General features: G+C 42.3%; 3 protein-coding genes, 1 long non-coding RNA gene and 3 pseudogenes across 16 annotated transcripts; 3 read left to right on the top strand and 4 right to left on the bottom strand.

Annotated features, from left to right (window-relative positions):
• Window positions 1-4,952: 4,952 nt before the first annotated feature.
• ARTN (artemin) lies at window positions 4,953-9,046 on the bottom strand. Its single transcript, XM_016123700.2, is given in 4 exon segments — window positions 4,953-6,889; window positions 6,975-7,128; window positions 7,130-7,138; window positions 7,448-9,046. Coding segments are annotated over 4 exon segments (702 nt in total). The 5' UTR covers window positions 7,517-9,046; the 3' UTR covers window positions 4,953-6,419.
• Window positions 9,047-12,052: 3,006 nt separating this feature from the next.
• Window positions 12,053-168,432, bottom strand: ST3GAL3 (ST3 beta-galactoside alpha-2,3-sialyltransferase 3). 3 transcript variants are annotated; one of them, XM_016123705.2, is made up of 12 exons: window positions 168,275-168,429; window positions 153,539-153,683; window positions 111,092-111,139; window positions 98,131-98,173; window positions 81,111-81,203; window positions 38,900-38,994; window positions 34,934-34,997; window positions 34,009-34,104; window positions 33,522-33,708; window positions 17,475-17,621; window positions 17,150-17,296; window positions 12,053-13,091 (listed from the first exon to the last, which is right to left on the bottom strand). In XM_016123705.2, the coding sequence occupies exons 2-12, from the start codon at window positions 153,651-153,653 to the stop codon at window positions 13,002-13,004; spliced, it is 1,125 nt and encodes a 374-aa protein (XP_015979191.1). In that variant the 5' UTR covers window positions 153,654-153,683; window positions 168,275-168,429; the 3' UTR covers window positions 12,053-13,001. The 3 variants fall into 3 exon arrangements, with proteins under 3 accessions (XP_015979191.1, XP_036088781.1, XP_015979193.1); XM_036232888.1 differs by lacking the exon at window positions 17,150-17,296 and having other exon boundaries at window positions 168,275-168,432; XM_016123707.2 differs by lacking the exon at window positions 111,092-111,139.
• LOC118606771 lies at window positions 79,405-79,522 on the top strand (annotated as a pseudogene).
• Window positions 108,512-108,630, bottom strand: LOC118605048 (annotated as a pseudogene).
• A 2,151-nt stretch (window positions 168,433-170,583) lies between the features above and the next one.
• KDM4A (lysine demethylase 4A) lies at window positions 170,584-209,058 on the bottom strand. 11 transcript variants are annotated; one of them, XM_016123719.2, is made up of 24 exons: window positions 208,892-209,004; window positions 207,985-208,090; window positions 206,468-206,644; window positions 205,623-205,798; window positions 202,918-203,032; window positions 201,458-201,651; window positions 199,266-199,315; window positions 198,416-198,519; window positions 197,827-197,964; window positions 196,892-197,139; window positions 195,962-196,161; window positions 194,504-194,883; window positions 188,933-189,046; window positions 186,124-186,244; window positions 181,933-182,114; window positions 180,217-180,421; window positions 179,684-179,760; window positions 178,937-178,992; window positions 177,190-177,298; window positions 176,690-176,875; window positions 174,422-174,592; window positions 172,404-172,523; window positions 172,030-172,122; window positions 171,756-171,896 (listed from the first exon to the last, which is right to left on the bottom strand). In XM_016123719.2, the coding sequence occupies exons 3-24, from the start codon at window positions 206,603-206,605 to the stop codon at window positions 171,756-171,758; spliced, it is 3,318 nt and encodes a 1,105-aa protein (XP_015979205.2). In that variant the 5' UTR covers window positions 206,606-206,644; window positions 207,985-208,090; window positions 208,892-209,004. The 11 variants fall into 11 exon arrangements, 10 of the variants coding, with proteins under 10 accessions (XP_015979207.2, XP_015979208.2, XP_036088761.1 ...); XM_016123722.2 differs by lacking the exon at window positions 207,985-208,090 and having other exon boundaries at window positions 171,577-171,896; window positions 197,072-197,139; window positions 208,892-209,040; XM_016123720.2 differs by lacking the exon at window positions 207,985-208,090 and having other exon boundaries at window positions 208,947-209,058.
• Window positions 191,788-191,906, top strand: LOC118604053 (annotated as a pseudogene).
• Window positions 209,059-209,170: 112 nt separating the features above from the next.
• On the top strand, window positions 209,171-212,997 carry LOC118611982. Its single transcript, XR_004954605.1, has 3 exons — window positions 209,171-209,363; window positions 210,992-211,079; window positions 211,706-212,997. It is a non-coding gene; the product is annotated as an uncharacterized LOC118611982 (long non-coding RNA).
• The last annotated feature ends 7,017 nt before the right edge of the window (window positions 212,998-220,014 follow it).

Raw genomic sequence — 220,014 nt, 5'->3', positions numbered from 1 at the left:
CCTGGTGAAAGCCAGCTACTGAGTTTTGCTTGCTTTTTGTAGCTTCCTGCTTTCACTTATTTTTTTGGCCTGAATATTTCCTACATGTTTGCCAACTCATGAATGCATTTAATTTTTTAAAAAATATATTTTATCTAATATTTTCAGTTGTTTTCAGCAAGAAGGTTAACCTGAGTCCCTAGATCACTGTGTTACAAGAAAACTCATTGGACAGTTTGAATTCTTATGTGACTTGATTTTCCTGCTGCATTTGGCCCTGTGGACCACTGCGTCCCCCTGTTCTATTTTTTTTTTTTTTTTTTTTTGGTCCTACTACTCTGACAACTCCCCTTTGGTCTCCTTCACAGATTCGCCTCTCTTCCTCTTCCTGTTCCTTAAACGTTGGTTTTCTAGGTCTTAGCCTCTGCTTCTCCTTTTATCCCTTGATATCTTAACACTCCTTTGGCTTTGAGCTCTGACTCCCAGATTTCTCTAGCCCAGATTGTCCTGAGTTCCAGACTCTTATATCGAGCTGCTGCCAGATCCTTGTCCTCTGAAGGTGTCACAGGCACTTCAAGTTGAACATGTACAAAACCAAACTCGTGACCTCCCTATACCTTTCCCCTATCACATGCTAAAAATACTACATGTTTTATGTTCCTTACCAGTCACCAAAGCTAGAGCCTTGGGAACTCCTTTTCATCAAGTCCTCACAACCAGTTCATCACCAAGTCCTGTTTATTGTTCCTCGCACTCTTCTGCTCTTCCACACTGCTTTTGCTCTAGATCAAGCCCAGCATTTGTTGCTTGAACAGCTCTAATTGCAGCAGCTCTGTTGCCCACCGCCTTTCCCCTTCCAGTCCATATTAGACACGGCAGCCAGTGATCCATCCGAAACATATCTGTAGCCAATTCTACCTAAAACCCTTCAGTAGCTCCCCTCAGAACAAAGTCCACACTCCTTCGTGTAGCATTCAAGGATCTTTATAATCTCACTACCTTTTGCCTTGATGAAGGCCTTCCCCTAATTCTACATGAAATTACTGGCTATCCTGGGACACACCAGGCTGTTCCACACTTTCCTGCCTTTGTTCATGCTACAGCCTCTGCTGAGAAGGCTCTGTGTCAGGCTGGGGCCAATGAGGAGAAACCACACAGCAAGCACAAAGGGGAAAGCTTAATATAAGAATTTTGAACTGTAGTAGGGGATTGAAATAAAAAGTGAATGGGTAGTAGGAAGTGAAGAGAACTCTAAAGAATTTAGGAGTAGCAGAGACCTAGGGCTGAGATAGACAGCCCCATCTTACTCCCTACCCCTGCCCAGGGCTGGGACCTGGACTTTGCTGGACAGGGCATGCGTGGTCAGTAAAAAGGGTGACTTTTGAGCTGAGAGATGATGAAAGTGATAAAAAATAACCAGTACAGGACCAATGCCCCTCATCCACTTTGGGAAAATATTTCATTTTTCAAGGCTGAGATTAAGTGTTACCCCCCTTCATGAAGACTTTCCTGGCTCTTCTTCCCCTTCCATCCAGGTAGAACTGAATTCTTTTACCTTGTAAGTATAGAATTCTCCTCCATCCTGACATATATAACTACTCGAGTCATACTTCAATTGGGAGACTTATGATGGGTGATTACATTTTTTTGTTTACTTGTTTATTGCCAGCTAAGGTTGCCGAGAGAGAGAGAGAGAGAGAGAGAGAGAGAGAGAGAGAGAGAGAGAGAGAGAGAGAGAGAATACCAGTTAAAAATGAATATCACCCAATTATTCCATGAGACATACTTGCTAAAAAAATTTATTGTTTACATGATATTTGAGTTTATGTGGATGTCCTGTATTTTTATTTATTAAACCTGACACCTTTCCCCACCTCCACCTCCAACTATGGTCTCCTTAATAACAGAAAATGTTTCTGACTGACCTCTGAATTCTCATAACTAACTCAGTCCATGACAGTTAGTGCTCGATTAATGTTAAGAGAATGATGACTTCTCTGGCTGTAGAGTTGAGAATGACTAGAGGGGGTTGAGTCTTGAGATAAAGAGACCTGTTAGCAGGATGAGTAATAAACCATTCTCAAAATCGTGAAGGCTTCAATGGAATAAGCATTGGGGATAGAGAAAAGGGGATGGATTTGCAAGATCCTAAGATGTGAGGATCAATGGATAAGAGAACTGACCAAGCTCAGGGACTCTAGGATGTTGCCAAAGTGGCTGGCTTGTGTCATTGGATGGAGGTTGGCACCTTTCACTCTGTGGGGAACACTCAAGAAAGTTTGGAAGCTGGATATCAGAGAAGCTCTTTGATAGGAGGTTCAGAGCAAGGTAGAGAAGCATGAGAGTGGATCTGAAGGAGCAAACAGATTTCCAGGACAGATATGTTAAGTTTGAGGTTTCAGAGGATATGCAGATAGAGTTGGAAATACGGACTTGGAGCTCAGGAGAAAGGGCCAGGCTGGAGACACAGTGTGAGCATCATCTGCAGGAAAGTGGTAACTGAAACCATGGGAGTAGACAATGTTGTTCAGTGAGAGAGTAGAATGGGAAGAGGAGAAAGCCTAGATCAGAGCCCTGAGGAACACTTAAGAGGCAAAGAGAGAGAAAAAGGAGCCCCAAAATAGTCTGAGAATGAGCAGCTGGAGGGATGGAAGTAAAAGCAGAAGAGTACGGGAGCAAGAGAGTCAAGACAGGACAGGTTTTCAAGGAGTACTGACAAAGTTGAGTGCTTCTGAGAGTTCTAGGGACTAAAAACTAAGAAGTGGCCTTTGGGTTTAGTAATGACGTGACCTTAGCAAGAGCTCTTTTAGTGAAGGAGAAGACATGGAAGCAAATTTTACACACACACACACACACACACACACACACACACACACACACACACATACATATATATACTTGCAGTCACAGTCACTTTTGTAATCTTGTGATATATTTGAGCAAGTTAATGTGCAGAGGGAAAGATATTCAATGGAAAAAGGTTGAAGAATGGGGAGGCCTGTAAATAATTAAGATCAAGAGCCCAAATATGGAGTCTTGAGTACAGATGGTGGGATTAATCTAGCTAGCTACAAGAGTACTAATTTATAATGGTAACTAGAACAGACGATACCTCGAGGTCCATGGATTCCTGGGGAATCTCTGAATGAGCTGCATCATCTGTGAACTTTCTAAAATTGTTTACCAGATTTACACATAGTTTTTTCAGCATTTGGGGTGAGGTGGGGTGGGGAGAGGATCCTTGGCTTTCATCAGATTCTCTAAGAACTGTACAACTCCAAAACAGGTCAAGAAGCACTCCTATGAACAAGAAAGGTGATCTTACATGACACAAATTCTAGCTCTTTTCTTGGATTTCTCTGCTTCCTATCCATCCTCTTCTTTTCAAGATGAGATCTCAGTTAATCAGCCAATTCACATATACTCTGTCATATGGATCTCTAGCCATGGGAAGTATGGCAATCCTCAGTCAAGAGAGGAAGAAAACCACTGGCAAGGGCAGGAGAAGCATGAACCTTGGTCTCTGGGTGAAACAAAAATCTAGAGGGAAGTTTTGGGTGCTCCCTGGGGCTTGAAAAACAGCATTCCAAAGTTTCCTGTAGTTTTCCATCTTACAGGAAGGAGGTGGTGACTTGATATCCCTTTGGAGACTGTATCATTGTTCTGGGAAGACCACTCAAATGGGCCTTGAAGTTCTGCCAATGTGGAACAAAGACTACAGTAAAAAATGGAGATACCAGAGCCACCTGTGGCCCCCAGGAGTGACAGTGTTCTGACTGGTGAGGTCATGTACTAGGTGACCTCAGCTAAATTGTAGGCAGAAAAGTGTGCCTTTGAAGCTTGTTTCCTTTAGGGAAAATAGCTTTATTATTTTTTAAAGGGATTTGGGTTGTCATGAGCTGCAAATTGAGACTGGCTTTTGTGGGAGTGAAGTTATTGTTTCATCTGGGACTTTGTGAGATGTTGGGCAGGATCTCTTCAGGGGTCAGAATGCGGCCATGAGTTGGGGGGACTCTACTCCCTCGAGAACTGGCATTTTGGGAGGTGTTGAGAGCCAGCACCCTTAGCGTGGGGTCTGACTTGCCTCTCTTGCTGTGAGCATTGTCAGCAATGGCTCTAATCCATCTACGTTAAATGGCTCTGAGAGCAGAAGTGTCCACTAAGAGGCAGGGGCTGGAGAATTTGGGGACTGGGCCGGGCTTTCCAGTTTTTCTAGCAGGGGCTCCCTAGTCCTAGTGACCTGGAATTGACAGTCCTAGTGACCCTCAACCAGGGCCAGGGCCCAGGCCTTTATGAGGTTTCTGCAAAATGGTACCATTTTGGAGGGTTGGGGGGAGGAAGACTAAGGATCCTGAATCTCTTTTTTTTTTTTTTACGCCTACAGCACCTGGTCTTCCTAGGTGGTCTCCTATCCCAGTACAAACCAGTCCTGCCTTGCTTAGCTTCTGAGATCAGACATTGGGCTTGTTCAGGGTGGCATGGCCATAGACCATGGACCATGGCTCCACTGGGGCACAAACCCAGGACCTTCCGTGTTTAAAGCAGATGTGTTAACCGTTACACTATGGAACCATGTTCCTGAATCACTTTAGAGCAGAGAGAGCAGCCAAGGAGGTGTCAGAGGGCAGCAGGAGAGCACCAAAGTTTTGGGAGCACCTAGAACTGGGGCAGTAAACACGGAAGAGTGGAAACACAGGCTTGTTTCTCCTCCTTGACTCAGAATATGCTGAGCTTCAGAGAACTCTTGCCAGCTCCTCACTGGGTAAAGGGAGAATCTGTGCCAAAGTAGGGAGGCATTTCAGCAGTTGGAAAGAATTTTGGCTAGCAGTGTTAAATACCTGAGGGATCTCACCCTTAACCCACCCACTCTCATGCACCTTGGCTGCAGCTACGGCCTCTGCTCAGTTGTCAAATCGACCTCTAGCCCGTACCTCCCTTTTCAGATGCTCTCTTGCCCTGGGGTGCTTTCCTCAGTTCCTGAAAGCCCCTCTAGATGTCCCATGATTCCTCAAACTCAGCATCCTTTCCACACGTCTCCGTCTTATTTCCAAAGAAAATCATATAGGACAAATTCATAGGACCCAGGAAATAAGGTTTCATAGGACATGCAGAAAAGCTCAGAGCGATGGCATTGACTTTTGGGAGATGACTCAGGGACAGTGTGGAAGGCCAGGGTCAGCACTAACGTCTTTCTTCAAGATGAAGGTATATTTCTCTTAGCTTCTTGTTCTTTTTCATATTGTTTGCCAAATTGAATATAAATAATTATTTATGTAATTATTGTCTGTCTTGTAATTTAAGCTTAAGGGCAGAGATCATGTCCCTTTTACTTCCATATCCCTGGTGTCTACCCAATATCTAACATATAAGAAGTGCTTAATATTTGTCAAATGAATAAATGAATATCTTTATCACCCAAGATGTAGATCCTGCTTGGGGCCCTCAGTTCTTTCTTGCATTCTTATCCCTTTGATGCTCTGTGCTTCATCCCCCTAAGCCAGCCCTCCACTGGCCTTTTCAGATGCTCTCTTGCCCTGGGGTGCTTCCTGCATTGTGGGTAGTAAACTCCCTATGCTGAACCATCTGCAAGTGGAGGAAGCGAATGTACCTGTAAGGGTGCTCTGGAGGGTAGGACACTGATCAGTGACAGTGGGATGGGGCAATGTGTGCTTCTTCGTGTCTTTACCCATTAAGCAAGGCCCCTGGGATGCCTGAGGTCACAGGGTAGGGCTTCCTCTACCAGTAACCCCAATACCCAAGTGCTGGGGACTGTGCAGAGGATTGTGAGCTGGCCTCTCTGGGTTGGTGAACTGCTGGCACCTTTGCCACTCACTCTATGTTCCATGCCTTCCATCTCCTAGAGCTGCAGTTGGAGATCTGAGCCAGGCCTGTGATTGCTGAGTCAGCCCTGCAGTTGTGAGTGAAATGGTCAGGGCATCATCTCCAGCCAGCTGTTTCTACTCATCCAGCCCCCGCTGCCCAGGAAAAGATCTGACAAACCACAGAAGTAAATAAATAACTTAGAAATAATAAATAAGGGTCCAGGTCCCAGGAGTGAGAACCAGGCCCTCTCCAGCACAAGAACTTCAGCAATGCCACTGCAATTCGTCTCCTCCAATTCTGTCCCCACAGGTCCTAGACTGAGGCTGAGACCTCAGACACTGCTGGGTTCTTCAGAGGAGTCCTCAGTCTGCGGCCTGGTCTGTGCCAGAGTCTGTGAGAAGTGAGTCCTAAGGTCTTCATAGCCGAGGTCTCTGGTGCTGTAGGGCTCGGGCTCACAGGGTGAAAACCCTGGCTGCTGGTCAGTCCTTCCTCCATCTGCCCAAGGCTGATGTCCATCACTCGCTGAGCTGAGGCCTGTGGTGTCCATTTTTGGTTGAGGCCCCTGGCTCCTTTCAGGAAGGAAGATCCTCAGGTCTGCAAAACCTTGGAGCAAGTCTTCAGCCCAGGCAGCCGCAGGCAGTGGCTGAAAGTCGGTCCACAGTCCTCCAGGTGCTGTTGACGTCCATGAAGGAGACGGCCTCATAGTTCGTGGGCCGGCAGCAGGGCTGGCTGACCGGCAGGGAGCCCGGGGGCTGCCGTAGGGTCCCGGTGCCCAGCAGGCTGGCCAGGCTGAGGTCGTGCGGGGAGCGCGCGCGGCGGCAAGAGCCGCTGCAGAAGCGGAAACGCACCAGCTCGTCGGAGCTGTGGCCCAGGCCCAGTGCGCGCACCGGCACCAGCTGCGAGCGCAGGCGACAGCCCCGTGTCCCCACGGCCCGTGAGCGGCCGCTCCGGACCCCGGCACGGGCCGCGCGGCCCCCGCGGGAGGGCGAGGGCACCGGCGCAGGCGCGGGGGGCGGAGACGCGGGCCGGAGCGGTTGGGGCGGTGGCCGCCGGGCTCGTCCGCCGCAGGAACGGGCTGCGCGGCCCCCTGGAATGAGACACAGTCAGGCGAGGGGTCCCGGGCCAGCCCCGCCCCAGCCCGCCCCAGCCCGCCTCCTCGCCCTCTCACCTACCCGGCAGGTGGCCGGCGAGGGGCGCCGGGACCGGCGCGGGGCCTTCGCGGGTGGCGGTGCTGCGGAGCGTGGAGCCAAGGGAGGCCTCCGCGACGCTGCTTAGCAAGGCCAGAGCGGCCAGCGTTGGCCACAGGGCAGACTGCGCAGAGAGACAAAAGTGGAGCCTCAGGGGTGGGCTCAGGGCGGTGAGAGGCCAGGAATGGGCTGAGGCAGCAGAGATCAGAAGATGATGGGCTTCTCATTGGATGAGGGAAGCTCAGGAAAGGTTTAGGTAGGAGGAAAATGGGTCTGCTGCCTCAGGAAGCCTAGAGGAGAAATCATCTGAGGGTGGTGACTTTCCTCCATACTCCGAGTTCCTCCCTGACCGGTTCTCTCTTTGTTTCTGACACTTGCTCAGGATAAACCGTGCTCTTCCTCCCCAATCAAGCCACCTTTCCTCAACACAGGTGGGAGTCGCTGGGAGAACCACTCACCTGCCGCCTGGGCTGGGGCCAGCAGGGCAGCACAGAGGGGCCTCCAGGTCCAGGCTTCATCTCTGTCATTACCAGGAGCTCCCATCAGCCTAGTTGACCTGTTCCCCCACCCTCCTCTTGAGGCAGCTTGGAACATTGAGAGATGAGTTATCCTTTGAGAAGACCATCCCTCCACTTCCGTTTCTCCAGGCGAGGAACAAGGGGCTTGGATAGCTGGACTCAACCCAGGAGGAGAAGTAGCTGCATCAGGAACTGTTTCCTCTCTCAATCCTTACAACTCCATGACGTTTCCCCCATTTTCCAAATGAGCACACAAGGCTGAGAGAAGTTCAGCCATTGTCCAAGGTCACTATGGTCACAAGGCGAGACCCACACAGTGGTGGTAGTAGGGGGAGGTGACGAGAGAGGAGTGTGTGGAAAGGGTATTTTCCACAGGACTTTCCTGCTCTGTGCTGCAGGACAGGTGCTGCCATAAACAGCTGGAGAAGACAGTAGCTGGATCCCCTCGGTCCCAAAGAGATCTTTCTCTCCGTGTCATAGAGGAGGGTTAAGGTACTTGCTGGGTGACCTGAGTTATCAATAGTAGCGAGGCCCAGGCCTTAACCTGTGCTGCCCATCCAGCACTGCTGCACCTTGCTTCTCTGTGATCATAGTACGCAGAGCCACCTGAGTTCTCTCTTCTGACCACAGATGTCCTTCAAGAGCCAGCAGATGGAGACCGAAGGGCCCTCATGGGGCCTGGGCCATGGCTACATATGGCCACCAGGGGGCAGCATCTGCTAAGCCTGTAAACTCAAAGGAAGGGTGGGCTTTTCCCTACCCTCAGCCAGACTCAGGCATGAGCAACTCCCAGGGTGGCCAGCCGGGCCTCAACACCAGCCTGGTCTGCAAGAGATGAGCCACCCTGAGAGCAGGTCCAGTTCTGTGTCCCTTCAAGCTTCCTGTGGATCTGACAGCCAGGCCCTGCTCCTCATGAGCAAGGCTTCTTGAGCCCCATCAGCTTTTGTGAGCCTACAGTGGCTGGCAATCCCAAACACCCCTTGGGACCCAAGAGCCCTCAGGAACCTTCACCAGCTGACCTACTCCTGGGTCCCAGTTGTCACCTGCACCTCCCATCCCCTAGCACACAGAATATCTGCACACTTGTGGGTCAGACCTCCAGGCCTCTGCCAGCAACAAGGACCCCCTGAGATAGTGTGGTCTATCTCAGGGCCAGGTGTGCTTGACTAACTGAATAGGGGCCCTGAGGGGCCAGGACAGTGACTGTTCTCACTGATGGAGAGAAAGCTGGGCATGGAAACCTTCAGGGCCCCCTGCGCTAGGGGGAGCCCAGGAGCAGGTCTCTTGAAGTCAGCTAGGCCCTTTCTCTCTCTCCTGGTGGTCTGGGGCCACTTGGTCCTCCAGCCCTTGCCTCCCCATCCACCAGCCAGATACTTACCATGGGGGGTCCTTCGCCGTGTTCTTTTAAGCACCTTTCCTGGGACCAGTGCTGAACTTTCCCCCGCAGCTCAAAAGGCCCATGCCTGGGGCTGTGCACTTGGCAGTGCCTGTTTTAGCCAAAAGCGTGGCTTTGGCAGCCAGTCTGCGCCCTGTAGGCAGCGGGAACTTCACATTACAGCGGGCCGGCAGGGCTAGTATACACAGTCCGACTAGTGGCAAGAGGGACTGAGGGGGCTGGGAGGGGCGGAGAGCTGCTAAGCAGCCCAGGAGAGGGAGGATGTGAGAAAGGAGTAGTGGGGGACTCTCCTGCTCTCCCCCCTCCCTCCTGGAGCTGGGACAAGGGTTGGACCAACAGGTCGGCTTACCACGGGTGCAGGGCTCTGGGTCTCGGATGCAGCGAAGGCTTGGGGCCGAGGGACCTGCTGCTGGCGGAGCCCGTGGGCCGCGTCTGGGGGCCGGGCCCAACTCCATCCCTCAGCAGCCTCATGCCTGCCGCCGCTGGTGTCAAATTCCAGCCCCAGCGTCACCGGATCCCGGGGTGGGGCCCGGAGCGCCCCCAACCCGCCCCACCTTTCAGGGCTCACCTGGCCGCTCCACCCGACAGGATCCGGTCCCCGCCCCCTAGCTTGGCTAAGTCCCCCAAGGTGCAGGGGAGGACGCTGGGAAATGGAGAACACAGGACGCTGGAGAACCCGGGCAGCGGAGAGGCGCGGAAAGTGGGCGTTCAGAGTTTGTAGACACGCGAAGTAGGGAGTTGGGAGGCCGGGCTGAGGGCGGAGAGGGAGGGGACAGGCCAGTCTCTGCCTTGAGCCACGGTCCCTTTGGTTTGCGTGGTCTCCGGGGGTCCGGCTGGCTGTTCCGCAGTGACTTCTCCGCGCTCTCTGGTCCGCCGCTAGTTTCTTCTCTCAAAAGACCCATCAAACTCGTTGGGTGGGCCAGGCATAGTGTGGGGCTTTCAAGGTCTGCCTCTGTTCTAGCCCTCATTACTCCCCTCTAGCGCTGCCTGGGGCTTGGAGTAGAGACACTCCTGGGAACCCTACCGCTCGCCCACATTGCAATGCAAGGACAGTGTTTGTAGGAGTGGGTGCACGAGGCTGAAGGGGAGGGTCACGGAAGAGGAACATTTGTGCTCAGGCTTGAGGTAGGACCTGGAGGGTAGTATTTCAGAAGCCTAATTATGGCAATTTGGCAGGTGGGGTGGCGGTTGGGTAACATGGATAGAGATAAAGAAAGGCCAGATGCTGTGTCATACCAGGGAGTCTGGACTTCATCCTAATGACTCTGGGCACCACTAAAAAGTTTCAGTCTGGAGAATGGTGTATCAAACATGTACTTCAGAGACTGACTGGCTGCAGTAGGGAGGATGGTTTGGAGGCAAGAGGTGGAGATCTGCTGGGAGTCTGCTGGGGAAGCGGAGTCAGAAGCCGAGTGGTGGGGAGAAAATGGGGCTTTGCTGGCTTTCAGGGCCACAGCGTTTGCTTTTTGAGAACTTAGCTAGTGCCTGACTGGATGGGGTGACGAGGTAGGACAGACACCAGCATGTCTCTGGCCTCGGTGACCAAGTGGAGGGGATGCATTCTGGCAGCAGAGGCTTCCTGGCAGAGGGGCAGGAGCTCATGAGTTTAGTGTTGGACATGCTGAGTGGGAAGGACATGTGGACTATCCTAGTGGAAAAGTTTAGGATGCAGCTGAATTTGTAGCCTGGAGCAAAGTGGAGAGAGCTTGACTGGAGTTGGCAATTTGGGAATTGTAAACCAACTGACAATTGGAAGCAGTGAGTGGGATGAAAGTCCTCAGGGAACGTGTGTGGACCAGCTATAGCCTATGTATCAGAACCACCTGTGAACCTTTTAAAACTACCCACATCTGGGCCCCACCCGACCTGAATCAGAATCGTGGTGTGGACATGTGCAGTGTTCCAAATCTGCACAGGTGATTGTGGTGTATGGCCAGGGCTCAGAACCACAGCTTATGTGAGAGCATTTTCTGTGCACAGGTGGGGATTATAAGCCAGACTGCAGAGAACTGCTGCTGGTGGTGGGGGGCTATCTACAGGCTTGAGGGACCTCTGTGGGACCGAAGTCCAAGCAGTGAGCAGCTCCACTCTCTGCTGCCCCCCACAACTGGCTGACCAGTTGGGGTGGCTTTCCTGGGGCTTTATCAGACATGGCTGTGGCATGCAGGCTATATACCCTGTACAACTCCAGGGGGTGCTATTCACACAGATTGCAATGTGCACTGGAGTTGTACATCATAGCAGCCCAGCAGAATCTGAAGGAAGTTTCTGAGTTTGCCTGTCCCTCAGTCAGGGCCTTGCTCTCCCCTTAGCTGAGAATGCTTCTGCCTGAAGATAAGCTACAGAAGGGGACACATGGGAAGCTGGTAGTTTTGGGGATAACCAGAACTTGAATGGGGATGGCAGGTGAGAGGCCAGGGGGCCAGCCAGCCCCACTTACTGCCAAGGTGGCAGCTCCAGCTGGAAGCTCACTCCATGGCCTCAGGTGTAGATGCATGTTTGGCCCATTCTCAGGCCTGCTTTGGGATGCTGGGGGGGGGGTGGCGGTGGTGGTGGTGGTGGTGGTGTCAGATTCCAGGGTCCTAAGGGGGAAAGATGGGAAGAGACGTCCTTTCTAGTATTTGCCAGAAGGTGTCTAGAGCTGGGTTGTACCTTCCTGTTCTGTGAGGAAAGACAGGGGTGAGGTGAGAGAGTATGCCTGTGACCTTTCCAGGGCTCACCTAAAGGTGACAGGAGTGGGTTAGGTTTGTGGGTCTCTCTGCCTTGGTGGCTCAGCCAGGTATCTTATGCTTGCAGGAGTCTCTGTCCCTGCAGCACTGGGGCTGTGGTGACCCAGAGGCACTATCCTAGGAGTATAGGCTTCAATCCTCTGCTCTCTGGTGCCTTTAGGAGGCACCAGGGTAGACTCTGGGGCAGGCCCTGATCCCCCTGGTCTAGATCTATTAAAGCAAACAGGGTACAGGGTTGTGTGGGATGGGAGAGGTTCTAGAAGGCCCCTAGGTGACTATCCAGGTCTTGCCGTTGACATGAGAAATGAAAGGGACCCAGGAATCTGTGGGCTGGAGAGAGAGCCCTTTGGTTTGGTACAGTTGCTGAGGCCCCAGTTTCCTGTTTCTTTCAGGAGAGTCAGAGAAAGCAAGACGAGGTCGGGTTCGGGGAAGAGCTTTATTGCTTCCATGATGGCTGCCCAGGATGGCTGTCACAGCCTGGGTAAGCTCCTTGAGCCTCACTTCCCTCTGGTCCAGCCTAAAGGCAGAACCCAAGGACCTGGCTACCAAGTTGGTCAGTCCAGGCCTGGGGCACTGTCCTGTGGATCAGTAGCAGCTGGGGAAGGGGCCATTCCCATTGGCTGGGCCAGGCATCACCTTCTGAGCTCTGAAGTTCCCTCTGCTCTAGCCAGAGGCTATCTTGTTGGCTTAAAGGATGGCTCCAGGGTTTCCCTGTGGGACAGCTAGGGGCTGGTGTGTAGGAATACCCCATTGTCCCCCCAAGAAAGGCCAAATCGTGCCATGAACTAGAGGGGCCTGGCATGAGACCCTGCCCCTCCCTGTGGCCCTGGAGCATAGTACAGGCAAGTAATGGCACTCCCACTCTACAGGGAGCCCACTGGTACCACTGCCTGGTGGGCCCTCTAGTGGGCTTCTTTCTGCATGGCAAGTGGACCAAACTTGACATCTCCAAACTTATTTAAAAATAAATTATCCCTACCCCCCTCCCCCAAATTCACAAAATGATAATACACCAAACACTGATTGGAGAGATAATTCTGACAGCAGCCTTGCTGCCTAATGTCCACCTCCTGCATGCTGGGCCTGCTCGGTATGGCCGGTGGCCTCCTGGCTCTCTGGCTTCAAGGACCCAGGCTGAGAGTGAGGCCAAGTGCTGGTCTTTGAGGCTGGCCTCTGAGCAGACTCCGCTCTGGCTGCCCCACCAAGGCTTTGCCACCCCTGGGGCCACTTGGCACTGTTCATCTCTGGGTCTGAAGACTCTTGCACCTCTAAGGCAGAGCTAGACCAAGGCCAATGAAGTGGGCAGGTGGTTGGCTGCTGCTTGCTCTTGGTGGTGCCGGGACCTCTTTGTCTACGTGTTGGGCCCACCTCAGATGCCACTGGTTAGGTCGGTGATGACACGTGCTTTCACCAGCTTCCGCAGAAACTCTTTCTCTCGCTGAATATTGTGTGTCCAAGACTGGAAGGAAAGAGATGGAGGAGAGGTCGATTGGGCAGCCCGGGTAACTGCTGAGATACAGCCCCGCTACCATGCGCCTTCACAGGGCCTGGTACCCTCTTCTGACCACCACCCTCCAATGCTCTGTGACTGCGGGATACTGGCTCTAGAAGTGCCACAACTTCTAACCCCTTTTCCCATCCTGAAATAACTATGCCTCTTGACTTCTTCCAAGTCCAGGTCCTAGGCACCCTTAGGTCTGGCTCAGGCCTGGGGGTGGGCCCTGCTGGAAAGAGAGCTGGGTGAGGCGGCTTAGTCATTCTCTGGCCTGATGCAATCCACTGGCCTGGGGACAGCTGATGAAATCCTGCCTCTCAGATCAGAGGATCCAGGGGGCCTGAGGACAAGAGGTTCATCTGTTAATGTGGAAATTACAGGGAAGATGCTGCCTTCTCTCGGGAAAGACGCACCCAGGCTCAGGTTCCTTCCTATCCCCAGTACTCACACCAGGAAGCTTTGATGACTAAGTTTCTCAATGGAAAAGGGTTGACTGACTGACTGAATGAATGAATGCCAATATCCTTATCATAATTTGTACCTAACTGACTGCTCCGTTACATCTGTCAGTGCTCAGCTGATAGTGATACTAACAGCCACTATTTACTGGTGCTAAGAACTTATAGCTCTGTCTGGTCCTTATTCTGGTCCAGTTAACTTTCTCCAACCTCCCAAATCTTTTCAATTCTGAAACTTAGGTAAAATTCCCCATATTCTTCTTCTCTGAACATTCCCTTCAACTTCTTGTGCTAACCACAAGCCTGGCTGCCGTGAAGGACAACGTTCCTCTGCTCAGGGGTGACCCTTTCGTCCTACACGTCCACACTCCACAGTGCTGGAGGTGGGTAGGTCTTCCTCACTCTTCATTGCTGCGTCTACACAGTTGCCCCTCCACACTCCCTCAAGCCTCCGGCTCCTTTGAGGTTCCCGTCATCATACTCTGCAGACCACAAGTTGCCCCTCCTTGTCACCGCTGGGTGATCTGCTTTCCTTCCTTGAAGATTTAAGCGTCTGTCTCTCAGTCTCTCTTTGGAGACAGGGACTATTTGGCACAGAGTAGGAGCTCAATAAATATGTGTTGAATGAAAGTAGATTTTCCAGGTAAGAAAATGGCGGCTTGGAGGAATGGCAGGGCCAGGATCCAAGCAAACAGAGAAACTCATACAACTCTTTACTTACGCCTCCCCTTCATCACTTCCTAGGAAGAAGTAACTGGTCTGAAAGGACAGCTTCAAGAGCACCCACTGGGAGTCACTGAGGAGGGGAAGGTCAGCAGAGGAATGGATATTTGGTGATATTAAGGAATTACTAATTTTTCTAGGTGTGATAATGGAATTATGAGAGTAAAAAAACAGTCCTTATCTTTTCAAGAAACTTACTGAAATATTTATGGCCGGAGTGGTATGCTGAGGCTTGTTTCCAAATAATCAGCGGAGGGGGAAAGGATGAGGGGAAGGACGGGCGAAACAATCGCCGTGTGCTGGGAGGTGGGTGACAGCTACATGGGAGCTCATTCTGTTATTCCTCATATTTATGACTATGTTTGACAATGTTCATAATAAAACAGTAAACACACAGTCTGCCTGGGGTGGAGCCCTCTTGGCCCCGGAAATGCCACCTCTCTGGTGCTCTCTTCTTCGCGATTCCTCCTTCCATGCAGACAACACAGGAGCTTCCCAGAGCTCCTGCACTACACTGTCCAGGGGCTAGGGCAGGATTCTGCTGGCCCCGGGTCCCTGGCCTCACCAGGACCTGACTCTGAATGCTGATGTCCATCCACTCACAGAAGGGCCTGCCCTCTGACAGCTCTTCCTCTGTCTTTGTCTGGCTCCCCTTCTCCCACCCAGTCCTCAAATATCGCTGCTGCCCTAACTGTCTGCACTTCTTGCTCTACTGTCGCCCTAGAAAACCTCATCCACATCCGCCCTGTATCTGAACACGCAGTTGTGCTCACAACCCATAAATCCGCATTTTCAGCTTGGATTTCTCTGCTGTGTTCTGCTTTAGGAGTCTTTAGCTCTTGCTTAGACTGCTGGGACAGCCCCCTACCTAGCTTCCACTCCTGCCTTGCACTCCTCTATTTCATGCTGCAGCCACAGTGACCCTACTACATGCTAAGCCACAACTTAAAAAGCTTCTGCCTCTGTGGCTCCCTCTAGCCTTCAGAGCAAAGTCCAAACTCCTCACCATGGCAGAGAAAGCCTTTCATGACCTCACTACTGCCTATGTCTACGGTCTCTCACCCTCCTTCACATTAAGTTATTGTAAATGAAATATGTAAGAGACCAAATATATAAGTGAACAGAAGCCAGGAGGCAGGTAAAAGCTGTGAGAACAGTTTGGAGTGGGTGCTGGCTGGGGACAAAGCAGCAAGAAGAAACACCAAGAGAGACAGAGATGGAAAGACTAACAGGGTCATGGTAATAAGCAGGCCACAGCTGATGGGACAAGACAGCTTCGGAGCTGCCCTGGACCCAGGGGGAGCTTCCCACTCCTGAACCCCATTCCAGCAACAGGAGGCCCAGCTGGAATGCCATTCCTGGTTTTCCCTGAGATTCCCAAGTCTCTCTACCCCTGAAATAACTTCCAATTACTTGGGGTAGTCTGATTGAAACATAAAAGACTAAAACAGTAAAGATGGTAACTGAAGCCGTGGCTGGGGATCCCAATGTCCCAGAGAATAGGTAGCGTGAGGAGAGAAGACTGTCTAGGATGGAGGCCTGGCAAATGCTGATTCTTAAGGGGTGGACTGACATCAAGGCCACTGAGAAAGAGAATGAGAGTGGCAAGTGAAATCAGAGGAACACTAGAAATTACTGACTTAGAAGTCCAAGCAGGAGAGAGTTGAAAGAATAGTCAACATGAAAAGTGTTCCTGAGAGAGATCAGGAAAGACGAGACTTACATGTGTCCACTAGATTGGGCAGCCTTGAGGTAAGTCCCTGGTGGCCCTGGTGGGAGTTGCATCAGGTAAAGGGGGAGCCAGGCTGTGAGCGGTGAAGGGCCAAATGGGAGTGAGGAGTGCAAAGGGGAGGGCGCAGCAGGAGCTGACAGAGGCCCCCCTGCAGCTTGTTCTCTCACTGGAGGAGGAGAGCGCGATGGGAGCTTTTGGGGAGTGTTAGGCTCTGTTACAGTGTGATAGGGAATGGAGAAGGGCACGTAAAGATGGGTGAGTAGGAATGAGGGCTAGCTGAGATGAGAACCTTGACATTTACAGAACTATGATCTGCACAGACGGGAGATTTCCTCCAACAACCCCCCAGCCAGATGCTGGAGTAGAGAAGCTATTCAACACGCTAGCCCAAGATGTCCAGGTTCCAGGCTGGCACCAGTGGAAGGCTAGCAGTAGAAGCAAAGTGAGTTTTAAGTGGGGTTCAGATTTTCCACATGGGCTTTTGCTGTGAGGGGAAAGATGCAGGAGAGGCTGACTGATAGGCTGGGAGAACTGTAATGCTTCTTGAACTTTAAGGTACTTACCCAGTGGATTACCTGGGAAGCAATTCTGGGCGATAAAGAGCTTCGGTGCTTGGCCATAGGGAAGGGTAGAGGAGGTACAAGGAGGATCCTGAGGCCAAGAGGCAATATCTGTGGGTTGTTTAAGGGGACAAGGAAGTCCTCTGGGGGAAAGACGGACTTAAGGTAGAAAGGATGGCTCTGAGCTGGTGCCCAGATGAGCGTATGATGGCTAGGGAACAGCGAGGAAGAGGCAGGTGCAGGACCAGGGCAGGGAGAAGGCCAGGGAGGGAAAGTTCAGGAAGAAGGCTGCAGAAAGGGATTCTGGGTTTGGGGGAAAGCTGGGGAGAGGGGCACAGAGGATGCTTGGTGGTCAAAGGCCCGCAGGCAGGGATGGACCTCCAGTGTCCCAACTTAGGTGAGAGTGGGGCAGCACCCTCCTGGGAGCTCTGGGCAGCCAGAGCAGACGCTAGCTCATCCCCCTACCATTTACCTGTGAGCACGGTCTGAGCCTGTCCTCTGTGCTGGAAGTACCCCTTCCCTCAGCCCTGCCCCTGCCCAGCCCCGAACCTCTCTGATGGCCGCCATGCGCACAGTCTCATAGTAGTGGAGGGGTGCATTGGGTGCGCTCATGTCGTAGCCAAAGCCTGCGACTGCCACCTCATCACAGCCGTGTAGTGCCATGGTCACTGCCACACTGCCAAGGGTCGGGATATTCTGGAGGAGAGTTCAGATGGAGAGCTCAATGAGGCTGAGGCCCTCCACATGCTCCCCAGCAGTTAGCTCCAACCCCTGGGACTGAGCCCTCTGTCCCCGCCCGGCTACCCTGTCCTTCCTTCCCCAGGACCCCTGACCCAGTTCCCCTCCTCCCTCTCCTGGGGCCCAGCTATCTCACCCCACGGCCCATGAGACCATTGTTGAAGGGCAGTCCAATGAGGGTGAAGGCAGCTTCCTGGATGAAATACGGGTTGAGAATGCGAATCTCAGGGGGCTCCTTGGGTACTCGAGTGGCCACAGATTTCCAGAAGCCGTCCGATGCACTCTGTGGACATAGCAGAAGTGAGTGTGAGCCGGGATCACAGCTTGTGATGGGACTGTGTCATTGGCAGGGTCCCAAAGTGTGTACAGGCAAATGAGAAACAAGGCGGGGGGCATGAGGTGTGATGCTGGGGAGCATGGGGCATGTGGGATAAACACCGCTGGTAGAGGGAGGACTGTGTGTGTTGGGGACACGAAATGTATGACAGAGACGAGGGTATGTGCTGGGAACAGTGAGCATATGGTGGGGCCACAGTGTGTAAGAGAGGATCCAGTGAGCTGCATGGTGGGGGCGTATAGCATGGGACACTAGGGGGTGCTGCTGTGGCCTGAGGGGTTTCTTGGGTCAACTGAAGGCCCAATGGTCCAGCTGTCCCCCATCCCGTCACAGCTCCTGAGCGGCCCAGGAGGAGCCTGCCCACTCTCTCCTATCTGCTCTGCTGGGCTTGCCTCCTTCCCCCTCTGCTGTCTCCTCGCTCTCTCAGTCAACTGTTCTAAAGTGAACCTGAAAAATAAAGACAGAATGTGAGCTACTATGGCAATGTAAAATAACACTAAAATCCCAGTTCTGCCATAGACGAGGGTTGGGTGACTCTGGGCAAGTGATAATCTCTCTGAGCTTCAGTTTAACTGCAAAATGGGATCATTCTTCCCTCAGAGATCTCATTATCATACTGGAAAGGCATCGGTTCTGAAATCTGACATCTCAAAGTCCGTTCTAGGGCCACAACTTCTAACTCTCTCCCTTCCTCTAGTCTCCAGCCCTGCTTTTCCAGGCCCTGAAACATACCACTTCAACTACTCTGGGCTCCCTCAACTCCCTGCCCCTTGCCCTTCTATTGTCCCAGCCCAGGGAAACCCTGAACCTGGGATCGACCCATTCATCCATCTTTACCACCCCTAAAACTAGGCTCCTGAGTGCTGCTAGTGCTGCTGGAGAAAGCCACAAACTGGCCCCGCAGTCTGGAGGCAGTACCAAACTGTGGACTCTAACCTGTTATTTCTAGGGAGTTTGTTAATTTGCTTAGAAAACCTAAAAGAATCAACTAAACTTAGAATAAATAAAATAATTTAGTAATAGGATCTGTACTCCAATAGGGAAGTCATCAGATATAATACAAAAGAGATCCCATTTGTAATCCTAACAAAAAATAATCAAATACTGATCAAGAAACTTAAATTTGTGAGACCTATAGGGGAAAAAAAGAAAGCTGTAATCCTTTATCAAGAGATCTAAAAAATGACTTAAAAAATGGGAGAGACAAACTATATCTTGGCTAGGAAGGCTGAGTACTAACATAAAGCCAATTCTCCACAGATTAATGTAGGTTTAACATTATTTTAAGAAAAATCCCAGTATGAGTTTTTTTAACTTACCAAAAGGATTCTAAAAACTCATCCAAATATTTCAGAGGCAAAAATAGCCCCTATGATTTAAAAATTAGACATTAGAGTACATTATGAATTTGAAATTATTGAAACATTGATAGACATATATCAAAACAAAGATCATTGAAAGAAGATAGCCCAGAAACAGATCGATCTATATATACACACACGCTTATGTTATGATAAAGGAAGCTTCACCATCAGTGGGAACGAGATGATTTTCTTAGCAAGTGATACTTGAAAATCTGCTATTTAGAAAAAAATGGTCCACTTATTGCCTCTCTTCACACTATACACAAACAACTAAATGCTAAAAAAGTAAAATTAAAAGAAAATTTAAACTTCCTAAACGTTAATGCAATGTTAGAAATAATAAAGAAAAAGATTAACAGATTTAGACTTTGTAAATATTTTTAGTGCTTTTGTACATCAAAAATATAAGCAAAATTAAGAGGGAAACAAAAAAGTGGAAAAATTTTGTCACAAATTAATAAATATATATTTTCAAAATTCATGAAATGTCAATGAGACCCCATAAAAAATGGGAAGAGAGTATGAAATAAGGTTGGTAAGCATGAAAAACTCAATGCTGACAAAAATGTAAATTAAAATAACCAGACACTATTTTTTACCCTCTAAAATGTATCTGTGACACTGTGTACATGTGCATCAATGTTTATAGTGCTTGTGGTAGTATGCTGAGGTAGAACTCTCCTATACTATAGGAGTAAAATTTGGTATGGCCTTTCTAAAAAGCAATCTGAATATGAATCAAAAGCCTCAAAACTGTTTACACCTGATGACTGCAACATTTCTCTCCTAAAAGTAATCAGAATGGTGAAGACCTTTGTGAAAAGCTTTTCCTTGCAATGTTACTTATAAAAGTGAAGAACCAGAAAGAAAATCTAAGTTTACAATAGAGATTTGGCTAAATGATACGCTTCTAAGAATTTTGTCATAGGGATGCACAAAATGTACTTAACCAATCCATTGTTGGTGGACATCCAAATTGTTTCTAGTTGCCCCAGATCTGCTGCAGCTCCTGTGTTCCTGATCCTCTAATGTCCTCAGGTAAACCAGAAACCTCGGAATGGACTTTAGTTTCTTCATCTCTCCAGCCCATCCTGTCCTACTGGTCATCTAACTCTTTTGATTCTATCTTCTTAGAATCCCACAGACTGATCCGTTCCTCCCAAACCCACTACTGCCACTGGAAGTCCAGGTTTCATCATCTTTCATTTGGACTCTCCTAATGACTAGCCATTTACAGTGTCTGTCTTGTTGACTGATCAGAGCCCAGAGCCCTGTAGAGTGACTGGAACATAAATAGTACACAATAAATGTTGAATTATATTCATTTACTCAACAAACATGTAATAAGTTCTTAGAATGAGCTGCCTCTGCCTCCCAAACCACTTCCCCCTCTGCCAGAATGATCTTTCTATGTACAAAGCAGATCGCATTATCACAGGAGATCTACCAGTGCCACAATCTTGGACTTCCCAGCCTCTAGAACTGTGAGAAATAAACTTCTGTTGTTTATAAACCATCCAATCTGTGGTATTTTGTTATAGCAACCCAAACGGACTGGTTTCAACTCCATCTCTGGTCACTCGCTGTGTGGAGAGCCTGGGCAAGGCACTCATCATTTCCTTGTGGATAAATGAGGATAGAAACAATTTATATTAAGAGCTATTGTGAGAATTAGATAATTCAGGTTGAGTGCTCAGCTCACAGTCTCCTGGTCTGCTGTTCTCATCGTCACTAGTCTTGCACTGTGACCCTCTACCTCGTAGGGCTGGAGCCCAGCACCGCACCTGGCAGCGAGTGTTAATGGAGAAGCCCAACCGAGGCTCCTGCACTGCCCTCACCAGCAGCAAAGAGCTCCCAACTGGTCAGTACCTCTTCAGGCTGGTCTCCCTCTGCCTTCAATGCGTTGTCTCTGCTCCAGTCACGCCTGCCTCGTGTCTCCCCACCTCTGTGGCAACATCTCTTTCTCTAGCAGATTCTATCTGTCCTACCAGGGTCAGCTGGAAGGACAGGCCCTTGGGGCCACCTTCTCTGTCTCAACCCCAGTGATACCAAGTGCAGACCCCAGTCCGCCTTCCACTAGTTGTCTCTCTTTCTGCATCCAGGAGGCGTGTGTGCAAGGGAGGTAAAGGTAGGGATTACAGGACCCAGGAGGAAAGGAAAGGGTAGAGAAATGGCTTACATCATATACCGAACTAGGGAGGAGCCCCTCCTGGGAGGGCCAGATGTGGACCAAGAGGAATGGCAGGTGCCAGTCTGTGCCAGGCAAAGCAAGCACAGCCCCTGCCCGTTCTCCAGGGCTGGCAGACCCCAGCATTTCCCCACCAGGGGTTCCTGCCCACGACTGCCCCACACGCATCTAAAGAAGAGAAAGCACAGGGGCTGCTTGGGAGGGGTAGAGAGAGCCAGGAAGGTGCACAGCTGGGGCTTCCAGGTTAGTTTTTATAAATATTACTTTATTTACATCTTTTCACCTTTCACCCACTTCACAGGTATGGACCCGAAATGAAGCAACATGTTCAAGATCATGCAGGTGGCTGTGCCAAGATTCAAACACAAGTGTCATGACTCCAAGAGGGGTTTCTTTCTGCCACATCACTTATTACCAATCACTGTAGTTCCCATTGCAGGAAGACTGGGGTCAAGGACGAATGAGAGCTCCCTTCTTCCCTCCAGGAGCTCTAACGTGAGTTAGGGTCCTGCATCTCATTTCACAGAGGGGACTGAGACTCAGGCGAGAAGACTTGCTCACGGTGCACACATAGCTGGAAAAATCTGAGCTGGACCCAACTTCAGAACCTGGTTATGTCTGTGACATGAGAGATGCCCTCTCTGAAACCACGTCTCGGCTTTTCCCATGTGCTAAAAGTCCCATATGTAACCACTATGTGAAACTGTAGAAGTCAGCTCATTATTTCAAATGCTCTTTGAGAGTCTGACAAAAGCTTCCATAGGGAAGGTAAAGCTTCTGCCTGCCTTCCCAGCTTTACTCTTTTCCAAGAAAAGAAATGACTGATGCGACTGCTTAGATTTAGCACACTGTTACATTTACTAGTATGAGGTAAAGTCTCTCTATCTCTGTCTCTCACACACATCCCACTTTTTTAACTCCCTGCTCCTATGCAACGGTAGATACGTGGAGACAGAGTCGGCCTCCTGGGAGCAGCATTCTGGTCTCTGCCTCAGCTCAGCTGGGTGGTGGGAGCTCTACAGTTCTGACTGCCTTAGGGTCAGCAGCCAGCAGCAGTGCAGAGAAAGGTTGGGATTCAGGGGAAAAGGAGGCCTGTGTTTGGGTCTTAAGCCCCAGTGAGCCCTGTGTTGGAGCTCTGGAAACTGGCACAATGAATTGGCACAATTCAGGGTTTCTAATTACTTTTTTTTCCATCTGTCATTGTCCTGATGCAGAGTCCTCTCAGGAATTTCAGGGAGAGGAACAATAAGATGAAGATATGATTTGGGCATTTCCATGTTACCCCGGCCATAAAAATATTAAGGACCAACAAAACCTCAGCCTATCTCCTGAAATAAAAGCTGTGGCTTCTCTTCTCAGAAAAACACACACAGGCACATACACATTACATTTTGCATACCACTGTAAAAGGTCACAGAAAACCTGAAGTTAAAGGGATTTGCTGCCTTCAGGTTAGGAATCTCTGGTATAGGGGTGAGAAGAGATGAGAACCCAGAAGAATTCTGTAAACACTAACATCTAAGGGGTAGGTGGAAATAGAGGAACTCATGGAAGACACTGAGAACAGTAAAAGAGGCTAGAGGCACTAGGGAGAGTGTGGTGCAGAGGAAGATCATGGGCCTTGGAGTCTGGAAAGCCTGGGTCACATCTGGATCCCACATCTGTGTGACCTGGGCATGTTCTGTAATCTCTTTAAGCCTCAGGTTCCACATGCATAACAGGAATAACAAGACCTACTTCCCAGATAGTTGTGAGGATTATATACCAGATTTGGCATACAGCAAGAACTCAATAAATCTTATCTATTATGATGATGAGTGAGTGTCACAGAAGCCGAGAGAGTGAAGCAGAGGGTGTGGTCGGTGATGCCAGATGCCAGTGAGAGGCCAGTATACAGGCAGACATTCATGCAGATGGGGAGCCAGATATCCCTCTGGCTCCTTGCTGGAGGGCACGGGGCACCGAAGGCCTTCCTGCTGCTGGGTGACACTACCAAGTCTGCCACCAGAACACAGCCCCATCCCAGAAAGCCTAATCGAATCTGGCTCAAGGCCTCTCACATCTCATTTCCCAGGACACATCACGGAGACCTATAACGCCAGCCAATGACGCTGGCCCTGGAATGGTCAAACCACTCCTCAAGCCCAGCTGTGGGCTGCATTCTTTGTTGAATCCCTCCTCCTTCAGGAATGTCCCTGCCTCAGTCAAGTCTGGACCCAGCTCATCTGTGTGGAGCCGCCAGACTCCTGATGATGCAACTTGTTCTGCTTTTGTCAGAATAGCCAGGAGCGATGGGGGAAAGTATTTGGGAAGAAAGCGCCTTCCCAGCCAGGCTCCGCACTGTCTCCCTGCACCCCTGTAGGGTTCTTCCGCAGCCTCTTCCTCCCTCTGTAGACAGTCTATATGCCAAGATGAGAGGTCTGGAAGCAGAGAGACTAAACATGGGCTGGATTTCTGCAGCCAAGAGTAGGGCAGATGTGTTCACTCCTTCTGCCCCTGTCTTGGGACACGTCGCTAACTCTCACCGGGGTCGCTCAAGCAGCCACCAGGTCTCCCTGCCTCTATCCTGCCATCCTTTAATTCCTTCACCTCCCTACACAAATCTGATCTTGACATTCTCAAGGGTAAAATCTTCCGTGGCTTTCCACTGCCCATTGAAACATACTGTCAGGTCTGGTTTTTGTTTTTCTTATCCCAAAAGAGTTTGTAATTCAGTGGAAGAGACAGGGTTGTGTACAAATATCTCAATGCATGGTATGATTATTATTATGTAAGAAACTAAGAGGGGTTTAAAATATCTGCTATACTTATTTAAAATATACACATATAAGACATATCCAAAAAATACTCACATGCGTAGTACATAAAATGGGAGGAAGAGCCAGGTGGCATACTAAAAGAACTATAAGCAAAACAAAGAAAAGCTCGAAAAGAAGGCTATTTATGGATGTAAATGTTTCAGAGCCGAGGATTAACCTGGATCACTCGATCAACAAATACGTGAGTGCCTGTTATATATGTCATTTACTTTTTGTACAAATATAATCTATAATATTTCAGACAATGAACAACCCTCAAAACATCAATTACAATCATATAAAAAGATACCTTTAAGAAAATCTTGCCCAGTCTTCTTAGAGAAACTAAGGCCTAAGAGGTTTGTTTTCTTACCCAATCTATTTTCTGAGGGATCTAACCACCACGATTCTTTCCTAACAGACTGGAATTCAGACTGGAATCCTCCATCTCCCTTGACTTTCCCCTTTCTCTTGTCCCCAACTGCCCAATCTGTGGCTTCTGCGTAGACCCATCACACCCCTGCATCCTTCCCATCATGCTCTCATCAGCTCTGGGCTGCCTCAGTGATTGTTTTTGAACCCTGAACCCTCATTACTAACTCTGTATCCCTAGACAAGTTCTTTACCCTTTCTAAGTCTCATTATTCTCACCTATAAAATAGGGAAATATGACTAGTTGGTACTTTATAGTGTTGGTGCTATGACAATTAAAAGTCATGCACGTCTGTTTGGCACAAACCAGACCTACACTCTTAATTAGCTCACTAACTGCTGCAATTATTTGTCCTCAGGATAATGTCCAAGCTCCTTGATATGACTTTAGCTTCTAAGACCCTTCACCCTGTGTCCCCTGCCTGCCTAGCCTTATCTCCAGCCCTTGCCCCTACATCCATGTAGGGTCATCCTGACATTGTGGGGCCAGGTACAAAATTACAAATGGAAGTCCATATACCACACGTCTAAATTTGATTCTAAACATTTGAAAGTTACAAATCTAGGTATCAAAATGTTAAATAAAATATATTCTATCCTCCCTTGAAAAATGACCTGGAAAGCCAGGTGTGAATTTAGAATTCTGACTCCTAGAGATCTTTGCTGGACCATGGTGGTGCAGGGAGAGCTAGCCCCAGCCTGCCTCCCTTCTCTCCCCACTCCTGGTCCCATCCACACCATGAGAAGAATTGTGCATGCATGTGTGGATTCCCCTGCCCGCACATCTAAATTCTGCTCTCAGCCTCTGCAAGCAGCCCTCCTTGGGCTTAGGGGTCTATACAGGGAAGTGTATTCTGCCTTCAGAAGGATGGAAGTGGTTTTGGCACTGACTGCTAGGGCAAGAAATTCTGAGGTCTCTACTACCTGGTAATGGTCTAGCAAGGGAGGATGGGCTTGGGGTGGGCATTTCCCTCTTGACCTTGCATACTCCTCTTTGCTCCATGGCAAAGGGTGTGGCTGGGGGAGAGCCAGACACCATTCTTGCTGAAGTCTAAGGACACTACTGCACTCATGCCACATACATTATGAATTATTTTTAATTCGCTAAATAGACCCCAGTTGTTGCCAATGTTGTTCTCTGTACCCGAAACTTCATCATCATCTGGCTAACATCTACAAGAGGGTGGGGCAAGCAGTTTGGTCAGGGTCCAGGACTTATATGAGTGTCCTGGGGGCCAATAAATGGGGTGGCCAGACTTTCTTGACCAGGGTGGCACGTGTAGTCCTGTGCCCAAGCAATGCTCGCCTTGTTGAGTCTCACTTCGCAGAAGGTGATCGTCATTCAAAGATGAGCACCGTCACATGCACTCCCACTCATTCCATGTTGCGGTATAATGGAGAGCCACTTGGGGAAGCTTTTACTCTCTCCGTTGTACAGAAGGAGAAAATGGAACTTGAAGATGTGGGCTGAGGCAGAGGAAGAAACTGGCTTCCATTCCCAATATCAAGTCCAGTGCTATTACACTGACTTTACCTGTACCAAAGGAGAAAGGGCGAGAATGGCCATGATGGCTGGTCCAAGTGTCATCACCCTCTGCAGGGCTGCTGGACTGCTGCTGCTTTATGGTCTGTCAAGTAGTTGAACCATCATTTGCATAATAAATCCCTTAGGTTATATATGGGTTAGGCCATTATAAATAACATTGTAATAAAAATATTTGTGTGCAGATTTTTCCTTCCCTTGGGTCATGACTCTTGGTGCCAAGTGTCATTTCCTTTCCAAAAAGCTTGTCCCCATTTACACTCTGACCAGTGGCCTTTGAGAGCACCTGTCAATGCATTCTTGCCAAAATCATGTATTACAATTTAAACACATTCTTTAAAGATGTGGTAGGTGATAAATGGCATCCTGTTTTCTTCACATGAATTTCTCTGGCTGTTAGGAAAGTTAAACATATTTTTGTTGTTTAGGTTAAATTTCCTTCTGTGTAATCTGTTCAGTCTCCTGCCTGTTATCTGCTAGGATCCTAATGGCTTTCTTGTCAACTTTCCCAATAAAAACCATTTGTCATATTTTAAAAATATATTTATCTGAGTTTGGTGGTATTCGGTCTTTTTGTTGTTGTTTGGTTTAAACTTTTCATGTATTATCACATCTGATTTCTCCTAGCATTTCTGTCCCTTAAAAGTTCTTTTTCTTTCAGGCATTTGATTTCTATTTTACTTTCTTTAAAATTTCCTTTGGTTGTATTTTTATGTTTTGCTTTTTAGCCCATTTGGAATTTATTTTGATGTGTGCTCTGAGGAGAGGGTCAAAAAGCTTTTGAAAACTATATTTGGAAAACGCAATGAACAAAAAGAGGCGGCGGCTTGGGGCTGACTTTGTAATGCTGACAGACAAGTGAAAGAGGCTGAGCGCCAGGAACTGTTTGGTTTTCACTTCTTTATCAAGGAGAATGATCTTGGAACCACAGAGAGAAGATCAAACATGGTTAAGAGGAAAGAGATGCCCAGAAGAGGCCAGTGGAGAGCGAAAGGATGCAAGAGTCTGAATCTAAAAGAAGGCTCTCCCAGGGCCATGAAAGCAGCAAGAGCCCTGACCGGGAGGCGGAAGATCTAGGTTGGGATCCTGACTTTGTCAGAGGTTACTGCCTTACTCTGGGCCTCAGTTTCCACATTTATTCTTTCATTTATATATGCCAACTATGTTTTAAACACTGCTGGAGGTGATGGACTTAAAGAAATAAGCAGGACAGTTCCTGCCCTCTAGGGGCTTAAAAGAGTAGAGTGATGAGTTATGTTGAAATGTTGAAATGGAGCATGCTTCCCAGGATTTTGGCCATGAGCCTGTAAGAATCAGGGACTATCCCTAGAACCCAGCACTGTGCTGGGTACACAGTAAATGCTCACTGAATATTTGCTGACAAGCTGTTCCTTTACAGGGAGGCAGAAGTTGAGTCCACTGGATTTAGAATCAGAAGGTCATTGCCAGTAGAGAGAGGTTTGGAAACTAAGCTGGAGAGGGTTGAGAAACAGGAGAAAACATGGAGATGCATCATGAACAGGTGATGACTCTTTCCACAACCTGAAAGAGAAGGAGAGAGGGTGAACATAAGCTAAGGAGAGAGCTTTTATTTTTAAGGCGAGAGAGACCTGAACAAATTTATAGATTTAAGGATCCAGGAAAGAGGTGACAAAAAGAGAAACAAAATACAGTTCCTGAGAAGGTAGGAGGAAATAGCATCCAGAGCATAGGAGACGAATGACCTTGAACAGGAGAGGCACAGGGAAAGGATGGTGGAGGAGGGATGTAGAGGTGAATGGGCATGCAGGTAAGTCTGTATACTGGAGGCCGAGAAGTTGAGAGTTCTTGACTGTTGACCTTTATTTTACCTGCAGAGCTGGATATGAGATGTCTGCTTAGACTAGGGATGGAGGTATAGCAGAATTGAGGAAGATGGTAAGGGCAGGTTCTGAGAACAATGACCAAAGACAGGACACAGGAGTAGCAAGCAGCAGCAAGATGCTAGTAAGGTAACTCTACCAAGTATTGCCATCTCGGCTGTAGTTTCTCTCTCCATGGGTGATTCCCTGGTACTGAATTAGCTGGACACGGAGTCATAGGGAGGGGGAGTTGTCAAATGAAAAAGGCGGTATGTGAAGCATGGGGCTCCACATGATTTTGGTGGTTGACTTGGATTTGCTGAATGAAAGAATCAATGAATAAATGAGAGGTGTTATAGTGCGATGGTTAAAGGGACATTTGGTCCAAAATGCTGCTCTACCACTTATTCACAGTACTAGCCTCACGGGGTTGTTGAGATGGCTGGCTGAGATACTGCAAGCAAGTCCGGTAGCCCCGGGCCTGATATGTAGAAGGGCTTAGTGAATGGTAGCTTTTCTCATTTGCGCAGGCCATGGCTGGTAGGAGCCAGTCAGTGGAGGAGGATTCTAAGCAGAAAGGTGATGTGGTCAGATTTATTTCTTAGGAAGATCCCTGGGGCCATCAGGGCTGGATTTGAATTCAGCTCTACCACTTAACTAGTTGTGTGATCTTGATCAAGTAAATCATCCTCTCTGTGCCTCAGTTTCCTAATCCCCCCAAATGGGCATAACAGTACCCACTGTTCTAATAGGGTCATTATGAGAATTGAATGAAGGAATTCAAAGAAGGCTAGTATACTGAAGAGCTTAATAGATGACAGCTATGATAAGGATGATGGAAGGAGGAGGAGGGAGAGGACGAGGAGGACAAAGAAGAGGAGGGAGAGAGGCAGGAAGAGACAACAATGATGATGATTATGAGACACAGTAACCAAGAGGCCACAGATGAGAGTGATGAAGAGCAGCAGTGGGTGGTGATGATGTGAGTCCCAATTCCTGAGCACTTTTTTATTTGAGGATGGAGGAGCAATGGTTAGGATGTGGTAATGGGGAATGAGGATGGAGTCTTCTTGGCCCTCGCAGGGGAGAAGGGGTACATGTGAAAAGGTGGTGTCCACTGGAGATGGCTGCAAAGGAAAGGGTATCCCAGGAAAGCTTGTCTTAGGTTTGGAAAGGAGACTGTGGGGTGGGGACCGTGGATGCTGGCTCAGCAGAAACCGCACCAAGCAGCAGAGGCCATAGTGTGTCCCAGCCCCGCCACCCTTTTAAGGTGCCCGTCGCTGAGTCTCCCTTGAGGTGAGGTGATGTCCATACTGAGCTCCTTCTGGGCAAAGCCCATCCCAAGGCTCTGCATCCCTCTCAGAAACTGGAACAGAACATACGTTTAGGGGCAGACAGACATTCTTGGGCCTAGACCAGTAAGGCCTCCTATATGGGAATCTCCTATATGGTGTCCCTGTTTGCCCTGTGGATTTCCCAGACTCAGCCCACCCATGCTGCCTTTCCCCAGAGGCCCTGACCTCCTCTAGGCTTGGCCTCTGACCTCTGCTTTTAGGTCACCTCCTAGGTCAGGCTCTGAAGCCTAGATAGACAAATGCTTCACTCTTTAGTGTAACTGGGCTTTTCTAAGAGCAACAATAATGATTATAATTATAATAATAATGTTTTATTATTATAATTATAATAATAAAACAATAATTATAATAATAAAACAATAAATAGCATTAATAATTGCCACAGACAGCATTTACTGTTGATCACTAGGCTAGGTGCTTCTATGTTTCATCTGGTTTAATTTTAAAACGACCCTGAAAGATGGGTAATACCACTCCTGTTTCATAGATGAGACTAAATCTAAGGGGCCTAGGTAATTTGCCTAAGGTAACACAGCTAATAAGTCACAGCATCAAAATGTAAGCCTAACCTCAAAGCTCAAGCTGCCTTCCCGTCTTAAACTGTGTTGTTTTCCACAAATTCAGGGGCCTACTCTCCCTGTGCATGAATGTGGGGCCCTGCCCAGACTCTTAGATCCCTCTCTCCTTCCCCAAGGACTTAACTATAGCTGGAAAGTCAGGCCTGTGTCAAGGCTGTTCAGGAGCCCATCCCCACCAGCCCTTGTCTTCCCCCTCCTCCTGCCAAGCTAGAAGCATACCCACAGCAACTCAGCCTAGGCTTCTGGGCCTCCTCACTGAATTAAGCACCAGTCAGAGGCCACTCAGCAGTAAGGCCAGATTTCCAGTTTCAGAAGTGAGGACTGGAGGGGAGGAGGAGGAGGAGGAAGCAGCCAAGGGGATTGGGAAGGCAGATTCCTGGGGCCTCTGGGGAGAGGGGTGGGGGAGGCTGGCAGAGGGAGGAGGAATGGGGCCTGAGTGACTGCATGGGAAGCTGTGGCTCTCACATGTCCTGTCCTCTCCAGGCCCCAGGGCTCCTTGCTCAGGACAATGGATGGGGAGTCTCCAGCCTTTATCAAACATCAGGAAGATGCTCAGGCCACAGCACCTACCACACTACATTATAACTCTATAGTTTCAGGACTGTCTCTTTCACTAGACTGTGAGAAACTCTGGGTCAGAGTCTCTGTTTAATTCATCTTTGTATTCCTAGGGAGCAGCCTTGAGCCAGCACAGAGAACACTTCAGTGATAACCTGGCAAACACGTGAGTGCATAGGGGGATGGAACAACATGTGCCTCTAAGAATTTCACAGGAGCTGGAGGTTGCTCCCTCCCACCAGACTTACATATACCTACACCTCCATGTGCCGGGTCCCATCCTCCCTCTCAACCTCAGCTTCCCTACTCAGCAGTCACTGGCGCTCTTCTGAGATGCCATGAGCACTCGTAACCTGCTAAGAACTCCTCCACCTGCTTACTGGCTTGGTCAGGGCTCCTGGGAATCTGGGATAAAAAAGGGGCTTTTGTGAACTTATTTGGCATTATCTGTGCTACTGTCCAGTGAATCAGGTGACCAAATGGCCACAAATGGTGATGCGGAGAGGTCCGATATGGATGAAATAAGTATGGCCGGCCCTAGCACAGGCAGCTTTTTGGGTTGTTCAGTCTTCCTTTCTCACATCTTTCCATACCCTATCAGGACTCCTGGGTACCAGAAGATTACACACAATGAGCAACTGCTCACATAGTAATTGGCAGGCAGTATCTATGACTGAGGCCTAATACCTTTTCTAGGCCTTGGCTCCTGAACATAGAGCTGTCTCCTGCCAGAATGCTGCAGGTGAAGCTCCAGACAGGTGCAGAGAGCTCTCCGGTGTCCCAGAGGCTGCACGGTTAGAGGCTGCACCACTGCAGGGTTAGATGGGCACTAGACGGGAGGGGCCTGGAGAGTAGCCTCTCCCACATTTACCTAGGTCTCAGATGCCAGAGAAGTGAAGTAGAGCATGGAGAAGTCCTATGAAGGCATTAGTTCCGGGCTTGAGGTGGAGAAGAGTACTAAAAAGAGGCTTCCTGGGCAGCCAGGAGGGCCTGGGCAGGCTGCTCTGGGTGCTGTGACTGGTAAGGCCATGGGCATCATTGGCTTTCCTGTGTCAGCTCATTCTAAAGACCCAAATTATCTTTGATATTGGAACCAGGGAAGGCTCATAGAACTTCAAAGGACTCCTCTCTGTCTCCCCTCTCTCTTTCCAACTCACCCCATCAACCCTGCCAATGAGTTCTCACCAACACAAGGCTGGTCCCAGATCCCTGGGTATGGCCTGGACAGGACAGGACAGGACACAGACATCAACACAGGTGAGGGTGTGCTTGAGCACAGCCCATACTTCCTCATCCCAACTGCTCTTGTACCTTGGATCAGACTGCCACCACGGCCAGGCTAGGTGGTGTGCTCCCCAGAGTCTTCCTAGGAAAAGCGAGGCCCTGCTGTCTGTTCCTTGAGTGGCCTGGGTACAGTGAGTCTTCCAACTCTAGTTGGTTTCCTTCCTTTTCTCTTTCCTTACTCCTTTGGATGAACTGTAAGAGCTCTGAATCAACTGACGTCGGTGTTCTTGGAAGGAACATGTGATAACACGCACCTAGCTGGCCCTGACCTATCCCGCTGACCTCCTGATTTGGGCTGCCCAGCAGGAAGCAGGACCTGGTGTTTGAGCCAATTCCAGATCACTAATGGTGGTCAGGCACTGAGAGGTTAAAACAAACAAATGGGACCAGGGTCCTGCCCTCTGGGAGTACCTGTGGCAGGTGTCCATGGGAGAGGAAAGGATGTGGGAGGGGGTGGGCAGATGGTCAGAAGGCCAAGGTGAGAAAGCAGCTCCCAGGCTCTCTGCGGTTCACCAAGGCAGACCCAGTTTTCCTCCACTTCTCCTTTAAAAGTGCCTACCTGTGATCCCAATTCTATTGCCTTCAAGGCAAAGAGAAGGGTTCCCCCAGCCTCACATTCTCTGCCTTGTTTGCTTGACCGTGGGCATGCTTGCAGCAGGGGCTGGGTGAAGCCAAACCCTTTCCTCCCCTTTGGGGAGCCTGGCTCCGAGGTGGGCTCCCCTTCCCTACTGTCCCACCTACCTGAATTTTTGGACCTGACTTCTGTCTTCTCTCTTTTGCTACCTACTTGACACTGCCTGTACTTGGCCTTGCTTGGGAAAAGGCTGTGGAGTTAAACCAAATTGCATTGAGACCTCCACAGGCAAGTTAATCTGTTCCCGCCTCCCAACTCTCCTCTAAACCTCCAGAGAGAACAACCAGCTTCTTACTGTAGGCGGAGGGTCGTCTGTCACCATTCTCCTCTGGTAGGAGGCCTGGGTATTGGAAGATGAATGGCCTGAACTCTGCAGTGTCCCTCCCCTGGGGTGGCTGGTGACAGCTGGTTGAGGGAAGAGGAAGAACAGGCCTGGACAAGTTGGCAGGTGTCCCTGTCGACCCAGAGCTGAGACACAGGGCTCAGGAGGCGACTCAGTGGGTGGTCCATTAGGAGCAGTCTGATCATACTGGGCCACATAACCCCATAAAGAAACAGACCTTGACCACTGCCTGCCTAGAACAATGAGTGTAGAATCTGATCATTCTGAGTAGAACCAGACTCAATGGCAGGCTGGGGGCTCAACTTCAGGTCAGTGGTAAAAGTACAAAGTGGAGAGAGGCCAGGACTTATGTATGAGTTTGAGAATTGCTGTGCTGAAGTTGAGGGGTCTGCTGTCCCTCCAGAATGGCCCCAGGGTCTGAATAAGGCCTTTCTCCCTTGGCTGGGAATGAGGGTGGATCCACACAAACAGAGTCAGAGAGACCTCACAGAGAAGTAAGAGGGACTTGGGGAGGCAACTACAAGGTCAGGGCAGGAGAATATGAAGATTAGGAGTAATGCTAGAGATAGCCACGTAGGAGCTGTTCTTACCAGGGGATCTAGGGCCAGGAAAAGGCCTGCAGGAGCTGTTGAGGAGGGACTCAGGGTCTGGGTTGGGGTGTGGCTAGAGAAGGCTGAGAAAGGACCTGCAGCCTGGGTATCTGGAGGCAGATAGCAGATATCAGGAATATCAGCTCCAGGAGTTTGGGCCAGTCACCCTTGGCCTCTATGTCCCTTGGTTGTGTTTGGGTATCTTTCAGCTTTTGGTTATTAATGCTTCTTTTGAAAGCTTCCTCCTTGTTCTTTACTAGGTTCAGGGGAAAGGGCTGACTTGGAAGCTGGGAAAGGCCAGGACAAGAGGGGAAGGAGCTGGTGTACAGGGAGCTCACCACTCTCTCCTTGTAGACGATATACTTCAGCCACTTGAAGTCCTGCCACTTGAAGCCAGCGAGGACAAAGAGAGAATCACGTTCATATTGCTCAGGCCGCTGCATGGCGCCCTCGGGGTAGGTGATGCGTAGTGTAGTTTTGCTGCCCACGTCCTTCTCAAAGCCTTTCACTGGTGCTGAGTTCAGTCTACAGAGAGCAGGCCCAGTCAGAGCCTGCCTCGGGCTCACTGCCTATGGTCTGTGTGTCTGTTCGGGGAAGTACTCTTGTTGACCCCAGAACACCCCCAGTGCAGAGATTGGGGAGCCCAGGTCACCTAGTGCCACCTAGATTTCCACTACAAAATTGTCCAACCCAGGATTCTTCTTGAAGCTTCTGCTGACATTCCTGCCCAACTAGCCATATAGACAGACAGGTGTCAATGGGCTCAGGGACCAGGGTTTGGGCCAGGACACTTTGGTGCCCAAGGCACTGCTTCGGGGAGCTCACCTGACCACAATGTCATAGTCATCAATTCGTGACCCCAGAGACTTGTTGGCAAGGACACCTCCATTGCCCACGATGATGCAGCGGCGGCAGCTGAGGCTAAAGGGAGAGAGGCAGAGACCTCTGGAGAGCTGTCCACCAGGTCTCCTTCTTCCCTACCCCTTTGGCCCTTGACCCCATGCCCTTGGCCAAGCACAAGCTGGGATAGAGGAAGAAGACTGATGAGATTCTGGCAGCATTTCTGAGAAGAGGCCAGAATCACACTGTGGGTAGCTGGGCCACCTGGAACTCTCCAACACACCTAGTGGGTGTGGAAAGGGCTCGAAATTAGCTCTGGAGAGGTGAGGAAGAAGGTCCTGGGAGATGGCATTCTTCATTAAAGATACCTCAAGAGTTAGTGAGGTTTAGGCAACTTTCAGGAGAGAGGGAAGAGTGGGCTGAGCTTGAAGGCTATGCCAGAAAAGCAGGAAGAGAGGAATGGGACTGGAGGCTCTGGGACTCAGGGCTGGGCTTATATTCAACTCAGAAGCCCCTATGCTCCCAATAGCCACCAGAGGACCCTACTCATTTTGCTCTCCTGCCCCTGATCATGGGGCTTCCTCCATCTACAGTCTCTTGGCTTCAGAACTGTCATTGCCTCCTAGATGTAAGCCATGGCTTCTTCAGCTGCTACCACCACCTAGCTCCTTAGTTCCAATGCTGGGGATATCCCAGTTTAGTGTCTTTAGTTTTGCCCCCAGAATCCTGCTATCTGAGGACTTAGATGTCTTGCCAACAGGGTGCAAGCCCAGCTGGACTGCCCCCTTTTTGCTCACCTACCCCAGCATGTGAATTGTGTGCATGTGTGGATATGCTGGAGAATCTGCTCATGTCCAGGATAGGCTCGCTGCTCACTGAGGGGCAGGAGGCTGGGCAGCGAGTGGCTCACCTGTCCAAGGCCGGAGTCAGGCGGTACTGTTTGGTGACTGACAAGATGGCTTTGATCAGATTGTCTGTGGATAGAGGAGAGAGGTTACTGTTAGAGGGTCACTTTAAGTTCCCATGACATGTCTGGCCAATGAGCCAACTTGAAAGCACATGTTCCTGGGGCTAGGGAGGAGGTGAAGGTGGCGAGAGGAACCTCTGGGCACTAGGTTAGCTGGGCCACTGGCCTGTCTCCCTGAGAAAGGAGATGAGGGCAGGAGAACAGGTAGGCACTCAGCTCTGCCTGGAGCCAGTCTTCAGCCACCAGCATGCAGTTTCTTCCCTAGCCCTTCCTTGGCAGTCTCATCTGGCTTTGGAGGCTCTGCAGTCAGGCCCCAGGACATGCGTCCTCAGGCCTGGGCCTTGCCCGGGATGGGAGTACTTGCTCAGAGATGGACTACATTGTGCTCATTCCTGTGCCCCCACCAAAGAGATGCCAGAGAGCCAATGAAGAGGAAACCAATGATGAAGAGAAGAGCGGTCCCAGTCAGCTAGCCCAGCCAGACCACTCTGCCTCATTTCTTCCCTTTACTTCCTCCCTTGAACACTACTGACCTCTAATCCTGTTATTGCCAGGCTGTGTCTACCTCCTTACCTCCTTACCTCTTCAGTCCCTGAGGCCTGGCATCTGCCCACCTGCACTCCACTCAAGCTGCCCTCAGCAAGGGCCTCATGACCTCTGTGCTCGCAGATCCTGTGTCCACTAGTCAGACCTCTTTCTTCTTGGTCTCTCTCTGGCTTCTGAAATGACGACTGCTCTCTTTTCAAACTCTGGTATAATGAGAGCATTATAATATAATGTATAATGATGTAAGCTTTGCAGTTAAATCCTGGCTCTGCTACTTAAGACCTTAGAAAAGTCACTTACTTTCTTTGCACTTTAGCTTTCTCATCTTTCAAATGAAGATGGTAATTCCTACTCTGCAGACTTGTTAGAAAGATAAAAAAGATAATGTGAATAAAGATTTAAAGCTCAAGTAAGTAAATTGGTACAACCTTAAAAATATCAAGTATCTTAATAATATCAAGTGAAGATGTAGATGTGCATAGACCGAGATCTCTTAACTCTACCCTTAGGTGCACAGCATTATAACATCCAGACAAATGTTTAAGGAGACTTGCACGAGAATGGTCTTTGCTGTAATAGCAAAACATTAGAGGTAATGTAAATGTCCACCAAAGGAAGGAAAATAGAGTAAATGTGGTACACAGAATACTATACAGCAGTAAAAACAAATACACAAATAAACAAATGACCTAGAGCTATATGTACCAATACAAATAAATCTGAAGAGCATAAGCAAAAAAATTAATTTGAAAAATACACAACTACACACACACACACACACACACACACACACACTACTATTTATAAAGTTTAAAAACATGCAAAACCGATGGCATTTATTTAATGGAAATACATATGTTGTAGAAATATATAAATAGGCATTGGAATGATAACACCAAAACCAGGATAATGGTCTCCTGGGTCAGAGGGTCATGGAATGGGAAGGAGCCACACAGAGCTTTAATTGTATCTCATGTTTTATTTATTAAGCTGTATAGAGTACATGGGTGCTCATTATATTAGTCTTTTTGCTTTTATATATATATATATAAAATATATATTTTATTCACTTGATATAATTTACACAACTTCCAATTTTACATATTTGACCCCTTTTACTCCATCTATCTCCCCCCTCCCCTCTCCCTTCCACCCTCTGGAAACCACTAGTCTATTGTCCATGTCCATGAGTCTCCGTTTGTTTGTCCTGTTGCTTTAGGTTTATATTTTACATATAAGTGATATTACGTGGTTTTCAATTTTTTCTGTCTGGTTCATTTCGCTTAGCATGATTATCTCAAGGTCCATCCACGTTGTCGCAAATGGCAGTATTTCATCTTTTCTTATGGCTGAGTAATATTCCATTGTATATATGTACCAAAGCTTCTTTATCCAATTATCTATTGTAGGACACTTCGGTTACTTCCATGTCCTGGCCACCATGGATAATGCTGCCAAGAACACTGGTGTGCAAATATCTTTATGATTTTTTATGTGCCTGAAATGTCTCACATAAAGGATGCCTCCAAAATTAAAAATAACCACCTCATAATTTTTTACAAGACAGGATGGGAGACACTGTGAAATGCAGCTGGGAGGTCAGTTTAAGGTCTAAAAAGTATCCTTTGGACCTCATGGGAGCACTAAGCAGTTTCACTGCAATGGGGGAGGGGAGACATTTTTTCAGGAGTAAATGGTGAGAGAGGAGACAGAAGACACAGCTAATCTTTCCAGAAGTTGAATGGGAAAAAGAAACAAACATTTAAGGCATGTTCTATACTAAGTGCCTTCGGATATACTTTACAGTGGCTTTAGGGAGGGCCACAGATCCCCTCCTTTTTCCCACTTCCAATTTCACCTCTGAGGAAGCATATGACCACTTATTTGCCAACTGGGTTTTTGTTTTCTAGGAGGGGAACCTTAGCAGAAAGGGCATAAACTTTTGGGCTCTCTCTTCTTGCTGGCAGCAGTGGCTCTGCATTGGCCTTTCCTGGCCTTGGTAGCTTAGTAGGATCCAAGGGTTGGGTGAGGATTTAGAAGAAAGGAGCAGGCTGCTTGGCTACGTGCACCCAAGAAAAAGGAGAACTTTAGATGGTTCAGCCCTACTCATTAGATCTGTCCTTGGAGGTTTGGGGTCAAAGCTCCAGTTTAAGAGTGTCCTTTTGCTGGCCACTGTCTTCTTTTCAAGGAGGAGTAGGCTGGCTGAGAGTTCAGGTATTCTTGGGTTCCCTGACCAAATGACATGAGCCCTTTAACAGTCATCTTATTTAATTCTGACCACAACCAATTACAATGGTATTATTCTCTCCATTTACCTGCTAAAGAAACTAAAGTACAGACAAGTTAAGTAACTTGTCCAAGGTCACAGCTAATAAAGAGGTAGTACTGGGGGATCTGATCCATCTGATTCTAAAGCCCACTCTACCAAGCCATGAAATAGTACAGGAACTTGACAAGAAAACAGAATTGTGAAACTATCAGAAATGAAAGTCTTAAAAAAAAAAATTTATGCAGGATAGTGTATTTAGTCAATATTTTTGTTTCATTCGACATTCAGTAAAAGTAGAGCTACTAAAAATAGGAGTTCTGTAAGATTTTTGACATTTAAAAGGAATATATCAAAATAGCAAAATCTATTAAACTGCACGTAAATAGAGACACATTTAAAAAATTTTAACTTCTCTCAATATTAAGTAAACACAAACTCTTCTAGTTTTAGACAGTTACCCAAAGAGTTTCACATTCCGGCGTGTGAGCGTCTTGCTAAGCTTTCAACAGCTAGGGATGGGAAAGTCCTAAGTCAGGAGGGTACTGTATGGGTGAGGTCCCTGTGGCAATGGAAGTAGATAGTTCTGAGACTATAGGAGTGAAAGGTTAGCCTTGGACAAGATAGGAAAGGACTGGAGGGAAAACTAGGTAAAAGTGAAAAACGTCAGGAGGGGGTAATGAAGGAGCCTGGGGGCACTCATAGGGGATGGGCTCTATTTTTTTCTGGGATTTCCCCTCATATCTAACCCCTCCTTTTCCGTGATCTCACAACACTGTTCTTCCCTCATCAGAGCCCTACTGTCCTGTACTCTAAATGTCTGTATCTCCACTAGACTGGAGAGGGACCCTATCTGTCTACTCCACTGTTGTATACCTAGCCCCAACAAAATGATGGGCTCTGAGTAAATATTCCATTAAAGTAGTAAGAAAAAGACAGGAAGGGAAAGGAGGGAAGGTAAGGCGTTGTTGAGAGTAGGGGAGCAGAGAAGAGCCCCAGCATGGGGACTTCTGAGGGTACTTATCCTGTCCTGAAGTGTAGGGAGACAGTCTGGGAGATGAGATGTTAATGTAGAGGGGTCAGGGTTCCCAACATACCTTGACCTTTGATCCCAAAAGGTGGCACAAATTCTCGGATCCTGGCCCACTTGCGGAAAGAGTCATCCAGGAACATGGGTGCGGGCTTGGAGAACCTGGAATACAATAGGGCTGTGAGGATCCCCAAATGCAAAAGGCTGGAGTATTGGTGGGCTCAGCTGGAAGCCACCTTCTCATATTCCAGCATACCCTTCCTACCCCAGCCTGTTCGCTGGGTAGGTGCTGTGTGGGGTCTGACAGATCTTGTTCAGTAGAGCCCGAGTTTAAAGAAGCAGGCCTGGCCAGTCCTCATGTGGCCAGCTGTAGGAGTTGGGAGATAAGACCCGCTCATCAGTGGAAGCTCTCTGGCAGGTTATCCAGGCATGCATCCATCAAATAGTCATTGCTGCCCACACTGTTCTTATAATCTGGGGACACAGAGATGAGACACTGTCCAGTGGGGTGGAAAAATAACTCAAAATACAGCCAGAGCAGGGAGAGAGAATTCTGGAGAGAATCCTGGGAGATGGACCACCCAGGGTGAAGAGAAAGGAGAATTCACGATGAGAGGGCAAAGCACGTGAACAGCCATAGGAGACAAAGAACAAAACTGCAGTATCCTGTAGCTGGGAGGCAGGGCTAAGGGGGAAGCTTCAGACAAGCAGGAGCCTGAGAACATTTGCTGGCCGAGAGAAGGACAGAGGGAACACGAAGCTCCTCAGGAGGTGAGGGATTGCTACAGAGGTTAAGGAGAGGGGGTAATTTTGGCCTGCAGGAAAGATGGGAGAGAAGGAAGGGTGAAATGATGCTGAGTTGTGGAGAAGGCAAAAGGCATGTTTCACTTTTCTGAGGAAAGCAGATAAGGGCAGGGTGCAGGCCTGGGGAGGCCAGGACAAAGTCAGATGGGGCACACCTGGGTACAGTGAAAAGGTACAGGAGGAATCAAGCTCTTCAGAGATGCCTGGACAGCACGACTTCACATGGAATGAAGGATCCTGGTTTTGAGGCCTTTTCCAGGACACCTGGCAACCTGGAAGGTGGCTAGCACCTAGTTTTCTACTGTATGTTGAGTCTTGCTTGGGGCCTGCTTAGGGTCTTCTTGGCCGAGAATGGATGTGTGAAGGTCTAGGCCTTGGTGGCTCCATCTCTTCTCTTTCAACTTAACCTGAACCAGTCACTGAAAAACTGAAAACTGGAAAAGAGGTCCCCCAAACCTAGAAGCTAGAACTTACCCCCGCTAATATACTCTAACTCAAGTACATATTTCTCATTCCTGTCATCACTAGCGCCATTATAATCACCATGCCCAAGACGTATTACATCAGTAATCACTCAGAGGTCTAACGTTATTAGAGCTTGATGTGAACTTGAAAGAGGCAGAAAACTTTCAGTCCTTCTCCCTCTCCCATTGCTCGCTGCTAAGAAGAAGTTGTCAACACTTGACAGCACAGAAAGGCTATTCCTGCAAAGCTGCTTTCTCTTGGATTTCTGAGTTAGCTCACTTCCCTTCTGTGTGTAAGGGTCATGCATGTTTCTCATACCTGGTATATAAAACCTAATGGAATTAGTATATCTGATGTTATACCAGAGGCACTAAGGATCCTGGCCACAGGCCACGTGCAATAGCAAAGGAAATCAGGTCCCTAGGAAGGCATGCAGGAAGAATATCTCCTTCTGCGTCAGGGATGAGCTTATAAAAGTTTTGCAAAGTTTCTCAGTCATGCTTGGACAGGATTTTATCTGCTTCCCTGTATATACTGGATGTCATATGCTAATAAAATCCCCTAAAGATCCAGCCAAATAGTCTCAACATTTTTCCTTCTTTCTCTAATTAGAAAGTTTATTATGTTAATTTTTACTCCAAAAAACCCCTCATTTTTGGTGTGAATTATAATATGTTAATTTTGGGGGAAAATACAGACAGGTGTACACACACAATCAATAAAAAACACCCATTAGCCTACAACACAGACACAAATTAACCTTTTGCTATCTATCTGGTACTGATTTTCCTTTGCCATATTATGTTTTAGACTGCTCTGTAGACTGTTTTTACTTTATATATCATGAAAGCATTGCTATAGAAATGGTACAACTTCTCTCCTAATTCACAGAGAGCAGATCAAGCAGCAAAACTGTAAACTGCTTGGTAACCAGACACAAATCAACGTGCCACCCCCCCCCCCGCCCCCAATCAAATGTACAAAGATACACAAATGAAAATACCATAAAAAAGGTAGGAGTTGCAATAGCAGTGTTATGGACTAAAAGTTTGCGCCCCCCCCCCCCGCCCAAATTCATATGTAGAAATTTAATCCCCAATATGAAGGTATTTAGAAATGGAGGTCTCTGGAAGGTAATTAGGTCACGAGGCTGCGGCCTTCATGAATGGGCTTAGTGCCCTTATACGAAGAGGCCAGAGAGCTAATTAGCTCTCTTTCCTCCACATGAGAATATAGGAAGTCACTGTCAACAACCCAGAAGAGAGCCCTCATCAGAACCCAACCAGGCGGTCACCATGATCTCAGACTTCTGGCCCTAGAACGGTATGAAAACCTGCTGTTGTTGATAAGCCACCCAATTTACGGCTTTTTATTATAGAAGCCAGAGCTAAGACAATAAGTAATAGGTTAGAAAAATTCAAGGGAGAGATCATGGCAAAAAGCATTAAATAGGCCTGATAAGGGTTTCTTAAAAATCTTTGCCTCTATGTATTTATTTCTTGTCCTTATTATCCGTTTTCAAACATTTTCCATTTCACCTCACTCGTCTGTTGGACCCTCATGTTTTAGATTCTTACTTTGTAGACCCTCTTGTATTCCTTGAAAGTTTGAGCCTGCTCTGCTCTAACATTTCTTTCTGTTAGTTTCAGCTCTTTCCTATTGTGCAAAGGCTACTCTTTTTCCTTCTGTGTATTTATTTTAAAAACTTTTTATTATAGAAAATTTCAAACATGTACAAAAGTTGAAAAACAAAACTTAACCCAGTACAGTGAACCACTCCCCCCTCAGGGACTCATTACCCAGATGTAGCAATTATTAATCACGGTCAATTTTGTTCCTTTTATACTCCATCCACTTTCCTTCTGTATTATTTTGGAAAAATCTCGGTATCATGCTACTTCACCCATAAAATATTTCAGCATTAATTTCTAAAAGATTACCTTAAAAAAAAAAAAACCCAAACAAGTCCTTTTAAAACCATTGCTACACATAAATCACACCTAAAAAACTAACTATAATTTAACAGCAATAAATATCTAGTCAATTTTCAGATCTCTCCTATTGTCTCATTTATGTTCGTCACTTATTTTAATAGTTGGTTTTTGTAGATCAAAATGAAAGCATGGTCTACACATTGAATTTGGCTGATATCTATGTCACTTTTAAGTCCATAGGGTTCCTCCTCTCTCTTTTTCCCCCTTTGGCTTTTTCATCTTGGCTTCTGAATCTTTCTGACACATTCCAGCAATCTTAAATAATATCCTTGCTTTATAGTACGTAAAGATGTTCCAGGCTCATCTTGTATCTTTCTTGCCTCCGCTTGGAATCAATCACTTTCCCAAGGAGCCCTGGTTCCTATCAATTGAAAATGGTATCTCTTGCCCAGGTTTCTACAGGGTTATTTGTCTTTTTCTTCTCCCCTCTCCCCAGCTTTATTGAGATATAACTGCCATATGACATTGTGTCAGGTTAAGGGGAACAATGTGATTTGATACGCTTACATACTGCAACACGATTATCTCCACAGTATTAGCTAACAATCTTCTCTTTTGAAGCTCTTTATATATTACATATATAAGCCCTCTGAATATAATTACAAATATTTCTCCCAGATTGCCTGTTGATTTACTTGGCTTATTGTGTTTTCTTGCTTTTTTCTTTTTTCCTTCTTTTGCAATAGACTTTTAAAAATGTATTCAAATTTATCAATCTTTACCCTTATTAGTTCTAGATTTTGAGTCTTAGAAAAGTTTTTTTCATTCTTAGGGTATATTTCTTTGCTGGCTAGAATCCCTTCTCTTCAATCTCTCTTTTGCCAGGACCTTGTACCCCCTATTCCATGGTCTTTTTGTCCCATCTACTATGCAAAATCCATTTAGAGACTAATTTAATCCTATACTCTGGTATTTTTTTAGACTTGAAGTGCTGGTAGAACACACACAGATGGCCACACCCCATGCACTCACAGGGTCTGATGCCACTACAAATTTATGTACTTGAACCCTCAAAACTTTGCTCATAGCTATTCCAAACCTTCTCCATTCTCCATAAACTCTTTATCCTTTCCAACTTTCTTAAAGCAGATGTCTCTTCCCTAGCTTCCTTCTCCATTCTCCATAAACTCTTTATCCTTTCCAACTTTCTTAAAGCAGATGTCTCTTCCCTAGTTTCGCAGACAAACCAAGACCATCAGACAGAATCTCCTTCAGCTTCTTGCTTCCCTACCCCACCCCTACGTGCACCAAAGCTGATCTTCCCAACATGCCATGGATCTCATTCCTATTCGTTTCCTTCTAAGCACACAATCAAGCTCAGGTGTCTTTGATGTGAAAATAAACACACTTTCCTGACCATGTATATCCCTTTTAACTACCAATCTCTCTCTATCCCTTCAGGGCAAAACTTCTAGAAAAAGCAATGGATATTCTGTCTCGTCTTCCTCGCTACTATTCCCTCCTCAATCTAATGCAATCTGGGTTTACGCCGAGACTGCTGTTATGCTCCACCAGTCCTGTACACATCTGCAGCTCCTGAACGTGCCAATCTTCATGCATTTATGCATGTAGTCTCGCTGCCTGAAATGTACCCCACCTCAATCTATTCCCCAACCTCCTTCTCTCTCTCTTTGCCTAGAAAATCCTTCTTGTTCTTTAAGTTCCTCTGGACAGCCTTAAGCACTGTCCCAGGTGGACTGGAACTCTTCCTCTACTGTTTCCACTATACTTTGTTGAGCCCCCATGGGTGGCTCAGTGCCTGCAGTCTTGGAAGCTGAGCCAGGGGCCATAAACAGCAGGAAATGAGGTGGGGTGATGGTAGAGGTGGTATATGTGTGTGTGTGTTTGTGTTAATTCTGCAGGTGGCCTGTGCAGAGCCTCAAGCTACACCTGAAACAGAATCCAGGGGCTTCTGTCCAGAGACTAGGGTGCCAGTTTATGGGCCTGGCTAGGATGGAAGTGGCCCCTGAGCTGCAGAATGACTGGTCAGACTAGCGGAGTTGTGGGATGCCTGACCTGCTTGCCCTGGCCTAAGTGGTAGCAGGCAGGGTGGGGCAGGCTCCAGCAGACAGGCCCCAGCCTGCCAGCCCTGCCAGAGAGCCCCAGCACCTGAGGCTGCCTCAGGATCAGGTTTCAGTAGGGCGTGTGTGAGTGCGTGAGAAGGAACAGGGGAAGGAGGAGATGGAAGTTGCACTGGGAACTGCCCGTCTTTTCCCCTCAGATCCTACAGTGTAGTAAGTTTGGGGATTTAGGGCTCTAGAAAGGCACATGCTAAGTGTGAGTCTGACTCCTGTGCCTCTCACAGCAAGGCTGGGATCCCACGACTCAAGAGACAGACCTGTCCACTGACCTACAGACTTTGACCAGCCAGGAATGGTAACCTGGGACCCTCTGAAGGGATCTTCTAGCTCATTTAATGCCCAGTGGTGCAGTTTAGAAGTGAGCGTCCCCAATTCTGGCTCATCAACCTAAACCACTTCCTAAGGCCCAGGATATCAGTCCATACCCAGAGACCAACAGGAAAGCTGACTAGGGAGTAGTGTGGGCACCAGCAGGCCCAGAGTTAAGGTCTTCATCCTAGTTCTCACCAACCCAACTGAAAAAGATACCTCTAGCTGTGAGTTTGTTGGATTATGGCAACATGCAGCTCCGTCTGTGCCTGTGTGACTGGGTGGCCAGCCCCCTAGCCACTTTTCCAAATAAGTGTGAGCAGCCTGAGCAGCTCAGGAGACTAAGGGAAAGCAGAGCCTTCCTGAGACTAGGGGCCACGGCGCATTAGCCTGTTAAATTCAACCAAAGGTCTTGGGTCCGAAAAAGGAGACATTCAATGGGGTGAAAGCCAAACCCCACAGATCCACCTTCCTAAAATCTGCTCTGGAAAGTGGTGGGGTGGACGAAGCAGGGCATGGGTTTCTAGAATCTACTTGGCCTTGTTTGGGATTTTGCTCTGGTAGCTCCACCATAAATGACCCTGCACAGTAAGACCTTGGTACATGTCCAAGCAAGCAAGAAAGATGAACATTTTCTAAAGGTCTTACCAAGTTTACATCTTGCTGCCATTTCTGCTGCCGGCCACCTGAATAGATCCCACAGAAGAGCAGGAGTCTGAGGAGAAAGGATTGTAAATCTGAACTGCAGGTCAGTATATATCCAGGGGAAGCAGCCCAGAGGTAGAGGAGACAAACGGCAGGTATCAACCAGCAAGTGCTGTTCCAAGCATGAGCATGAAGCTCCTGTCTCACCTAACTACTACCTATTCAGCACCAAGTCCTGTGTTGAGTGCTGGCTGGGAACCTAAAGGTAAATTAACCCTGGTACTCCTCTTAAGGAGCTACTGGTAGACACAGGTAAATAAATAATTATAAAAATATTTGTCTGCTCATCCTGTGTTTTGGGATAGGTAGGGGCACAGAGGTCTTAGACCATCTTAGGGGTAGAGGAAAATCTTCTTGAAGGAGATAAGATGGAGTTGAACCTTGAAAGACTAATGTGAGCCTGGTGGATAATGCTGGGAAGGGTATTCAAGGACGAGGGTTGTGTAGGTGAAGGCACAGGAGATAAGAGAACGTTCCCTTCAAAACAAGGGCACAGACTGCTGAGGCTGGACGGAGTGAAGCAGTGCCCACCAAGGGCAGAGGAGCTTCAGCCCGGTAACCCTCCCAGTGAATCTTCCCTCTAGTCCCACCCAGCAGGTGGAGCACTGTGTGAAGAAATGAGTGGGCAAGTACATTTTGACTGGGTGTAAATCAAGCAGCTGAGGTACAAACTCTGCACAGAGGGAGAAGGCCAGGGTGGGGTGTACATCAGCACTGCCAAGGTTGGCCTGGTGCCCTGAGTCTGTCAGGACCAATTTCAAGCTGGATCATCACCGGTAACTTGGGGCATTTAGTTCATGCTCTTTCTTGCTGATGGTGCAGTGGGTATCTGCACTCTGCCTACCCTCTCCTATAAGTGTATCCTACTTTTCAATCCATATAGTCCTAGTTAAGCTGACCCCACCACTGCTACGGGGATGGGCACATGTCCCAGGCTGGCCAATCAAGATACTTCACCCTCCGGAACCACAGTAATTGGCTCAACAATAGGCACCTGATCCAAGTGAGACAAACCAAATTCTTCTCTGAGATACAATATTTGGACAACGGGAGATGTGGAAATCTCTTTCTTCTCTGACATAGTGAGCTGTAAAGACCATGTAAGCCTAGAAAAGGGCTTGTGCGACTACAGCACATAGACCTCCTGCCTGTTTCTATAAATAAAGTTTTATTAAAATATAGTGATGTTCATTCATTTACCTAATGTCTATGGCTGCTTTAATGCTATAACAACAGAGTTGACTAGTTACAACAAAAAATATATGGCCCACAAAGCTAAAAATATCTACTATCTGAACCTTTAAGAAATAAATTTGCCAAGCCTGGGCTTAAAACTGCTGGAGACATCTTTTGTGGCTACACGGAGAAACTGTATACATAACAGTCAAACTCAGAGAAAAGCAGAGCTATGATATGGGGAGAAAGACACTGTTTTGGGTCCTAGATTCAGGTGAGCCTGGAGAGAGTTTAGCTCTCAACTTAACAGTTTTAAAAAGCAAGATATTTTCTTTCTGCTTGAGTAAGTTTTATATGGGTTTCTACTGACTGCAATTGCTACTAGAGGATAACGTTTCAGCTTAGCCTGGTTCACAAAGCCCCTGTGAGCTGGCGCCCCTCCCACCTCAGGCACCCCCTCTTCTCTTCTCTTTCCCTAAGCTCTAGCCATATCCAACTACTATAGATTCTAGAATCTGCCAGGCTCTTGAACACCTCCATGCCTTTACACTCACTGTTCCCTTTGCCTGGAATCCTCCTCCTGTTTTTATTCACATGCTGAATTTCTGCCAATTCTCAAAGGGATTCCAGCTTCTCTGCCTCTACAGGTAGGAGTCTTCCCTGAGCCACACAGGGCTGACCAAGTTTTTGTCAGGTCTCCACTCTTGTTCATGCACTCCGTCCTCACAGTGCTGACCACAGCGATATAATCGCCTGTTCCCACCCCTAGCACACAGTCAAGCACACAGCAGGTGCTCAGTGAATGTCTGCTGGCTAGAAGAGGGAGGAGCGGCTTAAGGTGACAGGCTCTACAGTGTGGCCAAATTTCTGCTCATCCTTGGAGTCTGGGGGAGCTGTCTTTTTGTGCCTCCTCATGACACTTTGATCTCTCTGCTCCACAGGGCCAGACTTCCAATGATGTATCTACTGTTTCATAGCAAACCCCTCCCAGGTCAGAAATACTGCCAGCTACTGCCCCCACTGCCTGCTCGGGGACTGTAGCCACATCTGTGTCCAGACAGGCTGGAGCCACATGCCCGACATGGATAACAGGCAGGGAGGCTTGTGCTGAAGGAGGAGTGGAGAGGCTGATCCAGAGGCCCTCAAGGGGGCAGTGCCCGGACTCTTGCTGACAGGGCTCCACTAACTCTGCTGACAGCCTGTACCTAGTGTGGACGAAGGAGGGAGGGAAGGGGCCCAAACTTCCTAGTGAGGGGAGGGAAACATGGGAAGATGGAGAGAACTATAAACTGAGAACTTACTATGAGAGGCAGGTGCCCCTCTTCCAGTGATAGCCTAGATGATAGCTGGACTGTCTACAGAGGCCGTATAACCCAGAGCCTAAGGACATGGTCCCACCTGTCCCCAGTGTCCAGCATCCATCTCTGTAAAGTGCTAAGCCCCAGCTTATCCCAGGCAGCTGAACACCTCCATGTGTTAGTTATTGGAAATACAACAGCTCAGAGTCCCTGTCCATGCCTTTGCAAATAATGGGCAAGGTAATTGTGAAATATATGATAAATAATACAAAATAACAAGAGGAATTATAGCAATTTATAGTTATTAAGCTCTTACTATGTTCTAGACACTGTTCTGTTCTACATAATCTAGTTTCATCCTTCTTATATACTCATGGATCAGCACAGTTTATACCAATATTTTTATTGCATTGCCTTTGAAAATACATGAAAGTCACTGGACTCTTTGGGAAGTACACCATTTGGGGTGGAGAGAGGACAGAAAAAGACTGTAGGCGGAAGAGGAGAAACAGAAGGGAGAAAGTGTTCAAGACAGATCAATTTCTGAAGCAACTTGGTAGTGAGGGAGAAGACAAAAATGGAATGACAGGCGGAGAGAGGAGTGGGCCAGGGGAAGAACTGAGCGTGTTTGTGTTCGAGGGGGAAGGAGACAAGCAGAGAAGAGGGAGGGGGTGTACGAGACAGAGGTGACAGCAGAGTAAGGCCTGAACGAAGGGAAGGTGACTGGAGCCAGAGTATGAGGGGAGGGACAGAGAGGACAGGATACCTTTTCCCTGGAATAAGGAGGAGGATGTGAAGATGGCAACTCTGACGGGTGCGGTTAGAGGTTTGGGGAATGTGAGAGAATGCTCACCAGACTCTCTTCTCTGGGAAATCTCTGAGGTTAGGGACTGTGGGTGTGACGAGTGTGGACTACAGTGACTTATGAATGGTGAAAGTGTGGAACAGTCACCATGGTAAGTAAACCAGGGATGAGGATGCTGAGCAGTGCTGAACACTTGGCAGAGGCTGGAGACTGTGAAGCCACAGTGGGGGTCAACGAATGAATGTGTGTCTCCATTAACAGTTCAGTAGCCCAGAAGCGGAAAAAGTAGACATATTTCACTGTCTGGGCATTGCTGTATGAGGCTAGTTGGAAGGACAGGAGTGTGATGGAAACTCAAAGAGATGGTGATGTACAGGTTAGGGTTCTGGCTTTGATGGCGAAGGAGGCAAGGCCAGGCTAATGCAGTTGATCAAGTAAAACCTAGGAGTCCTTCTTTTCTTTTTCAGTCCTATTTGCCCAAGATCATTACATTCAACAAAGAGAAATACCCTTTTCACAAATGAACCTCTACCTTGCCAACTGAAGTCATTCTTGACTCATTTTTTATTTGGCTGCCTCTCATCCATTTCATCAGCAAATCCTCTTAATCTCTAAACATTCTAAGTCCATCCATTCATCTCTATTTCGACTGCTACCACCCAGGTCCAAATCATCACCTCTTGACTACTGCAATGATCAGTGACCAGCTTCTACTGTTGCCTCTCAATCCATTCCTTAGAAAGGCCAGAATAATACAACTAAATAATCAACCATATTGTGCATTCCTTCCCAAACTACAGGTTACATGGCCTAATCCTCACCTACCTCTCACCTCATTTCAGATCTTCCTCCTTACTCACCTTGCTATAGTACATTGGCCTTCTGTCCAGTCCTTGAATAAACTTTTTTCTCCATCTAGACCTTTCCAGAACACCTCTAGGTTTTCCCAAAGCTGGCTCGTTTTCATTCAGATCTCTGTTCAAATGTCACCTCCTCAGAGAAGCCTTCTTTGACTCCTCTGTGGAAAATGAGTTTCCTCTTGTCCTTAGCACTCATCTTGTTTTATTTTCTTCACAGACATTTAGCACTATTTAAAATTATCTTGTTCATTTGCTTATCCTCTCTCATGTGTACCAGTTTATCATAACATGAAGAATGTGAGCTCTACGTGAATAGGGATCCACCTATTTTGTCCCCTGCCGTATCCTCCAGCACCTAGAATTGTGCCTAATAAACATCGGCGATCTGCCTTCCTCTAAGTCTACAAACTACCTGCATCTGCTCTGTTTCCTCTTCCCTCTTGATAAAATGGAGGAAGTGTCCATTCTTCTATCAAAGATCAATCTTTCTACACATACAATGTCTTCCTATCAGAGTAAAGGGTGAAGTCCTAACATGTCCTACGAGGCCATCTGTGATCCCTGACACTGCTCCCTCCCCCTGACCATTTCTTCTTTAATTTCATCTCTACTACTCTCCCTTTGCTCACTGTACCACAGTCATACTCCTTCTGCCTTAGGGCCTTTTCTTGAGCTGTTTCTCTGCCTAGAACATTATTCCTCCAGATAGTCATTTGGCTTACTCCCTCGCCTTCTTCCAGGCTTTATTCAAATTTCACCTTTCCCATGAGGTGAACTCTGACCATCCTACATAACACTGCAGCTTGCTCCTATCACCTTGCCATACTCTTTCTTATTTCCATTGTATTCATCTCGATCTAATTTACTAAATGATTTATTTATTAGTTGTTTATTGTCTGTGTTTCCCTGTTAAAATATAAACGTAATAAAGGTAGGATTTTGAGAAGAGAAGATTATCCTGGATTATCCAAGTGAGCTCAAAATGGATTCACAAAATGGATTCACAAGTAGAAGAGAGAAGCACTGGGAGATGTTACCACATACAGAAGAGGCAATGTGACCACGGGGCAGAGACTGAAGTGGTGCGACCGCAAACCAAGGAATGCCGGCTGCCACCAGAACCTGGAGGAGGCAAGGAATGAATAATCTCCCAGAGCATCTCCCCTGCTGACCCTGATTTTGGCTCAGGGATGCTGATTTTGGACTTCTGGCTTCCAGAACTATGAGAAAATAATTTGTGACAGCAGCTACAGGAAACTAATACATGTACATTATTTTCTGAGCTCCACAGATGAATAGAATTGCCAGAAGAAGGGGCCAGTCATTTTTTCCCCCTCTGCTCAGGAATGAGACAACGTGACAGTGAATGAGCAGAAGCTGTCCTGTCAGATAAGACCCTCTGTCTTCAGAGGAGGGGGCTGAGGAAGGCAGGCCCAAGTGAGAGGTATAAAGGCAGCTCTTGCTGACCACTATCTGCTCTGCATCCTACCACTGCTTATAGTCCCAGGAAAGACTGGAAAGAAAAGACTGAAAAAATTTGGCTGTTTCAGAAGGGTTCAAGTTCCAGACATCCAGATGCTTATGTCTAACTGGTGGCTGCTAAATCTCCATCTCAAACTCAGACCTATGTCCTGAGCTCAAGGCTTATACATACAACCATATCTGGACCACCTTGTCCAAAATGTCCTACTGGCCCCTAGGTTCAACATATTTTTAAAAAGAAGTCCATTATCTTTCCCAGAACCTACTTTTCCTTTCTTCTTCTCTCCCCTTCCCCCCACCCTCCAGCAAGTAGCACCCAAGTCACAGACTAGGGGAAACCTACCTGGCTGTTCACTGCCTCTGAGGCCTGAGCGTGCCTTGCTTCTTTCCACAGGGAAGTGTGAAGGGTATGCCAACAGTGCTGGCCAGGTTAAGTCCAAAGCCCCTGAACACATGTGGCTGGATTACACCACACGTGTACTCACTGCCCCTGGGTCTGCAATGCATTAATGAAGACTGCTCTTGGCATTTCCCATGCAGGCCCCTCTTGGCCCTAGCTGGGGACTCTTCCTATAGGAAATACTCTAGCTACCTTCTTCAGTGCAGGGGCTCTGGCATTTTTCTTGACTTTGGAAATCTTGGGTGAGCCCGTAGAAACAGAATTCTGTCTCCCCAAATACCAGATCGATTGCCAAATAGAATGGGTCAAGCTAGTGATAGATGGCAACCCCCGTCACAGTCCTATTGTTATGATGACAGGAAGAATTATCCTACAATGTAAGAATTCCAGCCCTCGTACAAACACAAATGCTGCTACTCCCTCCACTTCTGCCATTTTTCACCTCTATGCAGATGTCCTGGCCCCTGCAAACCTAAGAGGTCCTATATCTGAACTCATGACAAGCTAAGAGGTACAGTGAGAGACAGACTGTCTTATCACTGTGTCTTATCTTTGTGATCCCAAGTACTTAGAATAGCACATAGCATACTGTAGATATTCAATGAACAAATGAACAGCCACAACAACGGGCTCTGTACATGGAATAGGGACCTGCCACCGCCATAAAACACTGAGCTGTGGTATTCAATTTCCTCTTTCACACCCATCCATTCTGAGCTCCCCTACTCCCTGCTACACTCAGCACCCCATGGCAATCTAGCCAACCATCAGGAAGAGGACCAAAGACTTGCTATAGGTCGTTCTAGGTACCTTCCCAAGACATGGCACTGCCAATGTCTGATAGTAAAGGGTCCTGGAGACAAGAAAGCCTTAGCCCATCTTGTCTCTTTCTCGAAAAATCTTCAGAAGCTCCATAATATTATTGACTTAGGCTCAAACCCCTTTCCTGCTCTTTGTACCTGATGAGGCCTCTATGACTTAATCTCTTACATTTGACAGACAAGACTCTCAATCCTGACTCTTGACTGGCTCTCTCCCCCCAGGCTCTGCTCTATGGCCTAAGCTGCCTTTCTGATCCCCGCCAGCCTTGACTGTGGATAAAGATCCCTGTGTTTGGTGACGTCTAGTAACACCTTCCTTAGCGGGTCCCTCTCTCCTTAGCTGCAGGTTTGGTCGAAAATAAAGAAGAGAAACTCTGAAGCAATTATCATCAGTCTCAATGCTTTTGGTGTATTCCTTTCTCAAAAAGGAAGAAATAGAAGAGATGAGCTTCCTTCTATACCTAGAAACTGGTAAACTCCAAGGCAGATCTGTCTCGACCTCCCCACTCCAGTGATCTTATTCTCTATCCTACCTCAGCTATATTATATCCTAGACTGGGTCATTACTAATAAATAAAACCCTCCCTAACCTCAAGCTCCCACTCTCTGATTGCCTCCACCTGTCTACACATCTATAGCTAATCTGCTCTTGCAGCTAAACTTCCATAGTCCTTTAGTATATTGAGATCTTCTAGCCATTGATTTTACCATTTTTTCACTGTCCTTCACCTCATGTTCTTACTGCAATTCTCATCCACCTTAAATTCCAAATTAATAATTATAGTCACTTCCTTGCATTCATCCTCAGCTTTTTTCTTCCTCTCTCACTTGGTTAAAACACAACTGTGGTTAAATTCAACTTCCTACCTACCCTGGGTATATAACTGCAAAGATGAATATAGCTGGCTAGAGAAAAACACATGTTGGTTCATCTCACCTTAAATGTGAGTGAAAGATATGGAAACAAACTAAGTGTCCTTTGATGGATGAACAAATAAAGAAAATGTGGTGTGTATATAATTAAATCTTGCCATTCACAACAACATGGACAGACCTGGAGGGCAACATGCTACGTGAAAGAAGTTAGACAGAAAGACTATATGATCTCACTTATACGTGGAATCTTAAAAACAAACAAAAATCCAAGTTCATAGTTGCAGAGAACAGACTGGTGATTGCCCAGAGGTGGACAAAATGGGTGAACGAAGTCAAATGGTACAAACTTCTAGTTATAAAATAAATAAGTCATGGGGATGTAATGTACAGCATGGTGACTACAGTTAATAAAACTGTATTGAACATTTGAATGTTATGAGAGTAAATCTTAAAAGTTCTCTTCATAAGAAAAAAATTCTGTAACTATATGGTGATGGATGTTAACTAGACTTATTGTGGTGATCATTTCACAATGTATAGGATATCGAATCATCATGCTGAAACTAACAACTTCATATATGCCAATTGTACGTCAATTTTAAAAATCTCAATACAGCTAGAAAAAAGTCTGTTTAAAAAATACTCAAGCTTATGTTGCCCGGCAATTGCACCATATGCTACTAGCCCAGTTATTCTCCTGTTCTCCTGGATAACTATTCATACTTTCTTCTTTTACTTCCCATTTCCAATGCCTCCTCCCTCATTCTTATCTTAACAGGTGACCTTACTTACCACTGCACTTACATACCTGAAACAGCCACTTGCCTGAATTTGTGTCTACATTCTCTACTTTCCTTTCAATTTGAACTGCCCATACTTGTAACGAAGGCCAACTTTTGTTCCCCAGACCTTATCCTTTCCCATTAGCATATAAATGTGTTATTTTTCCCACATTAAACTCTCCCTCTCCTTTTTTAAAAAAGTGTTAACACTTTCACTTTTCCAACTCTATTTCCAACTCTATTAAAAATGCCAACATACAGAAAAGTTGAAAGACGAGAACAACGATCAACCTACACATCTACCATGTCGATTCAGCTACCACACATTCATTTCTTCCTCTTTAGGGAAGTGTACATTGAAAGAGTTATCCACACTCGCCATTTCTGTTCTCCTCCCATTTCTCTGGAATCCATTTTAATGACTCCTAAAATAATCATTCAAGGTCACCAATGACTTTCATGTTGCTAAATCCAATGGTCCGTTCTTACTGACCATACAACATTGCAATTTTCCTGGGACGATGTTGGCTTATGTGTCTCATGCTGAAGTAATTTTTAATAATTTCCACTCTCACTCTCAAAAGTGTCCTGGATTGGACAATAACTTATATGATCACCTCACTTACCAGCAACATTATTACAGTTAATTATTCCTCTTGAAATACTGTCTTAATTTGGTTCCCAGAGTACCACATTTTCCTGGTTTCCCTGCTATCACACTGGACTGTCCTCCTTTTCGTCCTCCTTTGCAGGTCCTTCCACGTCGCCTGTCTCACTAACGTTCAGTATGCCCTATGGCTCAGTCTTTGCTTCTCTTCTCCATCTTCATTCACCTACTTGGTGATCTCTTCTATTTTCATAGCCTGAACCTCCCTCTCCTCTGAATGCCAGACTCCCATATACTCCTGACTTCTCAATGGCTCCATTTGGGTGTCTAAGAAGTATCTCACACTCTGCGTGTTTAAATTTGAGTTCCTAACACTCCCCCTAAAACCTGCTCTTCTTTCAGTCATTTCTCCCCCTTGGTACATGGCACCTTCTTCATTCTTCCAGTTGCTCAGGCTAAGCACCTGAAGTCAGTCTACATTCTTCTCTTTCTCCTATACCTACATCTGAGATGTCAGTACATCCGTCAGCTCTATCTTCAGAATACATTCTGGACATGACAATTTCTTACCAACTCCACTACTTCCACCATGTCTGAGTCACCATCGACTCTCTCATAGATTACAACAGCCTCCTATTGGATTCCCTGCCTCGTAAGCCTATTCTTAGCAAGGCAGCCAAAGCGATCCTTTAAAACCAATTACTCCTCTGCTCAAAATCCTCCATCCTTATGATGACCTACAATGTTCCTACACTTTAGACTTCTTTTAATTTTCTGACTTCATCTCTTATTATTTCCCATGTTTGCAACATAGGCCTCTTTCCTGGTTTTGGATTCCACCTCAGAGCTTTTGGCTGTTTCTTCTGCCTGCAAGGCTCTCCCCCTAGATATCAGCACCCCCTAAACTTCTTTCAGGTCTTTACTTAAATGTCACCTTTCCCAGTCACCTACTGTAACTTCCTATGCCTCATTCCTCCTTTATTTTTCTCTAATGCTCCCTACAACCTAATGTACTATACATTTTTTTACTTATGTGGGTTTTTTTTTTTTTTTTTGGCCTGCTTCCTCATTAGACTATGAACTCCACAAAGGCAAGGATGTTTGTTTGTTTTGTTCACAGTTGTATCTAGCACATAGAGCAGCACCTGACACTCAGCAAGCACTCAATAAATATCTGTTGAATGAATGAATGTTTAACAGGGCTGATAATACCTCTACCTCACATATTATCACAAAGATAAAGTGAGATAAAGCATGCAATGTTTGTGGCACAGTATGTTCCTCAATAACTGTCAGTTCATTCACCTCCTTCCCTCCCCTCCCAGTTCCAGTATTAGCCATGCCCTCCTTTTCCCACATGAGAGGTAGGATTGAGAGCAGCAGCCCCAACAGGACTCCCTCAGCCCTGGGCTGGGCTCAGCCCTGTTCCCAGACATTGATTTCTCTGGTTAGATGTGAGCTCCCTTGCTTTAACTCAGAAAGCTGATGGCTCTAAAATGACTGAGTAAGTGAGTGAGTGAATGAATGAATAAAATGAAATGAAATAATAAAATAAAATGAAATGAAATAAAATAAAATAAATGAGTGAAGAATTCGGAGGTCCTGTCCTCATACCAGATCTTTGTATCATGGGACCAGGGACTATTGTGCCTCAAACCCCAGCCTCTTACACACACCCCATCAACACAGCTCCAACAGCCTTCACTTATGGGCTAATGTCTTAGTCTCACAGGTGTATGCAGTGACACTACCTAACTGTTTCCCTAGCCCTCTTCTCCAGAGTTCTCTATCAGGGTTCTTCTGGGCCCCTCCATGTTCAGTGTACAACCTGCCAAAGACTTTGACCACCTCATTCCAGGGAGGCCGGAGCACTTTATCCACCAGAAACTACTGCTGCCTCTGCAGGCAGGGCATTAACCACCCTTGGCCAGCTGCCTGTCTGACAGCAACCCATTCTGGCCATGGCTGCTCCCTTGGGAGTGGCCTGAGTTCTGTTTCTACCCCAACTGCTGGCACCTTTCTCTTAACTTCAGGAATAGATGTTGTTTCCTACAGATGAATCCCCTGGGAAGCACAGTCAATCTGGGCCTCGATTTCTGGTTCAAAGTTACTTCTTTCAGAATCCTTGCCCTTATACTGGATGACTAAGCCTGCTGGAGAAAATGCATACAAGCACACAAACTACAGATTCACAGTCTCCCACTTGGCCTGCCTGGCAGTCTTTGGGTTGCCCTAGGAAGCAGCCTCTTCTATTCTCCATAGTGGTCTTACAAATACTCTCCACTCTTCTCAAACTTCTCTTCTAGCACCCTGCCCTTCAAATTCAGCACACAATCCCATCTCCTGCTTCCTAGAGAAAATAAAAGCCACCAGAAAAGAATCTGTTCACCTTTCTACTGCACTTACAAGCCCATCTATATTTCTACTACTGCCCGTGGAATAGAAGAAGTGCCCTCTTGATATCAAAGGCCAATCCCTCCCCTCATTGTCCTCTAGGATCTTGTTGTATCATTTATGCCATCGTTCTTCTCTGTATTTCTATTCTTCTCTGTGTACAGGTTCCTTCCCATCAGTGGCCCAGATACACACGTGGCCCGCACGGCCACACCAACCCCAGCTTCAAGCCTGTCTTTCTTCTTCTTTCATAGTCATGCTTTCTGGGGACCAGTCAATATGCACTGATCACAGATCCTTACCTAACAATTCAGCTTGAAGTCAGGCTTCCACTGCCACCACTCCAGAGACATAGCTCTTGCTGAGAACTTCTCCAAGTCTAATTCCAACCCCTGGGGTCCTATCCCTTTGAAAATCCTTATTCTACCTTGTCCTAGGTTCCTGAGGGCTGACTCCCTTGCCCTCAAGCTCTAGCTCACTTCTTTCTGGCAGGGTCTGTGATTGCTGTAGGCTGTGGCACATCAAAACTGCTGATAAGACAATCAAAATTCAACAGGGTTTGTGTGATTCCTAACCATGTTTAAATATTAGTAGGTTTTCAACAAAGTAATAAAGTGATTATGATCACCTCACTCTTATCTACTGTTTTTCTTTATACTATAAGCCTTTCATCCTCATGAAAGCCATCTGACATAAGTGGGATGGGCATATCGTCTAATTTACAAATGAAGAAACTGAGGTTCAAAGTTTGTGATCTGACTAAGGTGAGAAGGTGTCGAGCCACATCTAAAACCTGATGTTGCTGCTCCTTCTAGGACTCTGCAAGTGCTTATTTAAAGGATGAGTCCTATGCCTGGAGCTCTCAGCCATTACATGTGGATTATGACAAGGACCCAGGGGAGCATGTGGAAAATATTCTCTCAGGTGGGTTCAGCAAGGTATGAGAGATGGATAGCAACATGGGCTAGGTGGCAGGATGGTTTGAAAGTTTGGTGAGGAGTTTTGCTCACACCTATCAGGACAGTGGCAAGATTCTGTTCTAGGCTTATCCTGGTCACTGTTTTTATGTATATTGTACAAGGAAAAAATGGCTTAACCATCATCTATGGAAGACAAACAAGGAAAAAAACAGCTTATGTTGGAGGTTCGAGGAGGATCCAAGAAGCTCCAGATAGGCAGCTACGTGGCCAGGTCTGGTTCGGGAACATAAATTCTATCATGGCCCTGAACAGGAAGGGGATGGGGACTTGGTGGCACATGTCAAGAACGGGCTTATGGTTCAATGTGACTTGACCACTAAAGTAGTGTTTCTTGGATATCAGTCATGATGAGGAGCATCAAAAATGGGGAGGACAGCTTATCCTGCTATCCTTTCTGTCTCGCAGGCCACCTCTGAGCAAACATGGGCTCTACTCTGGGTGCCTCCTAAAAGAACAGCAATGAAGTGGAACTGACCCAGAGAAGAGAACCACCATGACAGGGAGGGGCCTTAAGAGCAGAGATGTCGGGCTAGAAAGGACTTGAGGGCACATACTCACCAGCTTCAAATCTCTGATCATCGGCTAGAGAAGAGGGACTAGACTCGTTCTGTGTGGCTCAGGCAGGTGGCACTTGGCCCACAGGTATGAGTTACAGAAAGGCAGATTTTGGCTTTTCTTAGTGACTCTCCTGAAGCAGTTAGGCAGTTACTGAGTACTTTGGAGTGGATGGGCTGCTTCTGGAGGTTAAGAGTCTCTGGCTACTGGGAATGGGGGATGGACTAGGTAATCGCCAAGTCCCCATCCCCTTCCTGTTCAGGGCTATGATAGAATTTATGGTCCCGAACCAGACCTGGCCACGTAGCTGCCTATCTGGAGCTTCTTGGATCCTCCTCGAACCTCCTCTGCGGAATAGGCGTTCCAGACCCACCAATCCCAGCAGAGTGGCATGAACTATCCCCTCCAACTCCCTTGGGCTGAAATAAGGCCTGAAGTGGCAGCGGGCCCAGCCTCCAGCCCACCCTCTGTGGCTGAGGATGTGAGTTCAGTCTCTCAGTTGCTAGTGTCTAGGGACTTTCTTGGTAAGGCTGTCTATGTTTTAGATAACTTGTTTTCTCTCTTTAAAAGGAAAAACCTTAGAAAGGGAGGAGGCTGTGGGAGACTATTTCTATCTTGGGGTCTACTTCAAGGCTCTGGTGTTTTGCCAGGATTTAAGCATTGTATATACAACACTGTTAAAAATAACCCCTTGGCTGAACGGAAGGCGTGGGAGAGGGGATAGCCTGGCAATTTTGCTTGGGGATGGGGGAGATGGGTAAGGGGAGGGAACTTATACTCAGAGATCCTGTAAAGGGTTTTATTCCAGAAGAGTTATGTAGACTCAGAGGGACTGAGGACCAAAGAAATACTGTCCCTAACTGCTCCTTCCCAGAGCATTGTCCAGTAAGGGCCCTGTTTTGGGTGTGCCTAGAATATAAACCAGCTGCCAGTTTCAAAGGGTTCTCCCAGGATTCAGTCTGCCATGTTTCAGTCCTGATTGCTAGCCTAGGGGACAAAAGTCAGGGAAAGATGGACAAGGAGCAGAAGCCAAAAAAGGTCAACAATGTCAAAAGCCAGAGAAAGGTCAAAGACACAGACGCCAGGGAAAGTTCTACTAGATTTAGCTATTGGGAGGTTCTTGTGATTTTCGTGTGAAGGCTTCCAGACCTTTCCTTCTATAACTAGACATTTAACATAAATGTACTGTTTCATAACTTACTCTTGAAAAATTTAACAATGAATTGTGGGGTCATGTCAGTAAATATAGTCTGACATCATTTTTTATGACTACATATTATTTCATCACATGGACATGGTATATTTACTTAAGCATTCTCAACTAAGACATTTACACTGTTCCCATTTTTTTTTTTGCTATTATATTATGAACATGCTGCAACAAGCATCATATTACAGTAACTTCTGTGCACAGATATGATTATTTCCTTATGTGAAATAGTTAGAAGTGAATTGTTAGATCAAATGGAATCCACACTTTATTCTTTATTACATATTGCCTACATTGCTCCCATAATTTTGAAGAGAATGAAAGACTGTTCTCATGATTTCCTCTAATCTCTCTGGCCATTCTTTCCCATTCTCCTTTATTATTTTTCCCTCCTATTCATCCCTTATGAGTTAGTGTTTTCCAGAGTTATGTCCTCCTGTTTTCTTCTTCTTCCTCCAAAAACTATAACCTCAAATACCTAAAAGCGCCTAGAAGGTACTATAATTATGTTAATTCGGCAAGATGCAAGACAGCAGAAGTGGCAGGGTTACAGCAAGCTAGAGTGGATGCACTGCCTAAAAGTATTCACGTTATTTGAGAACAGTGTGCCAGCCACACAAAACATGTCTGCAGATGGATTCAGCTTGTAAGCTACCAGTGCGGGACCCAGTCTAATGCGTATGCCCTATACTACCTCACTCACTGCCAAAACCTCAGCTCTATGCTAACAGCTCCCACTGCCTCACTTCCAGTTCCTACTGCTCCTCCTGGATTCCAGACCCAAACACGCATGTGACTATTCTACATCTCTCCTTCACTGTCCACAGGCATCTCAAACTCATTATCTTTACAACCGAATTCATGATCTCTGCCCTTTCCTCTCCTGACCAAAGCCAGAAATATAAAACCAGAAACAATTGCCTTTCTTTTGGGGTTCCCTGTCTCAGTGAATGGCATGCCCATTTTTCATATCTTTGAAGCCAGAAAGTCATTCCAGATTCTTCCCTCTCCCTAGCCTTCCATACTCAGTTAATCATCAAATCAATTCGGCGGGTATAACAGGTACTTTCTAAGCACATAATCAGTGCAGGTACTATTAGCTGCCAGGGTCAGCCACAAAGAGGAACGGTATGCTTCTATCCTAGGGAGGGAGACACAATGTCTTGATCAGATGTGGTGGTGGCGGGAGAAACGCTACACAAGATGTTCTGGGAGGAGAGGAGAGGCGCTGATTCTATTTCCTAAGTGTTACTGAGTCTTCAGTCTCCATCCCTATGGGATTGCCTTCAGCAGTTACTGCAAATTTCCTAGCTGATCATCATGTTTTCAAGTCCCCCCCTCTAATTCATTTTTCCTGTTGGGTTAGAGTCTCTCCAAACAGCAATTCTGATCACATCATTCTCTTGACTCTTGTCTAAACCACGTCAGTAATCCCCATTTCCTTCAGGTTAGAATCAAAATCCTTTTAGAATGACTTGTAAGGTCTCCCAGAACCTGACCCCGGATGTCTTCTTCAGTCTGTCCTCCAGCATTCTAGGTCATAACACTATGCCCCAAACATGCCAAAACACTTGCAGTTTTCCAAATATCCTTGTGTATATCTCATGCTCTTAGTTTATACATTCTCTCTATCTAGAACACCTGCTCTATCATTTTCCAGTGGCCTAATTCCTATGCAATCTTTAAGGCTTGGATAAAAAATCACTTCCTTCAAAATTCCTTCTCTAATCACTTCACTTAAAAAAGATGGCCTCTCCAAGTGTTCTCTGTTACCCACACTCCCAGTGCTGCTGGATTATAGTGGGAGAGGGAAAGGAACTTTGAAGGCATTTTGCCAGGCTACTGAAGGGGACCATGACAACGTCCTTACCTAGATGTCTCTAAGAACAGGCAGTGTTGAAAGAATATGGGGGTGTGCGCAGATTCCAGAGGAAGTCAGGAGACCAGAAAAAGGCAAAGTTCTTTGGTCCTGCTTGGGCATGGCCTTGAGGGGCCCACGAACATTTCAGTTCCACATATTTTGAGGAGCTACTGACATGATCTATCCTACCCACTGACACTTGTATCATTTACCCCTTCCAAATACAAAAAAAAAAAAAAAAAAAAAAAAGCCACAAAAGGTTTTTAATCGGATGATGGTGAGATACCACTTAACAATGAACTAATGAGAGGATCCTCTCTGGCTTTTAAGTGCTAGAAGCAAATTATTATTGTGAAGATCAAGAGGTACTGTCAATAATAATGGTAGGAGAGCAGTGAATCCAGAAATCCTCCTTAGGAAAACAAAAGTCTCCTCTGACCCCCTCAGGATAACTTGGTGTCTCTTTGCAGTGTATTTACACATCCTATACTTTCATCTACCATCGTGTCAATACTCTATATTATAATTTTGTTTTCATGTCTGACTTCCCCTGGAGACTGAAACTCTAGGGTAAATTAGGTATTACTTTGCATCCTTAGTGCCCAGCATGGTACCCAGTATACGGAAATGCTTATAAGATAAACAGTGGGGGAAGGAGTGGGAAGAAAGTTTGGGCAAAGATTTCAAGTTGAGGTCTGGTGATAAAAATGGATAAATATAATAAATCAGTGCAACATTAAGAAAAAAAAATTCTTTCACTATGTCAGAGACATGAGGAAATTGTCAAAGACTGCATAAAGACATATTTATAGGAATATTATTCATTGCAATGTTGTTTATAATAGAAAGAAATTGGGAGGAACAAAGAAAAACTGCAAGGGCACTGGTGCTCCACTTCTCTACTGGATGTTCCACAGAACTTCAAGGGTAGCATCTGCCCAAATGAGCTCAACAGCTGCCCCAGGTTTGCCCTTTCCACTGTGTTCTCCAGCTTAGAAAGTGGTACCACCACTTCCCCAGCTGTCTGAGGCAGAATCCGGGGTCTGTGTTTGGCCCTCTCTCTCACTCATCCCTACACCAGCCACGGAATGTCTTTTCTCCTCCCCTAACAATTCATCCCATGCCTTTCTGTCTTATCGCTGCCTCCCAGGGTCTCTCTCCCCATCTTACCTCCTCTAATCTTTTCCCTTTCATGTCAGGTAATGAATGATCTTTCTAAAGCACAAGTCGCTGCTGTCCCTCCTTCCCTGCCTCGACACCTTCTCTGGCCTCATTAATAAAGAGCAAATTCAGCATGGCCTTCAAGGCCTCCTGCCATCCCAGAGCCTGTACCCTGAATAGCCCAAATTACCTGCCAACGTGTCTCCTTCCCTCCATCAGTGTGACTGCCTTTCCTAGATTCTTTCTGCCTGGCCAGTTTCTAACCATCTTCCAGCAGTTGGCACAGGTGGCACCTCCTTTAGGAAGTCTTTCCTGCCCGCTCAGTTTGGTTAGGGCCCCTAATCTGGGCGTGCATAGTTCCTTCGCTTGCTTTGTTACTCCAGCCACCATATTGCTGTTTGTTTCTCTCATCCACTCAGTTCCTGGGGGGCAGCAACTCTGCCTTCCCCTCAAAGCTCTGCACTGGCTTGGCCAAGAGGGGGGTTCTTAGGGGCTGAGGAAGGGGCAGAATCAACATTGGCTCCCTGGGGATTAGGAGTGGAGTAAGCAGGCATCATGGGCAAGGTCCAGCAGGGAATCTGTGAGGCCTGGTCCTGGCGCCCCCAGAGGTGGGGGATGTGAGAGGCTTTCTCCCATGACCTAAGGGTACTTTGCCACACTGGAGCCTCTGCAAGGGACTGGGGGGATTAAGACCACATGTTGTGCAGACATGCTCAATTCTAGGGGAGGATGCTGGCTTAATGATGGAGCCATCATTTTCCCAAGCCGTTCTTCATTTTTTATGGACTCTGAATTGCAAAAGCTGAAACTGTTCACCCTCCGTCTGAAGCTTTTCGTGACTTGTGCAGAAGAAATGCCATCAACAGCCTTTTGTTTGGGCTTGACTTGGGGGAACATGCCAAGAGTCTTGCTCAGAGTCTTTTCAGATGTCATTTCTGTCTCTCTGTAACCCTGCTCCATGAAAGCTATTCACAAGCCAGTTTTCTTGCGGCTCCAAAGCTGTAATCCTCTCAGTCCTGCCACAGTCTGCAGAGCTACTGTGTGACACTCACTCAGCCACCAAGTGTGTTGTTGGGCCAGGTGCGAGGATGTGGCAGTGAGAGGACTCACGCTTCTTCAACCTGGCCTGAATGTCACTAGATCGCTGAGGTACGACTCCGACTTACGTCTCCCAGATGGTGATCTGGCACAATACCTGCATCTTCCAAAACCATTTCTCCAGTGTCCAATACAGGCATCTGATAAAAACTCATTAAATGAGTGAATGAACAGATATGCAATTCTTAATTATTGGAGCTACCTGAGGGAACCCATCGAACTAAATGTTCTGAGGGGAGAATTATCTAGAATTTAACATCTTAGCATTATTTTAGAGTCTTCCCACTGTTGACGCAGGTGGTCTGGCTGCTGGGAAGAAAGCCTAGAGTGCTAGGTCTACAGCCAGGAGGTAGCACAAGGTCAGCAGGATCCCCCGTTTTCATTTCCCTCTCCGAGCCAAAGCTGCGGGAATCGTGCCGACAGGACACAGGCATGGGAAGTGGGAGCTATCCCCAATTCATTCTCAATAAGTGATGAAGGGTAAATGAAAGGTGAAAATTAGATAAGGATTACTGGAGGACCCAGGAGGGAACCACAATGCAACATGTGAAGTGTTACAGATAGAAAAACACAGAGAGCTGTGGGGGTCCCAAGTGTAACTCTTTCTGGGGACCCAAGGAAAAGCCTCACAGAGGAGGTAACGTCTGAGCTGGAGTTTGAAAGGTGAAGGATATGTGGAGGGACATTCCAAATAGCACATGCGAAGCTGAGTGTGTGCCTCATCCAGGCCCCTTCTGAGGGAGAAGCCGCCGCAAGCGGCTCTTTGATCAGAGATTGCCATGCTTTGTGCCAGGTGACATTTGAGCTGCTTGCTGAAGAAAAAGTAGTGGTTCTAAAGGCAGAGAATCAGGAGATGAGCATTCCAGGTTGGGGAAACAGCATGTGCACAGCACAAAGGTGTAAAGACTATGAAATATAGGGCAAGGACACCCAGGGGTTCGGGTACCAGGAGGCATCAGTTCCCTGGTTCTCTGACAGCTCTGTCAGGTGGTCGGAAGCCATTTTTACTAAATTACAAGTTATAGTTACATCCTGACTGGCTGGAGTTGCCAAAAGCCACACTTCCTGATATGCGGAGGCATTCCTGTATCAATAAATGCCAATCACTGGGGTTTGTATGCACAAGTCCTGACGGCTCCCAGCAAAACACATACCGAAAGGTCTGGATGAGAACTGAGGCTGTTAGGGTGTAAGGACAGAACAGCAACATCAATCACTGCCACTAAACACTCACTGCAGTTCAGTGTCAGGCCCCAGGCCTCAGGGACATCAGCTCATGGAATCCTCATTACTGCCCATAAGGCGCGGACGGTTACTCCCATTTTGCAGATGAGGAAGCTGAAGCTGGGACTCAAACCCAGATCTGCTTGGCTCCAAAAGCCAAGCTCTTTTCTTTTGCCTGGACTGAATAAGGGGAGCCCCCATCCGTATTCGGTCTTTGCTAAGATAGTGTAAATGAGATGCTATGAACCTGGCCTGGACACTGGCAAAGCCTTGACCTCAAGGGAACTGACCCAGTGGTGAAGTCGGGTGGCAGAGATGCCCCTGCCCACTACCCCTGCCCAACTTCACCCCAGCACTAAGTGATGATAGTTTGAGTAGGGTTGGACCACTTCTGCTCCAACTACAACGCTCTCTACTTCCTGAAATTCAGGCTAACCCTCAGAAAAGAGCTGAAGCATAGTCAGCAATTAGACCCAGTCATGGCCTAGAAAGAAAATGAGCAGCTTCCAGCCTTGTAGTCTGGGTTCCTGCCCCCTTCTCTCTACATCCAACTCCCAGGCCCTGCCCAAAGGCTGGGCAGGACAATGACAAGACCAGCTGCTCACAGAGGTCAGCCATGGGGATCCAGATGCAAGGCAGGGAATGGCTGGTCCTTCCTTTCTCCCTTCAGGAAATACTCTTCCATGAAGTTCCTGAGTGAGTGTTGGAACAGAGATGGATAGAGCCAGGATCACTCCTGAACCTGCACCCTACAATTAGCTGGGCCTGTGCTGACAGCTCTCCTTGGCCAGACTATAGCCCCCAAACCCTTTGTTTCCTTTTAATAATTGGAACAACAGCAGAGGAATGCGTCTTCATAAGGGTCAGTGACTCTGTCAGAGCCCACTGGTGACAGGGCTGGGTCAAGGGCCCCAGTCTTCCGGGTAAGCAGTCTCTCCCCCACAGGGGCTAGCATCAGGCATCATTTGCCGTTCCCTGCCCTGCTGCCTCTTGTGTGCTGCGCGGCTCCTCATTCTACCTACAGAAGACTAAGATGTTGCAAAATAGGCTATCCCAGAGGTAGCCGCTGACCATATTAAAAAAAAAAGTCATTGCCTCTGGGAAACACATGGCTCACGGGGCCTAATCAAACCAGTGGTCATTCTCATTGCATCCTCCCTCAGGGGTAGGGGAGAAGGGGAGACAAGTCCATTATGGAGGAAGGGACCTGGATATCAGGGGCACCTGTGCATGCAACAACCTCTCAAAAGGAAGAGAAAGGCACAGGCAGTGGCTTAGAAAGGGTTTAAAGGTTCTAAGGGAAAATACAGAGCTAAACAGAGTCCTGCCCCTCTCCCTCTTGCTGGGGGTGGTGCAGGAGGCTGGATGAAGGATATGGGGAATGAGGTGGAGATAGCCCTTTACCTAAGCAGAACCACGCTGATCATAGCCACCCTTGGTTGGACACATAAGAGCAAGGCCACTGGGGACAGCAGGCACAGAATCATCTTTAATTGGGCCCCACACAGCGGTTTCTGAGCCCAGGACCCATGCGCATGGCCTGCCCCATTTGGGGATCTGTTCCATTGGGAGTATACTTCATGGGGCAAGCTCTGCAGCTGCCCTCTGGCCCAGACACTCTTTCTTGAGGGGCTGAGCAAGAGAATGCAAGGTGTCCTTTTGTTTTCTCCAACCATTTGTTTTCACTCTGTATGTTCTCAAGTTGTCCTGGTATAGGAAACTTCCCCATATTAAGCTCTTGGCTCAACAGGAGGAAAGATGAGTTGATCCCAACACAAGAAGCACATAGATGTCATGGGCCAGCTGTCAAAAGGCCTGACTTTGTGATGCTGCCAGCAGTCAGACTGATGTTTTCCTCATCAGGGTCTCCTAAGAGTCGGGACCATGTCACCCACTACTCTCCCACATCACCCTAGACAATCTCACCTACCCTCTGAAGTTTCTGCATGGAATATCTCCAATTTTTTCCCTCCAGCCCAGACCTCTCTCCTGAGAGATTCACTGAACTCAGTTTCCTTAGGCTCCTTCATTTGCCTAAGAGTTACACATGACAGGAAGCGGGCATGGACTGGTGTCCTGCCTGCACCTGAGAGAGGTGAGGCTTCAGCTCTGCTTCTCCCCTCTAGCCCTGGCTACTTATGCAGGGAGGCCAGTCACTCAGTGGTCCCTCTTATCCCACCTTCCTAGGAGCAGATAGAGTAGAAAGAGTAGTACCAAGTCCTGAAAATGCCAGCATCCTCCCCTTTGCAGAGCTTCTGCCTCACCCTAGGACTATGGATGGAGCTCAGACTTGAGCCCTCCCTCCCTGAGGAGCCCGTGCAGGGTGGTTCCTGGCCTGGAGCCCTGCCTGCATAGCTTGGGAGAAGGGCCAGGATCACGTTCGGTGCTTTCCTCAGCTCTTGCTCTTCCCTAGCAGCAAGCTCCCTCACGTGGGGATCTTGTACCTGAACCAAAAAAAGCAAAGCTGCTAATTTGACAAGATCAATCTTCAAATACCACAGGAATGCAGCCTGCCAGTCTGCTCTTACCAGAGGCTGAGCTTCTAAGTATATCCAGGGTTCCTGCTCCCATACAGCCTGGAGCTGGGTCTGCAAGGAAAGAAGCTGCTCCCTACCAGTATGACTGATCTTGTTACTGAAGTCCTACCCCTCCATGCATAGCTCAGGCATCACCTGCACCAGGAGGTACCCCCGATCAACCTTTCATCACCCCTTCCTGTTTAAGGGCCTCCTCTGTCCTCACCTCTTCTAGAGCATGGATACTTGGATATGTGTTTGTGTTCTCGTGCTGCTTCCCTTATCCCCAAGGTCAATAGGTGCAGATGAGGAAAAGGAGGTTCAGAGAGGTTAAACAAAGCCAGCCCTATTTACTTCCAAAGCCTGTGCTCTTATCACTATCGTCCAATGCTTCTCAAATCATCTGTGAAGAAGAACAGTTTTGCTTTTTAAATTTCCATTCTGTCACAGGGTGATACTTTTATAAAGTACGATGAAAATGAATCACTAGAAACATTAAAACGCATATAAAATATAAGCCCCATATTTTAATTATTAGGTTTAATTGACATAAACTTACTTGTGTCTAATAGTTATAAACATTTCTAAAACTTTATTCTCGGTTTCTCAAAAAATGTTGTTGCAGATCAGCTCACATCACTTTTGATTTCATAGCACACAATGGGCTCCCAGCTCACAGATGCTCTGCTGGGGCATTTTACCGAGGACTCTGCCTGGCAGAAGTTAGAAGCTGAGACATAGCTCTTCAGGTCCTAGCCTGGAGCAGGTGAGAAGAACACTCCGATACCATCAGGAGCAGATTAAGCTCCTAATTAGCAGATTGAAGCCTAGCATTTTACCTGCAACAAATGAATTTAAAACCAAGGGAAACCCAACAGGTGGGTCGGCAATAGTCACCTGCACAAAGAAATGGGGGTCCCTAGTTATCTAGAGCAGAGGTCCCCAACCCCTGGGTTGTAGACTGGTACTGGTCTGTGGTCTGTTAGAAACCAGGCTGTACAGCAGGAGGTGAGCAGTGGGTGAGTGAGCAAAGCTTCATCTGTATTTGCAGCCGCTCCCCAGTGCCAGTATCATTGCCTTGACTCCACCTCAGATCATCAGGTATTAGATTTTCATAGGAACACTGGTCTCTGATGCCAAAAAGTTTGGGGACCACTGATCTATAGAAGGAGATTTTTCCAAAGAAAACACAAGTGCTGGCCATCAACTGCTCACCCACCTATAAGGATTGGAACACAGAGAAAAGAGGAAGGAGATTAGGTGTTTAACTATAGAGTACTGAGGGCTGAATTCCTTGAACAGTGGGAGAGGCAGAAGGTGTCAAATGAGAAAAGAAGTGATATTCATTTAAAGCAGAACATGGATCAGTCCCCAGAGGAAGTCAGGACAACTACCACTGAAGAACATATGAAAAAAAAAAATTGATGGCAAAGAAATCAAGAGGACACAGATGGCAATTTCTTCAGTTTCAAGTTGGATCCAGGTCAAGGGCAAGCATTTAGTTTGTCAAGTCCATGAAGGGCTGTCAACCCTTGAACACTCTGCTAAGAGCACTCTGCTCTTCCTGGAAAGGCCCAGCAACCAAGGATCTCAATCAGTCCTAGCCACAGCAATTAGACAAGAAAAAGAAATAAAAGGCATCCAAATTGGAAAGGAAGTAAAACTGTCATTATTTGAAGATGGCATGATACTATATATAAGAACCCTAAAGATTTCACCAAAAACTGTTAGAAATGATAAATGAATTCAGTAAAGTAGCAGGATACAAAATTAATATTAGAAATCAGTTGCATTTCTATACACCAATCACGAACTATCAGAAAGATAAATTAAGAACACAATCCAATTTATAATTGCATCAAAAATATGTAGAAATAAATTTAACCAAGGAGTGTAAAAGATCTGTACTCGGAAAATTATGTCATTGAAGAAAAAAATTGGAGAAGATATAAACAAATGGAAACATATACCAAGTTCATGGATAGAAAGAATTAACATTGTTAAAATGTCCATACTACTCAAAGCAATCTACAGATTCAATGCAATCCCTATCAAAATATCAACAACGTTTTCACAGAACTAGAACAAATAAACCTAAAATTTATATGGTACCAGAAAAGGACCTGAATAGCCATGGTAATATTGAGAAAAAAGAATAAAGTTGGAGGTATCATGCTACCAGATATCAAACTATACTACAAGGCTATCATAATCAAAACAGCATAGTACTAGCATAAAACAGACACATAGATCAATGGAATAGAATAGAGAGCCCAGAAATAAATCATGCCTATACAGTCATTTAATCTATGGCAAAGGAGGCAAGAATATAAAATGGGGTAAAGATAGTCTATTCAATAAACAGAGTTGGGAAAACTGGACAGATACATGATAAAATGAAACTGGACCAACTTCTTACATCATATACAAGAATAAGCTCAAAATGAATTAAAGACCTAAACGTAAGACCCGAAACCATAAAACTCCTAGAAGAAATCATAGGCATCAAACTCTCTGGCACTATTCTTAGTAACATTTTTTTTTTTTTCTGATATATCTCCCTAGGCAAGAGAAACAAAAGGAAAAAAAATAACAAATGGGACTACATCAAACTGAAAAGTTTTTGTACAGCAAAAGAAACCATCAACAAAACAAAAAGACAACCTACCTACTAAATGGGAGAAGATATTTGCCAATGATACATCTGATAGGGGTTAATATTCAAAGTTTATAAAGTGCTCACACAACTCAACACCAAAAAAACAAACAATCCAATTTAGAAATGAGCAAAGGACCTGAATAGGGATTCTCCAGAGAAGACATACAGATGGCTGATAGACATATGAAAAGATGCTCGATGTCACTAATCATCAGAGAAATGCAAATTAAAACCACAATGAGATAGCACCTCATATCTGTCAAAATAGCTATCATCAATAAATCAAAAAATAACAAGTAGAGGCGAGGATGTAAAGAAAAGGGAACCCTCAAACATTGTTGGTGAGGTTGCAAATTGGTACAGCCACTATGAAAAATAGTTTGGAGGTGCCTCAAAAAATTAAAAATAGAACTATTTTATGACCCAGCAATTCCACTTCTGGGTATTTATCCAAAGAAAACCAAAACGCTAATTTGAAAAGATACATGCACCCTTATGGTCATTGCGTTATTTACAATAGCAGATATGGAAGCAACCTAAGTGTCCATCAATCAGCCATAAAGAAATGAAATCTTACCATTTGCAACAACGTGATGGCTTAGAGGGTATTATGCTAAGTGAAATAAGTCAGACAGAGAAAGAGAAATATCATATGATTTTATTTATATTTGGAATCTAAAGAACAAAACCAATGAACAAAAAAAATGAAAACAAACTCTCTGCCAGGTGGGAGAGGGGTTGTGAGGCTGGATGAAAAAGGGGAAGGGATTAAGAAGTACGAATTGGTAGTTACAAAATAGCCACGGGGATGTGAAATCCAGAATAAGGAATATAGTCAATAACATTGTAATAACTATGTATAGTGACAGGTGGGTACTAGAATAATGAGGGAGATCACTTTGTAAATTACATAAATGTCTAACCACTAAGCTGTATACTTGAAACTAATATAAAAATAATATTGAATATCAACTCTAAATGAAAAATAAAAATTAAAAAAGAAATTTAGTACAAATCTTTTAAAAAATCCACATTCCCCTATAGGCTCACAGTTCAGAGCCAAAACCCAGTACATAAGCTGGCGTTGGTGGGTTTGATTCCTTACTCTGTACTACTATAACCTTGGGTATGTTACAGCTTTTTCATCAGTAAAATGGGCATAACAACACTTACTCTACAGGGTTGTTGTACAGACTAAAAGAGGTAATGAATATACAGTGTTTAGCACAGTGGCTGGCACATAGGAAGTGCTCTATAAAACCGTGTGACATTTTATATATACAAGCTATCTGTGTCTGCCAATGAAATACAAGCTCTTTGAGGGGAGAGATTTTATTACCTTATGCAATGCTGAAGTATCTAGGACATAGAAAAGTGTGTGGCAAATAGTAGGTACTCTACAAAGATCTGTTGAATGAATGACATGGTAGCTATTATCATTAGGCTTAAAGGAGAGTAGAGTTAATGTTGCAACTTTTTTCAGGGATGGTAGAAACTTGAATACAATTAAATAGTGATATGAAGGAGTTGGTAAAGAGAATGAAGATCTGGGTTTCTGGATTGGAATTCTGGTTCACAATCCAGGAGAAGTTGAGGAATCAGGGCACAGGGAAAGGGACTGTCCTCGGAGAAGAGATATTATATAAGACAGAAGTGACAGGACTCAATGACTGGTTGGATATTTGTTTGATAAAGGAAAGAGAAAGAATAACTCCTAGGTTTCTGGCTCAGGTGATAGTGGTGTCATTCACTGAAACGGGCACCGTGGCCTGATTAGATTTACTGGAAATTCAGTGAGTTGGATATACTGAGTTTGAGATGTTTGAGTCATGCAAGTGGAGCTGTCCAGCAGGAAGTTGGATATTTGGGTCTAGAGATCAGAAACGATTTGGGCTCCAAGCAGATTTGAGAGTCATCAGCACAAATGTGTCAGCTGAAGCAGTAGAGTGAGAAGAGGGCCATAACTGAACCTTGCCACACAGTAACATTTTTTTTTTTTGACATCAACATTCAAGAGTGGGCATAGAAAAAGAAGATGGCTCGCAAAAGAGACTGAGAAGGAACAATCAGAGAAGTAGGAGAACTGGAAGGGAGTTTGGACCAAGAATTAGTGAGGAGAGTTTCAAATGTTCAAAATGGACTATGAGATCAATGCCGCTAAATGCTTCAGAGACGTAAAAAAAAAAAAAAGGGAGAGAGAGAGAGAAGTCTACCCACTGGATTTGTCAGTTAGTTCTTTTGGTTGATCTGAAGGAGAGCATTTCAGGGAGGGGAGGAGTAGGAGAGGAAGCTAACTACAAAGAATGAGTTAGATGTGAGAAAGCAAAGAAAGCAACTGTATGTAACAAGTCTTCTGCACACTCATGGGGTCAGGGGTTGGGAGACTCAGTTTGCTCCCAGTCTGAACGGACAATGATTCTGTAGGAGGGGATGGTGCTCTGTTCTCTGTAATTTTGGTATGGAACAAAGCTTAGCAAGGATGCCTCTCAATCTTACCACGTCTCCCTGGTGCTGCAGTGATAAAAGTGCCAGGATCCTTCTCTGGAAGGGCAAAGAGGGAGGGGCTTTGGAATGTGGGGATTCGGATACCCAGTTACCCTGGCCAGGAGCCCATAAGCTTTCAAAACCCTCGAGACAGTGCAATAGGCCTCCTATACCTTCGCACGCAAGGGTCCTAAAATGGGCAGCTGGGACCCTTTCAATACTCCAGACTTGCTGCCTCAGAGAGCTCAGCAAGGCTTCAAGGGCATCCTTGCACCCCTGGGAAACTCATCTGGCTCGGACGACGGCAACGATTCCTTAGCAGTGTAAGAATCACAGACACACACAATCAGAGACATACCACGCACTTTGGCCTTCCTAGAGCAAAGTACATCTCCGAAGAAGTGAGGTTTTCTCTGTAGACCTGGACAAGAGGGTAATTTCTGTACTCATACCTCATTAGCCACCACCAGGCATCGGGCAGACCTCTGTATTTTGGCCACTAGCCAGCCCGTCCATGAGACAGCAGCTATGAGAGGAAGTAGAATGCAGCAGTTAAACAAGCAGGTTCTGGGGTCTGGGTGCTTGGGTTTGAAACCTGGCTTCATCACTTCCTGTCTGTGTGACCTCAGGCAAATTGCTTCACTTCTCTATACCTCCATTATCTCATATTTAAAATTGGATTAATAACAGTACCTTTCTCATATAATTGCTGGGAAGATTAAAGGAGAAAAAATAGGAGAAGGTCTTAGCACAGGACCTGATACATCAATACTGGTACATTACTAGGTGTTAGCTATCATGGTTGCTGCTGTAATTGCTCTGCAGCATGTCCATGGCCTGGGTTTGGGTTCTGTTTTCTGCTGGAGCTGTTTGCTATTGGCTTTTTAGCCTGTGGAGGCTCCCCTACCTGTCCCCATTGCTTCCAATGCTGAGTGGCTCCATTGGCAATTCATGATCTAAAAGACATGATACTCAGTCTTTCACCAAAACACAAAAAGCCAGTCAACACTGTAGCAAATCATTGCCAGGAAAATGGGATGTGTCAATTAAGGTTTTATGAGTTATATTTTCTCTTTAAACCTAAATTTTAAATGCTTACCACGACTTAATCTAGGACTTTCATTTCTTCCTGAAAATTTACATGATTATAACGAAAGTCATTGTGAAAACAAGAATTCACTTAGTGTCTAACATTAAATTTTGCTGGAATGATCTAACATTTATAGCCCCAATATACATCATCCCATTTCATTTTCTTGACTAATGAGTGAAGTAATGCTCAGAATTTCCTAAGATCACATGCCTATTAAGTGAAAAGGCTGTGACGACGTCTTGTCTCCAAATCTCATGTCTTTCCAATCTATCAGGTATTGGTATATATAAAAATAATTATTTTTCTTCAGCAACTCTTTCCACTGAAAGAGTGTTTTATCAACATTCCTCACACACTCAGACTGCTCTTGAGGGCAGATATTAATATCCATTCATAAAACAAATATTAAGTGCCACTATGTGCTAAAGGCTCTGGCAGCCATGAACAAGGCCATGTCCCTATGCTAAAAAGTACACAGCTTACTACAGGAGAAGAAACATTAACAAATTATAAATACAGTAAAAGAGCTATGTGTGTGGCACTGTGGTGGTACCAGCTGAGGAAAGAATAACTGGGTGTGTGCAGAGTGGTGGAGGTCAGCGAAGACTTTCCATTCCACAAGACCAACAGATGAAAGTCCCTAATCTAATGTCTGGAGCAGAGCAGATGCTCAATAAATCTGAGTTCCTTTGGCTCCTACACCCTTCTTCTCCATCTCTCTCATTAGAGAAAGATGTATCCAGGAAGGCAAGTCACAAGAATAAGAAAGGAAAGAAAGGTTTTCCAGCAGAAAGCACAAAGGTGTGAGAGGGAAGAGGCTGGCTTCCCAGAGAAGCAGGACTCTGCAGCCTGGACAGGATGGCACATCAGAAACCCTTCCATTCACTGCCTGTTCCCCTGCCTGCGCCCAGGTGTAGGAGTCAGTGACTGGGTGATCTCAATAGAGTGAGAATATGCTTCATATAGCAGAGAGACGGAGAGGGAGTAAGGGGGAGGAGCAGGGGAGGGGGAGGGAGAGATTTAATGGTTTGTTTTTATTAGAGTGTGTGGAAACTAACACATCAAAAGAGTTGCATTAAGACCTTTTGTGTCAAAATATTGTTGCTATAAAAATATTCTTAATTTACTTAGAACTTTTTGGTCAAAATATCAAGAAAAACTAGCTACCCATGAGGGGAAAATAACCCTATATCCCAACATCAGGGATCACTCCTAATACCAAAACCAAATGAAACAATAAAAAAAATCCAGGAGGATTAACAATTCAAATATAAATAATAAAGCTAAAAAAGTACTAGAAGAAAACATAGAGGAAGACATCTTTGTAAGCTACTTAGTGTGGATATAAATTCAAAAATTGCTACAGCAGGTAATTTGCAATAACTTTCAAAATTACTTTTGATTCTGAACTATCACTTTATTCTAGATAATTTCCCATGGGTGGGAAACATCATTCAAAAAAGGTTATTCACTGAAGTAATGTTTTAGTTGTAAAGATTGGTAATTGCCTGAATGTCCATCAACAGGGAACTGAATAATTAAATTATAGTCCCTCTTTATGACAGAATGTTACGTAAAATAAAAAGGGACTTCTGCTTTTAGCCATGATGGAATAACAGGGATGAGATTTATGCTCCTATTTTAAACAACTAGAAAACAAGTAAAAATATACGAAACAACAGTTTTCAGACCAATGGAAGGATGGGGAACCCAAATAGAGCCCAAGGGTCTTTGTGAATTGAGAAAAGAGATCAAAGTTTAGGGGAAGCAAGAAAACTAGACTTTGTGGAGAAGACTACCACAAAGAATAGAGCTGCATAGAAAACTCCAGAGATCTGCAAAGGGGTTCCCTCAGATCTTTGGCCCAGTATTGATTAGTACATACACACGAGGAAACTCTGAGGCTGAGGCAAGACCACCAGAAAACAGTAGATCAAAGAATTCCTGGTGTTCGTAAGGGCTGCAAATTGTTTGTATTCATACAAACCAGAGTGAAAATAAATCAGCCAGAGTTGATAGATTAGACAAATACTATCAACTAACCTAATCATGTACTTGTAAGCCATTTGTATATCTTCTTAGGTGAAATTTATATTCGAGTCCTTTGCCCATTTTCTGTTGTTGAGTTTGTAGTTCTTTATATGTTCTGGACATTAACACCACATCAGGTATATGATCCGCAAATATTTTCTCCCATTCTGTAGGTTGTTTTTCCCATTCATTTTAAAATCACTTTAAATAACTGATTGTTTAAAACAAAAATAAGTAAGAACAATGCTGTGTGGGTTTATAATATAGATATAAAATGTATGACAAAAATAGTACAAATGATGGGAGGGGGAATGGAAGAATATTTTGTAAGGTTTTTAACCTTTAAATGCTATAATATTATTTAAAAACAAATTATAAATTAAAGATTAAATTAAGGATGTATATTGTAAACTCTACAACAATCATGAAAAACATAAATAAGTGTGGGTATTAAACCAATAGTGGAGGTAAAATGAAACCACTAAACACAGGAGGCAGAAAAAGAAGGGAAAAAAAGAAACAAGCAGAAAATAGCAAGTGGTAGATTCAAACACAACCATATTGATAATTACATTAAATGTAAATGATATAAATATCCTAACAGAAGGCAGACATTGTTAGATTGAATAAAGAAGCAAGATTCATTATGTGCTGTCTGAAAGAAACCCGCTTTAATTATCAAGGCACAGACAGGTTAAATGTAAAAGGATGAACTACTTCAGACCACCCCTGAGATGCAACTTCTTGAGGGCGAAAGGTAAACACAAACATACCCTTCCCCACCAAAAAAAAATGTAAAAGGATTTAAAAAAAAACCCAAAACCATATACCATGATGAAGCTAATTTTTAAAAGGCTGTAATGGTGATATTAATATCAAATGAGGAAGGTTTCAGAACAAGAATTATTAGCAGAGAAAAAGAGACATTTCAGAATAATGAAGGCATCTATTCCGTAAGAGGATAAAACAATCCTATATGTATACGTACCAAATGACAGAGCTTCAAAATACATGAAGCAAAAACTGATAAATGGAGACTTCAACATCCTTTTGTTAGCAACTGACAAAAAAATTGGTAAGGATATAGGAGCGATTAGACAAATACTATCAACTAACCTAATCTAATTGTCATTTATAGAACACCGAATAACAGCAGAAATATTTTCTTTTCAAGTGCACAGAGTATTCACCAAGATATACCATATTTTAACCCATAATTAAGGTCTCCATACATTTAAAAGTATTAAAATTATACAAAGTGTATTCTCTGATCACAATAAAAATAAACCCAAAATCCATAATATTAAGATATCTAGAACCTCCCCCCCAAATATTTGGAAATTAAGAAAAAGAATTCCTAAGAACCCAGAGGGAAATTTATAGCACTAAATGCTTCTACCTTAAGCAACAATGAAACAAAAAAGAACAAATTAAACCCCAGATAAGTGGAAGGTAGGAAATACTAAAGATGAGAGCAGAAATCAACAATATAGTGAAAAAAATACCAAAAAAGAAAAATCAATGAAACCAAAAGCTAGTTCTTTGAGATCAATAAAAACAATAAACCTCAAACCAGGCTGTTTATGAAGAAAGTAGAAAAATATAAATTACCAATATCAGGCATGAAAGAGAAAACCTCTCCAGAAATCTCAGGCACTAAAGGAATAATGAAAAATATTATGAACAATTCTATACCAATAAAGTCAATGACTTAGATAAAATGCATAAATTCCTTGAAAGAAACAAACTACCAAAGAAGAAACAGGAAAACCCAGAGATAGGAAAGCCCCAAATCTTGCTGTAGGTTTTTCAGAGGTAACTTGTTGAGCATTTTTATTAAATTAAATTAAATTAAAGAAATTTAATTCTCAATAAAAACCTTTCCACAAAGAAAACTATAGGCTTAGGTGTCTTTGGTGGTGAATACTATCAAACATTTAGGGAAAAATATTATCAAGTCCACATAAAACTTTCAGAAACTGGCAGATAAAGGAATAATTTCCTGCTTATTTCTATGAGGTCAGCTTTACCCTGATATCAAAACTAATATTACAAGAAAATTATAGAACATCTTTCATGAACAGAAGCAAAAATCTTTAATAAAACATTAGCAAATTGAATCCAGTAATATAGAAAAAGAATAATACATCAGGACCAAATGAAACTTATCCTAGAAATGAAAGATTGGTTTAACACTTGAAAATCAATCAAAGAAAAAAACATCAATCAATGTAATTTGCCATATTAATACACTAAAAAGAAAAGCCATATGGTCATCTCAAAAAGTGCAGAAAAAGTATTTGACAAAATATCTACGCATGATAAAAATGCTCAACAAGTTACGAATAGAAGAGAACTTCCTCTACCTGAAATGAGGCTACCTCTGAAAAACCTACAGCAAACACCATAATGGTGAAAGACCAAATGTTTTCCTGCTAAGACCGGGAACAAGGCAAGTATGTTCACTTTCCCCTCATTTATTCAAGACTGTACTAAAAGAGTCTAGCCACCAGTGCAGTGAGGCAAGAAAAAGTAATGAGAGTCATCCAAAATGGAAAGAAAAAAATAAAACTGTATTTATTAAAAGAAAGCATAATTGTCTACGTATGTATTTTAGTGGAAGGATAGACACAGAGATCAATGGAATAGAATAAGGCATCCAGAAATAGACTCGCACATAGATGTTAAACTGATTTTCAACAAACATGACAAGGTTAATGCAATGAAGAAAAGATAGTCTTCAACAAATGGTTCTGGAATTGAACATCCACATGCAAAAAAATAACCTCAAACCTTTTACTACATACAAAAATTAGACCTAAACGAAAGAGCTAAACTTGTAAAAATTCTAGAAGAAAACACAGGAAAAAATCTGTTGACTATGGATTAGGGAAAGACTTCTTAGAAAAAACATAAAAAGTAAAATTCATAAAAGAAATAATTTGGCTTCATTAAGATTAAAAATTTCTGCTTTATGAAAGATACTGTTTAGGGAATGAAAAGAGAGCTTTAGACTGGAAGAAAACATTTGCAAATCATCATATTTCCAGAATATGTAAAGAATCTTACAATGCAATAAGACAACCAAGTAAAAAATGGCAACATATTTGGATCATTCCCCAAAGATAAAGGAATGGGAAAAATGCACATGAAAATCATACTTAACAGCATTAGTCACTAGTAAAATGCAAATTAAAATAACAGTGAACTACCTATCACTCTAAACCTACTAAAATAGTTAAAACTAGAAAGACTAATGGCATGGATATAGAACAACTGAAACTCTCATACATTGCTGGCTGGAAAGCAAAGTAGTACAATTATTTAGGAAAATGGTAATTTCTTATAAAGTGAAGCATACATCTTGTCCACAAATGTTTATAGTGGCTCTACTTTTAATAGCTAAAAACTGGAACTAACCCAAATGTCTATTGACTACTGAATAGATAAACAGACTGTGTTTATCTACACAAGGGAATACTATTCAGCAATAAAAAAGAACAAACAACTGATAACACACAACACATGGATGAATCTAAAATGCATTTTACTAAATGAAAGAGGCAGACTCAAAAGGCTACATACTACATGATTTCATTTATATGACATTCTGCAAGTACCACAGGGACAGAAAACTGATCAGTGGTTGTTAGGGACTGGGGGTCACGGTAGGGATTAACTGCAAAGGAGCATAAGGAGACTTTTGGGGGTGATGATGGAAACATTCTGTTGATTGTTGTGGTGGTTACACAAAGGTATATATTTGTCAAAATTCATACAATTACACTGTGAAGTAAATTTTACTCAATAAACCTTACTTTTAATAAAATTGATACATCTAGTTTACGGCCATGCCACCCTGAACGAGCTTGATCCCTCTGATCTCTGAAGCTAAGCAGGGTTGGGCCTGGTTAATACTTGGATGGGAGACCACCTAGGAATACCAGGTGCTGTAGGTGTAAAAAATAAAAAATAAGGGATTGTAAGCTGACAAGGTCCTTGCAATCTGTGAGGTCAAACAAGGGTTGCCTCGACTTAAAAAAAAAAAAAAGAAAATTGATCCATACATACAATTAAATATTACAAAATCAGTTTAAAAATAAAGTGGATCGATATATGCTGGTAATAGAATAATTAATCTCTAATACACACAGAAGTAAAAAGCAAGATACAGAACAATAAATACAATATCTTCCCATTTCTGGTAATATCTCTAGTGAAGGGGTCTGGAGTGGGAATATATATCCCCTTTTGTGTTGTTTAAGTTATTTTTTTTTTTTTAAAGCACATGCTCATATTATTTTCAATTAGAAAAAAGTAAAAGAAACCTATATACAGGTCAATGAAAAATCACAGGTGTCTGGCCCAAGGAACTGAGTCATGCAGGCCTGAAAAAACACATGTAAGAGAATATGGAACATAATGCCAGACACTTAAGAGGTGTTTAATAAATAGCTGCGAGAAGCAAAAATATTTGGAAGCAATTCAGAGGCAAACCCTGGACAAAGAGAGCACTATCTGAACATCAGATATTCAGCCAGCAGAGCCCATGTTTTATACGAGGAGATAAGCTTGCATCGCTCATGTTAGAAAAAAAGGAGCATAAAACCCACGCATCCTGTATTTATGTTTGGGCAAACTGTTTTTCAGCATTCCTGTGCAAGGACATTGTGTGCCCAAACCTCAGCCTTCTAAGAGATGGGGTGCAAGCCCTTCCCCCTGTGAGCAGAGCCCACCCCTAGGGCTCCTCCAGTGGCCTGAATGCTACATCCCAACTTTCCAAGAGTCCTGAGCAGCCTTTTCTCCAGTTCCTCCAGGTCGGACACTCACAAAACTTTCTGGAAAAACAAAATGACCCCAAGAGTCTCACTGCATTCCGGCCTACAGAGAAGACAATCTCAGCACATCAAGCCCTTCTCCACACTAAGGCTTCAAGAAAAGAAATGCCTTTTCTTCAAGAAAAGAAAAGGCAGATAGGTAAGCAAGGCTCCTCAGCACACTTTGGTAAAAGGAACTCCCAGGGTTTGGCACAGCTTCTTTTAGCAAGCCTGATCTCAAGGAAATCAGGAATCCAGACGCAAAATGGACAGAGGGAAGGTGCCAGAACTGCCAGCCTCAGGAACTGCTCTTTGGTCCCTGCTTTATTTGGATATGCTTCCCTGAAGCCATGCGGTTGGTCTTAGTTTCCAAAATGTTTGGTCACTGATCCTATGACTAGGAGCATCTGAGCTGGGTAGCCTTGTCTGGCTGCCTCTGGATACCTGGCTTCCACGGGCAACCACACAATTTCTACCTCCTCTCTCTCCTCCACAGAAACGAGCCGTGCTGGCAGGCGGACAGGTATGGCAAGGGCAACAGTGGGAACGGGGTAGGAACCAACTAAAAACAAGTCCTTTCCAGGCACCCACAGACTTGAGGACACTTGAGGGAAGTTACAACAGAATCTCCTTTTCTCGGGAGCACCTCACTTGCCACAAGGGCAGGGTTTCTGACTCCTGTGCCAAGAACCGGGTTGTCTAGGCAGTGGGAATAAAGAGGAGCACTTACCGGGGGAAGATGGCAGTCATCAAGGCTGAAGCGTAGCCAGGCTTGCAAGCTCCCTCTGAAAAGTTTGCGTACTTGGTGGCTAATTCCACAGGCCTATGGGAAAAGAAGGAAAGTCACAGCTTGCCAGGCACTGAGCAGTCAGTGGGATATTAGTTTATGAAGAGCTGTGGTTGTTTAAACCTTGAATGAAGCTTTATTCCCTACAATCAGCGCTTAGGCCCCTCTTCTACACCAAGGCATCAGGGGGGAAAAAACTCCCCAAAACCTAAAGGAATAGGTAGATAAATAAGCAAGGCCCATCAATGGAATTTGGTAAAAGAACTCACTGGGTTTGCATAGATTCTTTGCAGTAAAGCTGATACCAAGGAAACTGGCAGCTCATCTAGGCTCCTGGACTGGGAGAGTCGAGCATGGAGATCTAGGAGAGAGCTGTTCGGGCTTTGATAAAGTCAGAGGCACTGCCCTCTCAACCTTTCTTCTATGTTCCTATACGTCCAGCCTTATCTGCTTTGATTCTCAACACACATAGATCCAGCCAGTGGGAACCACTAACAATGCCTCAAATATAGGTCATATATATGTGGGAGCTACTACTATAACCATTAGTACTATTCAGCTGAGGATGCTCTTCTGCTCTTCTGCTCTTCTGTTCTCTCTGCCTGGAATGTTCTTCCTTGTCCTTCCCCACTTGCCTATGCCTACTGGTCTTTCACAACTAAGCTTAGATGTCAACCTCACTGGGAGTGATTCCCTGACCCCCAGAGTGGGCTAAGTGCCTCCTCTGAGCTTCTATAGTCCACCCCTTACCATCCATATTACATGCTTACCGTACCCTTAGCTCTTGCTGTACTGTGTTGTAATTGTTGGTAATATGTCTCCCTCATTATATTGGAAATTCCCGAGCTCAGAGTCTTCTTACTGAAGACCCCTGTAATTTTCTGAAGGAACAAAATGACATTGACAGTCTTGCTGTACTTGGACTTAAACCAAGACAATCTCAGGAACACACAAATCAGATTGCTGAATGTTTTTCAGAAGATGCGTGTGTTCTAGCCCTGGCTTTGTTGCTGTGTGACTGTAGTCAGATCACCTCACATGTTTGGGCTTCACTGCCAGGCTGGAGTCACTGCCCTGTCACCAGAAACTCTGCCCAATGCACGTTAGAAAAAGCCACGATGGAAGAACAGGACACACTCAGTGACTGCTGGGCTGGAGGCCCTGCGTGCTGGGGCACCTGAGGAAGCCCTGGCTGGTGGCCAGTTCCCAGTCCCAACCTCCCCCACCTCCACCCTTGGGCCTGCTGCCAAAATTCTGATCAGTCTAATGCCCAGCTGCTTTGCTGTGCTGAGGCCTGGTAGAAAGTCTTTTCTCAGGGCTGCCTTCTGCAGGGACTGGGCGGGGTCATTCAGGGTGGTGGTGTGGGGGGCAGATGCGGGGAGGCAGGTGCCTATACTGCAGAGTCAGAATCGATGATGCCACTGCCTATTGTGTGTCATATGTGATTCACTCATGTGCCCCTGAGGGCCTAGCTCAGGACATTACACAGAGTAATTGCTCAGTGAATTTAGACAAATTTGTCATATCTGTCTGGAATTTCTTCTGGAAATCTACATTTTTTAGCCCTCCTTACCAGTGAAATTTAAAGCCTGAAATGCAAATGGTGAGTGACAAGCCAGAGTTGAGACTTTATTTGGTTGGCAAAAGAAAGTCAAAGGTTTAACCAGAGAATTTACATACAGCTGTATTTCAGAAATGAAATATAAGCTTTAGTTCAATTACTAAACTTACTGAAAGCTTTTGGACTAGGCACAGTGGTTAAAACATTATAGATTTTTCAATTACTCCTCTCAATAGCCGTGTGAGTAGGTGCTATTAATTTACACACACGCTCAGAAAGATGAAGAGACTTATTCAAGATCATACGGCAAGTAAGTAGCAGATAGCAGATTTGAACCTGTTTCTAACAAGAGTACAGGAGCTCTGAACGTGGCACTACCACCAGTGTGGGTCACAGTAAATGCCATCACGGAGGGAAGCACAGAGTCCAGGGACAGCACATGAGTTTTCAGTGCAACTGGAGATGGGGTAGAGAAAAGGGTCAAGAAGGCTTCGCACAGCTCTTTGACTGTGTGTACATGAGCAGTGAGGCACTATGAGTCCCTTAAATTCTTGTCTCCCAATCCTCCATCATCTGTTTGCCTGCCTAGTACAGTGGGTTCCAAAAAGTTTCACAAAGAAGATGAAAGATGGACAGCAGCTGCGTCTTTGACACAGCACATTACAGAAATACATGTATAACAAGAGACAAAACTTTGGCTACCTCTTTCCTCTCTAGTTTACACCATTACCTTTAGGCAAGGTGCTTTAAGAATAAGGGTTCATGGACTCAGGTAATCTGTAATGGAGAAGAGAGAGCAGTGGCAAGCTGAAGCACAGGGGAGCTTGATCCAAGCAGGGAAGGCTCTTCCCATGGCAGTGCAAGATAGTCACATATCAAGGAAGAGCAGCTCTAAATCAACCTTTTTATTCAGAAAGCAACAGTAACTTCAAAAATACATAGTCCTGGGTACAGTGGGCCAGTCAAATTATTACCAAATTAAAATGCCTTAGAAATGGCCTCCTGACCATCCCAGTGAGAGAAGAATAGGGGGAGTGTTGGGGATTCTGAGTCATACAGCAGGCTGGGACCTCTGGGGCAGTCAGCGGTCAAAATCACGAAGATTAACAGTCGCCAACTCCCTCGGGCTAGAATAGTTAGTTTCTCTAAGGCACTCACACTCCAAATGCCAGGAGGCCCCCACAGATGTCTGATCAAATCATTCAGCCCTTGTTCTTCTCCTACTCTGCAGCTGGCCTTTCATTTTGGGAGGTTTAGCATTTCAACCAGTAAGAGCACCCATTGTCCTGCAAACGTGACTACTGAGCCCCTGGGGTGAAGAGTGTAAACTATTGCACTTTCAAGAGGAAATCCAGATGGACAGATTTGAATCCCAAAGAAGGAACCAGACTTCCACTCCCCTGCTTCACCCAAAAGCACCGAATATAAGTAATCAGGCCAAACAATGGGTTGTAAATGGAAAGAGTATGCTCTGGAGTCAGAAACTTTCACAGAGGACACAGCAGGCAGTGTGACTTTAGGCAAGTGGTGAAAAATCTGATTCGCAGCTTCCTCATCTACAAATGAGAACCACTCTATTCCTAGGGATCTGGGGAGGATGTGGTGAGATAGCACATTTGGAGGGACTAGCTATCCTCTAGAGCAGCGGTCCCCAACCTTTTTGGCACCAGGGACCTGTGCTCCTATGAGAATCTAATGTCCAATGATCTGAGGAGAGGCTGAGGCAGTGACGGGAGCACTGGGGAGTGGATGCACATACAGGTGAAGCTCTACTTGCTGGCCTGCCACTCACCTGTTGTGTGGTTTGGCTCCTAACAGGCCACTGACCAGTACCAGTCTGTAGCTCAGGCACTGCAGACCCTTGCTCTAGAGCACCACACAAATGTTACATGAAAGATGAGGTGGCAAAGGCAGGCAGCCAGGTCATGAAGGCTTTGAACGCTTGGCTCAAGTTTGGATTCTGTCATAGGAGACAGTGACTGAATGATTTCCAGTGAGAGTACCTTGATGGCAGTGTGCTTTTGAAGGATCAACATTTGGGAGGCAAGGAGTAGCACTGCAAGAGGCTGAAAGGAACAGTCTAAAGAAATGACAGTGTGATGCCTCAGTTGCCTTAAGGACAGAGAAACCAACTGTGTCAAACCCTAGATAGGCCTGGTAATGTGTGGCCATAGGATTGACAGCTGAATGTGACAACATGAAGGTTATTCCTGACCTTGAAAAGAGTTGTTTCACTGGAGTGTGTGTAGAGGGCGGGGGAGTTGAAATGCTGATTTCACTGGGTTCAGGAGAAAACAGAATTGGAATCATGGAATATAAATTACTATTTTTAGGAGTTTTGCTATAAAAGGAGACAGAAATAGGGCAATAGCTGGAGGAAGGAAGCAAGAAAGATGTTTTTTGAGGTTAGGAAATATTTTAGCACGTTTATTAGCTGCTCGGGATAAGAGAAAACTCATGATGCAGTGGAGATGGAACAGTTGTAGAAGAAATGTCCTCGGTAGGTGAGACAGCTGGCCTAGCTCTGTGAACCCTGCCTTGCTCTGGCCAGTGATCCAGTGACGACCTATTCATCCTGTAGTATTGGGTTAACACTACTTCCTTTATCAAGCTTTTCACGATTGCTTCCTCCTCGAGTAGAACCAACCTATCCTGCCCATGGACCCCATTTTACCTAGAGCTGACTTTCACCTTAGCTTGCTCACTTATTCCCACACACTCTCTCTCCCACCTCCTTCCCTTAGTTCATCTTATTCATTCATGTATGTGCCCGTTCATTCACTCAACAAATATTTAGAGGCAACATAGGTCATTCTGCTTGGATTTTCTATTCTGGCTCTATCCCTTACTAGCTGTGTGACTGTGGGCATGTTATTCAATTGCTCTGTGCCTTAATTTTCACATCTTTAAAACTATGACTATATTGGTACTTACCTTGTAAAATTGTTGTGATGATTATGCTGAGAAGAATGTGGTTAGTATTATTCCTGGCATATAGTTATTTCTCAATACATGCTAACTTTAACAGTCTCATTGTTATGTGCCAGACATTGGCCTGGGATTAGGGATACAATAATGACTAGGATATAGTTATGGCATAATACTTATTACACTGAAGAGTAATTATTCATTTAAATATCTTTCTCTCCTAGACTATGAAAATTGAATGCAGTGCATAGCACAGAATACTGTGTATGGCACAGAGTATATAAGTATCGAATAAAATGTTTGTTGGACTGAACCTAATCGGGTACCTTGACTTGGAGGTTAACTGACAGGAAGTCTTGGGGAGAGATGGTGATGGCTGGGGAAAATGAAGAAGGGACTTCAGGGTTTATTCCTCAAGGCTTTATAGATCAGTGATGGGCATCTTGTGACCAATGGTCTAATTTCCAGAACCCTCTCATAAAGGACTACACTCAGATCAGCCCCCTACTATGCTCCCACCTTCATTCCACATGCTAGTTTACTAACATAGAGGTCAAGGAACTGGTTGTGAGAATAAAATAAGACCATATAAGATACCTAGCACAATGCCTGGCAAATAATGGTTAATAAATATTAGTTTATTTTCAAGCAAACATAGCAACTTAAAGCTAGTCAATATTACTGGTGCTGTGAGGACTTGAATGAACATACAGATAAGAATCCTCAGCACAGACCTCACCCCATCGCTGCTTCTTTAATTCTATTCCCTCTCACCTTCCTAATGAAGATGCTTTTCTCTAATTACCAGAGGGTTGTTTCTGGAACAATGACATGACTTCAGGGAAAAATGGAAGGAACAGCTTAAATTTAGTAATCCTATTCTGTCATTAAACATTTTAACTTTTTTTCTGAAATGCCCTTTATGTAAGAAAGATTACTTAAGCAATCTACTGCCATAGATCCTTTTAAGCTCCAAGATGGAAACTTTTCTCCCTAAGGACAATTTTATCTCTTCTGGCTGCTTCTCCCTTCCAAGTCCATTATTAGAGGTCTACTGGCTCTTCCAGCACTATCATCAGTCTTTTCATTCTCTCACATCTGAGGTGTTGCTGATCCATCCCGCCTTAGGTACCAGTGGCCCTTTGCTCTTTGTGAACTCCAAAGCAGACTTGGATTTCTCCACAGTTTTTGCCTCACTTACAGCGATGTATGATAAACTTGGCAGCATTCTCTGATATCTCTTCCACAACTTTAAGAGAGGAGGGACGGCTTGATCTGAGCCATCTGGAATTTGCGGTATTTCTCAGCTCTGGCGGTCCTGCCTTTCCACCCTTGGTACTGGACATAGCAACACATTTTCAATAAAACAGGCCACTTTGCTATTTGATTAGTAATTCTGGAGCTGACATTACTGCAGTTTATCTTTGTTTCCAGGGCCTTGCAATTTACTTCATTTTCACTAGGAGGATGCTCTCCACTAAGCTCGTGCAAATGCTTTAGCCTGAGCTGTATAGGCAATCTCAGAGACTCTCCACCAAGGATCTGTGGCAACTGCTCCAATTCAATTTTGTTTCTACATTTCATTTCTTTAAATATTAAAAAACAAAAACAAAACACATCCTTTTCCTGGGTGGTAGTAAAATAACATGGGAACTAATATTTATTGACCATAAACCATGTGCCAGACAGTTGACCTAACTATCTAACTTAGCTTTACAATAACCCTCTAAGGTAGTATTGCCCTCAGACCCAGGCATGTGGGGCTGAAAGAGTCAACGGGAAGACACAGTTAAAGATGTACTGTTTCATGTGAACACTATAAAATTTCAAATTATAAGTTTTGATAGGAATTGCACTGCATCTGTAGCTTGCTCTGAGTAGTAAGAACATTTTAACAATATTAATTCTTCCAATCCATGAGCATGGAATATCTTTCCACTTATCTGTGTCTTCTTCAACTTCTTTCATCAGTGTCTTATAGTTTTCAGTGTAGGGGTCTTTCGTCTCCTTAGTTAAATTTATTTCTAGGTATTTTGTACCTAGAACTTTTTGATACAACAATAAATGGGATTGTTTTCTTAATTTTTCTTCTGATAGTTCATAATTAGTATATAGAAACACAACTAATTTTTGTATATTGAGTTTGTATCCAGTAACTTTACTAAATTTGTTTAATAGTTCTAACAGTTTTTTGATGTTGTATTTAGGGTTTTCTATATATAATATCATGTTATCTGCAAATACAGAGTTTTGCTGCTACTTTTCTGATTTGGATGCCTTTTATTTCTTTTTCTTGCCCAACTGCTTTGGCTAGGCCTTCCAGTACTCTAATGAATAAAAAATGGCTAGAATGGGTATCCTTGTCTTATTTTTGATCTTAAAGAAAAAACTTCCAGCTCTTTACCACTGACTATGATGTTAGCTGTGGGCTTGTCACATACAGCCTTTATTATGTTGAGGTATGTTCCCTCTATACTCACTTTGTTGAGTTTTTATTATGAACAGATGTCAAATTTTGTCAAACATTTTTTTCCCATTGAAATGATCATAGGATTTTTATTCTTCACTTTGTTAATGTGGTTTATCACACTGACCGATTTGCAGATGCTGAACCATCATTGTGTCCCTGGAATAAATCTCACTTGATCATGGTATATGATCCTTTTACTGTATTGTTGAATTGTTTGCTAAAATTTTGCTGAGGATTTTTGCATGTGTGTTCATCAGGAATATTGGCCTATAATTTTCTTCTCTTACAGTGCCTTTGTCTGGTTTTGGTATTGGTAATTCTGGCCTTATAAAATAAGTTTGAAAGTGTTCCTTCCTTTTCTAGTTTGTGGAAAAGTTTGAGAAGTATTGGTATTAATTCTTCTTTAAATGTTTGGTAGAATTCACCAATGAAGCCATCTGGTCCTGGACTTTTGTTTGTTGGGAAATTTTTGATTATTGATTCAATCTCCTTACTAGTAATTGATCTGTTAAGATTTTCTTTTCTTTTTTTTCGGGATTCAGACTTGATAGGTTCAAATGATAAATTTAACATGACTAGAAAAAAAAATTAAAATTTACATTTTCCCTGAACTCTGGGTAAGACTTGCATTTGGAGTCATCATCAACAAAGCACAGTCATGACCTCTGACAGTCACTGGAAGCCTGTATTCATGTGCAGCATGAAAGACAAGGATACTGTGGTGTCATGAGTAATGACGTAAACAGCATGAAATAAATGGTACTGGAGAATGGAAGAGAAAATGCAATCTGTATTGTTTCTATAACACAGGTTCCAGAGAGCCATGGCACTATGATTAATAATAGCATTGCTACTTTTCTCTTGTGGTGGGAGATATGAAATTAGCCAGAACTGATGCACTTGACAATAAACACTATGAAGAGCTGGTTCTTGAACCTGAATAGAAAGAGATGGTGTCTAAATACCATGAAAAACGTTCATGTGCACTAATTGGATGATAAACAACATAAGTATCTCTTCTTTCCCCATTGTTCTAAATCTTCATCAATAAATCATTATATCTCACATGGACCCATCAACTTGTTTATACCCAGAGGCCTTACAAAAAATGTTTAGCTAGTGCTCCGTATAGCCTTGGAGCAGCCCTACAATAATTTCCTACAATAATGTAGGTCAGAGTATTCTTTGAAAGATTATACAAATGTCAGTTACTGTTCCCACTGTTTTAATGTTTTACTTTTCCTATTATTACTTCTAGATCATCTGAATTATCATTTCACTAATTTAATGAGGAAAAAAACTTCCTTTTATTTTTTTAACCTGGATTATTCTCTTCAATTCACTTGGCTGCCCCAAACTTCTGCCTGGTAGGCAGGGAGGTCAGGAAATTGCTGAGAACAGAGGAGTAAGGCTGCTGAAATGAGGCCAACATCTCATATACAGAGACTTGTCTTCAACTGGCATGCCAATGCCTATCTGATCCCAATGGAAGGGCTAAATCTCATTAAGATCTGTAATGAAAATTATAGCGAAAATGATAGTCAAAACTTGTGCCCCAGGTAAAGATTATTTCCATGATTTCCAAATAACATTCTCCCTAAATCCACTAAGTCTAAGCTTCACAAATTGAGTCACAGTCCAGTTATAATCAGGGGCAGGGGTACTCAAAGCCATGGCACAAAGATAATGCACCAAATTTACCCTGAAGATATGGGGAAGAATGTATTAAAACAACAGACATGGGGAAGAATGAAAAACACTTTTTAAAAATAAAAAAAATTTTCAAAAAAGAATTTCTATTTGCAGTGGGTCGCTATGCAGTATATGCTCATTTTCCTCTGCCATTAAGGACTTCTAGGGGGAAAGTTTCAGTAGGGGATCTGAGTTTTCTATTTTGCTTCTTGCTCTCAAGGAGCTTGTTTTCTAGTAAGCAAGATAGGTAACTGCACCTAGATCCAATGACTTTAGATTCTCTAGGGGGTAGATGAAGGATTAGTAAAGTTTTAAGCTCCTCAAGTGATTCTAACATGCAGTCAAGGCTGAGAACTGCTGTCCTGAGAGGTCCAGATGAGCTACAAAGTGAGAATTTGGCTTTCTGGGTCTTGATCACATAGGAGCAAGATGTCTAAGAGGAAGTCTTTGAACAGTGGGTTGTGAAACAGGCTCAGAGTTATGAAGCAAAGAACCCAGTCAAATCCTGCAAAGCTATGCTCTCCTGTTGTGAACTAAGTACGGCCCTGGCTTGAGCTATCTACAAAACAGACAGAACTCTGTATTTTGCAAACCAGACTACTTCTTTGAGTTTCTTATACCCTCAGGGTTTATTTTCCTGTTGTTCTCTTTTAAACTTTAGGGAAATAAATTTAGCTTTGCTTAGAGGAACCAGGAAAAAAGGTGGTTTGTTTTTTTTTGTTTTGTTTTGTTTTTTGTTTGTTTTTTAGTTTGGGTCTGTTGTTTTCTCTCTCTTTTTTAAAGTGTTAAGAAGAACCTGTGCTCTCTGGAGTCAATGTGATGGTAGTGCCAGTTCTTAAAGTGAGAGACCCTTCAGGAGATGGTGAAACTCAGGATTAAAGACAGTGTCCACTTGGCAGTACTCATCACTGTACTTCCCAAGACTTCAAAATCTTCCAATATTAATACTTGGGGGATCTTGGTTTTATTATTAAAGATGGCACTATTCTGTCTTATATCCTCTTCCTTGTGTCCTTAACTGATTTAACATTTATTAAACATTTACCATGCACCACAAACACTATCCTAGGAATTGGGAATACATCTGTAAGCAGGACTTTCATAGTTCGGCCCTTAACAAAGCTCACAATGTAGTTGTTCAAACTTAAGATCAAATTGACAGTGTGAATTTGGAAAAAATAAAAAGGTATGTTGAATAGTGGGATGAGCAGAAAGTTTGGAGCCAGGCAGAGGGTCTGAATGCTGGTTGAACACACGTAGTTCTGTGAACACAGGTCAGTGCCAGGCACTGTTTTAGGTGCTAGGAAATAGTAGTGAATAAAATAGATAACCCTCCTTGCCCTCTCTCTAGCAGGAAGAGACAATCAATGAGTAAATAAAAAGCAGATACCCAATAATGATAAACACCCTGGAGAAAAATGACATACTAAGGAGAATAGGAAATGTAAATGGAAGATGAAGTTATAATTTTAAGTGGGATAGACAGGGAAGGCCTCACTGAGAAGGTAACATTTAAGCTAAGATCTGAAAATGTGAGAAAGTGACACAATTTCTGCAGATATTTGGGGAAGAGTGTCCCAAAGGAGTGAACGAATGCCAAGAATCTGAGGCAGGAATAGGCCTGGAGGATTTGAGGCACACCAAAGAGCCCAGCATGGAATAATAAACAAGGAGAACAGTGAGAAAACAGGTCTAGATCATGTAAGGCCTTGGTTGGGTATGTTAAAAATCTAGCTCTAGTCTAAGAGAAATGAGGAGCTACTGGAGAGTTCTGATCACAGGAGTAATCAGCCCTATCTTGCATTTTAACAGGATCACTTTAGCTTCAGTGTAAAAGAAGATCACAGGGAAGCCAGTGTGAAAGCAGGGAGAGAAGTCAGGAATACAGTAATAAGGTAGGAAATAATGGTTTTCTAGACAGAGTGATAGTGGCAGAGGTAGTGAGAAGAGGTTGGAGATAGTTAAGGTAAAGTCAATACAGTTCGCCAATGATTAGTTTAGTGTCAAAGATATGATACTGATTTTTTTTTTGATACTAAGTTTTTTGACCTGAGCAACTGGAAAGATGAAGTTGCCATTTACTGGGATAGGGAAGATTCCAGGGAGGCGTAAAGTACAAATCAGAAGTTTGTTTCTGGACATGTAAATGTGAGATGCCTAATACACATCCAAGTAAAGGAGGCAGCTGGATGAATGAGTCTTAAGTGTGGGGAAAAAGGATTGGGCTTGAACTATAAATTTGGGCATCATCACATAGATATTTAAAGCCACCTGCCTGGATGAGATCATCAAAGTGGTGGTTGTGGGAAATAGGTAGCATAGATAGTACCTGGTATGGCATTAGGCATAAACTAGGTCCTTAATAAATACTTTACCCTTGCAGCCACAGGAAACTTGGCAGGCTGTTCTGGAAATAGTAAACCATGCTTTAGAGCCGCGGTCCCCAACCTTTTTGGCACCAGGGACCTGTGCTCCTATGAGAATCTAATGCCTGGTGATCTGAGGTGGGCTGAGGTGGTGATGCTAGTGCTGGGGAGCGGCGGCAAATACAGATGAAGCTTTGCTCGCTGGCCCGACGCTCACCTCCTGCTGTGCAACCCACTTCCTAACAGGCCATGGACCGGTACTGGTCTGTGGCTCAGAGTTTGGGGACCCCTGCCTTAGGGCATATTTTAGACTAGCCCATGTATATAGACCTTTCACAATCGGCTTGGTTTTCACAAGCCTTCCTAGGGTTAGAGTTGTTGGTTTTGGCTTTCAAATCTTAATACCTTCACATGAAATTCCTTATGAAATTAGACTGAATATTAAAGTCCCCATGTTCTTGCCCACATGGCAACTATGAAACACTACATTGTGGCAATAGACAGGTTCTTACCTGGAGCACAGAGCACCTACACACACCCAGCTGAAACAGATGAAATCTCCATTTCGTTATATCAGCTCCCAAAAGGCTGACATCAGCTCAGGAAACACACACCTGGACACCAGGGTCTGGCTCCTTCAAGGCTCCAGATGGCTTTTCTCTCTGCTGGATCTAATGGGCACATTCCTGGCTCACGGTGTCATATTTCTCCTCATAACTAAGACTGAGATTTCCTTAGACTTCTGTCCAGAAGGCTCTGCCTCCAGATAACAGCAGGGCTAATCCCCTCCCTTCCTTTGAGTCTTTGCTCAAATGTCACTTTCTCAATAAGACCTACCCTGATTACTCCATTTAAACTTGCAACCCCTTCTCCAGCACTTCTTTGACTTGCTCTCTTTCCTTCCATATCACTTACTACCTTTGAAGATATTGAAAACATTATTACCCTTTTTGTTTATTGACTGTCTTGTTCACTGGTATATCATCAGAGCATAAAACACTGCCTGAGACATAGTAGTTGCTCAAGAAATCTGTTGAATGAATAAGGAAGTGCTTACCTTGATGTACCCTGAGCCTTTCCTCTAGTGCCTCAACTATGAACAGCAGATTCCTTTCAGAGAACCCTGAGTCTCCCACAGACCAGACTTGAACCTCCTGGAGGTATCATCCAATCAGGCTGTAGCTGAGTGCACTGAGCATGCCTGACTGCCCAACCCCAGGGGAACACAAGATTAATTCTTAGGCAACCCATGACCAGCAATACCCAACTCACCAACCTCACATCCTGGTTACTCCTGTTCCCTCCCTGAATATATCTTTGTCAGTTTTCTCATCCCCAAGTCACTGCTCTCCGCTTCTTCTTCTTGGCCCAATCTCCCACTTCTCTCCCCCATGCACCATGCTCTCACTTTCCACTGTATTCTGTGAAGCCTTGTTCCTTTACATCCTCAGCTTCTTCAGTGAATATTCCTTCTATGTTCTGCTTTCATAGAAATCTGGGTCTCCTTGAAAACACCATTTCCCCTACATCCTTGCATCAAGAAGGCTGTTCTTTCTTCTATGGCCCATGCATCTGAAGATCTCTCATATCCTCTTTGTACTTTGTTTATGCTTCCGAGCCACCAATATAACATCCTTATTTTAAAAACAAACAAAAACCTGTTCATTGTTCATGCTATCCAGAAATACTACCTCCTATTCCAGTGCTATTCTCATTTACTCCCTCTCCATTCACTAAGACCTTAGCTCATAAGACATCCTTTCCAATCAAGCTTGGAAGGCTATTCAGATGGCTTAGAATTTTCAGTTTTATCTCAATTACAAAGCACATAGTTGGTACTCAAGAAATATTTGCCACATGAAAGTGTGAAGAAATGAAATTTGAGGCATGAAGCAAGAGACAAGCTAAAGTTCAAGTCTCATTTGGGAGCTCTATCCTTAGGTGAGTACTATTATTTACACTTTATAATGAGAAACTGAGGCTTAGCAGTTAAATAACTCACTCAAGATTACAGCTAGTAAGATGTGAAACCGGACTTTAAAATTTCATGTCTGACTCCATAGCCCATGTTTTTGACCTCCAAAACCCACTACCCTCCTGAACAGAGCTTGCAGTCAAAAGTTAAGGTTTTATACAGCTCACTGCATATAGTAATCTGAATAATTTTCATAATGTTGACAAATGATTTTGTCATGTAGATATCAGCAGCAGGGAATTCTCAAACAAACAAATAAACAAACAAACAAACAAAACAAAACAGAAAACTAGTCCACAAAGACATAATTAAGACAAAAAAATCCAAAACATTTATTTCCAGATTTTTGTAGTATCATTGGAATATAGACATTTTAAGAGCATTTCTATATATTAGAATCTCAAGAACAGAACCTGAGAAGGAGAGACAATTCTTATGCAACTATATCTATGGTACATTCTCAATTAAGGGTCAGCCAACTATGATTTGTGAGCTAAATCCACCTCTCTATTTGTTGTTTGTATGGCCCTTGAGTTAAGAATGTCTTTTACATTTTTAATGGTTGGGGGGAAACTCAGAAAGTATTTCATGACACATAAAAATTGTATTAAATTTAAATTTCAGCCATAAATAAAGTTTTATTGGAATACAGCTATACTCATTTATCTATATGTTGTCTATGGCTGCTTTCACGTTACAGCAGCAAACTAGAGCAGTTGAGACAGAGACAATAAGGCCCCCAAACCCTAAAATATTGACCATCTGGCCCTTTATAGAAGAAGTTGGCCATTCCTGTTATAATCACTTCTTCTGACTTATCTTCCATAGTTTGCAAACTCTGTCTTCAGTTGTATCTAATTTGTTCCTAAATCTTTGTCAAGTTTTTAATTTTGGTCACTGTAATTTTTTTTTAATTCTATAAGTTCTTTATTTTTCAAACCTAATATTTTACTTTTTATAGTTCTCTATTCCATGTATATAATCTTATATTTTATTTACTTAACTATAGTATATATAATTGCTTTAAAACTGTGTCTGGTAATTTCAATTTCAGAAGTCTTTGTGAGTCCCTCTCTGATATCTGTTGTCTTTTAGGGTCTCAATAATGGAGCCTTGTTTCTATAAGTGCTTAGTTTTATTTTGTTGCTTTTTGTTTTTATAGCTGCTCATTTCCTTGAAAAGTTATTTGTAAGGAATTCATGTGTTTTTCTCCAGGAAGGGTTTGCATTCGCTTCTGCCAGGAGCCTGGAGGCACTGCCAGTCTGGAATACCTTAAACTGAGTTCTTAGATTACCTGAATGATGAGAACTCTAGCTATGAATATCAAATGTTTCTGTTTTATTAACTTACTGCTCTGATTGACTTAGAGCTCTAGCAACCTTTTCTGCAGTCCTAGTTCTCCAGTACAGGTCTAGTTCTAGTTCATCCTTATGCTGAGTTATTTGGGATTCCAGTTTGACATGGAAAGGACTGAAGGTCAAAATATAAAAGAGATGTTAACAGACTTAGAGGCTAGAATGAGGTCTAACGTTTCATCAGAGTTTCAGAAGAGGAGTAGAGAGAAAGTGGGGCAGAGGCAATACTTAAAGAGATAATGGTTAAAAATTTTCTAGAACATATGAATTATTTATACTTAAGAAGCTAAATGAAACCAATCAAAATAAATGATTCTTTCATGTGTATACTTACTTATTCATACTTCATAGAATGCTTTCTTTTATTCTTCATAAAACCTTAGGAAGTGGGGATTGTTATCTATGTTTTTCATAAGGAAAAACTTGGATTCAGAGATCTAAAATGAATTATCTAAGGTCCTCTAACTTTAATCAGTAGAAGCACAATGCAAATTTAGTTCTTCTGATCCAAGTTCAATTCTTTTCCTATATATTAGAAATAGAACACAATACAACACAGCAGAGAAGGATTTTATAAGGGGAGATCTTAAAATTGCTAAGGAATTACCCACAAAAAAACAGAATCCTTAACTTAGAAACTTCTCCTTGGATGCACAGAAAAACCTTTTTCTACATATCTGTGCTTTCTTCTGAAGACAGCAATGGTTTGGAAAAAGCCTTTGCAGTAAGAAGCAGGAAAGTTCCACCTTGTAGATTAAACTGTGAGTTAAAGCAAATGAGGCCAAGCTAGTTCTCTGGACTTAAGACCAACTTGACTCAATTGGTTCATGGATCCAGCCTGGTCCACAACAAAAGGCTACACCACAGCCTACTGTATACCACCTAACTTTCAGGACAGCAAGGCAGGAATGTCCCCCTAATTCCCCTCCTTATACTTCTGAAGACAGTTTAAATACTGTGGTTAACATGTCCTACATGACATGTCTTCTGTTCATCAATGTGATTCAACTTGATAATTATTACTCTCGAATCCGGTGGCATTTCACTTGCTTAAAATCTTCATTTGCTTTTTTTTCTTTTTCTCCAGATCACTAAATTAAGACTTTTCTAAAAGTAAAGCCTGTGGTTTTCTAATATAATCAAGCCCTATTCTACAGATGTTAACATGTTGTTGACATCTCTCTACTAACTTGGTATAAAAGCAGACCATTCTCCCCTCATGGCTACCTTCACATGTGTAAAATCGTGGAGAATTACAACTCCTGAACTCACAGTGTGAGGCACCAGAGCCAAAAAGCCAGATGCCAGGAAAAGGAGTTAGATGCCAGACAATTCAGTAGGAAAGCCAGTGAGTCCCTGATTTGATGTCTTATATGCAGGTATAGCCATCACTATCAGGAGCAGCTGTGGTCAAGGCCTCATGCAAGAGAAGAAAAGGAGACACAATTCTGATCTTTTATGCCTGTCTGGTACAGGACAGAGGACACAGGTATACAAAGAAGACTAACAACAAAAAGGATCTATAGCAGTTTTGAAACCATTTATTGTGCATCAACCATGTGAGAGGCCCTATGCAGGGCATGAACACACAGAGTGGATAGAGCATCTTGATCTAGTCATCCACCTATTGTTCGTCATCTACCTATTGTCCGTCCGTCCATCTGTCCATCTAACCATGAACCCATCCTTGCAGGCATGTATTCAGTGTTTACTGAGCATCTAACAAATATATGCCAGCACTGTCTAGGTGCTAGAGACACCAAGAAGATGAGAACAGAGAAGGATTCTAGAAGGATTAGATACTATTTACTTGAAAGCCATTATGAATTAATCATTTCAATTAAATCCTTACAACAACACCGTGGGGCAGGTATATTGTTACCCTCATCTTACAGAAGAGTGGTTAAGTAGCTTGCCCCAAATCACCGGGAGAGTAAATGGCAATCTGGGATTTGAATCAAGCTTTGCCTGGCTCTGAGCCCGTGTTCTTAATAAATTAATAATTATTACACAGTTAATTATAGTATAATGAGATAATTGGTGACAGAGGTGGAAAATTCACAGGAAGCACAGAGGAAGAGATAATTTTGTGTAAGGTGGAGGCATTCTTTGATTTTTTTCCTAGTAAACAAGCAAGGAAAGGAAATTTCAGACACAGGTAAGAAACATTTGCAAAGGCAGAGGGAAAATGAGGGTTTACCTACGGGAGAATGACAGGAGGAAGTCAGGCCTGATCACGAAAGGCTTTGCATGCTAGGCTGCAGAGCACCTTTGAGAGACTAACATTTCCTACTGCAACTCAACCACCCTCCATTCTGTAGCAAAGCCTTTCCAGGGGCCTCCTTGTCCTTCAAAATCCTTATAGTGGCTCCTTCTGTAATGAGCTGCCTGTGCCAGCCAAATCTAAGGCCTCATGTGTCCACACACATTCCCACCCTCTCCAGGCCCCTGCAGACTGTAACATACTTTGAAATTCTGCTGACAGAGGATAGATAGAGTTCCCAGGGAACACCCCCAACAACCACAGAGGTGACGAGAGCTGACCCTTCAAATTCGGAGCCCAGCTCTCACAGACCTCTCTACCACAGAGTCAAGTCACTTTCTCATTCTACTCACAGTTTAGAGTCCAGCTTCAGGAGGAAGCCCAACCGATCATACTCTGAAAGAGAAAAGCAGAAAATGTCACCGAAGGCAAGCCACTGCTAACACTAGCAGACTGCATTCCCCAGTCCAAGACCATGGGGCCAGACAACTGCTTCAGAGAAGAGATCCAAACATCTGTTTTGTGAAGGACCAGGTTCAAGCCCGGTATTTCCAAGGCCACCTGGGCCAACCAGTCCTATGCTGGTTAAATGTGGTGCTTGAAATTGAAATTTAGTAAACCACAAAAGTGGACCCCTGGAGAAGTAAGAAGGTCAGAAGAAACCTCTGCTTCCTCTAAGCTCTATGCACAATTTTGCTCATTCAGCCATGTTAACTATGTGGTGCGGCAGTTAAGGGGTCTTCAAATCTATGGCAATGATCCTTTTCATAACAACCACAAAGAATTGATAGATGTGATTTCATAACGAATAAGGAATTTAAAATGAAATCTAAAAACAAATTAATAAGATGTTTTCAACAAATGATAAATCAATATTTTATTTACATTCTTTATATCTTGTCTCATTCTAAAATGAAGTTAGAGTCGTTTTTAAATTGTACGAAGTACAACATTTTAAAAAGAAGAAATCTGGGGGTTAAAGGAGAAATAAACAGGAAAAATAATAAAATGCAGCCAGGATAAGAATACCAAAAGTAGATGTTCTAAAGTCCTCTGTGCTTACCAGAGGAGGATTGCAGACCTATCCCCAAGATTCCTCGCAGCTAAAACTAAATGCAAAGCACTGATATAAATGGTTTACAGAGTCCATAAAATAAGCCAGGACAATCACAGCTATCCCTGATACTAAGACTTGAGGGAAGTTTCCTCTGGGCCCCAAAAATATTTGTGTAAGGAAAATGATAGGATGTGTCATAGGATTGTTTCTTTACAACTTGGTTCAATGATTGCAAAGTGTGTGTGCGCGTGTGCATGTGTGTGCATGTGTGTGCGTGTGTGTGTGTGTGTGTGCAGAATGGCTTCACTAAAATAAGGTGGTCTATGAATACAGTTCTCAGCTGGTGCTGGCCTGGCTTACTCTGAAGATAAAATAGAATCATTAAGACCAAACAATGAGATGGAAGGGGCCAGACAGCAAGGCTTTCAAGGAACTCAGTCTTCAATAAGCAATGAATGGCCAAGAGAGGGAAATTGCACATGCTGACAAGTACCTCACAGGAATTATTCTGTAAGGCCAATTGAAGCCAGACTCGTGTGCTTTTATAAGCAGCTGAGTTGCAGTGAGAGAATAATTCCTCTTCTTAAAACTGAAGATACCAACTAGGACACATAACTCAATAGAGGGCTTGCTTCCCAAGAGATCACAATCGGGTAAGTAAAAGGCTTTCCTCAAAATAATTCTGGTTTTGCTCTAACTCAGATAAATGAATGAGATTTTGTTCAACATATGAAGAACTTACAAGGTTTCAATTTTAAAAATAAACTAAAAACAAAATTTGCAAAAAGTTAGTTTCAAAGTTTAATACTCTTCCAATAATTCTATTTTATTGTTCTATGAAAAAGAAAATCTCATTAACTTGCTAAACACCTGTTACTTCTCCCCTCCCCCCACCTCCTCATAACCTTGGGACAATTATCCTGCTATTGCTCCTCTGACCCAAGTTACAACCCCCTTGGACATAAGATAAATCCACACTTTGGCTGATTCCTTTCAGAGAAGGCAAAGAATGTTTTCCCCCTGTTGCAAACTCAAACGTCAGGTGCCAAGCAAGAACACAATATAAATGAAAAAGTGAGAGAATGTGATACCTCTTGCAGCAGCTCACACCACTTATGTTAGCTGCATTAAAAACAAATCCTGTTAAAATGTCTTTTTTTTTTACTACATATTTTCTGTATAGTAACCATAATTTTATCTGTGGTTTATATTCAATGGCATCTTAAGCTTTGTTTTACCACACTAATCGCATATTAAACATGTAAGAACATATTGCATTTCTAAAGAAATTATGTCCTCCTATGGTTTTCTTGGACTATCTGCTGTTTTCTTTCACTTAAGAGACGTGAGTACCAGAAATATTTCACTTTACACTTTAAGAAAAGGTAACTGTGTGGCTCGATGACAAATGGCAACTGATATTGGCTTTGGATCAGTGTGTGAGCTGATGCTAGGACTATTCTGCCTGCTCCTTTCCAGTGGTTCTTTCCCTGGCTTCCAGTTGCTTCCTCACACACATGCACCCACCAGCTGAGGAGTCCAAGGGGACCCTCAACGGATCTCCAGAGCTCTCTGTGTGCAGCTCTCTCCTCGCTGGTACTCTAGCCTGCAACTTCTAGCTGCCTTGGTCACCCTGAATTCTTAACTGTTTCCTCTTGGGAAGACTCTTGGGTTCTATCTAGGTTGTCCTTCTGTGTGCTGTGGTCTGGAAACTCTGTTCAGGCTGTTTAGGTAATTATAGGGCTAACCTCATTTGTTTCCCTTTCAGAGATCAGTGTCCTCTGCTACTTATTGTTCAATATGTGCAAAATCTTTTTCCATATATTTTGTCTGTTTTTTAGTTGCTTTGCCTTTCTTCACTTTTTCCTTTATCCAGTCTAGATCTTACCTTGCTCCATTATTCAGTTTAGCCTGCACAATGATCTTTCCAATGCACCCAAACCGAATCTCTCATTCCTGCCCAACCCTCTCCTGAGCTCCAGACTTGTATGTACAGCTGTCTCCTGAACATTTCCACATCCTATAGACACCTAAAACTCAGGCCGTCCCACATAGTTCATTTTCACCACCCTCATACATGCAGAACCTGGTTCTCCTCCTGCATCCCCTACCTTATAAATGGTACCACTATTCACCCAGCCGTCCAAGCTTGAAACCTGAGAGAATTCCTTGATTCCTGCTTCTCTCTTATTTAATAACCATGTCCTTTTATTTTCATATTCAAAATGGATCTCAAATACACTTACTTTTCTCTATGTCTACTATCCTTGACTAAGAAGCCAGCTTCCCTTCTCATGTGAATTACTGTCACGACCTCCTACCGCATCTCCCTGACTCCTGCCTTGACTCTAATAGATGCTCCATGTAAAGAGAGCTATCTTTCTATAGGATAAAAATGGTTACGTCATAATTGCTTAAAGCCTTCTATTGTTCTCAGGATAAATCATCTCTTAGTTTACAAGGTCCTTCGTAATCTGGCCTACAGTGACCAGTCCAAGTTCTCTTTTTGGGTCCCCGCATTGCCCCCATTCTGCCCCTGCCATACTCCATGATCCAGCCAGACTATTTTCTTTGCCTCCAAAGTATTTTTATTACCTCTAGGCCTTTGTACATGCTTTTTCCTTCGCTTAAAACATTATTCACAACCCTTTTCACATTGGTTATTTCCTATACACTGCTCCTGAATGACTCACAGCCACCTCAAAATCAAAATGCTACAAATCAGATGTATCTTCACCCTATCCCCCATCCATTTTTAGGTTTTCTTTTGTTTGGTAATGGCGTTGCCATTCAGTTCCCCAAGAAATAAATTTTTGGTGTACCCTATCTTTCTCATTTCTAAACACAAGGGGGGAAGACAGAAATAGATAGAGGTAAAGGGGGTCAAATATACAGTGACAGAAGCATATTTAACTTTGGGTGGTGAACACACAATATAATATACATATGACACAATTGAATTGTACAGTTGAAACCTATATATTTTATTAACCCATGTCGCCCCAATAATTTTAATTAAAATACATATGGACAGACAGATCCTCCTCCTTATACCATAGTCACTGCTTTTGCTGGAGTCTTCACTGTTGTCCAGATAATGCAGTTACCTCTCAATCTGTCTCTACCTGTCTTCCTAGACTCACCTTCTGCCACTCTTCTCTAGGCAGCCTTTATGAAAGCTAATAGTCATTGCAGATGATGTTTCTAACATCTTTAATGCCCTCACTCACCTTGTTGACTTGGAAAACACCTGCTCATCCTTTAAGATACAGCTGTCACCAAGGCTAAATCTAATACATATTTGTGTAGTGCCATAAAGACCTTCAAGGTTTGGGCTCTGCCTACTTTTCCATCCTATTTGTGCACTTTTTCCTCCCCTATGCTCTCTGCTTTGGCCATTTGGTCTTATTTTTGTTCCCTGAATAAGCTATGAGCTCTCCCAACATAGGACTTTTCCTTAGGAGCAGTTTTTTTTTCTGCCTAAAATGTGTCCTCATTTCTTTATTTGGCTAATTCTTGCTCGTCCTGTAGACCCTGGTTCAAACACACTCTTTTTGAAGAACATTCCTTGACCCTCCTGTCTAAACTGGACCCCTTCTCATATGTTCCTTACTTGTCCTCAGAGCCCTTAAATTCCAGTTTGGAATTATACATTTATCAGACTATTTGACTAGTGTCTTTCCCCCACGGGACTAGAAGTTCTGCTAAGGCATCACAACTAACACTGTGCTTGGCATGTTAAAAGAATGAGGAATTAACACCTTTTCTGATCTAAACCATCGGCCTAAGTGTTTCCTTATGTGTACTCATCACCAAATGGAGGGAACTTAATGCATTTCTGCCATTATTTGCTCATAAGTCTGTAGTGCAGATCTGTTGTTTCTGTCCCCCTTTACAAATAAGCCCCTTGAATTTCTTTCAGGCAACTACTCTTCCCTCACTGCTGGCAAGTGGTGAGACTGTCCACAGGATTAGCCTAACCAAAGCATAGTTACTTGGCAAAACCTAGGTTGGTTGGACACTTTTTCTCTTAAGCTAAGTGACAGAAGGGAGAAAAACTGTGAAGAGATGGACCATTTGTTGCAATCTAGATACCTGGAACGGCCTTTCATGTCCTTCCTGAGGGCCAGCTATTCGGCTTTTAATTTGATTCTGTGGGTACCTATGTCCTTCTAGGAAATTCTTTTTTCTTTTGAGTTAGCCTGGTCGGTTTCTGTTGCATATAATTAAACAACTCTAACATTATGTATCTGTACCTCTAGCACCTAATATAGGATCTGGCATAGAACTAGTGTTCTATAAATGTGCAGAATGAATGGAAGAATAAATGGAGTGGCCAAATGACCAAGGGAGCCTAAGTCCTAGATTCTAGATTCTTTGTTTTCCTTCACCCCTTGTGAGAAGAGGGCGGTATTAATGGTGGCAGCCATGGTGACAGCAGCATGCCTCTCCCCATCACTAGCCCAACTATCTTGTACACTAGTGCTTCCTTGCTCTGGCCATTGCTGGCTCCCAGCCTATCCAGCTAATTATATCGCAGTCACCTGCCCATGGAGAGTCTGACCTAGCCCTTCTTAGACACTCTTCCTTCATTTCAGTTTCTGGCTTTTACTTTAGGGTTCTCTTTTATTGACTCTAAATTTGCCAAGGTAATTCCCTCTTGTCATTTATAAAAGCCTAAAATTTAACCTTCTCCATAAAACTTCCTGAGGCTCTTGAGTAACGAGTGACTACGCCATCTCCAATCCAGCCAGGAATCTTGCCTGAGAAGTGCTCTACTCTCGTTATGTATAAGCTGTTACTGATGGTCTAATCTGTGCACAGTTCCTCATGGAGACCTGACTAGCAGGAAAGTTTAAATATAATCTTTAGGAAATGTAAACTAGCATAGACAGTGATCAGGAAGACACGGGTATAATGCTCTATGAGTACAGGAGCAGAGTTTCTTATTGTTGAGTTTGGGTGAGGCTACGGATCCCACAGCATTTCACTGTATACAGATGTGTTCTTAAAGTTGCATGTGGATTCCGTCTAAACAATGAAAGTGCTATTTTGAGTGTAACAACTCTTCAGGGACAATTCACCTCTGGGGAAGCTGGCAGTAAAGCTCTTCTCCTTCTGAACCTGCACCAAGTTAGACCTGTGAATGTATAAAGTGCTTTTTTCAGATAACTAAAGTCTTTGAAATTAAACATTAACTCTTCCATTGCCATTTCAAAGGAATAACATTGTGTTCTAACTCATATAAACTTGTAGAAGGTTCAGAAACTGGACATAAACAAACGGAGGCCATGCACAAAGGTGTGTATGCACCAAATAATGACACTCCTCTCCATATAAGGCAAAATTAGCAGAATTACAAGAAGAAATACACAATGGGTCTCCTGTCATAATAATGGAAACATATACCACTGAAAAATCAGGCTCACAAAATCAGTGAGAATTGAGATTTTGACAGAATAATTAATAAATGTGAACTGATATGGAGTACCTTACATCCAACAAGAATGCACATTCTTTTCAAGCATATATGGAACGTTTATGAGTAGCCAGTTTTTTATGACATAAAAATTTTATGAACATTGAAACATTGAAACAAACTCAAGTTTCTATTCAACATTTAATATATTCAGTAATACTTTGTATTTCATTTTGCTCATAATACTATAATGTAAAGAAAATTATAAATGTTTTCACAATGACCTATTTAGATAATCCTAAGTCTCCCCCTGCTTATCTTAGCATGGTGTACAAATGTTATCACTGTCTACCCACACTCTCATGTGTAAACAGTTGGAAGCACCATACTACACAATGAGGTCCTATTTGAGGATGAAAGGAGTTCATCAAAGTTCCTCAAAGTTCTTCAAGACCTATGTCCTACTAGACAGAGGCTCACCTTCTGGACATTCAGCCCCAAAATGGAATTTCAGGGAATACAGATGCACACTGTGAACCAGGCGTGCTACTGGCGTTTTCGGTCTCCAGGGATCCATTTCCTTTTTTCATTCTAAAGAACCACCACAAATTCCCATCATCTGTCACTGTGCTTTGCACAAAGCAGATGCTTATTAAATAACTACTGCTGATAACAACAATAAATATTTCCCATGAAGACCAGTTTGAGAAACATTACTGCAGTATATAAAGTTTACTTTATGGGATAAAAATATGGCCACAAGGCAAAAAAAACTCTCCAACCACATAAGAGAAGAAGCTCTGCTGCCAGGTCTTCTTGAAAGGGTCTTTGGCTCCAATCTCCAAGCTATGATGAATTGCTAAGTGCAAAGGGCAGAAGGGTAAATAAAATGAGGTCCTATCCTAACCTAAATAGGCCTCTCATTTCTGAAGAAATGGCACTGCTCAGTCTCCAGTAAAAGTCATGGACTAATGTAAGCGTAAGTAACATATGCCACGGTTTAGGTGGGGGAGGAAGCTGGCAACAATCCTAAATGGACTGTCAGACATGCCAGACAAAGGGAAAAACTGAGGGGAACTACCATTTATTGAGCATCTACTGTGTATTCATGCTGCTCTTAGTACTTGCACCTACACTCTCAATTTAATCTTTACAATCCTATGAGATAGTTATTATCTCCTTTTTACAGATGAGAAAACAGACGCTTAGAGAGGGGAAACAACATGTTCAATATTTCCATCAATAAGTGGACCAGCTGGGATGTTGTTGATCCAACCCAGGTCTGACTCTTAAGTTTCCTTCTTTACATTATGCCATACTGACTCTCAGTGGTAAGAAAAAAAGTGAGACCCTCATTATTAGGAGAGCAGCTGCCATGAGAGCAATTATCTACGATTATCTCCCACTCGCTGCCCGAGGGTGGTGTTAAAAAGCCCTAGCCATGCCCACCCATGAGATGTGGGAGTCCACAGAGGCCTGACCAAAGTGAAAACAGCTCCCACATCATAAGCCAGGAAATAAATCATAACATAGGATCAATTAATCAAAGACAGACTAAAATAGGACAAGCCGTTTTATAAAATAAACACATAAAAATTCGCTGACCTAGACTAAATTAACTGACCCGGTAAAATAACTTGGAAGCTCACAAACTGAAATCCAGTCTCAAATGGGTGTATGTTGGCATGGGAAAGGAGAGAAACCTAGCAAGAAGATCCTAATAAAACTGGGTCTCCTGTGACTAGGAGCCCTCCATCTGCACACAGCACAGCTCTTCACCAGTGTGACACTGCGGGGGCCAATGGAGAGTGGACCCTTCAGTGGTAGGCAGAAGCCCCATCCCAGTGAAGGCAAACAGGTCATGCACCAATTTCCCTTCTGTTCTGGGACGACAGCAGATGTCAGGAGCTGGGCATGCAACGAATTCAATTCGATTCATGATATCAAGTGTGTCCAGACCACGCTAGGGCATCCTGCAGGATTATGAGGAATGTCATGTCAAAAGAGCAGTGGAATAGAGTATAGAAAATAATGACTCACTCTGCAGTATGTATCAAGTTTAACACCTAGTAGGTAGATAAGTATAAATAATCACTAAGCAATTATTACATAAAATAAGGCAATATTCCTCTCGCCAAACAAAAATAACTTTATTTTTTCCAGTTGTAGGAATCACACATGGTTACTATAAAAATTCAAATGTAAAAAACTTATAAAGAATGAAGTGAAAACCATTTGAAACTCTCATTGTCTAAAGTTAATTGCTACAAAAATTTTGGTGAATATCTTCCCAGAAATCTCTCTTTCCATAAATCAATGTGCAAATGTGCCTAATTTTACTTACATGTGGCTTCAATATGCATGATGTTTGTTTCTGTTTTGTTCACTCAACAATATCCTTGATATCTTGTGTCAATAAAAATAAAACTGCATCATCATTTTTAATGGCTGCACAGTATTCCACTGGGTGGATGTGCTATTATTTATGTAATCCTTAAGTATTAAGTGGATGGACACTATTGTTTCTACTCTTCATTCAACAAATATTTACTGAGTACCTATAATGTGCCAGGTACTGTTCTAAGTACTAGGGACACCATGATGAACCAGACAGGCAATGTCCCTGACCAAATGAAGCCTACATTCTAGTGGGGGAGACCAAAAGCATACAAGTAAATAAGCAGATAATTTGAAGGAAAGATGACTGCTAAGAAGAATAAAGACTTACCTTCTTAGAGAAGGACTGGGTGTCACGAGAATTGATGACTTTAAAGTGGTCTGGGGAGACCTTCCTGCAGAGGTGTCATTTCAACAGAGACCTGAGACAGTCATGCAAAGCAGGAAGTACGAGCATTCTAGGTAGAGGAAATGGTGAGTACAAAGGCCAGGAAGCAGGAAGGGACCTGGCATATTCATGGAATAGCAGGAATGCCAATGTGGCTTGAGGTCGGTGAGGGGTAAATGGACTAAAGTGAAAGTACGAAATAAACAGAGAGAAACTGAAGTAGCAGCCAGCAAGTATGGCCCTATAGGTCACAGAGTTTGGATTTGACTTTAAGTTCACCATGAAGTCAATGGAGAGATTTCAGGGGGAATAAGATATCATCTGATTTACATTTTTGAAAGATCACTCTGGCAACAATGTGGAGAATGGATTGCTGGAAGGCAACAAATGAGCACAGAGAGACCAGTTAGGGGATGTTTACTTGTCTAGGGGAGAGAAAATGGTACCTTGGACAGTGGTGCTAGAAAAAAGTGACTGGACAAGGACACACTGTGAAGATAGAAAAAGTGGGGAAAAGTGAGGAAGAGGAAGAATCAAGGAGATTCCGAGGTTATGGCTTGAACAGCTGAATAAATGGGAAAGGAAAAATGAGAGAGGAACAAGGTGCAACATACAGATCTTACACGTCTCGTTAGATCTATACATCAGTACTTTGGTTTGGGGTGAGATACTGTAAATGTTTTTTGCTTTTAATTTTATATTTTCAATTGTTCACTGTTAGTACATAGAATACAATTTTTTGTGTGTTTTGATCTCATATCCTGTCATTTTGTTAAACTCAGTTACTAGTTTTTGTAGATTCCCTGGAATTTTCTATGTAGCAATCACGTTATGTAATGAGGAGGGTTAGTTTTATTTCTTCCTTTCCAATCTGTATTCTTTGTATTCATTTTTCTTACCTTGCTGCACTGGCTAGGACTTTCAAAAGTGGTTTCTGATCTTAGGGGGAGAGCAGTCTCTTACCATTAAGTGTGATGTTTGCTATCGGTTTTTTGTAGATGCCCTATACTAGGCTGAAAAAGTTCCCTTCTAAATTTGCTGAGAGATTTTATTATGAGTAGATGTTAAATTTTGTCAGTTGCTTTTTCTTCATCAATTGACATGACCATTAGTTTTTCTTCTGTTGATAGTTAATATGGTAGATTATACTGAGTAATTTTTTTAATGTTGACCCTTCCATTCCAAGGATAAACCCCACGAGGGCACAAAATCTAAGTGGGTTAGCTATTGTTTCCTCAAATATTTCTTCTGTACTGCACTCGTTCTCTTCTGGGAGTCCAATGACACAGATGGTAAACCTTCTGGTATTGTCCCATAAGTCACTGAGGTTCCATTCAACTTTTCAAACCTTTTTTCTTCTGTTGTTCAGATTGGATAGTTTTCATTATTTGTTTGTATATTTTTTAGGCGAGGCAACCCTTGGTTGACCTTACAGATTGCAATTAAATTAATTTAATTAAAAAAATTTTTTTGCATCTACAGCTTCTGGTCTTCCTAAGTGGTCTCCCATCCAAGTACTAACCAGGCTTGACCCTGCTTAGCTTCTGAGATCAGACGAGATCAGGCTTGTTCAGGGTGGCATGGCCATGGACTCCACTGTTTTATTTTCAAGTTCACTGATTCTTTCCTCTGTTATCTCCATTTTGTTATTGAGCCCATTCGGCTGAGTTTTTAAAATATCAGTTATTGTATTTTTTCTTAAATCTTAATTTAGTTCTATTTTTATGGCTAACACATTTTATCTTTCCATTCATTTCAACAGTGTTTGCCCTTACCTTTGGGAGCATTTTCATAATAGCTACTTCAAAGTCTTTGTCAGATTATTCTAACATCTGTGTCATCTCAGGACTGACATCTATTCATCATCTTTCCCATGCAAACTGAAATTTTCCTGGTTCTTAATATGATGACTAATTTTGGATTGTACACTGGATATTTTGAATACTATGTTATGAAACATTAAGTCTTATTTAAATCCAGTGGAGAATGTTGATATTTTTGTTTTATCAGACAATTAACGAGGGAGAATTTAGGTGGCCAGTTCTGACCAGCATTATATAGGTTGTGGTTTCAATACAAGCTCCATTTTCAAAACCTATTCAGGTGTGTTCTCTCATGTATCACCCAGTGTCCAGTCTGGGACTCGGGCCATGGTCTATTCCTTAGTTCAGTTCTCAAAGTCTTCAGTACATTGGTTGGAATCGGATGCATGCATACACAGCTCAGGAGTTAGGCTGGAAGTTCATAAACAAATTTATGGCGTCACTTTCCTGAGTTTCTCCTTCTCTGTTGTTCCTGTACTTTCTAGTTCATTGAGCCTCCCCTTCTTGATTCCCTGGCCAGAAAGCTGAGATTTTAGTTACCACATACAATTTGTTTCTTAAACTGTACCTAAAACTGGAGCCAAGCAGCATGAGGGCAGAGAAAAAGGTAACTGAATTTTATGCCACCCTCTTGGGATAACAGCTCCTCTGCTCAGAGAGGAAGGTATCCCTTCCTCAGTTTTAGGCGCTTGAAGGCTCCACTGTGCTTAATGGTGCTACCACACCACCACTGTGGGACTGCCTGGGAACTAGGGCACGAGAGAACAGAGGAAAGACTAACTCTTGGGTTTTCCCGTCTGTCTGAACCTTAGAGGCCCCTTCCCCATCCAGAGCCATAACTAAAGGTCTTTCTGGAATTCCCTCTGTGCCCTGGTGTCCACTGCTAGGTTTTGGGCTGCCTCGAGTTTAGGACATGAAATATTAGAAGAAAATTAAGAAATTCACTGTCAGTGTGGTAGTGCTTTTAATTCTAGTCTTTTCCTCTAATCTATCTGCTACTATCTATATTTCAGAGTTCTCAAATAGCTGGTAAATGCATTATGTCCAAGCCTTTAGCTGCATCTAGTGACAAAGAGATTCTTATACATGCATCTTGTTCACATATCCCAGTATGTATATAAGCCCCCATTTATGCAAAGAATATACCAAGGAGAGGAAATGCCAGGTCACGGGGTATGTATATATTCAAATTTAGCTGACACATAGTCTTTTCCGAAGTGGTTATAACCAATTTATCCTCTGACCAGTAGAAACCTCTGTACCACAGCCTTACCGAAACTGGAACATCAAGCTTTTAAAATTTTGCTATTTTGATAGATATGTAGTGGTATCTCACTGTAATTCTAATTTGCATTCCCTTAGGCACTAATGCAATCACACACCTTTTCATAGATTTATTAGCCATTTGGATTTCTTCTTTTGTGAAGTATATGTGAAGATGTGTATAAAGCATTTACCACAGTGCTGGTACAAAGAACATCCTCAGTAAGTAGTGGTGGCTGTGATCATAATCTATGAACATCATTCCCCTGTCCACACTGAAACAACTACTTTCTGCTGCTAACAGCACAGTTGTGTGAAGCAAGGAGACTATCTCAGACATGAGAGCCAAGCCCCACTGAGCCTGAATGATTTTGTGTAAAAAGGGCAAATGTGCCAATCTGTGTGTCCTGCACTATAGATACAGGGAAGAGAGGAAGTGTGTCAGCATGTAGGAGTTTCAGCCTAAGTGCACAGTGAAGAAAAGTGCAAAATAAAGTGCACCTGCTGGAGGCGGTATGTATTTGAGTGTATGGGGTGTGCGTGTACAAGCGCAATGGGGTGCACGTCCTCGGGAAGCTGTGATGGTATCACCAGCCTGGTGTTCTGCTAGGCAGCCTGATGGTCACTACTCCAGCATACCTAGATTTGGGGTCTCTGAATGCCCTCCACCCCACTCTTTCTGACAGAAAACATATCTTTTTATATAAACCCGAACCATTCTGATGAGAAAGGAGCATCTACTGCAAGCTCCTCAGTGCACACTTTTAAAGCAACTGACAAAATCTTCTAGGTATTGCATCCCACCGCTGCTTCCTAGACCATGAGGCCCCTAGAAAGGCTTCTTGAGACTTTCCTTCAATTCTGAGGTATTCCATTGCCCACCCCCCTCAGAAACCCCCCACCCCATTAAGCTCCACTTCAAATGTGGCCAGTGCTGAAAGGATGATAGATGGGGAAGGACTGGTACCTGAGCCTAGTGTTTGTCCAGCGGAGTCAAAGGATAGAACCACTGAATCTGCAACACAAGAGGACATGTTCATTTCTTTCTCTTTCTTACAGTAAAAAGACAAGCTCCCACTGGCTCTGCCCAAACCCTCCCCAAGAGAAAGTCAACAGGAATGGAACTCAGCTGCACAGACAGCCTCCATAAGTCCATGCCCACCCATCCATTGGGCCAGGAGGCCCTGCTGAGCCCAGCCCCAAGCCTCCTGCCGCGGGGATGAACGGCTCAAGGCAGAAACAGGCCCCAAGTTCTTCAGAGGCATTTCCTGCCAAATTAGGGGATAAACTTACTTATTTTTCCTTCTCATAGTGAAAAAAAAAATTTTAAAACAAAGAAGAAAAGTTCCCTCCTGCATCTAAAGGCACTAACATCCCCCTGTGACTTCTCCCTTTCTTTTCCTACTCATATACCCAACTGCTTATTATTTTTTTCCCCAACAAAAGGCTTATTAAAGTGGCCTTCAGGAACTTATAGTAAACACTGGAATAAAATAACGAAGGCAAAGAAAAAAAATATTATGTAGTCAGTGTACAAAATGCATGCCATGAGGACATATACAAATGCTACAGCTAGAATCAAGGAGGCCAGAGTGCCTAAATGGCCAAAGAAAAGGAGAAAATGAACAGTTTCAAAATTCAGTGCTAACAACGCATTCATTCATTCATCTATTCAACTGTTCAGTAAATATTTACTGGGCACTTACTAGGTACAAGATACTATACTTTGAGATATAGCAGCAGACAAAAAAAAATCATGGTCTCTACCTTCATGGATCTACCTGCCATTAATCTAAGAGAGGAAAAAGAGTTATCAAACAACGAATTATTCAACTAAAAACTGATTACATGAAAAAGAAGAGAAAAGAATGCTGTGAAAGTTTCTATCAGGAAGCAGACATAGTTTAGAAGGGAAGTGGGTGCTGGTTATGGGAGGCTTTCCTAAAGAAGTGCCACTTGAACTAAAAGCTGAAGAGATAAAGGTTAAACCTAACAAAAACAAAAAGGAGTATTCCAGGCTGAGAAATCGTCTGTTGTGGAGACCCGCAGCAAGATGGAACATGGTGCTTCAGAAAAACTAAAAGACCAAAATATAAAAGCAAATACTCTACAGTGATCAGAAAGAAAATTCTCTTGAGGGGTCTTAATAAAGGGGGATGCTACATGATGTTGAAGACAATCTTCTACAATATTTTTATAAGTAATTATGAATCTTGGATGGCTGTTTCTTATAACATGAGCCAATTCAAATGATGGCATCAAGCCAGCGTACAGTTCAATAAACACAATTATAAGGGACACCAAGATAATTTAAGGTCCAAGATAACCTCAGAGACCCCAGACTCAAAAGGGACCACATTCAAAGGACTCACCTACTATGAAAGAATGTCCACTGGATGGATATAGGACCAGTGTCTACAGCCACACCCCCACCTCCACCCACACCCACACCCCAATTTTATCCTTCAGAGCTCAGTTTCTATGTTATTTTCTCTTATTGCGCAAGGAAACCTGACACAAGTTATCATAACCGTAAATAACATCTGTCCCCACTGCTCAACTACATGCTCCATAAATGCGGACATTATATCTGCTTCCTTCACTGCTGCATTCTCAGCATTAAGACCTGGCTCTCAACTATTTGCTGAATAATAGTCCTAGAGAAACGAATGGACTACAAATCTTTCAGGCAATCTTTCACATATTTTTTTTTTTTCTCATAACCAAATGTCTACAAAGAACTGGGTGGCAGAGAACTGGGAGGGTTTAGATAAAAATCCAGAGGCAGATATTCTGTATTGCTAGTTAAGCGCAGATCCATATGCTTTGAAACCTATCAAGTAAAAGGTGGAGTTGACATCTTTTAATAAAAATGTAGAAGCATGATTGGCTGACCACCGTGAGATACAATCAATGTCTAACTCCTACAGAGTCTACCTCTTTATCAACATTTCTCACATCTGTTCCTCTCAATGCTACTGACCTTTCAGAAAAGAACCCTGTTCTCCCCTCTTACCTTACTCTCTCCCTTTCTCTCTCTCAAAGAGCTTATGATTTACATACTATAAAAGTCACTCATTTTAAGTATACAAGTCAATGATTTTTAGAAAATTTAGAGCTGTGCAACAAGGATCAATGCAGCTTTAGAGCACTTCCATCTCCCTAAAAAGATGCCTCATGCCCATTTACAGTCACACCCTGTTCCCATCTCCAGCTCCAGACAACCACCAATTTACTTCCAGTCTCCACAGATTTGCTTTTCTGGACATCTGCCTTTCTTTTCTTTCTTTCTTTTTTTTTTTTTTTAATTTTTTTGGCTGGGACTATGCTAATAGCCCCCAAACCACACCTCTACCTCCAACTTAGCCTACTTCCATCATCCTTTATAATGCTGTAAGATTTTTCTAAAAAGTATACCTGACTGTGTCTTTGCTCTTGATTAAAATGCTTCAGTGGTTTCCTATAGCATGTAAGATGTAGTCCAAGCTCTGACATTCAAGGTCTTCACCCTTTAACTTCATTTGCCACCACTAATATACCTCGTATCCCAGATATGCTAATCTACTTCTGCTTCCCCCAGAAGATATGTGACTTCATGTCTTCAGACATCAGACATACTGTTTTTTCTGCCTGTTTGCATGACAAAAACTCCACTTTTCCAGTAAGACTCAACTCAATCATCCCCTCTTCTTGAAGCCTTCTCGATCGATTCTGCCCATTCTCTTCTTTATGCCATCACTGTACTACTATTATGGCATTATTATACTGCATTATAATTCTTGTTTACTTCTCTTTCTTTCTCTCATTAAACTGCAGGATCCCTGAGGACAACTGTCTATTCATTTTGAGGATCTGATGCCTAGCTCAGTAACTAACCAACACACGGAAAGTGGTCAATATTTTTATTAAACAAATGAATAAACTAGTAAGTGTCCTTGCTTTCTCTGAGTCATATTTTACACATTATGCATATAGATTCTCATTTGATTCAAGTCAATCTTGAACTGTCCTTGTACCAGGAAGCTTCAGAAGTTCAAGGCTGGCCTCATCCTAGGAAGATACAAGCATTCTCACAAATCAGTGCAGGGGGAATAAGAAAAATGCCCTAGGAGCTTTCTAGGAGAGAGATCACATTCACCTGGAGAAGATTAGGAAAAACTTTCTGAGGGGCTGACTGCCCAGATGAACAACAATAAAAACAGCATCTCAAATTTTTATTGCAGTTGACAAGTATTTTTCCAACTGCAATTTACCTCTTTGAACTCACAAGCAGTCCTGAAATAATGTCTTAAACTTTTCAATCTAAACATAAAGAAAAAAAGGCTAAAAGTTAACTAAATGACTAAAACTTAACTAAGACTGAAAGAAAAAAGACTAGGTGTTAACAGTGGTTGTCTCTGAAAGAAAATGATAGGTAATGTTTATTCTCCATATTTTTGCAAAATTCCTACAATAAACATGTATTACTTATAGTATCAGGGAGGAAAAAGTTAAAAAAAAAAAAAACTCTTTAATCCAGCTCTAGGATTTTAACATCTAACTCATTGGTATTGATGCAGAAGGAAGGTTCCTGACTGCCTTCATTACTCACTGTACTTGATAAAAAATTGTTCAGCTTTTCTCCCTAGTTACTGAGGTATCCTTACGTTTCATGACGCTTAAATACACCTCAGCTACATCAATGACTAAATAAATGAGCTTTTTAAAACTTCTTCCCTCCTTTCCACAAATGTTATCAAATACCAGATACAGGCACACCTTGTTTTATTGCTCTTAGCTTTACTGTGCTTTACAGATGTTGCAGTTTTTACAAACTGAAGGCAAGACCCTCCATCAGCAAAAAAGATTACAACTCCTTTTATTGTGCTACTTCCTTTATTGTGGTGGTCTGGAACGAAACCCACAATATCTCCAAGGTATACCGGTACTAGAGATATGGAACTGAATAAGAGAGAGTTTTTGCCTTCCAGCCAAGGAAGACAGACAAGTTAACGGCCACTTTAAAATAAAAAGTTTGATAAGGGTATGCAAAGGATAAGCAACAAACAGATGTCGGCTATACTGTAAAGTCAGTGTTTTCACAAATATTATTTCCAGTGATAGTGGGATGCTCCCAAGAACATATGTCTTTAATCTGCACACGATGTAAATGAGGTAGAAATTTCAGGAAGAAATTAGTGACATTCATGTTTTGTGTAAGTTTTGATGGATAATGCTTTGAGCATTAAAGGCACAGACTTGAGAATCAGTTTAACCGATCATTTATTTATGTTTATTCGAAAGGATGTAAGATTATTTTAGTTATAAACCAGTTTGACAGCTAAAGGGAAAATTCAGCAATCAACAAGTTGAGAAGTTTGTTTTGCACGAAAGAGCAAGATTAATCCGACATCTTCTCAAGTTAACGAGTACGTCATTTTTATTTCAAGCAGCCCAGGCTCCAGCTGTTCCTGACTCCCAGGCCAGAGGCGGCCATGTGGTGTGCTATACAAGTGACCAAACGGAATTCCAGACCAAACTACAACAGAGCATTGTTGCACATGACTTTGTTCAATGAGAAAACCTAGAATTTACTGAAAATCGTTTATTATGGTCAGATGTTTCCTGTGTCTGGTTTCTGAAGCGAATAAAAGGAATATAAAGGGAGTATGAAGAATGGGGGTCAGTCTTTCCAGTCCTTGGAGAGGCTTCCAAAGCTTAATTATGAAGTGAACAAGCTACATTTACAGGTACTACCTCTCATGGTATACATTCAACACATATATTTGACTTGGGCCAATAGATGTTGACTGTTGCTTGATTGGGAGGGACCTTCATTTAAACCACATGACACTGCCTCTCCCCCGGCCCCTGATAACTGAACCACAGGTGGGTACCTGACCCAAGGAAATGAAATTTATAGACTGATGACTCATTTATGGGGCAGATAGGTTCCACCTTGTAGAAGCTTGAATTGTAAACTACAGAGAGTTGGGGCCATTGATAGAAGACACAAGCAGACAAACAAAGAAGAGACCCGGAGGCTATAGGCTGAACTTGATGCTGAGCCCTGGGGCACATGTTAGTGGCATAACCTCAGAGTGAAGAGCAACAACCCTGCTGTTGAAGGCAACAAGACACCTTAAAGAGCTGCCTTAGTTCTTCCAGGACCAGTCTCTGTGGCAACCAGATATACCATGCACCATCTTTTCATGAGACCTTAGGATTTAGTTTTTCCTCTGTTCTCCTGAGTCTTGATCTATAATTGAGATTCTCCTTTTCACATCTCTTGCTACTGTGGAGCTATCTAAATAGTCTGAGTAGGCTCACCTCTTCTACCTTCCAGTCCTCATGCTTCAACCTTTTCCTGTTTAGAAAAAAAAAGTGCAGCTCACTGCTAGCATTCATTTAACATCACACATAGAAATGCTCCATTTTCTAGGACTTGACATTTTCAGTGATTGAGTATTACTAAATTTTGTAAACAGAATGCTATAAATAAAATGATGCCATTTGTTTCCAAAGACCATCAATATACTAGAGTGATGCAAAAATAATCATAAAATCAAGATATTTAATGGCAAACTTTGGGGGTAAGATTAGAACTGTAATCTGTGAGTTATCTCAGGATAAATGCTGCAGCCACAAGCGCCCCTGGTGAGTAATCTTGGGGCACCAGTAAAAGAAGTAATACCCTGGAGGGCTGTCTTCCTGATGACTAGGTGGACGAAGTGGACCCCACACTGGGTTGGACCTGCTCCAAGCACAACCTACCCCACAGAGGCTGATTCTCAGAAGAAGTAGAAGGCCCTACTTGGACCCTGGGTCTAAATTGTGTTCTCCAATCTAGCCTTATAAAAGAGCTCTCAACTTTAGGCGTTTATTAGTGGCCATATGGCTGCCTGTGTCTTATTCTACTTTCTCTAATGCTTAGATCCCGGGGGCGGAGGGGGGGAGAATCTAACCTATAGTTTTAGTACCTCAATTTCTTCCTTCCTAACCCCTATCCCAAATAAACAAAACCTGAGAGATGAGATTCCTAAAGATACATAGAGGGGGAAAAAAGTCTGAGGACAGAAAATACAACAAAACCATTAATTTAGGGGAATGTGGTATACAGAAGAAAATCAGTGACATAATCAAAGACAGCAGTAGCAGAACAGAGGAAACCAGAGGAGGTAAGAATTGGTTACAAGAAGACATATCCAAATGTGGAAAAGAGGTAGAAGAAGCTGATGGATACTAAGACACCACAGAATTATTCATTAGGAGGGCATTTGCAACTTTAGTGGGAACAATTTCTGTATAATGATTAGATTGTGTGGACTCAGCTGTGAATGAGTTAAGCAGAAGCTATTGATACAGTAGACTTATGTCAAGAAATTTTTCCTTAGATTTCTATCATTAGTTTAACTTACCAAACATATATAGAGTTCTTACTACGTTCAAGAGACTGTATGAAAAGATTAGGCATGACCCCTGACGTGAAAGAGTTTTGAACTATTAGGAGAATAGAGATACAAGTAACTAATTTTGAGCCTCTAGAGAAGTTGCTATAGGAGTTCAGATGGAACAGGGAGAATTTTCACTGAGAGAACCTGGGACGAAAGGGAGGAGACTGTATATGAGCTGATATGAGAAAACCTTATAGGACAGGCTGTGCTGGAAGGGCGGGAACAGCTGGAGAGGCACTGAAGCATGCAAAGTGAGTAGTGTGTGGTTTCAGGAAAGTAAAATCATACCTACTTAATATGTCTGGATTTCTTTTAGGAGGTAAAAATGCACATGACTAAAAGGGAACTAGTCAATACAATCTGTTTAGACTTTAAAAAAGGCTTAACGCATCAAAGACTATTTTTAAAAAGTGAGTCACCATGAAATTGGAGGAAGAAACTGCTATGTCATCCAGGAGACAAAAGGCACTTGGCTGAGGATCCGGGAGGGGCAGGGTGCCCCCTGGGACACTGGCAACAACAGCAAGACCAGGAAGTCTGGGAGTAGCTGGAATTCTACTAGCTGCTACCCTCTGTGAGGTGGGGGAACTGAGGGTGGGTGGCAGTGCTTACAAACACCTGTGTGTGCAGCTGAAGCAGCTGGAATAAAAATGGAAATAGGCATGTGCTGAAACTGAAAGTGGGATGGCAGGATGAGGTCTGGAGTATCAGGGACATGGGAAAGGTTTAGTACTGGTGCACTAGAAATAAGAAAGGAATGAATTTGGCACTGGAACAACAGTTTGCTGAATCCTGACTTAAATAACACATATGATTCCTTCTAAACCCCTCAAATGACAGAAAAGATTGATTGTTGTAAAGCCGAAGTACACAAGAACAAAGAAAACAAGAGAGGAGACACCTGCAACAAAAGTCTGAAAGTTGGCAAGTGAACAACTGGAATTGACTCAGCAAACCCGAGAAAGCTGAACACTGTACTAGTAGTGGGGAGAGCTGAAATGTAACCTGAAGTACACTACAGAACTCCCTAAAGGCTCAGTCACTGGCAGCACGAGGTGCTACTGGAAGTGGGAGAGAAGACAATACTAAAAACAAGACACCACACTCTTTAAGTATGGCGGACAGCTGAGGTCACGAGGCATTAGAGGAAAGTATCACATATTTGGGTTATAAACCTAACAGCTACAAATGAACAGGACAAACAAACAGAGACTCATGGACATGGACAATGGACTAGTGGTTAAGAGAAGGGAGAGGGAAAATAAAAAAATAAAATGTTAAAAAAAAAAAGGATGTATATATAGTATAAAAATAATTTTAAAAACTGGCATTTAAAAAAATAAAGTAAAAAAAAATAAAGACAAAGACCAAAATAAAAGATATAAAGGTGTATTTAATGAATAAAAAGGAAAAATAACACAGAAATTTAAAACATGATAGCAGAAATAAAAAGCACTGGGAAAAAGTAGAAGAACTCTCTCAGAATATAAAGAATATAAAGCAAAAGGCAGACTTGAAAAATAAGAGAAAAGATTTTTTAAAAATTAGAGGACTAGTCTAAGAGACATGACATCTAAATATGGGAGTTCTGGGAAGAGAAAACAAGCAAAAATGAAAAGGAGAAAATACTCAAAGAAATAATTCAATATAGTTTCTCCATAATGAAAAGACTTGAGTTTTTGAACTTGAAAGGGCCTCTGAGTGTACGGCTCAATATGAAAATAGCCTTGAACCGTGGTACAGCATCATGAAATTTCAGAACATTCAAATTTCTAGAGAGAATAACAAATAGGTCCTATACAAATAGTAAAATATCAGAATGGGATAAGAACCCTCAACAGGAACATAGAAACCATAGAATAAATTGGGGCAATATCTTCAAAATACCAAGGGAAAGTAATTTCCAATCAGGAATTCTATATCCAGCCAGACTTTCAATTAAGTATGAAATTAGAAAAAATATATTTTCATACAGGCAAGGTCTCAAAAATTTACCTCTCGTGTATCCTGTATCAGGACTTAGTAGAGAAGAAAATGAAAAAAAAAAAAAGTGAGATTCAGGAAATGATCTATATATCACAAGAGGATTATGGTGAAATGAGACTTCAAGACCATAGCTGGGCATCAGGGACAGAGAACAAACAGTCCAGGGTAGTGTATGTCAGAAGGCTCCTAGAGAGATCTCTTCAGGAAAATGAAACTATAGACTACCAAATGTGTTTGAACATAGGGAGAAAAAATTTATACAACTGAGGAAGAGATTATGTTTGTCTAAATCTTCTAAGTACATAGAAAACTAAGCAAAACAAAAAGCAAGGCTATTATCGACTTCAGAAAAAAAAACAAATCTACAGTGAAAAAAACCATAATCATGGTATCTATAAACAGCATTTTCATGATCATAATATATACAATGAATGCTGTTCAAATTGTATTAAGAGAATGAAAGGATGGACTTCGTATTTGTGGTGGAGTAGTGAGTGTGATGGAGTATTAAATATTCATCTACTGTATTAAGTCATAGATAATACTCAAAGTAGAAATATCAAGAACTGGCAATATTTATGTTATTTAGAGATCTGGAGGTATATACCAAACAAATTAAGTTAAAAGAGTTGAAAATGGATGCCTCTTGGAGGTAGGAATTCAAGTCATGTGGTAATGGGGAAGTGCCTTTTCTGTTTGTTTTTGTTGATGACAAGCCTTATAGAATTGTCTCTTTGAACTAATACATATACTAGAATATGTATAACTTTATACGTATATAGTTACATATAACTATAACACATGTATAACTTTAAGAAGAACAAACACTCAATTAACTTGTACAAAATTACACAGCCCACGGTGGCAGGGTCAGGGCTTTGAATCTAGTTGATCTCATTCCCTAACCTATATATCATATATCTAGCAATAGGGTCAATGAAGAGTCTATTAGAAACCTATATGCCTCACATTTGATCATATCCTACTTAATGTCTTATTAAATACTGCCTTATATTACTTTGTTTTACTTACCTAAATATGAGCTATCAAAAATAATTAGTCTAGAATAAAAGATAATTAAAAGACAAAGTAACCAAATATGTGGACTTTGTTTGGATCCAGACCCCCCCCCCAAAAAAAAAATTGCGAAAAGGCATATTTAAGATAATTATGGGCATTGGAATGTGGAATAGGTACTAGAAAATATTAAGGAATTAGGGTTAATGTGAGATAATAGAATGACTACATTTTCAAAAGTTCTTATCTGGTAAAGATGCACACTGAAGTATTTATAGTTAAAATCACATGTCTGGGATTTGCTTTAAAATCTGATATAATTTTTAAAGCCTAAATCTCTCACACACACACACACACACACACACACACACACACACAATCCGTGAGAGCAGGGTCTGCATTATTCTCATGTGCCAGAGACCCTTGGACAGGATGAGACTCTTAAGTCATTTGCCATATGACATTAAGTCACTTGCTATATGACATTATTGCCTTCATCTAGGAAAAATATGCACTTAATATGGCTATAATTAAAAGAGCATGGTACAATTCCATTCTCGAGAAATAACTTAAAGACAAAAGGAGGAAACAAAATGAAAAGTTGCTCAACAAAGTTTTTATATTGTCATGAGAAATTTTATATACTTATTACTCTGTAATATTTCTATTTTAAAAAAGAGGATACACACCTCTCAGTACTCATACTGAAAAAGGAAAAGTTGTAATTGGTTGTCATCACAGTTATTCATCTTAAGTATAAAGAGTGGAAGGCATGGGGAGAAATGGAATACATCCTGATGAAAATATAAAACAGTGAGGCAGCTTTGGAAGACATTCTAGGAGTTCCTCAATAGGTTAATATGACTCAGCAATTCTTTTGGGTACATGTACCCAAAAGAAAATAAAATTTATATCACACACAAACTTGAACATGAATGTTTACAGCAGTTTATTCATAATAGCCAAAAAGTGGCAACCTAAATGTTCATCAACTAATGAAAGAATAAAATGTGGTATATTATTTCACCATAAAAAGGAACAAAGTATTGATTCATGATTCAACATGGATGAATCTTGAAACATTATGAAAACAGAAGCCAGTCACAAAAGGCCACATATTGTATGATTCCATTTACATGAAATGTCCAGAATAGATAAATCTATAGTGATAGAAAGATTAGTAGCTGCCCAGAGCTAGGAGCGGCTGGTGGAAAATGGAGAATGACTAAAAATGGGTATAGAGTTTCTTTCTGGGATAATGAAAATGGCCTAAAATTAACTGTGGTGATGTTTTCACACTCTGTGAACATGCTAGAAACTGAATCATATACTTAAAATGGGTCAGTTGTATGGTGTGTAAATTATGTTTTAAGAAAACTGTTACCTTCATAGAAACAGAACAATTCTAAAATTTGCATGGAACCACAAGAGACCCTGAATAGCCAAAGCAGTCTTGAGAAAGAAGAATACAGCTGGAGGCATCATGCTCTCTAATTTCAAACTATATCACAAAGCTATAGCAATCAAAGCAGTATGGTATTGGCATAAAAACAGACACACAGATCAATGGAACAGAATAGAGAGCCCAGAAATAAACCCTTGCCTATAAGGTCAATTAATTTATGACAAAGGAGCCAAGAATATACAATGGGAAATGGGGAAAGGGCAGTCTCACCGATACACGGTGCTGGGAAAATTGGACAGCTACATGCAAAAGAATAAAACCGTAGCACTATCTTCCATCGTACACAAAAATTAACTCAAAATGGATTAAAGACATGCATGTAAGACCTGAAACCATAAAACTACTAGAAAAAATAAAGGCAGTTAAGTTCCTCGACGTTGGTCTTAGTGATTTCTTGGCTTTACACCAAAGCAAAAGCAACAAAAGCAAAAATAAACAAGTGGGACTACATCAAACTAATAAGCTTCCACAAAACAAAGGAAACCATCAGCAAAATTAAAAGAAAACCTACTGAATGGGAGAAAATATTTATAAATCATAAATCTGATAAGGAGTTAATATCCAAAATATGTAAAGAAATCATACAACTTAACAGCAAAAAAAAAAAAAAAATTCTGATTTTAAAATGGGCAGAGCATCTGAATAGACATTTTTCTAAAGAAGACACAGAGTTGGCCAACAGGTACATGAAAGATGCCCAACATCACTAATCAAATCAAAACCACAAGGAAATATGACCTCACATTGTATGAACGGCTATTATAAAAAAGACAAGAAATAAGAAGTGTTGGTGAGGATGTGAAGAAAAGGAAGTCCTTGTGCACTGCTGGTGGGAATGTAAATTGGTGCAGTCACTATGAAAAACAGTATGACAGGTCCTTGAAAAAATTAAAAAGAGAACCAAATGATCTAGCAATTCCACTTCTAGGTATTTATCTGAAGAAAATGAAAACACTAATTTGAAAAGATATATACACCCCCATGCTCACTGCTGCATTATTTACAATAGCCAAGATATGAAAATAACCTAAGAGCCCACTGATGAATGGACTAAAAAAAAAAAAGTGGGGGTAAACATCTTAGAGCTTTACTTTAAGGTAACATCTCAAGTTGAGATAGTTTTCCTATTATTCTCTCTCATAGTACCTCTATCTTTTCTTTGGAGTACTTACCACAGATGGTACGAAATATTTACTTGTGTTTAATGTTGGTTTCCCCATCTAGATTAAAAATTACAAGTGACATGCACTGTCTTTTTCACAATACTCTTCATTTAGCACAGCACCTGACACAGCATACACTCAATATTATTGAATGATAAATTAATAAGTGAATGAACAAATGATGTGAAAAGGCATCAGGAAACAGGTGATTTTTAGGAAAGAAAAAAGCTACTGTTCTCTTTTTCACTATAAAAGAAAGGGTCGAATGAATTGGTACAGAGTTACAACAGACGTTTAGAAGTCTATAGTTTGGAATATTCATAGGCTAAAGAATAAAATTACATGATCATATGAGTAGATATAGATAAAGCATCTGACACAATCCAACATTCAGTCATTATAAGAAACTTCAGTAAACTAGGAAAAGAGAACCTCCTCAACTTGATAAAGAATTATCTATTAAAAAAAAAAAAAAGCCCTGCTAATATCACATAATTGCAAGAAACCAGCTTTTCCTCTAAGATCAGGAACAAGGTAAGGATGTCCCCTCTCACCACCCCTCTCCGCCACAGTACAAAAAGTCCTAACTAATGCAATAAAACAAGAAAAGGAAATAAAAGATACACTGATAGGGAAGGAAGAAATAAAACTGTCTTTGTTTGCAGATGACACGATCATCTACAAAGAAAATATGAAAGAACTGACAAAAAACTCCTGGAACTAACAAATGATTAAAGGAAGGTTGCAGGATAAACTTAATATACAAAAGTCAATCACTTTTCTATAAACTAGCATTGAACAAGTAGAATTTGAAATTTAAAGCAAAATATCATTTATATTAGTATCCCCCCAAAATGAAATACTTAGGTATAAATTTACAAAATATGTACAAGATATATACGAGGAAAACTACAAAACTCTGATAAACAAAATCAAAGAACTAAAGAAACAGAGAGATATTCTATGTTCATGGACGGGGAAACTCAATATTGTCAAGGTGTTGGTTCATCTCAACTTGATCTATAGATTCAAGGCAACCCCAGTCAAAATTTCAGCAAGCAATTTTGTGGATATCAACAAACCAATTATGAAGTTTATATGGAGAGGGTAAGACCCGGAAAAGCCAACACAATATTGTAGAAGAAGAACAATGCTGGAAGACTGGTATTACTGGACTTTAAGACCTCCTGTAGACCTACAGTAATTAAGATAGTATGGTATTGGCAAAAGAAAAGACAAATAGATCAGTATAACAGAATAGAAAGTCCAGAAATAGACTCACACAAATACAGCCAACTGATCTTTGACAAAGGAACAAAGGCAACATTATGGAGAAAACTGTCTGGACCAACAGAATATCTAAATGCAAAAAGATTCTAGATATAAACCTTACACCTTTCACAAATATCAACTCAAAATGGATCACAGACCTAAATGGAAAACACAACACTATAACATTTTTAGAAGCTAGAGAAAATCTAGATGACCTTGGGTTTGGCAGTGACTTTTGATTTAGCACCATAGGCACAATCCATGAAAGAAAACTGGATAACTGATAAACTGGGCTTCGTTAAAATTAAAAACTTTAGCTCTGTGAAGAGAATGAAAAGACAAGAGAGAAATATTTCTTTATGAGAGAAAACATTTTACAAGATACATCTAATAAAGAACTATTATCCAAAATATACAAAAGAACTCTTAAAACTCAACAATAAGAACCAAGACAATCCAATTTAAAAATGGGCCAAAGACCTTAACAGACTCACCAGACTTAAAACCTTACCAAACAAGATACAAAGACAGCAAAAAAAAGCACATAAAAAGATGTTCCTGGGGGAGGAAAAAAAATGGCGTAGATGATAGAGGCTCTGTTTATCCCTCTGGCGACCAAATCAAAGTTGTGATGGAAACAAGGAGCAGCAGCGAGGAAAAATCACCTGGGATCTAGATGAACAAGCCATACAACTAGAGAGAGATCCAAGAAAGCACCCTGCAACGGCAGAAGGTAGGACAGGGTAAGGATGTGGGGCTGCCCCGTCTCAAGTAGCTGAGTGAGACGGAGGCTGCGGCAGCGGCAGATACCTCTTAAAGGGACCAGGTCCACTAGCGGATTTCCTCTCTGAGCACCAATGCCAATTCGGCTGCGCGCAGGGGGCACCAGAGACCTAAGGGAAGACACTGTCGGAGTGAGGGCCCAGTGAGAATCGCTTTGTACAGAAGTGCTGGCAGTATCCATTGTTCCCTGTTGAGCCTCCCACCTCCCAGCGCGTGGACACAAAGCCACCGTAGCCTCGACGTCATCAAACTGGATAACAGAAGTCGCTCAGCTCAGAGGATTCTCTGAAACCCCTCTTCCCCTCAACTCACAGATGCACCCAAGCCACATCCAGGTATGTGCTCAGCAAGTCAAGTGCCCTTGCTGAGCAGTGCCTAGTCTCACATGGGAGGCAGCTGGCCTCAGTTTCTGGTGTGGCCTTTTGAGGCAACTATAAACACAGCATCTGTGGATTGCTTGCTGAATCTTAACAGGTGGCCTCGGAGGGGTAGAGGCTTGGGCTAAATTTGGCCTGCAGCTGAACCCCTTTCTGAGCTGTCACTAGACGCCTATTTCACAAATCCACACTAATAAGACTGGGATACTTAGGAGCTTTGCTTAGTACATAGAAACAGACATGGAAAGGCAGCCAAAATGGGAAGACAAAGAAGCAGAAACCATATGAGAAAACAGAACAGAGATCCATATATAATGGAGTAAAGTAATCTAACAGATGCAGAGTTCAAAACACTGGTTATAAAGATGCTCAATGAACTTTCATGAAGTGTAGAGAACTCCAACAAAGAGATAAAAAACATAAAAATGGAAATGGAAATTATATAAGGGAACCAGTCTGAAATGGAGAACATATTATCTGAGATGAGAAGAATATTAAATGGAATAAACAAAGTGAATTAAGAAAAGGATCAAATACCTATCTAAAGAACAGGAAAGCCAAGGACATGCAATTAGAATGGCAAGAGATAAGATGCTAAGACTATAAAAATAATTTAAGGAGCATAAGGAACACTATTAAGGGTCCAAATATCCGTCTGATTGGCATAACTGAAGAAAATCAAGATTTCGAATAGCTGTTTGAAGAAATAATGATGGAAAACTTCCCTTTCCCTAACCTGGTGAAGGAAATGGACAAACAACCCCAGAAAACTCAGAGAATTCCAAAAATCAGGGATCCAAAGAGGCCCACACCAAGACACATCATAATTCAAATGCCAAAGGTTAAATACAAAGAAAAAATATTAAAAGCAGCAAGAGAAAACCAGATAGTTACTTATAAGGGAACACCCATAAGACTGGCAGCTGATTTCTCTAAAGAAACTATGCAGGATAGTAGAGTTTGGCAAAAAATATTCGACAAGATGATGACCCAGGATCTACGACCAAGAATAATTCACCCAGCAAAGCTATCATTTAGTGTTGAAGGACACTAAATGACAGATAAAGAGCTTCCCAGACAAAAATAAGCTAAAGGAATTTATTGCCAACAAGCCAGTATTACAGGAAATGTTTTTCTTTAAGAAAAAACATGTATCAAAAACAGGAATAAAGAATGGTGACAACTAAATTCCTGTCAATAAGTACCTCAAGTGGAAAAGAATTAAGTGTTCCAACCAAAAGACAGAGTGGCTGAAAGGATAAGAAAACAAGACCCCTACATATGAAAAAAAAGGACATGGAAAAAGATATTGCTTTAATGGATCTAGAAGGTATTTAAGTTAGACAGAGAAAGATAAACACTTTGTTTTCACTTATATGCAGAATCTAAAGAATAAAAAGAACAAACTAATCAAAAACAGACTCACAAATATTGTGAACAGTTTGGTGTCGGACAGAGGGGAAGGGAGTTTGGGGGGCTGGGGGTTGGGGTGAAAGGTTAGAGTAGTACAAATTAGTAGCTGATGGATGGTCACGGGGATGGGGAGCACAGCATAAGGAATGCAGTTAGCATTAGTACATTGGCTAGGTGGAGGGTCAGGGGAGGGAGGAAGAAATTGGGGGGATCATTTTACAAACTATATAGATGTCTAAACAAAGGCAGTATTAGCCAAAAGAAAAAATACTTCCCTATTTTTTCAATTTACTAAACTGTACTAAATGAAAATAAAAATCTTAAAAGAAAATTATGTGGGATAAGAAAGGGCACAGAGAATGTAGAAGAAAAAAATAAGACTTAATCAGTTCATAAAAGAAGGCCAGTTCTGTCATAAGAGCTCTGGATTTCAGGAGATCTGTATGTAATTAGAAAAAGCATATGCATGTAGAAGACAAAAAAAATTGGGCCACCTCTGCTAGACACGTTCAGTTTCACGTCGGCAGACTTCTAACGATCCCTCTTTTGTAATTTTTTTCTTTTAATTTCCATGTTATTGGAGGAGATAAAAATGATATCCCAAATCCAGGAGCACACACCTTTGAAACTGACAATCTTCTGTAAAACAAGAAGTGTCCATTTGTCTAAGAAATTTATTTTCCTGAAATTAATAGCATAACTATAACCACCATAGCTGAGGTGGTAAAATACTACACATACACACATGCACAAAACACGTATCCATGAGAAATGGCCTAGAAAGATACACACCAAACCTTAAGAATGGGATTATGTGATGGATAACTTTTATTTTTTATTCTGTGTACTTGTTGAAATTATTTAAATGAGCATGCATTCATGTTTAAAAGGTAGACTAATTTTATTATAAGGCCCCATGTCTTCTTTCAGACTATTAATGCTGTAACATATAAGTCAGACAATTAAAAACTTTAAAGTATATGATATCTATGCACCAATGTGATTAATTATACACAACAAAGGAAAAAAAAACTAGACATAAGAAAAAGTGAAGGGGAAAATAAAACAAAAATTACCTTGGATTGCCTCTGAACTGTGTTTATTCTAAATAAGCCTTATCTTATAATGGCTCAGACACACAGTTTTGTTAAAAACTATAATTTCTGAGTTCTGGTCTAATTTTTAGGTCATTGAGTCGAAAGAGGTTTCCAAAAAGATGTTACCCAACAGTCTCACTTATTTAAATATAAATAATGATTTCCAAGAATCTATTTTATAGCATAGGGAAAAGAGGTCTCTAATTCATGTGTTCCAAACCAGTCAACCTATTTATTGCATACATATTCAAGCACTCATTTTGGACATAAAATATATTCAGAATTTCTATGTATATGTAAATAAGTGAGCATATTTATTGCCCAAAGGAAAAGAGCCAGAAAAAAAGTGGAGGATGGAAATGTCAGGGAGAAGATGATAACTGATAATGAGACAACTGATGAGGGGCAAAAGAATTCCATTGGACTTGACAACTAGAAATAACTGCAACAGTGAAGATCTGATTAAGGCAGATAAGGATGTAAAGCAATGAAACTCAGTGATAGCTATCTTTGTTATTGTAGCAGATGGGGCTGCAAAGTCAGTTGGGGATCAGAGCATGAAGGGCTCTGTATACCATGAGAGGAAATTTTGGACACTTCCTGCTAGACAGCAGGGCTCAGAGCTTCTTTTTGGCTCAATATCGAACTTCGTTTGATTTAGTATCCCAGGCACTTGGCAAAGTATCTGGCGTTCAGAAATGTTTGCTAAATTGAATAATTTATTTTCCCTTTTAAGCAACGAAAAGCAAGGCCAAGGCAAGCAAGATTATGTCAGATGCTCTGTTTTCAGTATTAACAGTCAGTCAGTACCTGTCCAGGTAACTTTCACCTCTATTCTCAATTCCAGAGTAGCTTCTTTTCCTCCAAAAAATGTGATCTTCAAACAGGACATTCCCTTTTATTATGTTTTTGTCACCAGCTGTACCTCAATAAGTTATAATGTGGTTGCACCTCCTTCCTTGTGTCAATACTTTCAAAATCTGTTGTTAGTAAACTGTTGCATACAGCCGAGGACTCCACAGAGAGCGCTAGGGGGAAGGAGGTCTCCTATCTCTTTCTTCTCTCCCTCTAACCTTCCTTCTCCTTCTCTCCTTCCCTGTCTTTCCCTCTCTCTCCTTCCCCGCCCTTCCCTCTCCTGTCTCTTATAATCTCACAGACTCTAACTACAGAATATTCTGTGTGATTACTCAAATCATACTTCTAGGACCTCAATATATTTCCATTTCAAAAATCTTTTGATTATGTGCTTTCAAGTTATAGTTTGTGTGCTCCCTGGAGTGAAAGATTAAAATCTTGGCCCTATAGTGACACTGAGCTAATCAGTATAATCTTATTTTCTTCTTCATGTATATAATTAGGAAAAGACCATTTACTAGACTTCATTCTACCTCAAAGACCTGCTATATGGAGAAAAATGAATAAAAAATATATAAAATACAACATATTCTTAATATCTAAATACAGCTTGAACTGGTATTAACAATGGGAATGAATTTATGCAAATGCATTTCCTTTTACTCATGTAGCTTCCCTAATCATCAATTGCATAAGTTTTGAAGATAGTAAAGAGAATATATGAATTAAATACATTAAAATATGTGAAAGCATCTAGTCCTGAGCTTTCAGAGTAGGACTGAATAAACATTGGATCCCTTTCATGTGCTTCGACTCCTTCCCACTTTCCCACTATCAGATATATTTAATCAACAAAAGAAATGAATACCCAAATCATGGCAAGGCTTACAAAATTTCTCTCAAATCCATGACCTCACACCTCCACCCTATTACTCCCTCAGCTTAGATTTTCATTTTTTTACTTGCCTCACTACATAAGGCTAGGCATCCAGCTTAATACTGGAAAAAAAAAAAAGTCACGTGTTGTCCTTGTCTTGTTTCTGATCTTGAAAAGCAAACTGAAAATTTCACTATTAAACAAGATGTTTTATGTAGTTTTATGGATTAAAACTTTTCGGATTAAAGTTCTCTACTAGTACGAGCTTGCTAGGCAGTCCTAGCATCATAAGTGAATGTTGAATTTTAATAAATATTTTTTTCCATATCTCCTGAAATGACATATTTTTTAATCCATTAAAATTTAAGTAATGTGAATAATTATATTGATGGACTTTTCTAATATTAATCAATGATGTATATACTTAGGATAAGCCCATTAAGATCACGATGTATTTTTTAATATATTAAGAGATTTGTTCAGGACTTTTACATCCATATTTTTAAGTAGCTTGGCCTGTTATTTTCTTTTCTTAAGTTGTCTTTGTTGAGCTTGGTATCAAGTATGTGCTAGTCTCAAAAAATGAGTAAGGGTACGGAGTAGCCCTCTTTTCCTGTTCTCTGAAGAAGTTTATGAAGCTGGGATTATTTATTCTTTTGAATCTTTTGAAAAAATCTCCAGTAAAGCCAGTTGAACTTGAAATTTTCTTTGTGGAAACATTTCCGATTATTGATTTCATTGGTTTAATGAAAGTCAATTTTGGTTAGTTATATTATTCAAGAAATTGATCCATTTCCACAAAATTCTCGAAACTTTTGGCATAAAATTGCTCATAACATCCTTTTTATCTTTTTATGTCAGTGGCTTCTCTAGTAATGTCCCTTTTTTATTTCTCACATTTCTCATTTGGCACGGGTGTTCCCACACTCTCCCCCTCTCCTGCACTCTTCCACGATCGGTCTTGCCAAAAGTTTATAAATTTTATTAGTCTTTGAAAGAACAAACTGTTGGCTTTGTTAATCCTCTATACTGTAAGTTTGTGTTTTTTTTTTTTTTCCCATCAAACTCTATTATTTTATGTTTTCCTTCTTTGGGTTTAATTTGCTGAACGTTTCTAACCCTTAAAACAGATGTTTAGATCATGGATTTTTAGCCTTTCAGTTCTTGTTGTTGTTGTTATTGTTGTTTTTCTCTAACACATGTATTTAGGTCTATAAATTATCCTCTAAGCTTGGTCTTTAGCAGCATTATATAAGTTCTGACATGTAGTATATTCAATAGCATTTAGTTCGAAATATTTTCTAATTACCATTATGATTTTTTCTTTGACCTGATGATTATTTACAAGTTTATTTCTTAATGTATAAGTGTATGGGGATTTTCTAGTTATCTTTCTGTTATTGATTTCTAGCTTAGCTTCACTATGGTCAGAGAATTTATTCTGTATGCTATCAGTCCTTGGATTTGCTTCCTCTTCATTTACCTGATAAAACCTATAACTCTTTAATGTGACCTGAGTCATTACCTACCCACCCAACGAGTATCACCCCCCCATTTATACCTTACATGCCAGCTATGCTAGACTTCCCATAGTTTTCCAAACATGTCATGCTTTTTCATACTTTGTGCCTTTGCCTATTATCTTCCCTTTGCCAGAAATGCCCCTACTGCCCTCCTCAGCCTCCTCTTTCTCCTCTGTTCAACTCAGATATCCCTGCACCACGCGGCCTCTCCAGGCATTCTCCCCATTCCTGAACTTCCCCAGTGGGTGAAGTGCTGTGGCAACTGGTACCTCTACCTCCCATCTTTCTGTCTCATCTATCCTCCACTCTGCTGCTAGTTATCTTCCTAAAATGCAAATCTAACCACAGTTCTTTTCTGCTTAAAATACTTTCATCGGTGGCTTCCTTCTAACAAAAAGTCCAAACAGCATTCCACACAAGACTTCCTCCTCGCCCCTTTCCCAGGTCCCTACATCTTTATTCATGCTATTCTCTGCCTAAAATGCACTTCTCACCATATCCATTCATCTTTCAAGTCTAGGCTTGAGAGTTACCTACCTACTCTATGAGGACTTTACTACACAAATCCCTTAATACTGCACTTCTAAGGCAAATGAACCACTCCCTGTATAACGGAAATAAGCAAGGGGAGGAAGGGGGAAATTTCCCTTAATTAATTTTTAATTGTGCTACAACTTTATTTTTAAATATCAACTAAGGGAGGCTGTAAGATTTCGGTGTTTTCACAAAAGAGTGTGGGCTTTTTAAAAGGCTGGCAAGCACAGTGAGCACAGCTATACAGACCTCTATCTCAGCATATGTTATCATCTAGTGCACTAATTTTTTAAAAAATGTATCTTACCTAACGAGACATAATTTCCTCAAAAGCAGGGACGGAGACTTATTTAATTTTGACCTTTAGAGACTGGTTCAGTAACTATCTTAATAAGTACATGTAATTGGCTGTGAAATGAACTTTGCTGAGGGAATACAGGATAATTTTAAATTCTAGGGACTCAAATAGAAATTCCAGAAGAATTTCTATATTAATTCTGTGCTGTTAATTTTCTGTGTTGTGTTCCTTCTCCCACACACGGAAGTCCAGAACACCACGTTTCCACCAGGTATTTCTGTTAAGTGTAAGAATATTCAATGGCCCTGCTGCATCAAATCTAAACTCACAAACCTGATATTATGGCCCTGGACGATCTGACTCTGCCTCCCGCTTTAATTTTTTGTCTCACTACTCCTCAGTCCCCATTTTTCTTCACATGTCACACTCAGCAATCACTGTTGCTTCAGAAATACTGCTAATGTTGTCCTTATCTGGAGCACTCTCCTCAGGTCCCTTAAATGTCCCACCCTGTCAGGGTCCCTGCTTCACAGCTCATCTTTCTCAAAGCGTTTCTGGATTTTGCTTTTTCCTTCTCATCTCTGCAACACTTAATCTGGTGCTGTCTTATCCTTGGTTCCTTTCTGTGAATCTGCAAACTTCTCAGGTCCTGTGCCTCCCTTCCTAAGTGCCCCACACTGCCGAGAACAAAGCCTAATACCTAACTGTCACTCAGCAATAATACTTGTTGACTGATAGAAAAGTCACTGATATCTCTACCTTGGCTTTTCTCCCTTCAGCTCTAAGGCTGCTTGGGTGGTATTTACATGAATCTCTGCAAGGAACTATATTTACATGAATATTTCTTTATAATCTTACATCTCACTACTACCTCCACATTACCATGAGGAAGGCATTCCTGTTACAGCTGAGGGAGAGAGAAGAACTTGTTTTTATAGCTATATGCCAGGATTAGAGGCTTTGCAATTTTCTTCTGTATGGCCACACACACACACACACACACACACACACACTCTCTCTCTCTCTCTCTCTCTTTCTCTCTCTCTCTCTCTCTCTCTCCTGAAGTTATTTTGCTGCCTTTTGCCTTTCCTGAACAAAGAATTCTTAAATTTTCAGTTTCTTATTACTTTGTCCTATCCTTTCTCTCTGGTAAAATTTTGCCTTTTAAAATATCCCAGGTAAAGAAAACCATAATATTATGATGGTGGCAATCTAAATATGTAACTGAGAAATTAATAACAGTTTTGAAGTCTCTTTGATTCACCAATAATGATGAAATTCAGCCACTACGAGGGTATGAGCAATATAATACTGTAGTAGTAAGGGTTACATGTCCTTCCTTCTCCTCCTGGGCACGACTATTCGAGCAGGTCTCCTCAGTAGATGGCACCACTTGACTAGCATCCAGTCAGTGAAACACGTTGAGGATATCACCTTCAGGCCTTGCTCATAGAGACCTGCATGTTCTCCAAGTTCTCACTCATTTCTCCTCTGTGAGCTAGATCAGAGGACCCAGTGGTAGACTCCAAGGCCCCGGGAGCTGGCGGAGTCATTAGATGGAAGGAGTCCGTGTTCCTGAAGTAGTAGGTAGAACAGAACTCCTTCCCCAACCCCTACAGAGCAGCGCTAGATTGTGACTAGAGAGAAATAAACCTTCATTGCATCAAGCTATTAAATTTTGGGGTAGTTTGTAATAGTAGAGAGTCCACCCTGACTGAAATGATATTATCCTAAATTTTTAAAGTTAAAAGTAACAATTATTCCTACATATTACTTACAAGCAACTCTGTCTAAAGCTATATTTTGTTATACCATCCTAGTCATATTACTATTTTCCCTTTCAGGTGACTTGGGCATGGTGGAGTGTAGTGGGCCCCTCAGATCCTCCCTCAAGGAATGAAGGACAGTCCCCAGCTGATCGGATCGTGGTGGGCAGAAAGCCCCCTGCTGTCAGCTCTCTTCAGGAAATGCCTTGGCTGAAAAGAGCTCTCTTGCCAGGGCCGTACCCTTTCGGAGGCAGCCTCCTCTAATGACTAGTGGCATCCAATGACATAAAGGCACAGCCCCCTGCCTCTAACACAGAAGGGCCATCAAAACTTCACAGTCTCTGTGGGGTTGGCTAAAGCCTTTTTTGGGACTGAATAACAGCCCAACTTCTCTGTACAACTATGCTTCCTTCTCCCTTCTTTCTATTCTTTTCCTTCCAGGAGCATTGATTCCAAAAGCATCCTCTAATAAGCTTTTCACACACTAATCTTTATGTCAGAGTCACTGCCCTATGATCCAATCTGAGACAGGCACCGTATCCTCAATACACTATCATACTGCCCAACTCTGCCTGGGCATATAGCATAAATACCTTGTTTTTCAATGAAAAATGAAAATACACAAAATCACTATGGGATGGAAGCTTTAAAATTGAGACTCTCCAAAAAACTAAGATGTATTATACTATTAAAAGGCTAATTCATTGCAAGAAAATAAATAAAAGAAGCCAAATTTTGAGAGTCCCTCTGAGAAAAGGAACTTTGAGATTGTCCCAAAGAAAATATTACCACCTTGGTTGTAATCAAATAAAGGAATTATTACGTACATAACAAAAATCACTGAAGATCTATTATCCATTTGTGCTAGTATCTGGTATTATTACAATCAGAGCAGTTACTCCTTGAGTGTTCACAACACAGTGCTAAGAGCTTTACATACATTCATTAGCTCATTGAATCCTTAACTACTTCTGCAGGTGATAAAACTCAGGTTCACAGAGAATAACTAAATTACCGAAAGTCACAGAGCTAGGACTCAAAGTCAGGTAGGGCATAATGCAAAGCCTCCACTATCTAGTATGTCTTGCATATTTAAGCTCTGAAAGAGTTTAAGAACTATAACTAGTTCACTAAGTATCTACAAGGGTAGGGGGAGAGCAAAAGGCAGGTATATGTGATTCCAAAACCTATGTTCTCTCCTTTTACCCCTCTATTGGTGCCACCTATGACAGATATAGGTCTTAACTTTTAAGTGTAGTGAACGAATTAGTTAAAGAACAATTCCATGCACGATTTTGCCAAAATGAAGACACCCAGAACAAGCCTGTCCTGTGGCAATCAAAAGGTTCTTCTGCCCTCTTGTGGCTCAAGGAGACTGCTACACAGCAAAGCTCCATTAAAAAGCTAAAAAGCTGTATGTATAAAGGCACTAGGCAATCAGACACAAAATAGGAAGCAACTGTGATTGCCTCAAAATGGAGCAAATTTAATAACTTAAAATTTTGATTTTCCCACTTGTGCATGCCAATTATTGCTTGTAATAAGAAAGCTCATAAATAATAATAGAATACTGGAACTCAAAAGAAAAACAAAATCAGTATTTGTATTGACAGTCAGAAATAACCATCTATATCCGTTCAGAACAATGATAAAAGTTTAAAACATTCTAAGCCCCAAACAGAACTCTTGATCCTTGCTTTTATGCATAACAATATATTTTAGAAATCTTTTCATATCAGCATATACAGAGCCTCATCATTCTTCAGGCACAGAGCGAGCACCCCACTGGATAGGTGAAGTTTTCCCCTACTGGTAAACACTTAAGTTGCTTCCAAGCTTTTGTATTAAAAACAGTGATGCTAACAAAAAATGCTACAGTGGATGACCTGGTACACAGATCATTTTGCAAATGTGCAGCAATACCTATAGATGAATTCCTAGAAGTGGAAATGCTCGGTCAAAGGGCACACAACACATGCCCTTGCACTCCTTCCTTTTTTATTTTATTTATTTTTATGCACGCCTTCCTTTTTGAAACTTTTCCTCTGATTTTTCCCTCCTATCTCTCTGGAGGCTCAGGCTTCTTCTCATGCTTTCTTAAAAGTTTAAGAACCACTGCTTATTCTGGATGACTTTTTAAGGTGTGACCATCTGCTGTTCACTCCTCAGTCGGTAGCTCCCCGAGGATTTGGTAATTGGTCCTCTTTCATCCTGTATCCTCTCTCCCAGCTATTGATTTTCTTCCCTGAAGGCAACCAAAGTTATAATTTCTGGGTTTTATGCTTCCAAAGTTTGGTTATGCATATGCATGCAAATCTATAAGTAATATATATGCCTGTGTATGTATAAATATGAACATACACGTAACAAGACTTTTTCCTCCTTTCTGTATAGATGCTAGCATTTCTCCCCCAAATCGAAGCAGTTTTAAGGAGATCCCTTCAAGCAGCAACCATAAACTGTGGCTCAAAACATTTTTAACCTATCTGCCTGACATTTGGAATGAACCCACAGGAGAAGATCAGATTAAAAGTATTGTCTCCCACTCTAGCCTACTGTTTCAAAAGGTCTCACAAAGTAGTCATATAATTCAAGGGCGAGGGAAGGACAGAGCACAGAAGTCATTAAGTAAAAGATTGGAGTCTAAATGAGATCTTTGGCAGCTGTGGTTAGTTACCTATGATTTTTTTAATGAAAGTTTTCTAATGACACAAAAGTAAAGAGAAGAGTGTAATGAACTCCATCCTACAGATTAAATAAGTAAAACACTGTGTTACTGGCTTCCTGGTTTCGTGCCTTCACTCTTCCCTTCCTTCTTGTGTTCTCTCCTTTCCCTTCCTTCTCCTGACCCTCCTTTCTTTATCCTCCTCTGGTTTTTTTGCTGCATAATTTTAAAACAAGTCCCTGACATCATGCTGTTTCATCCCCGAAACAGTTCCTTTGGATAGGATTATAAAATACAAAGACATTTCCTTACATGACCACAATATTATTATCTAACAGTTAATAATTTTTTAAAAATAGTTTCACAGTGGGCCTTAGGTTTTGATGGAACTATACAACCAAAGAAATTCCAAGCCCAGCCTTCAATAGCCTGTGACTATTACATTTTAAAAGAATTTCCAGTCCCAAACCCCCACTAACAGGAAATGAACTGCTAAAGCTGTACAGCTCCCAGGAAGGGCATTACTCCCACTGTCCACCCTGATGTGGCCTTGGCAGATAATGGTTAAGGAAGAACCACCCTATATCCTTCAGCTGTCTTCCTCCTATTCCACCAGTCCTAAACCACCACTAATCTGCTTTCTGTCTCTATAGATTTGCCTATTTTGGACATTTTGTACAACATATGGCCCTTTGTGACTGGCTTCTTTCACTTAGCACGATGTTTTCAATGTTCATTCATATTGTAGGATTTATCAATACCTTATTCCTTTCTATTGCTAAATAATATCCCATTGTATGGACATGATAAATTTTATTTATTCATTCATCAGCTGATGGGCATTTGAGTTGTTTCCAATTTGCAGCTATTATGAATAAAGCTACTATAAAAGTTTGTGTACAAGTTTTAATGTGGACATATGTTTTCATTTCTCTTGAGTGTATACCTAGGAGTGGACCTTGAGTCAAATGGCAACTCTACAAGATTTCCTTAACATTTTAAGGAACTGCCAGACTGTTTTCCAAAGTGACTACACCGTTTTACATTTCCACAAGCAGTGCATGATACCTCCAATTTCTCCATGTCTTCACCAATACTTGTTACTATCTGTTGTTTTCATTATAACCAACCCAATGGGTGTTAAGTGGTATCTCATTATAATTTTGATTTGCACTTCCCTAGTGACTAATGATGTTGGACATCTTTTCATGTGCTTATTGACAATTTGTATATCTTCTCTGGAGAAATGGCTATTCAGATCCTTTGCTCATTTTAAAATTTGTGCTGTCTTTTTAATATTGAGTTATAAGAATCGTGCTTTCTATTTTTCCTCACCTTTTCCATTGAGAGTAAAAGGTTCCTAATCATTTAGGAGAGTACTAATTGTTCTTTTTCTATAGAAGAAGTAACCCCCAGAACTAGTTTTAAATCCATCCAAATTGATCAATGACAGCTTCACACTGTTACATAAGCTTCTGAAAGCCAGACAATTAACAACAGCTTTATGTCAAGTCCTCGCTTCTGAAAGTCATCTGATTCAACAGCAGCCTTATTCGCATAACCGTGAATCCACAACAAAAGGTCAACCAATCTCTAAACATTCTTACATCTATAAGTCTACCAATCCCTGAACTCCACACTTTTGAAGACTCTAGATTAATGGTGATTCTTAAACTTTTGGTATCAGGACCCTTTTACACCCTTAAAACTTGCTGAGGACTCTAAAGACTGTGCATGTGAGTTAATAATTACATTAACATTTATTATATTGGAAAAATTTTAAAGAAAATTTAAAAATATAAATTCATTTAAAATCAATAATAAACTCATTAAATAAACCGTAAAAAACATAATTTTAAGGAAAAAAATAACTATTTTCCAAATCAAAAAACTTAGTAGGAAATGAGTGGCATTGTTTTACTTTAATTGTTAACATAATAAAAGAAATCTGGATTTTCATTGGTTTCTAATTCAAGTTGTTGTTAAATATTGTTTTGACTATGCACCCAATGTAGGAACACCCAAATATATAAAGTAAATATTGACAGACATAAAGAGATCGACAGTAATACAATAATAATAGAAGAGAACTTTGATAACCCATTGACATCAATGGATAGATCCTCCAGACAGAAATTCAGGAAATGGTGGCCCTAAATGACACATTAGATCAGATGGACTTAACGGATATTTTTAAAACATGCTACCCAAAAGCAGCTGAATACTCATTCTTCTCAACTGCCCATGGAACATTTTTTAAAATAGACCACATGTTACGTTATGCTACAAAACAAGTCTCAGTAAATTTAAGAAGACTGAAATTATATCAAGCATCTTCTTTGATCACAATGACATGAAACTAAAAATCAATTACAAGAAAACTGAAAAACCTACAAACATGTGGAGGCTAAATAATATACTACTAAACAATGACTAGGTTAACAATGAGATTAAGGAGAAAAGTAAAACATATCTCAAGATAAATTAAACTAAAAACATGACCCAAAATCTATGGGACACAACCAAAGAAGTTCTAAGAGGGAAATTCATAGCAGTATAGGCTTACCTCAAAAAACAAGAATCTCATATAAACAATCTAACCTTATACCTAAAGGAACCTAGAAAAAGAAGAACAAAATTCAAAGTGTGTAGAAGAAAAAAAATAATAAAGATCAGAGTAAAAATAAACAAAATAGAAGCTTAAAAACAATTTAAAAAATCAATGAAATCAAGAGCTGGTTCTTTGAAAAGAAAAACAAAATGATGAGCCTTTGCCAGACTCGTGAAGAAAAAAAAAGAGAAGGCCTAAATAAGTAAAATCAAAATAAAAGAGGAAACATGACAATTGATACCGCAGACATAAAAAGGATTATAAGAATATACTACAAACAATTATATGCCAACAAACTGGACAATGTGGAAGATATGAATAATTTCTAGAAATACACAATCTTCCAAGACTGAATCATGAAGATACAGAAAATATGAACAGACCAATAATTACTATTGAAATCAAATCAGTGATCAAAAACTTGTAACAAACAGAAGTTCTGGACTGGATGACTTCACAAGTGAACTTTATCAAACATGCAAAGAAGGATTAATACCCATCTTTCTCAAACCATTCCAAAAAACTGAGGAGGAAGAGAAGCTCCCAAACACAATTCATGAGACCAGCATTACCCCAATAACAAAACCAAAGACACTACAAAAAAGAAAGAAAGAAAGAAAGAAAGAAAGAAAGAAAGAAAGAAAGAAAGAAAGAAAGAAAGAAAAAAAAGAAAAGAAAAGAAAAGAAAAGAAAAGAAAAGAAAAGAGAAAAGAAAAGAAAAGAAATTACAGGCCAATGTCGCTGATTAACATAGATGCAGAAATCCTCAACAAAATCTTAGCAAACTGAATTCAGCAATATATTAAAAAGATTATACACCATGATCAAGTGGGATCTAATCCTGGAATGCAAAATTGGTTCAATATCCACAAATCAATTAATGTGATACAGCAAATAAACAAATTGAAGAATAAATATCATATGATCATATCAACAGATATAGAAAAAAGCGTTTCACAAAGTCTAATACCCATTTATGATAACAGCACCCAGCAAAGTGGGGATAGAAGGAACATACCTCAACATAATAGAGGCCATTGAACCCACAGCTAACCTCATACTCAATTGTGAAAAGCTGCAAGCTTTTTCTTTAAGATCAAGAACAAGAAAAGGATGTCCACTTTTACTACGTGTACTCAACATAGTATTGGAAGTCCTAGCCACAGTAATTAAACAAGAAAAAGAAATAAAACGTAACCAAATTGGTAAGGAAGAAGTAAAACTGTCATTATTTGTAGGTAACATAATACTATATAGAGAGAACCCTAAGGATTCCACCAAAAAAGTATTAGGACTGATAAATGAATTCAGTAAAGTAATAGGATGCAAAATTAATATTCAGAAATCAGCTGCATTCTTATACACCAATAACCAACCATCAGGAAGAGAAATTAAGAAAAAAATCCCATTTACATTTACATACACAAAAAAAATACCTAGGAATATTTAACCCAGGAGGTAAAACACCTGTACTCAGAAAACTATGACACTGAAACACAAAACCGAAGAATATACAAATAAATGGAAGGTTACATCGTGCTCATAGATGAGAAGAATTAACATTATTAAAATATCCAAACTACCCAGGGCTACCAGTCAAGATGATGGAGTAGGTAAACACTGTGCTTGCCTCCTTCCTCAACCACATCAAAATTACAACTAAACTACTAAACATTCATCATTGAGAATCACCTGAAATCTAGCTGAACAGATGTCCTATAACTAAGGATATGCACAAGAAGCCACATCAAGACTGGTAGGAGGGGTAGAGATGTGAAACAGACTGGTCCTATACTCATGTGTGACATTTCAAAATCAGGAGGGATATCTTGGCCGAGGAGGTCCCCCTTGAGGAGCGAGGGGTCCAAGTCCCACACTAGGCTCCTTAGCCCCGGATTCCAGTGCCAGGAAGGGAAGTCCTCATAACTTCTAGCTATGAAAACCAGTGGCTGAGTGAGATGGAGGGCTACGAGACTCCCAAGCAGTCCTCTTGGCCCACACTTGGACATATTTGCTGATGGACACACTTGCTCTGTGCTCCAGTGCTAGGGCAGCAGATCAGAAGGCAACAGCTCTACCTCTAATACATAGAAACAAACAAAGGGAGGCAGCCAAAATGAGGTGACAAAGAAACCTGTCCCAAACGAAAGAACAGAACAAAGCTCCAGAAAAAGAACTAAACAATGAAAACAAGCAATCCAAAACACTGGTTATGAGAATGCTCAATGATCTCAGTGAGAACTTCAACAAAGAGAAAGGAAACATAAAAACGGAGATAACATAAAAAAGAACCAGTCAGAAATGAAGAATACATTAGAGGGAATCAACAGGATAAATAAAGCAGAGGATTCAAATTAGTGATTTGGAATATAGAGTAGCAGAAAACAATCAGAGTAGCAAACTAAAAAAAGAATCCAAAAACTTGAGGACAGTTTAAGGGGCTTCTGGGACAACACCAGGCAAACCAACATTTGCATCACAGCAGTACCAGAAAGAGAAGAGAGTGAGCAAAAAACTAGAAACCTATTTGAAGAAATAATAATGGAAAAATTCCCTAACCTGACAAAGGAAATAAGACATAAGTCCAAGAAGCACAGGGAGTCCCAAACAAGATAAAGCCAAAGAGGCCCATACCAAGACACATCATAATTAAAATGCCAAAAGTTAAAGACAAAGAGAGAATCTTAAAAGCAGCAAGAGAAAAGCAGTTAGTTACCTACAATAGAGCTCCTATAATACTGTCAGCTGATTTCTCAATAGAAACTTTGCAGGCCAAAGGGATTGGCATGAAATATTAAAAAGGATGAAAAGCAAGGATGTATAAAAAAGATTACCTAGCAAAACTATCTTTTAGAATCAAAGCACAGATGAAAAACTTCCTAGACAAGAAAAATCTAAAGGAATTCATCAAAGTCAAATCAATATTGTAGAAAATTTTACAGGGACTTCTTTAAGAAGAATATCAAAGAAAAAAAGATTAAAAATATGGATAATAAAATGGCAATAACTCCATATCTATTAACAATTACTTTAAATGTACATGGATTAAATGCTCCAATCAAAAGACATGGGTTGGCTGAATGGGCAAGAAAATAAGACCCTTATATATGCTGCCTATATGAGACTCACCTCACATTGAAGGACACACACAGGCTGTAAGTAAAGAGATGAAAAAGATATTTCGTAAAAATGAAAAAAAAAAAAAAAAAGAAAGCTATGGTAACAGTACTTATACCAGACAAAATAAACTTGAAAAAGGCTATAACAAGAGACAGAAGGACCCAGTAAGTCCATTTCTGGGTATATATCTGAAGAAACCCAAAACACTAATTTGGAAAGATTTGTGCATCTGTAAGTTCATTACAGCATTATTTACAACAGCCAAGATACGAGGCAATCTGTGTCCAACAATAAAATGAATGGACAAAGTGGTACATACATACAATAAAATATTATTCAGCCATAAAAAAAGAATGAAATCTTGTCATCTGCAAAAACATGGATAGATCAAAAGGGTATTATGCTAAGTAAAATAAATCAGAGAAAGACAAATACCATATGATTTTACTTATATGTGGAATCTAAAAAACAAAATAAACAAAACTGAAACAAACTCATAGAATATTTTGACAGTTGCCATATGGGAGGGGGTTGGTAGGATGGGTGAAAAAAGGGAAGGGATGAAGAAGTACAAACTGGTAGTTAAAAAACAGTCGTGGGATATAAAATATAACATGGCGTATATAATAATACATAAATACATATGTAATAATTATGTATGGTGTTAGATGGGTACTAAATCTATCAAGGTGATTACTTCATAAGTAAATGCCTAATCGCTATGTTGCATACCTTAAACTAATATAATATTCTATGTCAACTATAATTAAAAAATAAAAAATAAATATATTTTAAAAAACATTCATACTACCCAAATACCCAAATCTGAACAACCACAGTTTGCCTGTCAGTCATTTTTTTCAAGTAAAAATGGTGTCCCACCAAAGGAGCAGCTAGTTTGGCTTGCAGTTCTTTCACTGAGTGCTTTTCTTTAAGACAATAAAATTTCAACACTGTAGTAGTGCTTTATGCTTATTTATGCATTTCTCATTTCATCTTCAAATTTGCTTTTAGTAAAATGATACATACTCAAAAGTCAAGATTTAACGAAATTAAATAGGTTTCATCAAAAACATTCTTATGTGAAACTGGCTTTCTGTTTATTTTGTTTGTTTTTACTGTGTGTGGCAATGAAAATGAAAAACTGCTGGTATAGTTTGCTGCCACTACTTTGATTTGTGCTAAGGTGTGAACTGTCTTACCCACCCCTCTGATTTCTCACTGTGCTGGTATAACAACTTTAATTACTATAGCTTTATAATAAATTTTGATACCTGGTCAATTTTTTTCTGTAGCTATTAAGATATGGTCTTTCTTCTTCATTCCGTTAATGTGATTACATTGATTAATTTTTAAGTGGTGAACCAATATTGGAAGTCCTTAGTCATGGTGCATTATCTTTATTATATATGTTCTAAACCCTACTTTACAGGGTTGCTTTTGCTTTAAACAAATTAGTTGTCTTTCAAGCAAGTTACAAGAAGGGGAAAAGTATTCTATAGTTGCTCATTATTTGCCATTTCTAGTGATCTTTGTTTTTTCCTATATATCCAAGTTTCCATCTGCTATTACTTCCTGTTGGTCTGAAAGGTATCCTTTAGCATTTTTTTTGTAATGCAGTTCTGCTAGCAACAAATTATCTTAACTTTTGCTTACTGGAAAATGTCTTTATTTCATCCCTATTTTGAAGGATATTGTAATCAGATAAAAAAATTCAAGGATGATAGATTTTTGGTATTTTTCTTTCAACACTTTAAAGATCTTTTATTGTGCTCTGACCTCTATTATTCATGGCAAAAGGTCAGTGGAATTTCTTACCCCCGTACGTAATATTTTCTTTTTTCTGTCTGCTTTACCCCCATATGTAATGCTTCCTTTTCTCTGTATGCTTTCAAGATTTTGCTTTTTTAAGAATTTCAAGAGTTTTACCATGTTATTGACACCCCCAACCCACAATATTCTTTAACTTAGAGTTTGCTGAGCTTCTTAGAGTTGTAAGTCAATGTTTTTCATCAAATTTAGGAAGTTTTGGGACATTGTTTCTTCAAATTTTTTTGCCCAATTCTCATACATATTAGGCAATTTTATATTGTCCCTGAGGCTCTGCTCACTTTTCAGTATATTTTCTTTCTGAGGTTCAGATTAGATAATTTCTAATGCACTCTGTGCAAATTCATTGACTTCTTGAAACCCAATCTATTAGGTGAAATCTTCATTTCTCTTACTATAGTTTTCAGTTCTAGAATTTGCATTTGGTTACTTTTTATGATTTCGATTTCTCTGCTGAGACTTTTTGGTCACTGTATTTCTCTTTAACTCTACATTATTCATATCTGGGCTATCTTACTTGATGAAAATCATATCTTAGGGTTTTTTTCTTTAATATGGATCATGTTTTCCTGTTTGTTTATGTCTAGTAACCTCTTATTGAACACTGGATACTGTGGATATTACAGGTAGAAACCATGAATACTATTATCTTCCTCTGAAGAGTATTGATTTGTATTTTAATAGGTAGTTCAATTACTGTCTGACCACCTTGAACATGTATAGCCAACATTTTATGCTATGTTTAATATAGAACTAAGGAAAGTCCATGGTATTTTTGACTTCTCTAACTTGATGGGACCCAAGGTGGGGCTTGGTTTGAGGCCTTGTTAGGGTGTCTTGAGTAGATCTTCCTCGAGAGTAAGATCTTTCCTCCTAAGGCCAGGCCTTTCTGGTATCTCAGCTGGATGCCAGGGTGTTAAAGTGTTAATGAGATCTCTTCACTCTGGCAGGGCTGTAACTTCAAAGACCCTGGTACTTCATTATCCCAACACTGGTTAGACATCTACTTTCATCTTGTAGCAGCTATCTATACGATTAAGCCTCAGATGGTTTTTCTCTGTGCATAGCTAGCCCAGCCCTCAACTACAGGCTCATAGGAATTCCCTCCACAGACTTCTGAGACCCTCCCTCTGAAGAATTCTCTATTCAGTGACTGTCATACCCGGATCCCAACTGCTTCAGCTTCCCTGAACTCTGACCTCTGCCTCCTCAGCTTAGTGGACACACCATAGTCTGTTTAGATTCCAGCTCTATGAACAGGGCTGGGAAATTGTCTCCAAAAGGAGAACTTGGCTACTGTGGATCTCACCTCATGAGTTTTCCTTCTATTGGGGACTAAAATTTTATACTAGCTATTGTCCACTGCTTGACAAGAGTTGCCTAATTTATTTCATCCAGTTCCACAGCTGTGTGTAGAGGGAGGGTTGGCCTGACACCAGCTGTGCCACCCTAAGCCACAGGCTAGAAATGCCGGCCTCCATTTAATTTTTAAGATGAGAAGCCAACACAATATAATTTCCTATGTCTCTTACGCTAAGTTAAATCTACCCTTCTCCCAATATCAGACCCAAACTCCAACTTACTTGCGAGATGATATTCTCCATAGCAATGTGATCAATGATATATATATATATATATATATTTTATAATCTCTCTGCTTATGATCTTTTGTAAACATGAGCAAAACACAATGGGAGTTGCTATATTAAATGTTGTGGTATAAATTTTTAAAGGTCCCATAACACAAGAAATTAATCTTATGAAAAATCCACTTTAATTTATTAAAAAATAAAAATTAAAATAATTAAAATACATAAAACGTCCATTACATGAACCATAGGAATCAGTCCTATATAAAAGGCAACTACTCAACTCTTATAGATAATGACCTGAATAAAGCATCAAAGCAAAGAGAAATATAAGTATTTTATAAGAAATCTAAGTATTATATAAGTATTTTAGAGATGAACTGAAGCACATCCAACCTTTCTAACTCCAAGACTATGCTGATTTGTTTATTTATTTAAATATATGTACATATATTTTTACTAACTCTATATGCACCTGTCTCTAAGTGTTCACAGCAAATTGAAGGGAAAATACAGAGATTTCCCATATTCTCTCTGCCCCCACACATGTATATTGACCCCCATTATCAACATCCCTCACCTGTACAGTTATATTTCTAAAACTGATGAACTTACACTGACACATCATTATCAACCAAAGTCATAGTGGTACTATGATGTACATTGTGTTTGCATAAAAGTATAGTGACATATATCCATCATTATAATATCGTAGATTTAATACCCTAAATTCTTTGTACCCTGCCTATTCATTCTTCCCTCTACCCCAACCTTTGGTAATCACTAATCTTTTTACTGTCTCCAATGTTCTGCCTTTTCCGGAATATCATATAATTGGAATCATACCGTACATAGCATTGTCAGATTGGCTTCTCTCACTTAACAATATGCATTTAAGGTTCCTCTGTGTCTTTTCATGACTTGATAGCTCATTTCTTTTTAGTACTGAATAATATTCCATTATCCGGATGTACTACAGTTTATTCATCTATTCAACTAGTGAAGAACCTCTTGGTTGGTTCCAATTTTTGGCAGTTATGAATAATGCTGCTATAAACATCCATGTGCAAGTTTTTGTGTGGACAGAAGTTTTCAAATTCTTTGGGTAAGTGCAACTGCTGCATTGTAGTGTAAGAGTATGCTTAGTTTCTTACGAAACTGCCTTCCAAAGTAGATGTACCATTATTGAGAATTTTCCCATCTATGTTCATGAGAGATATTGGTGTGTAGTTTTCCTGTAATGTTTTTTGGTTTTTTTTTTTGGTTTTGGTATTAGGGTAATGCTGGCCTAACAAATGAGTTGGAAAGTATTCCCTCTGCTTCTCTCCTCTGAAAGAGATGGTATAAAATTGGTTTAATAACCCATCTGTGCCCAGTGCTTTCTGTTCTGGAAGGTATTATTGATTTGATTTCTTTGATATATGAGGATTATCAGTTTCTTTTTGTGTGAGTTTTGTCAAATGGTGCCTTTCAAGGAATTGGTGCATGTCCTCTAGGCAATCAAATATGTAGATATAGAGTTGTTCATAGTATTTCTTTATAAGTATTTTAATATTCATGGGATTAGCAGCGATGATCCCTCTTTCATTTCTAGTATTAGTAATTTGTGTCTTCTCTCTTATTTAGCTAGCCTGGCTGGAGGTTTATTGATTTTATTTATCTTTTCAAGAAAATTGGTTTTGGTTTCATTGATTTTCTCTATTGTTCTCCTATTTTCGATTTCACTGATTTCTGCTCTAATTTTTATTATTCTTCTTCCTTATCCTTTGGATTTAATTTGCTCTTCTTTTTCTAGCTTCCTAAGATGGGAACTTAAGATTATTGATTTTAGATCTTTCCTTTTTTCTAATATATGCATCCAATGCTATAAATTTCCCTCTGTTTTTGTGGCATCTCACAAATTTTGGTAAGTTTGTCTTCATTTTCATTCAAAATATTTTAAAATTTCTTTTGATATTTCTTTGACCCTTGTGTTATTTAGAAGTATACTGTTTAAGTCCATGTATTTTTGTATTTTCCAGTTACCTGTTATCAAGTTCTAGTTTAATTTTCTTATCATCTGAGAGAACACACTGCATGATTTCTACCTTTTCAAATTTGTTAAGGTATGTTTTATGACCCAGAATGTGGTCTTTAGTGTTGAATGTCTATGTGAGCTTGATAAGATCGAGTATTCTGCTGATGTTAGAAGAAGTGGTCTATACATCTCAATTATATCCAATTGATTGATGGTGCTGTTGAGTTCAACGATGTCATTACTGATTTTCTTCCTGCTGGATCTGTCCAATACTGATAGAGCAGTACTGAAGTCTTCAGCTAGTGGATCCATATATTTCTCTTTGCAATTCTATTTGCTTTTGCCTCATCTAGTTTGAGCTCTGCTGTTAGGTGTGCATACATTAAGAACTTTTATTCTTCTGGCAGAATTTACCCCTCTATTATTACATAGTGTCTCCTTTATCACTGATTATTTTAGTTACTTTGAAGCCTGCTTTGTCTGAAATTAATATAGCTATTCCTGCTTTCTTATGTTTAGTGTTAGCATAGTATATTTTTCTCTTTACCTTTTATCTACATGTCTTTATATTTAAAGTGGCTTTCTTGTAGATTAGAGATCATTGGACCTTGTTTTTTGATCCACTCTGACAATCTCTGCCTTTTAACTGGTGCATTTAGACCATTGATGTTGAAATTGATTACTGATATAGCTGAAGTAATACCATATTTATTACTGTTTTCCATTTGTTGCCCTTGTTCTTTCTTCCCATTTCTGTCTTTTACTTTTTATAGCTTTTGTTTTTAATTGAGCATTTTATGATTCCATATTCTTCTTTTTCTTAGCATATTGGTTATACCTCTGTTTTTAATTCTTACAACTAATTCAAGTCCACTTTCAAATAAGGCTACACCACCACACAGGTAGTGTCAGTATCTTATAATAATAAAATAATCTTAATGCCTACCTCTCACCCCTTGTATTATTTCTGTCATTCATTTCACTTATACATAAATACACATATTTATGCATATATATGATCTATACATAACCATACGTAATCAAATATTATTTTGAACTGTTATCTGTTCCATGAATTAAGAAAAATATAAGTTCTTATTTTTCCTTTACTTATTCCTTCTCCAATGTTCTTCCTTTATGTAGATATGGGTTTCTGATCAATATTATTTTTCTCTCTCTGAAGAACTTTTGAAAAACATTTCTTACAAGGCAGGTCTATTAGAAACAAATTCCCTCAATTTTTGTTTATCTAAGAGTCTGGGTTGGTGGTGTTTTTTCTTTTAACACTTTCAATATTTCACTCCAATCTCCTCTTACTTACATGGTTTCTGAGATGAAGTGAGATATATAATTCTTAATCTGTGTCCCTATATAGGCATTTTTTTTCTTCCAGCCTCTTTCAGTATTTTTTCTTTATCTTTGATTATCTGTAGTTTTAAAAATTATATGCCTAGGTGTAGTCTTTTAGGCATTTTCCTGCTATATGTTCTCTGAGATTCCTGGATCTGTGGTTTGGTATCTGACGTTAATTTGGGGAAATTCTTAGTCATTATTATTCCAAATATTTCTTCTGTTCCTTTCTTTTTTCTCCTTCTGGTATTCCCATTATGTGGGTAACTACCTTTTATAGTTGTCCCACAGTCCTTGGATGTACTGCTCTGTTTTGTTTTGTTTTGTTTTCCCCCAGTCTTTCCTTTCTTTTTGGTTTTTTGAGGATACTATTGATATATCCTCTAGTTAAGAGATTCTTTCCCTACCTGTGTCCAGTCTACTAATAAGCCCACCAAAGGCATGTTTTGTATCTCTAGCAGTTTTTGGTTTTTTTCTTAAGATTTCCATCTCCCTGTTTACATTGCCCACCTGTTCCTGCATGCTGTCTACTTTATCCATTAGAGTCCTTAGCATTTTAATCATCGTTGTTTGAAATTGCCACGTCTGGTTCTAATGCTTGCTCTGTCTCTTCAAACTGTTTTTTGCCTTTTGTTATACTTTATTTTTTCTTGATAGCCAGACATGATGTACCAGGTAAAACAAACTGCTATAAATAGGGCTTTATTAATGTGGTGGTGATGCGGAGGGGGAAGGGAAATATTCTGTAGTCTCATGGTTAGGTCTCAGTCTTTCAGTGAGCCTATGACTCTGGACTGTGAACTTTACAAGCGTTTCTTTCCCCAATTAGGTGGGATAAAACAGCTAGAGTAGGCTGGAGCTGGCTATTTCCTTTCTCCCATGTGTAAAGCTAGAGATGGCTGGAGTTGGTATGTCCCTTACTTGGTCACTTAGGCTTTAATAATACTCCAACAGGTCTGGCTCTGGCTAACCAGTTTCCCTTCAGGGCAGACCTTATTAAGAAGAACAAAGTGCTCTGGTATATTTCAAAATGATTCTTTTTCCTCGCCCCCTGCCAGATAGATGCACGAAGAGATTTTTCTCCAATGTTTACTATGGGAATCTGGTCGAGCTCCTGGAAGCAAATCTCATGTATTGTGGGGACCCCCTGTCACGGGGTCCTCCTGGAATTTTCTTGTCTACACTGAGCCTCCAGCAATTTGTCAATTATAATTCAGGTTTTCCTATTCTGACAGTAGTTTCTGTGACAGTTTCTGCATGAGACTATGTATTTACCTGTCCCTCCAATCTTGTGGGGCAGCAATATGCCCTGTGTCCTCTTCTTTCTTATGGATACAAGAAGAGTTACTGATTTTTCAGTCTCTTCAGTTTTTTACTTGTTGTTAGGACAAGGTAGCAACTTCCAAGATCCTTAACATGCGGAACTGGAAATCGCAAACAACAGAACTTATAAAAACAGATTAATAACTAGATCAATCTCATTCTTTCGGTCTTTCAGATTAAGCCTTTGACCCAAGTCCTGGCAATCTGACTAAGCCTTTGCCATGTGTAGCTCTCAGTTGCTAAAAACAAAGCAGTTTGTATCCTTCAACAATATGCCTTGAGATAATGAAATCATAAAATTTTCTATCTGGAAGGGATTGTATGCTCCAACATAGCATTTTAGTCAGACCTATTTTTTAGAGTATAAGGCATTTTAATAGTTATTTTATTTCTTTCTCACATTATAGGCTGACAGCATAAAGATCAATGCTCATCTTATATCCAGTTTAAACAGAGCAGTACACGGACCATAACAGGAATGTACTACTAGTAGAATGAATAATTTAATAAAAAAACTCTAGATTCCTCTGTCTCCCACCATGAAGGAGGTCCAATAAGTAACTGTGGTAAAGTCATAAGTAGTATCAAAATTAAGAAAAAAATAATACTATTTATTTCTCATACTTGGAAATGCCCTCTGAGCTCTCCAGATAAAGACATGCTAACTTAATTACTGAGCTTCTTTGAAGCCTGTTTCTACATCTGTAAAAGAGGATAATAATAATCAATATAAACTATGAAGATTAAATGAGATTATAATACAAAGTTCCCATTACAATATAGACAATGTAGTAGACAATAAATTGTTATTTCCATTTCATTATTATCGGCATCATCATCAATATTACTAAACCAAAGCCTATGTTTCACTTACACAGCAGTCATCTGTTTTGGGAAACTCCTTTGGCTTGACTTAGTAAGCAAGCCATCAGAGTTGGTCTTATTACACAGTTCTCTAATACTATAGCACAGAACATAATATGCTGCAGTAAGAAAGTCTAAAAAACCTATTCAAAGTCAAATATCTAAAAGGCTTGAGAGTCAGAACAGAAAAGATGGGAATACTAGTCAGTCAGCTAACAACTAACCCAAAGGACAGCAGATAACTATTATAAATTACTGAAGTCTACCGCACTAGTGAATAGCACCATGTCACCTCCAACTTAATCAACCCCTTTGTCATCTAGAGGACTTTCTCTTTCTCTTCCCCTTATTTTCCTTTCTTTTTCTTTCTCTGTCTCCTTCCTGATACTCTACTGTTCTTCTCTGAGTCCCTCTCCTCTCTCTTTCTACCAATTAGAATACAAAATTAAATCCTATCCTTAGTGTTTATTATACTTTTCAATAAAATAATGAACATAGGTTTTAAAAACCAAAATTTAGGATTTCTAAAAATAGAAAATTCCAGGTCTAATAAATTAGCTGTGTAACTTAGGTAAACTAATTAAACTAAAAACTTCGGTTTGTTCAATTGGAAAATAGAGATAATAATAGCATCTTTACATGGTTACAGTAAGAATTGAATTAAATGTGTAAATTGTTTAACCTAAAACCTGACACACAATAGGTCTTCCATAAAGTTAATGTCTTTCTTGACTTCCCTAGGAAAATATTATCTAATCCTTGATTATGTCTTCTACAGATCAGTAGCTCTTAAGAGACAAAGAGAACCCCATCTCTTGCACATAATTCCATCTATGTTATGGATACTGATGAACCTACCCATTACAGATACACATAATGCCTCTAACTACAGAATTTTCCACTGCACTGATATAAGCCTTCCTTATCTTGAATAGTCTTCGTGATTTAAAAATAAGTTGGAGCAGAGAAATTTAAATTAACTACAGAAACGATAAGTAATTAGTGATAATTATAAGCTAAGCATTTAAGAGGCACTTAAACATTCTATATAAAACAATAAATAAAAGATGTAACACTATATTTTTAAAACTGGCTTGAAACTGCTTCAGTAGTTTGGACCATGTGAGAAATAAATGAACTACTTCATAGGGACAGTTACCATGTTAAGGTCTCAATATAAGACCAACTGCCAGTTGCTTCTTTCAATTCATTCGAACTCATTTTAATCTCATGCCTAAAGACTAACTCTACTCTCAAGTGAATACAACTACTCTCAAGTGAATTCTATGTTGGTATCTGGTAGATGTCTATAAAAATAAAACTACTTTAGAAAAGATGCATTCACTAGAAATCAGAACGGACTACCCAAAATTTCCTGCACGGAGCTCAAACAGCCTTTAGACAAAAGAACCAAAAGGAAAACTACTTGTGGTCACTGCGTGATACTTCACGCTACAGTCGGGAAGAGACTATGCAAAGCCTGGTACCACTCAACACAAGCCCTTCACCTGTAAGCCTAAAACCATAACATAGGCAATACGGGGTAAATCCAAACCAAGCTAGAAGGGTTCAGGCAGCTGTGTAGAACATGTTGGGTACCACCTAAGACCTAAGGTACAAATGGAAGAAAGAGATTAGGAGTTACTGGCTGCAGGGAGGGGTGAGGGGGGGAAGCCATTATTCTGTTTAGGTATAAGTTCAGTACCAGCAAGGGCTGAAAGGTTAAGTAGCTGAAATTTCTTTAGGGAAAATAAAACAAAGGCAACATTAAATTGAAAATTGAAAATTCAAGGAAAAGGTAAAGATGAATCTTTTAAGGGCAAAAGAAAACCAGCTTCACTACCAAGCCCTAAGTCAATAAATGGCGAGTGGGAGCAGCAATACACTAATTAAAAAGAACAACATTTAAGAACTAGAAGTACTGACATAGTTCGAGTTTTTATTGAAGAACAGCACATTTCACTAAGTTCATTAAAGGATTTGCCATGGCATGCAGTTTTTTTTTTAAGTTCTTAATCTACAGCAATGAAAGTGGTAATTTATTTCTAAACCTTAAAACCAGAAATGGTCAGTTTACTCTCATTACCCACCTCAAAAGAATATAAGAGAATTGCAGCCAAATGAAAACCCAGTATCTTATCTGCAACAGGCTTTTCCTGGGGGTAGGCTAGAGTGACCATACTTACTGGAGTCCTCCCACTGGAAAAAATGTAGTTTCCACGCAGAATAATACAGAAATCCCAATACCAGAAAAAGGCAGAGGGCTAGAAGCAGATTGCGCACAAATACCAAGAGTCCCATCTTCACATGATTTACGATTTCCTACATGACCTGAAAAAATAAAAAACACAAGAAACCCAATTTAGGTCTTAAAAGATACAGCAATCATCTTATTGATATACTCTTCTTTAAAATAAGTATTTATAAAATTTCAAAATGAAGAACACTTGGAAATACCACTGAGTTAATGACACCGCGCCCTCCAACCTGCTCATCCCCATGTCAAGAAACAGCTTTGCCAGTCACTCAGCTTCCAAGCCAGAACTCAGCAGTCATCCTGTGTCCCACTACTTCCTCATTCTCAACATCTAATCAGTAACCAAATTCTGGCAATTCCGACCTCCCAAATAAGTATTAAATCGCATCCCTCCCCACCATCCCTCCCCTCCATCCATGCCACCACTGTGTTCCTACAGACAAGTTTCCCAGCCTCCATTTGCATTCTCCCAAATCCATTTTCCACACAGCACAGGAGCAGTCTGTTAATAACACAAAATCGGATATTAGTTCTCTGTCTAAACCCTTAGTACCAGCACTCTACTGCTGCTGTAATAAAATACCAGACACTTAGCAGCTTAAAACAACGCCAATTTATTTTCTCAGAATTCTGTAAGCCAAAAGTCCAGGTACAGTGTGGCTCTGCTGAGTCATCTGCATAGAGTCTCACAAGGCCAAAACCAAATAACAGCAGGGCTTTCTGGAGATGTTGGAGATGAATCCACTTCCAGGTTCATTCAGGCTGTTGTTGGCCAAATTCAGTTCCTGTCTCTGTAGGGTTGAGGTCCCCATTTTCTGGCTGGTTGTTAGTCTCTGCTCCTATATTCCTTCTCATGTTTTCCATGTGGTCCCCTACAGTCATGGTGGGTTAAGTCCTTCTCATTTTGAAGCTCTCCAATTTTCCCTTCTATCATATCTTGCTTCTGCTTCCAGGCAGAGAAACGTATTTGCTTTTCAGGCTCATGTGATTAGACTGGGCCCACTTGAACAATTTAGGATAATCTCCCCCCTATTTCAAGGTCAATAGCCTTACCTTTATATGCAATTTTTTTGCCATACAAGGTAACTTATTTTCAGATTCCAGGGGTTAGGATATAAACATCTTTGGTGGGCCATTCTGTGTAACATACCTTTCATTAAATTCTCAATTCCTTTAGAATAAAGTAATTGCTCTTAGAATCTAGCAACTACTGACTGTACCCCTATTTACTCTCCAACCCACCTCTTACTTCTCCCAACCTCATTTGCGTCCTATGGTCTAGCCATTCTTTCTTTTCACTGAACGTACCCTTACTGTTTCTCTCCTCAAGGCCTATCTGGAATACATTCTCCCCAACTCTGTTTCACCTGCTGCACATTCTTTGATAGTCCTCTTAAATGTAACATCAGCAAGAAGACTTCCCAGGATCACCCCTCCCCAACCCCACTCAAATATCTTACCCACAAAATATATGAGAAAGAAATTATGTATAAATATGATAAACAAATAAAAAGTTATCATTTACAGATTATATAACTGTCTACCTAGAAAAGCCAAGAGAATCGACTGTAGAAATATTAGAATTGGAAGTTCAATAAAGTAGGTGATTATAAGATTAAATAAAAAGCTTCTTTAAAACTATACCAGCAATAACCAATTAGAAAATGTAAGGGAAAAAAATATACTATTCATGATTGCAACAAAAACTATAAAATATTTAAAAATAAACTTAGGAGGAAATAAGAAAGATTTTCACCAAAGGACATAAAAGATCCAAATAAATATAGAAATGTAAGATTCTTAAGTGAGAAGATTCAATAATGGAAATATGTCTGCCTTCTTGAAATGCCAGTTCTCTATAATTGTCTAACTCCAATCAAAATCCATTATTTTTTAATATTTAAATTTAAAGTCAATCTGAAGACTTCATGCACAAGAGGAGCCAAGAAATTTTTAAATAAAAACTAATGAGATGAGGATTTGCCTTACCAGATGTTGAAACCATTTTTGTGCCTGAAAGCAGAAAAATGCTCAAAGAGTGAGGACATGTCAAAAGAAAAAAAGAAGCCTGCTTGAGGGACTCCTAATGACCAGACCTGGAGCAATTTATAATCCATTAAATAAGAATCTCCTAAATACAGAGAGGAGAAAACTCTTCTATGGAATGGAATGTCAGCAGATGAATGCAGAGGAATAATGTAATTAGAAAATCTTTTAGCAACCATTTTAGAAATAATGCAGCAAAAAAACAAACGATGCTAAAATTAATGGGTAAATTCTTGAGAAATGGTATTTATATAGTCTTAAAGTATCTCCCCACAAGATACTTATTAATTACAAAGGGGAAAAGAGTAACTTCACAATGGAGAACTCTGATAGACACCACCATAAACTAGCTAAAGGATATATAGAAAGGCTTTTGTAATATTTTTGCAACTTTTTTGTAAGTCTGAAATTACTTCAAAATTAAAAGTTAAAAAAAAAAGAACTTTAAACTAAATGTGCAAATATATATTCAAATAAACATCCAAAAAAAAGATTATGCAGCCACTTAAGATGTTATTTATTAAAATATTTTATTAACTTCACATGGGAATGCTTATGATATAATATTGAAAGAAAAATGTTAAGACATAGGTATCGTATACTCAACTTAAAAAAAAAAAGACCAGAATAAAACATAACACTAACAGATTCATGCTGAGAATTTTTCTGGCTGTGGGGGTACACTTAGCCACCCTGCAGAGCCATAAAAGAGTATGCAGGTGAAGAGCTGCAACTGCTCACAGTAAGCTCTCTTCAGCACGTAGAGGGAACACAGTAATCTGGACTCAGCCTCTCCTCACATATTCATCTAATCTCAGAAAATGAGGTGTCTCTCTTGTCCAAAGCTAATGCAACAAACACTAAGTGCCAGGGATTATGCAAGGCACAAGGGTCTCTTAAGGCAGTCAAACTCAGATCCTTCCCTAAAGGAGCTGTCTGGCTTCACATTTCCTGTTCATTCTTCGACCCACCAGGATCTGATCTTGCTTTCTACCCTACCCAGGACTTGACCTTTCTACGGCATCTGAAATGGTGAGAGGAGGTACAGAATGGTGGTAAGAGCCTTTTCACTGCCTACTTTGCCTAGCGATACCAACTCACCCTTTAGGACTCTGTTCAAGCCTTACCTCCTTCAAGAAGCTTTCTTTAATCATAGCCCTACACCTTAGCTGTCTGTGCTCCCATAACATCCCATGCTTATCTCTGTCATAGCATTTATAAAACACCTTGTTTTTCATTCTACAAAGAATTAGCATACGGTTTGAAAGCAGAATCCATAACTTAGGTCTGTGAATCACCAGCATTTAACGGCATAGCATCTACTATACAGCAATACTCAAGAAGTGTTTAAAATTAAATATATTTCTAATTACATGCCTCAACTGTAGATATAATTAATGTAATTTGTACACATTCCAAAGAGTAATATATACTAAAGGTATAATTTCTGTGTGTGTGTGTGTGTGTAGTATATTATATAGTTTTAGTGTATAAACACACACATTTATATACGGCAATTTTTAATGTAGAGAGAAGCTTGGGGGGACTGTCTGAAGTTTTTTTAAAATTCTCATTCTATATACCCCCAAGGCAACCTCATTCCACTTTTGTGACTTCATTTACTATCATTATCCCAAACTTTATATATTCCATCTAGATATCTCTCCTAAGTTCCACGGCTATTTAACTTCCTATTCCATATCATCCTCTAGATTTTTACAGCTGCCTCAGACTCCCTATCAACCTCCTTTCTCCAGTGTCCACTATCTCAATAAAAGGCAACATCTTCAAGAAGGTGCTTCTGTCAGAAACCTAGAAATTATCCTTCACACTACCTTCCTTCTCACTCTCATCTCACCCTCCAAATATAATTAGTCATCAAGTCCTATGAATTTTACCTCTTAAATACTTATTGAATCCACCCAGGCCTCCATCTTCACTGCCACGATCCTATTTCAAGTCACTATAATCCTTTGCTTGGAAAACTACTATAACCTCCTAATAAGCCCCCCATATACATTCTTGATCCTCTCCAATTCATTCTCTACATAGCAGCCGATGTGAATTTATTCCACTCTGTAAATTTCCCACTCTCCTTACAGTAAAGTCCCAAACCCTCCAACGGGGCCTATAAGACTCTGCATGATCTGGCCCCTGCCGCCCACCTCTCCTCCCATATTTCTGGCCATCTCTTACCACCTATCCACTATGAGTCTGCAACACTGAATGTCTTTCAGTGTTCTGAACCATGTTCTCTCTTAATATCAGGCTAAAGCTTTTTTGACCCAACCGCTTCATCTAGCCAACTCACACTCATTCTTTAAGTCTCAGCTTAAAGGTTAATTGCTCAGAGAAACCTTACCTATGTCGACACTTTAGACCTCTCCATTACAAATTCTCATGGCACCTGCATATCTCCATTCCATTAAATAACATGCTTATAATCTTATGAGTATTTATTAAACATTTATATTCTGGCTAATCAAGGAAAGGAACATGTTTATTCTGTTGACCATGGTATCTCTGGTAGGTACTCAAAAATTATCTGCTCACCGAATGAATATTCAGTCAGTTATAATATGCTCTAAAAAAGGTACAAAAGGCACAAAAGGTACATAAAGCTAGGTTATTTGAATCAGTCATAAATATAAAATTAATTAAAATTTGAACTCACTTAAACAAACTGTACCAAACTTCTATCATTTTTTAAACATCTTATAATATGGTTATTTTCAGAACTACACCAGGCAACAATTTTTTTGTCTGAAACGTAAGAATTTTGCCAACCTTCGAATATCAGCCACAATTGACAGAAACTCAATTATGACAAAATTACACAGAGCAAAAACCACAAAGTATTTCCTGAGCATGTCTCCTGTGAATATGTTTGAGGCAAGCTAATTAGAAGTTATTAAATATTATTTATTATCTAGCTTCCCAAACAAGTTACTGAAAAAGCTCATCAATTTTTTACAACATTTTTGCTGAATGTATACCTCCTATTCAGACTTTATGCATGACTAAGCAGATTAAAGTAGTTAATTAATATGCAATGTATTAAATTATTCTATTAAGGATTGTGCATTTTCTAATTGCAAGTCATTGTGAGGGATACAATAATTAATATTGCTAATATTCATGAAATGAAGCACTTACTGTGAACCGACCACAGTTCTAAGAGTTTTGTATGATTTAACTCGATGAACCTTCTCAACAATCCTATGAGGTTATCATTCCCATTATATGGAGAAGAAACTAAGGCACAGAAAGATTAAGTTATCTTATCTAAGGTCACAGTGCTAGTAAGTGGCAGAGCCAGGTTTCAAATCCAAATGATCTGGCGTTAGTCATATAACACTGGTCATTTGAAAAGAGAAGGGTATATCAGAACAATAATAAAAAGGAAGCAGTACAGGATTTAAACAGAAATACTAGAATAAAAGTGGAAGAAAGGAATAAGGAAGGTCAAGGGGGAAACATGGCAGATGAAGACCACTCAACAGAATAAATTTTGTCACAGAACAGATAAAGATCCTTAACAAAGATTGTCCCAGCCCTACCCACTCCCGAATGGCTCTGTAAAACAAGAGGTAACTAAGAAAAGAAATTAAAGGAAGAGCTCAGGGATAAAAACAGTAAAACAACATTTTTTAAATAAAATTAAATTAGCACTCAGGAAAAGTGAACAAAGAAAAATGGCATGATCATAAAAACAAAGCCTCAACAGAAGAGAACAAAGTGGATATTGCTGAAAACACAGTAAGAGTCATGAAAGCCATGATGGATTAAAAATGAGCAAGATAAAATGAAAAATAAATTTAAAAGGACTGCCTAAACAAAGACAAAACACAAAAACATGTAGCAAAGGCAGTCATAGGAGATCCAGCATAAGCGTAATTGCTAACTGGAAAAAAAAATGAAGCAAATGAAACAAAAAAAGATATGCAAAAATGGATAATTAGAGAGAGCTGGGCTGAGGGCAAGTACGTCACTGCGGTTTTGTCTGCATTCCCATGATGGTTAATGATAATGAACATCTTTCCATGTGCTCAATTCTTCACTTCTTACTAGTTTATCTCATGTTACTTCAATTCTCTGTTACAGTTAATAATTCTTACATTAACCTTTACCTGCTCAAAGCACCCTGTGATTTCTCTATCCTGACTGGACTCAGACTCCTGGAACATGGGCAGTCAGTGATTTTCTAAGTAGAAATTTGACATCTACCAGTTTAAAAAAAAAGAAGAGAGAAAAGCTGAAAAATATGTTGTCCCTGGACAGATGCTCCCTTTAGAAGTAGCTGAGAAAAAGCCTAGAAGAGGGGGGTAAAAATGAAAGGAAACAAAACCTTCAGTTTTTCACATTTTAGTTCATCTTTTTTTTTACCAAAAAACAAAAAACAGAAAACAAAAAATCTTTTCTGAATAGGAGTTTGTTAAGGTTTGGTTTTTATTAGGTTTTTGCTTATTTTTTTTAAATAGTGTTCAGAGGATAAGGTTCTAGAGATTTTTTTTTTAATTTTGAAAAGATAACTTCTATGTAGATTAAAAACACTGACTACAATCAGTCTTGAGACAATTCAACCGGAATGTTTGAAAAGATAACTTTCCTTTGCCTAGGCCCACTGAGATGAAAGGGTGGTGGCTTGTGTTGAAAGTGGTTAGGAGATGGTGACAGGTCCAGAAAACTAGAAAAACTGTAGCACGAGAGCAGCAATAACCATGAATGCGCATGGCTGTGTTCCAATAAAGTCTGTAGGCCAGCTGGCCAACCTCTGCTACAGCAGGTAACAATAGCATGAAAACATGGATGAGAATTTAAAAACTTTAAATTCAAGATAGTGTCTTCGCTAGTCAAAGAGGAAGGAAACTGGGAGAAAATACATAGGAGGCATATATCAGAAGTGTAATGTTCTATTTCTTTAAAAAACAAAAACTGAAGCAATACAGCATATTAAGATTTCATGATAGGTGTCACCATATTCTATTCTTGTATGTGTAAAATATATCATTATAAAGTATGAGGCAAATGTTCCTTTTCATTACTATTATTTCTCTGAGACTTTAGATATCTTAGGCCTATGTAGTAGGTCCATAGTTTATCTGCCCATATCTTTAAAAAAAGAAAGAAAGAAAGAAATTAATATTGCAGAATAACTATACTGGAAGCTTTGCCATCTTTGCCATCTTATCAGTCCAGGTGGAAGCCATTATTACACATCTGCATTCAGCAGTAGACACACAGTGTGGTACCTGTCCTCGAGAGCAGTGTGATGTATGCGGTTAAAGTATAAACAAGGTACAGACATTATGAGATAGTGGAAATTAGTAACTGTCTGTGAGGTTTAGGAAAAACTTCAGCAAAGAAACTGAAGTAGCAGAAGGGTAGGAGAGGCCTTAGATGCCATGCTATGGGGTCTGAAATTTATCCCATTGGCAATGAAGAACCATTGAAGGGATTAAGTACAAAAATAACCTACAGATCTGTATTTTAGAAAGATTACTCAAGTAGCAATATAGAGGAGAACCTGGAGAAGACTAAGGCAAGAGCAAGAAGATGCTACTATTGTCATAGCCCAGGCCATTCAGCTTCAGAGAGCAGACAGAGTCCTCCCTCCATACCCGTGGGGGATTAGTCTAGTACCTAGGATACTAAAATGCGCAAATGCTCAAGTCCTTTGTATAAAAAGGCTTAGTATTTGCATATAATCTACACACCCCCTCATATACTGTAAATAATCTCTAGATTACTTGTAATACCTAATACAATATAAATATGATGTAAGTAGTTGTTATACTGTATTGTTTAGGGAACAATGACAAGAAAATGTCTGTACACGTTAAGTACACACTCAACCATTTAGGCCTAACTACATATTACACGTCAGCAACAATATAAAACTTTCACCCCTGAATATTTTCAATCCTCGGTTGGTTGAATCCACAGATGTGGAACCTGCACATATAGAGGGCCAACTGTATATCTCGAAGGGAATTCAACGTGCTCCACCGAGGTATCAAAAGAAAACACCAGAACCCTTAAACTGTTCTGGTATTTAATTTCAGTTGACACTGAATTCCACACATAATCATTGTCAGATGTCTTGTAGCACATGAGGTTCAGGAAGAATCCTCAAGAAGTAGGAAAGTTCCACAGCATGGGGGCGGGGGGGGGGGCAGTGGTGCCATCTCTTATTCAACTGCTTTGTTACGCAGTACGGTTCATATATTACGAAATGACATCAATGTGGTCAATTTCAGAAAAAATTTGAGTTTTTAAAATAGGATCAAAACAAAACTGACAACGAAATGATGAGTAAATGTGAAACTCTTCAAAGAAGTTCTCTGGTTATCATCTGGCAAAGTACGTATAAGATTTCTAGAACTTAAAGAGCAGTTCTATATGTTTGTTTTACAAAAATACTGGTGTTCCAAGTTTGCTGACCTTTTCTGGAATGGCAAACGTCTGTTAGAAGGATGTACCTAGCAGATATTCCAAAAATACATACATCTGTCCTCTCGAGGTAAAGAAGATATTTTAACAAAAGCTAGAAACTCTTTTTTTTTTTAAGAAAGTATACTGAGTACATTTTGAAAACAGATGTCTGGCAGTGTTTCTATCCTTATGTTATTTTGTTGCCAAAAGACATAAAACTGTCATTTATAAAAACTCATATCAGTATGTCAGCAGTTCTCAAATTGTGGTCCAAGGACCTTTAAGGGTCCCCAAGACCCTTTCTGTGGATCTACAAGTTTAAAACCATTTTCATAATAATTCTCAGATATATGCCTTGGTCATTCTCATTCTTTCACAAGGGTCTAACAGAGTTTCCCAGAGGCTATATATGATGACATGTGACGACATCATTGTCCTCATGGCTCACGGAATGTGTGCTCATGTATTCTTGTGCTGTTTCAGCACTTTTTAATCCATTAAATATCAACAGACAAAACCCACAAAAATAAAAGTTCTTTGGGGTCTTCAACAATTTTTAAACCTATAAAGGGGTCCTTAGACCAAAAAGTCCAAGAAACACTGCCATATACTTTAAAAAGTTAGTAACAGAATTTTCTAACCTGTTTAACATATTTCAAACAAAAGGTTTCAGTGGGTTTTCAAGTCATGTTAAAAATACATTAACAAACCATCTTTTCATTATTTTGTAAGAAATACTGATATCCAGGAAAAGGGAAATTTACTGACATGCAGACAAATAATAAGACAAGGAAGGAGATGACATTCACTCAGAATAACATAAATTAAGTTATATAGTTCGGCAAGGAGAAACTTCTATCAGCTAGGACGACCAGGAAGAAACATGATGAAGACCAAATCAGAATTAGAACCCCATTATAATCTTTAAAAACACATTCAGAAGACTGAGGAAGAGCACAATTTCAGGAGGAGAGAGTCAACAATGACAATGACAGGCTAAAGGATAAGTGCATATATTTTAGCAGCCCATGCAGTGAGCACATTAAAATATCAGTAGCAAGAGTGTATGCACATGTGCATGTATGACTTCTGAGTGAGGGCTGGGAACAGCTGAATAGCCAGATATAATCTGATGGCATTTGAAGAATGTTTAAATTGGTATAATATTCCAATCGATTCTTTCCTTCTTGATCTCAGAATAATTCCCTCATGCCTGACACTGCCAGTTCGGCATCATCAATCATTTACAATGTGTAAATAAAACCACAATGTTGGCAATGGCTATCTCTAGGTGGTAGCATTGAAGGCTAATGATTATCTACCATGAACCAGGTAATATACTAAACATTAGGAATCCTAAAACTAGTACTTTTATTATAAGAGGCCCCTTATGTACCTAATAGCATAAGATCAGGTTTTTTACATGTTTGCTTAATCTTCAAGCAACCTTGAAAGGTAGTGATTTTTATCCCCATTTTTAAGTTGAAAACCAAGAAGATACGAGAGGTTCTGAAGCCTGCCCAACGTCATACTGTAGAAATTGGTGAAGCCATGAGACTCTCTTCTACTCCTAGGAAAGACATGGACACAGCCCTCATGTGACTGCAACAGCCTAACTGGTATCCTTTCCTCCAGTCTCATTTCACTTTAATCTCTCCTTAAACATAAATATTTTATGACTCTTGTGTAGTAGGCACGGTACTATGGTTGCAAACCTCAGAAGTTCCCATGTCAGGGAAATAGGACATTACTACTCTACTTCCTCCACACACAGTGATCTTCCTAAGAGGCAAAGCTGATAAAAGTTATTTCCTACCTTTGAATCCTTCGAGTGGCTCCTAATCATCTGAAGACAAAGTTTTAATTCCTGGATTCCTGGACTCACAAAGCCTTCACGGTTCAACTTTGGCAGCCTCCTCAAACATACCCTGTTCTCTTACCATTCAAACATCTTGAGGATACTCCTCAAACATACCCTGTTCTCTTGCCATTCAAACATCTTGAGGATGTAGCCACTTTCTGTGTTTCTAGGCCACTGCACACATTGTTCCCTGACTGAAAAGCCTTTTAAACCCACAGCCACCCAGCTAGTAACTAGTGATTCTCCAAGACTTAGGTTAGGTGTGAACTTCTCTGGAAAACCATTATTTTTATTCCCAGTGTGAATATAGGCGATCTCACAGGACCCACAAACACAGCCCTTGTTACAATGTATTCTAACTGCTGGTTTACTGGCTTCTGGTCCTACCACACTATAGGTTCTTTGAGGCCAGGGACATACCTTTCATATTTATAATGCCTAATGTCTGGCGTAGCATAGAGCCCAGCACAGAGTTCATGTTCAATAAATATTTGTGGGATGACAAGAGCACCTAGTCTAATGGGAGACACAAACATGTATACAACTAAGCAAAACATGATAGATATGAAAACAATAAAGGTGTGGCAAGAATGCTATCCAAAAAAGAGAAAAAGGTAGGAAAATCTGGGGGAACCTTTCTACCTACATCTCTGGGGTTACCTTACCCAATTTCTCAAAGTTCCGTCAAATTCTGTTGTTGCTGCTGCTGCTGCTGCTGCTGCTGCTGCTGCTGCTGCTACTGATAGACATGATCATGAGTGCTTACTCTGAACCAGGGACTGTGCAAAGCACATTACCTAAACTCATTTAATCCTCATAACCACCACACTATCTGTCTCACTGATAAGGAAACTCAGGCTCAAGAATAAGACACTTACTTGCTCAGTGTCAGACAATAGCGGCAGAGCCAAGATTTCAACCCAGATCTTACCTCCTGAACTAGGGCTCCAAACAGCTCCACTCTATGCTTCTATTCTTTGTCAAAAGTGAAATCTCCTCTCCAAATACCAAAGTTTGATAGCCTCAATTAAACCAAATTAAACCAACCAAGCTGAACCTAGATTCCTTTTTAGTTTAATCATCCAATGAAAAGGTACTTCAAGTTATTAGACACTTCTTGGCTTCTTAAATTGAATATCTTGAAGGTAATTTAACTTTTTTTGGATGCCTCAGGACCATTCCTGTGTTCATTCACTGAGGGTTCTATAAAATAGTGTGCCCTTAGGAATGACTGTCCCGAGATATAATAGATTGCCCCTGTATCAATAGCGTTAGACTGTGATCATTTACAATGCATATAATGAAGTTCTGACTTCTCAATCCACCCTCAATCCATGCCTAGTTAGAGCTATTAATTCTTGCTACTGTTAATATGTTTGTCTCTACTAGTCCATCTGATTTTGTGACCTCTAATCTCTTATGGGCCATGATACTCAAAGAGATGTAGTAGTCATTTGCACTGTACACAAATTATTTCTGGCTCTTTGCTTTCCAGGTACATGCTAAGACTGCAACTCTCTGTGTTTCTTTAAAGTTAGGCATGGCCGAGTCACTTGTCTTAGTCAATGAAATATAAATGAAAGTGACACATGCCACTTTGGGACAGTAACTTTCCTTGAACACCATCTTTCACGCAATCAAAATAATCTTGGAAACACCCTGTTAAGATGGAGTTTCTATCAGCCTGGGTCCCTGAGTGACTGTGGGAAGTAGAGTTCTTCATGTACTCATTTTGGACATGCGGAATTAATGAGAAGTCAACTTTTGTTCTGTTAAGCCACTTAAGTCTCAAGAGTTTTTGTTAATGCAGCCTAACCCAGGCTATCCAAATCAATACACCAGATCTCTCAGTAAGGAATTCTTTCACATAAGTAACTTTATTTACAGATTTTGTGATGAATATTTTGTTTGCACAAAGAATTTTCCTTGCAGCCATCCTGGTTCAAAGCTATGTTCAATATAAAATATATTTGCCAAGCACCTACTGTGTACAAAACACTGTGCTAGATAATGAAGAAGATAGCCCATGTCTTGAAAAAGTTTTAGTCTTATGTTGGCAACTGTAGCAAAAAGGTAGACTCTAGTGTTATCATGGTTTAAACGAGAGACAAGTCCCATCTAGATGGGGAGAAACATACAGAAAAGTTTCACAAAGGAAATTCCATATCAAATGGCCCTGAAATATGAGTAAGAATCAACAATTAGAGATTGAAGGAAGTCATTTAAGATAGAAAGAGCAACATGAGCAAAGATATAGAGTACAAAGAGCAAAGCACATAGAACAACAGTTCCGCTGACTCAGAAAACATAATAAAAATCTAAGTAAATTGCTAGAAATGCATTTACCCATAGTGCCCATGCAAGGCTGGTCTGTGCTTAATTCAACACACAGTGGGGAGTCATTAAGTCTTGGCTGGGGAAGTGAGTTATCTGAAAGTGATAGTAGTAGACAAGACAGATGGGAAGAAAGAAAAAAAAAAGTGTATGGGGTTTCTGCAATAATTCAAGGGATTGGTATATCAAAGGCCCCAAATCAGTGTGATAACCGTAAGAACAAAAGGAAGCAGATACAAGAAAGAGTACAGAGACAGTATTGATAAGACCTGGCAACCAGCTGAACCTAGAGGGTGAAAAAAGGAAAGGCAAGAATGGATCTTGAGGTATGAATCCTGGGTGGCTGAGAAAAGTAACAAAGTTGTACATCTTTTCTAATGGCTGACTCCAGCTTCATCTGAAGTAAATACAGTTACTACTTGTTATCCTTTGCTTCATCTGGGACAAAGCTACTTCTTGATTTGATGCCATCAATCTATCTTTTTTTGTACAACCTTATCTCCCCGCTTTTTCCAATATAGGAAACTCCCTGAAACCACCGTGGGCATTTCAGGTTCTCCCATGCCACCTTTACCATTCTTGCTTTCTTATTTCCTCACTTCTTCTCCATCATTCATTCATACCTACCCTTTCATGGCTCAACTCCTGCCTTCTCATAGTACCTACCGTCTCAGAATTCTAGAGACCAAATCTTTTATTACCATTTCCCTGTGTGCCCTTTATTCCACAAATAAATTACAGGCCCATTAGAATAAGCCTCATACCTTACAGGTACTGAGGTCCACACCATGGTATTGCCTTGCATACAATATGTACTCAATAGATACTAGGGGTGATCCAAAGTCAATTAGTCTCTAAAACTATGTACATCTTATTTCCTCATGTGACATGTGAAATGGAGAGATTAATATTTGGAAACGTCCCTGAGTTAAGAATCTTTAATATTAGGAACTCTGATGCTTTAAGAGATTATTTTAAAACACCATTAGGTTATAAATTTTTATGCCCGCTTCCTTTTAATCTTTTGACTTGAAGGTATACCAAACAGTTCAGTGATCATCACTCCATAGCAATTCTGACTTAGAAATAACCTCATTTTCCATGATGGCTAATTTTACTGTCAGGAATCTAATAAGTACCTTTTTCTACTTCATGTTCAATTATCTATAACATAGATAACTCAAAGTATATCCACAAAAAGTTTTTTATTTTTTATAGAAGTAACAGCTGCTTTCATTGGTCTCTCCCTCTCTCTCTCTCAATTAATTAAAATGATTTCGCTCACAGTTTCACTACGTCCTCAAATGTGAGGAAAAAAGACATAAAGTTTATGACAGAATCATAAAAATGGGCACTGTTGTAAAAAATTATCCAAATATTCGTGAGGCACAATCCTAACCAAACCTGCTCTCGTCACTAAGGTGACGAGATCGCCGAATAAACGATATGGAGAAGTGCCAGAACGAAAGGAAGCAAGAAGAGTGAGTACTTTGCCAATCAAGTTGACCCCGGTCCGCTAAACATCTGGCTGCCAGGAGAGCAGTGAGCAATGACAGCCACTACTAGTCCGCTGCGTATTCCCGCTCAGGCTGTCCCTGGACTTCTCCTTCCTCTCCCCAGAGCAAAGGCCGGCCTGACGTGTCCTTCCTCTGCGACAACGCGCGCAGCGCTGCGGGGTCTCGCACTCAGGTGACCTCAGGCCGTTCGGCCCGGGTCCGGCTGTCCTCCCCGCTTAGGCCTGGCAGCCCCCACCTAAGGGAGGTGGTCCAGAGGCCGGACTCCCGGGCCAAGCCCCCAGTCCCCGCCGGACGTCATGCTTCTGAGAGGACCGGGCAGCGCCCCAACCGCTCCTTCCTCAGGCAGAGCGCGCGCGGGTCCCACGCCCGCCGGGACTCGGGAACCGCGGGCGGAGGGGGAGGGGCGGAGCGGCGCGGTGACCATTAGCCGCGCGGGATGCCGCACTCGGACGCGCGCGGTACGGGCGCTTACCGCAGCGGTGAGGGAGGAAGCGGGAAGGCGGCGCCGCACCCCGCGCGGACGGGAAGACGGAGGCGACGGCGCGGGCGGCAGCGGGAGCCGCGGGGGAACCCCGGCGGGCGCCCACGACGCGGTGGGCGGCATGGACGCCGCCATAGTGGGGACGCAGCGGCGGGCGGAGCGCGCGGCCGCGACCCAGGGACGGCGGGACCACCAATCCTGCTCTCCGCCTCAGCGCCCTTGCCCGCGGTCGGGCATTCCCGGCCAATCGGCGCGCGGGAGCCGGGCGGGGCGCGAGGCTGACCAATGCAGAGCCGCGCTGCAGGCAGTGGGTGGTCACAGCCCAAAGCAGCCCAATAGTACAGGATTCCCGAGTTTTCCGACCGTACTGCGGGCGAGGACTGGGGCTGCGAGGGCTTCGGAGCTGCAGACGGTGCCGGGTTACGCGCGGGTACAGCGCGACCTCGCCAGCTTGCTCAGCGCAGACACCTTCGCCTCGTCTCCCCGGAGCACGTTCAATGCCCCGAGGAATCCTCCTTCCCCGTCTTCACGCCCCAGAGGACGCGCGTTCGGGATGCGGACGGCCAATGCCCGCAGGGGTCGCTGTCCGCTGGGATCACCTAGCCTCTCCAGAGCCTGCTTCCTTGCCCGTGAGGGTGATGGGGACGGGGGAATGGGTAGGGGTTGGGGGTGGGGAGGGTAAGGCCAGGTAGCCTCCCGGGAGCAATATGCAGGATGGCGATGGGTCACTCACTCCCCGCCAAGGAACTCTGCCAGTTCGTTCCCTGAGGCCCATGACTTTGACATCCATGAACTCGGCGACCCTGTCCAATTCTATGGGGTAAGTAGGGACGGGGGTCCCAGACTGTTCCTGTATTACCAATTTCAGAGCCTCGCAGAAAATCGTGTCGGGACACAGGACCACTCCGCCCTGCCCCATCTCATCTAGCCTTAGCAGCTCTGGAGGTCCCAGCTCTCTTCTACAACCTCATTGCAGCACCTGAGCCCTGACATTTATTTGCCTGCGACACAATTTCAAACGTTTATTCCTCTGATAGGAGGATCCTTGGTTACCAAGCCAGAGACGCCACCTTAGCAAAGGAGGGAAGTTGCCCTGGCAAAAAGGCCTCTAGAAGCCTGCCTAAGACAGGCTGGCTTTGCTTTCCCTTCCCTGGAATGGGTCCTCTGAGGCCTGAGCCTGACTACACTGGCAGGCAGGGAGAGAAAAGCCTATTCTGTGTGATTTAAGAAAATCTCTACATAGCTCTTTAAACCTCGGTTTCCCCAGAGTTATTAGACTGACCAAAGTAAAAAGTAGTTTCTATAAAAATAGTTAAGAACTCTGCAGGTCCTCCAAGGAAGGTGGAATCAGTGAAGGTAGGGAGGTTTGGGACCCTGCTAAGCTAGGGATGTGTTCCTTCCCTCCAAATGTGCTCCCAGGGCTCACCAATCCATTAAGGCTTGCCTCCACCCAATCTTCCTTACAGTATCCCCTGGGAATCACTGGGTGCCTCACCAAAAAGCCAACCTCCCTTTCTTGGTCCCTAGAAGGAGTTGGCATAGAGAAGTATCTTTGAAACCTGCTGCTTCTCCCTTGCCCCACAATAAGACACCCACAAAGTAGCCACCTCCCAAGCCCCAGGACACCAAGCCTCTCCTACAACTGGACATAGCCATGAACAGGGAGTACCTAGCCATCAAAGGACCAGCTCTGTTGTGCAGCTCTGTTGTGCCCAAGCCCCGTACCGAGTCACTGGCCCTCCATGGCCTGCTGCCACTCTATCCCTATTCACCTGGACCTCAGGAACCCACCAGGCAAGGGGACTAGCTCTTCCTCCAGGGAAACTTCTCACCAACAGGCAACTTAGAGCTTCAGGACCCCATATCTCTGGGGTTTGAGTCCCTTGCTCCTTAAGCATGTAAAACGTACCCCCTTCCTTTCAAGCTGGTTCTACAATTTGTATGGAACATAGACTCTGGCATGAACTTGACCAGCTCAATGAAGTGGAATAGAAGTGAGAGAGCAAATTCAGTTCTATAGGCTAAGTGGTGGTCTGCTCTTTATTACCTCTTTCCCATCTCTAAGGCAGGGGAAGCAAAAAGTGCTCATGGCCAGAGGTGTCTCTGCTCCCCATGTCCTACCATGCTTAGCCTAGTACAAAGCCACAGGACCAGAACTTGTCAAGGAACCCATCTCTTTAGGACAGCTTCCCAGAATGACTTCTTAAAATACATGGCCCTGCTCCAGAGCCTGTGACTCTAGATACACCACTGGCCTGACCCTGGGCCACTCAGGCTCCTTGGGGCAGACACAGGCAATCCTCTGCTCAACATGTTTTATTGCTAAGGACAAGGTGATGCACCAGTTTTCAAAATAATTTGGTTTATAGCGTTCATACGTAACAAAAAAATGGGAGTATTATAAATCTGATTCTTGTATACACAGGGTACAGGTGTGAAGCCCTCCAATCCTGGGCCCAGGCAAACAAATTCATTAGGAGCATAAACCTGTTTATCCCCATCAGTGTTGCCCTCCAGTCCCACCCTCCCCCTCCCAAATCCACTCCCTCCCACCCCTAGACCATGGGCAAACCTGCCCCTGGCACCAGTGGCCCTAGTTCATCTTAACCCTCCCAGCCCCTGCATGATTACAATTTTCTGTTGACAGAATCACCCACCAGGCTCTGCCTGCTTCCATATTAAGATGCCCCTTCAGATTATTCCCCACCCACATCCTCTAATACTGTGCCACAGGGGTTCTGTGCCTAGAGAGATGTGGGCACACACCCATATTACCCCTATCTTCTCCTTTAAGAGATGACAAAGAGGTGGCATTAACTCCTTAGCATCACAATAATGCAGCTTTGCTGGCACTCCCTTGAGGCATTTCCAGGGACAGACAGATGCCACATCCATCTCCAGCCAACCCCATGGGCCCTTACTCAGCTCAGCTGAGGGCAGAATTTCACATTTTGTTTGCCCTGGATAGGCAAGGAAGAAAGTAAAGGCCAGGGGCTGGCAGAAGCTGGTCCAGACCAAACACACACACACACATGCGCGCACGCACACACACGCACACACCCACACACACACCCACATACATAAATACAAAAGGGGGGAAGGAAAAAGGGGCAAGCACCAGCACCTCTTCCTAGTTGGTGCGGGTGATCGTTAGGAAGCTATGTCCTAGGCCTGGAAAAGGGCAACCAGCCCAGCCAGCATAGTTGACCCCATTAGAGACTGGAGACTGGAGACTGCAGCCACAGCATTCCAGTGCTCAGCGAGTGCTGTTACGTGTCCAAGAATGGCTTGTCCTTTCACTAGAGCAGAATGCGATGAAGGTGGGATGAGAAGATAATGGGGTGTTATTTCTTTCCTTTTCATTTTACAACTTCATTTTAGAGACTTCAGAGTTCCAAGTGTCTGCTGTGCTGTGGAACCCCTAGAGTGCTCTTGCCTTGATGGCCGAGAATCTCTTGGCCCCTGGAAGCACCTACTCCATGATGGCCCGGTATAGTGCAGGCTCAATGTAATCTTCCCGGTATCTCGAGTTGATAACTCTTTGCCGTTTCTTTTCCTGTTTAACTTCTTTCTCCGTGAAAATCTCGTTGAAGCGCATATCTGAGGCTACTGACTACAGAAGAACAGGCAAGCCAAATGAGCATTTTGTGGCCCACCACCACAAGAAAAAAACAAAGGGACACACATCCTTGCCTTGTTCCCTCCCTCCTAGGAAGGAACCGAGGGCACACAGAAAAAATACTCACCAGTCTAGACTTGACTCTCTTAGGAAGCTCTTCATCCAGAGTATAAACATCATCTCTCTTAACCACAAGCTGTGAGCCATCCTCAAACTCCACCTACCAAGGAAACAAAGATCTTTGACTAAGACAACCCTGACTCTCCCCCTGGACCACCATGCACAGCGGCAACTTCCTGTAGTCAGGGATGGATTCAGAACACTGAAGGACTGCCATGCTTGAAGCCACACCTGACGGACTGGACACCGGAAAGCCCCTAGCTCTAAAAGGATTCTTACTGACCATTAAGCTCTCCCAAGAGCAAAGACTCACCTTTGGCCAAAGAGGATACGCTGAATTAATCAAGTGCCCCCCAGTTCCCAACAAAAACCTTTGGCTACCTGGTACATCTGGATGGGATGAGAGGCCACAAACTTGGCTCCATAGACTTGGCCATCTGTCCATCGCACCTGGACCACTTCCCCTTCAGCAGGAGGACCCAACTGGAGACAGTCCTGACTCTGAGGGAAGAGTAAGAGAAGGATAAAAAGTCAGTCCACCTGAACACAGTGGTAACCACCACCTACCTCAGGAAGAATGAACCAGGATGAATTCCTGCTTATGTGGAAGTACACAAAAGACACCTCTGCTGCGTGCCGAGGCACAACAGAGGTCTTGAGGAAAAGCACTGTGTAACTGAGTTGTGAGTTGAAGTAGCTGCTCTTTTCATGGAACACAGCTCTAATTGAAAAAAATGAGTGACAAACTATCGTTACTCAGATTTGAGTATTGGCATACATCTTGAAAATGAAGTGACCTTGTCACTTCAAGGAAAACAACTGACGGTATTGCCAATGATAAAAATCTAAGCTTTCAAGGAAAAATTAGAATTTGGGGTAAATTTATCACCCATATGAGCTTGAAACTTCCCCAAATTTAAAGATTTTTCTGAGATTAGTCATACAAATGAATGTAATTTTTGATACTGTATAAAAATTTTAACAACATTTAGAAGGCCTGCATAGCCCAATGCACAAATACGTATGTTATAAAATCATGCGGGGGTGAGACAGCCATTCTCAGAGCAGAGAGACCAACAGATTTTAATAGAACAGTATACAAGGTTCAATGAACTTCTCTGAGAAGCCACACTAACTTTTAAGGAACTACCACCTAATTGAGTTTTGGTGTAATAGCAAAGAACGATAACCAAAATCATCTGAAAGGCTATTTATAATACTCTTCCCCTGTCCAATTACATATTTGAGACAATTTTCTTCATATAAAATCAAAACAGTATTTTGCAACAGACTGGATGTGACATTAAAGAAATTTGCAAAACTAGAAAAATGGCATTCTTCCTCCTAATATTGTTTTTAAATAGTTATTTTCATTAAAAATATCATTTTGAATTATTTCAAATCAATCTCAGTTTTAATTTCTAATGGAGTAAATACTTATAAACATAACCCACAAAAACACAAGCTCTTTAGGGTCCTCAGTAACTTTTAGAAGAGAGTCCTGAGGTCACTGTTTTCTGTAAGGTAGAGATAATACGACCTACTTCTCAGAGTTGGTATGAAAGGTGACAGAAATACTTGGCATAAAACACAGCATATAGTGCCTGGCATACTGGAAGAGCTTAGTAAGTCGCAGCTATTCTACTGCCACAAAGATGTTACTGCCATCTTTACTACAGTGTAAGTCTACCTTCTAACTAATGGATGAGCTTTTAGCCAATGTGTTCCTCATGTGGCATAAATGCGGGCAACACCTGATAAAGGAAGAAGTGGCTCCATCCCACTACCTTGCTGCTTAGTCTAATACATGAAAAGGAAGGATGACAGGGGAAACCTGAACTAAGTCCTGAGTCCTGAGCCAGGAAACCTAGGGCTGGGTCCAGGCAGGGCCTCCTGTCTCAGGTTTTGATAAGATAAGCAGGCCACAGGTACCTTCGAGCAGTTTTTACTCAGCCCCAAAGCCTTTAATTGTAAAGAACCAAAAGCTAATTCCATATATCTACTAAGAGGGCATGGTAGAAAAGAGAATTGGGTAATTCTCCCAAATTCACATAGCTGCTAAGGAATAGAGCTGGCAGTGGCACAAGGATCTGATCTGAAAGCCTGGGCTCTGTCACTGCAGTAGACTGCCGTCAAGGACAGTTTAGACTGAACTACAAGACGTTCCAAAGAACTGCAGGGAACACTTATTCCTACAAGCTTCTAGAGCGGCACACAACTTCCTTTGTACAGAAAAGACCAGTCCAAAGGCTTTTTTTGTTGTTGTTTGAAGGCAACTGATGAGACTCTGGGCCTGCCTTAAAAAAGGGAGGCAGGTCTACAACCAGTCTAGTCTGCCACTCAGACCTAGAAATGTCCCCAGACCCAAAGAAGCTCAAGAAGCTCCTTGCAGACGTTACCACTATGTCCTCAGGGTAGAGATTGTCGCTGAAGGAGCCATCATCAAAGTTGACTTCATAGAAGGTCTCAGTGGTGAGCCTGACAACCTCACACTGGTAGAAGCGCCCGTTCTTGTGCTTGCTAATGACCTTCTGGCCTGCAGTGATGCTCTGCAAGGCTCCCTTGGCACGCTGGAAAAAACAGAGGCTTGGGTTACTCCCATATTGACTTGATATAGGTCTGGCAAATGGAGCCCAAGATCAATTGGTTTCTCTTTACCAGAGAAAGATAAGCATAGGAATGGAATAGTAAAAAGTAGAAAGAGATGGGAGGTGAGACAGGTCTTTCCAGATATCCATACCCCAAACAGGACACTGGAATAAACTAGTATATTTTTCTGCATAAGTGCAGTTTCCTCCCTAGTTTCCAGTCCACAAGTGTTCTCATATAATACTATCTTATCCCAAACTCTCAAAACAGACTTTTCTGACTTCTCTATTTTTGCCAAGAATTGACCAAACAGCACCTACTAATGCACAAAACTTAGACACACATCAAAGTAGACACTCAACAGGTGATCTGTAGCCCAGGGCCCCCAGACAATGCTCCACACAGATCTGAGTATTAGCTCTACCCCCAAAGCTAGGGCACAAAGACTGAGGTCCCCTGGATGTCCTCAGCTGCATACTACAAATGACTCTCCATTACAAGGGCCCTGCCATCTCTCGGACCCTCACATTACACTTCTTCTCATTCTGAACTTGCCTTTGATACAAATGGGATCACAGAGCATCTGTGGCCTTGTGTCCAACCACTCCTCCCCAAACTGCCCAAGCAAACACTCCAGCCATGCTGGCCTCCCTGCTGTTCTGAGCATGCATGCCAAGTGTCTTCCCACCTTGCAATTTTTGCACTGCTGGTTCCCTCTACCTGAAATGCTATTCCCCAGTTATCTTGCATGCTGGCTCTCTCACATCAAAATGTCAGCATATTGACACTTCCTCACTACCTCCCCTTCCTTTTCCCTTATCCTGCCTTAAATTTACCCATCACATTTGTGCCTCACTGGATAGGCTGCAACTTTGTTTCCTGACATGTAGTAGATGCCCAATGAATATGTGAAGAATGAATTAATGAAAAACTCAACAGTATCCCCCATTTCCTCACAGCATCAGCAGTCTACAGCCACCAATTTAAGGATGTGGAGTGCAACTGATAATCATAAAATCACTATCCTGTTGCATAACAAAATTCCTATTTCCCTACCAGAGCCGTGACTCAATGCTATCTTAACTTTTACTCCTCTGGAGTCACATTCTTAAATTGACTATTTTTCATCTTCCTAAGCCCCTAACCCACCCCTGACCATCTCCTGTTCTCAGTGAAACACCTCTATGAAAGAGGAGAATCCAGTCAGCCAACAAGGACTTTTCCATGATCCCAAATGGTACAGCAATAAGGATTAGATGTGACTCTAAAGCTCTGCCTATGTGTTCCTTTTTGAGGCCTCACTTCTCTCCTAGGATAACTGGCCTCCCTGACTCAAAGTCTTATTCCTCCAATCTGTGAATCTACTAGAGTGATTGATTAAAAAAAAAAAAAATGTAGCTCAAAATCATAATATTGTAACAGTTCTCCTTATTGAATAAAAGCAATAACAGTCCAAGGCCTTCAGCTTCTGTATCATTCTCACCATGGTTCCAGAACCAGTCTTACATGTTTCATTCTCCTGAAACTTGTCTGTGCTATTTCTGAAGCCTTGAATGCCCTCCCACTCACAATTCCTATTGTTTAAGACCCACTTCAAATGCTACCTTCTACCCAAACCCTTCCATAACTTCTCTAGCTAAAATTACATGTATCTTTCTCCAAGCTTCAACATTTAGAGAAGTACAAAATCTACTGTATGACAGTTACCTGACAGGAGCCCTCTGTATTAGTACACAACATTCACAGAGCTTCCACTATGTCCCTGACACTATGCTAAGTTAACAGACACTCAGATTAATAAAACATGGCCCCTTAAGGTGTTTATCTTGGAGCAGAGGTAAACAAGTAAACAAATAATCAAAAGGAATCAGCCACAAGCAGTTTGGTGCCACCAGATTAGGAAGCACCAGGCAGGGAGTAGCAATGGACGAGGGCCATCGCTTAATCCCTTACTCATCAGCATTCTCCATAAAGCATAATGCTTGAGGAAATATTTGCTGACACAACAAATGAACAGCCTGCAAAGAAAATGATCCTGGAAACTGTCAAGAGGATTCTAGAATGGCTCTCTCCCTCACCTCCAAATTAGGAATCTTGTGCCGAAAGCAGGTAATGAAGACGACAAAAGGCCAGTCATCCGGCTGCATCATCACTCCTGCGGCCTGGGCACAGCTCACGTGGAAGGCAGTTGGGCAACGGCCATGTGAACATTGCACACAGCAGCCAGCAGTTCTTTTCCTCCGCTTCTTACAGAAGACGCACTTCTACGACACAAGGGAAGCAAGCCAGTGATTCCAGGAACTGACAGTACAGTCTTCCCTATCGTTCCCTGGCCCAAATGCACATAGCCAAACCAGTAGGAGCCAACCTCCTTCCCAAACACAAGGGCACAAACACACCTTCTTTGAATCTCGTATGATTTTAGGCGAGAATCACAAACTCTGATCAAAATCAATGGGTAAAGGCTGGCCACTGGGCCAAGAGAGGTTGCCCTCAGACATACTATGTTATCCTCTACCTAGAGACTTGTAAAAAGGGTAGCAATGAAGAGTCTGCAAGCCCGTCTCATCTTCCTTACCAGCTTGAAGCGGGGCAGGGGAATTTTGCTCACATCCACTGGACTTCTTTCTGCAATGTTGACAAACCTTGCTTCCAGAATTGCCACAGCACATGAGACATGGACCCACCTGCCAAAGAGCAAAGGCTACTCAGTCACCTCTAGCTCCAAGGACCTGTGGCCTTCTCATCTCATGGAAGCCCACCAATGGTGCTTCACCCCAACCACCAAGTTCTTGAGGCCCAGTGAGGTAAGAACCACAGTGTCTGCACACCGAATATGTGCAAACAGGCCCCAACGCACTACCCTGGGTGAGCACAAGGTTGCACTTCTTACAACACTAACTCACTCAAGATCTGTTGCAAAATGAGCAGTTAATTGAGGGTGGCAAGTTTCAGGGAGTGAGAATAAAACAGAAAGCTCTATACAGACTTCTTTTACATAGGACCTGGGTGCATCCTCAAAAAATTTCCAACTGTGCCCCAATGTGCCAGTAATCACAGCTCTCCCCTGCAGGCATCTGCTCGAACCTTTCCTCTAGACTGAAATGACCTCTACCTTCTGGTTCCCTTCTTCCATAGCAGACTTACTCTTTAAGGTCTGGCCCAAGCACCTACTTACTCTTGACAAGTCTATTCAATGGACATCCTCAGAGAATTAAGTAAGTAAGTATAAACATTTCAGGAAATTGTCATTACCCAAGATGAGAAAAACTAAGATGCTGAAAACACTTAAAATCGGGCCAGGTGAAAATACACAGTGTTGGGGCCGTACAGAAGGGGCTATTACATAAGAGCGGGAACAGATTTGTTTCACATGGCCCTGCAGGGCAGAACAAGAATTACCAAGTAAAGATGGGATGCTCACGCGGAGCCACTTCCACTCCAAATAAGGAAAAACTTTAACAGTGTTATCTTGCAATTGTGAGGAACACAATGACCTCAAGTAATGTCAGTAAGTCCCTTTAAAAGAACGGAAGAAGCAAGCAGAACAGCTATGTGTCTGGAACAGCAAGAAGGGGGTTCCTGTGAGGCAGAGGGCCAGATGGAATGTTGCTCCAAGTTCCCAGAGGATTTTAGCTGGAAGCAGGATACCGATCACTGGTTGCCTACTGACCTATGTGCACCATACACTGGACAGCTAGCTCTTCCAGGGCAAAAACCTTGTTCACCTTATGTTTGTACCTCAGAACAAGTAAGACAAGGCCAAGCACAAAGACAGTGCTCAGTGAAAACGAGCTGCCTAACAGCTGAGAAGCCCACCTCTGGGCTAAAATTCAATAGTGGGTAGGCTTGCTTGAGCTCTCCTCAGTGTCTCCTCCTTAAGGACACTCATTTTCATTCCAAATGGCAAGTCTGAGACAAAGAGAGCTGGCCGGTGGAAAAGCGCTCACTAGCTCATAGCCATGGGCACCTTTGCACCTGCCCCAGCTGTAACAAGGTAACTGTCCTTGCCTCCAGCCCACAAAGCCCCCTATGTCATCACCATGGGATCGCCATACCCTCATGAGTCCATCTTAGCTTCTCTAAAAGAAGGACATGACTTACATGTCTGCCCCGAAGGGGAAATGGACTTGGAAAGGTTTGGAACTTCTTGGCTCCCACTGGCATCCCATTATTAAAACCAGTCTTAGAGATGCTATTCCAGCTCCACACAGTGTGCTTCCCAGATCTTCAAGAGTCATTCTGATGAACAGCCACCGCCCCCCAAATGCCTCTGTGTGCTGCATCAGAACTGCGTGTTCAGAGACACTGCTCAGAACACTCACCTGTCATCATTTGCTCTCTGCAGGGCTCCTCCTCGTAATGAGCATAAACAGCAGTCCTGCCAAGAAGGGAGGAGAAGAAAGTGGTTACCACCAAGTCGTTAACATCCAATCTGCTCTCCCCTCGACTTCCTTTGGGCAATTGTAGCCTCCACACACGAGAGCAGCCGAATGGCACGTGGGCTTCACCTACGCAGGCTCTGTAACTAGGACTCCCCCGGAGGCAGATGAGGAGGCCACTCGGGGCTTAAGTGCACCAAGTATTTGCTTGACTTAACACAATCCTCTTCACTATTATCGTTAATAATAACTATAAGCAAAGTCATGAATGGCACTCGGCTAAAAATGGAGGCACTGCAGGGCTCTGACTGCCTCCTATGTAGGTTACTGTCAGGTTTGGGGGGTGGGGGTGATAAAGCTACAAAATGAGCCATCTGAGCGCCACACAGGAGCTCCAACCCCATGGTGAAGCTCTATAAAGGGTGTTATGGTTTGTCTACAAGATGACCTCTACTTGGTCCTGACACAATGGAGCCAGCAGCTTCCAGACACCATCCCTGCCCTGCCACGGATGGGTAGCCACCACTCTCACTGTCATGGTGACTTGTTCTGACAATACTCACTCTTTGACATCAGTGTACCAGGCCCTATGCAGGTTACTGGCGATATAAAGTCCACGGGAAATAGTCTGGCCCTGAGCAAACTCCAAGGCTCATGGGGAAGAGTTAACAGCACTGTGGATGCACTCACCTCCTCCAGGGCATTGGCTGAACACCGAGAACACATCCAGTCTTCAGAAGCCTTTGCAGGAGGAACCCCGTAACAACCTAATAGGCACATCAAGATTCGCAGATTAAAACCAGAGGCCAGAGTCAGAATGAAGATTTACAACTCTTTTCCATATACTATGTCCCAAAGCTACAACTGAAGCTTAGAGAGACTCTCAAATTCTAGAGTCAGGGCCCGAGGGGTCAGTCTCAAAAAGTCAGGAACTATAGATTCACTGGTACAAACACCTAGTGAGTAGTGGAGACTAATCCCCTCCTGGTTTCTACAACCAAGGGGACAGCACAGAGTTGACTGTGCAAGCATAGACCCTGGAGTCACATGAAACTCAGACTTGATAGCAATAAGCGCCCCAAGAACACACAGGCAATCTCTGCAACGGAGGACTGGGGAAGCCATAGAGAGGTGGAGGGGGAGGCCAAGGTGGGCAAGGACCTCCAATGAGAAGGCCCACACCCCCTAGGACAGGACACACGAAAAGGGTGAGAGGCACTCACTGGCGTGGACCCGGACACTGCACTTCTTGCAGGAAACTAGAATGCTGGTGCCATCCTCCTCAAGGTAAGGGGTAGAAAGGTTGATGTCTGTGCTGCAGCCAGTTGAGGTGAAGCACATTTCAGGGATCAAGGGCTTGGTCCTCTGCTTCTGGGGAGCTAAATCTGGAGCATTTCCACAGTTCTGACTAAGGCCTCCAAACTCAACCTAAGGAGAGAGAGCAAGTGCACACCCCAGTGAACATGTGCCTGTGCTCTCGGCTTCCCACCTGCTCCATCAGCAGGAAGCTGGCTCTCTTACTTATATGACTATGGCTATGACTCCCGGGTGCACAGCCATTATCCCCGAGCTGCTAATTGAAGTTACCTCTAATGACTCAAATTCAATTTCTCACAGCAGCATCAAACAAAGGCCCCTAAGGGACAACTGAGGAGAGGGAGGAGAGGGAGCGAGGTAAGAGGCAACTGGGATTTCAATCTTCCCAAACCAAGTGGCAATAAAATGCACTGAGATGTTAGCAAGGCTGCTACTGTGGGCTGCCCTATGCGCTGCACCGCATGGTGGCCCCCACACAGGGAGAGCACCCAGAGCAGGTGCTCCCTATGGGCCAGTACTGATTTCCTCTTGTGGTCCATGCCAGCAGGTCACCTGAGCTGCAGTCCCAACTCCAATTCCCCACTTGGGACCCCTTCAGGAAGAACATTATGTCCACATACGTCCCTTGGCAAACATCCTGACTACAAATACCTGCTGGCTCTGCCACTGGATGGCACCATCGCCCTCATTCCAAGGGCAGTACCCAGAAACATGTCAACCCTAAGCCTATGCCACTCAGGAAGCTCGGCTCCACTCAGTAGATCTGCTGACAGTACAGCCAGGCCTTTCACTTCCCTCACAGGCAATGGCTCATATGGCTCTTCGGTTTTGCTTTTTGTCAATGGAAAGAAGCAGTGAGTTCAGTCCAAGGTGTATTGGTCTGAGGTTTCATTCTCTGGCAAGCACGAACCTAAAACCCTGCCAGGCTCAGTGGCAGCTATGCCATTTTTTAGCCACTCTTTGGGGAACTGGTTATTTATATGCCTGTGATGGTCCCAATTGAGATTGAGGTAGTCACCTAGCATATGCTGCTCTGTGCATGGCTTCCTGGCCTCCTAGAGCTAGACCCAAAGAGACCCATGAGGGTGGAGCAATCAAATGCAGTGGGAGTGAGGGGCACAACTGAACTCAGCCACAGCGCCTTCCTACCCGCTTCCTCCCACAAACCCTCTGCGGCAATGGGAAAGGAAAAAAGAAAACACTAGAGGATGTGGTTTTTCATCAGAAACTCAAACTACAGGAAAGAAACACACGGTCCTCTAGACTGACTAGCCAGGACTACAAATCACCTGGAAGAAATAATCATTGACTAGAAAGATAACAAAAATACAGATTCCTCTTCAAACAGCATTGAGTACCAAGGGGCACAGAGAATCCCACCCCGAGCCTAAGCTACACCCTAAGCTTGTCTCCAAAGTCTTCTCAATTAAAAACCCACAATGTTGGGTTACTTGCCCGGAGAAGCCTGATCAGTACATGGATGGGGCACACGGATGGGGCAGAGAACACTAGAAAAACATGCCTTTCCCAAGACAACCAGTGACAAGCTCTGTACCTACAATTAACCTAGCTTCCCTCTGACTGCTGGTCCTGGGCAAACAGAGGGGAAGTCGTGGGCTCACCTGATTGTAAATCTGAAAGATCATACAGACAGAGCAGTGAGGGGCCTGCTGGGCCATGGTCTCATTGAACTCCTTTTCGGCCTCGAAGTTTGGGGGTCGGTTCTGCCATAGTTGGCTCAGGGGCTTGGCCCAGGCCTCTGTCTCCTCAGCCTCCTCCTCAGGTATCAGCTGTTCAGACGTCTCTAGAAAAGGAAGCAAAATCTGAGTCAGCACCAGCCCTGCAGCCGTGGCTCGACCTGCAGAGCAGATGAACTCAGCCAGGACGCTCGGTCCCAAGATCCTACGGGTGACAAAGGCCAAAAGCAGAAGTGGTTTTCAATAAACTCTGTCACTACTCAGATGATGTTGTGGGGGGTCCATCCTACAGCCCTTTCTCTGGCCTGAATGATTCATGATCTCTACTCTCCTTCTTGCCCTAGGAGTTCTGCCTGCTCTCCTCACCCTAACAGCTGCCAGAATTCAATTCTTCTGACCAAAGGCAGCAGATTAAAACACTGTCTTGCCAAAAACCATGTTACTTGAGGTCTCCAATATGTCAGCATGTTGAGTTTTTACCTTTCAGAGTCTGAAGGAAAATAAGGATGGGAAAAAAAAATTGCAGAGAAGTGGCAAAGGCTTAAAAGTTTTTACATCATTGTCCTTAGTCAGCAGTTTCCAGCTCCCTCTGAAAAGGTCACTGGGATATGTACCTTTTCTGGACAGGGCTCACGGACCTCCTAGCTCTGTCTCAGAGGAAGGCAGAGCAGGTATTACAGTCACAGGATGTAATACCTTGCATCTGGACCAGGGGCTGGCACATGGACCAAATCCAGCCTGCTCAGGGAGCTAAGAATTATGTTTGCATTTTTAATGAGTTGGGGAGGGGGGGGAGAATATATGACAGAGACCTAAGGCCTATGAAGCCTGAAATATTTACTACCTGGTCCTTCACAGAACCCTGGTCTAGATGACAAGTTTGTATCTCTTCATTACTCGAGACAGCAGAACATACTTCGTTGGGCCTCAGCATTGCCTGGAAAAGGAAATCCCTTCTGGGTGCATCTTCTCCAACAAAAGGACACACCACAGGATGGAAAACAAAAAAACTGTGCTCACGAAATGAGATGGAAGCAATAAAGTTCCTCCAAATCAGTGAGAGAAGGGCATAGCCCACTAGCTTCCAGTAGAAACAAGGTCAAGAAGGTAAGGGAAACCCCATAATCAACATTACAGCGAATGAGGGCAATCTCTGGGAGACACAGCAGCAAATATCAAAATAAACTGATGTCTAAAATGTTTCTCCAGATGCCTCCCTAAGTAAGGGAAGTATGGAGCACGTGACCAACAGCCCAGCTCTGAGCCAGCCCCACCACATGAGGCACCTTGTGGGATCACTACACCTAGCCATGTCTGGGCATCAGCAATCCCTATCTACAACCTCCCCAATGATCTCAGTTCTTCCCAGACAGAAGTGCTTTCCAAGAGACCCTGGAGCTCCACGCAGAGCAGCCCAAGGAACATTCTGGTAAATACTTGCACTAGATGTCCATCTATTTGTTCACTTCTGGTAGTTCAAGCTCAGTACTCAGTGCAGTTAAATTGTTATCCAGTCTGCCTTTATAGTCACGTTTAATCTAAGGGGATATGGCAGCTGCCGTGTGTGACCTCAGTGAAGGGTACCACAGTGTAGTGAGTGAGGCCAATGCAGACAATCAAAATCTATCCCTACAAGCCCCATTATCAGGCACAGCCAGGAACATGAACATCGTGCCAAAACCAAAGCACAAGTATTTTCTGCATCCCAGCCACAAGAAGAGTGACCAATATAGGGCAGAATAAACAGACAGCCTCACAATCACAACAGAAAAATTAACACACTGATATCTGTTCTATTTACAAAACTCTAAGTGGCCAAATCACTCTGCTTGTGAAATTCGAATTTTGAAAAATGTTCACTAGTTACATGAAAATTGTGGGAATCAAAGTTTAAAGTTTACATATTTAAAATTTCATTGAGCTATCCAGTAAAGATGTGTGCATTTCACTAAGTTATGCCTTAATTGAAAAAAAAAAAATTAAAGTGGGGGGAATGTGCACACTAGGCTAAAAGAGACTAAAAAAACAAAACTTTCAAATTTGTGACCCCTGTTTGGTTTATACTGGTTTGATGGGGTAAAGGCTATAAAACACATTTTTGGGATAAGCAGGGGAAAGTGAATATAGACTGAAGATGAGAGGATATTATGGAATTATTATTTTCCTAGCTGTGCTAACAGTAGTGTTAACATAGGAAATAATCCTTCTTAGGAGATGCCTATTGGTGAACTTTAAGTGACTTGCTGTATTTTCAAATGATATAGCAAATATCTACCTACGTAGTACATACGTAAATAATGCGGATGGAAGAGACAGAAAGTAATTAAGGCAAATGGTAACAGCTGTTGAATACAGGCGAGCACACAGTGCTTTCATTCTTTCAACTTTTCCACGTTTGAAACTTTTTCTCATCAAGAGTTGGGGGGCTATGTATTATGATCTCAATTATGTTATTATAAAAAGGCATACATGGACATAATTTGGTACCTGAGCAGAAAAAGTCAGGAAGGTTAACACACTAAAATGTTCACAGTGGTCACCTTTGCAAGGTAATTTAATTTTTGTTGTCTTCTTTAAAACTTCTGCTTTTCCAATTTTCTACAACCTACATGGTTTTAGAGTATGGGGGAGAGGGGTGATCATGAAACTGGGCTATTGCTACCAGAGAACATGAAGCCCCCATTTTAGCTGGAGAACACCAGAGGACCTCCTAAGACTCTGGCTCAAGGTCTGGCCTACTTCTGACTATACGATCTCAAGAGAATTTCCCCACGCAGCTTATCATGATCTTTCTACCAAGGAAAACAGCAGAGATGGGCATTGACATCAGATCAGAAGAGCCATGTGGGAGCTTGTGGAACAAAAGAAAGACCAGTGAGACTCCGGACCTTCCCACCCAGCCAATGGCACAGGAAGGAGTAACAAGGGACCTGGTCACTGATAGAGGCTCTTTAGCACTAATCTTACTGAATCTCTGGGCTCCAGGTAACATAAGAGACCATGCTGCCTGATGGCAACCACTCCCTGAGCTCCAGTGACACACTTTTTAAGTTCTCCTCCACATCCCTGCCTAGTCCCCTTCTGTCTCCTTCACAGGCTCCGCTTCCTTCTTCTGTCCTCCTAACCCCAGCCTCTGCTCACCCTCCTCTGCACCTCTCCCTGAAAGGCCTCATTTACTCTAGTAAAAGAATCAAAGACCAAGTCTGCACAAATCCAAGTCTATATCCTCCACAAAAACTGAATATAGGTTTCTAAAACCCAACCACAGCTAGATACCAGGGAGGCACTCAGCTCATGCCTCTCCCTTCCCTATCACCCTCACAGCTCCACATCCAATCACTAAATCCTGCTGACTTTATCTTTACAACATCTTCACTACATCCCCGCTGCCGTCCCTACCTCCGCCATCCTAGTTCAGACTCTCATATCTCATGGACACCAGGACAAAAGCCCATTTGCTCCTCTTGAGCCATTCTTAAGATGCAATCACTAGGAACAATCTTTCTAATGTAAATTTGACCATGTTGCTCTCCTGCTTAGAACAGCTCAAAGGATCCTGAATGCCAATGAAAAAAAAGTCCTCACTCATTAGCCTCTCAATCACCTCACTTCTCCAACCACACTCCCTGGCCTTCTAACTCTGGCCACACCGAGCTGGTTCCTCTTAATACTGATCTTCCTGTTTCTCTTCTCCATGGTTACTCACTTCCCCCTCTACCTGGAGTACGTTCCTTAGCTCAGTTTGCTCTATCTCCCTCCCTGTGAGCTTCTTAAGGGCGTGGACATATCTTAGTTATCTTTGTAGCCACACATTTCAACACAGGGCTTGGCATCAGTGTGAGTTTGCTATCCTGAAAAATCAGCCTGTACCTTTTAGGAGAAGAAAGGGAAGAACCTGCATGCAATTACCCTATATTAGGTACATTCTACGATATAATGAAATCTGGTAATAAATTAGGTTATCATATAAAATTCTGCCCTCTCCATGGAGCATCTGGAGGAACAGCTAAGCCACAGGCCCACCCTTGGCCCTCAGCCTGGCCTCTCGCTTGAATCATCAGAGCCCTAATGCACTGAGCTGTTTCCTTCCTGGTAAAGAGAGAAGACAACACTTACCATCATCACTGACGCAATCCTGCAACACGAGTGGGTGGTGGCGGGGGAGCTTGCTTAAGGGCTGACGCCGGCCCTTTGACTTCTTATTCTCCTCCAGGGAAAACATGTATTCATCTGCAACCTGGGCAAATCAGAAAAAGAAATCAAGTTGGTCTTGCCTCCACTTGGGTACACAGCAAAAATTAGTCTTACAATGAAAACTAAGGGAAAGAGCAGGCATGGAGAAACAAAAAGAAACAGAAAAAAACAAACAGAAAACATCAGTCTTTAGAAAAGCCAAAATGATGGTGCCGTGCAAAATAACCTAACCTAAGATTATAGAAACATTTTAGGGCAAAATCTGTGCCTAGTGAGTCCTGATTTCTCAGAAGCAACCTGAAACAAATGTACCAAAAATAAACGTATTCCAGCTCTAAAGAAGAGTCATGCTCCCACCCCTCGACTCATCATCATGAAACTGCGTCTGAGAGCCCCAGAGAAACCCAGGTACCCCTCTCCTTGGACCAAAAGGCCAGCAGCACTGTTACAAAGTCATCGAGGTTTAAAAGGCTGGAGGACATTCAAAGGGGTGAAAAGCAGCTGATCCATTAAACGTAAAATAAGCCAACTTTTCCTCATGCACTATGGAGACCTCAGTTCTAGCTGATAACCATTCACTCCTCTTTTCCAGGGGTGAACATCAGCCAGGACAGAGAACACAGAGCCTAGCTACAAAGGGAAAGGTTGATTTAACACTGCCTTTACATAATGTAAGAGCAAAGGTAATGAGGTTCAAGATGTACAAGACAGAATCAGTAACACTACACAAAAGTTTCTTATCAACATACTTAAACTTGGTTATAATGACACTAGGAAACACAGGGTTAAGCAAAACCCATTAAGCAAAGAAATGAGGCATGGAAGAGGGCCACTTTGCAACTGTGACCAAAGCCAATGCCTCGGAGTGCTATAGATTAGTGACAGCACTGCAGTGCCACTTTGGAGAAGTTAACACTGGATCTACAGACTCCACATGAAACTTCACAGAACCCCAGAAATTAAGGACCACATTTATAAATTCAAGAAAACCCAGACAGGACAGAACCTGCTTTTCCAAACATAAATTTAACCAAGAAGTTTTGGTGTCCATTTGCCCATTCATTCAACAAATATTTACTGAGACTCTACTAGAGTACAAAGGTCTGCCCAGGAAAGAAAGGTGTGGATAAATGGTCTAACAGGATGTGATCCCTGTTTACAGGAGTGAGTGAGGTAAACTCAGTGTGCAGGAATGTGGTAGATGAGGGAGGACGTTAGGGACTTTTACTATTGAAGTCCATGAAGACTCAGATGATCAGACTTTTAATCTCTTCTGAACCATACTGATTAGTACATGTGGTTTCCAAATGTAGATCAAAAAGCCCCTCCCTCCCATCAGAGTGAACAGGCAGGGCTCGAGGCTCTGCCCACATTCCAAGCAGAACATCCCTGCTTTGGATTTATATTTTTTAAATGATTAAGATTTCATTTAAAAAAAGGGTTCTTTGGCTGAAACGAAATAGAAAACCTAGGAATTGGCAGAGACTAGGAAGTAAACGAATGAAAATAAAGGAACCAGAGGTGGTGGTGATTTCTAGCCTGAATCACCAAGGGAGACACTTAACTCATGTGGATGAAGGAGTGGTAACAACCCAAGTTAAACATTCTGCCCATGGTTCACACAGCCCCAGAGGCCTAAAAGAAATACAGATGACAGGGGACAGGGAGGGGCATACAGAAGTCAGAGTAATGGACTCTTCTGTATCTTGCTGTAGATGTGGGAATCCTCCACATAAGGTTCAGAATCAAAATCGTGGGTGTGGATGAGATTATCAGGGGAAAATAAGTTGACCAGAGACCAGGACAAGAAGAAGAAGAGAGAAAAGGAGTTTTGGAAATAGACAGGTAAGAGGAATACAGAAAGCAAGGAGGAGAGGGCTTCTAGGACAGGAAATCCACAGAGCCAAAGAATATGGAATTGCCTGAGCAGGAAATGGCCAATGGATTCAGCAAGGAGGTGTCAGGACTTTTTGGAGAGATAAGTTCCAGCAGACAGTAAGGAACTAAGAAGTAAATACATCATAGAGGCTATTTTTGAGAAGATCAAGGGAAGGAATAAAATCATAGCTTGAGAAGAAAATTTTATCCAATTATATTTCAGGATAGGGGCGATGTGATTATGATTTTATAGGCAGAGAAGAAAGAAGCTTGTGAAAGGAGAGTTAGTTACTAGGGTATGTGGTAAACAGAATCATAGACCCTCAAAGGTGTCCTAATCTCCATGACTATGTTAACCTGCCAAAGATTATTAAGGTTGCTAATTAGATAACCTGAAAAAAGAGATTATCCTGTATTATTGGGTGGGTCCAATGTAATCAAACAGAGCTGAAAGGAAGAGGGAAGAAGAGTCAATATCAAAGTGATGTGATTCAAGAGAAAGACCTGGCCAGATGTTACTGCTTTTGAAGATAAAAAAGGGCCACTGGCCAGGGAATGTGTAGAAGCTGGAAAAGGCAAGGAAATGGACTCTGTCTACAGCTTCCAGGAAGGTCCACAGCCCTGCAAGTAACTTGACTTTGGCACAGCGAGGCCCACTTCGGACTCCTTAACTAAACTAGAAAATAATAAATGTGTTGTTTTAAGACTCTAAGTCTGTGATAACTTGTTAAAGCAGCAATAGAAAATAAATATAAGGTAGGAGGTAGAGGTAGATCATTTTATAGATCTAGGTACTGGAGGAAGGAGAGAGGGGTCAAGCTTTGGAAAAGGAAGAGGACACCTTTATTCACACCTGTTTATTCAGAGTAACTCCTATACGCCCAGCTTCCATATCCAGTATACATGCTAGGTGCTGTGGCAATGCAGACAGGTGAGATGTCATCTCTAACCTCGAGGAGCTCATGACCTAGCCAGAGGGAGACCTGTTGTTATCTGAGTGTAAAATCTGTGCCCTTTCCACTACCATCATGCTATCTCTTACCAACACAGGCAGGCTTACTCAAATATTTGAAGATCTTCCCACATTTTCTCATCTCCTGGATAAATGCTATAGGGCATCCACACCCTTCCTCACAGTGCTGTCCCTCTCTGCAGTGTGCTCCAATTTCTAAATTCCCTCAGTATATAACAGAAACCCCAGTAAAAACAACTAGCTATAGGAACACAGGCAAGTAGCAACTGACTAGTAAAATGAAGGTAACAAGTGCTGCCCCAGAGGGCTCCTTGTGAGAATGGAGCAGGAGAGCATGCAGACTCTCCCAGGCCCCTGCCTGCCAAAGAAATGGAGCTCAAGGCTCCCAAGTTCTCAGTGCCTCCTTCTAACATCAGGCACCCAAGGTTAAAGTCAATGTCCCTGATGGAGCTTACTCTGTACAGAGAACCAACTGTTCTCTTGTTTCGGGTACTCATTTTTTCAAGCAGTTTAAGAACTTTTGCAGCCAACATATAGCTGTTGTTCAGTCTGCAGTTAAATGAAAACTCTAAGGCTTTGGTGTTTCAGTAGTCAGTTAACCAAGGCGCTTTTTACCAGGGCCCCTGACATAAGACAGTGTGGCGCATACACTGAATAGTGAAAAGCCCAAATTACACCCTGGGGGGATGGTTAAAGTGGGGGTGGGGAGGGGACACAAGGGTGCTATCAGAAACCCAGTTGTTTCCAAATATAGATATAATGCTATTAGACCTCTCCAGGGACAGGCAAAGTGGTTCAGCTTCTGCCCCAAGTCTGACTGTGGGTCCCCTGTTCCACCCTATTAATTAATCCTGATCAGCTTCTTACTAAAACTAAACTTCCATTCACTCCTTCCACGTTTACAGAAAGCTCATGGGCCACACCCTGAAAATAATGCTGGTGCCTCAAGAAGCAAGGCTGAGTGTAGACAGGGCCTGGCTCCTAGAAGCTTATCTTCCTCACCAGCCAATGATAACTGCACAAAGACCAAGAGAAGTATTCTAAATAAGGAGCCAAGTATTAAAGTAGGGATTCAAAGGAGAAAAGGGAAGCAGATGAGAAGCAATGAAAGGTTTGTAGGAGTGGTGGCTTTTGCAAAGGGCTGGGCTCCATTAAGCAAGGTTCCCCTGAGACCCATGGAGACCAAGCCCCCTCCCCTTCCACTTCAACACCACCTGCAGCCTGATAGCTGCATAACAATGTGAATGCAGTTAAGGCCACTGAACTGTACACTAAAAAATGGTTCAAAGAACAGATTTTATGTCATGTATATTTTACCGCAATTAAAAACAAAAGAACCCATCAATAGCCATCTTCTTCTGTTTCCGCAGGAGACCTCACTCCCTCTCTCCAGCTCAGACCTCCAGGATCCAGTCCCTCCCCTGGCCCTCACTATCTGCAACCTCCCACACTGCTCTGGCTCCTCCCCAGAAGCAAGTAGTCTTCAGTCTTTCTCCTCCCCTGGCTTTGGACACACTTCTAGTTTTCTCTCCTAGTTTCCCAAAATCTCTGGCTGCTCTTCTTACTTACTCTCCTTCTTCCTGGGCCCTCTACCTCCACCCACGCTCCACACAGGAGCACTTCTGTGCCCACAGACACCCTCCTGGTGACTCTCAAACCTAAGGACCCCTCTCCTGAGCTTCGAGTCTGTGTATATACACAACAGCCTACCTCACAAGCAGGTCACACATTCGACATGCCCCAGATTGAACTCACCTGAGCCACTCATAGACCTCATTCACTTTTCTTATAATCTCTATCTTCCACTGAGGCACCTCCATTCATCCAATAACTCAAGCTGAAATCTCAAGTCGACCCCTACACTGCCCTCTTACTCAGTCCACAGCCAGCCCCCTAGCCCTGTGCTCTTACTTTCTAAGAAGCTCTCAAACCCACCTCCTGCTCCCCACCCCAATCTCCATGCTAAGCATCAGGTCCTCAATACTCGCCTTTCAGACTAAGGAACAGGCTCCAAATTGGTTTCCCTGTTGCAAATCTTTTTCTCCTTTCTTGAAGTAGAAGTATTTGCTTATAAAAATAACACATTAATCATAAAAAATATTCAAACGATTTTAAATATAGGAAGTAAAAATCATCCTAATTCTGCCTTTGTGAGAACCTGTGCCATTTCTGATTTTGCCTCCTCCTTCCTGTCAAAAAGCCTTATATTTCTTCTAAAATGATCTTCTGAAACATCTGTGCAGAGCCTAAAAACTCTTCACTGGACAACCTAAAGAAGTGATTGTTTCCTCAACGAGCAAAGAAGAAAAAAGAGGGGAACCTTGCTCTGTATTAACACATAGAAACATAATAAACAAATGTAAAGCATGAGACAAGATTAAACTCTGACTCAAACGAACCTACCATAAATTTTATTTAGTTAACTGGGGAAATTTGATTATAGACTAGGTATTAGATAATGCTAAAGAATTTTCATAATTTTGTTATGTGTAATAATAGCATACTAATTAAGAAAATACCTCTATTTTTTTTTAGAGCTACACACTGAGGTAGGGAAAAAAAAATGACATGGTATCTGGGATTCGCTTTAAAATACTTTCACAGATTTAAAAAGGGATAGGTGAGGTGAATGTGGCAAGATAATGACAAGTGTTATATAGATCTAGGTGATGAGAATTTGTGGGTTCACTGTATAATTCTGAATACATCTTTGTGCATTTAAAAAACGTATTATGGTCCACGGCCATGCCACCCTGAACAAGCCCAATCCTGTCTAATCTCGGAAGCTAAGCAGGGTCGGGCCTGGTTAGTACTTGGATGGGAGACCACCTAGGAAGATCAGGTGTTGTAGGTGTAAACAAAAACAAAAATGTATCATGGAGTATGTTCATTTCCAAAAATACGCAGTGGGGAACTTTACACTGCTCCCCACACAACTCTTAAGAGTTAAATTGTTTCACAAAGCGTCCAAGGCAGACCCTCCATAATCTGGGTCCAGACACCCTTCCACTAACACTTCCAGGGCCCCTCTCCAGTCTCATATGCCTGAGGCAAATGAAACCACGACAGACCACCCCCCATGTGCTTTGACCTTGGCATGAGCTATTGCCACCATGCAGAATACCATCCTCTTGCAGATTCCCTCTCCAATTTAATTTGACCCACCTGGCATACTTCTGGGCAACCTTAGGCCTAGCTAAAATGCCTCCCCTTCTGTGTAGTCTCTCTGAATGCCTCACCCCAACCCCACACGGAGCTGCTTGCTACCTCTCAGAATCATGCCATAATGGATTACGGAGTGCTAGAACTATTTGCTCATATCTATTCATCTAGACTGTGAGCTCCTTGAAGACACAGTCCCAGCCCAGAATAGGCATGCCATAGACAAAGTAAAGTGAGCGGGCAGGCAGCCAAGATATTTTTAGAGAATCTCAAGTGGTTCGAAGATGCCAGCACATCAAGGGGTAAGTGGGGAGAAATGGCTGGCGTGGAGTGGAGAAGGGTATCACCATCACAGCTAAGAAGTCTACACAGAAATAAAAAGGAGCCAGGAAGGCACTCAACGGTTTTTGAGGATTTGAACGAGAGGCATTTTAGAAGCCTCCCTCCCCCAGGCTATTCCCACATGGAGGGATTCCAGGCTTTTCTCCCCAGCCCTTGTATGTTACTTTACTTAGTTGGGATCTGCCTTTGGCAGAGGAGGGCATTCTGGTCTGCATCCACAACACATGGAAGATGAGTGGAAAACACTCTGCTGAGATGAACGGACCCATGTGCATCCGCCGGGATGCCTGTGACTAGGTAGATAATCTGTCTCCTCACTGAGGGTAAGCGAGCAGCAGGGCCATCTGGCCACAGGTTAAAAGACACTTTCTTCAATCATTTTAACTGGTAATGAAGTGACACTCTTACGCTCCACATGCCTGACTCCTATATCCATTACTTAACCGATTCCTAGTGTGGGAGTAAAAAAGATGGGTGTTACTTCCTGGCTTGCCCTCTCCCCATCCCCAAAATATAAAAACCTTGACTCTGGTTAGATTAATTAAGTAGTAATAAATAGTTGGAATGATGTGTGTAAAGTATTTAGTATAGTTAGTCCTCGCTATTGTCAGCTGCTTTTGTGGTTGTGACTATAACTGGAGGAAAGAAAGTCAGGAAGACACTGGAAGAGGACAGCATGACCTGTAGCATGGCAGCAGGATGAACAAGAGGGCACAAGAGCTTTGTGGAGGAAGAATGACTCGCATGTGGCAGTGGGGAGTATAAGGGATTCGGTTTCCAAGGTTGCGGAGTTGCCTTAAGACAGAGAAAGCAAAGAGGAGGCAATGAGGAGGTGACATGGTAGTCATCGGCTCATGGCCTGCACCTGCCATGAGATGGAGGGAGAAACACATGGAAAAGGAAGTCTACCGACACTGAACCCCGACAGTCAGAGACAGCAGAAAGAAAATCACAAGGGTATTAAAGACGAGGGGACAAACCAATCACAAAAAGGCACTAGTGAGCAAGCTAGAGAAATTTTAATACGAACTGTTAGTATTTCAGCCAAAGAAAAGATAAAGCCAATATGCCAAATTTTAATACATAGAAATAATGAGTATCGACAGGAGATCCAAGACGGTACTCTGGTTCTATATACTTCACAAATGTTTCATAATAACTATTTCAGAAGTAAAGTACGAGGATGGGAGGTAAAGGAGACCTCTACTATCCACCAGTGATCCCACCCACCATCTCCCCACTCAAGGCTGCAACCTGACCCACATAAGCTGTGAGGCTGGGGAGTAAGAGCATGTCACTGGGGAAGGTGTCAGTCCAGCTGCATCCAGCACAGCTCTGCTATATCCCACTTAGATCCACCAAGAGCCTTTTCCCACAAAACAAACAAAAAACACAGCTTTTGGTGACAGAGTGTTCTAGGAGGAAGCCTGAACAAACATGTTCACATTTATGGCTTTGGGAATTCATCCTGGTCTCCAAAAGGGTACTCTGTCAACAATGCTATTCTGGGAGATGAAGGATGTATGGAAGGTGGGGTAGGGAGAATTCTCAGGAGAGTCTACAGGGCAGTCAAGATTTGTAAGGAAAAAAACCGCTGAAATTTAGGGTAAGAAAGGCCATCTCCTCCCCAACACTCAAACATCTGAGCTGCAACCACTGCGACTCTAAACCTCATGCCTCTAAAGAATGGAAGGTCAGAGGATATACCCAATTCAGCCACCGCTGCTCCTGAGGATGCAATGCAATTCTTTGGAACAGTCACACAGAGATAAGACAAAGGAACTCCCAGCAAACAGGCTGGAAGTGAGCCAGTGCCAAATGATATAAGGACGGCAGACGGGAGGGTCCATCCTGAGAGTTTCTCCTGTCATCTTGGGCACTCGCAACACCCAGCCTCCACAGGGTCCCTTCTGGGCAATTCACCTGACCACTGCCCAGAGCCCATACCTCTTCCAGTTCCCGCTCGCTGATACTTCTGGTGGCACTCCCTTTCTTCCTTGTGCATGGCTCTCCCCCGGTGACCCTGCCATCCCCTTTGGCATAGCTGTGCACAGTGAGAATTCCTGTTTGCCCCTGGCAGGACAGAGGGTCACTGGTTTCTGAATCAGAAGAAATAGAATCCTGTGACAAACTAGAGCCCAGGCTCAAAGATGATTTCTTTTTGGAACCTGAGAAGACAAGGCGTCCCCCTATGGAGGCAGGATTCACAGAAAGGTCCAAGGCAGCCGCTTCTTGTTCCTCCTCTTCCTCCTCTTCCTCCTCCTCCTCCTCTTCTAGTTTGACGTTTTTAAGCTCTTCAAATTTGACTTCGGTGGAGTCAGAATAATCTGAAACACATACACATTGGACAGCCAATTCCTTCTCGCACTTCTGAACTTCGTGAAAGGCAGGGGCAAAAAGAACATAGGGGGCAAGTGAGGCCTGGCTCTGATGTCTGGCTCTATTACCTACAAGGTCACTGTATGATGAAGGGTAACTGCTTAGCCTCTCTGGGCCCCCAGTTTCCTCCTCTGTAATGCAAAGATACCAAAAGGGTTCTGTGTGTAAAACGGAGCACAGCCTGGCACACGGCAGACACTCAGTAAGTGGCAGCTACCATTTCCTCAGGAGTCTCCTGGGGGAAATGAAGGCCTCGGCTCAAGAGAGACCTAGCACCCACAGGATAGAAAATCTGAAAGGAAGGCAGGCCTGCCCCAGGATCCGAGCCCGTAGTGCTGTCTGGCTCTCAGCAGACATGCCAAGGTACCGTCTACACAGATTCAAGCCTGACTGGAGACTGACAGCAGCCCTTCCCCAACAAATGTACCCTCAACAACCATCCAAGTGATCGCTCTGGAACACTGACCACACCGCCTGCTTCGTACCCGCTTCCTAAAGTACAAAAGGCTCCTCAAGCCTCCGAGTAAACAAATTTAAAACAGCAGGCAGTCCCTACATCATCTCACTCTATAGCCTCATCTCCTGGTAACACACCTGTCTTCTACTCTTCCACCCCCATATTCAAATTATAGAAAATCACTACTAGTTCCCCAGATAGCTCATGTCCTTTCACATCTCCATGCCTTCGCCCCTGCTACTCCTCTTGGGGATGCCCTTTCTAAGTCCCCCACTCTCTGTCTGCCTGGAAAAATCACTACTGATTTTGTACTGGTTAATCATCACTTCATAAAAATCTTCAGCACTTCCCTGATCCCTCACCAGGCAGAGGGAGGGGGCCATTCCCTTATGCTCCTTGTCCACTCTGTAGGGTCCCTAATCAAAGTGCTTCTCAATCGCCAATGACGCTATCTGCTCACAGACCTGTCTCTCCCCTTTTTATATCTGTGACCCTGCATTCAACATGGCATCTGACAGAGAGCAGAACACATTTGGGGTTGTGGGGAAAAAATGCCATAACCAACTGACCTGGGAAGGTAAGACCATCCTCGACTTGCCGCACAGAGCTATGAGTGGGCCTCACGGGAGCAAGGGCAGCCTGGCACTCTGTCATATCATACTGTCCGGAACTCAGCTCCTCCTTGGGAAAAAGCTCGCTCTGACTCACCTCCTGTGGTATTTCAAGACAAACTCGGTGCCTCTTTGTCCCTATACGGTGTTTGGCTAGGCTGTAAGGAGGAGGGCAAAATTTTAGGAGCCCACATATACATCCACTTACACAAACACATTCACACACATCCAATACAACCCAAAAATGAGTGGCCAGAGCCTGTCACACCTGCTTCACACTTTGGTGCCACCTCTTATTTATAGGACGTAAGATAAGGGACTTCACCCCCGAGCCTGTTTTATCAAATGGAAAATAGAGATATCACAACCCACCCACATGAGGCTTAAAGTATGCAGAGTACCTGTTAGAGCGCCTAGCACAGAGCAAGTACCCCATAAAGGTCTCTCCTTTCTTCCCCACATGGCCCAGGATAAATGCTCCTCAGAGGACAGATGCTCTGGCTCAGACGTCAACACCACCAGCCAACTTCAAGACACCATCCCCTTGCTCTTGTCAGTCTCATCCCTGTCATTATACTCTCCATTTTTTAAAAAGCCTTCCAATGACGATGAGAAAATGTGACTTTTTTGGCTAAGGGAGCCATGCCCTGGCATGTATGTGACCCTCACTCCAGCAGACCACAGGCCCACCGACAGGTGCTAGCACTCCTGGGTAACAGCCAGAAGGAGGCCCTCAATGCCCTCACTGTGAGGATTCTGGAGCCTTTACCAAGAAGAAAATTCCCTTAGCTCAAACAACCCATTTAGAAACGGTCCCTTAGCAGATTATGGGGAGCTGCCCAGACACCCCTCCCTCAAACAGCTGGGCCCAGAGGGCTGCTGAGTTACCTTCTCTTCAGGTCACCCTCCTCTCCATCCTCAGCCCCTTCCATGCCCTCTTCGGGGCACTCCTCCTCACTCATGGCTCTTGGGAGTAGTTCACTCTCCTTAAGAAACTCAGCAGCTTCTGGAGTAGGCAGAGTATGGTCGATAACTGTGCTATCCTTCCCAGCTTTCCAAAGTTTGTACCTTTCTGGCTGGAACTTCCTCACGAACACGTCCATGGAGATCTTCACCATATCCTTTCTACAGGAGCACTGTCACAAGTAACCGAAAGAGCTTGAGGTGAGCACACTTTAACTTCGTCCTCCTGACTCCCATTTCCCATCTCCTCCCTTCAGGTAGAAAAACACACAAGACAGTTTAAAGTCAAACTGTTTGGGTTCACAGACTGAACATATACTGTCCTTGCAAAGCCTTCAAGCACAGAGGGAAGCAGGGAAGAAAGGGTGGAAAAGGCATGGCACTGGGTAAGTCCCCCTGGGCACTAACAAGGATGAGTGGAGAACTCTTAAAATATGAAATTCTGCACTTAGAACCCGGATGGTTGACATGCACCTTCCCTTTGATATCTACCTAAGCCAGGACCCTACAAGCGAGTCTACTCTTGGTCAAAGGTCTAGCCCTGTCACTTCCCTCAAGTAAAATTAAACTCCTAAGAATTTCTCAATAGACAGGTCACAGAGCGGCTAAAACAAGTAATACCGATGTGTGTGGTGTGGATTTAATACCCAATGGATTTGAGCATAGAAACCCTACTTTATACATCCCAAATCTGAACAAATTCTTAATGAACACAAGATGTTGGACACTTCTGCACATTCACAGCCATTGTTTCTGAATTCCAGAAGTTCAAAGAAAAATTCTAATCACCAGCCAGTGTACCTAACAAAAACCAGACATTTTTAGTCATGACGTGATAGAGAAAAACCAAGCAAACTTACCAGTACTGCTTGTTTGCCATATTCAATCCACCGCCGGGTAGCGAAATTAGTAGACTCCGCACAATTGAAGCCATGGTTAAAGCCAGCATGGTAACCATAAGGGAAAGTGATCATAAATTCTCCAGCTTCCTGAGTCACCTGAACAAGAGCAGACTTTGAAGCAGCTGCATCAAATGGCTGAAGCTCGCAGAACTGGAACTCTGAGCTCCAGCTCTGCCTCAACTTAGCTGAATAGCTGAAGACAAATCATAAAACCACTGGAGTGGTCTTGGTGTCTTCTGTAAAATGCAAAGCCCTAATGTATCAGATGCCCCGACTATAATAAACCACTCCTCCAAATGAACATTGTTCATGGGAACTTAACTCACTTCCGGAACCAGGAAAGGTGTGGTAGCCCCACCTTGAATACCCTGAGATCAAAGTGTTGTTATATAGCTTAGCTTTGGCCCACACCTGGCAGAGCGATGAACTAGAATTAAGCTCCTCTGTGAAACGGATGAGAAAGGGTGGTTTCTGTGAGAGCCTAAGGGCACCTGTATGTAAAACCAGCTCACCTTGTCAAAGGGAATTCCATATTTCTCCAGCTCACCTTGTCAAAGGGAATTCCATATTTCTTCAGCATTAAAGGGGAGATTAAGGTCATCTTATGGCGAAGGAAAGCCTCACAGCTTTGAGCACTTCCTGGGAAAAAGCCTGTTTTATTGAAAACAGGGAACAGGTTAACACACGGCTCTGAAACTAGCTCCGTAACCCTAGCGTCACTTTATACCTGTGCATCTGGTCTGGCCAATAAGAAGGATGAATGACCAGTGAAATCTCCATGGATCCTTCTAGTTTCAGGCCAATTCTAAGATTCTCCAAAGAGCCTCTGTCTCCCTTTCTTGTAGGCCATCACATGAGTTATCAAATTCTGTTTGGGGAACTGAGATAACCCAAGTGGCCTCTACAGAGCTTTGAAGCTACTTAGGAACTTTTCCCATTCACCAGTATATCCATGGTCTTTTGTTAGTAACACATCTACTACAGAACAGACTATCCAAGCTCTCTTGAAATGGGCTCTCTGGAGGTATAAATCTATCAAAGTCCACTTAAAAGAATTCGAGCACAAAATAATTCGATTTCAACTTTTAACCTTTGGGTTTCTGGCAGAAGAATCGGACTAATATGACTGTTGTACTATCCCTGGCCAACTAAACCCATGATTGATAAAAAACGAGGCAAAGGCAGTCTAAGAAGGAATTACTAATTCCCTTCCCAGGACAAGGTGGGGAAAGGCACTGGTTTTAGTTGCTCTACTGAGACAACCAAATAGGCAATCTGGCTCAACTCCCCACCTGCAGGCCTGAGGACAGCCACATGAGACTCTGACCACAGACACTTTAGAGCAACGAGCATAGCTCCTAGAAGGGTGTGACTCAGCCGTGGAGGAGACACAGTACCTTTGGCAAGGCGCTCTAGCCGCTTCCCATGCTCGGGGGGAACAGAGTACCTACAATCACATAAAAGCAATGGACGATGAGCAGAAGACAGTACAGGAGCTAAGGGGCTTGTTCCCCACTCTCAAACAGCTCAAAGTACCAGGTTTTTCAACTTCCCCACTACAAAAACTAGAGAAGAATCTGGAGAAATGAAATACTAGACTGTTTAGGCAGAAAAATGAAGCACCCAAACAGAAGTGAGTTAATTTATTTCTTTTATGTTCACTCATTAACAAGACATGTATTGAATATTTACCATGAGCCGGGATTTACAGTATGTACTCAATGTTGCTCTCCCTTATAATGTTAATGAAATGAAATAAAATAAAAATAAATGGAAGAAAGATGGCATTAAAGTGCTCCTGGCAGAGCCCGAGAGGCCTCACTGGGATAGCATACAGGAAGAATGGAAAATAAGGTAAAAATGGATTAGGTACTTAGAGACCTGGCCCCATACCTGCTGCTGAACCTATGTCCCCTTCATCTCCTTAATAGTTATACTGATTACCCAATAATTACTCCTCCACCCAGTAAATTATCTAGATACCATAGAAAATGCTCTTGGAAAAAAAAAAAAAAGATTAAAAACCATGAAAGACTATTTAAAACTTTTGCAAACCTGCTAAGCTTTATATTCTGAAATTCAAATTTAAGTCTATTTTACCCTTAATAATCAAGTCTAAAGATTATTCCACAACAAAAATCTTCTCATCCCAAATAGCTTCATTATGAAACAAAACAGATGAGGAGTTGAGGAAAATGTCTGTCACCTAAACGACTTTGGGATCCATCAGGCAACCTTGCACAGAAGTCTCTGGAGATCCCACTTCAGATGACCTAAACAGTGTATGTAATAACCAGAAAACCTGTTCTCGACATGAGAATGGAAATCCAATTTCAGGGAACTTTGGAGTAAACTTGGTGAAGACACAAAAGCCACAATTACAGACTCTAGAAGTCTAGCCATCTAAGAAAGGAAATAGGACAGTAGTTAGGGGGTAATCACAGGCTCAAAAAAAAACTTCTTCCCAAGATTAGAAATTGGAAAGCATTTGAAAGAAGAAAGGAAAACCCCTAGGAAAGGATGCAGCTGAAGATGCTGGAAAAGGTAATGAAGATGGATGTAGTTTCCATGACTCCCCATGACCCAGTCCATGCTGTTCCCTCTGGCCTCCTCACTCACTTCCATCCTTGTACGCAACACCCAAACCACTAAGAACTTCCTCCAGTTTACTAAAACATCATGCTCTCTCTCTACTTAGGATCTCTACACATATTGTTCCAACTGCCTAGACACACTTCCCTCAGTTTCCCCTGTCTTGAACCCACCATTACCCCACCCAGCTATGTCTTCCTCATTTGTTAGGTCTCAGCTTAACTGTCATCTCTTCCAGGGAAGCCCTCTCTAATCCCCACATTACCCCTCATGCACCCTATCCATGTGGATCTACAGCACCCACTGTTTCTCATCAGAGCTATTCTCACAGTGTTATATTCTCACACTTTCTATCTCCTGTCTATGTGATGGCAGATACCCCATCTGTCTTATTCACTGCTGCTGAATGTAGCACCTTCACTAAATACTAAGACTAAGCGATGGGTCAGCATAAGGAGAGAAAACAAAGCTTTGTCTCCCCAACTAGACTGAGAACATCCTGGAGAGCAGGAAGCATATGCCGAGTAGCCTTGCATCCCCTCTTGTGTTAAGCACACACTGCTGCTCACCAAATATTTTTTCCATGAGGAAAAGAAAGCTTTCTATCATCTGAAGGAGTGACTCCAGTCTTGGAAGTCTGCCTCTAAGAAATGCCTCAGGCCTGTTCAGAAAAAGAAATTAGAAAGCAGTAGGACAGCCTGGAATAGCCTCTGTGGCTCTCAGTCACTCAGCAAACTTAGGCTTTCATACAGTGGTATTAAGTGCCCTGCCCTCTAAAGCCTTGCTACTCAAAAGGCACTCTGAGCACCAGAGTTATTACGACAGCATCTCATCAACTGAAAGTCTGTTTAAAATGTAAAATGCCAGTCCCACCCCAAGCCTGCTGAACCAGAGTCTGCATTTTAACAAGATCCGGAGGTGTCTCCTAGGCACATTAAAGCTGAGAAGCCCTGCTCCACCAGGAGAAGCCCCAGTACCAACTTTGGGCTGTCTTTACCAGGACTTTGGTTCTCCAAAGTGCAGGTAATTGATGCTGTATAAGTCCATGTCTTCAGTGTGCCAGGCAAAAGATGTTTTCCACATGCCGAAGTACAGGTATGGGGTGTTCACACCCTCAATGGTGATCCCACTCTCCTTTTCCACTAAGTCCAGGATTGTTTTCAGCCGACCAATATTCCACTCATCAACATGCTGCAAAAGGAAATGACAGTTCAGGCCAAGTTATACTGAATATAAACTGAGGCTCTGAACCTACAAATCATAGAGTAGGTCTAGGTGAGTTGTCACCTTTAACAAAAATGTGGAATGATGCCAAAACAGCATGGACATGACAGGAAAACCACTCACTCACTTTTCACAGCCACCACTGGAACAGAAGCCATTATACCTCTGAAGGGCAAATACCACTCGGAGAACAACACTACTATATCAAAGATAAATAAGGAGGTGAGAGCCACCTGTTCTAAACCCCAGGAGGAAGAGTTTGAACTTAAGTTAAAGAAATTTAGAAGAAAAAAAAAAAACTTTTTAAACCATAACATATACAAAACAGGAAAAAATTAACTATACCAATTGGTGTCCTTTCTAGCCCCAAATTCCCCTGAGCAATGTCTTCAGTAAAAAGTTTACTGAACTTTTATTCATGCAAATCCTTTTCCTGAGTTGAAATGGTCGGCTGGGAAGCCACCTCCTACAGTGCGTTCTGAATTATTATGCCCTGCTTTTGTAGCTCCCCATCCCAGACCCTCACAATATCTTCCTGCCATTTGTGTCTCTAAGCTTCACTTCCCACCACCCAAAATGACTGTCATCAACAAACTTGGAATCTAATTTTTAAATTCCTTCTTTCCAATAATTTACAAAAACGCTGAAATTAATCTGAGTGATAATCCCTGAAACACCCCACAGATTTTTAATCATCCGGAACAGCCCCAAGTATTCCTTCCTTACACCATTTCTTGGGCTTCCTTTACGCCAAAAGCACTACATCCCCAAGACATGTAATTCGTTAAAACAGCTTTCGCTAAAGAATCTTAAGGGTTCTGAAAATCTAAATAAGTTTTCCTTCTGAAATATATACTCTTTTCATTAGATTAGTCAGTGATCTTTTTTTCTGCAGAAACCACACTGCCTCTCCCCCAACAATTCATTTACTGTGATCCCACCCTTTCAAGAACTCATCAGCTACCACCCACGAACTATTCTAACAGCCCTTGCAAAGAATACCACATCACCCAATTCACATGTAGAGTGGGAGAAGTAAAATTCAGTCACATGCAAAAATACCCACAAACAAGTGAGCACAGCACATCGGCTGGTGGTGGATCATTCCTTTGTTCATCCACCCATTCAGCAAGTAGTTTTTAGGGTCCTACTAAATGCTGGTCAGATAAAAATGGCATGACATTACAAAATTACAAAAACGCTGCTGCAGAGAAAGTTTCCCGCGGGTCTCACCTTTTCATAGAGAGTGCCATTCACATCTGCACCATAGATTGGGGGATTGAATGTGAGATTTTTCCAGTATTTCCGTTCAAGCTCTTCAAACTCACTATAGCGTGGGGTACAGTACCTTTCAAAAGTAAAAGAAGTGTAACCACTATCAAGGACTAAATTCTTTAGGCATTATGAACAGCACAAGACACAATCCCCTGGTTCCAGGTACAGCAAGATATTTCAAATGAATGTGACATAACCTTGGCCTTTAAGGCTCCAATACACAGTAACTTCCTCAATATCCCTTCCATGAGCTGTGGGCCCAAGGAAGGTACTTTACATGAAGATGCAAGCTCATCTTCCTTAAGAAGCACGGTATCAACTCTTTCACTTGAATCTACTAAAACTATACGCTGCTAAAGTCAGTAATGGCCTGGCCACCCAAGAAGAAAATAGGCTTTGAACTGAGCAGGTCCACTTACATACAGATTTTTTTCAATAAATACTGTAAATGTATTTTCTCTTCATTATGATTTTCTTAACGACATTTTTTTCTCTAACTTACTTTATTGTAAGAATACAGTATACAATACACATAACATACAATATACTTGTTACTTGACTGTTTATGTTATTAGTAAGGCTTCTGGTCAACAGCGGGCTATTAGTAATTAAGTCTTAGGGAGTCAAAAGTTATATGCAGATTTTTGACTTTACTGCATGGGGGAGGGGTCAGCTCCCCTACTCCTGTATTATTCAAGGGTCAACTATATATACACAGATGACAAAAATCCACCAGCCTGTGGAGGGCTAACTAAGCCCTGACACACCATCCCCTTTCTTGCACTCATGTAAAGGAAGTGGTTCCAAAAGGGCCCCTTGGTATTGTCCCTGCTACATTCCCAGCATCCAGTGCAGTGGCTAACATTCAATAAATAATAGTGCCTAAAAACAAAATATTTAACAAAAACATAAAATATTCCTAAAATTATAGATTTTGCATATCAAGTGTAATATTTAGGAGATATATATTTTTATACACATGTACACACAAATATGTGTATATATAGTGTGCATATATGTATACACACATAAAAAGCCATTAAATATACCTGTACTCTTTACTATAATTCAAATGGCAAAAAATACATGAATGGATAGAGTGGAAATGGAGAAGCGAAGACCAAAATGAAATGTACAGGGATAAAAGGATGAGTAAAGAAAAAAAAATCTTACTTTAAATACTGCCTTAGATTTTAATGTCTTTCCAATGAATAATAAAGTTTTGAATTCTAAAGTTCCTTTTGAAATATAAATAACTCTTCTACCTCCAACTGATCTGCTTTATAAATTTAGATTTTACCTGCTGGGTTTTCTTAAAGCTGGCTGACTATGCAGATAGAAATCAAGGGTAAGAATTTGTTGTATTTTGGATGAAAAGAAAAGACACAGACTGGTGAATTTAAAAAGGAAAGAGTTACTGTGAAAGAAAAAAAGGTCTACCATACGTTGCCAAGAAGAGAAGACCGTACAGGAGGCTGGGGCCTCTGGTGGAAGCCCGTGCGAAACACAAAGCAGGTTGCTTGGCCCCAGTGCACAGCTAGAAATGAGACATAAAGGATGACGCAGCCTTTCATCTCAGAGTACATCACACTTCCTCAACATGCTTTTACATAAATTCTCTCATTAGACAGCAGGTTGGCCAGCAATAGATGTTTTAAGAGTAAAGTTGTCAATAAAACTGGAAGAACATATTTAGAACTGTGATGAGCAAAAGGGAAAGAAGACAAAGCATAGAAATAGAAAGAGTGAGATCTGATGCGAGAGAAAGAGATGATAAGGCGCATGAAGTCAGGCCGAAAAAGTGTGAAAACTGGCAAGCTACAGATCTAGCTCTGGGCTCGTTCACAGTGAAGGCACAGCACGTCTGACTGGCTGAATAAGGCATGCGTTGATCAAAAAGACTCGGGGGGAAGAAAAGCAATGAAGAGAGAAGAATTCTTGTGGCAACTGAAAATTAAGGAGTGGCACAGGAAGGGAGAAGATCCAAGGGAGAGGATTAAGAAGGAGCAGTGAGAGCTGATGTGGGAAAGACAAAATTCATTTGCTGGACACCTGAGGTAAAATGAGAGCTTGTTAAAAACAGCACAGAAAAATGACTGAAAACAGCAGGCCTAAACAAAGAAAGACATTTCTAACAGAGATGGGAATGTACAGTAAATGCAGAATGGAGTGAGAAAAAAATAGTAACCAGCTTGGTAGTTAATTCATATTATGTTAATGTCGAAATGGAAAAAAGATAGCAGCTTGATGGGTAGTGAGATTTGAGGCATAATTAAAGACAGAAACCCCCTGAAAGAAGAGATTAAACTAGTAAGGCCACTTTTGGATGAGCAGGTGGCATCGATACATCTGGCAAAATATCCTTTTGAACCAACTCCAACTTTCCTCTTTGCAAATCTGCAACTTACCAGAGTCAGAAAATGATTCTACTTTTCATGGAAAAACAATGAGATTACTTTATGTAAGAACATGGGCAAGTTTAGACTGTGACACAGAACTGAGAAAGGAAAATGCATCCATAAAAAGGTCAGAAAGGGAGATAGAAGCTAACTCTGAGGAAACTGGTCTTCAGTAGGCCAGTAGCAGTCTTAAAGAGAGCTGAGGATGAGGTATTAGGTACCAGACACTATGACAGATAAAGGAAGAAACACATTTTCACTCACTTATCACTATTGGCTATCTTGCGGAACTCTCTAACAGTCATGGCTTTCTTCTGTATGTTGTACTGAGTGAAGAGGCCAGACTGCCCAGTCACCAGCTGCTGGATAGGAGCAGGAATGACCAGATCATCAATATCATCATAGGATGCGCGAGGCTTCCACTCCTTTGGAGGAACGACCTGTAGGGAACACAAGAAACAATGAGAAAGATCGGAAACTATCAAGCCGGTGAGCATCCAGGACATTTGTGGGCTGTTATCCAACCTAATAGTCAATTTTACTAGAAACTTATTTTAACCATGCTCACCCAAACACAGCAAGTCACACTGTCATGCTAACCCTGATCCAGTTCTGCAACCAACTAGCTGCCTAGTTGCCATGCTCTAAGGTAAGTAATACTTGTTTGCAGCCCCAGTATCTTATCTGGGCACCAAGAGAGGAGGTTTAAAAGTTGATTCTCTCTCAGCCTAACAGGAAGTCCACATAGAAAGCCAGGTTACTGTCAGAGTGCTGGCTGAGAGTGAAATGAGAACAAGAGAAGTTGGATGGCACAAGCACTCAATGACAGATAAAAACACTCAAGCACCATTTCCCCGGGAAAGCATCATAGCAAGTGGCCCTGAGACAATGGCTTTTCCCCCACCCCTTTAAAGACTGAAAGTAGCTCCCTTCCTACCTAAAAGAGACGCTTCAAATGTTAACGAAAGGAATTAACTTGCAAATAGGACAGCATGCCATCAGCTCTTCACCTTGCCTGGCTTTCAGTAAAACTCAGTTCTTCCAGCCTTCATTTAGGAAGTCTTACTGCTGCCCTGTCACAAAAGCCATGCTGAAAGCCCACTCCTCACCTTGGCCAGGCCAGCCCGATGAGCTCCTTGGGATTCAATGTAGGCAATGTATCGGCTAAAGTTCCGGAACTCCTCCATAGTTGGATAAAAGGTCATTATCCGAGCACTGGGATTCAGGGTTTCGGATTCAGAAGCCATTTTATCTTCTTTTTGAGGTCACTTTGGTCAGACAGGAATCTGAAAAAATATATTAAGAGTATAAAATTATACAAAATGTAATTAAAGTTAAATGCTAGAAATGTCAGTTCTGAAAACAGTAAAAGATGATGTAGAAATCACGAAGAAGCATTAAGACCTCACACCTGGAATGCCTCTAGATATTTAAATGAACTAGAAATACGAATAGAAAAGCCTATGTTTAAAGAATCTGAGGTATCAAAATTGCAGGTATTCAAAACTCATTTAAATGGAGAAACTATTTCAGCTCGAAAAGGGAAATTGTATTTATTTGATTGTTGGTCCTAACAATACAACTGCCCTGCCCATCTTTTACCCTTATCTTTTCAAGTTGCTCTCTTATTGACACATTGCTAATTGCTTCTCAGATTATTAAACATAATATATGATTTAAAAAGCAACCTATGGGCTCCCTTATATGGCAGAGCTTCAAAACAGGATTCTACATTCCTAAGTAAAGTTATTTGGTTACAAGATTATAAAGTTTATGGGTTAAAAAGTACTCTGATATTGTTAGCATGAGTTATAATTTCTAAAACCCTAAAGTGAAATTGTTCTCATACCTAAACCAAAATGCAGTTTCAGCAGTACTTAATGTGAGGTCAAGCTAGAGACTAATTCAACTGCACTGTACCCAGAACTCAAAGGACAAAATTTAAACAGGCAATCAACTGGCAATACAGGGCAAACTTCATAACTGACTGAAGGGGAAATAAACACTTCATTTTTAGATGAGGCCTCCAGCTCAGTGGGTACATTCCCATTACCAGGTACCACAATAGCCTATTTTAACTAAGAACCAAACATACCAGCTAAAAGGAGCCAATTTAGAAGCAAAAATGTATGTCCCTTCCTCTGGGAAACTCTAGAACTCTCCCAATCTGGGCCCCAAAGCCATGGCAGTTCAGCTCCAAGAGTGCCCTTGAAAGGTGGAGAGTTCAGAAGGGAGGAAGGAAATTGCCTCCAACCTACCAACTATCTAGTTGATATACTGGGAATACGGCCTAGACCAAAACTGCCTAAGAGAGAAGTCAGGCCCCCTACCTACATATCTCTCAAGCCTCCACTTCACCAAAAATAAAGTGTGTTCCTGGCCAGGAACTTTTCATGCACTTTGCGAAAACTTTGCATGGCAGGTATATTGTTATCTCTATTTTACATACCAGGTAGTTTGCCCACAGTCCTGTAATGCCCTCCCCGTGCTCCTTCCATTACTGTGTGCTGCCTATACATCATAATCTCCACCTAGACTAAACCCTTTACAAGGGCAGATTCAAGTGTGAAGGAACTTGACATTTAATTTTAAAGACTCGCTTTTTAAAATATACAAAATATCTTACTTTTACAAATTTTATCAAAGATACAATCATGTGAAGAGCCTTCGTGCCCAAGGTCAGTGTTAGGGTCCCTCGCCTCCGGACTTACTCATCTTTGTATGCCTAGAACCTAGAACAATACCAGGCAGAGAAGCCGCTCAGTAACTGTTGAAAAACTTATTTCCTCGGCCTCAGTTGCTCATTCCTTTTCTTCGACCTTAGAATACCCTTCTCCCAATCTAGTCACTGGGGAAAGCTCCTGTTCCCTGACACCTTCCTTCTCCTATCCAGCAACAAAGCCTAGTGGCTTAAGAGCACCGGCTCTGAAGTCAAAGAAACTCTAAATACAGACCCGGTCTCTGCCATTTACTAGCTGTGTGACCTTGGCTGTGTGAGTTGTCAGAGCCTCAGTTTCTCCACCTGTAAGATGGGGATCCCAGCCTCATTGCCAGCAGAGTTGCTGTGATTAACTCCAGATGATGCAAGCAAAACGCTAAGCACTAGGCCCGGTACTTAATCACTCAATAGAGGTAGCTATTGTTAACAACCACTTCAAACTCCCGCCCCCTCCCCTCACAGCGGCTCCCACGGGTATCTCTCCCAAGGCAGCCCCCAGCTCCCAAGGTCCCCGAACCTCACCGGGTAAAGGCGCGGCCCCTCCCGGCCCCGCCGGCCAGGCGAGTGGGGCCTGGCCGCAGGAAGAAAATAAGGCCCAGTGGACCCGCCCCCCTTCCCCGACGTCCATTGGCCATAAGTAATTGGAAAAGACCAATATCAGGACCCATTTTAGAATCGCCCGCTCCCATTGGCTGAGAAACGTGCCCATCACTTATCTTTGGTGTCACCCCCCCCTCCCCTCCCCCACAAGAGCTCACGGTCAAGGCCACATTAGCCACAAACCTAAAAGATTCCAAAACCCTATGGTTCTCACCTAAACCCCACCGTCCCGGCAGGCCTAAGACTCAGCTTCTGCTGTCGCCACTAACCGATCTTACTGCTTTTCCATCTCGCGAAGGACGAAACTCCGCCTCCTCTAAAGTAGGCCTCCGCGCAGCCGCACAGTGCTCTACAGAGTCAACCAATCCAAGGGCCGCTATGAGCCTTCAAACAACCAATGAGGACGCGCTGTAGTCGCCCCAAAGTCTGGGCTTATCAATTTGCTCAGCCTATGAGGGTCGGCTCGGGCTGTTGCCAGGAAGAAACGCTGTACCACTCGGACCGTGGCCACTGAGCATCTAGGCTGAATCGCAGAGCTGGCCAATCATAGGCAGGCCTCTGGCCGCCCGTAACTAATCAAGGTAGAAAGAGGCGAGTGCCTAGAAATGGGATGGTCGGAAAGTGTAAGGGCGATGAGGTTATTGCAGGATTCTTCTAACGACTGGGTAGGGCGGAGCATTTTTGGGGTGAGTATGACCCTTACCCAAGGTAGAAGTGTGCTGGGAGGCCCTTAGGGGCAGCTTCCGAGGTCAAGGAGTTTCTGATAAAGTGACCAACTTGTCCCTGACTGTCTCAGTTTTTAAAACTGAAAGACTGTACCCCTGGGAATTTCTTTACTCGCTGGCAAACGGGGACATTTCTTAAAGAAAACAGTTCCTGAATGGGAAGGAGCTCTGCGGGTCATTAGGACAGGTCCTGATGGGAGATGTCCTTAGGGTCATTAAGAAGCAGTTCCTCAGTGAGCAAGGATTTTGGGGGTCATTAGGAGCAGCTCTTGGGAAGGAGATCCTGCGAGTCATTAGACGCACTTCTGGGGGATGAGGGGGTTCCTAGAAGTCATTAGGAGCAGTTCCTGAGAGGTAGTGAGTCGCCTTAATTAAAGAGCTCCCAAATTGTCAAGGGTGATGGGGAAGGAGACCTACAGAACACTCCGATAGGTCAAATAGAAGAGCAGAATAACCAAAGCCAGAGTCATAAAAAATATACAAAATTACCCCTAGATGACTAATGCTGTAGTGTACTGGTAAAAGCTTTGGAGTCAGATTTGTGTTCCAAACCAGTGCTCCTCTGTGCCTAGGAGTTCCCATCAGTAAAATAGAATAGATAATACTAGGCTTCCAGGATTGTTATGTAGATGAGTTAATATATGTAGGGAAAAAAGGATGGTATTATATACAATGGTACGAACGTGGACCAATCATGATATATCTCCTGGGACTGGGCACATGCTTTCCCCACCTCCCCATAGAAACACACACACACACACACATACACACACACACACACACACACACACACACACACACACACCAGAATTCTGTTTAAAAAACAAGAGAATGACCATTTGGTAGGCAACCAATAGTCTTTCACAATAATAAAGTTTTTCTCATTGACCTAGTAAAATAACAGATTGTGTTGGCTAGCTCACCGAATTACTCCGAGTGTGAAGAATCCAACTTGGATAATACATAATGAGGAAAATCACCCCAAATCATGTCACAGAATTTACCACTGTCCTTGCTGCAGCTCACCTCACCAATTCCACTGTCCTGAACATGGATGCAATTACTAGTACTGCTGTCACTACCAACTACTCCGTGAATTTGATCTTGTTACATTTCCTCCTACCCCAGAGGATTTTCTAAGATTGCTGCTACTCTGTATCACTAGCTTTCAGTTGGTGATAGGTGGAGCCAAGATCAAGTTGTCCTGATATCCTCTGGTTTCTCTGACCAGTTTATTTTAGTCACTTTTTAAGCTCATCTTTCCCACTCCTTTAAGTGTTGATGTTCAAAGCAAAATTAATCTCTGGTGAAAGAAGTCAAAGTTGTAGTTACCTTTGGGTAGGGGACAGGGAATGATGAGGGGTCAGGGCAGCATAAATAATGTGTCTGGGGGTGTTGGTAATATTCTGTCTTAATCTGGATAGTGTTACTAACACTAATGTGTTCACATTGTAAAAATTCTTTGAGCATATAAATTGTGCATAACATTCAATGTACATGATACCTTAATTTTTAAAATTAAATTACAAAATTGTTTTTAATTTTTTGTTAAAGAAAGAAAATCTTTTTTTTTTTTTTTTTTTTTGGAGCATGGCAATGGAATCTGTGAAGCCGCCCCAGGCGCTGGAGCTGTGGAGCTGTAGTATCTCCTCTTATTCCACTTCATGTTGAATAAAGGTCGTATCTTAAATAAAAAAAAAAAAAAAAAAAAAAAGGAAGGAAAGAAGGAGCAAGGGAGGGAGGGTGGGAGATGTGGGAAGAGAGAGAAAGAAAGAGAGAGAGTAGAAAATTGTGATGTCCTTATGGCTGCATCCTTTGCCTTCTCTCATTCTACAAACTCCTTAAGTGTTTCTGGTTTCACAACTCACTAGCAGTATGACCTAGGGCAAATTACTTAATTTCTCCAATCTTCAGTTATATAATAACTAAAACTGGAACTTTCCCTTTCTTCATTTTAAGAATTGAATGAGCTAATGCTGGTAAAGCACTTTGAAGTTGAATTGGCATGTAGTAAGTGCTTAGTAAGTGTTAGCTGAATGATGATGATGATGGTAACGATATAAAACAGTTAGCATAAAGCCTGAAAAAAGAGCTCAATACACTTTCACTCTGAGGCTTCACTCATATGTGCACACCGATGACATCCATTCGGTACTCCAGCATGATCTCCTCCCTTGAGTTCAGATCCATATATCCGCCTATATCTAGATCCCTCCCTCTGGGTGTCCTACAAGTACCTAAAACTCACATGCCCAATAAAAAAATCTAATCTCTTTGACCCATAAATGAACTCCACCTCCTAGGTTTCCTATCTTAGTGGGGCAGCCATCGACCCAACTGCCTAAGCCAGTAATCAGTATGCAACTGGAGACTCTTTCATTGGTCAACTACCTCACCCTATACAGAGTTCCACAAAGTAAGTGTTTTACAAGTTCATGTTTGTTTACATGTCCATCTCCTTCCACTAGACAAAAATCTCTCAAGAGTATCATGTCAATCTTATTGGGAGTATCATTTAGAAAGATGTTCCATTGCCAGAAATAGAACCCTAGCAACAGTGGCTTAAATAAACATGAAGTTATTTTTCTCATGTATTAAGTCTGAAGGGGAGTACCTGTTGGCTTTGGCTCAGTATTCAACAAAGGCACCAAAGATACAGGTTCCTTCCATCTTTCTCTACCATACTTCAAACCCTAGGTTTGGCCCTCCACATGTGTACCTCATGGTTATAGGGTGATTGCTGTAGCCCCAGACATCCTGTCTACATTCATGGAGATGAGGAAGAAAGGAACCATATCAGCAGCACCTGTTCCTCCTACCGGACCCAGCAAGAAGTCACCCAGAATCTGCCTACCCTTCAGTATTGAGTGGAACAGTACTTTTCCTGCCCTCATGGTGTTTACCATCTAATGAGGAAGACAGATGTGAAACACATGCTCAGGCAAATAAATAAAATCACAGTTGTGCTTACCACAAAGGAAAAAAAAAGGAGACTTTTAAGAGTGATTTGCTAGTAGTGGTACTGGAATTTGGAGGTAAAACTCTGTCGTGGCCTAAAGTTCATGCCATGTTCCTAGCTTGAGGATTCTTTCCTAGAACTTCCCTTTATCCAGCACCCAGCACAATGCCTAACACTTAGTAAGTATTACCTCAGTAATAATAATGGCAATATTATTAGCTTTAAAGTTAACTACATTTGCTGAGCCTTTATTATGTTCCAAACACTATGCTAAATGCTTTATATACACAAAAGTTTTTTACATTATCATTAGCATTTTTCTTTTCATAAAAACACTTTTATTGATGTATAACTTACGTACCATAAAATCTGCCCATTTTAAGAGTATAATGAAATGATTTTAATAAATTTACCAAGTCATGCAACCATTACCCAATTCAATTTTAGAACATTTCCATCACCTCAATAAAACCTGCCACATCAGCAAGATCCCTCATGCCCAGTTACCAATCACTCTCTGTCTCTACTCTTAGCCGCAGACAACCATTCATCCACTCATCTACTTTCTGTCTATATAGAGATGCCTTTTCTAGACATTTCATATTAACAGAACCACACATTATGTGCTCTTTTGTGTCTGGCTTTTTCACTTAGCATAATTTTTTTGAGATTCATCCATGTTGTAGTATGCATTGGTTTTTTTTTTTTTTAATGTTGAATAGTCTCCCATTGTAGTATTGATTGACATTTGGGTTGTTTCCAGTTTTTGGCTATTATGAATAGGGCTTCTATCAACATTTATGTGCAAGTCTTTTGTTATCGTTTGTTTTCAATACTCTTGGGTAGCTAACTAGGAGTAGAATTTGTGTTGTCTGGTAATTTACCTTTTTAAGAAACTGTCAAACTGTTTTTCCAAAGTGCCTGTACCATTTTATGTTCCCATCAACAATATAGGAAGATTCCCATTTCTCCCTATCTTTGCCAACATTTGTTATTGTCTGTCTTTCTGATTATAGCCATTCTAATAGGTGTGAAGTAGTATCTCATTGGAGTTTTAATTTGCATTTCCCTAATGACTAATGATGTTGAGAATCTTTTTATGTGTTTATTAGCCATTTATATATCTTCTTTGGTGAAATGTCTATTTGAATCTTTTGTCAATTTTTTAATTGGGTTGTTTGTCTTAATATTAAGTTGTAAGAGCCCTTTAGATATTCTGGATACAAGTCCTTTATCAGATATAGGCTTTGTAAATATTATCTCTCATTCTGTGGCTTATCTTTTCATTTTAATAGTGTCTTTTGAGTGCAAGAGTTTTTAATTTTGATAAAGTCCAACTGATCAGTTTTTTTTCTTTATGAATTTTGCCTTTGGTGCATTGATAGTAACATTTATATAGTTCTACTCTGCCTCCAAAATATATCCAGAATTTAGCACTTCCCTTCACCTCCATTGTCACCATCCTGGTCCAAGCCACCACCATCTGTAGCCTGGTGAGGATAATTCTCCCTGCTTCTGCCCTTGCAATCTCCTCAACACAAGAGAGCGATTCTTTAATACTAGAAGCCAGATCATGTTACTCCTCTTAAAACCATCAAATGACTGCCATCTTATTCTGGACAGAAGCCAAGTCCTTATAATGACCTATAATCTTCCCTTACCACCCCCCCCACCCACACACATATTCCTCCAGTTCCCCATTCTCCCATGTCTGAATGGCTTGCTCCCCCACCTCCTTGAGGGCTTTGCTGACATATATCACCTCAGTGAAACCCTTCCCTGGCCAACAATATACGCTTTATTTTTCTATTGTTTAACTCTCCCCTTTAGAATGTCTCCTTCATGAGGCCAGGACTGTGTTTTGTTCACTACTATCCTCATCACTTAGGACAGCCTGGCTCTTTGAGTGAATACTTGTTGAGTGAATGAATGATATTCTTTAATTCCATCCTCACAATGAACTTTTGAAGAAGGTATCATTACTATCTCCATTTTATAGCTGAGGAAACTGGGATGCAGGAAGGTTAAGTAACTTGAAATGAACAATGGAATTGAGGATACTTGTTGAATAAATGAATGAATGATGAACTGAATGAATAAACAAACAAGAAGGATTGCATTTGTATACTAATGAAGCCTTTCGTCTTCACCTCTGGATCAATTACATTCCAACCCTTGTCTGAGGCACTAGTGTCTGAAACATTTTTCTCCAGACCTTTGGGAGGCTCTGGACAAAGGGCCTGACATGGGCTGCCCAGAAAAGCAGCCCTGATCCCTAAGCATCAGGAACTCATTAATACAGCCTGACCTGTTCAGCCTGGGTCACTGAGGAGTTTCTGCAGCCAGGTCAGTCCATGTAAATAAATAGAAAGAGAATTCAGCTTTGTAGATGAGATCAGCTGGAAAGACCAAGGTCTTCTAGCCTATGAAATATAAACATAGAAATAAAAAAAATTCTTAGAGGCAGAAACACACATACCCACAAACACACGAAGGATTCCTTCGCTTTACAAAAACATAATTTTTCTTTCTAGCTCTGATTTATTCTCCCACTCTGGAGAGGATGGCTCAGTGTGACAGACAAAGGCGTAAAAAGCCTTGGTGAGCAGCATCGACAGATGCCCCATGGGCCACTTCTGCATCACATTCAGTCTTTTCTCCTTTGCCACCTGTTCTGCTGGGTTTTTGTTTTGTTTTTATCTCAGGCACCAAAATATCTTTATCTCAAGACTAAATCTCTTCCATTCTTTAAGACTTGACTCAAACTCTACCCATTTGTGCATTCTTTTAAGGATTTTAAAATAGGTATCTGTTTTGTGCTGACTCTAGGGATACAGAGATCAAGACAACTCTATCCCTCTACTTGGACAATTACAGGCACCTTAAACTCAAAAAAGCAAACTCTTGGTTCTCCCCTAAATCTACTCCTTATCAGTTTCCCCCACTGCAGTAAAGGCATCAGTATCTATCCAGGTGTGCAGTCATTCTTGATTCTTCTCTCTTGTAGCCCACATCCAAGCCTATTGGCCTTACTCTCAAAACTATATCCTGAATTCTACTCTTCATACCTTCCCTGTCACTAGCATCCCACCTCAGGCCACAGCACCTTTCACCTGGACCACTGCAAACATTGTCCCTCCAATCGGTTCTCCGAAAAGCAGCCAGAGTGATCTTTCTAAAAAGTGAATCTGAATTTAATGCTCTACTGAAAACTCTTTAAAAGCCTTCTGTACTCTTGCCTTCTGAGTCATGCTTCTCTTGCTCAGGCCCGCTTCCATGTCTGGAAGTGTACTTTCCCTTCTGATAAAGCTTTTCTGATGTTGGATGGATGAATGAATGAATGAAAGCTTCCTGTACTCTCGCTGTGAATCCCCAGTCCCTTGCCCCTGCCCATTCTCCACCCCAACGCCCCATGTTTCCTTTGCTCTCTGGGCTCCAGCCATGCTGGCCTTCATTCTGTTTTCCTAAAAGGAGGTATGCTGTCTCTTCTGCCTCAGGGCCTCTAGTAAAGGCCACTCCTCTCTAACTCGCAGACTACTGGGAGTCCTGCTGTCCTGTGTTGCCCTCATTGTATTAGGCACTTTTCCTTCAGAGCATCTATGAGTTTGTAATTACAACGTGTAAAATTTTTGTGACTAATGTCTGTTTCCTACAGAATAAACCTCTAAGGGGAAGGACTTTGATTTTCCACCATTGAATCGCATCACCCTGTACAATGCCTGGTTCATAGTAAGTGCTCAATAAACATTCCTGGAAAAGTCTGTGGAAAGAATGGATAAACAAAGCCATATGGATTGCAGTTTGTATAGTAGTTAAGCGTTTAGGCTCTGAAGCCACACAGATCCAGGTTCAAATCTAGTTTCTGCTCCTTTCCTATCTGTGTGACTTAGGGTGAGTTGCTTGACCACTCCAGACCTTTGGGTCTTCAGCTGCATAGGGAGATAATACAAGCTACTAGATAAAGGGAAGTGGGGTGAGTGGAGGTAGATAGGGGTAAAAGAGATCAAATACTTAGTGACATAAGGTAATCTAACTTTGGATGGTGAAGATGCAATGCAATATATATAACAAATTGTTGAAATGTACACTTGAGACTTATTTGATTTTATTAACCAATGTCACCCCCAATAATTTTAATAAAAAAATAAATTTAAAAAATAAATTAAAAAAGGACTTCTGAGTTTTAAAAAAATACAAGCTACTAGTCAGAACTGTTGAGGGAATTAAATTTTTACAATGTAGGTAAAGCGCATGTCACACTCAAGTACAGATATTAACAGTATATAATAGGTATATTTATTGGATTTAAATCTTTAGGACTACATAGGAGCTCAGACAGAGGTAACTGCAGAGAATGCCCTGAAAATGTGCCAGAGAGGAGGCTGGAAAGGGCCATCCCTAGAACAGACTCTGGGACACAAGGCTTTTTAGGAGAAATTGAGGAAGCACCTCAGTTCTGGGGCCAAAAATCTCCCTTCGGGTCAAAGTCCAGACAAAGTCCTGGGTGACCCTTATTTATTTAAAATAAAAATATTGCTTGGGAAATCTCCATTTGAGCCATTCCTACCATCAGTGTGGGGGATGGGGGATAAAGCAGCATACCAGGGAAAGGTTGGTCTGGTGCGGTGGATGCAGACCCCTTCTTAGTAAAGGTGGTTGTGGGGGTGGGAAGTCCCTCTTAGAGCTGAGTAGGATGTATGCTCAGGGTGGAAGCAAAAGGCAGGCGTCCTTAGAAGAGATGGGAGTGGAGATTCTGAAGACTGAGAGTTCTGGCAGCCCCAGCCATAATTCCTCCCAGCAATCAGATTTACCTCTTGCTTTTGGGCCAGGCCAAACACCTCCTTTTTGATCCATTTAGCAAGCATTTATTGAGTCCCACTTTGGGCCAGACTAGGCTAGGAGAAGCGAGTAAGACATGTTCCTTGCCTTCAAGAAGTTCACAGTCCAGTGGAGGAGACAGAAAAAAAATCAAACCATAATTATAATGTCAATTTGCATTTCATTTCTGCACTGCAGCCTGGATCATTTTTCCCCCCTATTTTAGTGTGTGAACAGCTGAAGAAGCAAGAATAATTATTTCAGCACAGTGCTATGGTTACTGGACCAACACAGCTGGATGTGAAACTGTCTGGTGGAGTGTGGGCGAGGAAGGGGCTAAGATGGGATTCCCAGAGGACTTGGTCTCAGATGAGGTGGGCCAGGAAGGACAGACACCTAGGCATGTGCAGCCACAGCATGATGTGCTTTTCTACCACTGACACATTCTTATGAAAAAAGTGCCTGTCCGAGGTAGCAAACCAGAAAATGCATTTAAAATAGAAAGCATCACCACCTGGAAAATTATTGCTGACATTTTTGTGTATATCCTTGCCAGCACTTCTCCAGTTTTAATGCTCATACAAATGCTTTCAGGCAGGAGTCCCTAACGCATGGACCATGCACTGGTACCTGTCTGTGGCTTGTTAGGAACTGGGCCGCACAGCAGGAGGCAAGTGGTGGGTGAGAGCGCAAAGCTTCATCTGTAGTTGCAGATGCTTCCTAGTGCTAGCATCACCACCTCAGCTCCACCTCAAATCATTAGGCATTAGAGTCTCATAGGAGCACTGGTCCCTGGTGGCAAAAAGGTTGGAGACTGCTGCTGTTTAAGGAACTGTCACAATACAAATTCTGATTCAGGTCTCGGGTGGGGCCTGCGATTCTTTATTTCTAAAATGCTCCCAGCTGATAGATACTGATGGCCTCCAAATTCACTTGAGTAAGATTGTAGACAATATAGGAGTGTGTGTACATTTTGGATTGTTTCCAACTTTCAGTATTATGAACTATCTATGCTGCAGTGACTCTTTGCCCATAGATTTTTAAAATATTTGTCCATTTGTTTCCTGTATATATATTTCTAAAGGTATGTCACTGAGTCAAAGGTAAAGCGTATTTTAAGGCTTTTAATACATACTGCAATTTTTCCTCCAAAAAGGTAGAACACAGATCCCCACTAGCAATATGAGTGCCCAATTCCCCACACCAGTATTAACACATAACTTTTGCCAATTTGATAAACAATAGTACCTGATCATTTTTTTTTCAAGTTGCATTTCTTTGATTAATAATGAGGCTGAGTATCTTCCATATTTTCATGGAATTTGTGTATAATTTTTGTAAATCGCCTATTTGTATCCATGCCCATTTTTCTATTAGGGTGTTTACTTTTATTCTTATTGATTTAAAAGCAGCTTTATCTAGTAGGGATTTAACCCTTTGCTTGTTAACAGATGTTAAGCGTGGTATGCTTAAGAAAATGCTTTAGATCAGTCTGGGATAAAGAGTTCAAGGAGAGATGGGCCAAGTGACCCAGAAGAGCATGACAAGTTTAAAGTTCCGGGCTGTTGGCACTGTGGATGTTGAGAGGCTGCGCTCAGCTTCCTTGTTACATTACAGCTCATTCTGGAAACTGGGATGGCTGCACACATCAGATAGTATATCCTCTTGTCCAGCAGGGCTGGATGAGCACAGCTTACTTTGATCCCAAGCTTTCCTTTAGACGCCAACCAGCTTTTCTTTATGATAATACACATTCTTCAGATATGTTATTGTCAATTTTATCAAGGCAATAACAACCAAAATTGAGGGCGAGGTATTTTCCAGAAAGAATCTAATGTCCATTTGGAAGAAAAACAGAGGAGCAGCACTAATTAATTTTGAAACACTAAAAAGATAATGATGGGACTAGCTGTGTCAGCTAATAAAACGAAACCACAAAAATTAAATGAGTAGACGAGACACATGAATGAAGCAGACCTGAGGCCCAGAAGTAGACTGTACTCATAACAACTTCTTATGTGACAAAAGGTGGCATCACAGACCAGTACAGAGAGGAGGGTGATCTAATAAGTAATTTGGAGGAAGAAAAAAAATTTAGACGCTCACATTAACCATACAGTAAAATATTTTTTAAAATAAGAATTCCAGAAGGTAGTAAGCAAATGGAATCAGATTGATGGAGAAATCTGAGCTGAGAAAACCACAGCCCAAGATGCCTGAGTCAAGAGAAGCCCGGACAGGTTTAAAGCTCTGAGTCTACAAATAAAAAATCAAAGTGCGCGATGGAGCCAATGTTAGGGTAAGTTGATAAAGCAACCCATTAGCAAAGTCTCAGCAGTTTCCATGTAACTCTCCTTCTTCTTTAACAGTTTCTGGGGAATTTTTTTTTTTTATATATAAAGACACCCATACCAGACAAATTTAAAACTGATAAGTGTAAAAGAAAAATATTTTCAGACCTACAAGAACCAAGATGTTTGTAACGCTATATGGAAATATTTCATAAAGGAATACTCCACTAAAGGAAAGGACTAACATGCTGCACGAGAAACAGCGGCAGCTGAGTGAGATCCAGAAATGAAGGGAAGAAAAAATTAGATTTGAAATTGATGCCTGATTTTTCAAAAACATGCAATTAAAATGCTGCTTATTAGTTTTCAATTTTTAGAACAAAAGACTTAACTATAGTAATAGGAAGGAAAGTATTAGAAACCTTGACAATGTGAAATAACAAAAAAATGGTAGTTGGAGTGGAGAGAGAGCAGATCAAGGAAAGTAAGCTAGCTAATCTCATTCTTCATAGAGGATAATCAATAGATACTGCCTAAGGTGATA

Source organism: Rousettus aegyptiacus, unplaced genomic scaffold (genome assembly GCF_014176215.1).
Source record: "Rousettus aegyptiacus isolate mRouAeg1 unplaced genomic scaffold, mRouAeg1.p scaffold_m13_p_1, whole genome shotgun sequence".
Classification (NCBI taxonomy): domain Eukaryota; kingdom Metazoa; phylum Chordata; class Mammalia; order Chiroptera; family Pteropodidae; genus Rousettus; species Rousettus aegyptiacus.
Note: the sequence above shows the minus strand (reverse complement) of the source record. Positions and strands in the feature narration are given on the sequence as shown.

What these genes read in the sequence shown, in the direction of transcription:
- ST3GAL3 (XM_016123705.2), bottom strand. Translation starts at nt 153,653, where the DNA reads ATGGGACTCTTGGTATTTGTGCGCAATCTGCTTCTAGCCCTCTGCCTT. An exon ending in ATGACTGCCATCTTCCCCCG is followed by an intron (nt 38,995 to 81,110) that starts GTAAGTGCTCCT and finishes ATTGTATTCCAG; the next exon opens with GTTCTCCAAGCCCGCACCCA. An exon ending in TTTTGGGATCAAAGGTCAAG is followed by an intron (nt 34,998 to 38,899) that starts GTATGTTGGGAA and finishes CTCTATCCACAG; the next exon opens with ACAATCTGATCAAAGCCATC.
- KDM4A (XM_016123720.2), bottom strand. Translation starts at nt 206,605, where the DNA reads ATGGCTTCTGAATCCGAAACCCTGAATCCCAGTGCTCGGATAATGACC. An exon ending in GGATTGCGTCAGTGATGATG is followed by an intron (nt 182,115 to 186,123) that starts GTAAGTGTTGTC and finishes TTCCTTTTCTAG; the next exon opens with AGACGTCTGAACAGCTGATA. An exon ending in ACAAGATTCCTAATTTGGAG is followed by an intron (nt 174,593 to 176,689) that starts GTGAGGGAGAGA and finishes TGTTTTTTCCAG; the next exon opens with CGTGCCAAGGGAGCCTTGCA.